Here is a 288,358-nt window from a genome sequence, read left to right on the forward strand (position 1 = left end):
TAAACAGGTATAATTTAAATGAAGAATGGTATCCGGGACGTTTCAGTCCCCTGCCGTATTAGGTTCTCTCCTCAGCATCAGATGACTGATTTTCAAAATACCTAATTTCGCATGAACTAATAGAACTAAAATTCAAGAATCAAAAAAGGTCTTATTAGTTTTACCCGTTTCCCACCTACTCCATGCATGCTTTCGTCCTGTGGTAATGTCTAAGTGCCTGATATTTTACAACACATAGTATTGGAAAGGCACCCCTGCTTTGTACTAAAATTCAGTAATATCTTATTTCAGAATGTTACCATGGCTACTGGATTTTATAACAATAATCACCAAATTACTTATAAATGACTTGAACATCCACACATCACAGATTTAAAAAAATATGCACTTTTTAATGACAAAACACTTGCAGTTTCTGTGTGGACTGCTTCAAAACAGCGTTATTTCAACAAAATGAGACCCAATTTTCAGAAATGACCTAACCTTATTGCACTACCTAAGCATGGCAAACTTTCCTCCCGTAGTTACCCTCCTAATTATTTCCCTTTATTTGGCTTCGTGGATCCTGTTTTCGTAGATATATTTCATTATTGTTGTATGCTATGGTCAATCTTGAAAAGATGACAATAAATTCGTTAATCGTAGTTTAGTTGTATGGGATATTGGAAGATGTGCTATCATCCATGTGTGTAGTCTGTATTGACATCTCTAATCGCTGTTGCTGAACACAAGATGGTATCAGCAGCATTATATAGACAATTGCAAGTTTTTTTCTTCTTCCACCTCCCATATTCCCCAGGAACGACTCAATAAGATGACATATCATCAGTATGTTGTTTTGTTTAATTATTTTGCTTTATAACTTGACTGGCTGTAAAATTCGCTGATTCTGACTGGCTATCAATCATGTCTATATTATCTACTTGGGTGCTGTATTTCTTTTTTTTTTTCATTTTGTCTTTGATCTTATACAACTGATCCATAAGCTTTTTTATGTTTTATTTTTTTATGGCAATCGGTGTAGGTATGGTATTGTAAATTACAGATGGTATATCAAATTTTATTGTGATTTGACTACAGCATTTGTAAATCAATACTTTATTTTCATATCTAATAGTAATACAAAACAACAAACAAACTTTGTAATGAAATATAATTTATAATTTTCTAATGGTAGTTTATATTATTGTATTGTAATTTTTTAATATGTTATCCGTCTGAGCTAGCAATCAGTAACTGCGATCATTCCTGTTTTGTCTATATGGCGTATGTTGAATTAATTGGATGTATTAATCAAAGACTCTACATATGAATCAGCAAGACCAAAACTATTCAGCTGATTATTGCAGTTGACTAGTGCATACATGTACATATACTTCTAGGTACATCATAAATACAATTGTGAATGTTCCATTATATTCCACTTTCTTGACATGAATAATTATTTTAATCAATATAATAAAGACTAACTATATACAGTGGATGTAATGGTCACAGTTCGTATTGTTTGTGCAGGCAGGGTGAGGTAAGGTGGAGGTAACGGACCCCCGTTCATACAGTGGCTTGCCCGTGTATTACTGGGTGTAAGTAAAAAGCCAAATCCTCTAGGCAAAACACACAATAGAGAGATGTAGTGGACCATCGACCCAAATACGTTTTAAATATTCCGCCCAAGAACTCTTTGGTATGCTATACACATATTAACAAAGAAGAACGCTTGAGCTTCGGACTGGGAACAATTCAGGAACCTGGTCCACCTGGTACATTTAGATGAGACCACAATACCCAGTAGGAAAAAAAACAGAAGTACCCTATCTTGAAATATTTGCTAACGTACGATGTAGTGGCATGATCCACCCCTTCATCTTGCCTCATTTCGTGCAGATGAGTGATAATAACTCACTCACTACCAAACAAAAACATGTATATTATCCCTGCCTCAAAGGATATATGTATCAATAGGATTACAAAGGTGGAAATACAAGAGGACCGTCTGGTCCAATAAATCTTTCAAGCGCACCTTGTAAGTTATTAAGATAAATTTCAATACCTAACTTTGGGAAGAAGGTTCCGGCAAAATGGTATAAAGATCTTTCTTTTACTCTAATATTACAACGCCTTATTACTCGACCTTTTATACTCATTACTAAGTTCTGCTTTTCCAGAGACAAACACCGAGTTGCTCATAAAAAAAGTCAAATCTTGGGTAGACGAATGAGGAAGGGAAATCTATGACACGTTGAACAAACCAGTTTTCATGGTGCATGAGTTCATGATGACGACCATAAAACTTCTGTAGTGATGACAATGATCAAAATAGAATTGATCTTCAAAACTGAAAATATAGGTCAGATGGGCAACTCTCAACACAGCGTTATCAATACTTGCATATTTCACTTTACATATCTGCTCATCAATAAACATCAAAGTCATTAATACAGTTGTTTTTGCGGATATGAGAGATTATGAATAAAGCGGAAATCTCCATTCATTTTTAGAAGAAACTCTGAAAGTTGGGAAAAGAAGTGAATAAAAAGGACCAGCTATACTGCCTGCTGTTATCTCTTTTATTTCTTTATTTATCTTATCTCTGACAAATTGCACATTTTCAATAACAATGCCACGCGAGGCCCAGAGTAATGCAGTTTAATACCAAACTTTAATCCCATTCAAATTTCAATATAGCTGAATTTTACAACCATATCAACATTTATTGTTGACACATCAAGAACATATAAATCAATTTCTCTTCTTACAATTTGACAATGGGTGGTCTCCAAAACACCTGGAACATGTGTGAGCAAACATACAAGATTGTCCGTATTGGAATTGATTGTTAGGAGCCAAATTAAAATTATTGCATGTTCGCTGAGGTCTGGCACCCTCACTCAGTGGTTGAGATACTTTGTTTTGACCTGTATACCTAGACCAGTCATTGTTCGCTGAATGAGACACATAAAGCAGCCAAAGCTCTATGTAGCGCAACAAAACTGCGGGCACCAGACTTTCTTGAGACGGAACTCTTCGTCATAAATTACATCGACTAGCAGCCATTCTAATGTTTAGAAAATATTGCAAGAACTCTTGTCCCTTATTTTCATACTTTTCTAGCATAATATCCATAAATACAATAAATGCAGAGGTCTATACATGTAAATTCGATATTCTGTTTTGCCTAGAGGGGGTGACTGCAATTTGACACCCTTAATAGACAGATCGCCTTCTCATTGTGAGTCAGCGGCTAAATGCAGGTCCATGCCAGCTTTCAACAGTAAGGTCATGTCTACATACTCTCCTGACCTGATATTTTCTGTAAGTCTTAATGGTATGTGTGCACTAACATTATCAAGTACACTTTTTGTGAATGAGGGGGGCATGAGAATGTATATCAATTAGGTGGTTGTCTGAAACGGTTGAATGAGAGTCTTGTCCTTGGATATTCGACTCTAAATTAATTGAAATGGACATTACATTGAAATGGGATGGTTATAACCTTATAAAACAAGTTAAACCACACCGCAGATTTCATGTGCCTGTCCATAATCTGTAGATGCTGGTCATTCATGTGTCTTTGTGTTGATATATTTCTCCTTTATTTTTGAAGAATAGTCATCGTTTTATAACAGTGGATTTTATTATTTCTGTTGTCGGAGCAAATTGAGAATTTACTCAAAGATGTATTTACAATTGAAGACCGTTTTGGTGATCTTCGAATATATTTTGGATTTTAGTTATACGCTGGTGTATTTGTTGTGTTTTACCAGATACGTTTTTCTTCAATTATAAATGAATCATTAGACTTATAAGTATTCTTATTTTTTCATGTATCTGTGTGTTGTAAATGTGAACTTTCAATCCATATAAAAATCAGAGTGACCATTGAACTTGGGTGCAAATGCAAGGTCACATGGACCAAAGATCATTGATGAAGGTAAACCATGTCTCTACAACATGTGGTTTTCGAAATATATTTTTTTTTTAAAAATTGGTATGATATTTCAAGGGATATAACTTCCATATGGTTTGATAACAAAATACAAATTTATGTTTCTTAATTTGGTCGTCTGCTTATGTACATGAAACCGTTTTCACATTTATTCTAACTATTATGGTTTTCAAAATATGAGGGATTAAAAGAAATTGTTTTAAAGGGACATAACTCTTAAAGATGATAATGAAATCCTTAGCAGGGTTATTTTCTAATAAATAATGATGACATCAACATGTCCACCAAAAATGGTCATGGTATCCTGAAAAATGAGTTTGGGGGACCATGTTGAAAAAAACGCCAATAAAAGGGCGTTAACTTCTACAATGGAAAATGAAATTCTTCACAGGGTCATCTTATAAAAGTCCCTAATGAGCTCTATCGATGGTCTAAATTTGGTCATGATGTCTTGAAAGATGAATAGGGGAAAGCATGTCAAAGAAAATTTTGCAAATGATGAAAGAATAAAAAAAAACATTAGAAAAACAATAAGGTCTTTCCCATGTAGGGAAAGCCCTTAATTAGGAAATGTCAAATTGTGAAAATGGTTGAATCATGAAGGCGATGGAACCTTTTGAATCAAAACATAGATCTTCAGTAGAATTTTTCAGATTTATTCCTTTTTGAATTCTTAAACGTACTTTGTACCTTTGTTACTCGAACATCAAACTAAATTTCAAAAGGGGTCAAGTTTAGACTGGTTTCACTTCATAAACTCCTTACACGTATAAAATACTTCCCTCGTATAATTGGAAAGTATTTTACAGTATAATGTACATGACAATCATTTCTCCCAGTGAAGATAAATCGCCGCTTTGGGGGTTTTTGACGGTATTGGTTATCATCTCGCACGACCGCGTATATAGATGTATATTAGTAGTAGTAGGTAGCAGAGTTCAGCCTTTGGGATACCAGACCAAAGTATGTAGTTAGAGTATTTTCTACTAGCGGCGGGGCTGCCGTGTTGACGCTCTGTTCTACTCCCAGATAATACGTAGATCCGAAAACGTTTCCCAATTTTAAGTTTTTGGGAGTAGGTCAACGTGTAGAGTGCAGATGAATCGCTGCTGTGTGGGTGTTTTTACAATCTTGAACATGCCCCTTACCGGAATTTTGTACGTAGATATCTGTAAGTAGTTTTAGGTAACGGAGCCCAGCTGATCGAAGAACTCAGAGTGTGTACTGTTAAAGACTGACCTGCTGTGTTGACACTCTGGCCTACACCCAAACCCCATGTAGGTCCAAGAGCGTTTCCCCACTCTAACTATATGGGAGTACGTGAACGTGTAGAGTGAAGATAAATCGACGCACATTCTAACATTTATACTGGAATAATTTAATTCCAAATGTAACACCCTCTCTGATAAAACATTTTGTCCACTGTCTCATAGACCAAACTTCGTAATGTGACTGTGACGTAATCAGCTTTTTTTTTACTTATTTACTCTTTAAATTTTGATACTTAAATTGAATTATGAGGAATGACTGTAATATTTTTGTCGGTCTATTTGAAATAACCTTAATGTCCGTGGTGCTCACGTGATTGGGGCTATTTCCTCATTCATGCTATATAACAGTTATTCGTTAAAAAAAATAATTGTAAGTAAAATAAATGAGAAGAATAAATGTTAGATGTGCGTCCTCAAAGCAAAAAGGTATTGCTGATAAATGCATGCACATGTCTAGAGATTTTTTTAATGGGAGTTTCCTGAAAGAGTTGGGAGGTTAGAGGTCAGTATTTATCAATATTTCTCCCAAAATTACAAAAAAGACCCATTGTCGTACTTCCTTTCTGATCCTCTTATCCTTCTAATAAATTGCACGCCTGATCCGAAATATCGATAAAATCAATGGCATCATGGACAATTTACTGTTTATTAAGAGCAAATATCGGCTTTCAATAATACAATCAATAATAACAACATAAAACAGAGATAAAACATCTTCAACAAGATATAATAAAAATCAAAATTTTTGAAGGACACGTCAAAAAACCATGAAAATCAAATTTTACTTTACATTGTCATATGTTAAACTCTTTAAAAATATATCCGATGCATTTTCTCGTTTAGTACATGTAAATACCAAATCCGATTTAGACTTAAAGTTTTGTCTATGACTCTTACTTTATTGAAAATATTCCTGACACAAATGCCACAGAATTTTACGGCTATTGTCACTTATGTCCAATGAAATGCACGTTTTTAAGCTCCTTTGGTCACTTTACGATAGTTAAGCATCATGGGTGTCACATGATGTCAGAGTTAACTCAATACCAACTCCATCAGCGCAATAGGATAATTAATTGGAAAGACTGAATAACCAAAAAAAACCACGAGTGCCGTAGAATGCCTTGATTTAATGAGCGGACAGAACTCGTTCCGTGCATGAGTTAAATATCAATGCGTTCTTGTCATAAATGATTATACTTTGGTTATTCACAATAACCAATCGATTATCCTATTTATTATATATGTTTCTTCATTATTTATCGATATTTTCAATTTTTAAATTTTAAATTCTGTGATTACCGGATTGATATCAAAGTTGTGATGACACCTCTAGTATTTTCCTCATCTTTGCATTAGCAACTTTAAACCTTTAGCCTATGAAAAACATAACAAGAAAAAGACAATATGAGGTCAATGGACAAAACCTTTAAGGGATTTTGTTGCATAAAATCCGACGAACCCCAAAATCTGACAGAAATTTCAAAATGAGACCAATGCACAACCTTAAATGACAACTTAAGACATATATTTATTACTAACTCGAAAAAAATATAGAATGTAAGTTTTTTATGGCATCGTCACCAAACGTTCAACGATAACGTGGACTGGTTATATTTTTTTATATATATTTTTTTTTTTATTTTTATTTATTTTTTTATTTATTTATTTGGCTCGAGCTGGAGAAATTTTGCATCGTTGCACATATGAACTTGTCAATAACTGTCAATTTATATCCAACACACTTATGAAATTGGTTTTAAGAATACAATTCATTTTTTACTATTTCCACTTCAAAATAAACTTTTACTAAAAAAAATCATCAGTTAATGTGATGAAAAATCCAATAAATGCCTCCCGAAATCGCGGTTTGTAACATATCTATTTTTAGATTTATAATCTTAGCCAATTCTTGCAAAACCAGCACAGGGAACACCAAAATTACTACATGAGAGAGAGAGAAAAAAAAACAGAACATACAGCAAAATAGAACTTACAAGTTCACGGAGAAAAGAGAACAACACAATGACTATAAACACTACATTCAAAGACGAGAGTGAAAAAATGATGAAATGATATAGTATTAGCTCTGTTTAGAATCACACATTTTAATATGTGAAAATTGTAAATAATTAACGAGGTCTCTGATGAAGATTGGGGGGAGGGGGCACCAGTAATATTTGATTTACATTGCCTTGCTATACGATAACTAAACATTGAGGTACTATGGTCATCTTTATATATAGTTCCTAGATATGACTGGATTTACTAATCAAAAAGAAAAAAAAAAGTGTTATGAAATCAGAGGCTCATTAGCCAAATAAACGTTTCAGCAAATTGTTCTGGGTATTAGAATTATGATATCTTAAAATGTCCCAACTTTTCAGTAGATGTTGAATTCGAATTCACCCATTTTTTAGTTGGTGGGACACTTTCTTAGTTGATATATAGGCAAGTGACACAAATAATCCCTGAAAACTACACATTGTGATAAAAATGAACTCAGTTACAACATTCCTGAACAAACTCCCTAATATACCGCAAATCCAAAATATACCAGTAACAACGCCGATCCGAGCATATATTGTAAATAACTGATAAGATGTGGATTTCCGAACGTGTCGATTCTTGATTGAATGCTGTGTAACTACACCTAAAACAATACCAAGACAACACATATTTGTCAGAACGGACAAGCCAACTGGTATAGAAACAAAAATCAAATTGCCTAGATAATCAGTGGGGAAACATACCTGGTTGTTGTATTCTACTCTTATATCATAGACATTATATTCATTGAAAACAATTCCTGGTACAACAAAGATCAGCGGGAGAGCCAAACAAAGGATTGTTAACTTTAGTTTCGTATGTGTCTTTTCGGTCAACATACCGCTGGTACTATTGAACGACATTGATTTGAATTTATGGGCCATATGTAACAAGCCTACAGATTTAAATACAAACACCAAGAGCAAAAGGTAATGAAGTGAAACACCTATTAAGTAACAAATAATTTGATATTCATTCGCCCCGATGCCAGCCATGAACACAATATTGGTCACAAATACAGATATGAATAAGTTGTGTACTATTGAACCAGGAATAGATCTGTGCAGGTTGGTGATTCTGTACACTACAATGGAAACTACAAGACTCACTGCTGAAATTGAAAGTCCAGTGTATGTTATAACAATCTTTACTGAACCAAGAATAGATTGATCTTTTTCGTCATCAAAATACTTTAAACATTTAACCCATTCTATGGTTAAGTTATTTTCAGTTGCTTTGTCGGAAAGAAAACACTGAACTTCTTGTTGTTGACATCTGAAGTTCTGTGTCACTGTGTTACCGGGTTTTGTTATGATCCGTTTTTCTTTCAATTGTTTTTGTAGATCAAATAATGAATTGCGATAAATCCATTCTAGATTTTCTTCATTTACTTCAAGAGGTTCAATCGTTTTAATTTCCTGAATGGTTTTGTTAGGTTTTGTAATATGAAGAGCCCATGCAATGGTCGGTAAACGTAAAGCCAACTTAACCATATCTGGTAAGTTTAAAACCATACTGATTTTTCCGAGCAGTTGAATTTTGAGAACAAACTGGATAGCGCTGTCATTCCGGTTCGCATAAAAACGTATATGATCAATCATGTCGATAATGATATAATCTGACAATGTAAAGGCCAGTAAAGAAGCGACTAATTCTCCAATATTTAAGGAAATATATTCATTTATAGAGAAGTAATACACTTCGTTGATTGGAAAATTCGTTGCTTGTGCCATCTCTTTCTCTTTGCACTTCTTTGTCATCTGTGAAAACGAAAATTATGAAAATTAAATTAGTCAAATCAAAAGGGTTTTCTACTGAAATATGAGAAAATTAGGTCTCTGATTTAAGTGGTGAAACTAGTTGTACAATGAAAAACCATGCTGACAACGAATGGACGAAATTAACGAAATATAACGAACAAATATGATTTTATTGAAATCTAGATGAAATAAACGTCATAACGGGTGTCTCATTTTAGTTCCCTCACAGGTTCATTTCAGAGCGCAGAAATTGACGAAGACACTTTCAAAAATATCTTATCGTGAAGATATGAGGCATACCATATCAACATAATTTTTTTCGGACGGCCATAGAATGATCTCTTTTAAAAACGATTTAACTTGGAAGTCAAATAATAGAGACGAATAAAAAACAAAAGCAAAGCAAAAAAAGAAAAAAATAAAAAAAAATAAAAAAATTAAAAGACAAATCACAGACCATAAAAAATGAGAATCCGGTCTCAAAAAAAATTATGAACATTTACGATGATTTTTGAAAATTACCGCTTATGTGCTCATTTCATAGTCGAGAATACATAAAGCATAATACAAAAACAATGATCAATCAATTTGTCTTCATAAATGAATCGAACAAACATATTGATCAATGTCGGCTATGAAACCTTTAAATCTTCTGATTGATAGTCCTTGTAACAAATGACAAACTAGAGGTGAAAGAGTAACGGAGGGAACCAAAATTCTATGGAAAATAAAAATGATGTAACCCAAGGACAAAGGCCAGACTTCGAAAACAGACACAAAGAACAAAGAACATAATCAAAATAACACATACAAAACAACAAAAGTAAATGAACAACTTGGAGCATGGACCAGATGCATCGTCAGGGTAAGTGTTCTCAGCTTTTCTAGAAGCACCAACCGAGTTTCTCATAAAAAGTCAAGTCCAGGGTAGAAAAGGGTGGAACGGAAAACTATGACACGTTCAACAAATCAGTTTTCATGGTGCAGATGGATACACCGTAATGATCCACGAGTTGATGATGACGACCATAATACTTCTGTAGTGATGACTTCAATCTTGTAGCAACATAATCCTGTTCCAGAAACCGAATTGTACAAAGTCTAGCGTGACACAAACAGTCTGCATAGCTAAGGCTAGCTCTGGCATAACGTATGAGTTGTGGTATGAAAACTCCATGCGCAGGTTCTGAAGGGATGTTGCCACAGATGAAATGAAAGTTGACAATTCAGAATGAAAAGTCATTGCGTTTGTCGTATAGTTTGGTCAATAGTTTTCTTATACCATCGATCTCTAAGTATAGGTCAAGATATGAGGTTGACTTTACAGTGACTGTAGTATCCTTTATCTAAAGTTTTTTGGAGTAGATGCGATGTATAAAATCCCCAAAACTAGGTCATTTATAATGCGGAAACTGAAATTAAAGTATCAAGCTAAACGATGTTCTTTCCTTTGATTTTGGATCAGATAAGCTATAAATTTAGCCTCATAAGAGTGACAGAATAGGTCAGTAAGTAGAGAAATACAAATTTATTTCCATTGGAATGCCGACTGTTTGTGGAAAAACGCGCCCACCACACTGAACAAATATATTGTCGATAAACAAAACTCCACCATTTTGAAAACATCTTGAAAATGATTTGGAATTTTTTTTTTCACAAAGTATGAGGAATTTTTACCAAGAACTACATATTTGTATTTATGTGTACCGTCTTTTTGGAGTAAAACGACGTATAATGTTTTTGGGTCGGGATGATAAATGAGTATGGGAAATAGAAATATAAAGAGTTGACAAATCATAGGTTTTAATGCCTTTGTATTCTGATAACAATCTTGAATAAGGGTAGCAACAAAATTAATGAACACTAATCCGATTTATAATCAAGTCAAGTCCAAAATAAATCTGGCAAAATATATATCACACCACCGGAGCAGCTGGCACCACAATGGTCCTGACTTGGTACAGGCATTTCAAACCAAATGGTGGGTTAAATCTAGGTTTCACAGCGCGCTAAACCTCACTCTTCCATTGTGGCATAATTCTACCATTGGTAATTGAAAACCATATGCATGCTATTGTCATAATCGGTAAATCAGCGATCAAATCAGCATAAAGAACAATTTACAAAAAACAACCATTACTCATTGTTTTAGAAGAAACTGAGTATTTTTCAACCAATGACTGATATATAAAAAAAAATTATAAGAGAACTTTTAAGGCGCATTTTTAGGATCCGCGTTAATACCACCACGGGAGTAGTAAGTGTCTTGGTAGGACTGGAGACCCTCTTTGACAGCTGTGAGTATAGAAGGTACAAAAGTTTTGAAAAGGGACTGGTGGTACATTTTTCAGATCCAGCTATGTAGCGTTTTTTGTATGGATTCTTTTGGAGTTTAGAAATCATAGAAATCCATTACATAGACGGTAGAGATCACAATCATCGTCTTTGGTAGGGAGACCAAAAGATGATATTACAGATTTTTTTAAGACCCTAGTCTTAGTTTTTCATTCGGTTGTTACACTTACATAGATTGTTTATGAAAGTAGAACTTTGCAATTTGTTTTTGTCCTTGATTTGGATGAGTTAAGAGGCAGATGAACGTAAAAGTTTCTGTATAAAAATACGGATTTTTATACTGAAAGGACTAAATCTAGTTTGTTTATTTGTTGTGGTTTAACGTCTGAGCAGAGTTACATAAGTATTAAAGGAAAAGACCACCTTTACATTGAGTTAGGCCCTTACGATTAATCATACTCATGTAAACAAAAATAAATAACCTTTAATGCAAAATGCGCTTTTTTTAAATGCACAAGGCTATGTAAAATTCAAAATCTTTGAAATAAATGTGGATAGCCATCTTGCAGAACTCTTCAATCTGAAGGAAAGACATAAGCAGACTCTACTGAATTTTACCGATAGCTTCTGATTAGATTGTGACTGTGACGTCACTAAGTCGGTTTGGTACTGCTACAAGTAATGCACATATGTGTAAACAAAGAATATGCTGTAAATACTTCTACGATCCTGTTTACCTGCTTATCTTATCACTACAAATACTGTCTTGTCAAGTTTACGACTACAAATATGGTAAAATAGATATATTCAAACTTTTTTTATGACCGGCAATTGAACACTCATCGGATTTTCCTTAGACATACTAGATTTCTAGCTGCAAATCGCGCAGTTCGTCCATGTTGTCTGAAATTTGCTTACTCGTTTTGTCTCAATCTCTTTTTCTGCATATTTTGAGTTTAAATTGTAGGGGAAAAGTCCCAAATTTGCGCTTATTTCGGACTTGATCAATTACCTATTTACTTTCATTTTACAAACTGATCATGGTGCCGCCCACAAGCACGGGAAATTCGAATTCTCTTTTTATAAAGATAAATCAGCTAAGAAAAGGAAATTAACTTTCTTAAATTTAATTTTTAACATTTTTTAACATTTAACAGATTATTTTCGATATTTATGACTTGTACAATGACATGCTTTTCTCTTTTAAGTGCATGAAGACTGACAAACGTTGTTGGTACGTTGGGTTTTCTGCATTAGAAATCACCTCTACCATTGGTAGTATCTACATTTAACATAAATATTATTGTCGATATTATTTTTTTACGATATGCAAATTATTTACACGTATTAAACAGGGAAATGTTAAATATTTTAATATGTACCCCACCTACGTTTTGCTAGAGTAATTATTTGTTTGTCGTGTAACCTTTAACTATCTGAGCGTAATTGAAATACCATTGTAGACTGTACTAAAACACGTCATACATTGCTGATCATAACACAATGTTTTCGTAAATTGTTCTTAAATAAGAATCAATCATGTATATTGTAAATTTAGGTATGCTTAACATGTGTTTCTTGGTATAACCTCTCACCAGCAACATTAGCATCAAATATGTAATAAGATCTAAATCCAAAAATAAATTGATGCAAGAAGTACTCAAAACCAAAATTATCGAAATAGGATGCCAAAATCCTTCCATGTGTAATACAAGGAATAAAGCCTCAGTAAATGATTTATTTTTAAAATTTGTATTACTGCAAATTTGAAAAATAAAATCTGTTCTTTAGGTAAATCAACATTTAAACTTGAAATTTCTTCGCCATTGTAGCGAAGCATTTTTTTTTATTTTCTGATAGTTTGTTTAGTGAAGCTGAAGCGCAAAGAATGTTTTGACCAGCTTTGATGAAGATATCGCAGTAATAAAGAGTGGCACTTTTTGCGCATCATTGGCACCTGTTCAAATGTGTCAAAAATGTACATAGATCGTTCGACCATTATAACAGACAATGGAAAACAGTTGGAAATTCATTGTACAAAAGGTCATCAAGTAATAGTGCAACATGAGAAAAATTTCAAGCTCCTATGCACCTATGGTGCAATGTCCTATATCTTAGCCTTTTCTTTAGGCACAACTGCAGATGGTACCGAATATGTGTGCAGCGTTTCATGAGAGTCGGCCTTACGGTTTCTGAGAATTTCATTGAATAAGGACGGAAGATGACGGCAAAATAATGATGGTAATAATATTAATAATAATAATGATGAAAGTTTACGTTTCTCGAAACATAGGACAATCCATCTTCCGTATACTTTTCGCCTAAAACATAAAATGTTAGATGCGGCACATTCATTTCACCCTTAAAACCAAATTATACCCACATCGGAGTATTTTGAAATATTAGCGGAAACATCAGTCGAAATGGTAACAGCCACTTTTACATGGCCTTTTTCGGAGTTTTGAAATCTTTAGGTACAACAGATGGTACCGAATATGTGTGCAAAGTTTCGTACGAGTCGGCCATTAGATTTTTGAGAATTTCTCTGGAAAATTTCATTGATAGGAAGGCGAAAAAATGACGGGAAAAAATAATTAATCAAAGTCAGAAGTCTTCAAAGTGGCCAATCGTCAAATATTCTATGGCACTGACTTGCTTTCAACATCCAGGCGAATTCAATGCTCTACTTAACTTTTCTCTTAATGAATCAGTGATTTTCTCAATGTATGGACTTGGTTCAGAATTAACAAAATTACAAGTTTTAGTGAGCCGAAACTTGAATATTTTAGGCCGATAGATAATATACATTCATGTTCTTTTCAATTTCACATCTTTTGATATATTGTACATATTGTACATTACTAGCAAAATAAGTGTATTCTTTTTCGAAAATAATTTATACTTGACATTTGGAACGTTTGAAAGCTTATGTCGGTTTAAAAGCTAATTAGAACTTGTGTTTTAAAGTTTTATATGTACCGACGTAACTTTTTAATTTTGAACTTTGTTGTGTAACGCAACAGATTGCTAATCGGATAAGATCGGCAAACTTCAAGCGCAATTGCGATATGCTCTATTTTAAATCGGGTGGCTTCGTAACCGTGATGACCCGAATGTTTCTAAATTAAAACAACTCGGAGACTAGGCGTTTCTCAGATATTTAACAGAAAGTTCAATGCTAACCGATCATTTCATCTTTTAATGTAAACTTCCCGTTCTCATGCAAGTAAAATACATACACATAGAACACATGTACACGTATAGTGTTTAAGAGCAACATTTGAATCTCGTATGAAGCTAGAAGTGACGGTTCTACGGTTTGATCAGCAGCATAAGGTGGTGTAAAAATATCTAATTATGCAAAACATATGAATGTACAGTACTGAAATTACAATTTATTAATTACCTGACTCCCACATCTTCCATTATTTTCATAAGAAAAAATAATAGACAATGGATGTTGAGCTGAAAATTTGTTCTCCACGATTGCATCTGTCAGAGGATCATAACAGCGTAAAAATCGATTATCAGGTTCACAAAATAAGTTTCTCACAAAGTATCTATTTCTCTTTGTATTCATTAACATTGTACTAATATGATACTTCATACAAGCGTCTGTACGTTCAGGGGGTGGAGGTTTATACATCAAGCATCTTCTGGTAGATACATTAGGTGGTTGAATCATTTCTGTGAGAAGTTTTAATTTACTATTCGTAATCAAAGAAGAAAGACCAGGTAATTGTTTGTTTGACATACTCAGTAATATAACATCTGGTACGTTCGATACATGTATTGCAAATGGTATAAAAATATTAACTCCATTACATTCAGCACAAAATTTGTTCTGATATACTACGTTATCTTTACTTATTACCCATGGTCCTGTTGACAGGATGTCTGTTGATCTACACATTTGGTCAGTTTGGGGCGCATTAAATTCAACAGGACACCGTCGTATGACGAAGTAACCAAATAGCGGAGCAGCATTTGTTTTAGACGATATACATTCATAAGGTTGTTGTTCTATGTCGTTTGTTGAGGTGACATTGGCGTCATAGCAACAGTCTTTGTATAAATAACACAAACGATCACAGTTGCAATATCTAGAATTTTGAATGACCATTGACTGATAATCACATGAACTGTAAGCATTGCACATGGCAAACTTTCCGTCCGTAGTTACCCTTGTCATTAGTTCCGTTACTTGGCTTCCTGGATCCTGTTTTCGTAGATATATTTCATTATTGTTGTGTACTGTTGTCAATCCTGAATAGATGACAGGAAACCCATCGTTAGTCGTAGTGTAGTTGTGTTGGATATTGAAAGATGTGCTATCATCCATGTATGTAGTCTGTGTTGACATCTCTAATCGATGTTGTTGAACACAAGATGCTATCAGCAGTAGTATGTAGACTATTGCAAGTCTTCCTCTTCTTCTACCTCCCATATTCCTTTGAACGACTCAATAACGTGACATATCCTCAGTATTTTTGCAGTTTTATTTAATTATTTTGTTTTGCAACTTGACTTGTTGTAAAATTCGCTGATTCAGACTTGCTATGAATCGTGCCTATATTATCTAAATGAATGCTGTATTTCTTTTTGTTTCATTTTGTTTTTTATCTCATATTACTGACCCATCGGCTTTTTGATATTTTATTTTCATGGCCATCAGTGTAAATTATGGTATCGTGAATTACAGATATTATTTCTAATTTTCTAATAACTTGCCTACAACATTTGTATATGAATACTAAAATAATATTTAATAGTAAAACAAAACATCAAAACAATAAACAAACTTTGAAATCAAACATACTTTTAAATTTCTAATGGTTGTTTAGACTGATTCGTAGTTCATTAAAATGTTTTCAATCTGAGCTGCGATCATTCTGTAACTGAATATCTCATTGTGTCTATATGGTGTATGCTGAGTTAATTGGGGGTATTATTGGGCGAGTTTTAAGGGTTTTTTTTGTTTTTTTTTGTTTTGTTTTTGTTTTATTTATATGGTTTTTTAAGCTCATTTGAAACTTACAATGAAAGGGGATGGTCATGGCCTTTTAAAACTAGTTATTATAACCCATCACAGATTTTATGCACATGTCCATTACCAGGAAATGTTGGTCATTAATGTGGTTTTGTGTTGTATGACTTTTCAATTTAATTTTGAATAATAAGAATATTCATCGTTCTACTATTAGTGATCTTTAAGTTCATCTAATGAGAATCCGTCAATCCCAATAAAATGAATAATAGGATTTTGAATTAAAGTTTGACCTCTACGTATTGATAAAATTGGAACGAACGAACGAACAGCAAATAATAAATAAAAGACAAATAAAATCTAACTTAATGGGTATCCCTAACGGCAATTTTGCGCACAGAGATTATGTTGTTTTAAAGCTTTTACAACTTCATGACAATCAGTACTAAGTAAAACGTTTTCACCATCGCGGATTTGTAATCAATAGTGATCATGCTTATTTAATAGTTACATTGTAGCGGGCAATTTTCATGGGTGCCAAATTTCGCCCATTGCTCTATAGATAAGAATATGAAATTCAGTGTACGAGAGATGACTGAGAGAGACATCGAAAATTAAATTTGACGAGCTGATATTTTTGCGATTTCTAGATCCTCGCGAATATAGCGAAACTTTGAACCTGTCAAAAATTACCCGCTATACGGTATAAAATAATAGCCCGAGTAAAACAGGCTTTATCTGGGTGTATGTGCTTAAGTATATATTCAAAAGTGAAATGAAAACTTAGATTTGCTAATGTTATAAATTATGTTACCAAAGGTGTATGCCTATTTTGGGTGCTAAAAAGTTTATGTTGAGCGCCAAAAACTGTATGTAAATTTAGAGTGTATTGACTAGCCTTGCGTAATTCATGGACTTTACCTAGAACACGTTACAAATGCCACATGAGACTATGCGTTCAAGTATGGATGATCTATTATAATAATATTGCGTAGTGATTCGTGGTGATCCAGTAAACTATTAATAGGTCAGCTGGTTAAATATGGATTTTAATCCTTCAAAGAACAGGACATTTTAACTCAATTTTCCCTGTCTTCAAAATTGAGGGTTGAACATATAGATAGCTGAACTCATAAAAATGACTATTTTTTTAAATCTACATACATCAATAACATTTATCCGGATCAGAGAAAAACATATTTGCGGGTGGCGGGTGTTTCTAGAAAAGCAGAGGACGCTTACCCTACCGGTGCACCTGGCCCATGCTCCCAGTTATTAGTTGAGTCCGAGTTGCTCAATTACTTTTATTACTTTGTATGTATGATTTTAGTTACTTTGTGTTCTTTGTTGTGTATGTCTGCTTTTCTTGTCTGGTCTTTGTACCTGGATTGCATTTTTTTTTATTACCGCTGTAACCTTAGTTCCCTTGACTGTGGTGAACCTGTAAAGACATTCATACATTAACAGGTAAAACACTTGAATATTTGTGCAAAGACAGTAAATTGTTCTACATTTTGAAAGTATACACATTTCTATGGGTACAAGTTTCTACTGTTTAGTAGTGAAAATATATAAAACAGGATTCTGATAATGAAAAAGTGCCCAAAGTGGTCAGCGGTTTTAGAGGAGTAACATTTTGAACCAGAACTGTGGATGGACAGCATGGTCACTATATATAGATTTATGTACAAGTAGATGATAAAAAGTTTCATCAAATTCCAGTCAGTGGGTTTATAGGAGTAACACTTTAGAACCAGAACTTTGGATGGACAACATGGTCACCATACATATATATATATATATAAAGTCTCAGAATGTGACGAATCTATTCGCTACACTGCTCCATCGGATCAAATTGATACAGGAAAGATAACGTAAACTTATAGAAGGGTCTGAAAAAATCCTAACGATGTTAGAACTGTTTAACTTACGAAGCAAATTTTGATCGTTCCCTCCGCGGGACTCGAACTCGTACCGCTGTGACATCTATGGCAACAGGGCCTGCACTAACACTAAGTCCAGCGCCCTAGACCACTCGGCCAGCTAGGCTATATAAAAATATAGCTTTCGCTGGCCGGGTCATTCCTCCTCGTAGGATTAATCTAGGGCTCTAACTTAGTACACGATATATGGTAGTACGGGACAGTTCATCTAAGTGTTATTATGTAGGATAGAGGATCAAATTAATGATGCAATCCAGGTTCCAAACAGTGGAAACGTGTTAAGAGAAAGAGAGCACCACTCTAGCATCACTAGGGAACAATTAAAACCACTAAAACATCGACAGCTTAAAAATGGGACTGATAAAAAGAGTAATCAAGGGAACCAAGGTTATAGCGGTAATAAAAAGAATGTATTCCAGGGACAAAGATCAGACATGGATAACAGACACACCTAAGTCTGTCTCTTATCTAGATTATTATCTCGAAACAGACAATAAAGGAACCTTGGTAATACCACTAATGTGACTATTTTGATTTTCCCACTGTCAACTATCCAAAATTTCTATCCGATAATATTATAGCTGACCCACCATATAAAATTTTGCATCTAAATGTAGTCCCTGAGCAGGCTTTTGTGTAGCAATTCGCAGAGAGACTATTGTAAGAAAGATTATGTTGTCCAAAGACTAAAGTCTTTTGTCAAAAATAAGGGCCATGGTGGTTTTGGTTTTTTTCCGAACTCCGCTCCAACAAGAAAATCAAATGTTCCGTATACAGAATAAGAATATGGCAGCGACATCGATTTTGTTACCTTACAAGCTTCATCAATGATAGAATGTGATAATTATTTCCAAGAAATTAAATTTATAGTTATGAGTCTGAAAAATCTTAAATCCAAAAATATAATCTACTCTTTCTATCGGTTAAAGGTTTCCTTGATTTTTCACTCGCAAGCTTTCATAACATGTTATACATGGTACAAAAATAATAAGAAAAATATATCAAATTAAATTTCTTTTTTTTTTCATTTCGCATTTTCCATTACTACAGGGGTTTCACGTTTGGAGATACTATAAATGGAATAAGTAACGTTATGAATTTAAAAATCTTAAGACCATAAAGTGGAATTAAACCTCAGGCTCAAAATGGTACTACAAATGTAAATTCAGAAACAGTGGATTATGGTTTAGCACGTAACTTAGTTCATCTACAGGAATATGGAATTTGTAGCGTAGTACATCGTTCACTTCAACAACATGTATGTCACCTATCATAGCAGCCATGGGTTGAGAAACTATGAAGAAATTTGTATTGGATGGATATTTGTCTTCCTTCGAACATTCACATAAAAAAAGAGACTGAAATTCACTTAGAACTAGTCTCATGTTGTCATGTCTCAAATTGAAATCTCCTCCAATAAGCAGATACACTGGTTTGCCAACCATGTACATATCGATAAGCGTCAACATGTCTTTGAGGACAACTTTTCTCTTTTCTAAGTCTGCATATGCAGGACCACTCCAAGAAATGAATAAAAATTTAAGGTCATTTTTAAGCATTTGAAGTTGTCCAAAGCATAGTCTTGGCATGATCTCATTTTCCGTAGTTAAAATGTTCGTTTTTTCAAGTTCATCATTCAGTTTTCTAATTTCTCTCCGTAAAGAGGCGCAGCCAGTCGTTGAAAATATTTTAGTTCGAAATAATATGGCGGCCTGCTTACTCCCGAAACATTCGAATTTCGGATATCTTCCAGTTCGGGGTAGAAAGCTATCTATGTTCAAGTCTGATTCTTGTAGAAGAACGACGCTTGCTTTCGTCTGAAGAATAATATCACGTCTGGCATTTTTTCTTGTTCCGACCACGTCAACATTCCGGTTCACTATCGGTGAATATTTGCCACTGGAGTTCATCAGAAGTATTGTGGCCATGTCAGTATTTATTGATGTTATTTTCGTTGACCACTAACGCCTAAAAAATATGACAATGTGAAGTTTATGATTTGCATAGATAATGTCAAGCTCGTTTACTTTTATCAGAAACTATCTCATGTTCAGCAGCAAAAATATAGAAGAAAAGTGATACAACTACACAAATGGAAATACAATAAAAGGAATCGTTCAGCTAGCTTTTAAGACGTGACAGAGGAAGACCCAGACAAGTACCACCAATTATAGACACATAGTTCGTGGTTCGTAGTTTTCTAAAAACTATTGGTTTATAATTTACTGATATGGTACATGTTTGAAAAAACTACATAGATAGCCCTAGAAACTTTTGAAATGAAATGGAACACTAATTGAATGTTCGTATGTTTCTTAATTTGGCATGGAACTTTGATCATGTATTCACAATGCCAGTTCTCTCAGACATCCTTATAAATTTATTAACTGCCTGGTTTCTACATGGACAGTCTCTGACTAGTATGAACATTAGGAATTATATTAAAAAGAAAGCTTTTATCGGTCCTCGCCAAAGTTTCAAAAAATCAACACAGTCCCCTAACAAGAACTCGATTCTGGACGGATGTACAATGTATCAAATAGTCTAGGATTAACAATGTCTTGCGATATATCTACCCTCTCTGTTTAATTAATAAGTATTAAAATTACACTTTTTAATTGACTGTCAAAGCCTGTAAAAACTTTAAGGCAATCTTTGCTCTCTTTACAATAACCCGGATAACACTTAGCTATATCCAAAAACAACTTTTTGGAAAAAGGTCATACTACCGACTGCAATGTATGACTGTGAAATCTGGGGCAAACTTACCAATACCGTATATAAAGTGCTAGAACAGAAACAAAGTTACTTTACCGGATTTTGCCTTCAGTTTGATAAACGTCAATGGACTCATGCACAAGTAATCTTTGACACATGACTTTTGTGGAATTATTTAACTCTACCTCTGACTTATTTGTAGGGTTTCTGTCAACACAACACGCTTGTAAGCAACTTTTCAATTTGCTTCGTGGTAAAATACATAATGAGGCTACACCGAAACATCTCTTACATACAAATTTATCGAAACTCTGCTAAAATATGAGTAACAAAGTATTACAATCTTTTCCTGAAAACTTCATTGAAGAAACCCTCATACAAAACAAAAGGATCGTCAAAGGACTCATGCACAAGTAATCTTTGACACATGCCTTTTTGTGGACTTATTTAACTCTTCCACTGACTAATTTGTAGGATGTCTTTGGTCGAACAGAGTGTGTGAGATAGTGACTATTTTCGCAGAGAACAACTGTAAAGAGTAATCAAGGGAACCAAAATTTTAGCGGAAACCAAAAGAATGTAATCCAGGGACAAAGACCAGACATGGTAAACAGACAAATACAACAAAGAACATAAATAACTAAAATAGTACATACAAAGTAACAAAAGTAAATGAGTAACTAGGACCCCAAAAAAAAAACTGGGAGCATGGACGTAGGTATGCGTCCTCTACTTATTATCCGCTCAAAGTCGCTTTGGACTCCAATACAATTTTATATAATATTTACTGTTATGAAAGGAACATATGGCCAGTATACCAGTCGATATACAGCAGAACTTGTCTGTCATTTGAATGTACATTGTGAAAGACTACTGAGTAAAAAAAATAATAAAATGTACTATGCAATCTTTGACCTCTTCAAGTTCACAAATTTGTTTCTCTCTTCGAGCAAAATGAAGATGCTATTCTTTTATGCATTTCGATGGCATTCATGCCTTATTTTTTGCATATTCGAAAATATATATAATTTTGGTCACAAATTACATGAATTATACCCATTTGACTTAACCTCCATAAAAATGTTTTCTTTATATTTGATCCTGTTAAATGGTTTAATATTATATGTTTGAGAATCCTCGTCAAATGAAGAAAATATATAGATCAATCAATCATTCAACAAAACAAGAACAAAATTATTGCAAAAAAGACAAGAAAAGTGACTAACAAACAGTTGCTAAATACTTACGCATTTTTAATTGAAATAAAACCAGTTGAAACGTTCCAAGGCATTGTAACAATGGTATTGAACTTAAAAAGAATTTAAAATGAAAATCGAAAGTGAACTCTTATAGAACTATTGTTCCACAACGAGAAGATATATCGTCGCACAATTGACACTCAAATAAAAGAATTGTCAACCGAAAAATGTGGTTGATTACCGTTACAAAACGTTGATACAAAAATATAATTGCACTTACAGGTTCTTACTCAAAATGGTATTCTTTAGAACAAAATTCGTTTGGCTTATCGACTGTCCTTATAAATTTGTTGGTAAAGAATACGATTTTCAAATTATTGGCTATTTTGTAAAATTGTTTTCAACTAGACAAAAGCTTAGTCATTTTAGTATTGCACTACATTTTGGGTCGAATTTGACCTATTTGGCATTTGACGTTACTACTACGATTCCAGTCCACTGCAACTGCAGTGATCGATTATTTCTAATGCTGGTAGTTTTGATGGTGTCGTTCTTTGATGTGTTCTGAGCTAGCTATCAGTAACTGCAAGCGTTCTTTTATGTGGATATCTCATTGTGTCTATACAATTCCAGGGAGAGAATTGAATGTTTTATTGAGTGAATTTTATGGTGTGTTTGTTTATTGTTTCAGTTAATTTCTGACCTTACATTAAAGTGGGTGTGGTTAAGCCTATCTAAAACTAGTTACCTCCACTACGGATTTCTATGCACCTGACCACGGTAAAGAGATGTTGGTCATTAATACGTCTTTGTGTCGTTTTATTACTTCTAGTTTGATTTTGAAGGCGTATCGTCGTTCTGAAACCGTTTATTTAATCATCTTTGTTTTTGGGCCATTCAAAGCTTACTTAAAGGTGTGTTTACACTTACTTCTAGTGATCTCTAATTAAATATGAACTATTTTGTATTTGGGGTATACCCTGGTTGCGTTTCATCTTACCTGTTTCTTTCCTTTTTTGTCACTAAAAGAACGCTCGCTGTTACTGTAAGCTAGCTTAGACAAAGCTTAGGCAAATACAACAAAGAACATAAAGCAACTAAAGCAATACATACAAAGCTACAAAAGTAAATGAGCAACTTGGACTAAAAAAAAACCCAAAAAAACTGGGAGCATGGACCAGGTGCACCGATAGGGTAAGCGTCATCTGCTTTTCTAGAAACACCCAACACTTAATATGCTTTATTCTGTATTTATCATAGAAAATCACCCGAGATGTTAAATGTAAATTCCTCATTAATAAGGATAAGCACGCACCACGTATGCTTCAAGAAACATTTTCCGCTAATTTGGAGAAGTATTCAAATGCATATGCAAATAAAGTGGAATGAACGAACAAAATATTAGAAAAGAAAAAAAGATGAAGCGGAATGAAAGTCGGAAAATACGTAAAAATGAAAGACATGGTGGTTTGATTTACCAGCTTAAAATCAAAACTCTAAAGAATAGAAAAAGCAAACCATATTTGAATGCACTTACTTGATTTGTACAAGTTAGTTTGATAGTCCCCCTTTTCTATGTCAATAGAGTTTGTAGGTGACTTATTGCTCGTGTTTGTTCTTTCGGAATCAGGTAACTTTGTTGCAGGTGAGTTCTTATTGTCTAATGTTGTCTCTATCAAGTGAATTTGATGTTCTTAATCGAATGTTCTGTGGTATACTAACACACAACTACAGTAAATACGTACTTAAAGTTAAAAAATGCATAGCATATAAAAAATTGTCTTTTTAATGTTTTATTCTTAAATAGTATCAAAGAAACTATAACCAAACTACACAAATGACAGTTATTAACAGAGACACAATGTTATAACTCAGAAATACCAAATCAGGACCATTGTGGTTGTTTCCAACTTTCCGGTTTTTGCCTTGATATCGCCATCTGTTATACGGAATTTCCTTTTGGCTATTTCCTAGAGTTTATCATTTCGGCAATTTTGTTATTACTAATTATTTTAACAAAATAAAATAACACATTGACAAACCTCTACAGTACAAATGCTGAGAAACCCAAATCAAATATGCTAGTTGCCCAGGAATAATTATGTCATCATAAATTTACTACTTACGGTACTGGCAAATAAATTTCTTTTTCTCTGTACATTGCTGTTCTGAAAGTCCTGGGTTTTTGACCTTATCCAACAGTGTTGCCTGTACATGTTTCTGCCACTGGTATTACATGTATGTACATTTACGTTCAAATACCCTGTCACCAACAAATTTGAAACAATGAAATTCAAATGAATTTGATAAAGTTATCTCAATATATGAAGGTCCTCTTGCTGAAAAAAAAGGTTCATAAATAAAAGATAAATGTCATAATACATATGAAAAAGAACTGTAATATATGAAAACCGAAAGGAAAATAAAACAAGCGCAAGGAAACTACAAAATATAGTACGTCCTTGAGTATGGCAAGCCAAAGTGGACAAATATCAATATTTTGTAATATTAGAAAATGAATTTTTAATATTACAAAATCATTTTTTTTATATTAGAAAAGATTCTTTCATATTAGGAATTCAATTTGTAATAATAAAATAAAATCATTTTCTAATAATACAAATTCCTGATTTAGTAATATTATAAAATATCACACATTTTGTAATATTACAAATTGAATTTGTAATATTAGAAAATGAAGTTGTTATATTAGAAAATGAATTTGTAATATTAGAAAATCAGTCACATTTTTGTAATATAACAAATGATTTTCTAATATTAAAAAATCGTAACTGAATTCGACAAATCCATTTTCTAATGTTAGAAAATCAATTTCTTATATTAAAAAATCGTTTTTAATGTTAGAAATTCAATTGAATTTTCAATATTGAAAAAGTGTTTTGTGATGTTAGAAATCTAATATTTCTAATATTAGAAAATGAATTTGTAATATTAAAAAATCATTTTTGAATATTTGAAAACACTTATTTTCTAATATTACAAATTCCTGATTTAGTAATATTATAAAATATCATACATTTTTTAATATTACAAATTGTACAAAAAGCAAAATATACAATAATTTCAGATTTGTAGCAATTGAAACATCTTGAACATTTCTTAGAAAAAACAAACAGATTAACTTAGTATTTCGATTAAAAGAGCTTTCTATTCTTCAAAAAATCGGGCTTTCATCGACATCCATTAGATAGCCGCTCATTGCTGATGATTTTCATTTCATTTACTCATTTGCGTTTTCCGAAATAAAAAATGTTTATGACTCCCCTTCCTACATTCATTTTATCTGTTAGCATTCTGCTTTCCTATATTTTTTTAAGTTCTGTCAACTTTATTTTGTGTTTCAGTCATTCCACTCCGATCGAATTCCTATAAACTATAAAAATTTATTCTATTTTTTTTTTTGGGGGGGGGGGATTATTCTTTCGTTTGTTAATAACAAAATAAAGATACTTTTAGTCTTTTTGAATCTCATTGATTTCGATTTTTGTCCCTTTCAGTAGCATGATCTATACTTGTAATTGCAGAGACGAGTATAAGTGTCTGGTTCTTCTTAACTAAAGCAGAACTTATTTCCGTTTTATTTCCCCATTTCCCGATCGCGCCAAACGTTCAAAAAGTGAAAGTTCGACAAATCGCTAGACGTATGTTTGGTTCGAATTTTCTCCGTTTTGAACGGTTTAAATCATAAAAAATGAAATATGTGTATTCCTAAGTATATGTACAATTAAAAAGTATCATTATTCCATAGAAGAATGTGACAATTGATTGTAAAATTGCTTTTGAACTTTTCTCAACGAACCCAGAAAATATTGACATCTGACATTTCGCTAGACATTTTCAAAAAGACGTAACTTCTTAGTTTGTACTGAAAATTTTATCAAATGCCGACGTAGAATTGCTGAAAGTATGTACATTTTTAGGAAATATTAATTGGAAAAGAGTAATGCGTAAATAAGTTCTTACATTAGTGATAAAATTTGATTACTGAACACTTTTAGAAATCTTACCATTTACCAACACTTTCAACATTGCATTGAATATATTTTTTGCCTAAAATTAACGCAATTTCCATAACTATCTCAAAAAGAACATATGAAATTATTATTTCTTCCATGCAAAATTTGGCGAATTTCGTACCCTCTGCAATAGAGCAATTGACTATTTTAGCATTTTGGACCTACAGTGTGTTACACCTGACATACGGAATTTTGACGTTTTACGGGTTTTTGGAAAGTTTAATTAATTATAAAGAATTAGAAGTACCATGTGCGACAAATATTCAGAAATTATAATTTGTCCTGATTCCAATATACCTATACAGCTTTCACACAATCACAGTTTTGATTGTTTTCAGTAGTCATTTATTGTTAGGATATGAGTGGTTTTTTTTTTCAACACAGCCGCAATAGCGTGCGTAACGTCTGAGCAAATTCACAGTTTGGTCCATTGTCCACAGGTAGGCATGTCACCTCACTCAAACACATGATTCTAAATCCGAGCCAACCAGTCGTCATTCAATCCCTTTAAATACTGCGTGCAGTGATTAAAATTTAAAACTCGATGATGTGACTCCGCCGGGGATCGAATTCACAACGTCCCGCATTCGTGGCACGTCCGTTGTCCTGAGAATGCTGAGACGACTGCGGCGGTTTTCTAATTACATGGTTAAACACTGATTCTACAGAAAGTAGGGGTATATATATTGTAATACCTCTGATAAAGAGCGTCACAATGGGAGAAGGGATTATTGTAATTGCATTTTTTTCAGAAAAAGTAGCTATGTGTTGGCTGTTTTTACTCAATGGTGAGAACTCAAAATCACTCACTCAAACCAGCGATGGACATACTATAAAAAGGGGTCCAGTTACACTGTTCGTGAACTGGCATGAAAAAAAAATCTGTTCACCCATTAACAATATATACTTTAGAGTAATCAAGGTAACCAAGGTTACGGCGATTATAGAAACGGATAAGGAAATACAAGTATATTTTTACATTTGTATACCATCACAATCTTAATATATTATCAGTTATTTTCATTATACAACCAGTTTAGATAGAACATAAAATTAACAAATGTAAGCTATAAGAAAAAAAAATACCTGTCAAAAAGTTGTAGATTTTTTTTTATTTCAAGATGTTTTGGAGAACACTTCACCACTTATAAATATGCATGTTTAATTATTTGTTAAAACAATGAAATTACAAATGTATTGAAGTCTCGTGTAAAAAATTCAATACTTGCCATGATGTATTTCCTCGTTTGTAACATGAATATTTAAGAACAAGATAAAACAAAAGTTAATTTAAGGAAATTATTAGCATCTCCAATTTTAAATTAAAAAGAAGCAGTTGTAGTTCGCTCAAAATGCTAAAATTTAATACAGATTCATGGTTGTATTTTCGGCTTTAGAACAGAAATCTGTGTCTGTTTTTGTTAAATACACAAGTCCATATTTTAAGTTTCTGACATTGAGACACTTCTTATCATGTATGAATGCTGAATGCTGTTTTTCAAATACAAATGTACATGTATGCACAAGTCAACCTTAATTATTTGTGGGTTTTTTCACATCTATGTGGTCTTTGTCAATCTGAGGTTACTGGTATTGATGCTCCGTGCCAACATATCAAAATAATTGTTGACGAGTAGCTATCCCTCTCACAAAGCGAATTCACTTTCCTACAAGAATAAACATACTCTGTCTAAATATTTCACCAATTTGACAATTATACATTACATTTTATATAGAACTAATATACTTTGATATCTTGTATTTATTAAAAATATGGACCTACATTGGAAGGAACAAATATCCAAGAAAGTCCTTTACAGAAAATTATTTCCCTTTCTTATGTGCAGAAACTTTATGTCTAACTGCGTAATACGTGTATTGTTAAATCCCATATATTAGCAGAAAAAGTATCTATTGACTGATAAAAGGTAATTATGCAGTAGTTTTATATGTATAATATTGAAAATTATAAAAGAATGACAAATTTCTACAATACAGTTGGATGTCAACAAGTACTCATATTCTTTGTGTGTGTGTGTGTGTGTGTGTGTTGGTTTTTGCAGAATCTTTAGTTCATGCTTTGAAAGCTCTGATTTGGTCATGCAGATGGGTGGACAGGAATTAAAAAGCATCATTCATTTAAACTGAGGATGGGCAAACTCTGACATCTCGATGTATAATGAAGAAATACTTTGAAGGAAGAAAAACGGTCCTCTTTAATTTTGTAAATCTCTGGATCTACAGCTCCAATACAACCTACTTCCCATATTTTCTTTTTAAAAGTGCATTTTTCATATATTATTTGTAATGCAGACCTAGCTACCCAAAATGTTAGACGGTTTTTTAATAATTTAACAGGACAAAACAACCAACGTTTTTAAGGGATTCACAGAGATCACCGCATAAGACCACCCCCAAAATTTATAAAAAGAAATAAATGTTCACGTCAATATGTCCTTCAAGAGTAAAGAAAAAATATTATTTAATCGTGAATGAATTACGAGAAAGGAAGCTGATTATGATAGCGAAAAAAAATCATGAAACACATGATGAGCTATTGGGTTTTGGGCTTGGTTAGTTGGTATCATTTGCACGTCACACTCACAGCATATATCCTTCTTCACAGCTTCAAATCGTTTGTAACATCGTCTAGAGGACCCAAAAATCAGCCTGCTTAATGTTCGTCAATTAAATTGAAGGCGTGGAATATACCATTACTCATCTTTGCTTTGCAATCGCTTCAAAGCAGCCGCAAAATGTTGATTTTTTTTCCCTCAACTTTCATATTTTCAACCAATTAGGCACTTTTTTCACTACGCTTCACATGGAATGATGGGTAGTATTTGGTATTTTTAGAAAGCTCTGCGCCATTCCTATCATAAAATCACATTATTGACCAATCAGAAGGCAGGGGATGCAATTGTGTCAGTTAAATATAGCCCAGGGGTATTCCTAACTTGAAAGAAAATAATCACGTCCCCCTTTTTGAAATGATCGTCCTGAGAAATCGTTGCACCTTTAGGTTCAGTTTTTGCTCTAAAACATATCTCAAGTCTTTGAAAAAGATTTATTTTTAAATATTTTAGCGATTAACTCTGTGAAAAGTGTGTATTTTATGCTTTTTAGCAAGCATGTTCACTTCCGGTTTCTTTACAACAAAACCTAAAACAAAAGTTACATTATCTCCCCTTTCCCGCGTGACCAATAAGTGGAACTTTCCTGTCAGCGCGGCATTCCCACTGATGTAATATTAAAATTGAAATATGAAATGACCTCTGTCATGAGACAGTACGGCTAACCAATAACATTGCCAGTTTTATAACTTCTTAACCTTTTACAGTTAAAAAAATATATCTTTCCTATAATTCCTTATAAGACTTTAAGCTTTCTGTTTTCATTTTGTTGCTTTGTTCAGCATATGGCTCTATCCAGCATTGTACTACGTTAAGCATATAAGTTTGTCCCTTCGTGCAGGAGTATAAATATTTTTGTGACATTAATTATCAATAGTAGTTGACTCAAGCTGTGCCTGGCAATGCCCTTTCATCAAATTTAAGTCATCGTAATTTAACACTTGGTAACTTTCTTGAATATTAACATGATTTTAAACATAATGATTAATTATCAAAAAAATATTACAATTTTAAAAAAATAGCAATAATTTAATCTTCATAGTTCAAAATCTGCACCGTGAATTTTCTTTAAAATTTGTCAAATGATGCCCAACAATTAGTGTAATATCATTTACAACTCTAAAGAAAATTGGATTATGGGAAAATTTTGGAGGTACCCCAGGTCTGCTACCTTAATTTCTTTACAAGTTAAACAGAAAGAATTTGTTTATATCTAAAATCGGCGGACTTTTATTATCTTGAGACCGAGTACACATAAGTAGTACTTGTTTTGTTTGTTTGTTTGGTCTTTTTTTTTTCATTTTCAAAGCTGAGATCATTCTTTGTTTTACGGCTTGTTTAAATTTAGTTACGACATGCCTTTATACACAGCTTGTTTTGAAACATCGACTTTTACATAGCAAGGTAACTCAAGCTCTAATGCATTGTAGATAAAAATTATTTTTTTTAAAAAGCACCATAGTCATATGAAAGGAAAACTCCAGACAATAGTCAAAAGAAGGGAAGTCCATACAGTTTTTCTTCGATGACATACCAGATATAAAGGTCCTCCTGTTTAAACTGACATTTTCTGTTTGTTGCCGGACGGAAAAAAATTGACTACGTCAAGGGCCAAGAGATGTCCTAGTTTTTTTTTCAGCTAAAGCGAAACGAAGAACTGCTTTTCAGATTTGTAATCTACAGTTTATTTTTGAAAAACACCCGGGACACCAAATTACAACACAAGAAAAACAGCACATACAACAAAGACGAACGTAAAAGTGCACATAAAAAAGAACAGCACAAAAGTCATCATAATACTGGTTGTGAACTAGTGTATCAAAATGACACAGGTAAACTATAATGAAAATGAAAAATTATTTTACATTTGTGGGAGAATTAGAAATATAATTCTGAAAATGCCCCATCTTTTCAGTAGATGTTGTACTCGATTTCGACCATGACATTTTCGAAGTTGGTGGGACACTTCCTTGTTTTGCATCTAAGCAAGAGACATGAATATATAATGACATCTTAGTTTTAAAAAAAAATTAAGACTTTCATTCAGGTACGTGTAAAATGCACTGCGGTATTTTAATGAAAACTCCGCATTGTGCATAGAAAGAACTCAGTTACAACATTTCTGAACAAACTCTCTTTAAGACCGGAAATCCAGGATAAACCAGTAATAGCACTGATCTGGGCGTGCACTTCAAAAAACTGATATGAGATAGATTCCCAGGGGATGTAGTAATTGGCAAATTTTGAGTAAAAAAGGAAAATTTGTATTAGATAGATTATGGACCAAAATGGAACAATGCATTTTATAATACAATAGTAATTCAAAATGGTTTGAAAAAATGATATGTCACCATGAATAAATAAAGTATTAAAACATTTCTGTAATCATTTTGACTAGAATATATGCCCTATAAAAAGTATTTAAGAAATTAAGCACAAAGTCAAAATACTATTTAGCCATACACATGAAATCTAATATGGAAATTTAGTAAAAATTACATGATGATATCAGAGTATCATGAGTTTTGTTAAATTGTAGAAGAAACAGGTATTTTCTCTTCATGACCACAATGAATCGGATGCATACGGTCTGTAGCCTTGGTAACTAGAATAAATTTTATTATGAATTACTAGCGATGAATAGACACACAGATAAAGCTATGTGTTTGAATTGGATAAAAAATTAGCAATATGAAAGAAAAAGCCATGTAGAAGGTCAGAATGAATTGGTTTTACATAAAACAAACTTTTGTAATATAAATGCATATGCAGTGGCTATTGGGTAGTTTTCCTTTAGAAATAATACATACATTTGTTGGTAGAATGTGTGTTGAGTGATTTAAGCAAAATTGAGTATACGTACGTTTCAACTTTTATTGTCATCTATCAAATCAGTTTGAATCGCATACAGTACGATACCACGATAGTAGTATACGATAGCTGAATCTGCAAAATGTACCACCAAACCTATTTCAAAACTTTTAACTTCTATACCTACAGCTGTCAAATAGGGTTTGCAGTCCTACCACGACACTTGTTACTCCCGTAGTGGTATTAATTCAATGTGAATCCTGAAAAAATCGAAAGATCTTTTGGAGACAATCAGTTCAAGACTATTATCAGAATATAATAGCATTAAAACCTATGATTTTTCAAAACTGTATACTTCTATTCCCAATACTCAGGTAAAATCCCGACTTAAAAATATTATACATCGTTGTTTTTCCAAAGCAATTAGTACACCTAGATACAAATATATAGTTCTTGGTAGAGATTTCTCATACTTTGTAAGAAATAATTCCAAATTATCTTCCAAATATACAGAAGAAGATGTTTACAAAATGCTGGAATTTTTAATCGACAACATATTTGTCCAGTGTGGTGGACACGTTTTTCAACAAACGGTCGGCATTCCAATGGGAACAAATTGTGCTTCTTTACTTGCTGACCTATTGCTTCACTCTTATGAGGCTGACTTTAAAGCCGATCTGATCCGAAGGAAAGAATATCGTTTAGCTAGATCCTTTAATCTCAGTTTCCACTCTATAGATGACGTATTATCTTTAAACAACCCTAATTTTGGGGATTTGATACGTCGCATCTACCCAAAAGAACTTGAGATAAAGGATACTACAGACACTGTGAAGTCAGCCTCATATCTTGACCTACACTTCGAAATCTATGGTAAAGGAAAATTATTGACTAAACTTTACGACAAACGTATGACTTTTCATTCAAAATTGTCAAATTTCTTTACATCTGCGACAACATCACTTCAGCACCTGCGTATGGAGTGTTCATATCACAACTCATACGTTATGTCAGATCTTACTGAGACCAAGCAGACTTTGTATCGGTTTGTAAGTTTTTTGGCCGTTACCATGAACTAGTGGATCGTTACGGTATATCCATCTAGGCCATGAAAACTGATTTGTTCAACGTGTCATAATTTTCCTTTCGTCTTTCGTCTACCCCGGACTTGACTTTTTATGAACAACTCGGCGTTTCTAGAAAAGCAGGGGACGCTTACCCTACCGGTGCACCTGGTCCACGCTCCCAGTTTTTTTGTGGAGTCCGAGTTGCTCATTTGCTTTTGTTATTTTGTATGTATGATTTTAGTTACCTTATGTTCTTTGTTGTTTATGTCTGTTTTCCATGTCCCTGGATTGCATTCTTTTGATTACCGCTATAACTTTGGTTCCCTTGATTACTCTTAGATAACGTATCCTATACAAATTATTCAACAATTATGCATTGTTTCTTAGCGTTTCTTACCAACTATATGGTCTTCGTTAAAGTCTAAAACCTTAAAAACGCTCATACAACTGCAACATTACAAGCACTTGGCGTTGTAATCAGCAAACACGGGAAAACGGTATAACATTTCCCCGTAAAACTAAAAAGGATTACTTAATAAAACTGAATGTATAATGTGTGCGGAGTGATTTCATATAAGGATTACTTAATAAGATTGCAAACGGAATATGTATAGAGTTATTTCATATAAGGATTATATACAAAATTACAAATGCATGTAGAAAATGTTTGGTACATGCACTTGTATCTACACAGTGTTCCATTGGGCCTGATATGTGAAACACATATGAAGTGTCTGGCATTCTTATTTGTTCGTATTGCAATATGTATCAAGTCGTCCGTGCAAGACTCGTAAAACCAGAACGTTAAAACCTCAGTAATATACATCTCAAAGATTATAATACATGTATAAGGCTTATGTTTATACATGCACATTGTATATGTATCTTCATTTCATGTCAACATTAAAAAGCTTTTAGAAATTAAAACTCAAGAAGTTGTAAAACAAAAGACGCAAAGTGATCCGAGCTTTTTCATTCAGGCACATGTAAAATGCACGGCGGTATTCATTTTCTTTTATTGTGTCTCTCTGCTTTAATTTCTATCCCGCATTGCTTACCATATACAGAGTAATGAAGTTGGTTGCCTATCACTTCTATGGGTAGAACGGCACATAACACAAAGAAAATCACCCAAGAACACATTAGCGTATAAGAGACAGGTGGAAGTTTTAAGACTGTCAAAACCCTTTGAAACTGTGTTAGTGGTCTTCAAGACTTTGGTGTGATCTGTGAATAAGTTGATATTCATTCGCCCCGATGTCAGCCGTGAACACGATACTGGTCACAAATACACATATGAATTAGCTGTGTGCCAAGAATAGATGTGTACATGTTGATGAGTCTGTACACTACAATGGAAACTCCAAGACTCGCTGCTGAAATTGAAAGTCCAGTACTTTTGAAGAATAGTCTGGCATGTCAGTTAACTGCTACTGTACTAGTCCTTAGTTTGGGCATTTGTGTAATTTATATTCAGTTTCTTTATTTCCGTTGAAACAAGGGAATCAAATTCTTTTGAACTGAATATTAGTTGTGTTTATTTGTGTAATATTTTTCAACCGTGACCAGATTTTGAAGGGAGAGGGTTGTGATCACGGCAAAGTACTTTAACCCCGCCGCATTTTTTTGCTCCTGTCCTGTCCCAACTCAGGAATTTCTGGCCTTTGTATGTCTTGTTTCGTTTTCACCTTTAGTTTATTTTCATGTTACTTGAGTATATAGGGGCAACTATTTCGCTGTACCTGTATATAATGATGTTTTGGGGTCAGATGAAGTTTCCCCTGCAGAGTGAAGGTTTCCTCGTAGTCCATTGAAGACCAATGGGTGGCCTTCTGCTGACATCTTCATCCAGGTGGGGTTGTTGTCTCTTTGACATATTCACTATACCTATTCTCGTTATATTCAAACCAATCAAATTAAGAAAAAAAACTCTTCCAACGTAAGAGTTTCATGCACATTTTTCTTTATAACATCTATCTAAATGATACAAGAAACAATGAGAAACGAATGACAAATTAAATATTCTGGTCTGTATCTATTTCTGAATGAGAGCTAAAAGTGGAATCGGTGGGTTTTGGACATGCATGACGTTTAACCTTAACAAGCTTGGTTTGAATTACATGCCAATATGCTGTAACGACACATTATTTTGGTTTGTACTTTACTTGACAGAGTGATACACAATTTGTTATGTATGCTTGAAACAGTTTCCGTCAAGATCCTATATGGTATGTAGGAGACTTATGTTTGTTTTCATCAACTCATGACTAAAGTTGACATGGTAAAATAATGTTTTACACCATTCAGTAATATGACGTGACATATAATTAGAACACGTTAGTGGCTTTTACATTCGGGCGTAATATCAATATTTCTTTTAGTATTAAAATTTAATCAGTACATTCGATTATGTCGGAAATATTTTTAGAAGAACAATATAATGTACTACACGGCAATTTAAAATGGCAAGGACTCATTCAAATGTAAACTGTGAAGAAGTTTTAAAGACGTTTTGAAACCCATATAAATACATTGGCCTTCAATAATTAGGAGTCCAAAGAAGGTCAACGAGTAACCGCATTTTTTGTCCTAATTGTTTTGTTCCTCATACTAAACGCAAGATGTGTCCGACATATGCCAACCTTTTATACACTTAAAAGTAAAATTACTGCATCATACTTAATATATACTTTAAAATTAAATTCAGAAATTATACTTATGATGACCTTGGATTTCATCGAATGAAAATGCACAAATCCCCATCAAAAGAATTATATGATTTAGAACTAAAGTTTTGTCCCTAGATATTGTTAAATAAGGGTAACAACATCATTACCAAAACACTCATCTGATCCAGAATCAAGTCAAGTTCAAAATCACCCACGCACACAAATAGTATTAGCTAGTGCCGCAATCGTCCTGACTTGGTCACTACTTATGCAAAAGGTGGAATCTAGATACCAAGACAGTTATGCACCAGTTATGGTACAAGTGAAAGGGATTTACTCTATGCGTTCTGACTTACTGAGGGTTATTTTCAACGTTCTTGATCATTCTGTCGGATATCGAACGGACGGCCCAACTTGGTAGCCTTTAAATTAATATTAAAGTTATTCTTATAATATTATTGACAAAAAATATATTAAAAAAAGAAAAATAAATACGAAATAGAAAATTGATATTAACATACATGAAAGATATGGAAATATAATTTGAATATTTGGGAAAAATAAGACTAGGTAAAAGAGGTAAATGCCCAAATTGATGGCCAAGAGGCTTGGACAACCAGTCTGGCCCAGAAATGTTAAATAGTGTATGTGTTTTAGAGTCAAATGGGTGTGTGTGGTTTATTGTATATCCAAAGGTAAAATGCAAATTCAGTTATTGATAATGTTAGAAATTTAGTTACCAAACGTGTTTGCTTATTTTGAGTGCCGAAAAGTTTATGCTTTGTCAAAAATGTATGTAAATTTATAGTGCCTTGTCTGGCCAGATGTAGCTTCCGGATTTTACCGTACTAGCACACGTTACTAATGTCACACATGCGTTCAAGTGTGATCTATTATAATAACATGGCGGAGTGATTCGTAGTGATCCTGAAGCTAGTAATAGGTCAGCTGGTTAAATATTACCTTAATACTTAAAAGGACGGGACCTTAAACTCAATTTTCCCTGTCATCAAAGTTAGGGAGATAAACTTGTAGGTTACTTACAGGACTCCTAAAAAGGTTACTTACAGAAATCTACACACATCAACAACATTTATCTGGATTAGAGAAAAACATATTTGTCAACAATGACAGAATGAAATACTGCGGTGAACCCATAAAGACATACATGCAGTAACAGGTAAAACACCAATGTACAAAACATGTGAATATTTGTGCTTGGAATGATCGCAAACTATATCAGATATGCAATGCAATACAAGCAACCAACAAAATGAAACACTATAATTATCTTTGTACTTGGAATGATGAATGACGATGGACGGGATCAAGACGAACAACTATATTCCGGCAGAAATGATCACAGAAATGGAGTTTTGGAAAATTTATTTAACGAAAAACAGCAACAGCTGTGATAAATTGGAATTCTGAACTTGAAAGAGTCATGACTGCATGTCTTAATACACAGAGCTGAACATCATTCAGTGTTGTTCCTAAATAAACAAGACAGAAAAAATGATGGATGTTACCAACAAACTACAAAGTGTAACATTAAAGGTTCGTCGACATGATGTGGCAATAGTAACAAATCACAACAGAGGATATAAAAGGTGCATGGGAAATCAAGAACGTGATCGAAAGAACGTAAATTGAGAACGTCTAAAGCGTGCTGATATATTTTAAAACATAAATAAGATTGTTATTGACAGTAGCACGCCTCCCCCTCATAAATACATACAGACAGTAATAGCTAAAACGCCAAAATGGTTCAATATGCATTAAAATGATGACATCTTAGTCAATAGGAGTTCGAAAAGATTATTTTAAAATGTGAAAGTATGTAGTGGTGAAGATACCAAATCCTCACGCTACGTATTAAGATTCCACTTTTATCTGTAACTAAGAGTCAACTTAAAAAAAGCTCACTTGTTTTATATCCTCGTCCCCTCCCTTGGAACCAGACTTCGAGTCATACAGATATAAACAAAATAGAAGGTAACCTTTGGCATAATGTGATAAAGAATTTGTAAAAGTTTCATTCCAGTCCATATAGCGGTTTTCAGAGGAGTTGTAGATTAGAAGATGGTCCAATCTTGGTCGACCAATGACTTAGAACCCGTTTTGCATTAGGAAACGCTAACGTCATTTTATAAAAAAAAAATAAGAGGTTCATAATGGTATCGTGTAATAGATAACAAATAAGAGTTTCATGACAGCATGATCACTATTTATAGACTTATGTACCTGTAGATGATAAGTTGCATTAAACTTCAGTCAGCGGTTTAAGAGGAATAACAGATTAGAACTATAACTCTGGACAGACGAACAGGTTATCACTATATATAAAAGTAGAAGAATAATTAGAACTTTGCAATACACACATAATCACTGTCATAATCAACAAACTATGTTTCAAACAGTGGAAACATATGAAGAGGAGGAGAGCATCACTAGAAAACTCTTAAAACCACTAAAAACATCGACAGCTGAAAAAATGGGACTGATAAAAGAGTTCTAAATATGAGTCGTTATATCCTCATACCTTTAGTTTCATAAAAGAACGACGGGAAATATTGTACTGTATTCTTAGCTGTTCATCTACAAAAATATAAGGGGCGAAACAAATAAATTTAAGGGTTTAGATAAAGCAGTAAACAAGAATTCATGACAAGACTAAAGTAGATGGGAAAAAACTAATGCAGAAGAAGCAACTTCAGGGAACTTTATAAAAGCACAAATGCACTGACTGGATACTAAACACGAACACCAGACTACTTAACAGTTATGTTTAATATATTTTCCGCCATGTCTGTTGATGTTGGCTACTCCGGATAGATCCAAAATAAAAACTAAGAGTCTTCATTAACATTAACCTTAGGGTCATAATAAATTTCCGTTTGCCGCAGAAATTGTCATCCCATTTCCAACAAGAAGACAATACCAGAAAAAAATGGATTGGACACGTGCTCGGTAATCACAGAGAAAAAGTTTTTTGGACACCTACTGAACATAGGGTCGGTCATAAATTGATTTTTAGAAAGAAATTTAAACACGAAACATAAGAGAGGGAATAGATAAGAAAGGGATGACTGGTGGAGGTGCGTCTTAATCATATGCACCAGAATCGCAAAAAAAAAAAAACCAGATTATTTTTTGCTTGTTTTAAAACAAAAAATCAGAATATCAACGAGCACAAATTTTACAACTCTTCTGGCCAATTTATTTCTACAATCCTACGAGGCCGACTTCTTTAAGTGTTTACTGCAACAAAAAGTTCCAGATTTCTCAATATGGATGACGTTATTTCGCTGAACAATTCTCGGTTTAATGATTATCATTGCATCTATACCAAAATATCTTGAAGTTAAGGGCACTACAGTCACACCCAAGACTGCCTCGTCTGGAAAAAGACAATAGAGGAACGTTTATAATTCTACGACTATCGTGACAACTTGAATTGTCCCATTTTCAACTATTCATTTCTATGCGGTAATATTCAAATTGACCTGCCGTATGGAATTTTGCATGAAATTGTTGTCACTCTACGGATTTTTTGTAGGGCCGAGCGACTCGAAAAGAGTCTATTGTAAAAAAAAGATTATTTTGATTAAATCAGATTAGATGGTCCGTATATAAATCAACGTTATGACAGCGACATCGATTTTGTCCTGTCGCTAGCTTCACCAATGAAAGAATGTGAACATTATTTCAAAGCAAAATAAATCTACACTCAATGTGTCGGTTAAGAGTTTCCTTGATAAATTTTCACTCGCAAGCTTTCATAACATGCTATAAAAGGTACAAAAAAATACAATTAATCAGAAAAAATATATCAATTAGATTTTTTTCAGTAACAACAGGGGTTTGAAGATAGTATAACTGAAATAAGTTACGAATCTGAGACCCTTTAAACCATAAAACGGAATTAAAGTTCAGGCTCAAAAATGGTACTACAAATGTAAATTCAGAAACAGTGGATTATAGTTTAGCACGTAACTTAGTTCATGTACAGGAATATGTAATTTGTAGCATGGTACATCGTTCACTTCAACAACATGTACGTCTCGTATCATAGCAGCTATGGGTTGGGAAACTATTTGCCAATGGAGTTCATCAGATGCATTGTGGCCATATCCGTACTGGTTTTACGTTCGTTGACCAGTAACACCTAAACAGAAATATTATTATAATGTAAAGTTCATGCCATGCGCTTCTCCTATTATCAGAAACTGACTCGTGTTCAGCAGATACAGGAGAAATGTGAGACAACGACCCGAATAGAAATACATCAAAAAGAAATTTGTCATCCATTACAGATCACCAACTCATATTTTCTAAAAGCTGGCTATTGGTTTGTAATTTACTGAAATGGTTCATGTATGAAATGAATTACATAAAAAGCATTAGAAATTTTAAAATAAAGGGAAACCACTCTTTGAAAGTTCATATTTTAGTTAATTCCCGGTTTTCTGTGACATCATAATAAGTTTAATGATTGCCTAACGGACAGTCTCTTAACATGGAGTGGAAATCATATTAAAAAGAAACCTTTTATCGACCCTTGCCAAATTTCAAAAGGCCAACATAGTCACCTAAGTACTGGACAGATGCATCAAATAATCTGAGTATTACAATGTCTAGTGAGATATCTACCCTCTAGGTAGAAATTCTAAGTTTTAAAATGACACCTTTTTAAATGACTAAGCCTGCAAAAACTCTTTACTATCTTTACAATATTGATGCTAACCCGAATTAAAGCTCAACGATATCCAAAAACAACCTTTTTGAAAAAAGGTCATACTATTACCGACTGCAATGAATGCCTGCGAAATATGGGGCAAACTTGGCAATACCGAATCTAAAGTGCTAAAACTGTAACAATTACTTTGCTCGATTTGCCTTCCGCTTTGATAAAGGATCTGCAAAGGACGTATGCACAAGTAATCTTGGACACTTCACTATTTGTGGAAGTATTTGACTCGTTTTCGGTTTTGTAGGGTGTCCGTCAACACAACACACTTGTAAGCAACTTTTCCATTTGCGTCATGGTAAAATACTTAATGACGCTACACCAAAACATCTCTTACATACAACTTTATCGAAACTCTGCCAAAATATGACAATCATAGTATTACTTTCTTTTTCTCAAACTTTATTGGAGAAATACAAAATATTCCATTTTCTATTTTCGAAGACAGCTATTGTAAAGTTATCCGTTCAAAGTCGCTTTAGACTTCAGTATGCAATTACAAATAACATTTACTCTTGTTTAACGGAACATATGGCCAATATACCAGTTGATATACATCAGATCTTGTCTCCAATATACCAGTTGATATACATCAGATCTTGTCTATCAAATTTATTGTACATAATGAAAGACTACTCAATAAAAAAATAAAATGTTTTATGCAATCATTGATCTCTTCCAGTACACAACCTTGTTTATCTCTTCGAGCAAAATGAAGGCGATATTCTTTCATGTGTTTCGGAGGCTTTACTGTTCGACTCAGATTCGTGGAAGCAATTGATGTTCTGTTGCGCAGGTCACATGTTCAAAATATACAAAGAATTGCAGTTAATTTTACTCGAAAATAGATTTTGGTCATAAATTATATGTATTATACCCAACTGACTGAACTTCAATAGAAATGTTTCAAATCTAAAATGTATTTATATTTGTTCCTGTTAAATGGTTAGATATATATATATATGTTTGAAAATCTTCATCAAATGGAGAGAATATTGATATTAATCCATCATTCAACAAAACAAGACCAAAATTATTGCAAAAAAATGACAAGAAGAGAGACAAATGAACATTTGCTAAATACTTACGGATATTTAATCTAAAGAAAACAAAGATAAATCGTCTCACCATTGACACTCAAATAGAAGAATTGTCAACTGAAAATGTGCATGGTTGATTAATTTAAGTGCACCAAAGGCAACAATTAAAATATATCACATTCAATCTCTCAGGTAGAGAAAAAAAACGACTTTGATCAAGTACAAAGTGTTAGTTAAACCTATATCAAGTAAGAATTACATTTTGCCCGTTAATTGTGATAAAGTGTCAGATTTTAATGACGCAATAAATTGCTCACAGAAAAACTTTCGCTCCAGGGGTATCGATACTACAAACTTCTTAAAACATTTACTAAGATTTTTTACCATTACAAGACTTGATATAAAAATATAATAGGTTTTCAAATTACTGTGTATTCTTTGAACTTTGTTTTCACAAATAGAGATATTCGGCTATTGTAGTGACCGATTATTTCTAATGCTGGTAGTTTTGATTGTATTGTAATCCTTTGATATGTTCTGAGATAGCTTTCAGTAACTGCGAGCGTTTTTTTTTTTTTTTTTTCATTGGATATCTCATTTTGTCTATGTATTGTATGTTAAGATATGCCATGGAGAGAATTGGTTGCTTTATTGAGTGAATTTTATGTATGTTTGTTTGTTGTTTAAGTTCATGTGTGACCTTAGATTAAAGTGGGTAGTTGATGACTTATAACTATTTTAACCACACCGTAGATTTCATGTGCCAGTCCACAGTAAGGAGATTTTGGTCATTAATGCGTCTTTGCGTTCAGTGATCATGTTTGACCAGTCCAAACCGATTTTTTTTTCTAATGCTGGTAGTTCTGATAGTATTTGTCAAGAACGGATGTGGTGAAAAGCAACAAATGCACTAGCGTATAATCCCAATACAAAATAGTAAACACTTTCAGAATTCGGCAGCAGGTTTTCAGTAAGTGTAAACACACCTTTAAGCAAGCTTCAAAGACCCAACAACAGAATTAATTAAATCCATGGTGATGAAACGTCGATTTCAAAATAAAACTTAAACTACGTTTATCTGTTTTAATGCAAATACCATATATGTATGAAAATAACAATTAAAATTCTCTTTAAAAAATTACGTCTAGTTCTTCGTAAAAAATGAGGTAATCAATCCTGGAATTAAACGATACAACGAACGTACATGGAATATTCAGTCAATATTAATGATGACAATCACCTAGAAAACACAGCTACTGAAATAAATCGTATCACACTATGCAAAAAGGAAAAAAAACCAGCGATCAAATAAATTCAGAATAAAAGTGTGAATTGCGTGATATTTTTATAAGCAGAATTCACTAGTCATGCCCTGCATTATAAGTTACCCAGCAAAGCTGGTATAATGACAAAGGAGTAAAAGCAATACCAAAGCTACAAACGTGGAAAAATTCTTTGACAAGACAAAACCGGGAACATCAAAATTAACGCATGAAGAATAAAAACATACTTATAACACAATAGAAAGAAAACGTATGCACAGAACACTATCAACACCGGGAGTGAACTCGGGAGCTTCGGAAGGGTAAGCAGTTCTTACTTTTTGCAAGACACCAGTCGTGATGTACGTTCAATTCAATTCTCTCTCGGGCTGGAAAAAGAATACCATAGAAACGAAGTTTGAATACCGTAGGTAGACCTTGATTTGAGCATACTAAGATTCATACAATACTAATATTGCGTTTATTTGCTATGGGTACTTATCAAATTAATATTCAAATGAGCTTTTTTACATTCATGTATATTCCCTACCAAGCTGTATCTGTATCAAAACAATAAGAAATGGAAATAAATACTAATTCTTCTTCATATGACGGGTGTCCTAAGACAAAGCAGTTTAATGCATAAATATATGTAAAGGATATAACACATATATTAAACAGATGTTCCGGCGCAGTCGGTATAGTTTCGCTTTTTCTGCTTTGACCTTAAAGACGCTCTTTCCATGGAAACGCAAGTCACCTGATCGCAATTTTGTTTCCCGATTGGCCAAATAATGATAACTTAGTTGCTTTAAAAACACTGTATCGAAAATCAAAATTGCTTGCCATGTGTTATTTCCTGAATGTAATGTAGAAAATTACAAGTAAAAAGAACAAATATTACTGTGTCGGCTATCTTTATTTTTAAAGATAGTACTTGTTATGTGTAATCATTACAATAAGTGACTCAAACATAGTTACACTTGTACTAACAAACGTATAGCATTTCTCAAATACGATGTACACATTCATTCACCCTGTACATTCACAGAAGTCACTTCATAGAAGTCAAATAATATAGAAGTAAGGCAATCGTTAACATAATGTAACCCTAATGTTTGGGTCACCATTATCGTAATAGTCTTCGTATTGTTGACTGTCCATTGCTTTTTGGACGCATGCATATAAGTCACTAGTATCTACATTTAGAATAGGCTCACTAAGTTTACGTTCAACCATACTGTATGTTTCAGACAGCCTCACGTCAGGATTTTGTTGCTGTTGAACTGGTGGTTTACGCAGACGCGTGTCTAAACTTCCGGTGTAAGTAATGTCCACCGGAGTTCCACGAGAGTTTGCGTTAGGATGACACTGAGCACGAACATTGTGAATGATATAACTTGTATCTCCGTATGACCTTTCAGAACAAGGATGCACGTGTCTTATTTCCGGTACACGGTTTTTGTTTATGTTCGTGTCTTTTTCAGCTTTCTTTCTTCTCCATGAATTTGTTGGAAACCCATCTCTACCGAGCACATAGTTATTCTGCAATATTCGTTGCGTGGCTCGAAATGGCGACTCTTGGGCATCACATGGGATTTCGTAATGAACCTCTGGTTCAGAAATAACATGATTAGATGGTTCATTGTTGTCGTCACTTGCGTATCTTAATACCGGGTTCTCTTTCCCCTTTGGATAGCGAACTGTCTTGAATTCCGTGTTCCTAGATCTGCATCTGCGGAGACATCATATTTATTGTTAATGTTTTACAATGGAATTGTCCGATTGATGTTAGACTAAAAGTTGCCAAAAGCCATTTTAATTTTTTTAAACTAGCTGGGCTAGCACATTTTTCGAGAATACTACTATCATTTAAAATGTCTAATTTGGTTATTCTAAATCAATTTCAAAATGTGTACACTTACCGCTGATCACTCTTTATTTTTGTCACTTGTTGTTCAGAGGATTTGAATATTAGAACACGGTTCATTACAATTAAAAAAATATATTTATCAAACGTTCTTTAAAGTGTGTTGACTAGACTTTCAATGCGTACAGTTAATGGTGTATTTAAGAAGCAGTCTTTATAAATAAATCAGACAGGAGGTCAAGGCCGGATTCATGCATGTCAAAAACCCACCAAATTAAATTTACTTTCTAATTCAGAAACTGTTACAGAGTTTGTAATTCGGTTGTTGCAATCATTAGATTGTGTATGAAATTGGCATTTTGCATGAATTACTGTTCTTGATTTGGTTTGATTTGGCAAATTTTTATGGGATTTCTCAAAAATACATATCTGAATACATGAAAAGACTATCGTTACGTTGACCGAAAAAGCATCGTTTCTTCTGTGTTTTTTCTACATCATGAATCTTCTCCATCAAAAGTAGAGTCTGAATTTTATATAGACTAAACCTCGGAAATTAAAGCTAGAAAGAAGCTAAGCATAGTTTACCTTTTTGCCACGTAAATAATAACACAGAGGGCGAAAACTAAAGCCATTCCAGAAGCGACTCCAATAGCCAGGTACATTACTACAAATGAGACAAATTGAAATAAAAACAAGTTAATAATAAATGTTTAATAGTATTTATTTTAAAAGTTGCATGGTCTGTTTTAAATCAAAAAGAGACCAGTTTTAAAATAAGAAAAATGAGATCTTTTACTGATGAATAAAAATATATAGATTCAACCGCAGAACGCGAAAATTTTTAAGGGAACTATATAATTTCGTGTCTTCAAAACTAATCCTGTAGTCAGGCTTGTCTGACTTAAATTACATGTATGTATCATATACCACTTACCAAAATTTGCCAAAGCATAAAAAGAATTACACAATTAGGCTTCATTCTTCATTCAACATGAAAAATCGCCCGAGATGTTAAATGTAAATTCCTCATTAATGAGTATAAGCTCCATGTACGCGTCCAGAAACATCTTCCACTAATTTGGGTGAGTAATCAAATACATATGCAATTTAGATGTTTCCTTAGGGCGAATAAACTGGAATGTACAAACCAAATATTGGAAAAGGAAAAAAACATTAAGCAATGCAAATACGTACATGTAAATATGAAAGACGTGGTGGCTTGATTTTCCAGCTTAAAAGGGAAACTATAGAATTGGAAAAACAAACTTTATTTGAATATACTCACTTGATTTGTACAAGTTAGTTTGATAGTCCCCCTTTTCTAAGTCAAAAGACTCACTTCCATTCACAGAAGGTGACTTATTGCTCGTGTTTGTTCTTTCGGAATCAGATGACTTTGTTGCAGGTGAGTTCCGAAGTGAAAGGAACGCTGTGGTCATATCAACTTGTCTAATGTTGTCTCCATCCAGTGAATCAATGCTGGCATTTGATGTTCCCGTATTCTTAATCGGGTGTTCTGAAAAAGAGATATTGTGGTATACTTACATACAACTACAGTATAAACGTACTTGGAGTTGAAAAATGCATAGAATATAAAAATATTGTCTTTTTAATGTTTTTTTATTCTTAAATAGTTTCAAAGAAACTATAACCAAGCTACACAAACGCCAGGTATTAGCCGAAACACAAAGTTTTAACTCAGAAATACCAAGTCTGGACCATTGTGGTTGTTTTCAACTTTCTAGTTCTTGGCTTGATATCGCCATCTGTTACACCGAATTTCCTTTTGACTATTAACTAGAGTTTGTCAGTTCGGCAATTTTGTCATTACCCTATATTTAAACAGACCTCTACTGTATAAATACTGAGGAACTCAAACCAATTATGCTAGTTGCCCATGAATTCATCATATTTATACTACTTACGGTACTGGCAAATAAATTTCTTTTTCTCTGTACATTGCTGTTTTGATAGTCCTAAATTTTTGCCCTTATCCGATAGTGCTGTACATGTGCCTGCCATTGGTATAACACTATGGTGGAACAGACTCTTGGTTATTGGTAGTCCTAAATTTATAAGAAAACATCTTAAAGATGTAATTTCATTTTTGAAATTTCAAGAAAATGTACCATATTTTGTTACCAATAGCAATGCAATAGGTCTTTTCAGTCAGGAGACATGTCAATTGAATTCTTTGTGCAATAAAAGTATATTTGTTTATGTTTTTAGTACTGTTTTATTAAAATTTGTTAAAATTTTAAATCTGAGAATTCCAACCTTATTCTTCAACCACTAATAGTTATAGGGAAGGTTTTGAATTAATATATTAAAAAAAATTAGTATAAAACCATCAGTAATACGATATATATCTCCTCTATATTCACCTAATACATACGGTAGAACTGAGACACAGCAACTGCACTTTACATGTACGTTCAAATACCATGTCACCAACAAATTTGAAACAATGAAATGGAAAGGAGTTGGACAAAAGTTATCTCAATATATTAAGGTACTGTCGGTGAATAAAAAGAAAATTTCATGAATGTACAAAAATGTATGGTATGACGACAAAATTTTAGTAAATTCAAGTAAAGAAATAAGCTGAAAAAGGAAAAATTAAACATGGTGGAAAATAAAACGAACACAAGGAAACTACAAAATGTATACGATATTATAAATAGATGTTAGTTTTCTCTTTAAAGTTTTAAGACATGAAATGTTTTGTTTTGTTTTGTTTTCGGTTGATAAAATCGTGAAAAATATTAATTATGATCATTCAAAGCGCTTCGTCGCCAGTCAATATAGAAGAATAGAGAATTGACGGTATTATTTATTTATTTTTTTTTTTTAAGTTTTAAGAAAAACACATACGCAATTTTTATTTCAAACTGGTGCTTCGTTCTTCTTATACATGCTTGACTGGGTATAATCTAAACTCTCTTTTTTAAAGTAGGCAAAAATAAAATAAAATAAAAACATACCATTAGTCCATTCCCATTTTCTATTGCGTTTCAGGCCGATCCAATAATCCCCCGGTGGAAGTTGTTTTATGTCAACGTCGTGCATATTTGTAATATCAACAATGGCGGTGGATCCATTCAGTAGAAGACAACCTTTCCCAGAGTTTTTCCATGTATCTGGCTTTATGGACGTCCGAACACAAGAATCTTTGACTCCACATGCATCATTGTTTTCTGCAATTATAATTTTTAGAATTGAAAAAGAGTTGCCTCTCTTAGTACTGCTTTTCTTTACAAGAACATGAATCTTTAATATGATGAATTATATTTACTTTTACCACAGACGTAGTAACACTTTGTTAATGTAAAAATATAATCAACAGAGACAAAATGGAACAAAATATTTGCGTGCTTTTAAAAAGTAAAAAAAGTGTTGCATGTTTGTTTTATTTGTTCGTTTGTTCGTTTGTTTGTTTGTTTTTTTGGGGGGGAGGGGAGTGAATATATTGTACCCTAAGGAATGTTTATAAGCAGGGTAGTTCGATTTTCCTCAGACCCTACAACCCTCCTTGAACGACATATCAATATCCAAATGAAAAAAGATGCGGGATGCAGGGTCAGAGTAATCGGACTGGGATGCAGATTTATTTCTTAAATCCTTATTGTAAGAACGAATTTAAGTTCTTGGATTTTAGTACTATTGTGTTACGGTATTTATAAGTACATTATTTCCAGAACTATTCAGTATATAGACATGTGTTTCTTTCCTGTAACCAATGCAGGGTGGGTATGCAAAAAATGAGTGTCAGTCTCTGTAAGAATCAAGCAGTAGGTTGATCATGGTATGAAAAATAAAACCATCATTTTGATAGTGTACTTTGACAATTTTGCACCATCAGAATCAAGGAAAAAAGATTTTTTCCCCGATCATTTTGGCTAATTGAGTCATAATTTCATTAAAATACACTGAAAATGAACATTTCAAGGGCAGATAACTCTGTCAAACCTTATTTTTCTAACATTCTATTGAAAAATTCTGATCAAAGAATGATCTTTTCAAATAGAGAAAGTATCCTTGAATAATATTACATTGTCAGATCGGTGGGATGTGACATGCATGTTTCTGATTTTTCCCATTTTGCCTGATTCTTACAAACACTTACACTTAAAAACTATTAAGCTACAATTTTATTCTTTAACTTACTGAGGTGACATAGATACGGTAGAGTCATACTGCAGGATGTCGAGTACCAAAGTATTCCTTCGGTCTGTTGTTGCTTCTTTATGTACGCACAATCGTGTCCGTGTTCATCGCTCGGCTCAGAGTCGGCCCATTTTACAGACTTTTTATCTGAAAGATTGATGAAGAAACTTAATATACATGCATCTAAACTCATGGATCTTCATGGAACCTGAAACCGATTTGTTCATTCCACGAGACGATATATATGTCGATAAAGATATCAGTCGTTGCCATGACATTTCTTTAGTATATATCTAAGTTCCGGTTACTGCATGAAAGCATATTGTTGTATCCCTAAGTATATGCAGAATGTACTGTACACTTATTTTTTGGCGAAGTTAATTCATTAACTAAAACGGTTTCTCAGCCAGTGTGTACCTGAGTATTCCAGAACCTTACGTTTCTTGGAAAAGTGGGGTTCGTTTTATTGTACATAGAAGTTGTTAAATTGAACATTTAATTGAAAGAACAAATATTGGATATTTTATATTGCCTTTTAGAAGGATAATCATTCGTGTTGGGTTGGGTCAATTGAAATTGAGCCCCCGTTTTAACTGACATGGTTTCAGGCGACGTTGTACATGCTGTTCAGTTAATCTGTGTGTAGACGTTTACTTCTTGGTTTTGTTCGTTTGTGCTGTGTGCGTTCAATTCTTCGTTTTTGTTTGTTTGTTTGTTTGTTTGTTTTTTTGTTTTTTTTGTTTTTCCTTATGGTGTTTGCGGTATTTTTTGGCCTAAAGATTATCCCCTAGTTTAGACCCTCGGTATTGCTTCTTCGTTTTACTTACTGATGTTGTACATTGATACACCCTTGAAACCGCCACACATTTCTGTCTCTTCCCCTGAACATCGGACTGTACATGCTGTATCGTCGGTACGTGACCCACCTCTAAGGTTGTGTTCACACAGACAGTAAGATTGCTAATAAGACGAGGTTTAAAAAGTGAATGATAATGCCACTGTCACCAAAATTCGAATATATTTAGTACGTAAATTTCGTCCAAAATTTTGGCAAAATGACAAAAATAGCACGGAACACCCTCTCAAAATACTTGTCCCTGCTGTATATTTTCAAATGCAATGTATCTATCACATATGCTTTATCTGAATTTATCTACAGTATAATCATCTAAAATGTGACAAAGTCTTCTGAGCAAAAACTCGAATGTCATTATTGCATAACGAACCAAACAAATAAAACAACAACAAAGCTAACAAACAAATATATATCTTTAAAAAAACCTAGCAAAGACAAGACTAAACAAAAAACAAAATTCAACCCTTGTAACAAACAAAGCCTGACATGCCATGATAGAAAAAAAATGTTTCTAGCTGTAAAACTAACTGGACGTGAGTTTCAATTAGCATTCACAAAAACAATCTGCTACACAAAAATGCGATCATTTCATTCATTTCATAACAAGCCAGATTCTATGATAACCTATAGTTCCAGCTAAACCACAATAAAGTATGATTTCATTTTTACCACGAGTCCGATTGATCCTGTCCATTTACACTGTTTAAAGCACTGTTCGGCCGTGATGTTGTTGATGGGTTGCCCACCAATGATAGCACTAGGCCTGTAACACCCTCGATGGAATATGAGGGGTTCCAGTAAAGTTACTTTGTCTGAAAACATTAAAATTAAATGTAAGTTTTCATGTCATAGTGTTCAGAATAAGTCGTGTACTTAGATTGTATCTTCATCTCTGATGATTGTTACCTGAAGAGCACTTTTCCTCTAAGATTACATGACATTGGTCAAACTCGGAGAAAAAACAAAATTTCTATAGTTGTGGTATAAAAATGTCGATAGACTACTACATAAATAGAAAGTAATAATTCTAAGCTACAAAATGAAATAAATACACAGGACAACAGAATTAACGTAAACAGCAAGTTCAAAACATAATAACAATAGTCCATAAGCTGGGAGGTCCACCGTGCACCCCTACTCATCAACTTCATGGTGATTTTTAGGTACCTTTATACCTCCCATTACCGAATTAATTTGTCGCCAAAAAATATTTTTGGATTCTTTTTCAGTATAAGCCTATATTTATACCTCACTGGGTCAAAAAGCCAAGATTTTTGTGATTCAATTGTTTGACAGTCTAAACCTTCCATGGAAAGCATGTATTGACAAACTAAACATATTAAGGTATTATCATATAGCCCAATGTCTCAGCTTTACAATAATACCAAAACAGTGGCAGCAACACTTACAGTTTTGGGGTAAAACGAATAAAATGTACCCCTATCCCGCCGAAAAATCGCTTAAATTGGCATATATTTCAATGTCAAAACCCCTAGAGTATTTATGCTTCAGTAAAAAAAATGACTTATTTGGTATTTTTTGTTTAGTATTATAACAATTTATACTTCTGGGGTTCTTTTGATGAATTTTGCCGATTTTTGTAGTCAGAATGTATCCAAAAATGCAAAAAATCGGATTTTTGAATTTTCGTAAAAGTCATAAATTTTACTCTACAAGTTATTCTTCAACTGAAACGTCTCAAATTTGGAATCATTCGATAGATAATTTTATTTTCTACATAAACAAACCACCAAAACTAATTTTCAAGAAAGAATTTTCAAAAAATGGTAAAAGTATTACTCCTACCCCTGTAAAACTGTTCACAGTATCAAACAGAATTCTCATTCACATCATACCGATAGTGTAGAACTCATATTTTAAGCATTCATGATTAAGATAAAGATAAACAAAACATATCTGATCAATTCAGGCGTTTACTTTTTTCTTTAGGTTGACAATTACTATAAAATCGGAAAAATGGGAAATTTCAGAATTTTCTTCTATATCACCCGTTATTGTCTTTTTAGAATACTATAGTTTAAGTTTTTAGTTTAAACATATTTTATTTGCGTAATTATGCAAAATGGATTAGACACAAGTAAGACAAACTTATTAAGTCTGCTCCCATATACAGTGTGTAACAATACATATTGAAAACATGCAAAAACAATACAATAAATATATAAACATAATATTGACATGATATAACTAGCAAATATTGTGATGATGTGATGATGTATGTGGTTGTTATAAATATACTTACAGTATCAATGATACCGATTATACAATATGGAACCTCTTAGATCCTTTTATATAATTATGTACATGACTAAAAATTATTGTATTTTACTCATCGGTAAGAGCCGGGTGACCACACGTTAAGGTACTTAAATTTACTCGACAATTTTCCGGTAACCAATTTAGATTAATAAGGAGTCTGTTTCTAATATCAGAATAGTGAAGACATTCAAAGAAAAAATGATTTGAATCTTCAATGCTAGCACCACATCGGCAGGATGGATCAGTTATAATGTTAACTCTCGAGAGATCATAATTTAAAAAGGAGGCCGAACATCGTATTTGTGTTAAAATAATGTTTAATTTACGATTTCCAAACTCGAAATATTTAGTAACTCTGTTTGCTGGATTTGATTTACTCCTCTTTAATTCATTTTTAAATTTACCTATAGATTCAATGTTACGAGTAGACAAATTGAGTTTATTCCATAACCGTAGAGTTGGTGGTAAAAACGAGTCTTGTGTCAAAGACAGTCGACAAAAAGGATATATCAAGTCATTTCCATTACGTAAGGGGTAAACTGTTGTACTCTGAATTGTTGGTGGGATCAAATTGTATAAATATTCTGGAGCATTATTATGTTGAATACTATAGAACAACTGTAGTTTTCTTCTTTCACGTCTTTCTGCTAGAGTTTCCCCATCCGATTTCACTATAAATGATTCGTGCACTAGTAAAGATTGGAAGTCCAGTTACTATTCGAGCAGTCTCTAGCTGCAATTGTTCAAGTTTATCGCAATAACCCACACCCATATTGTCCAAAACTTCACATGCATATTCAAATAACGGTCAAATAAAAGTAAGATATAGTGATTCAAGATTCTTTTTTCCTAAACTATACTTAAGTTTCCGTAATACATTTAAATGTTTCGATACATTTTTGATTATACATTCAACATGATTATTCCATTTTGCATCGTTACTAAATGTTACACCTAAATGTTTATGCATATCTGTAACTGGTATATTTTTATCATTAAATACAAAGTTTATTTCGGGAGTCTCAATATTACAAAACAACATAATTTCCGTTTTGTCAGGATTAAAAGACTTGAGCCATTTTTGGACCAATCACTTAGCTCTCTGAGGTCATGACTATACTATAGTTTAAACCAGCTTTTATGTGATACAGCACATTAATATTATCTAGGCTTCAAAATGAGCCTAAGCAATAGATATTTGAACTTTTTCACGTCATGTTAGGTAGGAAAATGCCACCCCTACCCATGAAAAAATGCCTCAACATGAATTTAAATGTTATTTTGGCAAATAAAGGGTGTGCAATAGGCATGATGCGTTCTTTTGTTTTAATTAGTGATGTATCTAACATATCTTCTCATTTCAGACTCGATGTTTTCAAATGCAATGTAACAATAATGAGTTTTTTTTCATAAAAAGGGGAATTTTCGGAATTTAATATTTTCTTCAATTCCACATATAATTGGAAATTTGTTCTCCAAATACCGTACTCCAAACAAGCTTTTGTGCATTCAAACACAATAATATAGTGTCTTAGCTTTCCAATGAGCCCAAGTAATAAATATTTGAACTTTTCCAAGACCAATTAGGTGAAAAATTGTCACCCCTACCCATGAGAAGAATACCTCAACATGGAACAAAATGTTTATTTTTAGCATATAATCGATGCAAAAAAGACATTTGGGTACTTGTGTTTTATATATTGATGTATTAAACACATGTTCTCATTTCAGGCTAGTATTTTTCAGCTTGAAGGTGATAATAATGAGGTTTTCATAAAATGGGGAATTTTCGGATGTATTGTGTATTCAAACTCATTTATGGAGCAACTTACCTCTCTAATAAATCAAGGCAATGCATACTTTAAAGTATTCCAGGCCATTTAAGCGAAAGAATGGTACCTCATACCCACTAAAATTTCCGTAAAAAAACACAATTCGTATATGTTAGATTAGCATTTTTTAAATGGCGTTGGATACATATATGCCGGTCATCAATTCGTACTGCTTATTTGAAACCTTATCCTTATCAAGTATAAAAATAATGATAACAAACAATATCAAATGTTGTTCAAACTGTGATATCTTAAACAAAAATATACAATTTACGTGATATATTAAACACAAGTACCCAACATGTCTTTTTTGCATCGATTATAGTTAGAAATTTACATTTTGGTCCATGTTGAAGTATTCTTCTCATGGTAGAGGTGGCAATTTTTCACCTAATTGGTCTTGGAAAAGTTCAAATATTCACTACTTGGGCTCATTAGAAAGCTAAGACACTATATTATTGTGTTTGAATATACAAAAGCTTGTTTGAAGTACGGTATTTGAAAAAATTGCCAATTATATGTGAAATTGAAGAAAATATTAAATTCCGAAAATTCCCCTTTTCATGAACAAAATCATTATTGTTATATTGAAACTGAAAAAATCGCGCCTGAAATGAGAAGATATATTAGATACATCACTAATTAAAACAAAAATAACCAAATATGTCTATTGTACACCCTTTATTTGACAAAAATAACATTTAAATTCATGTTTAGGCATTTTTTTCATGGGTAGGGGTGGCATTTTCCCACGTAACATGACATGAAAAAGTTCAAATATCTATTGCTTAGGTTCATTTTGAAGCCTAGACATAATATTAATGTGCTGTATTACATGAAAGCTTGTTTAAACTACGGTATTCCAAAAAAGACAATAACGGGTGACATTGAAGAAAATTTTGAAATCCTGAAATTTTCCATTTTTCCGATTTTATAGTAATTGTCACCCTAAAAGGAAAATATAAGCGCCTGAATTGAATAGATATGTTTTGTACATCTTTATCCTAATTATGAATGCTTAAAATATGAGTTCTACACTGTCGGTATGATGTGAATAAGAATTCTGTTTGATACTGTGACCAGTTTTCCGGGAGTAGGGGTAATATTTTACCATTTCTTGAAAATTCTTTCTTGAAAATTAGTTTTCGTGGTTTGTTTATGTAGAAAATAAAATTATCTATCGAATGATTCCAAATTTGAGACGTTTTAGTTGAAGAATAAATTGTAGAGTAAAATTTATCTGACTTTTACGAAAATTCGAAAATCCGATTTTTTTGCATTTTTGGATACATTCTGACTACAAAAATCGGCAAAATTCATCAAAAGAACCCCAGAAGTATAAATTGTTATAATACTAAAAAAAAATACCAAATAAGTCATTTTTTTACTGAAGCATAAATACTCTAGGGGTTTTGACATTGAAATATATGCCAATTTAAGCGATTTTTCGGCGGGGTAGGGGTACATTTAATTCATTTTACTCCAAAACCCTAATGTTACCGCAACGGTATTGGCACCATTGTAAAGCTGGGACATTGGGCTATATGATGATACATACATATGTAAGTTTACATCGTTTTGAAGAAAGAAAGAGTTCGTAGAATCAAAATACTCGAAAAATGGATTTTTGCCTCAACGAAGTATAAAAAGTAGCCGAAAAATACAAAAATGCTTCAGTGAATTTTTTGGCGACAGAAATATTCTTAAATGGGAGGTATAAGGGTACCTGAAAATCATAATTTGGTTGATGAGTGGGGGTGCACGAAGGGTTATCTCAGCCCACGTACTACAATGTCAATGGTTTCAATACATGATCAAAATGAATACCTCCATTGTCTTTATTGTTTGTCCATTGAAAACCTTGGTCATTTAGAAGTCCACCGACCCAGAATTCTTCCTGATTTTGTCTCCAGCTCGCGGGCACCGTGTCCAAACTATAAACGTGTGCTAAATGACCTTTTATATGTTGGCAGTATGCCTGTGCTTCTGGCCAGGATTTCAATTCTTGAAATACTTGATAGGCACAATATGTGACATCTATAAAAATGGAGAAAATTGTTTTTTATTTCATCCATGCAGTTATAATTTTCATACATATAAGCAAATGGACACATGAATCTAACATTTTTGTGCTATAGTGTAGACTTGTGTACTTGTGTATCTGTCTGTCCGTTCGACACGACTCGAGACCATATTCATAATCAGAAATTGATATTAGGAAAATTAGATCCATCGTGTTTCTTGTTATTAGGAATCGATTCGACATGGATATACTGTCTTGTTCATTTTTCAGTTGTGTTGAGTCATTCTTGTAGACTACCGGATACTTTGGTATAGTCATCCGACTAGTCAACGCGTTATCTCCTCCCTCAGAAGTCGGGTCGTTTTGTTTTTTAGGGGTATAAGTTCATACTGGTATCTTTGTATCTTTAATTTGTATTTAAGTATCGGTTTTTCTTGGCCTACATTTCTCAATTCAATTCTTAATAGCTTAAAACAAGTACTTGGTTCATCAATGATGAGTTGTATGTTAACCAAAAACACTTGCATTATATGTTTCCTTTGCGTCTGTACCGATATACAATATCAAAACTAATTTAGAAATCCTAAATCTTTGATGTGTTTTATCTCTGGTGTTGTGTTTTTTGTTTTTGTTTTGTTTTCGCGTACATCAGAATTGTTCAGTTGTTTTGACAATTCATATATAAGACCTTGTGCCTCTCTGTATGAATTCAAAGCTCATTTAAAAATAATTTAACGAGTATTTCAATGACAACCGGAACATAGCTGCAACGAAAAATATGTTCTTGTACTCACCAACTCGAAAAGCCAGGATTAAAATCCAATTTAGAACATTTCCATACACAACCTTCATTTTGAATGTTGAAAGATTTTTCCTTGTGTAAAACAAGACGAACAAAAAACTGAAGTTAATTTAAGCTAGGTCGGAAATGAAACGCCAAAACTTCTTACTCTAATTAGAGGATGTGGCACTTAAATGGAAGTAGTGTACATTATTTCAATATAATTCAAATATTTTGCTTTCTGGTACTGAGTGTTGCTAACCGGAAGCGTTTATATACTTGGATTAATTGTTAAGCATAAAGACACGAAAGATCCCCGTCACCCTTTCTCTGTATCACACTCCGCCCCCTTCTCTGTATCGCAAACCATCATCCTTTCTCTGTATCACACACAGACACGTATTAATTCTTCATCCATGAGCAAACCTCTCACGCATGGTACTGCATACTTCATTCCGGCCTTTGTCAGGGATAAAAAGTATTGAGGAGGAGACTGTCAATCCCTACCACAGAGACAAGGTGCCCTTCAAAATTGATCTTGATCATTTTGAAATATGTGTCAAGTTCAAAATGAAAAATTCTAAAACGAAAAGCAGTTGAAAACAGGGTTATGGTGACTAAACAATGCGGGTTTTGACATTCATTCCAAATGGATGGGCAGTCCCAGGAAAGTTGATTATATACTGTACTAGGAACTGTCGTTGTTTTTCGCCTGAACATTCGTTTTCAAATGGACAGTTACATGCACTTTCATTTCGACAACTCTGTGGTCTGCCTCCCGAAAATGTTCCCCGGCTGGACAATCCTTTCCATTGGTGACGTTTTGTTAGTGTTCTACCAAACGATCATCCAACCTCCGATAGGTCTCGCCCACGTAAACCATTTTACAGCGTTTGCAACCATCTTTTAATTTAAAGACGTTTGCTGGCCCGACGATATAAATTAAATATACATGTAATATGTATATATGTAATGAAAACGCATTTAGTATGATCAATTAGTAATAAATGAGGTATCGTTGAGAAAGTGGGTGAAGTGGAAACATTTTCTTCATTATTATTCAATTAAAATTATTTGAACCACTAACTTCACTACCCTTTCAACATAATAGATACAAATATAAGGTGAAAGTTTCCAGCATTGTATGGTTTTGAAAAATGTCAAAAATATTTAATTAACAGTCTATATGGTTCTCAGGTGAGACTGTAATTAAGAGGGTTCCATTGGACAACCCTGGCTTAAGGCTATAAACCACAGAGTATGGTTATGTTTGTTTACAGTCACACTTTTTCTTCATGTTAATTATATGGATTGTTTTTAATACGAAATTAGTGTGCCTAAAAACATTTAAATAAATAAAAGCAGCACGGTAAATTAAGCGCAGCAAGTTTATATGTGTACATACTGAATATTACATGTCAAAATCTGTATCGCATGCTGTATCAACCCGAGACTCCTATATCACCCAAAGGGCCGATACGGAAAATGCATGATGCAGTGTAATTATCTATATTCGGCGAAATAAATATGACATAATTAGTGATTAAACACATAACAATGACTTGTTCCTATAATTAGCTTAAACAAAATTAACACCATGGTAGAAAGCACAACAGCCCATGTATGTTGTGGTTGTTTCTAGAAGATCCTTATATTTAGTTTCACCCACTCTTCCTGTTAGCTTTTAAATGTTGCTTGAGGGCCACTAGATTCTAGATGTAAAATCCTGCGAAAATTACGAGTTTTTTTTAGCTAAGATAATCCCTTTAAAAAAACTATGAATGAAAATTGAATTAATGAAGATTCAATTATTTCAACTTCGAAAAAATGTTCAAGTTGAATTTCCTAGAAAAAATACAAAACCATTTAATTTGGTTATTGCATGTCGAAAAAAAGTCCCAAATATATCATTCGATCAGAGATTGTATATTAGAATATAAAGTCCCTTATTCGGTGGACAATCTATAAACCACGCCCAAAGCTAATTTTCATGTAAGAGTTTACGAATGTACTTATTTAAGACAAAAATGAAAACTAGAGATCGCTTCATACTAATAAGGATTCCAGAAATTCATTTTTCATATTCCGTAATACATCTCATTTTATAACGGCAGGCATTTTGTTTGTAGCCTTTAGCAGAAGTCGGGATGGGGTAATAATATTAATTTTTTTACCATTTTTTATTCTGTTATTTCATCCAATTTCATTTTATGTGGGCATTTTATTTGTAGTCTGAAGCAAATTTCAGGAAATGAGCAATGGTTGGTACTGGGACGACTTGGCTATTGATCGTTCTTTTTATACCGAGCATGTGCACCAACCTCTTTTTTACTTCCGGTTCTATCCTGCGATTGATTAGCAGACTGAATATTTCTATTCCATTGGAAAACGTGTTTAAATTGACCTAAGAACCACATTTATTTATCAGATTTATTGTTTTTAGGTAAGTTTGGTTTTCTCAAGTGTGTCTACGTCTGCCATTCCTCACATTATAATGTGAGGAAAGAAACAGTGGACCAGCTACTGTTTTTTTTTCAAACAGTTAACAGGTTAAAAATAAAATATCTGACTCAGATTATTGCTTTCTGTCCACTGACTCAACTATAGTGCAGTCAACATTTTTCAAAGAGGATGACACTATTTCATAGTGACCAGTCAGACTTTGATCCTGTAACTGCTGAAAATTTCTTTGATTTGCATTGCACACAGACATTACCTAGCTGATTTAGATGAAAATCCTGCAAATTGTACACTTTCTAATATTCTATTAGCTGATTTGCCAATTTGTGGTTATATTACATGACAAGTTGGTGTATGGGTTATTATTATTTTATTATTTTTTTTTTTTGGGGGGGGGGGTGATATAATATGACAAAGGCATTTGCCTTTAGTGCAAATGAAACATTTTGTTGGTTCCCTTTTGCTACATGTAAATTTGATTTATCCTGTTTCATCTGTGGGAGCTGAGAAAAGATATTCCAAACATTGTAATTTTTTTAGAAAAAGTTCCAGGGTTGGCTAACAATGCATTGTGTCACTACAACTGAAAATACGTGTATTTTTTTAAAATGTCCAAGAGTTCCAAGCAAATTACTTAGGTTTTTGAAACCTTTTGTCTAGCAGGTACTTTGATTGCATTTCAAAGCTGTAATAGATAGATCTTTACTTTGAAAAGTTTCTCAAGTGACCAGTATGATAATTTTTTAGATGAATTTTTATGCATTATACATGTACATTTATGGAGCTTTCTAGAATTCAATTTTTTCTCATGAAATATTGAAAAAGAAATCACAATATATTTTTTTCTTCATTTCATGAAGTTTCTATGACTTTTGGACCACTTTTAGAATCTAGTGTTGAACTTTGCATGGTCTACTTACCAATTTTTAAAGAAGTACAATGTACCTTTTATGTCTTCAATCTATTTGATATCAGAGTTTGAGTAAGAATGTTTTTGTAGGGTAGATGATGAACGGTGTCAAGAACTTCTTTCCTGTTTCATGCAACCATTTTTTCCGTATTCTAAAACTGCTAGTTACAAGTGTGAGGAGAGTGCCAGAGATGTTTATGTACATGTACACCATGTAGGCTGTTAGAAGTAAAACTCCTCAAAGATGGCTCATTAAAAAATATTTAAAAAAATAGCACATCATATTAATACCTTAAAATGCATGGAATACCAGTAATTGGGATTAAAATTTTGCCAATGGGACTATGGCCCCTTACCCTTCAGTTCAATGGGACATTTTCAATTTCAATGGGCCATTCTAAAAAAAAAACATGGGACAGATTTTGGAATAGTAGCTAAGGCCGGCGAGACATAGATCTACATGTACAATGTACATTTGTAGCATAAACAAACTTTAATTTACACTGCAGATCAAATGTTTATTAAGAGTTAACAATTAACGTGTCAGTTAATTGTCACATCAAATCACCTTTCTTTTCTGTTGTTTGAGTTTTTATACTAATGTTTTGTCTAGTCCTTTATCATAGTCCACAGATCGCATCCCCCATCAGTTAGACCCTAACTTGACTATTATTAGTTTATCACAAATGATAGGAAAGAGTACTTTTTGTTTGGCTGCAATCAGATTTGGGATTTTTTTTGGGGTGCTTCAGGACCAAATAATATATCTTTACCATTATCAATACTTTCAATAGGGGGTTCATAACCGTGTCCAGCTGCCAAGTTAGTTTCTACAACAATTGCAGTTTAATTCTGGTAATTACCATCATTAATATTTTTTTAGGCTTTGAAAAAGATTTTGGGTCTAGCTTAAAAATGTCTTTGGTGGCATTTTCAATTTCAAATGGGATTGCCAGTGCATGCTTTTCTGATATTATCAGAATATTTTTATTCTTTAAAACAATGTTTATTGTTCTTCCAAATGCGTAAGTGATCAAGAATATATAATTTAAAAAATTGACAAAGTACCGTTTCATTCCCCAGTCTTCAAATCTCCTCGAAAATATGGCGATCAAAACATCCACCTGCAGCTAATAAAAATATTGTTAAAAGACACGTTCATGCCTTTTTTACTGTCACAAGTAGTGGACAACACTCCACCATCAATGATGGAAACTTAAAACATGCACATGACGCAACACATTAGTCACTCAATGTGCCATTCTAAGAGGAAATGTGACTATGGCGCACGATAATCCCAATCACTGGAATATAATGGTCATAAATAATGCATATAGAGTGATAGAAAACTTTGGTAATTTAAGATACATAGACATACATGTATGTAAGAAATTGGATCACCAAAAATGAAAAGTGGAGCCCATGGGAATTACATTTATTTTATCTTGGGTATCCAAGTTTTCATTCACATGTACATGTAGCTAGACACTGATCTTAGATGCCCTTTCAATACAATGTACATGAACATTTAGTTAATTTTCTTGGTAAAATATTGGTACATGCACTGCTTGAGACGTTTAGGTTTCCCACATGCATGATACCCAAACGCAAGCTAAACGTTCACCAAACGTATAATAAATGAACGCTTCTATCATATGTTTTAATTTACAGTAGAAGAACACTCATAGTGTGCCTTTAAATGCATAATAGAGGAACAATAAAAAATAATAATATTAACAAATAATGAAGAAAGAAAAAATTGAAAATAGAATTAATGAAAATATATAATAATGAATTAATAATGGCAAAAAATTTAAAAATAGCAGTTGAATCAAGGAAATAATCAAAGTACAAAAATAAACAATCCCCTCTATCATGTGTTTAAATGGACACTAGTATTGTGCGTTATAATGAACGCTCCTGTCGTGCATTTAAACGAATGCTTGTATCGAGTGTTTAAAAAAAAACGCTTCTAATTTTGCATTTATCATGCATTTAAACAAATGCATAATGATGTGTAAATACATGATAATCGATGCACGAACGTTAAAATGGGAAACATGAAGGTTTCAAGGAGTGTATATATAGGCCCTAAAATTTTGGATATGTTTTCATCACAGAGAATAGCCTTAACATCATTTCATGAACATGTTTTATCACAAGTTCACCAGCTTAGGTCATTTGAAGAGTTGATGAATCGAAGGAACATGTACATTTGTTGTAAAAACAAATCAGTTTCATGCCATTAACCTTGCAATAAAATGACCACTTCTTCAAACTTGAACACAATCTGTCTTATAGGCTCCTCAAAATATAGTATCACAAATATTTTTAACAAACCTTGTTCATTTTATTTAAGACAAGTAAGACAACATTTTACTTCAAACATTTGGTTTCACAAGATGTGGCAATTTGTAGGCAAGAAAAAGTTTGGTTTCACAAGATATGGCAATTTGTTGTCAAAAATAAGTTTGGTTTCACAAGACGTGGCACTTTGTTGTCTAGAATAAGTTTGGTTTCACAAGATGTGGCACTTTGTTGTCAAGAATAAGTTTGGTTTCACAAGCTGTGGCACTTTGTAGGCAAGAATAAATTTGGTCGTATAAGATGTGGCAATATGTAGGCAAGAATAAGTTTGGTCTTATAGATAGAACGGTACTATTTGTTTCCCATAGGCAACAATAGTGAAATTCACCCCTTTAAAACAACGACATAGCTATAAACTGACTTTCTTCCAGTCATATTTTCATTTCACGAACTAAAATTGTGAGCAAAGTCGTAGCATATCTGTCTCGTTTCTATGGTATTTTAAGCAGATGATGTTTGGGGTCAAAGTTCCCTCCTTTTTTTGTGAATGGCAATATATATTGCAATTTTTTAAAAGTATAATAATGTTAGAGTCGAATTAATAAAACATTTTGGGTATCAGCACAATTTGTCCAATCACAGTGTCTGGAAGTATTTACCTGAGTAGGGCACAAGAAAGGCCAACCTAAAATGATAAGAAAAAGTACCATTCTACCTATAAGATGTGGCGATTTGTAGGCAAGAATAAGTCAGGTATCACATGATGTGGCAATTAGTGTAGGCAAGAATAAATTTGGTCTCATTATTACAGTATCACAGTTCTGATCCCATGTGAAGTGTTGATATATAAATAGATCTGTTAAATAGAAACCTTACAGTTAGAATTGAAAAGTTAGAAACATGTACAATGTCATGCTGTAATGATGCTTAGAATGACTATAAATCCAAGAATTTAGGCACGAAACATCATTCATTTGAAATCACACAAAGTTACGTCTTTAATCTATCTCTTTAAGTTTGTCAGCAAAAGCCCAAAAGCAAATATGTAATTTCTTGAATTGTGACAAAAAATATATTTAAAGTACAATGTACATCTAAATCTATTTCAATTTACAAAATTTATCAGACAATTGTTTCTAGCAACTTATCAGTATTAGCCATAGTCTAGACACAAACATCAAACGGAACACTTTAAACATGTACATGTATGCTTAGAACCAATGTACTTGTATGGCATTGGATCGGGAAGTAGATACCAATATTGGGTTAGTTTACAAACACTAAACAATGTTGATTTGTTCTAGTATTTAAGAATTAAAATGACATGTAGTCATACACGAATCAGTCAAACTTATAATACAGGTAATTCTGTGCTTTATAACAGCAAGTTTTATCAGAAGTCCTTTTTGGTTTAAGTGGTATATAAGTAAATTGAACCTGTGACATTCCTTACAGTATGTCTGTATCCCAGGATAGGAAGATTTATAGAGATTATTTCCAAACCTGATACACATAACTATTAAATGACTCCCAAGAGATGACTGTCATAGATAAGAAATTGACAGTTTCAATTTTCCTGCCACATTCAGCAAAACTCCCATTTAATATTAGATGGAACCAAATTGTGGCCAAATCAACAACTCGTTAAGCATCATCAGGTGAATTTGTTGTAATGATAAAATGTACAGGTAATTTTTCTGTTGCCAAGTAGCATCCAGGTGATGTGAAGAGAATATCTTTTATCTTGTCATTTTGTTTTTCTCATTGTTAGTTGACTGGGATCATTTTATGAAATTCTTTGGATAACTGTTTATCTGGTAAGTTAATCCAATTGAGGTTTTATTTTATCTCATTGTCCAATATTTTTTTTGAGTTAAAATAAAAAAAAAATCATTTTCTAAAACCTTTTTTTTTTTTTATTTATTTATAAACTTCTTGAAAGTGTGTGTCCCACAGCTGCATTAAATAAGTTTTCAATTAATTTTCTTAAGTCTTTTAATTGCAATAAAAACTACTGTTCACGTCAGCATTTATACATTTATTTACATGTTAATCTAGCACTGCCATGAGTACATTTGTAAGTTAGTTGAAAATTCAATTTAGAATTCAATTTCCTTGAATTAATCTCCAGTCTTGGTATAGGAATGGAACATATTTGTGTTATACATGTACATTTTTATATGAATTTAAATGTGAAGTCTAAAGGTATGTATTAGGTTGAAACAGCCTGGATAAAAACATCAGTTTGAACAAGATTGTATATTCTAAAATTCAAATTAAAATATTTTTGGTTCTCATGATTGTGATAGTAAAACTAAGGAAGTGTGAAGAAAGAAATATGATTAATGACATTATGGAATCTGTACATAAACATGTATGTTTCATAAGATTTTATTTAGGAGACTATACTTAAGTAGCACTCCAGCTAAGAATAATGCAAAACATGATACATGTACATGGTTGGGAAGCCTACATATTTTTATTTTTGATATTTTAAAATGCTTAAGTAAACAGATAATAACATGTTGATTTTCATAGTACCCTTGTTCATAAGAGATATAAAGTATTTAGAATGTAATGTAGAATTCAAAATACAGGGCAATAACTCTATAAATGATGCTAAAATACAGTAGAAACCATTGGATTTTCAATGTGAATTATCTCCTAAGAGCAAACAGATTGGAATGAATAATTATCCATTTCATCAAAGACCTATAAAGCAACATAATTTAAAAAAAAAATTTGTATACTTTTTTTTTGGGGGGTGTATCACATATTACAGAATTTGCATAATTCTTAGCTGAAGTACTACTTAACTGTTGCATATAACAGTTGCTTCGTTTTAGAATTTTTGATTTTATTAGAAGACATTTGGCTTTGTTCAGTTAAGATGCTTATATCAAATTTAGAAGAATATACATTTGTTTTTTTCAAATTTTGCACATTAGAGTTACACCCAAAGATATATTAAAATGTTTCCAGGGAAATAGAATGTGTTTTTATCTTATTACTGTACTATTCTATCAAAGACCTTGAAAATTCTCTGTGATTACAGGTAAAGTGAAAAATCTAGACAGATTTGTTGCATTGTACACATGTATCTATGAAATGTTAAAGTATTGATATTTTACCTTTCTAAAGCAACACTACTTGTGATTTGTAATTACATTTTTAAGTCTGAAAATTGATGAAACCCAATTCAAAGTAAGAAATATTTCTGCTGATTGCATACATGATGCTATTGAGTAAGTTAATCATATAAGTCTTTGGTTGTAGAACATTAGCAGTTTTCATATTATATAATCTGGGAGTTCCTTTTCTTGAATGAGATGTTTCAGTTTTATGCCTAAACAGTGAGGAACTTGAAAAGAGGGAAGTATATAGTGATCATGGTGTCCATCTGTTTGTTCATCCCCAGTTCTAGTCTGCAGTTCCTCTGAAACTGTCAAATGGAATCTGATGAAACTTTCATAGATTCTTTATTTCATCACTATATTATTCACCTCCTATTTTGTTTTCCCATCTGAACGATTTTAGGGGTTTCCTGATGCAAACCATGGACTTTCATTTGTTGTCCAAGGATGGCCATCTTTTGAAACTCTGAAACTTCTGAATGGAATTTGAGGAAACTTTCACAAGTTCTTTATCACACGATGCCATTGTGTTTTTTTATGTTTTGTTTTTCCATTTGAGTGCCATATATCATTTACATTTTCTTGGGGAGTGGAATGTTGGGTATAACCAAGTGAGTTCTAGTTACTTTTATGGTATGAACACCACATTCAAAATCATATAAGATGATTTTTAACGGATAGAGAGGGACGAGAATATAAAGAATAACTTCAGTTGGTCTTAAAACATTTTGCCATCACATTATAGAAGGTATTATTGGTTTCTAGAAAACACCATATTGTAACTTCAGTTCTCCTTAACAGTTATTAAGTAAATGTATTGAACTTTGTTTCCCTTGCTAGGGTACTGTTGCCACTGGGTATTTAGTTGATGGGAAATAATTGAGACTTTAACAATAATGAGTCAAAATGGTCATAAAATGTTTAGGGTAGGCACACATACTTTTTTGTAAGGGGTAAGAAGGAAACAGACACATTATTTTTTGGCCTCACATTATTTACATTTACATTTACATACATTTAACTGCAACTTATATATACTGATTTTAGGCTCAGGTTTATGTTGGACCTAGTGAATGGTTGATACTTTCCTACTTCAGCTGATATAAATATCACTGTTGATGTTATATAAAACTACAAGACCTTTTAGTGGTCTCTGAAAGTATTTACTTGTTTTGTATTTGGGTTATAAGCTGGTGCATTTGTTGCTTTTCGCCATATTTATTCTTTTTCCTTTACCATGGCTTAACTGCATGTACTTAAAAGGAAATAAATTGACCTCTGTTTAAAAATTCCAACTGTTACAGTCTTTAAACTTTAATATGTATATCATTCCCTCTGTTTTTCACTACATAAAATTTATGAATGATTTAAATGGCTGGATTTAATACTCCAATAGTTATTTGTTGAACCCTGTTGACTGATATATACATCTTATATAATGTGTTTCAACTGACAGATCTTTATCGATCAGTAGTTTCTTAATGTACATGTAGGATTTTAAACTTGTACACAGTGGAATCACAGGAATTTTTAACAACCAAGTAAGAGGCTCTCACTTGTAATGGATTTTATTGTGCCAATCTGCCAACTGGTCACATATTTAATGCTATGGTGGCTAATGGATTACTTTAATAGATTTTGGTGAATGCTGTCAATATAGTTAAAAATCTTTTTACTTCCCTGAAGTCTGTGAGGTAATGAAAATGGCTGTCCATGTATCCAGGTTGATATTATTGTGTTGCTTTCCATATAAGCATATATCTTGATTCAGCTTCTTCATACTGGTGTCTAGGTTGATGGTATATCAGAATTATCCATGTCAGTATGTTTATTATCCAGGATAATTTCCCTCATATTACTGTTTTATTCCCTTCAACAAATTTGTTTCAAAATCATAAAAAAAAATTCCCCAAAATACAGTTTAACTCCAGATTTGTTTGGTTCTTAAATGCCCCAAAAGAATGAACAATTTCTAGAAATGCTGAAGGATATCATTGCTTAAAGTAAATTCCTTAAATAATATAATCTGTACTGGTTCTTAATAGAATGTTCTCTTTATGTTTTAAGTGTCAGTCTCTGTAAGAATCAGGCAGTAAGTGAAACATGGTATGAAAAAACCCATCATTTTGAAAGTTAATTTGACTGTTCGCACCATCAGAATGAAGGGAGAAAGACAAGATTTTCCATACAACGGAAAATAGAGTTATAATTTATTTGAAATGCACTGAAAATAAACATTTCAAGGGCAGAAAATGCTGTCAAAAGCCTTATTTTTCTAACATTCTTTGAAAAATTTTCTGAACAAACTAAGTGATGCATAGATCAAACAGTGATCTCTTAAAATACAGAAATCATCCCAGAGTGAAAATTGTCAGATCGGTGGATTTTGACATGCATGTTTCTGATTTTTCCCATTTTGCCTGATTCCTACTAAGACTTATGCCTAATGCTTAAAGGTATAAGTGTTCTTGTGGCTTTCAGGATTTATTGTAGAATATCAATTGAATTGTCACTAACAGATTGATTTGCAAAATCTGTCTGACTTGATGGCCAAAAATGGGGCCAGTCTTGAGCACTAGTGCAGGATCCAAGATATCTGTTACATTACTGTAATGCACAGGGCTTTCAAATTATCTTTGGATCAGACAGAGCATTTCATTTTGTCAGACCTCAGACTGACAGTGAAGGAAAAGTTTATGCAAACTCTGATGTTGATTACTTTAGAAAAGATTGTACTGTAAATTCTACATTATACTTCAGTTTTAAATCTAGGAAGCAGTTTAGTGTTTTATTTGACAAGTTTGGGTTTAATGACTTGGAATTTTATTGTTGTATAGGTTCTTTTGTTGATACTAAGGGTAGAAATATCCTCTTTTTATTTGATCCTTCCTATGTAAACTTTTCAAAACATGTGCCTTCATAAATCACATTATCAAGTGAACTTGTGAATCTTGTACATTTTTACATGTAAAGGAATGTGATGTTGATTAAGATATGATGTATGTTTTATTTCCATTTTTCCCTATTGGTATGTTGTGTTGTAAGTGACAAAATAGCATTTTTTTTAAATTATGTAGTATTTAAAATGAAAGTGGAGTGGTATTTCTTCAGAGTTAAAAGTGATCACATGTACCTGTGGAACAAAATCTAGGTTTGTTTTGGGTTTAAACTTATCTTGGCATTGGCATTTTTCTTGTTTTGTTTTTTAATCATGTGATTTGACTGCACTGTATTCAACTTTTTAGTTGACCTGTCTAATACAAGTTTATTGAGCTTTAAACTACATGTACATGCCAAAGTATCTAAATTGGCTAAGAACAATAGCCAAATTTTCAGGAAGTAAAAGTGTAGTTTACAACTGTAGTCAGCAAATGTTAAATTAAAAAATTAAAGTTTTGAACTGATTATGTTAAGGTTCTACTGATATTTGCTGGATTGATTGTTTGCTATTATGGGAAATAGGAGGAAGGAAGACAGTATTAAAAAATAGTTATCCTTAATGCATTTACATGTATCTTGGAGATGTCTGAACTGGAAGTCACAATAACATGAACAAAATTAGTAACATTATTAAATTCCATTTCTCTACTTGTTCATTCCATAAATTGTTGTATGGACAGCATTTATTTTTATTCAAGTAAATGCATCCTGATAGGCGAGATGGTATATTTTTAAAAATACATTCAGGAAGTTTTGTCTACTAATTAGTAACTGTTCATAGTCTGTCAGGTTAAAAGGTGGTATGAGATATAATTCTCTGCTCCACTTTGGGATAGTGGACTTTTTTTTTGGTCGGAGGGATGGGGAATCCATTTACTGTTGATTCCGGAATGATTGCCAGCAGTAATTATTACAGTTATGTCACTGTAGTGATATGAAGTCTGTCTCATTTTCCCCATTAGTAATAATATCACAATTGGCCACACACCTTCAATGTTGATTCCATAGGTTTTTTCACTAACATTTTGGGCTGTAGCTTAGACCTTATTATTCATTGGGATGTAGGGGACCACTTAAATCTATTGGAATACACCTAGGACACTCCATATGAAATCTAGGGGGACGAAATGTGATTTTTTTTCCTGCTAATCTCCTAACCTTGAAGTAATGCCTAAATGGCCTCTATAATACAGGCATTGGTTTTGCATCTAAAATAATTCTTTTGAGTATATATTTTATTTTTCCATCTTTATTGTCAACCAATAAATTGAATTAAAGGCTGAGAAAAGCAAGGCAAGACAATTTGGGGTAGAATTTGTGAAAAGTCATTATTTCATGCAAAGGTTGGAGGATGACGTACGCCATTCCTTGGATCCACCACTGCTACTCACTTGAAAGTAGTCTATATAATGCCATATGACACACAGTAAACCAAAGGTCAAAATGAACATCATAATTAATTCATAATAACAAGCTATATTTCATATTAAAGTTTTAAAAGGTGAGATCCAATGCACTATCATCTAAATGGACTTAAATTTCATTTGAACACTTGAGTACCTTGTGGATGTTTTATATGCCCTTTGCTAAGGAGACATGGCTTATATTTACATACATAAAGTTTAAACCTAGTTGAAAAGTGATATGTTATAAGAAACTTGTCTGATTTTCTTACATGCAACAGACATATTGTAAATGTGATTATTTTTAGAAAACCTATTTTATGATCTTTATAATCAAAAGTGTTTTGCTCCGATTGCATGAAAGTTTAGAATGGAATCTTATGACAGGAAAGGTTATTGTAACTTCCTGATTGGTAGGACTTGCAAGTTTTTTTATGGACATAAGGGATTTATAAAACTATTTAAATAACTGCACATTTTATATGGGTTCATTGATTAAGCTATTTACACACTCTACCTGCAGTAGCATGTATTACCCTGTAATACAATGTACAAATGTACATGTACATGTATGTATTGTGTTTCATACAGGTAAATACTTATACTTGACTGATACAGTGCATGCTATAGGAATTAGCAAATGTCCACCATTTTTATATTGGAAACAAAGTGCTTGCTACAGATTTTGCTGTTTAAATTTTTTTCTCAAGATTTGCATTGATATGGAAACATTTAGTGCTGACAGTTCAGCTACTTGTAATATTTTGATGAAGAAAAACAATTTTTTTCAGTAAATTTATAGTTTTAAGTTGTTGAATAATAATGCAGCTTCAATCAGTATACTCATATCATAGAAAAAATGGAATTTGTCTTCCGTGGATTTAGGGCTTTAATTGACAAGGCTTAAATTCCTTAACAAATAAAGAGTATAAATGTGTGTGTATATGACAGAGAACATCCTTGACCCAGCTTTGAACTACTATGTTTACTTTGGATTCAGAAACAAGAATGTTGAACAAAACCAACCCTTTCTCAACTTTGAAGGTTACAATTTTGACCTTTGTAGGAAGCCACATGATGAGGAGTTATGCCAACATTTACATGTACAAGGAACTTTTAACATGCTCGAGAGTAAACATATATCGGTTGTCTTTGAACAGGCCTATCGTTGTGTCTCTCATTTCTTTACATTTGGTTTACATTCTCTTGATGTATTGGCCATAGAAGAATACGATAAAAAACTTCAACAGTTTGCATAATAAACCAGAAGTCAGAAAGCTAAGGCTGGTAGAAAGGCTGTAATAATTCCACATACAAGTTAGTAATATTTATATAAAAAAATCTCTTAAATATGGTTGGACCTGTGGATTGGAGAAGTTAACTGTGAAGACTGATTTATTCCTCCAGAATATCACTGATGTGAGCACTATCCCAGCTAGCCTTAAATAGAAGGTGCAGCCCTTCCTTTTAATCTGGCCCTCTCTCCTTTGGAAGAACATAAATTTTAGCCATAACCAGGTTTTTTATCTAAAAACCTGAGTTTTTATACCCTGCCGTACGAAATGGTGAGGTATTGTGTGATACCCTCTGAGAAGTTGCATGTCTGTCCGTCTGTCCTCTGATGGGTTTCTGATGATAATTTTAGAGGATACTTAAGGATCTTTTTCCAGATTTTTAGTTTTTGAATCATAAAATTTACATCAAGTGGAATTTCAGTTTGCCAGATTATTTACACATCTGTCAGGGCAATTTAAAGTTGTTTTTATCCTCCAAATTTTTGTTTGCAACATAGCAGGGTATCTTTTAATTTTCCATTAGATTCTTAATTTTCATTCTGTTTACACTGAGGTGCTTACTTGACTAAAGAAAATGTCTGATAATGATTGTATCTAATCATAATTTTGCCAATTTTTTTTTCTGGTTGGAGCACTGTACATTGGAAAAAATGATTTTTTTCAAGTTCTTTATGCCTTACAACATATGACCTATATTGGTTTGCCCTATATGTCTACAATGTACAAAATGTACTACCTAGATCTATGGTTATGGTAGAAACAAGTAGATAATGCAACTGTCTTCATCAATTACATTTGCACCCAGTCCATTCCTTCAAAATTCTCTATGATTAGCCAGAATAATAGAGGACTGTTTAGAATTCAACTTGCCCGAAACAAAAAAAGTACACACCATTTCACTAGCCTGAATCAATGTTCAGCGAGCACTGTGCACCACATTTGTAACAGCACATTTGCCCAACCAATTCTTACATAAATTATACTCATGTGTCAGTATGAAATGATATAAAGTAGGCTCTTGGCAAACAAATGTTACAAAGTTGCATACTGTATTGTATACAGTTTTATATGGAGTGATTATGTATAATAACTTTCATATTTGTCTGTATGTGTCAATTTACATACAGCTGGGTACAGTACATGTATATCAGGAATAAATAAAAGTCAATACCAAAATAATCTGGATAAAACTAGTAGGATTATTGAAATTGAAGTATGAAATACATGCATTCTGTATTCATGCTAAATATGGTGTAGATTAACTTTGTTTTTATACACCAATTTGTCTAGACGGGACATATTATGGTATACCAGTGTCTGTCCTGTCCATTGGTCAACTGGAAGAAATGAAAATTTCTCACAGTAACACATTTGTTTTAATCTGCCCAGTTGTGTTAATATTGATGTTTAGATTTTTGTAGACTATGTAATTTTCAACTGCAAAATGAACTTTATCTTTGGGATGTTTTTATGTACAAAATGTACATGTATAAAAAACAAAACAAAACAACAATTTAATTGATAATCAGTTCAAGTTAGTATTTACTCTATGATCCATTCTACTCTTGCTGGGTCCATAATTGCTAATTCTGAATGAATGAGAGGAAAAGTGAACTTTCTGTGGATCAGCAGTATTGGAATTATACAGCTTATAATGATACACAGAATGAACATATGACTATATATTTAGCCAATTAATTCAAACATTCATTTTATTAGCTCCTAGGTATTTGATAAAAAAATTATCAACACAGTAAGATATAATTAACTGAACACCAACCTCCCATCCTCATTGATTGGAAATAATAGTTAGCAAACATTAGTAGAATAAACTTAGGGCAAATATTTGTCTGATTTTTATCAGCATTTCCACTCACACTTCTATTTCTGAACAAGATTTCTCATCTGCCTTATAGTTTTCAGATTTATGCATTTTTTTTGCTGTTTTATCAAATAAATCCTGGTCTGTTCTGTTGGATTCTGATTCCATTACAGATGTGCTGCTTATCAGCTGTGTGAAGGAATTCTCATTGCTACATGAAAGGTACTTATTGTACAATGGAAAGAGTTTATCTTCGTGAAAAAATGCAGATTTTAATGATGATTTGTAACTCATGTTAAGTTTTTAGACAGGATTATATTTCTTCAGTTATAATTTTAGTTTTTTTATGATCCTTACATAACAGGTAGGAATTTGATACAAAATATTTAATGTATAATGGAAATATTTTCAAAATTGTTTAAATGTAAAAATGTGCAGTGTAATTAAGTATACATGGTTTTGCTTGTTAATGGTTTTTCTAACGTTAAGATATCTAGTAAAATCATAAAAAAAAACACATCTTGAACTATTTGAAAAAAAGGAAAAAAGCAGAGATTTGAATTGAATTACTACAAGTCTAAATATTAATGGATCCCAAAATTGTAAAATTTCAAAAAGGGGATGGAGTTGAGGTGGAAAGGAATGTGAGGCACCAACTTGCCTTTGGGCTCTCACCATTGATTCATTCAACATGATCAACTAATGTTTTCAAGCATAAGGGGAGAGGGGGATGTCTTCTTCCCCATTTGTAATTGTATCCACCTATGACAATAATGGGGAGAGGGAGATGTCAACTCCCCTATTTGTATCCACCTATGACAGTTAAGGGGAGAGGGGGGTGTCTTCTTCCCCATTTGTATCCACCTGTGACAATAAGGAGAGAGGGGGATGTCTTCTCCCCCATTTGTATCCACCTTTGACAGTGAGTGGAGATCACGGATGTCTTCTTCCCCATTCATATCTGCCTATGACAATAAGGGGAGAGGGGGATGTCTTCTTCCCCATTTGTATCTGCCTATGACAATAAGGGGAGAGGGGGATGTCTTCTTCCCCATTTGTATCCACCTGTGACAGTAAGGGAAGAGGGGGGATATCTTCTTCCCCATTTGTATCTGCCTATGACAATAAGGGGAGAGGGGAGATGTCTTCTTCCACAATTTTATCCAGCTATTACAATAAGTGGAGAGGGGGTGGGTGTTTTCTTTCCCATTTGTATCCACCTTATGACAGTGAGCAGTAAACCTGGACTGTTATACTTGGATAGTGAATACATATGTGATAACAATGATATGGAGTTTTAAAGAAAAAAAATTAAGAAACTTGTAGGTCTAAATTTGGAAAAGTGTCATGTGTACTTGATAAACTGGTGTGTTGCAACCCCTGTATCAAAAAGTCATCTAAATACTACTTGACACAATGCTTAATTGGTCTTGAGTTAATGTATGTTTCATGCGATAATTTGATTGGGATATAAACAATGGATAAACCTCTACAAACAGTTGATGCCATTTTAACCTTTTCAAAAGGGATTGAGGCTCAGCATGGAGGTAAAAGAATATTTCCTGATATTTGTACATGTACTGAAATAAAAGGTCTTTTTATAATTTCATAATGTAACTTCATTATATTTGATAATGACATCCTCCTCAAGCAAACAATTTTAAAAATGTCCATGTTATCGATGAAGCACTATTACTTTTTGGTACCAAGTTAAAGACCTAAGCAGGATATGTGTATGATGTAAGATTAGATGTACCCTTCACATTTTTCCTCTTTACCCTTTATTCTTAATTAGAAATTGATAAAGTTGCAAAAGATGGATACAGAAGAGGGCAAATTTTTATTTCTGAAGTTTAAGAACATCGTGAAGTGAAAAACCCTTTAGCGAGATATTTATCACTTGCTTGTTTACATTGCGGAAGCTGTACACTGACTATAAAGTTATTTTGATGAAGTACTTGGCCTGTTTTAATCAGTGATGTTAAACCTTTAATTGCAATGAAGAGCTTATGATTCACTTGGGATTTTAATTTACCAGTATCCTTCAGCACTTCAGCTGCAAAACACCCTTCATGTCATTTTGATGATTTGTTGTTTATATGTTAGATGGAATTTTACATTAGAATAAATAAATGTAAGTCATTTTTGTTGATTTTAGTAATGTTTCAAGGATAAAAAAAAGGGGGGGGGTTAATGGTAAGGGTTTGGCGTTGGTTCGAAAGATGCAATCATAACCAACTTTCTTATCAGATACATTGTAGACCCTCTGATCTATGTTCCATTCAGCTACTGTGTAACCAGTTAAAAGTGAGTTACATTGTTGACCCTCTGGTCTGTGTTCCATTCAGCTACTGTGTAACCAGTTAAAAGTGAGTTACATTGTAGACCCTCTGGTCTGTGTTCCATTCAGCTACTGTGTAACCAGTTAAAAGTCAGATACATTGCAGACCCTCTGGTCTATGTTCCATTGGGCTACTGTGTAACCAGGTAAAAATCCGATACATTGTAGACCCTCTGATCTATGTACCATTCAGCTGTGGAACCAGTTAAAAGTCAGATACACTGTAGACCCTCTTATCTATGTTCCATTCAGCTATTGTGTAACCAGGTAAAAGTACAATGATGGAAGAATACTGTTATGGAGAAATTATTGGTTGGGTTCTAATATTTTTGGTTATGTATAAACTACAATTTTTTAATGAAATTTTAGGTGCTGCAATAAAGTATATAAATTCAAATATGGAGTTCACAGTTCCCTTTAAAGGTGTTGGATCTCAGTTTCTATGGAAAATTTCTATAGCTGATCGATTAATGTTTTAGTGGCCTTGGTGGCCCTGTGATGGTGTAGTCCAACTTCTCTAACAAGTAGGAAGCGTTAATGAAATTTAGAGTAATGTTTGGTTGATCTGAGTCTGAGTAAGTTTTTTATTGAGCAAAATTTAAATCTAGCTCAGTGACAGTGATTTGATTGGTGTAATTTTCCCTTACTGAACTGTAATCAACCAATCTACAAATCAGTGAATTATTCAGTGTCATGGTTTTAAGTTTGAAGATTTATACTGGTGATTCCATTTTGAAGGTTGTGTTTCTTATATTACTAAAACAATTGGTTGTAGTGAAAATTGAATCCTTATTATGACAAATCTTGGAATAAAGTTCTTCACTGTTCAGCAGCGCTCAATAGTCGTATGGATATGTCAACAGTAGAAATGGTATTTTTGAAGGAAAATATAAACAACTAAAGCCTACAGGAGAACCTATTTAAGCTGAATCCAGTCTAAACAATAGACACCTTATTTAAAAGTCCTTGCATCAATTTCACAAAAAGTTAGTGTGAAATTGATTGTAAGATATGATGTCACAATGCTATTTTAGGTTGTGATGTGATTAACTTTACATTTACGACTTTTTGTGAAATCAATGCCCAATCACCTGTTTCCTCCCTCCTAAAGGCTGTGGTAGATGCAGAAATTCTGAAAAGGTTGGGGCTACTCCAGTAATTTATACAAATATCTGTCATGTTAACATGTCACACTGTAACTTGGGATTCCCTTGTTGTATAATGATTGATTGTTCTGAGGATCTGATGGTCTGTTTACTATTTGGAGAACATTTCAGATTTAGTTTATGAGCTATCAACTAAATTTTTTAAGGAGAAAAAAGGGGGCTTGGATTCATTATTAAGGGAGTTTTGTTTCCCAGTATTGATATATGTTAAGGTACCTATTTTTTATCATTTAATAGAAGATTGTTATATAAACCAATCAAACAGTCCTTAGAATACCCAAAGGGACTTTTTATTATGTAATATTTACAGTTAGTGTTCCATTGATGTGTATATTCCTCTATAATGCTAGAAATGTTTAATATCAGAATCATGATAGAAATTCATAAAACATCTAGAAATAGATTTTATTTGAAAATTCAAAAGGTCACACTTGTAATATCTTATTTATGCAATAATTTCTTTCATGGTTATTCCATTTGATCTTTTCATTTAAACTCAACAAATCCTGTTTAATAAATTTTCATCCTGTCTTTTTCATCCTTTGTGGACCATGGAAGGCTTTTCAGTATTTAGCCATAAAATCAGTGTGTGAAGTTTATTAGGTTGAATTAAGGTATAATTAATCATTTTTCATCATGTTCCAAGTGCAGAAAAGATTTAGTTAAGTGTGGAAAAGAAGTTGTAAATTTTGTTTTGAGTAATCAATTTTAAGTTTATTCAGTTTTTATCAATATTTAAGTCCTCATGTAACTACAACTTGAATTGTGTCATTCTTGAACATATACAATCCTGATAAGCTGCTCGTCGGTATTAAAGTTTTTTGTACTGTTAATGATCAGGCAAAGAGGAATTTGTTGTAATAATCTGATAGAATATGTACTGAATTTTGTGTCAGTCTCAGAAGAAATCATGATGAATACTCAATGGAACTGATTATTGTTCTTTATTTTTTTCCACTTTTTTTTTTTTAGCTTGTCAGTGATATTATTTGCCTTAAGGAGGTAGACCTAGGGTAAGGGACATAACTCTTGAAATCAGTGATATATTTGTATCATATTCAATTTCACTAAAGCCAATCAAGCTTCCATGTGAAACGTAATGAAATCAGCCCAAGTTACTTTAATGCTTACATCAATCTGATTAAAATCAGCTGTTATGAAACGCTACATATCCTTGTAAAGCAATGTATCATATCCTTACAGCTGATTTTAATCAGATTGATGCTTACATGAGATTGATGTAAAATGTCACTACATATGTTCAATGATTTGTGTCCCTTACCCTAATTGTCAACCTCCTTAAAGTACTTCTGAAATACATGTAAGGCTTTTTCCGTATTTATAAAAAAAAAAAAAAATGGCTAAAAAATAATCCCGAAAACGATAATCTATTTCCCTATTGGAAGTTGAAGTTTCTGATCAAAATTACATTGATTAAGTATTTATGACTTGTCTTTTTCTTGACATACTCTATAAAATTTTATCTAAAAATTCAAGGTTTTGTATGGATATTCCAAATTTACCCATTAAAAAAAATATCACATACTTTCCCATTGAAAAGAGGCTGAGATAGTTTTGAAGAAGGTAATTAATATCAATTCTTACAAATTGGACTGAAATTTTACCCTTGGAGAGATGGAAGAGCATGTCTGTCATCCCCTAGGGTCTATTGTATACATTTTTTTTCAAATTGTTTCCTGTCTATACTCTTTAAGAAAAACCAGTACTTTTATAAACAGAGATAAGACATGAATAATACAAGGTTTTAATCTCATTTATAATAAAAGCTGTGACAAATGGAAAATATTTGGCCTTTTGAGTATTAAATGTCTGTATTTATGTTGTTATTTACACTGAATGTTTAATTTTTAATATTAGGGTACACTTTGAACATCAAATAAAAGTGTAATCAGTTTGTAACCTTAATCTTTAGAACTACAGAATGTAGGTTATTATATGGCCACTTTCATAATAACTCTTACTATACAAACATGGATCTAATGTATTGTAGATTTTACCTTTAAACAGTTTGCCATTCTTTGTAATGAAATGGCAGAATATGATTCACTGGAATTTTATTTTTTGGCTTTTTATTCCAAATGAAAGTAAATTGTTTTGTTTCATTTCTTATCTTTCCTCAATAGGAGAAAAATACCTGTAGTTGAACTATAATACATGTAGGTGTGATTGTGTAATTTGTATGTTGAAGATTTTTATTCTTGTTTAATGTCTCCATGAGACTTGTTTCTTCATTGGTTAAAACTTTTCTGCACATTCTTAGTTTGCATTTTGCATTTGTATTGAAAAGATATATTGGAAACTTTAAACAAATTTCGATCATTCATGATAAATCTCTGTCATTTCAAATGATAAAATTTTGTTCTAAAACTTGATAGTCCATACAAACTTTTTGTCTGCAAATCCTCAAGACAACTGATTCTAATTGAGAATTTATAAACATCTTTGACTACCCTTTTGGGTCTTGCACTTATAGGTCAACTGATACTGAATATCTGGAAATATATGTACTTTTTAGGGGGTGTTGTTCCACTTAGAGATAAGGTATCTACTTTCAATGGATGATAGGAAGTCATTATTGACACAAAAGTTTTAATTTCAGAAGTTTTAATTGGGTGGTATGTTAACCTTAGGAAGTAATTAATGAATAATTTAGGATATGTAAGCTTTTTGTGTATGAGAAAACAATGCCAGATGGGTAAACACACTTGGAGCCACCGAAGGTTCCCACTTGTGTATCAAGTGTCAGTTCTAGACTAAAATAGAATTAAATATAATTTGAGGTTAAAGACATTTAAAATATTATTTCACCTTTCCAAGTAGAAGACTTCTAAGTACCAAAATGTGATTTTTATATCAAATCTAACTATTACAAAAAGCTTATGACCATAAGTTATAGGTATATCTGTTCAAAAGTTATGGCCCATTTTCATGTCAAATATTGGGTACGTGCATGTTTAATCATCAGATCAACTTACTTTAACTTCATTATCTTGTACATGTAATCCCAATCATTTCCCGAACAACAATACCTGTATAAACCAAACAAAAACCTGTCGAAAAAATTTATTTTATGATTTCAATTGTATTTTGAACTTGGCATACTTAACACCTATCTTAACAAAATCAATTTTAATGTCTCAAAGGGGTTTGATTTTGACACGGTTTACCATGCTACAAAAGGAAGTTGATTCCAATATATTACAGTTAGATGTACTTGTATATTTATTGTGTCATCAAAGACATTTGATTTCTGTATTAAAGTGTAACATATTCTTTTCTCAATGATATAAAGTATATATCTTGTTTTTACAGAGATGGAGATGATATGATCACAGAATGGCGTTACATCAAGTTACTCTTGCCATATTTGAGAACAATGTAGGGGTTAGTGATGCTGTACTTCTAGACCCATTAACAGAGGACAACTTCATATCAAATCTACATGACAGATTTAACCATGATCAGATTTACGTAAGTACTAAAGGAAGCATGTAATGTGGTTGGTGCAATGAAATACTATATGGATTTGGTTGTACAGAACACCTATACACATGTAAAAAAAATGCTAACACAGTTCATATCCACACGTTACAAGCCTCATGCTAAAAGGAGCAAGCCTATCCTCCAATAGTAATTTTACCTGAACTAATGATAAAGTTACTAATTTCACCATTCCAAACTGCTTTGATATGTTTTCAGTTCTTATGGAAACCAGATTTTATGAAATTATATGTAACTGGTTTAATTATAATGAGGAAAAGTAGTATACAGAAATAATTACAGTTTCCAGGTCAGCTAATTTATATCAGCCTGTGATGTACCTATAATTACCCTTACCATAGTTATAAACGAACTTTCTATTTCCAGACATACATTGGGAACGTGGTAGTGTCAGTCAACCCATACAAACATGTTGCACTGTATACCCATGATATCATTGATGAGTATCGGAACAGAAACTTGTACGAACTACCCCCTCACATGTATGTATATAGGCCCAAAATAATGATAAAAATAGTATATGTTGTGAAGTGGCTTATATTAAACGTGAATAAGAACAATAAATTTGTGAACAATAACCACGTATAAAAGGTAAAAAGGAATTAAATACAAATAAAATGTGAATAAAACCTAAAAATATTAAAGATTATGAGCCCAAATTTTGGGCTTTATGGCCCTCGTCAGGGCAAAAAGTATTGAGGAGAAAACTCCTTAAAATTATAACAGCCTTGTTTCCTGCTACCTGCAAGAAAAAAAAATTGATAGGTAAGTAGGTAGGGATATTGCTTTTACTTCCAAAAGTATTTTTTGTATGAGTTAATTTTGGAGACAATCTAGACTTAAAATGTTGGCCTTTAAATGTTATAGAAAAAATGGTAGGTAGGGTAGCAGGAAACAGACATATAAATTTTTCCATACAATGTGTAAGGCCATTTAAATTTTTTGTTAAAATTATTATCCTCCAATGCTTTAGAAAAACGTTAACCAAATGTAATTTTTAAGCAACATACAAATGTCTCAAGTTACAGAGTCATCAAAATGAATAAGAAGCAGATTTTTATTACATATTTAGTTGCATTATAACTTGAAATTAAAAAAAAAAAACACTGTTGAACTGGAACTACACAACAAAATTTACAAAGGAACTATAAAACAGTGGAGTTACAATTCTCCTATTTCTTGTCCCATTTTGTTCTCATATATAGAAAGCCACAGAGTTGATTGATACTATTTTTAGAAAAAAGGAAATAAGAAGTTTTTGAATTTACAAATTTACTTTGTGTGGCCTGCATATGTAATATAGCAACACAGCAGTACTGCCTTTTTATGGTTGTTTTGTTTGTATCGAATTTTATTTGACTCCATTGTACTGTACTGAATACAAAACAATTAACAATACACATTTGTTTCTGGTTGGGTATTATGTAATAGTTTCTTGTCATTTGAAGGGTAATATTAGACCATTATATGGGTACCAAATTCTTAAAGTATTAGTCTTTATGAAAATCAGACAGGACCCACCAAAACCCACTCTCACTTTTATTTCTACTTCAAGATAAGAGATTCAGTTTACATAACTGCTCTTTAAAAGCTTTTCATTTTGTTGTTGCACTTTCAAGATGAAAATTATCTTGATTGTGTATGAAATTGATACTATACAAGAGTTATCGTTCTTGATTTAATTTGGAATGGTTGATTTAGTGGTGGGCAAATGTAGGGCTTTCTAAGAAATACAGATCTGAATATTGAAAAGACAATTGTTGCATAAATATATAGCATATGTAGACTGAAAACATTGCTTGGTTTGGTGATTTTTCTACACCATGAATTTACCTCCACCATAGGCTGTGTTCGAATTTTTTATGGATTGGTTGTTCCTTCACTGCTGTGTATATATATCTTAACAGCAGGATGTTTGCTGCTTCTAAGCTCACCTGTAGATAAGAAGTAACAAATTCTCTAAAAGGTATATATTATTCATGATTTTACCATCTAGCTGAAGAGATTCCTAAACTCTAAATGTCATTTTGACTAGTCTGGTGCATGTAGTGACTAGTCTGGTACATGTAGAAGAGTGGATTTTGTCTATGGTTGCTGCTGAGTTCTCTTGACCTCTATGTCTGTCATTTTCAAAACCTAGGAGACTGTGGGTCAAATTTATCAGACCGCTGCCTATCCTGTCTTGAAACACAAACCAAGGTGTCTAACATATGGGCAAGTTGGTTGACATAACCAGTATTTATGATGAAAACAGTTCTAGCATTGTTATAAGTAACTCCAATATTTATCCATTGTTTTAAATGCCTTATATTGTTTGTCTCAGATAAAAAGTAAGGTTGATTATAAATTTAAAAAAAAAATGAAAATCAGTGAAGTAGCTCCGTTCCCCCTTTTCTAAATTTTTGGATCCTCTACTGTAATATTAGTTATGATCTTCTTGACAGAAGGTATTATGTATTATTAGCCTCTCATCATTTATCTTTTTTGAGCTTGCATTGATACTACCGATAAATTTGGTCTCCTCCATAAGATTATGATATGATGATGTAGGATCCGTTGATGTATTCTATAGTTAATTAGTACTGAGATTTTGTTTGAAGATATGCCATAACAGATGAAGCCTACAGGTCTATGAGAGACAGAAACTTGGACCAATGTATCATTATAAGTGGAGAGAGTGGGGCTGGAAAAACAGGTATGTAAAATATCAATGGGGAAAGTTAACTAGCAAAACAGGCTGATGAACGTTAGTGGGGAAAATAGGTACTGTTAGGTATAATACCAAATCAGTGAAAGAAGAGAGCCAGCAAAACTGGAAGGGAAAGTGGACTGGCAAAACTTGTAGGCAAATCTGAAAGGAAAGTTGGGGTGGTTAAAACAGTATGGGTGAAGTAAGGCTGGTGAAATGAGTAGGTAAAACATCAGTGAGGAAAATGTGACTGGTAAAGTAGGAGGAAAAAATGTAAGTGGGAGAGGTTAGCAAAACTGGTATGTAAAAAAGTCAGTGGAGAAAATGGACTGGTAAAACTGGTGGTTAAAATGTCAGTTTAAAAATGGGACTGGCAGAATAAGCAGGTAAAATATCAGTGGGAGAAGGGCTGGCAAAGCCTGTGGGTTAAAGATCCATAGGGAAAATGTGATTGGCAACTAGGCATGTAAAATATAAGTGGGAGAAGAGCTGGCAAAGCCAGTAGGTTAAAGATCCGTGGGGAAAATGTGATTGGCAAACTAGGCAGGTAAAATATCAGTTGGGGAAAATACATGGAACATCGGTGCAGAAAGTTGGCTGTCAGAATTTAAGTAGAAAGTGGGGCTTGCAGAACAGGTAGATGAATTATCATTGGGAAAATTGGGCCGGCAAAATATGTAGGCAAATATTTGTAGAGAGAGTGGCACAAAGCTGTAACAAAATGATCATCAGTGGATGTCAGTTTATGCAGATAACTTAGGGAACTTCAGTGCCCCTGGTTAGATATCAGTATAATTCAGTAGGATTTAAGCCTACATACTTGGTCATATTGATTTGTTTCTTTTGTCTCTTGACTATTATGTGAGATTTTACTTCTGAAAAACATATGAGGACGTGAAGGTGAGGGCACTTGAATAATAGCAATTAATTCTAGATTTCATCGTTTTTTTGTGCAGAATTTTATACTCAATTGATATGTGACATTCATGTTTTCGTGATTTGTGTTTTGCCTAAAGCTGTGAAACACCATTGTCTGTAAGAAGTTATATACATACATAGAATGAATACAGTATTGTTAATTGCATGAAGTACGAACAGAAAGATGGAATTATTAGAGAGAAATAACACGACAGTTTTACATTTCACTTCATCATTATAAACATGTGATAGATACTGCTTCACTGTATAGAAAGATAAATTATACATTGTATTTATATGAGTAATATTTGTCATGTTGGCTTAATCAATAGGTATGATACATGTAATTACCTTAAAATCTAGTTAACCAGACTGTAGTATCATTGTTGCTTTCTAATTATCACTATTAATTAAAAGCTTGCCTATTGGTACAGTATCAGTTAAAATAAGGTTGAACTTGTTTACAGTAAAACCTATCTGAACCAAGCCCCTTTACGACTTGAGTTAATTTGAGTTTAGGAAGGTATTAGGTTTACATAAGTTTAAATGGCATTGCAACTAAAGAGATTGCAGATTTTGTGTGGTTTAGATAGATTTTTTAATCATTCACATTTCGCTTATGGTTTTGTTGAGTCCGATTTTACTGTTGATTCTAATCATTTCTTATATTTACAGTATATATTGGTATGATTGTGTGAATTACAAATGTTTCACATAGAAAAAAATATAAAATTATGATTTATGCTGCCTAAACCATTGTATGATAGGCAAAAAATTAAAAACTATATCGAAGTGAGAGTTGACAATGAGGTTTTCACTGTTTATGATTACCATTTAGGATGTAGACCTTCTGAAACTTCTTTTGATCTTAATTGGACAATATTTTACTTAAGTTGGGATACTTAATGCAACAAAAAAATGTGATCGGTCATCGATCACCGATCAGTTTCCGTTCAGTCATCGATCCGTCAAACCAATCCATTATACCGGTGATCGCATCACGTGACCACAGAGTGGTCACTGTATTTTATGGTTTTTGTTGTTTTCTTTGTCAATTTTACACTTATTTACATAGTGTAATAGATTTAAACATCAATTTATACTTTTATTTTACATTTCTTTTATTTCAAACACATCTTACGTCATTTTACATAACAAGACTGCGATCAGATCAGTCACTAGTTTTCAGTCTTCGATTCGTCATCAATCAATCAGTCAACGTTCATTGATCCGTCAAATCGTTGCGCGGATCGGTTCAAGGACTGTAGCTCATGAGTACCCTAAGGAATTTCTGTATTTTTTCAATAATAAAATGTTTGTTTTACTAGAATGAGTTGGGGTGGGAGTATGTATCATGTATTTAGTGTTTATCTACATTCATAAATGCCCTTCATTTCCCTTCCTTAGTATTTTTATCGTCCCCACTTGGCGTTAGTAGCAGAATTAAGTTGTCTTTTCGTGTGGTATTTAATTTTACGAAGTCTTCTCTGAAAGCACTGAGTGGAAACATATTGGTACTAAGTTTTTTTCAAAAGTATACTTTTAAAAACTGTTTTAATTATGCTGATTGAGTATAAGAACATGCCACTATCTTTTTTTTTCATTCAGAGACAACTCCTGCAGATCTTGGCTTTGAAACTCATAACAGAAAAAAATCTGTCAACAGAATGCTTAATTGTGTGACAATCTTTGATGGAAGTTTTGCTTCACCCTATTACTGAGGCTATCACCTGTTTTTCTGATTCTCATAAAGAATCTCAAATTTAGATTTTTCCTCAAATCCTTGAGTTTTTTTTTTATCAAATCTTTATTTTCAAGCAATTTGATTGGTAAAAGTTAGAAAAAAAGTCTCAGTTTGAGATTTTGTATGATACCCGGTCCAGCCCTTTGTCAAACCACCTAAACTGGAAACTGCCTTAAATTAATGAATCCTCTACAAAAAGGGTTAGGTTGTAACTAAGGTTCATAACAGTTTTACTAAGGTTATATATTTACAGAGGCCAGTAAAGTTATAATGCAGTATGTAGCTGAGGTATCAGGGAAAGGACAAGATATTGATAGAGTGAAGGAACAGTTATTACAGTCTAACCCAGTCTTAGAGGGTAAGGTCATATCTTCACAAAAGAGTCAGGCAGGTAGTGATACATATAAGAACTTTTATTGCTAGAATGCATTCAATACTCCTAGAAAACAGTCTTCGTATAATAATAATCCTGAGATGAGATGGTGAAATGGAAAAAATTTCAATTGATTGATTGAATAATTTTTCACCTTTCTGAATCTGCACAGTAGTTAAATACTGCTCAGTTCATATGATATTGAACATATGATAATCATAAGATTTTCATTTGTAAATATTAGTTTGCTAACATATGATTATCATTTATAAATTGAAACACAAGTTACTGTAAAAGTATAATTGTTTGTGGGGTACCAATTTCTTTGTGGTTTTCGTGGGTTTGATGAACCACGAAATTTGGTTTCCAATGAACATGAAGATTTCCATTCGTTAGTATGATAGAATTGTCATATCTATGAATTCTAGAATCAACAGATTGATCATTTTTCACTAAAACTATGAAAGTTGGTACCACAAATAATATTACTTTCACAGTAACATATAAGGTTATGATTCAGGGGGTGCCTAAGTTGGTATTCTGCTTATGAAACATCAAAGTCTTAAATTCTTTGTATAGTAAGATACTGTATCAATTCAAAGTCCACCTCGGCCGTCTTTTTCTTGGTCTGTTCATTGTAGAATATTCAAACTATACTTTAAGATTTCAAGATTTTATTTGAAACTCAGGCACATTACAGTGCAACATAAGCATGTTATACAATACTAATCAAATATATAAAGACAATACAATATACATAGAATTACAATTAATGAATTCAAAAACATGGGGATAGTGAGTTGACAGGTTTAAAATAATGTACATATTTGTTCAACAAAAGATGCTAAATTAATAAGAAGTTTGTTATGACAATATTTTAATAAACCAATAATTTTGGTTTCACTGGGATTGTTGATATAATATCGAGGAATGTGCTTCAACCGTTTTTCAAGTATATCAGGGTACTGATGTAAGAGATATTTATGATTTCTACTGTGCCCCTTTTGAACAAACATCTGCTATAGAATAAAAAAAAAGATAATTAATTGATAATTAGGTGTTACCAAATTATGGTCACTATTGTATTGAACCCAACCAAATTTAACTAGGGCCACTCGTCTCCTTTGATCATATGGTTATTCTGTCTTCACAATAATTATAAGATTATGTTGGTAAATGTTTTAGTGCTATGGAATAAGCAAGCAGTTAGAGACATATAGTTATAGTCAAGTGTAGCAATTCTGATTTAGTTTTTTCTGTGTAAGAAAGAATAAAAAAAATTTCTACAAATTAGTCTTTCTTTATGGAAAACATGTGAAATATAGTGTTCATGGTTATAATGAATAGATACTAAATCAAGTTGATATTCTGAAATCTGACAAAAAAGTATCTGCTAAAAATTAAGTGCTAAGATGAATTTACATTTACTAGTATATAGATAGATTTTCATCAACACTATTATTCTTTTGTTGGCAATAAAATTAATTCCAATGGATGCTTATGTGTCATATGTGTCAAACTGTATGTGATACATACATTGAATTTTATAACCACCTGATTTGAAAAGTTTATCTAATTTCAGCCTTTGGTAATGCCAAAACAAACAGAAATGACAACTCATCAAGATTTGTAAGTATTAATTGATACACCTGTATGTAAATTTCACTATTTTATTAACATCTGATGAAATAACAAAATATAATTTTCTATGAAAGAAACAATTTTTGTATTATTCATGTGGGCAAGTTTAGAATGATGCATTGCAAATTTCTTGAGAAAAAAAAAGTTAATATCTGCCAGCTAGTGAATTACAATATATGATGAGGTGATGAAAATGTGAATCAGTTATTCTCAGACAAATCCTGTATTTGCATGGGAATCACTGAGACACTTACCTTATATTCAATTTTTAGGTGACCCTTGACAATAATAGGACTTGATAACACAGAACTACCACCCAACTTATTTAATTTTCTTTAAATGTCTCTCTCTTTTTTTAAGTTAAGACATGTACTTTGTACCTGCAGTTATCTCTCTTTCCATGTATTCTGGAAGTTTAAATTACACGATTTATTTTAAAGAGCTCAAATATTCCTATCCTGTTGAAAAGTATTTACTCAGTATGAAGTAGATATAAAAGCTAGATGCTCAGGATTTATTCTTTTCAAGTATTTAATAAGCTTACAATATTGAATCTTTAAGTACCAAACCATATAAAATTCAGTCACAACCAATGGTGTAGGTGATTAATGGTGCTGAAAAATCCACCCAACTCCGATGCTCTCTGGGTCTATATATATGTCATATTTTTCTATAGTTCTGATCTGTAATTTGGAGTAAATCATCTCTCACTTCAATAATCCAAATCAGATAAAATCTGAGAAGTGCAACAACACAATAAAAAACTTTAACTTGTGTTTTTCTTTTGGTCTGTAACTATTTCTAAATAAGAAATAAAAGTGATTTTTATAGCATTTTGACATGTAAAATCATCTATCTGATCTTTATAAAGACCACTACTTCAAACCTTACTATTATATTGCATATTATTCTATGAGTAATCTCATATATGTGACGTAAAATTTCTCACTAAGAGACTAAGAATTTTTTTTTTTTTTTTTTTATCTGTGTGAGATTTTATTATCTGAATCACAGGAATGTTGAGACGGAACATATAGTCTTTCCGAAAAAATTGGCAATCAAATAAAGAGTTAGTAAATAATAATAATTTCTTACCAAAGTGTGTTTGAAAATTCTGTTATAACTATTTTTTCAAGGAGCATTATTGGTTATTGTTTACCCATCCTGTGACTTATATTTTACATCTGGTCATCATATAAATGTGTTCTGTCAAATGCTTGTCATTTCAATTCAAAACATTGAATCAGAAAACAAACTGAGTAAGAAAATAATTCAACAACACAGTTTTTCTCATGTAAAGTTGGGAAATCTCAGACTTCCTTGGGTATGATATATAGATTCTCCTTCAATCTCGAGCGATTACAGGAATTTTCCAACACCCTGAATTCTCCCAACATCAACTACGTCATCAAGGACCTACCCTCCAGTCATCAAGTCATTACGTCATCGATATCACTTCCAATATGATTAGTTGATATACTACCAACTAATTTTTTTAAAATATGAATAACATTCGTAAATCAACAAGTATTTAATTGATCAACAATATGAATAACAACTCTAAACATGGGAAGCGTGATAAGCATTGGAGTCTATAAGCGATATTTTAATTTCTTGGGATGTGCCGGGAAATTACAAATTTTTAATCACTGTGAATGAAGCCAATGAATGGGAGAAATAATAGTTCTCTAACTAGTCAGAGACTTGTTTGAGAACAATCTTACCCTCAGGTGTCTGAGATATCTTGCACTCACACATGTGTTAGATTCTTAATGTATCTACAACTCCTGTTCAGATAAAATTATTTAGCAATATAATGTATAAATGCTGACAAACTTATTAGACTAGAAATAGAAGATAATTGATACATTAAAAATTGTATAGCTATAGGCAAAAATAAAAGCATAGTTGACATCAGATTCATATACCTGCAATATCTGAATGCCATAAACACAGAATCGATGGACTCAACTCATAAACATATTGTATAAGTTACAAAAAAACACATAAATCTGCATGCTGGATTATAAAAACATTTAGTTGCCTCATGTTCTAGAACTAGAAAAAAAACCTAAAAAAAAACGTTCTCCTTACTAATTGATGGCATGCCAAGTGTTTATATTTTGTTATTTAGTGAGTAATGATTTTTTTGTAATTTTTGATTTATTTTGTTGCTATTTTTCAGGGGAAATATATGGATATTGAGTTTGATTACAAGGGGGACCCTTTAGGAGGTGTCATAACAAATTGTAAGTAACATATTTAACACATGATGTAGTGCTTTCATAAATTGACTACTGGTATGTTCATAATGTTGTGGAAACATGCAGTGTTCTAGGATTTTTCAGAAATTGAGGTTTCCTCGGGAAAAATCCATATAAAATCAACTTTCCCACAGTCAGTGACTGCTCTCCTAACAAAAGAAATCCTTACAGCATATAAAGTTTTCAACTTGCCACGGGAAAGTGTAACTAAGTACCTAACTTTCCCTGACCAAAATTTCACTTGCCCCGGGTAACGGGAAATAGGAATTCTAGAACACTGAACATGGTAAAGTACATTATAAAACACATGGTAAAATACTTCAGCTTTTTATTCATTTTATTAATTTAAATTCAGTAGTTGTGTCAAGTATGCCACTATAAGACTAGTCTTATTTCATTGGAACCTCTTTAGAGGTTGACTTTACTTGTAAAGACAGCTCGATGTGGTATAAATTATGGAGAGTAAACCAAAACAGCACTTCTTCAGCTATCATTTTCAGTAAATTTTTTTAATGTCTTTAATAGAGGTACTGAAGTGGTTCTTTTTCAACTTGGTGGTGTTGATTGTTTATAATTTAAATTTTAAACAGTAACCATTAGTAGCATTACTCATCATTCTTTAACATAGTATTTGGGTTTATAATCATTGATAAAGCATTTGCTGTAATTTTTTTTTCCTGATGAGTCAGAAAGGTCTTTTAAATATGATGTATGAGTTTTATTTAATATTGAACCTAATGGAAGTGTCTGACAAGTCATCACAGCCTCCAAATAAAAAAAAATCTTTCTGTGATGTTTGCATTTTATGAACTCAAGGTCAGTTAAGTATTTTTTTTTACCTTATAAATATTATTGGTATTTAGAATCAGGGATAATACCACCAATTTATTATATAGATCTATAGCAGTGATTTACTGAATGTTCCCAGTGTAATTTTTTTCAATAATTCACTATGAAATAAATTAGGTAATTTCACTCTCACGCTTTCTCCTGCCAAATTGTCACAACACAAATATTGATGTGCCTTCACAAAATTTTAAATTAATGTTGAAAATGACAATGAATAATGGAGGAAATCTATATAATAAATAGGATAATCAATTGGTTATCGTGAGTAACCCAAATATGATCACTCGTGTCAAGAACACATTAAGATTTAACTCTAGTGTGGGACAAGTTCTGTACACTTGATAAATCTAGGTGTTCTGCGGCACTTGTGATCATATTTTGGTTATTCACTCTTTCAAATTAATTATCCAATTATTATTGTCATTCACCATACTGCTGGAAATTGTTTAGCAAAGATCTTTTGTGTGCATTTTAGAATTTTAAAGACGAAACTTGATTCTTTTATTACATTTTCTCTAATATAAATTCAGTATACACTTGTACACTGGCTAAAGATCAGCCTCGTCTGGTTCTAACATTAACACATACAAGACATTTCCACTGTTTGTTTGTGCAATATAAAGGCTTTATTTATATGATCAACTTGGTTTATATAAATGAAAGTTGAAGACAAGGCATAAGACTCCACTGACAAAAAAAAAGTTCTGACTTTATTTTTGTGGAATATTTTCATGATTTTTTTTATCTTTTCAGATCTTTTGGAAAAGGTTAGTAAACAATGAAAAAGATTAGCATGGGGAAAAGATATCTACAGATTAACCTGCCTTAATGACCACATGTATTCAGCAATATACTTAGCATATTATTTGCATTTAAGGAAATCAATCTTTTGGAAAATTATTTGAATTATAAGTATATTACATGAAAGGGAAATACAGATTAAATGGATATCAACTGGCTGATGTAATGGTATTGGATACTTTCTATGAATTAGATGAATATTGGAGCTGATTTCATGTTCCAACTTTCAGGCCAAAAAAAAAAAAAAAAAGAAAGAAAAGAAAGAAGAATTTGATTTTGAATGTAGGTTATGACCTATTTCTTTAATGCATTTTATGGTGATACACGTCTAATTGATAGTTTGATATTTGTCGCTATATAGTCCAGGGTAGCATTCCAGATGAAAGGAGAGAGAAATTTCCATGTTTTTTACCAACTGTTGAGAGGAGCTGATAAAGATTTACTAGGTAACTTGTTTTAGAGGTGACATGATATATGTACTGTAAAATAGAATTACAGACAGGATAATTTGCTGCTTCAAGAAAAATCTGACTTTTTGTTATGGTTTATTATGATTTTGTAAGATAAAGGTTAATTTTATATAGAATACACTATGCAACAGTCTTAAAGCACTTGCTTTTAAACATTCAGTATGGATAAATTGATCTATAATTTTCTTCTATGTTATTTAGAATAAAGCACTGGTAATGAACAAGTACTAGAACTCAAATTTGTGATTCTAACACTGTTAGAATACTTTTGTTTCCAGGGACATCAGTTAATAGATCCTGGAATATGTTGATTTGACAACTCCATCACACAAATGAAGGAGAAATTTTCATTTTATTGGGAACCAAATTTTATACTTTTGCAAATCCACAAAAGCCATGAAAATTTTATACCCAAGAAACAATAATACTTGTATAGTATTAGAAATCATCCCATGTTATTAGTGAATAAAGAATGTCATAAAGTCACTTTTGACTTATTGATATCATAATATTGTAGATGCCTTAAAGTTGTCAGAGGACCCTGAATCCTACACCTTTCTGAAACAGAGTGGATGTATAGATGTTGATACCGTAGATGACCAGAATAACTTTAGCCTGATCAAGGTTAGTTTTAAATTAGTTATGATGTGAAAGAGTTTAATTTGTCTGTGACATATTTAAGTTAGATCTGTTGACAACTATTATCTCAATAAGTGGAGATTGGTTAATAGAGAAAGGGCATTAACCTCCCCAAAGCTATACTCGGCGTCACATAAATAACATACTGTTAAAATTTGAATAAAAATATTTTCTACGACTTTATTGACACCTACCGTCGTTTAAATTGTCTTAAATGACTTGCTCATTCGTTTAGCCAAACGGCTTCTCCCTAAACATTGAATCGTTAAATTCCGGTCAGATTTTAATTCTAGGTGCCAATATTTACATTGTAAAAAGTCGGCCATGTTTACAGTGATCAGGTTGCTAGGAGATGTTTACGTTTAAATGGTTTGTCCAAAAACCGAAGAACCCAGAATGCACTTCGGCGTTATTTCGGATATCTCGGATTTATTTTACGCAAACAACGTACAATACCGAGAAGTTGATCAAGCAGACGATTGTCACCGGAGTTCGACGGGAATTTACGAACTTTGTTTGTAAACAAATCGTCCCGTAAAAACCAACATGGCGGATATTAGTATGGGATTTTCCCGTAAGGATTTGTTACGCATGATTTAAGCTAATAAGCGACTTGTTTTTGAGAAGCTGTTTGGCTAAACGAATGAGCAAGTCATTTAAGACAATTTAAACGACGGTTGGTGTCAATAAAGTCGTAGAAAATATTTTTATTCAAATTTTAACAGTATGTTATTTATGTGACGCCGAGTATAGTGACATCTTGGAATTATGGTATAACTGATAATGGTCATCAGCCTGTTTTGTCCACTTTTGATGGTTATGGGTAGGGTGTTAGTAAGAGTTGTGATTAACAGTGTGATGCCTGTGACATCTACAAAGATGAGAAATAGTAAGCATGTGTTTCACTTAATGAGATAGGGAAATCCCCTGTTTGAATAAAATAAATTCATTAATATAAAGATTAAGTCAAGAAAAAAAAAGAGACTATTTTATTACGTGTGGAAACAATCATTTACTTAACTAAATAAATCAGTTACACAAGATGTTACTTAATTTTAGAATTTTTTGGTTATGAAAATTAGTTTGAAAAACTAATTATTGAAAGAACTTCCATCATAATGAAAGTGGTCACTGTTACTCTGTTACTGTTACTCATTTAATCTAGCCCATAGCAATGATAGCATATGTAAGGGGTACTTTTTATCAAAGTGTCCGTTATACCTGCTCCAAAGGAGAGGGGTACAATGTTTGACCCTTGCCTATGTTTCTACCTGTAACATTTTTTTCAGCAACTACCCATCACAAAGGCTTGAAATTTTAACACGTTGTTCTTGTAGGTGTGCCATATTGTAGGACACATTTTCGGGAAAATTTGACTACAACTGAGTACTTGGTTCATTTTCCTTATTTTGTGCTCGAAAAAAATGTAAAATTTCAATTATATAGTATTTTCCCACAAAAAATAGTAATTTTAACTGAAAGCCTCCCAAAAATCAAACTATTAGTGAAAGATTTTTAATTTTGTCATAAATTTGGTGGGTCTCCCCACTATTGTCGGAGGGTTAATAGGTATGTTTAAATAATTCACACAAGACAGTGAAATTAGTGGAGAATCTCCAACATGAATTGTTCCAAAGGTTACAGTGATGATCTGTACAAATCAATTTACTAACATCGATGATGTCACTGTGGCCTGTTCAAATGAGTTCAGTGAAATGATAGGCCTTTTTTTTTTATCCAGAGGAAGTCATACATGTACTTCTGAAATTGAATTTATGGTGAAAGAAAATCTGATAGGATATCAAGACTTTATTCTAACTATAATGAAAATTTAACAAATAGCAACTTTTGCATGACATAAAATATCACTTTTAATGTTATCAAATTTGATCATTTACATGTTTTTATCAGTGTATGTATATATCTTTGGAACAAACACATAATACAAATATTCAATACTACGTGCAGCAACTAGCACATCTAAATCAATACTGTTTGGAAGCTTATCAATCAGGTAAGTGACCAAGAATGTAGGCATATAGAAGAGGAAAAATGAGATGGCAAGAATCAAACAACACATGATGCCCTTTGTAACTCTTTCCTGGTCATGGGATACATTCTGTCGTCCACATATTGTTCTTTGATTGATAGGGCTGTTGATAGATTTTTCTACCAAGGATTGTCTATTTGACTGAGTTTTTTTTGGGCTACTATCATTGAGACTTGACTTTGAATGATACTTGGAGTTTGGATTTCTGATTTCATTTGGTAGATTTCCTGAGTCTGGTTCACTTGGCCGTATTATTTTTATGATTGGATAGTTAGTATTCATATTCCTATTTTTAGCACTGTCAGATTTTGTTAAGAATAAGTCCTCTGTTTGAGTTGTAGAGTCTACATATATTATACTTTCCTTTATTTTGGATGTTCTTACAAATTGTGGCAGTTGCACTGGACACTTTTCACAGTCAGTTGATTCCATTTCAATACTTTCTATTGAGCTATTAAGCATGTTATGTGTAATCAATTTAATCCTTGTTTTTGGACAGGGATCATGATCTTGGTTTGCATCTGAGAAACTACTGTCAGTTGATAAACTAAAAGCACTTTTCTGTAACTGTGACTCTGACATGTTAGTAAGTTTTCTGTTTCGGAGACTTTGAAATTTTTTAGTTTCAAGTAATTTTTTTTGCTTATCTTCTGTAAGATCACTCTGAGCTCGAAGCCTGAATTCATCCTCATTGACTTGGAGATGTCTTGTTTGAATATCTCCAGTATTGCTCCTTATTCGCATTTCAGGAAGTGCTAGTTGGTTACTGTGATCAGACTTTGACATGGACGAAACAACCCTCATGTTACCATCTTCTTGCTCTGGCTGTTCCAGAATATTTGCAAGACCTTCATCTAGAAAACTATCAATACTACGAGCATTGTACTTATAAGAGGATGCTGTGCTGACTGTGTCTATTTTGCATATGTCTAGTGTACTAGGTTCTGAAAGGACAGAGTTCATAGAAAATCTTCCTATACTGTCAATAGAAAGTTGCTTTTTTAACATTTTCTTGCTACCTTTCTTTTTCTTTCTTGAGGATTTCCCTTGAGATGTTGGTTTGCGTATTGGTGGAATTTCAGAGTTGGATTTTGCAAGTTCTGGATGCCATACGTTGCTTGGACTTACACGAGTGTGACGTAATGGATTCAGTTTAGTTGACCCATCTTCATTTTCAGATTGTACTGAGAGTTGACTTTTTAGAGAACTTCTTTCTTCTGAAAAACTTGTGCATGAGGACTTACTTTTTGGTATACCTCTCAATTTTTGAGGTGTATCCAGACCTTCTTTTTTTTCTTTCTCTGTAATAATGGAGTCATGTAATATGCTGATCGTCCTATTTAGACCTAAGCTACAGCTAGAAGTAGTTCCAGTAATACCAGATGTCAAAGATTCATGGTATGTAATTTCAGAAGCATCAGACAATGACTTCTTAGTCAGTATATCAGGTGGCCCTAACATATAATCTCTACCACTGCCTTCTGTTATGTTTGATTGTTCAGACTCTTTGTGACTTGTGAATGTGTTACCTGATTCCTTGGTAGAAGTTGTCCCAGTAATCCCAGATGTGACAGAATCTTTGTTTGAACTACTGCCACATCCCAGAACTTCCTGTACCTGTATTGGAACATGGTCACAGAGATGATTGAGTTTAAGATAGCCTTCTTGAGCAGGTTGTTCTGTAGGTAAAGAATCACCTGCAAATGGAAATTCCATTAGTTTTGTTGTTCTTACAGTTGGAGATGTTTGATCTTTTTCTGTAAAGTTGAACGGTTTCATCATTTCAAAGTCTGATGGATTCATGCGAGTCAGTGTTGGACTTCTTGGTGTTCTCTTTAATGGAGACCTCAGACTTGTAGTTGGACTTTTTACTGTGTATCTGTCAGATTTTGGTATCGGACATGATTTCCCCCTTTTTATTAGAGATGGAGTAGGGGAAGGACTTCTTGTAATTGGTTGGTGTGTAATTGGCTCTAGTTTTGGACTTGGACTGTGTTGTCTCTCATTAATTGTGAATACATTAGCCTGCAATGGACTGCGAGGTCTTATAACAATAGTCCTTGGGCCTTGATTGTGTAGATACATATTTCTATTATACATTTCTACAGAGTTTCTGTTCATATTAGGTCGCTGTGTAATTCTTCGATTTTGTGTAGCTTTCTTTTTCCATAATCTGTATGAATATGCAATATACAGCAGAGAAGTCAATATGAATGCTCCTACAAAAATGTAATTACCAATGGACTCAACCAAGTATCCATTATTACCATGTATATATCCACAGTCAGCTGAAAACACAGATATAGCTGTTGGTTCAAATTCTGCTTCACGAATCACTGATGTTACAAGAGGAAGAATCAGAATCCAAGAAAATGTTGCTAGAACTTTAGCAACTGTGAGCTTTGTTGTGGAGTTTATGTATCGATCTGGTGATGTCCTTCGCATTCTTTCATAGGCTATTATGACTGTACTTAGATAAGTACATCCTTTAACATGAAGATGTATGAACTGATGGAAATGGCATAGTTCATAAAATTCATAATGTTTCAGCATGAGTCCTATTCTGATTATTTGCATGGGTGTTATGATTCCACAAGCTACAAATCCTGTTACTAGAAACTGTACTAGCACAAAGTTAGATTTCCAGTTATGTTTAAGAGATTTATGTAGAGTCATTAGGTTTGTTATTGTCCCTGCAATCATTGTTATGGCTAAGATCAAAACTGAAAGCATTGTAGAAACTATGTTATGGTCTAATGGGATATCTTTACAAGTGATGTTAGTGTCGTTACATAATAATGAGTTGTTGGTCATGGCAGCGATCTTTTCTTCAACACTTGTGAGTACGCTGATATTCATTGTCTGTTGTGCTGAAAATGAAATAAAGTGTGTTTCAAATAATGATATTTTAACTTTAAAAACCTATTTAGTTGTTCTGTTAGTGGTTGGTTTGAGTCTAAATACTTGCGTTGTTGTTTTCTGCAAGTTATCTATTTTTATAAAGTGACTTTCACTTTAGTGAGATGATATTTTGCTGTTTCCAAGAGATAATTTCAGCTATTTATTATTTGTTAGTGGTTGATTTATCATGGAATTACAGTAATAATAATAAGAAAAATCACAGTTATTTAAAAAAAAAAACCAGTTACTTAAATATACATTATTACCTGCAAAATTGATCCAAATGACAAATGTAGTTTTGCAGAATAACATAAATATTATAGATACATCATACAATCAAAATGTTTATCCTTTAGTTAAATTAGAATTAATGTTTACTCTATAATAAGACAGTAATATTTACCTTTGATGTTGTTGTAAGACAGCTGCTAAAATGAGGAGTGAATGTTATTGTTAGATCTATGTATGACTTATCATGAAGTGTTAATTATTTTTAAAGGTCTTTGCCATCTTCGTGCCTTTCCTCATGGCAAGTTCTGTTTATGAACATTAAGCTGGGTTTTGTGGCATTTGGAGCATTTTGTTTATAATTGATGTTTTGTTTTGATTTGAGTCAGTTTTTTTTTTTTATGTTTATCTGCAATTGAAGGTTATAAATTTATTCAAACATATCATATAGTGTATTCAATTATGATCTTTTAAGTTACAGTCTTTGTAAGAATCATGCAAAATCTGAAAAAATGTGATACATCCCAAAAAAGGCTACATATTTTTGTTTTTGTAATTAAGTTGTTTTATGGGTCTATATTATGTGCAATTATTCATTCTGATCTGTCTGCTCTTAGGAGATAATCAACTTTGAAAATCCAGTAGATTCTATTGTATTTGAGTGTCATTTACAGAGTTATCTCCCTTAATTTTGAAATCCACAGTGCATTCTACATAATTTTTATCTCCTATGAGCACGGGTTATATGAAAAAACAAATGTTGATTTCTGTTTACTAAAGTATTTTAAACAAAATGTCAAAAATAAAAATATGTAGGCTTTCCAACCATATATTACATTTTGCATGGTCCTTAGCTGGAGTGCTAGATTTGCTCTTTTCTGTTCGCCACAGAAATAGCAAAAATTGGTGCATTGACATAAATTCAAACAATGTTTGTTGAATAAAATAATGGATTTATCTAAACACCCCCCCCCCACCCCACCCCCCCAACCCCAATTTAATTCAGAAATTATTGCATTAGTTATTTTTTAAAGATTTTAGTTGAAAATGTCATTTAAAAATTAGTAGTTTTTGAAAAATATCCTGCTCTATTGATGGTCTGAACTCCATAACATGAATTTTAATTATTGCAAATTTAAGTTGGTCCCATTTTTTATAAAAAAAAAAAAAAATTATGTTTTAGTTCTGTTTGAATTTAAAGTACATACTTTTGGAGATTTTAGAGAATAAATCTATCATGAATAAGTGCAGTTACAGAAATACTGTATTGTATTGTGCTAATTTTAGCACATTTTATTGCTCTGTCTACCGAGTAAAACCTCCAGATTAAATTTGGCCAATTATTAAGTCTGAGTTTAAGTATTGAGTGCACCCTTAGGGTTCGCCAAATAAGGGAAACAATAAAATTACTGAACACTGATCCAATCCATAATAAAGTCAAGTCCAATATATATCTGGTAAATAGATATTACACAAGTTTATAAAATTACAATTGCCAAAATTTTTCGTATACTTTACTTGGCTTAAAAACGCCAAACTGTACAAATAAGACATTCTGTATATAAATGTGTCAGAATACACCAGGTATTCTGTTTTTATTACAGAATGGTATGGAGGTGATAGGATTTTCTCCAGTTGAGGTAACAATGACATTCCAGTTAGTGGCCAGTATTCTAAAACTAGGAAATGTTGTTTTTGTTCCAAAAAGTAACAAAGATGGCACAGATGGGTGTGATTTGGCTGATACATCAGGTAAATACATTTTTATTGCAGAAATGCTGCAAAGAAAATGCCACCACTGTTTGAGTATTTCTTTTGAAGGATGACTTGTATTGTGTTGTCCCTTTTTATACAACCGCAAAATCTTTAAATATTCAGCTTTTTCAGTTAAAAGGGTCACCGAAGTGGGATCACACCCTGAACTTTTTTTATTTCTGGACCATATTTTGAAATTTTTTTTCCTTGGATTCCTTACCTGCATTTTTATACGATCGGAAATAAATTTTGGTCATATAATGTTATGATGTTGTCATTGTTGTTGACACAGTGTCAGCATTGTTAATTTTTTTGTTTCTGTTCGTTAACTTTAGTTGTAGTGAACCAAATATCATGAACTTTGATGTATTATTACTTGCTGCTCCAGGAATCTTGATTTTAGTAAAATGGGGTCAATGATCCCAACTGTTCTGCCAAAACGGGGCCGAAAAAGGTAAAATAGGTGTTTATATTAAATTGATGTAGAGAGCTTACTTCTCATTCCATTTTGACAATTCTTTTTAAATTTGTATCTAGCGGTAATTAAATTCTGTTATTAGAATAATTAACAAATCTTAAACAGCATTTAACATTGTTGGTCTATGGAGCCAAAGACAAAGTGGGGCCACACTTTAAAAAATAATCTTTTTTTTCTGGTTTGATTTTGAAAATTTAATTTTATTTGATTCCTCATGAAAACCCCTGCCTGCGTTAACAATCAGATTTCAGATATCTCTTTAAGTTTTCTTAGTTTTAAGTGTTCAAAAGAGCCATGTATTGGTTTCCGTATGAAAATCCCTGCCTAAATATAAGAGCTTTAGGAATTATGCCTAGCTTATTTACTCTATAATTTACTGTTTTTGAGATAATGTAGTACATAGTGATTCATGAAAGCAATTTTTACTTAAATTGAATTTCAAAATACCATGTGCAATAATGTATCCAGATCGGTTGTTTTGTTCATAATGAACTCTAAATCCCTGTGTTTAAATGTGTTAAAAACTAATATTGAGTTTACACTAGAGTTCAACTGGCTGTGGTTGTATCAAGCTGCACTCGATAATGCTTTTTATTTATTTTGACATTCATTTTGAGAGTCCTTTAGGTAGATCTTGTTAATATCTTGAGTGATACTGACCTTGAGATAAATAATCTACCTTCCTCAATTTCTTTTTAAGTATAAGTTGTTGAAACAAGGGACTGTTAATAACATCTGGTCTTGAACCAACAGACCTTCCTCATGCTTTGGTATTGTCTTTGTTGTTATAAATGTCCTGAACAATGCAGTACGTCGAGCCCTGTGCAAGTCCAGGTGTCAAATGAATAGGCCTGCAGCAGCGCTAAGCTTGTCGTAAAAGGCGACTTAAATAGTGCTCAGAACCCTAGCCTGGAGCTAGGATGCTCTGCCCACAGAGCAACTGGGTTGTGTGCCCCAGATGGTGGAATGGGGTACCTCAGGCATGTTACATGCTGGGGTTGTCAGCCTGTAATACGGAAAACCTGACCGCAAATTATAGTGGTGCACTGTGTTGGGAAAGATGCCACGTTCCTTGCACGTTAAAGAACCCTGCTGTGGTATTCGATAGGAGTAGGAACCTTTGCGCTCCGCCACAGGAGGCTAAATTGCCAGACCCTACCCATCCATCCCTTTTTCTAATGGCAATAATAAAAAATTGTCGACCCTATTATCCTTGTGCCCCATCCCCTTTTTCTCATTTCATGTTCATTTAATCGTCCATTTCATGTTCATCACCTGAATATAGCTGAAATATTGCTGCTCGGGCATTAAACCCCAACAATCAATCATTTACTAGAAGGTAAAGTTTTTGTTTGGAAAATTGCCCTTATATCTTATCAGGTTCATACATAGAGTTTACTTTGAAACTTTTTATGTGCAAATATAGTTCTGGACAAAAAAAATTAACAAAAAACGATACACTGCTTCAGATTATTATAATAAATCAAAGTGAGGTCCATCAAGGAAATGTGTCTACAAAATCATTATTTTTGTTATTTTCCAATCCATTATTTTTTTAATTGATATAACTAAGTTGTAAATTTTGGAATGTTGAATAATGAATTTCCTTTACTTTTTATTTCATCACATATTCTATTATAAATGAATAAAATGTTTCCAAATCTCATTTGATTATCTGAAATTTAATCAGATAAAGGCATTACAAATTAGTGTGTTTGTCTTGAAATTTTATTTTACTTTACAAATCACAAAATTTGTTAATAAAAAAATCTTATCACTATCATTGCCTAGTTGTTTTGTAAAAAAAAAATGTGATGATTAATCTTGAGAATAGAGCAATTTGAAATTTAGAAAATTAATTTTTCATGTTTTAATTTCTTCATTTGTCCTTGAGTATTTGTAGTTAGGGGCCACCAGTTTGGCCTTAAGGTTAAACTTCATCATAATTTGATCCTTGGATGAAAAATGTCTGTTGGTCTACACACAGTGATTCAACTATTAAATGCTTTTCTATTTAAGTTAAACTGAAAAAATATAGGAAATACAGTTACAAGGATTGTTTATAATTTATTCGCATAATTAACTTTGGAATAATTCATGTTTGTTTGTTTACTGTTTTATAGTTCATGGAGCCCAAACTGTCCAACTTTAAATTTAAAATAATCCTGTTGTAAATACACAGGTTACTGGGCATATGTGCACATGAAATTTGTAGATGTCTCCAGTTTAAAGGTCCAAGGATCTTCTAAGTTAAGCTATTGAAAAGAATAATAAAAAAAAGCATTCTGTCTCCCTTAATGCTACAACTGTAAACTTAAACATTTTTTCCAGAAATAAAAGATGTCTGTGAAATGCTAGGGTGTTCAACAGAAGTCCTGTTTGAATCTTTGACCCAAAGAACAGTAGAAGCCAAAGGTGACAAGGTCAAGAGGGACTTAGAAGTCGCTGAGGTATACATCTTTGTAAACTGCATGAATTATGTATCATCAATTGGTGATAGATGCAAAGTAGCAGGGAAATTTCAGTGTTAAGGTGGCAAGGGATTTGGCTTAGGTTTCATTGGTACGCCCTTCTGCGATAGACTGTTATATCAAGATTAGAAAACTGATGATGAATGATAATCTGTTGATCACTATTTTATTTTAGAACCATTTTGATGTTTAACTTGTTAACAACCCATGATACCACCTTGGTATCTAATGATAATTTCCATTTTCACTCATTGTCTGTTAGAAAAGAAAATAGCAAGTAAGCACTTAAAATTGGTTGTGTAATCCTTGTTTTTTATTCCTTTTTTTACAGGCTGTCTATGCAAGAGATGCTTTATGTAAAGCTCTGTACAGTAGAATGTTCTCTTGGTTGGTTTCTAGAATAAATGATAGCATTAGGGTATGTACCCATTAACTATTTGGTTTCTAGAATAAACGATTGCATTAGGGTATATATCCATTATTTATTATACACCTGCTCCATAGGATTTTAGTGTAATGTGTTGTGTAATTTTTAATCAGCTGAAATTTGTAAACTATTCGAAAAGTAGGGCGATGTTGGCATCAGAGTCTTATTGATATATTTCTTCTTCATAATTATCATAATTTACACAAGAATTAAAACAGTATGATATTAAAGAACAATGGTAATTGTGTTAATAAACCTAACACCGATTTTTCCAATAGAGAGTTGTTAAATATAAATGGAATATATGCCCATTGTCTGGTAACTGAGAAGTGTTACATGGCCACTTTAGAAATTAATTTGTTTTGTTGCTCCATTGATCACGGCTTTGAAGGAGAAGGGTGGTATATTATTTTACCTTTGTTTTCTTCTGTACATTTTTTACCGTGTTTCTGTCTGTAACAGTTTTTTTCTGTCACATTTTTCTCAGCAACTACTCATCACAGTGGCTTAAAATTTGAACACATTCTCCTGTAGCGATGTCATATACTGGATTCATTTTTGGAAAAATTTAACAATTTCCTGTTTACCAAGGATTTTGTTTAAGGAGATCAATGACATTTAAGGATAGTTAACTTTTATAACTCTGTATAACTGCAGAAATATAATGGCAGAAAAGAGAGTTGACCTTATAAGATGTATTTTTGTTAAAAAGGTGTCAACTTCATACAGGTTTTGATGTATTGAAATAATGTTTATTTCGTTCATATTTTATTGCTTCTCATGGATTTTTCTGGCATTTAAAAAGGATCCTTTCCCTAAGACAATGATATCAAAATAATGCAATATTCCCAAAAATTTGACAGTTCTAACATCGTTGGGAATTTTTCAGACCATTATATATATATATCTTTGTATATTACAGGTGAAGTCCAAAGGCAAAACCAAGGCTATGGGTGTTCTGGATATTTATGGTTTTGAAGTGTTTGAGGTGAGTACTGTGAAAATATTATTGTTCCTGGAGTATCCATTTCCGTGGTTTTCATGGGTTTGGTAAACCACAAAATTTGGTTCCCAGTGATAATTTTAAGTTGATAAGTTATCAAATCCATGAATTCAAGAATTAACAGACTGCTAATTTTTTTCCTAAAACCACGAAAATTGGTACCATGAATAAAAGTAGTTTCACAGTAACATATAAGGATATGATTCAGGGGCTGCCTAAGTTAGTATGCTGCTTATGAAACATCAAAGTCTTAAATTCTTTGTACAGTAAGATACTGTATCAATTCAAAGTTCACCTCAGCCATCTTTTTCTGGGTCTGTTCATTGTAGAATATTCAAACATTACTTTAAGAGATATTTATAATTTCTACTGTGCCCTTTTTGTATGAATTTTTTTGTGTCAGACATATAATGACATTTGTTCATCCATCATTTAATCCATGTGTGTTGTAAGGTAATTCAAAACTCGGATTTTAATAGTTTTTTTTGTACAGTCTTTGCTCTTATTGAAGTAATTTGGCCAACTTTTTTTTATAATCTGTTTTACGGAATTTTTTTTTTTTAAATTGGGTCAAGGGGAGCAAATAAAAATAAAAATAAAAGTCAAAATCTTTGTGAGTCGATGAAAAAAATAAAAGCAAAAGTAATTGTTTTTCATTTTTATTTATTTTTTTTTGCTATATTCTAAATGTGTGAAAAGTAAAGGCTTTTGATACCCAATTTTGATGTACATTTCACTTCTTTAATAGTTAAGAGTGATTGATACTGTTCTTACAATGAAACAGAATACACACAAATTTTTACTTTTGAAAAGATGATGTATGAAATATTTTCGATGGGTAGATACATTTGTACCCCTTTCCAAGTTTTTGGCTACATTTCCGAAATGTTTTGAATGTGTATTTCAAGTCATTTGTAAACATTTCGACCCTTCTGACAATATATTTTTGTCTAGGTAAATACATCAGAACTCATGCCACATTTTATCTTATTGTGACTAATCAGTTACGGTTATTAGTTGGTGAATCACATTTGTATTATATCCTAGGTATCACTGGATGTCGGCAACTTATTGATATACCGTGTTTTGGTAATGGTTTTATTGGTAGGTGAAATGATCTTGATAAAAAGCTGCAGCTGAGATGCGCAATGTTGTCCATCAATCTTTAGTTTATGTGATTTGATAGTTAAATTTAAAAAGGTCTGTGTTGTTTACAATAATGACATGTACATTTATTATAATGACCAGTAATCATCAGCTGTCCAAGCCAGATAAAATGGTAATTATAGGCAAGATGTTTACCCAGTACAGTATATAAATGTGATTCCTTTAATTTATCCATCGAGGATAATCTTATCTCTTGGTAGTTAGACAGGAGCTTTTCTAGATGAGATGATTATTTTGAATTTGCAATTGGTATTGAAATACTTGGTTACATCAGTATCAATTGCAGAGGTGGGATGTTGGATGAGTCTTGCTGTGTAAAATGTAAATAATTTGTGCAGAACTTAGACATAACTTTTAAGCTAATATTGCCCGCTGGTGTGTTGGGCAGTGTACGAGAATGTTGTTTGGTTAATAAGCATTTATTTCATAATCATGGAGTTATATATATTAATCCTTGTGTAGCTGTTTGCATAATAAAAATGTTCATGGGACCATGACACCTTTGTTATGACAACCGCAGCTTTCTCATCAATTGTTTTGTTGACGGATATAGAAAAATTCACCTTTCTGTATTCCCCAATAATAACGAGTTTGAAATAGTTGTAGGCCGATCTTCGAACGCATTGTTGTTGTGGTCGGCCATTGTCCTTCAGTGTTTTCATTAACTATTGATAAATTCTGAGAGCTTCCGATAGCATACTAAATTAAAACGATCGCTGATTGGTCACTTCTTTATTCGTCCAATGAAAACTTGCGGTCTATTTTCTTTTATTTTTAGCATGGGATTTTCTAGCAAATATTCCAGGAGTCGGCAGATTTTACAAAAATAAAACTACATTCACGTACTTCTATTTTTATTTTATTTTTGGCTAAAATAGGGTCGGTGGTCCCGTAAAAAAAATTATAAACAAATGTTGGCCTTTCTATATGTTCTTTCATTATTTTCCAATTTTACCTGTTTCACTTACCAATGGTAAAATCAAGTTTAGTTGCCACTCGACTCTGTCCATCACTTTTAGGGGATACCTATTTGACACAATAAGAAGGTTTTGATGGATAAAGAGGGTAATAACACTTACATTTAAGGAATTAAGGGCAAAAGGATAAGAAATAAGCATTTTCCTAAATTTTTATTTTGTATTTCATATTTCCAATGTCAAATTACAAAATTTAAAGCTTATCAGCAACTTCCATTCTGGTCAGAACCTTGTCCAGCATTAAATCACAATCCAAATTAAGAGCTGTCATAAGTTTTTTTTTGTGTCCATACTTGGTCCTTACCATTCAGGATTTGACCTATGTGGTTGTATCAAGCTGTACCCTGCAAAGCATTTGATTGGACATTTGACACAATAATATAGAAGCCTTATGTGATTTACATAGTTCTTTACTAATAAATTTGGAATCTCTGCAAGCAGATGTGGGCCTCTCATAGACTTGTATAAGAATCTGTCATATTTCATTGTGGAAATTACTCATTTTAAACTGTGAAATACTGTTTTGGTATTGAACTGTATTCTTTGTGGGCTTTGTCAGACTGTTAATTAGAATCTAATCAATTACTTTAAGGTGTCATCTTCAGCTTATTTTGGGAAACTATACACCATTATATGTAGGTGTACTGAGGTTTATTAACATATTTTATTGTTAATAACACATAATTCCAGATACATTTCTTAAAAAAGGAAATGTGGGAAGTACTCAAATTGTTCTATGTTGACATTGAATAAGTACACAACTATATTCTTTAATATTTCTTCATTTTATCAGATATTTTGAATTATTACACCTGCCATGTAACAAAACATGGATGTAGTCATTCCCTGCCTAGCGGAAGTGAGGGTATCAATTAAGTGAGCATTGCTCACACTTATATTCTAGTTTTTGTAATCAGATTGGCTTTTTCAGACAGTTAATGTTAAAAATAGTACAGTCCCAGAACTGATCCACTCAACTATTTGATGGATCAATGACCGCTGACTGATTAATCGATGAAGAATTGATAACCAATGACTGATGACCAATGACTGGTGACCAATGACTGATGGCCAATGACTGGTGACCAATCTTACTGCAGATAAATGATGGATGATCAGATCATGTAAATTTCCACTGGAACAAATTTAATATAATACCATATTAAATTCACCTTGAATTTAAGATATCAAATGCACAAATTGTATTTTGTTAAAATAAAACAAATGTGAAATAAAAGTAATTAATTGATATTTAAATCTATTGCATTTTGTAAATTTGTGTAAAAATTGACAAACGAAACAATGTAATCCGTGTAATACATTGACCACTCAGTGGTTACGTGATGCAATCACCAGTTCAATGGATTAGTTTGATGGATCAATGACTGATCGGAAACTGATCCATGATTGATGACTGATTGCAATCATAGCTTCATGGATCACTTCAGGTACTGTAAGGTATTTCATTCACTACTCATTTTAATATATTTTTGTTACTTATCCTTTAAATAATAAAATCATTTAATACAAAAACACTGACACAATCCATTTGGTACTTTATAAGTGATCATTTGTAACTGTATAAAAATTTCAGTTAAATGGTTATGAACAGTTTATCATCAACTACTGCAATGAGAAGTTACAGCAGATATTTATAGAGAGGACATTGAAAGAGGAACAGGAGGAGTATGTGAAGGAGGTAAGCTTATGTGATATGTTTTACTCTTTGGGAGGTATTTTTTTTTTAGTACTGTAAACATAAATATTTTTGTAGGTGCTAATTTTTGTAGATTTTGTTGAATGGAGTTATTAGCTCACCTGTGTCAGAGGTCCTAGTTAGCTTATGCCATCACTTTATTGTCAATTATTAGCTCACCTGGGTCAGAGGTCCTAGTTAGCTTATGCCATCACTTTCCATCCAATTATTAGCTCACCTGGATCTGTGGTCCTAGTGAGCTTATGCCTTCACTTTCCATCCAATAATTAGCTCACCTGGATCAATTGTCCTAGTGAGCTTATGCCATGACTTTCCATCCAATTATTAGCTCACCTGTGTCAGAGGTCCTAGTGAGCCTATACCATTACTTTCCATCCCCTGTCCATAGAATTATCACATTTCGCTGAACTGGATGGAAACTCCATGACAGATATAATGTATGGATGAGTTCTTACTTTCAGTTTTCTTTGATCAAACAAGATAGGTACCACATCAGAGACATATAATCTTCTGATTGACCATTTCAAGGCCAACTCTACCACAGATGCCAATATTTTGAAACATGATAGGCTTGATTTCATCAATGCCTTCTTCAAACCATTTGTTTTTCTTTGGCTCAAGTGATTTTAGTATATTGATCTCTTTAAATGATAAACATTTTGTTCCATTTGACCAAAAATTTGAACATTTTGTTCTTATGACCACATAATTTCCAATTTCTCTTCAAGGTTTATATTTATGATGGTATGTTTCAATGTAGAAAGTACTTTTTTTACTTTTACAAAAAAATGTGCTTTTTTTTTATTCCCACAGAAATTAGTACACCGATACTGTTGTTTACAGTACAATTTTACTATGAAAGTATTTTTTTATATAAAAAATCAGAAATCATGTGATGATAATAGATATTAGTTGTAAATGTATAATTTGAATATTAATGTTATTGAGAAAAGTATTCCATAACGCCAGTATAATAAAATAATCATGCACTATCTAGATCAAATCAAATAGTTTCGCAGATGATAAAATTTGAAGGATAGGAAAGTCTTATAAATCAAAATTGTTAATATATGTTACATGGTGTGGAAACAGTTGGCTACTGAAAAAGGTAAAATAGACACAACACATCTATTTTAATTAAGGTTTAAAATCAGGACCAAGACAAAGCTTTAGAGTACCTAGTCCTTGCATCATCATTAGTTATAGTATAACTTTATTTGGCATCCACATAATTCATGCCATTGATGAAATTTAGTTGAGATTCTGTGTTAGTTTGAGTGTATGTGACCAAACTCATGTTATAAACAAGAGGCTAGATTTTCGGAAAGATTGTATTAGTTCTATGTTCATGAAGTCCTTCAAAGTGTTTTACGTCTTATTTATTGTAGGGAATAGAATGGATACATGTTGATTATTTCAACAATGCAGTTATATGTGATTTGATAGAAAAGGTAAGCTAATTAATGGAAGATTTAATTATCTAGAACATTGTGTGTGATTTCAGATTAACTTTAATTTTCTATACTCCAATTTTTTCTGATTATGGTAATATTCTTGTGCTTATAGACAGAATGTGAAGCTGAGCATGTAAAATGATACCTTGTTTTTACCTTTCCTTTAAATTTCCTTTCCAAATCTTTGCTATGGACCATAGAACAACCTTTATTTGCTAGTTTGCATATTGTGCATGTCATGTTTTTTAAGCTTCAAAAGATTGTCATTGAAAATCACTGTTCTAGAATATCTACCCCATCATCAGTCTAGGGAAAAGTTCAAAATTGATGGAAACTCTAATTACTGGTACAGTCAGACCTGTCTTTGTCTTACGTGACCATCTAAGAAAGAGTAAAATCTTGGGTTACATGAGACAGGGTGGTACTTTATATACAGGTTAAAATTACCTTAAATAATCATATTCTTTCAAATCAGTTATTGCTAAATCAGTGGTTGGTAAAACTGTCTAAATTTAAAGCAAATTTAAATCCTAGAATTTGCTGTGGGAAAGATAAATTACATTTGACTTTCATGTGGTATTAAGCTTGACTTATTCAGAAATTCTAGAGCACTGAAAGACTGTGACACCATTAATATTTTCTTGTGTTTTTATTGCATTTTTGATGGTATGTTTACAGAATCCTAGTAAAATGAATGTAAGTCTATTCACCTTAGTTATAATATAGACAACTAACATAGCCTTTCAGTGGTAGTTCAGTATCATCAGCAGGCAAAGTTTTATTATAATCTTACAGCTGTGTAACAATTACAAAGTATTATTATAGCCAGAAAATACATTCAGCACTGAGTAAATATTTTAATTTTAAACATTTTTTTAGTACTACCCTATTTTGTTTTACATGCATTCCAAATCTCTTAGTTGGATGTGTATACTAGTTTTAAAAAGAGGCTGGAATGAGAGAGGGGGGTTCTTCTTACTGTTCCCCTTCTTAACTGTTAGTTTTACCCTAGTTTTTCGTGAGAAATATTTAAAAAAAAATTAGTAGTCCTTTCAGACTCATTACAGTACCTTTTTTACATTAAAAATATGAAAAAATATAACCTGTATGCTTTTTAATGACTATTCAGTGTCTAATTTTCTGACCTTATTGTTTTTGTATATCATTTTTAATATTGAAATAAAAAGATACTGCAAAAAAAGTCTGTTGGTAATGATTTACTGATGGTAAATTTGGGGTTTCTTATCATATTATTAAATGTAACCTTTTAATTGACCTCTTCAAACAAATTTAACAAAACCTTTGATTACAGTTGATAAGAATTATATATATTTTGATACGATAACCACATCATATCATTTAGTACTGAACTACTACTTTGTACATGGAACTGAAACATATTTCATTTTATGTGATGGCTGAAAATGTTTTAAAACATTTTGATGTGGTGTGGTGCTGGTATTTGTGAAGATTTTGCAAGGTGAATTAAAATAATTTGTTGCATATTCATTGAAGTTGCTTATCTCCCCTTCGTTTATTTGAATTCCTTGTCCTTATTTCCTCGACATTTAGTTAATAATGTATTGTTGAATGGTACTGGTGAAATATTGTAATAATTAAAGTATGTGTAGTTATGATGCATGATCCACTTTTAAACAAATATTTTGAGGTACAGGTTTACTTAAGATTCATGCTGGTAGACTTTCAATATTTGGTCATCTTGTTAATTTTATATCCCATTCTACAACTGGGTGGTATATTTGAATCACCTTGTCTGTCCATCCATCTTAATTTCATTACAATTATCTCCCAATAAATAGATTAATTTCAAATATGTCTGTGGCTTTATATATAAAGTGCATAGGTTGTAAGGGATTTTAGCTATTGTCCGACAAAAACCTCCTGTACAAGTGGGGGTATACCTAGCACAACAACACCCAACTTCATGTTACTGTTGATTGGACTTTGACCTTTATAGCCTTTTCATAAATATATATAGTTTCATGATTTTGGGAATGGTGAAACAGTTTTTGTTTTTGTTTTTTTTCAATCTGAGGTCAATTTTGATAAAAAGAGATCAGATTTTATGAAGTAAAATTGGAGTAATACTTGTTTTGAAGATAGGAAGAACATTGCTGGTTTGAAGTTTTTTCTATTTAGTGAGACAAACTTTTTTGTCCAAAATATTTCCTATTCAATGAATGAAACTTTTTTGGTCAATATATGTATATAAATATTTTGGACTTTCAGATAACAATTTTATCAGTTAGGTGTCCTAAGTGATGTTCTCATTTAGCAATTAAATATGAAATTTTAAACTGCAACAACAACAAAAAAAATCAAAAAAAAAAAAAACAGACGACAGAAAAAAATCAATTAGTTAATCAACAACAATACAATGAACCAAAGAAACACCGCCAAAAAAATAAATAGATAGAAACTCCACAAAAAGCTCTATCCAAGGAAAAAAAACAAAAATAAGAAAACATCCAAAACAAACCAAAAAGTCTTTAACCAACAGGTCTGTTATATATTGTACTCCTTGCTGTTGCTTTGTACTTACACTTGAAAAAAAAGGTATATTATATTTGTAACTGAATAACAAAGTAGATAATGTATTTTTGTACATTTTAGGAGGATATGAAGTAAGGTACAAACAAATTAGACCCCACAAAGTGTTAGCATGATCACCCCACTCCAGTTCAATAACACATTATTGTAATGGGGGATGGCCTATATCTTTGGTTTATTATATAGTTGTAAGATCTTACATATATTTTCAAATCACACTTTCTTTCCATGGTACAAAATGTTATTTAATGTACAGGAATATATAAAAAAAAAAATGATGTAAAGATATTTGTTGTATTTATATTTTATTTTGTATGTTCAGATATTCTTCAACTGTTAAAGCATATTTGTATGGTTTTGCTAATTAATTTTAAAAAAATAGTTACTTTGTATCTGTGAAATCTGCCCAAAACAAACCCTTAGTTATCAATAACACCGTCTACATGGCCACATGGGGGTCAAGAAATAGATAACCACCGGGACAAAAAATTGTCCTGAAATTTTAAGGTAGGTACCCAATAACTCTCTTGAATTGGTTAATTCTATGACATAACTGTTAGATAAAGACTATATAACTGTACATTAGGATCATTTTGGGATTCATTATGTCTATTTTTAACTATTGGGCTGATTAGGAAATAGATAAACACTTCAACACTATGCTGGTAGGGTAACAAGCTAGTCCTTGACCTCTTGTGTAGCAGTGTAGACTGTATGTTCTTACACCTGATCATTATGACTTGGATACTTGATTAAACCTTGTAGAATTTTCAAAATATGTTTTTTTTTAATTTTTAAATTAAGGTTTCAAGCAATTTATCATCTTAAAAAAAATTGTAATCTTCCAAAATGATGAAAGTTTTGCCAAATCATGATGATTCTTTCCAAAGTTTTTATACGCAGTCACATGAAGTGGACAGGTATTATGTGATACTTTTTGAAAATACTTGTCTGTCCGCCTGTCTGTTCCCTGACAGTTTCTTGATGATACTTTGAACAGTCTGATCAATGAATTTTTAAAAACTTTTTACAGTTGTTAAGTACAATAAAATACAGGTTAAGTTTAATTACAGCAAAATCTAAAATGTATTTTTCGAGTCAGCCCATTTTTGACATTTTGCCATCCCCTTTTTTCACCATTATGTGGTGGGATATCACTTAATGTTTAATTTACACTTTTTTTTTACAGAATTATGATCTTAGACTGAATTATTATAAACATTAAAGACATGTAATATTTATTATAATCAGTTATACAACATAGGTAATATGCATGCTACCACCTCCACATATTGGTACATATTATCACTAAGATTAACAGCATGCTTGGCTTACTTTGTGTAATGCTCACCAGGTCTGTCTGTCTGTTTGTATTGATAGACAACTTATGGTTATTGGTCTTTAAAGTAATGGTTTTTTGTTGGAAAGAATGAAAGTCAGAAAAAAATGGTTTTAGAGTGGAATAGTCTTATATGACTGATATAATCTTCAAGCCTGGCTAATCGCTATCATGCTATGCCGAAATATTCTTAACATCATATACCAAATGAACTTGTGTAGACATGTTTCAGTTAATTTACTATTTATCATGAAAATGTACTGTCTTTTTTTTTTTAAATATGGTTTCAGATTTTATGTGATCATTATGAACTGAATAATTCTTTTTAAGCCAGTCAGCTAAATGTCACACTTAATGTAATTATTTGAAATTGGTGAAATTCTCAATTTGTCATTGTTTTTCATAAACTGTAAAAATTACTTTTATTGTTGAGTACCAGTTTTTATGGTTTGAAAAAAAAAATTTGGTTTGTAGATTTTTAGATTCATTGGGAACCGAATTTCATGGTTTGTCAAAGCCATGAAAACTATGAAAACCATGAACCCCACAAATAATGATACTTATCTATGAATACAGTAAGATTGTTCCAATCTCTTGTTTACTTGAGGAGGTAGACTTGGGTAAATGAAATAACTCTTGAAATCAGTGGTATGTTTATTTCATATTAAATTTCACCAAAGCCTATCATGCTTCCTTTTGAAACAGAATGAAATCAGTCAAAGTTACTTTGATGCTTACATGAGATTGATGTAAAATGCGGAATACAAACCTTCCAATGATTTGAAAGAGTTGTGCCCCTTAGCCTAGGTCCTCTGCCTTAAAATCTTTCATACAGGAGATTTTTATTGTTGCATCATTCTCTTAACAACATGCAGGGGTTAATTAAAACAACCGTCACATGGTGGTGTTAAATTTTAGATACATAGAATGCAATGTAATTTATAAGCTGCACTCTGGAGAACTACGGTCAATTTAGTTAATATTACAATAGTTAACACTTTGAAATGAGTATTGCAGGAAAAGTCTGAATGTTAAAAAAAAATTTAAATAGCTTTACCGAATATACTCTGTATGTATGTGTATGAAAAGGAGGAGTTCATCACCTAAGAACCTAAGAAGAGGTAATCACCCTCTTCAGCATTTGCATTTTTTCTGTTGAAGTTTTGATGGGAAAGGTTTTCATAGAGCCAGCTCATGCTATTTGTCAGTAATGTGATTGTAAAGGAAAATGATGAAGACTTATGGCCTTAACATTTTTCAAAGGTTGAAAAAGACATTTCAGTGTTACAAATTATAAAATATGCCTTTTTGTATTCTAATTTTAAATATGTGTGTATTGGTTTACATACAGGAGGAAGGCATAAATTCTTACCTCAATAAAAAGGTTGGTATGGATTTCAGGGATAAATAGACTACACTGGTATAGAGATTGGATCATATTAACATGCACTTATATTTGGTGGCTTCTGCTGAAGGGGAGTGAAAGTTCCAACTTCATAGGCTTTGTTGTAATAACATCAGGAAAATTAAAGAAAACTGAATGTCAACTGATAGGGACAAATTTAAAGTAGAGAAAGCGTTCCATAAGAACCAAAATTTATATAGTCAAATCTTGATGTTTCGAACTCGGATTAGTCGAAATATCGGATAACTCGAACTAATTACAAAGTCCCAGCAAAACTCCCCTTACTCCAATGCAATTTTACCTCGAATGACTCGAACTCGGATGAGTCGAAACCTCGGATAACTCGTGGTAGTCAATCAGTCCCCATGATAGGACTTTGAGGTTAATTAACCCTGATGTCTCAAAGTCAACTAATTAGTCGGAAAACTGATTCTTTTATTACAAAGCATGATCGAAGTGTGTTTTAACAACAATTAGCGTGGCTTTTAAAATTAATTTGTTGATACTCTTTATGGTTTGATTTGTTTATTTAATTAAATTAAAATTGTGTGTGTTGTTAAAAGAAACAAATTTCATTAATAACACGAATTCACCCTAATAGTGATTACAGATTTTGATATTTTGATTTTTTTTTTTAAATGGACACTTAGTTTTCTGGCAAAACCTTGAGTATTGATTGAATTTCTGACATATCAAAAAAAGAAATGTTTTGATTTTAAGGTTTATGGCTCGAATTGTATAGGTCCAAAGGCCGAAAAAGGGTCTAAAACAGGCATTTACTAGTTATTAACATGGATTTATGTGAAATTTTTTATCCCATCAGAAACCGTTTCACTTCTGAAATTAAATTATTCCCATTTGAAGTAGAAATGAGGGGAATTTTAATGTTTAAGAGAAAAAAAACTGTGCCCAAAATTTTTAATAAATAGTGACCAATTGCTTCAACAGATAAGTGGTTACTGAGAATCTCAATCGATTAATCACATATAGAAGGTAAACTGACTGATGTGAGTCTTTTCAATCTCCAGAACTCCATTAACAAAAACATGAAAGACTATATTACCTGTGTTATGTTGTTAATTTCAAAAATCAAACCAAATGATGTTTTGGTATTTTGTTGTTTTGATAGGTTCTATGAAAATCTTAAAATCATTAAAATGTTGTGATGGATTTATGACGTTAAAGCTCCATATTTAGTAAATTAAGACAAATCTTTGAAGCTGATATGAGATGGTAATTACCACACTTAAAAATCTAAAGAGCAAATATTCATGGTTAGCACATATATGATGAAACTGCTTGATAAACATGATACTCATGAACTTTTCATTGGTTGTAATAAAGACCAAAATATAGTTCATGATACACTCCACTTGACATTCAGTTGGTTAGACAGGTATTGCAGACAAGATGTTGGCTTTTTAAAAGTCAGAAAATTATTACATATGTTGTTTCATATAATGAATTATAATAGCAGTAGCTTTCAAACCAATGACAAAAAAGATAGTCATAAACAGCTACATGTACTAGTTAAGTTTCTGAATGAATAGTCACTTTTAAAGATATGGCATGTATTCTGAAAAAAATTGCTAAGATTCTCTGTTTAAAAAAAAGTAGTGTGACAAAATGCAGAAACTATATTATATAATTCTTTCCTTGTTATATTGAGTTGTAAATAGGAATTTAAGAACTGTACAAGGACTATCATTATAATGCTGCTGTCAGTATGTAGGGGTTTGTACACTTCTAAATAATGCAAACATAGCAGTAAAATATTAAAAATTCGGATGGTATTGCACCAGTGTATCATTTTATTTTATCATTTCAGTAAAAAATTAATTCTTTTTACAATTTTAAGAAAAAATGTTAAAAATTCAATAATGCTTACTGGTATATCATTGCATTTTTTTTGCAGTACTTAAAAATATTAAAAGCTGACTGTATATAATTGCTTCATATTTTAATAAAAGCTGATTAATTTTGAGAGGTATGAATTTTGTTGTGTTCTTCTTGACCAATCAAGTGAGCAAAGTAATTCTTGTGAAATGCAAAAGATTCTGAGTGTGTTGGGTGTTTACATGATAGTCATTTTTCATATTTACGGAATGCAAGCCAATTTAGTTTTTCAAAAGGACATAACCCACCAACACCTGACAACCTGTTTGGCGGTCTCATTGGGGAAAGGGAAAATGATAAAAAAAAATTTTGGAAACGTAAACATTTTCACTTCGGTAAGTACCTGAATGGTTTGAAATAAATTGTTTAGAAGTATCCAAGTACTTACCACAGCTCTAATAAATTGAATATTTGAATTTGAAGTCTACTGCCATCCATTGTTCCAATTTGTAGAAACCAAAGTCAGAAATATGAAAAAGGACTATTGTACTGGTATTGGGGAAAGTTGTGTTTACCTTTGATGCATGTAGGGTATGTGATATAAATGAGAATCACATATTAATAAGCAAGACTTATCTAATTAAATTCATCTTGTGGCCTTGCTGTGACTTTGTATCGCATATATTTACATATTAAAATTTATACAGGTATGTATAGGGTGCATTCTAATCACAAATTTTGATTTATTGTAGTAGATCATTGAAATACATGTACTAGTAATGTTGGAATTTATTTTGGTTTTTGTTAAGACTTTCTGATATACTTGTATATCTTTACAGAATATCTTTGGTATTTAGTATTGAAGAATTCCATTTCTTTTTAGCAAACCTTTGGTATGATAGCAGTGTTTCTTTTTCTTCTTTTTTTTAATTTTCATACTCTGGTGTTTATATTAAAAAGTTGATTTGACATATTTTCAGCCAAACTCTGGTATACTTGCTATGTTGGATGAAGAGTGTATGAGACCTGGCAATGTCACTGACATGACGTTCCTGGAGAAAATGAATGTTGCTTGTGCCACACATCCACATTACGAAAGCAGAGGTTGTCGGAAAAATCAATCGGACAAGACATTGGATATTGATGTGTTCCGGTTACGACATTTTGCAGGAAGTGTAAGTTAACTGTATAATGTAAAGGTCTACTAAAGATGTTTTGATTGGGAAGTAACAAGAAGATTTTTAATTTTATCAAATATGATTTTGAAACATAAATTTTCTCTAGTATTTGTAAGTATTCTTTTTACTTTGAATTAAGGTGTACTTTGTCCCATTAATGCCTTATAAATATTATTTTCTGGACTGAAGTTTCACTTGGAAGTTCCAAAAGTTTAAAATTCTTGTCATAAATTATGTTAGTAGCATTCTTAATTTTAATTTTATTTTTATAATAATTTTTTATTTTATAAAATAAAGCTGTAACAATCTGAAACTTTACCTAATTTGTTCCAGTATGTGTAAGAAAAATATTTGTTCATTATTTATTTTTAACAAAAGTGGCTTTTTTAGCTCACCTGGCCAAAGGCCATGTGAGCAATTGCCATCACTTCACGTCCGTTGTCGTAGTTGTCCTTGATCATCATTAACAATTTTTTAAAACTCTTCTCCTCTGACACTATATATATCTCCAAAACCAATAGGGTAGACAAATTCTGACAGGCAAAAAGTGTTCAGCATGATGAGATCTATCTGTGGTCAAATTTTCATGGTAATCTGTTTATCTATGTTGGAGATGTTGTCCTTTTTCGACGTTTTTTTTCGCTGTTTCTTTCAAAAATCTTCTCCTCTGATACTACTAGACCAACTGGAACGAAACTTGGTATGAATGTTCCTTGGGGTATACAGCATAGAACTGATGTTGGGATTTATGATTTGCCGTAAACATGGCCACCATTACTAAAAATAGAACAAAAGAATTGTTGCTCTTGAAAAGTGAAAAATTTATGTTTTTTTTTAGGTTTTCAGTCAATATCTTGAAAACTATGATAGATAGAATGAAACTTTCAATTGCTGCAATGATCGTTATGATACGACCTACGTTAGTTTGCGGGATGAAACTTGTTGGACAACTCCTTGTAAGAGTTATTGCCCTTGAAAGGCAAAAAATTATGTTTTTAGACATTTTCAGCCAATATATTGAAAACTATAATGGAATATTCAATTGATGAAATGATCCTAATGATAAGTCCTACCAAAGTCTTCTGGAGTCAGAATTGTTGGCAGATCTTTTTTAAAGTTGTCGCCCATGAAAGACAAAAAAATTACCTGGTGAGTGATTCAGGCTCCTCGGAGCCTCTTGTTTTATCTGAGGTGATATATGGCAATCACTCCACATGTTGTACATAAATTCAAAAATGCATCAAATTTTCAGTCTTTTTCAGATGATGCTATCTTTTGTTTTTCATTCATGTGCCACTTTATATTAATTATATTTTACTTACAAATATAATAAATGCATGGACTATTGCACTATTGCAGGTTATTTATAAAGTGAATGGTTTTATTGATAAAAACAATGACCTACTGTTTAGAGATTTGTCTCAAGCCATGTTCAAATGTAAACATAGGCTGTTACCTTCGATGTTCCCTGAAGGTGACCCTAAATTAAAGTCAAGGAAACGACCTCCAACTGCAGGATCACAGTTCAAGGTAAAAGTAGTACTTTTGAAATGAAATCATATTCTGTTAGTCAAAATTAATTTCCTTTGTTTTTTTTTTTGTTGTTTTTTTTAAATTAATTATTTGAGTTTGTTTGACAGATTTCAATCCCATTAATTGAAGTAGTTTAATCTTTTCTTAGGTACATTTCTAGAAAAACTATTAATTTATATTTTTTGTTCCATCATTATTTTTGGGCAAATTTTTTTGTATACTGTTAATATTCTAATTTTTGTGGTGGACAGAAAGCGAGGGAAAATAGTATCCAGGAAATGGATTTTTTAACACTATAAATGGCTAATCATTTTTAAACTGTGAAAATATGTTCATTTGACAGAATCTATGAAAATTAGCAACCATTTAAACAAATACATTTACAGTACTTAAATATAGTTATAAACTTCATTGAAGTATTACTTTATTATAAACCTCATAATTGGGCTGTCCAGGCAAGACTTGTAAGAGTTATGTCATGAACATTTAATACTCCCATCATTTTATGGCTAGAAAAAGAAATACAGAATTGGAAAATGTTAGGAAACCAAAATAATCATGTTTATGGTAGCTACGATTGGTGATATTAAACATGCTATTTTTTTGTCTCATTTGACAGATGTCAGTTACAGAGTTGATGACAAATCTGTTATCAAAGAGTCCAAATTATATCAGGTGTATTAAGGTAATCCATTTTACAATATTTGTGAAGAGACTGTTTTCTAAATATTACAATAGAAAAAAAGAACGAATATGGTGAAACATAACAAGTGCACTTGGATATAACCTAAATACAAAATAATACAGAGATAACAAAGAGGTCCTCAACAAGTTTAAATTCACCTTCTAGTAAGCTTTGAAAGGCTTCGACAATAAAAGTAATATAAACCAAACAGTTACAGAATGATGACACTTCTTTAAAATTGAACTAAAAAGTATTGCAGGTTTACCAACACAAAAAAAGTTTCTTAGTCATTTATAGTACTATTTTTTGTTTTGAGACAAGAAAGTATCAAGAACCTGTTATTAAACAAGGATATTTCTTATGCTAGATTAGGTAATAAAAAAACCTTGATGTTGATTCTCATCCAACCTTCATATTGAGCTGGAGGACAGATTTTAAATTTAACCACAATATCTGTTCTAGTACCTTTCATTCAATTTTACCAATAAAAATATTCATAGCATATGTTTTGAGTAGTTATTTAATTTGTGACATACCTCTGTTTTCCTTTTTTCCAACTTTTCCAACTCAAAAATATCTGTCATCTGAAATGAAATCAATGCTGTACTTTTACAGAAGTACTATATACACTGTAAACTAAAAAGCAAATTGGACAAAGTATGAAAAAACATCTAGAAAACTTTTTAAAAATTTGAATTGTGACAATTTTTGATTGGGAGACAGGGATGACAATCTGCTAATTAATTTTATAGCTATTACACTGAGCATCTTTTAGCTAAATTTAGTTATGATTTACATTTTAAATGAGGACAAATTGTATAGAATTATCTAACAACTTATTTTAAAATTCATTTGAAAGAAATTGAGGCATCAAATTGAAGAAAAAAAAATGTCTCTTTGCAAGGGGAGATAATTAACCAAAAAATCTCAAAAATGTAAAGGGGTTAAGATATTAAGACAGATTGATGACCCTTCATTTCTGAGAAAATTAGGAAAGTCTATAGGCAAATACTTTAAGCTTTGATTTACTGATAGTGATTGTATTAATGTCCTGTCTGGTTTAATCTTGATTTCTGCGATGTAATTCAGTAATATATATTGATGTTTCTTTTTTCAGCCAAACGACTTTAAAAGGAGTGGACAGTTTGATCTTAACAATGTTCAGCACCAAGTCCGTTATCTTGGGTAAGATTTAAATAAATATTAAAGAAAGAGTTCTGGTCCTTCAGGAAATTTGGTACTACAAGTTAAAAAGTGAATGGATGAAATATTCAAAAAAAAGCTTTAGAAAAGATGATTCCAAAAACAAAACAAAATGGAACATTCAAATTACAATGACTCTTTCTTTACATGTTAAACATCTACATTTAGGGAAAAAATTGGTGTGATAGAATAAATTATCCATGATGATGTACTTTTGTTTTGTTTTTTTTTTTGTCTCACCTGGCTAAATTAATTGTTGTTCAGCATAGACGTTTGCATCCATTGTGAAGCTTTTAATCTTAAGTTCTCTGATAATATCAATTTTATGTTAACCACTTGTGCTGGGTCAACCAATTTTGGTATGAAGTTGATTTATCATAACTTGACTTTGAAATGCTATATTAATGCAAAATTGATGACCTGCTCATGGTAAAACAAAAAAAAATGTTTCCACAGTTTATTTCAATTCTAATAGGACTAGTTTCTTCATGTTATTTAAAAGACGCAGCCTGTGTGTTTGAGAAATGAAAACCATTATGGAGCCAAATAATGCTTTGACGTTGGTAAAATTGGGTTAAACTTGTCTATGATGTCAGAAATAAGACTGTAATATGTCTGTGAAATTTGTCATATGTTTATCAAAGTTTTATCACAGCAGTGGTCTTAATTAAGACTTTGAAGCACGTCATATTAAAATGATATTTTACTTAAACATTAAATGTCACTATCAGATTTTGAATAACAGCCGTCTTGTGTAACAAGCGAGACATCTCTCTGTCATAAGTTTGTTTAAATATTGTATGTGATCTGTATTATATAGCCTGAGGGTGTTTTGGTTGCTCATTTACCAATCTAGTTTAAATAAGATGTATCAATGGATCCATCTGGTCACTGCATGTAGGATCTAACAACACTTCATTCTACTCTCTGTTTTGATAACATTTCTTGTGTAACAAGCGAGACATCTCTCTGTCATAAGTTTGTTTAAATATTGTATGTGATCTGTATTATATAGCCTGAGGGTGTTTTGGTTGCTCATTTACCAATCTAGTTTAAATAAGATGTATCAATGGATCCATCTGGTCACTGCATGTAGGATCTAACAACACTTCATTCTACTCTCTGTTTTGATAACATTTCTGATTAGCCAATCTGATTTCATCTTTCAAGATTTTGAAAGCATTATTCAGAGGTAAAAACCCGAGGATTCTGAAAAGGTCATCTGAACAGAAAGTAGAATGAATTGTTGTTAGATCCCAGATGCAGTAACTAAATCTTCACAACTAACTTTCCAGTTCACAGGCCCAAAATAACATTTTTCAGACATTTGTATATAGTGACTGTTGGCCTGTAGTAGTTAATTTTACAGGCCCACCTCCATTTTGACAAGCCTTAGACTACTGCTTAACCATGAAGACTGAAATGGAACAAAATAATAGGTCTAATTTATATTAAATTGCTCATTTACAAATAGTTTTTGGTGTTCCTCTTTTCATATACATGTATCTACATGATGCTTAACCATGTTTTGTTGTTTTGGCTTTGTTTCTATATTTTGATTCTCCAGTTTTGGGTATTATTATATAAACCATGAATAGCCCTTAAAATATACCAGTACACAAGTAATTAATGTTCTTTCAGTTTGATGGAAAATGTACGGGTTAGAAGAGCAGGATATGCATTCCGACAAATATATGAACAATTTTTATACCGTTATAAAATGTTAGCTCCAGAGACATGGCCTTCATGGCAGGGTCCAGCTAAGGATGGTGTCAGATACATTTTAGTAGCTCAAGGAATTCCTGAAGAAGAATATGCCTTTGGAAAAACAAAGATCTTTGTCAAGAATCCAAAACTGGTAGGTTGAACTAAGTTAATAAGTCCTTTTATAGGCATTTTATAAGTTTGTTTGTTAGTACTACAGTACCTGAATTGATCCGTGCAACAAAGATTGCAATTGGTCATCAATCACCAATCAGTTACCGGTCAGTCATCAATCCATCAAACCAATCCATTTAATTGGTGATTGCATCACTTGACCACAGAGCGGTCAATGTAATTTACAGTTTTTTTTGTTTTCTTTGTCAATTTTACACAAATATTTACATAATGTAATAGATTTAAACATCAATTTATACTTTAATTTTACATTTCTTTTATCTAAAACAGATCTTACGTCATTTTACATAACAAAACTGCGATCAGATCGGTCACTGGTCATTGGTCATTGATCTGTCAGCGATCAAGCAGTCAACTGTCATCGATCCGTCAAATTGTTGTGCAGATTGATTCAAGGACTGTAATTGAAAATCAGTAGTGTTCTGAAGTTGGCATGATGAAAGCATCAAAGAAAATGAAATGGAAACAAATCAATGACCCATTAAGTTGAACTATGGAAGTTTTCAAAAGCAAACAATGCATTTTTATCTCACCACAGGTGTTCTTTAAAAGTACTTTGAGTCAAAATTGTTGAACAACTCCTTGTTAGAGTTAATACATTTTAAAATTCAGCCAGGTGAGTGATTCAGGCTCCTGGGAGCCCCTTGTTAATGTCTACAAATCACTAAAACCTTCAGAAAGCAAATAAAAAAAAAGTCCATAGACTACCAAAACATAGTAGGAAGTAAATAATCTAATGGTAAACTGGAACTCAGACCATCAATGAAAAAAAAAAATCTGGAAAGTTTCAAACTTTAATTTCCTCAAAATGTCTACTCAATGACATTTGAATTATCCCTTGAAGTATGACCTACAGACGCTTGACAGTAGTTTTTCCTGGCCATAAGCTCAATAATTGATTCTCAAAAAGAAATTCATCCTCAAGTTATTCTATTTACAATTAAGTTTTCTGACCTGAGGATTCAGTGCTCTATCAACACATTTTTATGTTTTATGCTGTTGTATGACATTCATAAAAAATGTTTCTCTGTGAATCGTTGACAATCTTGAACTTTGTAATGGTTCAATTTTACAGTTTTTTATTATATTAAGTTATGATAGCATAGTTAGACTAGATAAATGTTTTAATATTAATCTTTCATTGATGCTTTGAGTACTGTTCTTATAGGTATAAATTGCATTTTGTTCTTGATAGTGACTTTATCACAGTTCATATCAGATGAGCCTGCTATGTGTACATGTTAACAAGAACAGAGCAAATTGTAATGGCTTTAGAAAATAACAGTATTGATTTATTTTTATCTCGTCAGGATAAGTGTAAAAGAGATTTGTGATATTGCTGGTCATGTACATCATTTCATTTGTATTCATCTACAAAATATTGTTTACAGTATCAATTACTATTACGAAGTTGACGGACATTGCAACGTCACAGTATAACTTAATTTTATTGGCCTCATAAAAAAGGGATCCTTACATAGGTAATTGACATAATTTAATCATGCCTATTGCAAACAGTCCAGATAACGTCTTATATCAAGTCAGTTGGCCGATCCAAGCATTATCAGCAAGTACACATCACAGAAATTTAGTTAAAATTCCTAAATAATTATAATATCAGACAGGAGATGATTCATGCATGTAAAAAAAAACACCAAATTACTTTTGTTTTTTATTCAGAAACTGTAACAGACCATATGACTAGTCTGAGTTGTTTTTTTGATAATCATAATAGATTAATGCATGGTTTTCTCCAAAATACAGAATTATAAAAGGAAAGGACTATAGCTTTATATTTAATGGATTTTTTTTTTTAAGTGACAAAGGTAGCCATAATACTCTTATGTGAGACAAAATATATCTGGTTGATTTGAATGACCAATTTTGTTTCAGTATGAAATACTTTCATAAGTTTTGTTTTTCTTTCTTTGAATTAACTTGTAGTTTTCATAAGTGGAGTGGTTTGAATTAGTGTTATTTTATACATTTGATAACTGTTCCCAAAATGGACGCTTTGTTAGATTGATAGTTTTTGCTTAAATGATATTCCTTAAAACTTTGAGACTGCTTTTATGTTTGTTTTGATGATTTTGCGACATAAAGTATTAAATTCTTTCAACATCCTCTTCTAAGTAGACAAATTAGGCACTGCTACCAAAAGCCAATAATGTAGTCATTCACTAGACCCGACATTTAAGGTGAAATAGAGGAGGATTGGGAACAATGAACATGCATGGCCATCAAAACCAAAAAAAACCAAAAAAACACGTAAGCTGACTAAATAGAACACACTTCGTACATAAGTTGAAATGTTAAATATGCTTTACCATTACTTACTAATGAAAAAAGTACAAAGTAGAATAAATTTTCTTTCTAGTTCAGTGTTCTTAAATTTGTTCAAAGATATTTAACCTCATGTGAAACTAAGCATTTTATTGTTATGATTATTGTCTGAATTTTATACATAGTTTAATGACCTTTACAAGGCCCTTAAAGATTGATGTTACTTTCGTAGGGCTGTGACGAATATGGGAGTTACTAGTGTGAAAACATTTATCTGTTTTTGCTGACATTAAACATTAAAATCATAGTTTGATGAATTCAAGAAATTTTGATTATCACAAAGTTTCCCTGCTAATTGACATTTAATATACAGCCTGTTATCGAATTGGACTGTGCTCATTAACCATGTTAACATTTACTGGATAAAGAAATTAAGAAACGTGCTGGTAAACTCATGTCTCCTACTGTGATGACTTTTGCATATAGCTGCAAAAATGTTATAGTTGTATCATTGTAGAATGTTGTTGTTGTTGGCATCCCTTAGCTTTCATTTATTTACAATATATAGAGCATAACTTATCTGATTTTTTTTAATTCAATACCCAGCATCTTTCTTGACTATGTATACTCTATCTACATTAGAATTCTCCTCTATACTTTGATGTTTCCCGCTTTTAGTCTTTCAGTTTTTTTAACTATATCTTCCACCTGCACATCAGTAATGCTAAATAATGTATTAAATTGATTATCTTTGTTATATTTTCAGTTGTTTGATCTTGAAGAAAGACGACGACAAAAGATGCATGACCTTGCCACAATGGTTCAGAAAATCTACCGTGGATGGAAACAGAGGACTTTGTATAAACTTATGAAGAAAAGTCAGATTATTATATCCTGTCGGTTTAGAGGTTACTGGGTTAGTAGGTCATGTAAAGTTATGTGACATTTACATAGTACATAATTTGGTCAATTCTCATAGAGCATAAATGTTAAATCTCTTGCTTTTGACAGAAGCCTCCCAATATTTCATGAAAAATTCAACAGTCTATCTCTTTTATGCCTGTGCCAAAGCAGGAGATTTAGTTGGATTCCCAGAAATTTCTCCTGTCTGATTTGAATTTCAACCTAAAATTGTAATAAATTACTTCAAATCTTATCAAAACATGTCATAAAAATAAAAACTCGACAAATCTTCCACTTTTAGAAAATTTATAGAGGGTAATTTCATGCTGTAGAATTTTTCAGTGGTAAAAACCTGTTTCAGAGGAAGCTTGATTAGTAGTAGATCTATTATTGTCATGTGACTTAATAGAAAACCAGGTCATTTTTCTGTTGTATATCTATCAGAGACTAACAACAAACTTGTTAAACACTCCTATAATTTATTACCTAACAGTTTCTGGGTAAGGCAACAATTATATAGGTCAACCCACTCAAAATAATAGAAAAGGTTAGTGTAGTAATTTTGTTCATGATAAAGGCAATCAGTTACTGAATAAAGAATGTCAAAAATATAACTCCTACAAAAGTATATCTTTTAGAGCCTGTGTTATTTAGTAATTAATTTCTTCACTATTTTTTATGTTGATTGAAATGCTGATTAATAATTTGACCTAATTTAAAGCTTCTATAGTTATATACATGCAAGTGATTTTGTTTTAGAAGTCCTTGTAAGAATTTTAAAGATTCTTGCTTGTACGAAATTGGTTGAACTTTGAACTTTGTTCATATGATTTTGCTAGAATAGTGATTGCATTGATAGAGTGTTCTCCCATGTTTTAGCATCATACATAAATACAAAAATGTAGCTCATATGTTCCAACAACACAAATATTTTATACATGTATATTTTTCACATGATAGGCCAAAAAACAGTATCACAGGAAGAAGGCAGCCAGTTTGGTGCTACAGTGCTATATAAGAGGCTGGAAGGTCTGTATAGTCACAATAAGTACAGTGGAATCTGTCTAAGCTAGATTCCTTTTGCACTTATGGTTTTGCCGGGTGGTTTTGCCAGGTGATTTTGCACTTATGGTTTTGCTAGTTGTTTTTGCCAGGTGGTTTTGTTAACAACTGTTTAGTTTACACACAGGTCCAAAATGAATTGAAACAAGTACATATTTCATGAGAAGTCTGGTTAAAAACTAGTATGGACTTCAGACCAGATCTGGTTAACACAGGTTTCTGTTTTTTCCAGGATTTGCTTTAGATATATTCTACTGTATTTAGAAATTCATATACAGCCGAAATATTGATTGATAAGCATGCTTGTGGTTCATGGTTCAATTTTCTTTAAACTAGAAAGTTTTTTTTTTTTTAAATACAGGTACTGTTCAAAAGATTGTATGGTGTTTCTAAATTTGACACAAAACATTTTCTCTATATAAAAGTAGGTCATTTTACAAGACTTTGATTGGTTAAAACGTATATAAAGTGATAGGAAATTAGGATTGAATTTATTACCTAGGGTACAGGTGACCCATACATTCTAATATGAATGTCCCTAGACTATCAAAAATACAACAAAATTCATATAATATACACAAGAAACATGTAAATCAAAAGTCTGAAAACAGTTCTACATGTAAATCAGATAAACAGACTACTTCTTAAAGTATACCCCTCTTTTCAACTGTTTATCCATCAAATAAATTGAATTTAACACTTCAATTATGTACCTGGTAGTTGAACAAATCAGTATTGTTGAAACTGTATGTGTTTTCTGCTATAATTTTGTTGATAAGTTCAGTATAGTATTTTTCATGGTGTACTAATATACTTCATTTAGTTGAAAACCTATAAGCGTATAAATAAGAAGTACTCTTGAAAAGAAATTTTTCAATCTATAAAAATTAATACAATACAGTCTATTACAAATAATACATGTACTCTGTTTTTTTTTCTTTGTTTTTAAAACTAACATTACTTGAATGTGACATTGATAAAACTAACAGTTGGCTTCATTAACCTTTTTAATTTTAAGAATTATCAGTATACCCATAATAAAATAGACACTGTCAATGATTGATACAAACTTTAAAAATAACAAACAAATGCTGATTAGTTTTTTTCTTTTTTGGTCTTCATATGTTATATTTCTGTATTACTAATTGTTACTGTAGCCAGATATGTGAACCATACATTTATCTTCTTTTAAGTCAACCAAATCAAGAAGTCTTTAAGTTTTATCTCAAAAGTACAACAACCAAACGACAAACTAAGACTTGTTCTGTGGTCTGTAACTGAACGACAAGCTAAGACTGGTTCTGTGGTCTGTAACAGAGTGACAAACTAAGACTGGTTCTGTGGTCTGTAACAGAACGTAAAACTAAGACTGGTTCTGTGGTCTGTAACAGAACCACAAACTAAGACTGGTTCTGTGGTCTGTAACAGAGTGACAAACTAAGACTGGTTCTGTGGTCTGTAACAGAACGTAAAACTAAGACTGGTTCTGTGGTCTGTAACAGAACCATAAACTAAGACTGGTTCTGTGGTCTGTAACAGAGTGACAAGCTAAGACTGGCTCTGTGGTCTGTAACAGAGCGACAAGCTAAGACTGGTTCTGTGGTCTGTAACAGAACCACAAACTAAGACTTGTTCTGTGGTCTGTAACTGAACGACAAGCTAAGACTGGTTCTGTGGTCTGTAACAGAGTGACAAGCTAAGACTGGTTCTGTGGTCTGTAACAGAACCACAAACTAAGACTGGTTCTGTGGTCTGTAACAGAGTGACAAGCTAAGACTGGCTCTTTGGTCTGTAACAGAGCAACAAACTAAGACTGGTTCTGTGGTCTGTAACAGAGCGACAAGCTAAGACTGGTTCTGTGGTCTGTAACAGAGCGACAAGCTAAGACTGAACAACAAACTAAGACTGGTAATGTGGTCTGTAACTGTTTCTAAATAAGGAATAAAAGTGAATTTTGACATGCATGAATCATCATCTGTCACATTTTTATAAAGACTGCTATTTTAATGATTTAGGCCAGGGTATTATTACGGAAGTTGAAGAGAGAGAAGTTAGAGTTATGGGCAGTAGGTGTAATACACAAGTATCACCAAGGTTGGAAAGTAAGAAAGGAGTACAGAAGAAAGTTCAAGTCTATAGCAGGTCCAAAGATTGTCAAATTCTTCAGAATAGCTCTGGTAAGTTTTATCTTTCAATTATGATGGCTTTCATACTTTGTTGCAAATTCAAGGATTTCAGTTGGAATTAATAAATATGTAGAAAATTGGTTTTGAATTGTACAAGTTGTTTTTTTTCTTATACAGTTCTTATAAAATGAACATGAATATCATCAGAATTACAAGTAAACTCCAGAAAATTCAGAAATTTTGACAGAGACAGTGAAAACCTTTTGTTACTACCACTGTCTTGTCATTTGATATACAATTTCTGCAGTTTTAAACAGAATTTGAATATGACAGGCACAAATAACTTCAAACTGTGAATATTTGTCAATTTTGTAGAGAAAGCAGTACCTTTTGAAGTTAAAGTCTAGTCTACCAACCATGTCTCCATTAGATAAAACATGGCCAAAATCTCCATCACGATTCTCTACGGCATCTGATCAGCTCAAAGACATCCATCATAAATGGAGGGTATGTTAGATAAGGCCTTCTTGGCTTAAATTCTCTTCTTAATCCTAAACATGTTAACAAATAAAACAATTGAAGTTGCTGAAGTATATATATTGTATAGCAGGTAATTTTGCATTGTGCTAATTTTGTTGTTTTCTAGCGGTTGGTCTAAAAAGGCCAAAAAAAATTCTTCAAAATATTTACTTTGGGCTTAAATGCTTAGTGCTCAGCTTAATATCCCCCAAAATTAGAAATGACAAAATTTTTCCTATACCTTTTTGCCTAAAATTTACTGGCTGTAAAACTTTTCTGAAAAAAAAAAAAAAAATTTCAGTTCATGGTGTTATTTCTAATTTAGTGTATGAAATACAGGCAGAGATTTGATGAAACATCTCGATACAAAATGAGGGAGAAACTCACAGCTAGCAAACTATTTAAAGACAAGAAACCTACTTACAGTCAAACGTAAGTTTTGGTCTATTCAAGGCAAACCATGAAATTTGATTCCCAATGAAAAATGATTATTTACTTTAAATTGTATGACAGGATCGTCAAAACCACAAATTCAAGAATCCACAAATTTGTGCTTTTCCACTAAACCATGAAAATTTATACCCACAAATATAAGTATTTTTGCAGTATTAGTTTTTAGAATAGAGTAAACATGTATTTTTCAGAATAAATGTCATATTTTTAAACAGGATTTTTTTTTATAATCTAGCAAGCAATGTTTTAGGTTTAAATAGGAATCACCATGTCTGTCTGTCTGTCTGCTAACATGGATGTGTCTAAATAAGGTCATTTATTATTCCATAGTTTAAAACATGAGCTAACTTTGATTGGGATTGCAGTGTATTTCACCCATAATTATAATTTTAAAGGAAAAAAAGTATATCCAATGTAGAAACAAACAAATATTAAAGGATTTCTTTTGATACTTTAATATTCTGTCTTTATAGAGTTCCTGTGTCATATGTAGGTGATTATCAGAACATTAAGCAGAATCCTCAGTGGCAGAAAATGGCTGATAAAATCCAAGATCATCTTATTGTATTCTCTCACCTTGTGAAAAAGATAAATAGAGCCAATGGAAAGGTACCATAAAGTAGATTACCAAGTCCCTGTTTTTAAAAGATCATTTGTATCTTGTACTGTAGCCTTCTTTGTTTAACGTGTATTTATCATTGGTGTTAAGTAACCTGTTTTTGATGGGACCCTGCTAATATTTCATGAAAAATTCAATTCAACATTCTCTTGCTTATGTGCCCATGTCAAAACAGTTGACTCAGCTGATCTTGTAGAAATTTCTCCCACCTTATTTGAATTTTCAGCCTAAAATTGTAATATTTTATTTCAACTCCTGTCAAAACTAAGCAAATCTACCACTTTGAGATGGAGATTTCCCACATTTTTACGTTGGAAGATTAATATCTGTGATTCTATGAATAACATATTGTCCTCTCTTAGGTTAGAGAAATTGGCAATAAAGCTTGAACTTGAAAAGAATTTGAAAATGTGTCTGTTATACACAGAATATGGTAGATTTATGCATCCTTTTTGTAGTTTTTCTTTCAAAAAAGCCCTTTCTAATTGAGATGGGGTCACACCATTATGGAAACATGAAGTTGCATTTTTAAATATAAACATTGTGTTGTGAGTTTAAACATATCCTAAGCAGAAGAATCTGAGCTATAGTTTTAGCCAATATTAAGTAGTGATAAGCCGAGTATGCCACATTTAAAGCTAATAGTATAATTTCTTAGATGGCTTATTGAAAGTTTCATTGCAAACATATTTTGATAGATGTATTATATATAATTGCTACTACAACAAAATCAAATAAATTCTAAATTTTACAGCTAGTTGATCAGTTGTTAGTTATGACAACAAGGTTCATGCATTTCCTTGATCACAGAACCATGATGATTAAGTACATGATACCATTGTCTGAAGTCCAAAGAATCTCAGTCAGTCCATTTAAAGATTGTGTCATAGCTGTACATATACAGAAGGTATGTTGATGAAATACAGATATTTTCATAGTGACCAGTGGATTATGTATTTTCTATCCCGGACTTGACTTCTTATTGGCAACTCCACAGGTATTTCTAGAAAATCAGTGGACCCTAACCCTACTGGTGCACCTGGTCCATGCTCCAAATTTTTAGTGGAGTCTGAGTTGCCCATTTACTTTTGTTACTTTGTATGTATTTTTTTTTGGTGGTCATTTTATGTTCTTTGTTGTTTGTGTCTGTTTTCCATGTCTGGTCTTTGTCCCTGGATTACATTCTATTGATTCCTGATTGAATCTTGGTTCCCTTGATTACTCTTTCTCTCATTCAACTGGTCAAAGTTTCATAACTGCCAAGATGTGTAGAAACCCAATGATTTTTTTGTTACAAAATGTTTTAAGGGCTTTAAAATTTCATTTACTGTGGATTCATATCATTTTTTTGCTATATGGAAAAAAACACATTTCTTTTGGTACTTGAATTCATTGTTCAATGGTCAATAAACAAAAAAAGTATGAATTTGTCTGCATATTGGGTAAAGCTATTTTTTTTCCTTTAATATTTTAAACATCCCAAGATATGGAAATAGAGGTAGTTTTAATGAAGAATTGAAATTACATGTATTTGTGATACTGGTATAATAGTCTCGGATGTAAGACTCCCCTTTTAGGCTCAGGTAAGTTTAAATTCTTCTGAATCAAGAGATCAGGCTCCTTCTGCCTACTCATCAATTGAAAAATATTGAGATATAAAGATCTAGACACCACTGAGATTGCAATACAGGGAAATCTCAAACACCCAAGTGTAAATTTCAAGTTCTTTAATGAGGGTATTTTGGTAAAAGGACATTGAAATCTTATCCAAGTCTGTCGGGCGTCAGTTTCACAAAAAGTCATAAGTGTAAAATTGATCAGAAGTAATGACGTCATAAACTAAAATAGCATTGTGACATCATGATTTACAATCAATTTCACACTTACGACTTTTTGTGAAACCGACGCCTGAATTTTTTTATTTTGAAATTTCTGGTTGTGCTTGATTCTTTTTCATAGTTTTCGTATTAATTTTGTGATTATTATGCCAAATTAGAACGCCCTAGTTGTGCCTATTCCTTTGTATTTACATGACCTCATAAAACGTTAAATTGAGTTATCAGCAACTCGTTGAGTATTTTATCTCACATGTGGGTAGAAAATCTCGCAAGGCTAAAAATAGAAATATCCTTGTCTTAAAAGTATTGTTTGTTTATGTTTGTTTATATCTTGATTTTGTGGTTCCATACTACTCACCCAAACCATGGAAAAATTTATGTCTCAGGAATAATAACAAAAACACAGTAAATGTTTTTATATGTAATATGAATAATCTATTTTTAAAATATATATAGTATATAGATTATCCTTCAACAATGAGAAATATGTTTGATACTGAGACCATTTTTCTATGGGTAGGGATAATATTTTTATTGATAATATCTCTACTCAAGATGGTAAAATTGAAATTTTCTACATGCAAGCTTTAGTAAGCATGTAAAAATCTAAATTTTACCATAGAGAGTGGAGAAATAATTAAAATCAAGAATGATTTAAGGAGAATCATTTTCTCTCATGCAATCTCTAGAAACCTTGGAAAATGTTCAATGGAAAACTTTCACAGAAATTAAAATTACCACCCTGTGGTTAAAAAGTCACATGCATTGTTGATCACCGGCTAAGAATGGGAGAAAATAAAATCTCAGTCAGAGTGGATTTATAGAGAAAATTGAAGTCTCAGTTATAAGGACAGTTGCTGTACAAATGATTTCTCTACTTCAGTACAAAATTTGTGAATGTACCTTATATATGTATTTATGGTCTGTGAGTCACCACTCCTTTTACACAGTATTGTTTTGTTTTATTTTATTCTGAGGAAAATGTAATATATATAGTTTGCATTATACTTTGTGGAATAATGGCATATGTTCTATATACCTCATAACTTTTAATTTATAATATGCATCGTTGTTATTTTTATAGCAACAGAATGGTGATCTATGGAGTAAGAAAGGAGACTATGTCTTTATGTGCGATCATCTGATAGAGCTTGTTGCCAAAGCTTATCTAGCCATAGAAAATGCTTCTAAACCCCCAGAAGTTCAAATTAAAAATTCGTATGTAGCATTCATGATTTGTTACCATCAGCCATTATCAGAAATAAGATATTTGATTGAAATTTTATCTGCAACTGAAGTTAATCTAATTGTGCAACATAATGTTACTTTACTAGATTTACATGAAAGAGCCAAAAATATAATTGATAATTCAGAGTCAAAGAAAACTACATAATTCAACTGAAACATGGAAAATGTTAAATTGAATTATGGTCATATTAGTTACCCACCCTTTCAAATAATTCATTCTGTAATGATAATCAGGAATGATAGTTCAGGCAGCATCCTTGTTGTAGTAAAAAGGGGAATAACTAAATTTCTTGATTCATGCAGATTTCTTATCAGTTCATTGCTAAATTTTTTTTCCTTAGAATACCGGCATTATTTGGTTCATCAGAAGTGGAAATCACCTTCACTGAGGGAGCAAAAGATCTGCCTTCAGGTTTAGTGAAAGCAGCAAGAAAGAAACACAATCTTTCTATAATGGTGCAGTAATGACAGGCTAATAAGTGGATAAAATTATTTAAAGATCCCTCATTCCTGTTAATACAGTCTGATATCTAAAAAGCATAGGATAGGGAGAGATTGTCATCCAAAAGTGTTCTTGAGTATGTGTTTTACAGTACATGCAGTGTTGGAGAAACGTTTGAGAGACAGATGTAGCATAACATTGTACATGTGTCATTAATTCATTCAGTCACTTAATCCAAAGAGCATCCTTATAGATGCATATTATTCATAGGCATGTTTTATACAAAATGTTATCTACATCTTGTTTGAGTATAATGGTTCATGTTCTTTCATCAATACAATTATTGTATCTTTGTTGTCATAAACTGTTCATTTTTTCTAACCATTCATCTTTTCATTCAGAAGTTTTAAAAAAGATGTAAAATAACCATACAGTATCATTAATTAAAGTATGATCTAGAATTAAAACTGGTCAGACTTTTTTAGTGTAAATGTATGATGCCAATTACATTGGTTGTTTGATTGGACCATAAAATTCACCACATTAATAATGTACAATTTTTTTTACATCTGGAATTGTCAAGGGTTGAATGAATTATAGAAACAGTCAAATAGAAAAATACAGTCAAATCTGTTCAAAGGAGATCATAGTCACATAAGACAGGTGGTCCATAAATACACGTTAATTTTACATGGACTACATAGCAGTATTATAGTGTAACTAAAGACTTTTAAGACAGGTTATGGCAGAATATAGGTTGTCAATTAGACAGATTTGACTGTATGACCTTAAAGGTTAATTTCAAGGATATGTATATTGTTTAGTTGCTGCATTTATGGTTTATACATGTAACACTAGTTGTGAAAAGTTTTAGAAGATATTACTTTGCAAACTTATAGCCTACTCTTGAAACATGAAAGATACAAATGAAGTACTGAAACATGTTGGTTGTATGCTACCTTATATCAGATAACTTTTTGTCTTATATTTGATAAATTTAAGTCAATGATGAATCAATATTTTATGCTTTAATAATTTATAATTCTTTAAAAATCTTGCTATGTTAGTCATTTATTGTGCAAAGCTATTTTTGCTTCAAACTTGATCTTAATGTGACCACCTGTAAACAGCAGAGTTAAGCAGTCTTGTTTATTGTGTTTCTATGTTTTGAAGGTGTCATCAAACAAGGCTCCTTGTGTTAATACTGCTTCTATAAAGGACCTAATCTTTTCTCAATCAACTTTTAAAACAAGTATTTAAAAAAAAAATGCTTTTTCATTTTATTGTCTATTAACTCTGAACTTTACACTATCACAAGCTTGACTTGACCGTTACTTAATTTGCTTAGGCCATCAAACTTGTGGGTTGTATAATTATCTTATCTTTTAGTTTTCATTTCTTTTATCTCTCTGCATTTCTGCCATTTCATAGACTCATTTGCAATTATTCCATTAAGGTGCAATCTTAATCTTACAATCTGTATAACTTGTGTTTCTATTTCTACAATTGCTTACATGAAACCTTTTTTTTTTATTTTGTTAATTCATTGTATTCTGGTTCTGTTCTATTTGAGCAGTCAGAATGCATTGACCCTATATTTTCAAGTTATTTATTGAAAGCATGATTTAACATTTTGTAGTGAAGTTACCAACATTACATTGTTTTGAATTTGCCAGCTTTGAATCAAAACCTTGGCTGAAATTTATAAATGTAATTGTTTAGTACAAGGATGACAATAGTACAAGGACTTGATTAAAACTTTGATGTACAAAAAAAATTAATGTGCAAATTCAGCTCTGTTTGCTCAAAATGTTAAACCTTGCAATTTTTAGTTGGTCTAAACCTCAACTATATATTGGTGCAGTAAGTGCACTGTTATTGCCTGTAATTTTCTTTTAAATACATATGTTGAAGACAATCTGAATGTAAAATTTTGGCAGCTTGTCAGTTAGAAATTTCAAAATTAACTTCATTTCTTTTGGCTTTAGATTTGCAATGATACTTAAAGTATTTTGAATTCCTCCATTTGTAAAAATCTAATGCTATGTGCAATCAAAGGGTTCTGAATTTTTTTTTCTTTTTAAATCATTAAAACCTATGAGGCTGCTCAATAACACAATATGCTTGCTTTTCCATTGCATTTTCTATGCCATCAAATCTTTAATAAATGTTTTTAATGTCAAGTCTTGTTGACTTACTATACTTGTGTTAACATAAACTTATTTCAGTCTTTTCTATAAAATTCCAAGTGCCTAATTTGGTATTACCTCATCTTTTATATATTTTTACATATACAAAGGTAAAGTCAGGATGTAAGATTTTGTTTCAAAAAGATATTTAGCAAGCAAAGAAATCTAGTGTATGATTCTATCCATAATACTTCTTGTGTGATATCATCTGGTAGTTTTATCGACAACATTTTGTAAAAATATTTTTTTAAGTGTTAACACTGTACTTAAAACTTATGAATAAATTTTCATTTTAATTTTAGACAAAAGTAAATTGTATAAGTAACGTATTTCCTTCCATTTTATACCCAAATGTTTCAGAATATGTACAATGTTTTAGAATATGTACATTTTGAACTTCAGTGGCTGATTTAAAAAAAGTATAAAAGTGTAAAAATGTGACATAAGTTAAGACATCACAATACTATTTTCTATAATGATGTCTTAAATTAAACTTGTTTTACGCTCTCATTTTTTTTTTTTTTGGTTAAATGGACCTCCAAATGTTATTATTACACTGTGTATATATATTTTTACTGTGGGTGCCTGTATGTCAATGTTGTAAGTTCAGTGTTGACCAAAGATTAATCTTGTATCATGTCTTTTTCTATGATTTTTATAAAATCTTTTTTATCTTCTGAGCTTCTATATATACATACACTATATTTCTGCAATATTTGTTACAAATGTTTGTTCAGTGTTGTTGCATGTTAGAATTTGAATGTCTTTCAATTTTCATATATTGTAGGTGTAGATACTTAATATTTTATGTTACTTCACATGGTATTTTTAGGAAAAATATCCTAGGAATTTTTATGTTAAGTCTATAACAAAATTATTTAAGAGGAGAAAAATTTTGTTGATGGTTAAAATAGACAAACCACTGTCTATACTAGCAATTGACATACCTTTGGAACAGTTCATGTGGAATATTCTCCCCCATTGACACTGTTTCATGTTGTAGATTTTTACATAAAAGCAAATTTTTTTATGTAAAAACTCAATAATTGTAACCAGAAACCTCTCACCAGTCTTAGCATTTTTATTGGGGAGATTCTTAATTTTTCAATGATTTTGTGTATGTCTTATCCTAATGTGGGAGTGTTAACAGAGGTATGCAATGAATTTTTTTAGCATTTTCAATTACCAATCTTTTTTTTCCCATGATCGTTTTGGTACATTGTATTTATTTTTTTAAGTTAATCAAAATATTAGTACTTGTATTGATATTACAGACCAACCATCTTTCATTTTGTTGTAATTCAAAACACTACTTTCATTTTGTTGTAATTCAAAACACTACTTTCATTTTCATTTTCATCTGGGATTATAGTGATGAAGGGGACTCAATTCAGTGTTAATTGTTGACTGTATCATTGTTAATCAGAATGAAACAATGCATTGACTATCAATTAGGTTTTCATCTAGGTATCAATTATTTTTATATTTGAATTTTATACCCCCTCTGTAGTGATCTTCATTTCTGTTTGTCTGTACATCTAGAACTGCTCAACCAAATCTTGTCAAAACTTACTCAATGGTTTAAATATTTAATACAGGTCAAGTTTGTATTTGGTCTATATTTTACTTACAGTTCAGTTTCACTTTTAAACGTTGGAATCTTAGGCTATCTTGGATTACCAGATCAACTTTCAACTTGTGTTTTTGTCTTATTTAAAACAAAGAATTTGCATTTATCTTTACTAACTTTAAATAGATGTTACGAAAAATCTTTATGATTTCCTTTACTTTTAAACAGTTGCTAAAAATGAACATCTATGATTAGCCTTCCATTTATTTTTTTATAAGAGATGATTTTTGTGATTTTAGTTCATAGTGTAAAGCTAGTCATTTGTCTATTGTTTTGTATACATAATCCTGAAGAAAGAAAATCTGTGATTGTAATATTCAGTTTCTGTGAAATTTTGTTGAAACATCAGTTTGATATTAAATTTACAATTTGTACTGGTAGGCAAGTCACAAATACTAGTTATGTTGTGGATATATAACAAGGAAAGAAAATATAAAACCGTAGTAATCCAAGCACAGAGTTATGAGACCACTAAAACCATTTTTCAGTTAAAATCAAGTTCAAGGTTTTGTATACCAAAACATAGCTGTGATAATCAGAAGGGATGGACAAGTTTGTATGATTTTTATAAAATATTTAGTTATTTTTATGAACCTTTTTTATCTTGTTTGAAATCCAGAAGATATTTGTTGAACCAGAATTTTAGAGAGTAGGGTTGTTTTATATCTTGCTAGATATTGTTTGATGTACATATACATGTAGTAATTTTTAGCCAGAAGTGATTAATGTTTCATTCTTTTACTTCTTTTTACTGGAAGAAAAATTCATGCAATTAATATATCCTCTAAATTATTAAAACATTATTTACTGTATTCAATTTTTTTTCATGCAAGACTGACATATTTGTTATTTCAATTTTTAAAGCTAAGGACTATTTAAGGGTGGGGGGAAAACCACCATGCCTGTATTTTTTAAATGTGAACCTTTATGCTCATACTAAACAAGAATTATGTGCTTTTCTAACATCAGTATTATATGCTAACCATTGTCAATTCTTTTTCTAAGCTTTCTGAAAGTTATTGTTGTTTTTCATGTTGTACTGAAAATATTTTTTTTTACATTTTTTGAGTAACTATAAGCTTGACAGTTTTGTATTGCAAAGAAGAGCAACTGGTACTCATGAAGTTTGGCTATTATTTGCAATGTGAACATTTTGAAGTCATTGTTTTTACATTAAATACCCGTAACAAATATAGTGTTAAAGATATGAAAGTGGTTGTTTCTTTCTCAATTGAGGGGTTTTGAGCTTCATAGAATTAAAAAATAAATCCTTTAAAATAATTAAACAAGTGTATTTTTGGGATACATTTATATAGATAAGTATTTTTTTCAAAGGAAATCTAAGACTTGAGACACATGTACTTGAAAATGAGTGGTTATGAAGAAGTATATTTTGATTTTTATCAGAAAATTTCAATATATTTTTTACTTCAGTTGTTTTTAGGTCAAAAACATTTTACTTTGTATGTACTTAATCTATGTTACTCTCTGATTTAGTCTCTAATTAAGAAAATATATTCAGTAAAGGAATTACTAACTGAATGAGTATGTACTTGTGCATGCAAGTATGGAGATCAGGATTTAAATATCATAATCTACTTAGGTGTTTAAGTAGACACATTACCAGTGAAATAATTGATGTCAAATATACATGTAAATTCATAACCAGTTCTACTGGTCCCATGTGCTTGATGAAGCAGTTAGGGAACCAATTATTTGTTGTCAATGTTGTGATATATTGATTGCTTTTTACTAGGTTATTATATATGGATATTAAAGTTTGATATGAAACTAAATACTATGCTATCTTTAGTCTGCCATGTTCTAACTCACAGAGCTAAGTGAAACCTGTGTTAATTTTATATCACCATAATTTATCACTATCATGACTGATCTTCATGTTATACAACTTTCTTGGTGAATATTTTTTTAATTTTATCCTTGTAATAGTCAAGCAATTTTATTCATACCAGAGTGGGGCAATTTCCCATTTTCAGACTGCAACTGAAAAGAATTCTATGACATTGCAAATATTTTTATTTCCTTGGATTCAGGCTTTTTGTATTTAACATGATAATCCTTAAGATACAAAATTTTCGGATATATAGAAATTATCATTGTCCTCTGTTGTCCATGGAATTTCAATTCTGATTGAAATCTTATCCTGTGTCAAACATTTAACCACAATCCACATGTAGATACATAGCTGTATTGAGCTTGAATTTACACAATCTGTTCAGGGATGGATCTCTGTGGGCATATCAAGCTGTTCCCTGGATAGCTTTTAATTATCACTCACCAACTTCCTGATCCTAAGGAGACTAGTTTTATGCAATTAGTCTAAAAATACTTTACCAGTAATTATGTCATGAGATGCATGGTTAAGTAGGTCACATTTCCTTACAATTGAAAACTAGATAAATGTATCATAAAACACAAATAGGCCAAAGAAAACTAAAAAATGTCTAGAAAAAAAACAGAATGGCAGCACAGGACAACCAATCATGTTGAAACTGATAAACCTTTTCTATTTAAAGGTTTTTGAATTTGTTACCAAAAATATTTTGAGACTAGTGTATGTTGTATGTCAACAGTTGAACTTGACACCCATTAAATCTAGGAACGTGGTGTAAAAATCAGTAAATTAGCATATAATGAGATCAGGTAGCAGTAATATACATGTACTTTACAGGTGTGGGTATACATGTATCATACAGATGAGGAATATGAAATATCTTAATTTACTTTAATGCAATTTTTATAGAAGCATCTGCAACTCTTTAGCAAATACATATTTTTATTATTAACTTCAACACAAAATATATAGATTTATATATCAAATGTAAACTACCATATAATTTAAATACAATCTACAAAAACACAATGATTTTAACAGAAAATTGATGCAACAAAAAAAAAGCTAACTTTATGCCAGTCATAAATTCCATCCACAAAAAACATCACAATATAAGTCCCTATGAATACTGAAGTGCCGTCTATACAATGTTCTTGTTAATGATTGCCACCAGTGGAACAATTTTTGTGTAATAAAAACAGTATAATCATCTATTATTCCATACACAAAAGTCCCTAAAAGATAAGTCCTAATAATAGTAAAGTGCAGTCCTTACCAATTTATTATTCATGAATGCCAGCAGTGGAACAACATCCATTAAGCAAAATCAAAATTCAAAATTATATATTAAAAAGATATATAACGGAGATAATCAAATGAAAATCTGATAGTGAGTGATGCAAGTGTGTGGTACATATGTCAAGGCACCTTCATCTACTACTGCCCATGTGCAGTGATGCAGGTGTGTGATACATATGTCAAGGCATCTTCATCTACTACTGCCCATGTGCAGTGATGCAGGTGTGTGGTACATATGTTAAGGCATCTTCATCTACTACCACCCATGTGCAGTGACGCAGGTGTGTGGTACATATGTCATAGAATCTACATCTACTACCACCCATGTGCAGTGATGCAGATATGTGGTACATGTCAAGGCATCATCTACTACCACCCATGTGCAGTGACGCAGGTGTGTGGTACATATGTCAAAGAATCTACATATACTACCTCCCATGTGCAGTGATGCAGGTGTGTGGTACATATGTCAAGGCATCTTCATCTACTACTGCCCATGTATCTTATGTTAAATTTTTTGTCTGTAAATAATATTTGAGGAACAATCAAATGAAATACTAACAAGCATGGAATGTTCCGTTCCCATTTTAAGATTATCAATTATCATATTGTAGAACTTAAGCAATGTAATCTATTTTTAGATTGCAAGTCAATGGACAAAAACCAAATCTCTAACCACAGAACAGGACAGAACAGAACAGAACAGATAGACATAACAAGGCAAAATATAAATACCCATGGTGTTGTAAAGTTAAGCACAAAAATACCCATCATGATAATATGACTAAAGATACACTTTTGGAGAACTGATTAGTTCTACACGAAGATTCAAACATTTATGAAACCATCTATATTATACAAAAATCTCAGTGGAATCTTCAAGGAACATGCAGATAAAAAATCTGGTTTCCTGAAATACATGTCTAAAGGCTAACCATTACATGTATAAGGTGCCCAAAATAAGTGGGCACAGAAAGTTAATATTCGATTACATCCACAGATCAACATGTCTACAGTTGATATATATTTAACTACAATGCAACTCATATAATAAATGTGATATAATTATAACTGAAATTTCCATTTGACTAACAGGTCATACGGTTAGACATCTAAAAAAATGTGTGTACCTGGAACTACAACTGTCAGACCTTTCTTATTCGTGCAAAGAATAATGGTCCCAAATCTACTAGACATTCAGTCAGACATCTTTGATATCTTGTCTGACTGAACTGCTTTTTGTCTGACAAGACAAATTGTGTCCATCACAATTCGATTGGTCTGTTATAATACACAAAGTAAATGAAATTGGAGATCATAGATTTAAAGTTATGACTTGATCAATTAACATAATATGTGCATTAATTTGACATACCTCAGTACTTTGTTCAACTGCATAAACAACAAGAAAAACTTATGTTTTCGGGTCACATTGGCCTTGAACTTGATATTAACAACGAAAAATTCTTGCCTTTACAAAATTAAAACAATCAATGATATTTCCATAACTCACATCAAAAGATTATAAATAATCAGAATGATCATTACAAGAAGCATGTGCATCATTTAATATCAATACCGTAATTGATGTCAAAGGATAAATTACGTCAGTGACATATCACAGGTTATGACCCCCAAAGTTTGTTTTGTTTCAAAGCCTTGTCTTTTAAAGCTGTAGCTTCAATATTAAACTGTATTTACATGAAAAGATTTCTAGTATCTTTTTGCAAGCATTTTTCATTTGATTTTTTACAAAGGTCATTTAGATCCTATGGGATCCTTTATTTTATTCACACAAACAAAGGATCCCAATGTAAACAGTATCAGTAGAAGTTAAGTTTTATTGTACTGACCATTAAAAGCTTATTCTTGTTTAATCACACCTTCTCAAAAAAATACTCTCATTAACAACCCTGCTACTATGAAAAAAAATTATTTCTACCTAAGTTAAAATGATAAAAACAATGCAACCTAAATTTATAGTATCAAAAATACATCTTAAAAAAAACACATATATCACAGATACTGTAATGTATTTGATAACATGTTTCTCCCACTGTTTGCTCCAGGAATGTTCTTATTCTGAAAAACAAAATATAAAATTGGATTCAAGAACCAAAGAACTGATTACAAAGCCTGTACTATTATTTTACAGGATGACGTTGATGTACCTGCACATACATAAAATGACTGAATTTATCATAGCAACAACTTATGTGAAGTCATCAATTTAAAGTCATTAATCTGTCAATGGGATCTGTAAAACTATTAAAATTGCTTGGGTTTTTACATGTCACCTGAAGAGTTAATTCATGTCACAGCAGTTTTTGTTTTGTGCTTTATTGCTACACAAATGTGCATTGAAACTATTTTTGTTTTGTGCTTTATTGCTACACGAATGTGCATTGAAACTATTTTATAATATATTTATTTGGTTGAATCATTATCAATAGCATGATTAAACATATATTAACTGAAGAGGTTCAGCCTAAATTTAAACAATAATGACTATAGCATAATAAAGATTTACAAAATAATTTATTTTGTAACTTACCAAATTACAAACGTTGTTCTAAATCAAAACTAAAACTCCTATTGTTTATACCACTCCTACCAATTCCACCACTTCTACCCATTCCACCATTTGGTCTGGAACGTAATTCTATTTCATCATTTCCCCTAAATCTCACATTCTGCTTTGAAACTTTCTGTAATTTTTTGTAAAATTTGCGGCCAAGGGTTCCAACAGCAGCTGGTATTTCATCATATAATGGATCGTCGTCACTATGATAATCATCACTTGCATTAGGCCGATATGTTCTTGCTAAATTACCTCCTGTTCTCTCCATGCCACTTACATGACTTTCTAGGTTTCGCTCTTGAATCTTTTCCATAAAATCTGAGAATATAGGAGTAGTGTGACCAAATCTCCGGACAGGCTCAGACTTCCTGTCTTGTTCTGACTGAGTTTTACCGCCACGATGACGTAGAACATTTGGTTTGAATCCTTTGTCACCATCAAATCTATTTTCATCTTTCTTAATTTGTGTGCGAGAAAGTATGTTTGCTACGTTTCTTTGAAAATTTGGATCATTAACAGTTCTACTGAGTGGACTAGTGGAAGAGCCAAACATCCTTGTATCTCTTAATGATCTTCCAACATTTCTTCTACTATCCCTTAGATTATCCTCCACACCTTGATTTGCAACATTTTCAATTCTTTCCATTAAATTTAATTTCCTTCTTTCGTCTTCTTCTTCCTCATCCATCTCATCATCGCTAGGATAATCTGCTTCAGGTTCTCCAGCTAAATCTTCACAAAATTTCAAGATATCTCTTGGGCGATGTTTTGCACTACTATTCTGATGTGTTTTCTCATCTTTTGACTTAAATGGGTTTGGTATTTCTGTAATAGCTATGAGATGCATAAATGTTCCCCATCGGTGAATTATCATTCCAATGAACTGAATAAGCAATATGACAACAAAGAAGATTACAAACAGCAGTCCTAAGGCATCTATTTTAATGTTGTTCTCGTTAACATTGTCCTCACTGACACCAGACTGTAAAAGAAAATTGTTAGTAACAGATTAAAGTTCAAATAATTTCTGTTTTATGCTTACTGTTACCCAGGTAGTTTAATATAGTTTTTTATATTGTAAGCTAAGCAACAGCGAGGCTTAATTAAAACATAAAGTTGCCCATATTGTCATACAAGGTATACCCAACTCAAGCAGGACATTGACCAACAACCAGAGTGCCTTGAATTACACTCTTTCTATAGATAGCCACATCCAACATTTGAAATTACATGTATTTGGTTAAAGAAAGAAATTGATATTTTGGGGATAGAAAAATTATTTTTAAGTATATGTTGAAAAATGGCAAAGTCCTACATAAACAAATATTGATACTGGAGTATGCCCTATCTATATAAAGCCACAAACTATATTTGAAATAAATTCGTCCAATTTTAGTTGAGATAATCGCGGCAAATTTGATCAACAGAATGATCGACTGCAAAATATAACCTAAATGATAAAAAGCATAGAACCTTGCATCTATGTGTGTCAGACTGATAATGACATCATTTTCATTTCCAATGGCAAAATAGTATATTATTGTAGACTTTTACATTGAATATAAAAGCCTACAATAATATATATGATTCATATTTACAAACGAAAGTTTCTTTCTGGCTTTCTATGGTTTTCAGTGTATATCATTTAAAAGCTTCTAGCTGTTCATGGTTTTCAAGATATATTAATTACAAACAGGAAAACACTTCATTTTTTTGGCCTTTTAAGCACAACCACTCTAACAAGGAGTTGACATACAACGTCAACAAGAAATTAGCCATACCTGTTAACCTTTGAAATATTGCATGTGGGAAATTCTCTACAACTGACACTACTTTATGAGGGAGATTTTAATGTAAAAACAATTATTTTTTAAGCAAAAGTGGATTTTGTAGATTTTTATTGTAATTTTAACCAACAACCAAAAATCTTACATATTTATGTGGGAGAATCTTACCAAAATATTCTCCCTTTCACTTCTAATTATTTACAGGTGTTTATCAATATATTTAATGAGTAACATAAAAAGCCTTTTAGTACATAAAATACTAACTTTGATTGGAAATGTAATAGTTGCAGGTTTTTTATATTGGAACATGAAGTTAATTGCAATCCATATCAGATTTATAAATGAAAACCCAGCTACAACATTGTTCCTTAGTTCAGCCAACTCTTTGGAAGTTTTCTTTTTCTCCACGTCAGTATAATCCAGTGGCTCAAGATACCTTAAAAAATAAATAATTTAGCTATTAAAAAAAATTATAAAATTGATTATACATGTAGTACAAAACATATGATCTTGGATCTTATTAGATTATTTGATATTTTTTCAACAAGAAGGAGTTTCTCATGTTGACCTCGTCGAGTGGCTTTGCCATGAGAAGAGATGAGCATCAGAAACTCCTGCCAATTGAAAAAAAATACTAAATAATCTCTTAATCGCTGATTTGCTAACGTGTAAGGTATTAGTTTTCTTTTAATTTCATATTCTTGACCTAAATATTTAATTTTTATTTATAAGTGCTAAGTTTCCTCTCGAGACTATTTTTCGGCGACGTGCTATGAGACGTCACGTATGTTGTGCAGCTTTGAAAAAAAATTGTTTAGCTATGATGGTCGCATTTAAAATTTGTGGAATAATTTAGGGATTTATTCATTCTTATCAAGTAAGCAACTGTATTTCATCATTTCCCATTACAGACTAGAAAAAATGCCACAAATTAGCCATAATTTCATATACAATTAACGAACAGATGGTTATTTGGGTCGTCAAATATTAAAAAATTATCGTATAACAAGACAAGAGGCTCCCAAGAGCCTGAATTGCTCACCTGGTTGAATTTTGCCTTTCAAGGGCAATAAGTTAAACAAGAAGTTGTCCAACAATTTTGACTCAAGAAAACTTTGATTGGACTTATCATAAGGATCATTTCAGTAAATGAAAGTCTACATTTATCATAGTTTTCAAGACATTGGCTGAAAACTGTAAAAAAAAAAAAACTGTCATTTTTCCCTGTCAAGGGCAATAACTCTTATAAGAAAGCCTCTGACAAATTTTATGCCTTAAGACTTTAGTAGTCCTAAAAATAAGGATCATTTCAGCTATTGAAAGAATGTGGCTAAACCTAACAGTTTTGGAGATGTATGCGAAAAACTACTGTCTGACCCCTATGTTCTATTTTTAGTAATGGTGTCGACGCTTTTCGACGGATCAAAAATCCCCAAATCAGTTCTATGCAGAATACCACAAAGAAACATTCATACCTACTTTGGTTCCAATTGGTCAATTAGTGTCAGAGGAGAAGATTTTTGAAAGAAATAACATCAAAAATAGCAAAAGACGTTGAAAAAGGGCAATAACTCCAACATGACTTAATAGATTAAAACGAAAATTTGACCACAGATAGATCTCATCATGCTGAGCACTTTTACCCAGTTAGAATTTGGCTAAACCTAACCGTTTTGGAGATATATGCGAAAAACTACTGTCTGACCCCTATGTTCTATTTTCAGTTTTTCGACAGATCAAAGTTTTAACATAATAGCGATAAAATACTGTACCTGACTTCTTCATCTATTTTTATTACCTATATATAAATACTAAAAGATACATAGTGCTGTGAGCAAGCTAAGAAAGAGAAAACCTACACTTCAAATTGACCTAAATGATAAACACATCAGTTGAATTATCTGCCTTTCTAGACATCAGACAATTATTACGTTCTTTCATTCACATATAGGTACAGTGCTTATCCTTTCTTTGAAAATCTCATAAAAATCTGTTTAAGAGAATTTGTGAAGATACGTGGACAGATGAGCAGACAACACACACAGGGTGAATCCTATATACACCCAATTAAGTTGGTTTGCTGGAGATTTAAAAAACTATGCCCAATGAACATTTAAATTGATACCCCCTATTTGATTAAATGAACCTTTCGACTTCCAAATTGATTCTGATCAAAATCTAAAATAGGAGATGCACAATGGTATTTGTAATAAAGATTTGGAGAAAGTTTTATCAAATTCCATTTTGTGGTGTAGGAGGAGTTTTGATAAAAGATGGATCTATGTGTAAAGATAGGAGACACCCCTGTCACTATAATGAAAGTATATAAATATACCATATAAGAACAAACAGTGCCTAACACTATTTCTTTTAACCAAAAACAAATAAGAACCCACCTTGCTATATTCGTTGTTAAAGAGTAAAAGGTGAGACATTGATCAATATACACCCCAACTAATTGAGCATGGGTATGAAAAGGACTTCTTCAACAATCAAATTGGTTGTTGCACACCTAATATGTATATGTTTTCAGTAAATCATTTGTACCTGGTACCAACATTTCTTTACACACTTACTTCTTGATAAAATTTTTCCAGAACTTGTTTTCATGTTCATTCATAGTCAAGACAGTGCCACTTTCAAATTCCTTTTGTTTCACCCAATAATAATCTTTCTTCTTTTTTTCATAATAGTAATCTTCATCATCTTCTTTAACCTCTTCATCTTCCTCTTCATCAGAGCTTTCTTCCTTTGGCTCAGCAAATGAAACACTTTTTTTTTTTTTTGAATCTACTATAACTTCAAGCAGATCATCACTTTCTCCTTTCATACCCATAAATTTCTCCATATTTTTGTTCATTTGTTCCAGTAAACTTATACTTTTATCTTCTTTTTCAGTTTTTGTGAACTCCATTAGTCCTTTCAGGTCTTGTAATTGAAATTTTGGCATAAGTCGACTAAACCAACCTTGCTTTTTCTTCTCTTCTTTTTCTTTTTTCTTCCTTTCTTCCTCCGCAAGTTCTGCTTTCGTCTTTTTCTTCGGTACTTCCCTTGTTCCCCAAGAAACAACATTAAGATTAACCAATGAATAAATTACAAGAAGTAAAAATCCACTAGGCACACAGAGGAAGTAGAGTGCTCCATATATAATGCATGAAAATTCCCAAGGATGTATAACAGCTGCAAATAGGAAAATGAACACCATAGAAGCCAAGAATATGACACTAGGGTGAAACGGACTTTCTTGTGCCGCTGTTATTATACTTCCAACTAACACCACCATCATTATAAAGGCATAAATCGCACTGAAAACTTCTGCAACCATTATCTGATACTTTGACTTTATTGTAAAGCACAAAATAGTATACAGAATGGCAGGACCCAAAGCAAGAACATAGGAATAAATTAGATCTAAGCCAAACACTGTCAAATATGCTCCTGAAATCATCATAACAACTGTGCCTGGACCAATCAATGTTGATACCATCAGGGATCCTGAAAAAATATATATAATGCATACAAATCATCATTGTACAAAGCAGAAATGTTTTCAAGGTTAATATATCAAGACTTTTTGATAACAGAACATTTAAGAGTAATTCATGTCTGCCATAAATGTGTATCCATCCATTTATTTTTCATACAATCCCCTATGATAGTGGTACATGTATAAGAGTGCAGCCCACCCATACTTAGATGGGTATGCATGTAAGACTGCCATTAATTTAATGACAAAATTACAAATATGTCACTTTGAAGACCCCTATACACACAATGTCTTGGTTTTTTAAGTCATTGAAAAACTTGACAACATAAGTTTTTCGAACCAATATTTGAATCATGAATGACCAAAATAAAATAAGTTATTTCGAACACAATTTTAAATGTCTTAGATAATACTTCATGTATATCACCAAAAGTCAGAAAAGTACAATTATAAATTGGCATATTTGTTAGGTGTCACATTGTGGTATCAATTGATAGAATTCATTTATTTTAATATTTTTGAAAGTAGTGTTATAATGTGTTAGACCTAATTGAAAAAAAAATATGTCCTAATTAGATAAAGATATTTTCCCCCACAATCTGCAGCTAAGATATTAAAACTGAGCAAATCTCACAATATGAAACCTCTACTCCCCACTCCAGTCACCTCAAAATTTTAACAAATTCGTTGAACAGGAAGTTGATTTTACTGCAGTCTGAAATCAAATCCTTCTTTTAAAATATCAAGTGATTGATAAGTAGTTACAGAATACTCTGTAATGAAATAGTGTGGATAAACAAATGAACAGACTAACAACATGATCACTATATACCTCAAGATAAGTCTGGGGTATTAAAAAAATAAACAAAAAACAAAAACTAACACTAATGGCCTGAAATTAAATTCCATGATATGAGATCCTAACCTGATACCAAGAGGCAGCGATTAGCACTTTTTTGAGAAAAATGTTACCAAAAACATTTCCGAGCCTGCCGCTAGCCCAACCAACATTAACCATACTATAACCCAATTTTCACTAAAATTGCAAGAATTATGCTTCAAAAATAGTAGCAAACTCATTGTTTAACAAAGACGGAACAACTTGAAACCAAATCTGTCACATACCTTGATAGAAAATGTACAACCAGCTGATGTTGTTATTTATAGAAACTGTATTACTGGCATCAGTTAACAAATCCATGATGTTTGCTATGGTGGAAGGCATCCACCTACGACGCTGGTTAAAAAACTCGCCAAAACCTTCTGGAGCATAAGTAAAGGCATCTGATGCTGCAGCATAGTCTACTCTATAACCCTGCTGAAGCAACAATGTACACAGCCATCTATCTTCACCTGGAAATGTATCAAGTTAAAAGTAAAAAAAAACAAAACAAAACAAAACAAAACAAATGATGACATTGTTAAATCTTGTGCAAATGCATATATATAAAGTCTAAAGGAATCTGCCAACCAGCAAACTTAATGGGTATCGGATCGTCCAGTCATGACGATGCAGCACAAACAAAAATAATTATATAAGTCTAAAGGATTGTACAACGATACCGATAAAGATGTTAACACACTATAATAAAGTATATAATGGGCAAAATTTTCAGTCAACAAATGACCTTCTTCAGTGCCTTAAATAAACTGAGTGTATTTAAGGCACTGAAGAAGGTCATTTGTTGACTGAAAATTTTGCCCATTATATACTTTATTATAGTGTGTTAACATCTTTATATATATAGTCATAGATCTCTCCCTTTCCTATGTATGTTTAATTGTCGTAAATTTGATGAATGTATGGATAGAAAGCTAAGCTAAATTACACAACCACACTTTTTGTTGCTGATTGGGACAATTCAGTAAACAAAAAATATGCAGGTGTCAGGCTTGAACTTAAAGCCTACTTTCTATAATAAAGTCTTTGTATAGCTGTCTAGTTAATTGTTCTAAATAAGGTATACTGTAAACGCAAATATTTTAAACGAAAAAAAAAAACAGTACAAAAACAGCAACATTTCAACCTTTTGGATTAAATATTAAAAATGTGTTAATTCACAAACATATAAACTATTAGTTGTAATCAAGGGTCTGGAAATTTTGATAGCCCATGCCGGACATTTTGTCAAACTTCAGCAGACGTTTTTGTCAGTCTTTTACATGCTCAGATCGAAAATAAACTAAAAAAAAATGTTTGTATGTAGTTATTTAAAATAAATATTGGAAAGTTTGTTATTTCATCATATACTCTGTCTTTTACAAAGTATCAGAGCGATTGAATGTGTTCGGTTTCGACCACACGTGGATGTTCTAAAATGTAAACAAAACATCGTATCTCTCGAACTTTTTCATCACATAGGCACACGGCCGAAAACTTCCCAGTGATGAAAAAAATGTAGTATTTATAAAAAAAAAAATCACGTATATTGACTTAAATGGTCTGTTGACTTCTGTGTTAAAACGATTCAATCAACGAATTAATAATTACAAACTACATGTACAACAGTTTCAGTTCCATGTGCTCTCGTTACCTCTGAAAGATCGGCGGGAAAATGGTGGATTTGTCAATCTTTTTTCTAAATTAATAAATGTATGAAGATTCTCTGAGTCACTTCAATTAATTCATATAGGCAATGGGGCTGCATGTGTACCGTTAATTCAATTATGCAATCAACTAATCAGTTACAGGTAAATCACAGTCACAGGTGGCTGCACATTGCCTAAATTGACACACACCTGTCAATTAATTTCTGATAAACAATTAGGAGACTGGTAGACAGGATGTTTATACACTAATAAAACCACGCAGACTGTAATTTATAAGGGTTGACAATTTTTTATGTCCGACATTGGAAAATTTTGTCGTCGGTCATTTGTAAAATTTGTCGGTCAATGACCGGCATTTTTTACCATTACCGGATCCATGGTTGTAATGGTTGAAAAGATTGAAAAAATTGGTAATTTAAACAGGCCATATTTGTGGTAAAATTCCTAATTATAGCCCTGTCACTCTGTAGAAAATTTGCCTGGTATTTCGTATTTCCTTTGTTGTTCTTTTCAAGGGTAATATTTCAGGATTAAAAAAGGGAAAAATGTTTATGACCTAATCCAGCCCAACATGAGACAAACCTTGATCATACATAAGATGGTGGGAAGCCTCAGTAGGTTTAATGGTGTACTTTCTCATCACATTATCATCCATGAGAGCTGAGCCTCGGAACAAGCTGAAACAACCAGGACTACATAGTACACAGCCCAAAACGTGTTCTGTAGCTTTCTGTAACCAATGGGCCACTGCATATTCAAACTTCTGATACCATACCATTGGGCCTGAATAATTGAATAATGTATGTCTGTAATAATAACACCATCATAAGAGAGTCATAGATAATGATAGTGTTTTACCCATTAGATTCTGGTATCCTAATATTTATACACAGATTTATAACATTAATTATGTTTTAAGTTTTACACTGCATGTGCATTTCTACCCTTCATATGGTAAATTCAAAATTAAGTGCCTTAATCAAATCAATCATCTGCCTTTGCAGTATTTTCCTTTATGCATATCTATATATGACACCTAACCTTCCAATTAATTGAGTAGATTAACAGGAATTGCATTTAAACAAGAGGCTACCAGGGGCCTGAATCACTCACCAGGTTAATGTTTGTCTTTCAAGGGCAATAAATTTAACAAGCAGTTGTCCAACAATTTTTACTCAAGAAGACTTTGGTAGGACTTATCATAAGGATCATTTTAATAATTGGAAGTTTCATTCTATCTATTATTGTTTTCAAAATATTGGATGAAAACTGTGGAAAAAAAACCACGCTATTTTTCACCTTTCAAGGACAATAACTCTTACTAGGAGATTTCTGACAACTTTAATCCCTGAAGACTTTTGTAGGCCTTATTATGAAGATTATTTCAGCAATGGAATTTGTCTAAATGTTTTGGAGATATAATAAGCACAAAACTACTGTCTAACCCTTATGTTCTATTTTTAGTTACGGCAGCCATGTTTTTATGAGGGATAAAAAATCCCCGGAGTAGTTTTATACAGGATTCCCAAGGAACATTCATACCAAGTTTGGTTCCAATTGCTCAAGTTTTTTGTAAAATATAACATTAAAAATAGTAAAAAAAATGTCAAAAAAGGGTGATAATTTCAACATAGCTTAACAAATGAAAATGAAAATTTGATCACAGATAGATCTCATTATGCTGAACATTTTTACCCATAACAGAGTTTGGCAAAACTAAATAGTTTTGGAGATATATACCGAAAACTACTGTCTGACCCTATGTTCTATTTTTAGTAATGGCGGCCATGTTTTTCCACGGATCAAAAATACCCACATCCAAAAATGTAAAACTCTGAAATTTTTCTTTTGGATCTCTTTTGGCATTCATCATATTCCTTCATACCTTCTACAGGTGATGCCCAACCTTTCCATATAATTTCATCAAAATCTGTTGAGTGTATTAGAAGGTGTACATACAATGATTGTTGACAGACAAATTGACAGACAGATAAACAGACAAACAGAAATTAGCTACAATAATGGCCCATAAAGATATTAAAGTGAGCTAAAACTTAAAGCTGTTAACATTAACCTTTTCCAATAGGATGGATACGTCCACAAGAAGCACCAAGCACTTCATTTTTCTTCATTCTATCTATCAAAAGTCTGACAGCCTTTGGCGTGAAATCAACATCCCCATCTAAAGCCAGGATAAAGGTATTCTCAGCCTGTAATAAATATTCAAACTATACACACTTTGTGACTGTGACATTATTTACAGCTGTAAGTTTCAATTTCCACATATTTGATTTACTTTACACCAGCCATTATTGGTCAAAATCAAACATCATATTTCATGTATTCAAGCAATTTTTTAATAAATGGCATTGACACAATTCAAAACAATAAAAAAAATCAAAGAACTTTAGTAAGCATGCTCACAATACCAAACATGCCCACATCTGCTATCTTTCAAATAATCCAGTCACTATTCTCCCCAAAAAATGTGGTTTCCCTTTACAAAGTTCTATGATTATCAACACTAGCCAAGCTTTTATTGCTACTTGAAATAACAAATGCATGGACTGACAGACAAGCATACAGATAAGTCAAAAACATTTTACCCTCTATAACTCATGTTAAAATGTCTTACATTATTCTGAATTATGGTGCAAAGAATAATGAACAATAGAAAAGGGGGAGCAAATTGAGTAAATAACAGACAAATTAATATCAAACTTTGAATAGCAACAAACCTTATAGAGGACTTCGTCATCCAATATATTGAAGATCTGGCTTTTGCCAACTCTGCCACTTTGTTGCTGATAGTCAGCCCATGTTGCCAAATCACTGATTTTGTCTTGCTCAAGAGCTTGTAACACACGTTCCTGACATTCCCTCACAATACGGTAACCCAAAAGGTAATACATGTACATCACCTGAAAACATATGAACTTTTGATAAACTGCTGAATCTATTTTAGATAAATTCTCTTGTGCTACCATGTGACCAAAGATACAAGTAATGACCTGCATTCATTAGTGTGTCTGCCTGAGACAGGTATATTGTTCCCAAGCTTTTCAGAAGTGGGTATTTGATTTTATTGAAATTTTGTAAGGTGGTTAATACATATTATCTACTTGATCAAATATGGATGCATTATACTGAATCTGTGTACATTACGTTCCCAATTTTAGCTGATGAAAATGTAGAAAATGTATGAGACAACTTTGTATGCAAGGACATTTCACTGCGAAAAAGAAACAGACAGATGTGCAGGCAATTAACTGCATAACTAATAAAATGAGCAAGGAATGATACTATCCACATAGGTCAAACCCTGAAAATTTGGGGTGTTTTAATTTGACAAATCTTTGCAATTGGACATTGATTGAATATTTAATACAACATACGTTATATTTGCAGTGATACAAGATGTTAAAAAGTCAAAATAATCACTAACCTGTGACCATCGTTTCCTGTGCCGAATTTTGTTCTTGTCTTTCAAGTGAACATACATCAAATTATGTCCAGGCATTTCATACACCATCTGTGCACCATATGGAGAAGGAATTATCACTGGAGCATTCAGCTTTATCTGTTTATGGTGTACAGCACTGTCAATACAAAATCAACTGTTTTTTAAAGCTCTGCTTGCAAGCTTTGGTTTAGTTATTTATAACTGCAACAATTCTATAATGTAACAATTTGTAACAGATACTTTAGATACATTACTGTAACAAAAGTTTCTCACAACCTATAATGCAGCTGAATACCAAGTTTTAAATAATTCTGTTGAAGGGTTCCCAAGCTTGAGCTGATGTACGGTAATATAATGCACTACTCTAATTCTAACAGAAACTAAATAATAAAATCAGTACATAAATTGGTAGCCAGTTATACTGGTATTTAGCAGTTTAATTCTATTATGAAGTCCTTAAAAGGCTTTACAATCACAACTGTGGTTGATTTTTGATTGCTATATAAGCAGCTCATTATGGGGAGTGGCTTTTGCGAGTGTAAATTACTGACTTAAATCATGTAAACAACAACATGAAACATTCCGATGTGAATCAGCTGTTTTCACTCATTTCAGTAGAGTGAATGAACATCAAATTAATATTTAATAAAAATATTTGAAGCAATGTTTTATAAAAAAGGCTCCCAAGAGCTTGAATTGCTCACCTGGTTAAATTTTTGCCATTCAAGGGATATAAATTTAACAAGGAGTTGTCAAACAATTTGACTCAAGAAGACTTTGGAAGGACTTTTCATGAGGATCATTTCAGCAACTGAGTTTTTTTTTCTATCATAGTTTTAAAAAAAACTGTCATTTTTCACCTTTCAAGGGCAATACCTCTCACAAATTGATCCCTGAAGACTTTTGTAGGCCTTATAAGGATTATATCAGCAATGGGAAAAAAATTGGCTAAACCTAACAGATTTTGAGATATATGAGAGAAACTACTGACTGACGCCTACGTTCTATCTTTAGTAACAGTGGCCATGTTTTTCAACGGATCAAAAAAACCCACTTCAATTCTATGCAGGATACCCAAAGGAACATTCATACCAAGTTTGGTTCCAATTGGTCATGTAGTGTCAGAAATAATTCTTGAAAGAAATAACATAAAAAATAGCAAAAAACGTTGAAAAAGGGCAATAACTCCAACATGGCTACATAGATTAAGATGAAAATTTGACCGCAGATAGATCTTATCATGCTGAACACTTTTACCTAAGTCAGAATTTAGATAAACCAGAACTTTGCTTTGATTTACACAGAATAAACCGTGAAGTGGTTTATGTTACGCATAAATCGAGCCAAAGTTCTTTATATAAGTTAATATATTTAGATCTTAATTACTGTATATATTCGCGTTAGGGGGGTCCGCATATAAGTCGGAACCCCCTTATCGGCCCAAAAATTCTGGAATCTAGCCTTGACCCACTTATATGTCGGACTGAATATTTACAGGTACAACAATCAGTGAAATTGTAAGGGAGGGCACAATTTTTGGTGAAAAATGTGAAGAATGATCATGTGTTTGTCGTTTTCTTTTTTTGTGCTGCGGAAGTTTTTATATATCCAAGGCGTACATTGTGTCCAATCAACATAAACACGTGGAAGGTTTTTTTTAAAATCAAATTGCTCTGTACATATTTGAAATTACATAATAAATATAACAATGTTTACCGGTGACCCAAGCAAGCGTGACCGCCATTTTACGATGATTTGTTTATACAACTCATGATCAGATTAGAATAAGTAAAAATAAGAACTGCAAAGAAATTTTTTAGAAACTTGGACACCTATTGAGATCAAAGGATTTGAATAAATTAATTACCCATTAATGTGGCTAAAGAATTGATTGCTCATTAATGTTATAACACCTTTTCACCCGGTAATCATTTTTCATTGTTTTCTTTTCAATCAAGTCCATTAAGACGATTCATTTTGACATATACATCATACCTATTATCCTTTGTTATGAAATTACAAATAATGATAACGGCTTTCTATTACATTTAATATTAACCTTAATTGTTTCTTATTTGTTTGTTTGTTGGGGTTTAACATCCGAGCAGCAATATTTCAGCTATATTCAGACAATTAATTATTTCTTATTTGTTTGTTTGTTGGGGTTTAACATCCGAGCAGCAATATTTCAGCTATATTCAGACAATTAATTATTTCTTTGCATTGTCTTTATTACTTGTAAACTACTGTACATCGCTTATTCATGTTTCATGCCATCTTTTTGATATTCAGATATATTCAACAACCATGCGACTTATATGCGAGTATATACGGTACATTCCTTAAGTATTTTTAAAATTATAAATAAATTGACTTACTTTGCTGCTTCTTGCATGACTTCTGTCATTAACCTGACAAAACTATTTGGAACCCTGCCAATATCATCCTTGTCAAACTCAAAGGCATCATCAAAAAGAATGTGAGCTGAAATTTTTCATAAAATGTGATGATTTTGTTTTACTTAAACTTGGTAACAAATTTCCACAGATGATCCAGAGAAAGACAATATTTTATCAATATACAAATCTAGTATTTTTAAAATTTCACCTTAGATTCTAAAGAAGAATCCCAAATTCTTGTTCTTTTTTTCTAATTTGGAGGGTTGCTTAAGACAGACTTGACTTCAAAGATAACTTAAAAAAGAGTATTCCTCAACGTTCTTATTTCAATCATTAGCAAAGTCTATGTTGCAATTAGAATCCCCAATTTCAAATGGACCAAAAATCAGAACAGCAGGTGTGACAAATAAATGAAAGGACAAAAGGCATAGGCATTAACTCTCCTGCTTTCTGTGGGAGCCTCCTGATATTTCATCATAAATCCATAACCTCCTGCTCCTTCATCTGTCTCCCATCTAGAGCTGAAAACCTCCCACTTTCAGAATTTTCTAGCATTTTTGTACTTTGAATTGTTCACAATGATGGGGGAAAAAAAAGGAAGATCATGAAGCTCAGAAGTGACATTTTGGACAAAAATAACAGATTTTTTTATATTCCAATCTGATGTTGTAATGTATGAAAATAAACTGTCACAAATTCTAGTACAGTTTTATTACAAATAGAGTATACAGTTAAAATATCTCATAAAATGATACTAAGAAAAATCTTCTGATTTCCTGCATAAAAACAACATTATTCTTAGCGTACAAAATCCAAATTTAAATTTGATACTCTAATTTAATAATTTGACTCTAATTTAAACTGGAAAAGTCCTAATTCTACAGAAAACATCAAATCTATTATATAAAGGCTAACAATTAGGGATATCATGATTAAATTCCGTAAAATATGAGGAAATTAGGAGATTTTAGTGATCAGTAAAAGAAGAATACCTATTAGGAAAGGATAGACTGAAAGAAAGAAGAAAGGGTAGACAAAACAACGGACTTAATAAACATTGTAGACCATCACTATATAACAACTGACTCAATATGCTATCTTTGAGTTTGTACAATTACAGCAAGTAACAAAGTAAACTTGAAAAACCGATACTAAATCATGTAAATTACCTGATGAACTTCCCTGCACAGTTAACTGGACAGTTCACAAGGGGATTCAAACTTTATATCTGACACAGATTAAAAACCCTTAGATATAACAGAAAGTTTAAACCTCCATTTTTATTATCTTTAGCCCAGCTCTTTTCCCTGAAGTTTACTACACAACTTACTGTAAGGATATAAAGTACTTCTCCATCTAAGAATCAGGCAAAATGCGTATAAAATGTGGCACATGAAGTAAAAATACATTGAGATTTTACTGCATTATCCAAGTATTTATACCTCATTACCACAAGAAATTACTGTCAAAGTGTTTTTGAAATTTGCCTTTTTAAGATATTGACAGGTCACCTAGTTAAAATGCACAATGGAAAAATGGTGGGAAAATTTTCCCACACTTTTTCCTTTATAAGCAGTCAAAAAATATCTATGTCACAGATGCTTCAGGATAAATTTAAATAACAGTTCAGTTGTTTCCTAGATGTATTGAACATATTGTAGGCAAAAAACGACCAAATTGAGAAATATGATGTGCTATCCATTGCCTGATTCTTACAAAGAATGGTAATTAAAACACCTACCTTGAAACTCATAGTACTCAAATTCCTCAGGATCAACAATCTGTCCCCTTTCTGCTGCTACCAGATCAAGGGCTTGTCTTCTAACAAACTGGTCAAAGTCAACTCTGTTATAGCAATTACAAAATCATAATTTCATGACAAGTCATGTTCATTGTATGTTGTTTTTATTTGTGTCTGTTTTGTTTCAATTTGTGTATTGTACCACAGGAGATATTATTTAAAATCAGTGTAAGAACTTTTTTACCCATGTATGTATTGTACACAGTGAAAATTGCAAAATTTTCTTGATCTCAGAATTTTCCCAGTCGAATTAACTTACAAATAAAGAAAAAGATTTTCTTTTTTTTTTTTTTTGTGTTTGTTAGAGTCAAACAGTATTTTTTTTCTCTTGTATCTTTTGTATACTGATTAATGCTTCATGTAAGAAGCAAACAAGTAAACAACAACTAATCTTCACAGCTATGGTAAATGTTCTAAATTACTGTAAATTGAATAAGAGTAATAAATTTCTGATGATCACTAAAAAAGACGAACTCTTTTCATCACAATCTATTATAGTTTGAACAGACAAAGCAGACTAGCATGTACTAACAATGTTTACAGGTCATATTCAGTCATTTCTGTCAGATTTTCAAACTCTTCTTGTTTTATACATTTCATAGCATTAATAATTTTAAAAAGTAATAAAGTGACCCTCACTTTTCTTTTCATAATTTCATTAAACACAACTTAAAAAGTTATTTTTGAAGTTTGTATGAAATCCTTGTTATTTCTTTAGTGGATTTAACAGATAAAAACTACTAAGACAAAACCTACAGAAAATCTAGAGAAATCCTTTTCCTGGCAAAATTTTAAATGCTTATATCTCAAAACCAAGCTGAGACACTGACCCATCTATTTTTTCCCTTTAAATTTTTTAAGCATGAAAGATCTTTATAGATTTCATAATCCTTTCAAATCCCTGTTTTTCTTTAACAGACCAGCAAACATCCTTAAAAGTGACATGTGTGTTGACAGTTCCGTGGCAAGCATGATAACAACATGCAAAATTTTACCAACATATTGATATTAAGGGTTGTATAAGTATATAGGGTATGTTGTGCTACAAAATTGAACTGTTGACAAGGAATACCGATTACTGCCCACCTATAAAGAGACTTCAACAGCTGGACCATTTCAAGTCGATTTTCATGCCACATGGTCGCACAAGCATAAATCATAGGAGGTATCTGCTTCATTTTTGATCTGTCAGTTCCTGCCTGGCTTCTACTTTCATCTTGGCATAGCCTGGAATAATTGTCAAATAATTTTTATGAAAATTTAACCCTTTCATGCCCACTGGCAATAATTATATTCCTTTATGCACATCAATCAACACATAATGCCCAATTTTCCCATAATATTTAATTAAAATATCTCCCTTTAAGAGCAAGTGTGTTAATGAAGTTTAAACATGTAAGGTCTCACTAACCACTTCTAAGGTTTCCATTACTTTACAAGTTAAAAAAGTAATTTTCAAAGTTTCACTGTGTATTCCCAGGTCAAATGACATCTTAAAGCTGCATACCATTGCGAAGCTTGGAAAGTAAGGCTTCCAAAATTATTATGCTAATGGTACGATGATTGTAGAAATTCTTCACAAAATTTACTTGAATAAATAATACCGAAAATCCAAATTTTTACCTTTTCTGCTGACAGCATAGAGGCAATTTACTAACACATGTAAACAAGATTCATACACTTTGTAGATAATGACATATATGATTTTAAAGTATACATTCTAAGTTTTATTTCGACTACTTTTAACCATAATACACACAAATAATGCACTTACAATGCATATGTCTAGGTTCAGTGGGTTTTTGTTACTACATAGGGGGGTGGCCATTTGAAGTGGTTAGTGAGACCTAAACCCTTAATTTGGATTATCTCCCATTGGAGAAATTTGGAATCCTTATATTTCTTCATGCACATCTGCAAATAATGCCAAACCTTCGACAAAATTTAATCAATATCCCTTGAGTATTTTAGGATGACAAGGAATTTGGAACGAGATATGGACAGAGAGAAAATCAGGATAATTCATATATACCCCAAACTTTGTCTGCAAAGAGTTTGAAAATAATTCTTTGAAAATTCACTTTATGTTAGTAGAATATTTCAAGGTACTGTAGTTATTTACTCCTCACTACACACCTGTATACTATTATGTCCCTCTCATCTTCCTTCACAATTTCTTTATTGATACGCCAATTATGACGTTTTCTGTTCATTATTAAATGTTGTTCTAATAATATACTGCAGTAGAATGGATTGACAAACAATCTGAAAAATAACAAAGAAGCATTTGACAAAAAAGTAATATACAAATAAATCTGATAAAATAATAACTACATTATAACTTCTAAGATATTCACACATTCAAATGCAGAAGAACCCTCAAAATTATCAGCCTCTAAAATCTGAACCTACGTTTTTGGTTGTAAGCAGATCCCACAGTGCATACATATCAAATCTCATTAATATATCTATAAGATTTATGAATAAAAGTTCTACTTCAAAAGAGGTAGCGTGCAAAAATCAGGAATTTTACATCTAAATTCTTTTTCTTGCTATACAATACATAAACCAGAGCATACCTTTCGATCTTGGCTAATCTTTCTTGATTAGGGTACCAGATATATCTGGCTATCCAGTATGTCGACATCAGCCAAACTACACCCAATAAGGCGTGGTACCAGTGATCCTGATTATAGGAGCCAATTTGAAAACACTTTAGCTCTTCTTTTGTAAATGGTTCAAAAATATCATAATAGCAGTTAACCATAACCAACAATGTGGCTACAGGTGTTGAAAGAAGTGCAGCAAGTGAGAAAGAGATAACCTGCATTCTGAGTTTACAAATGGTATATGCCAGGTAGTAGGCAACAAAGGAGCCAACTGTTAAACATATGACTGAAGTAAAATCTTTGACACTGTCATAATGAACAGAGGTAACAGACAAAAAGGTGTTTTCATATCGCTTGTCTGATATGGAACCAAAAACTTTTGAGATACTAAGATCTAGATCACCACGGTAAATGTATGCCATGGTTGTAGTCATGGCAATTTTAAAAATCGATGTAAGCATGGTGACAATTGGACGACAATTCTGCAGATCAAATTTTATTTGAAGTAGGAACTGTTGTAGTCGACCTTTACTTGTCCCAAATGCTCGATCATCCATAAAATTCTCCCACCAAGAAAACGAGCATAGCAATAAACAGAATACTACTTCAAGTGTCGTCTCCCATTCCATTTCAGAATCTTCTTCGAACATTTCTATCAGAAACCCTGCTTTCAGAACCAAAGGAATAACAGAGATCTGAGCAACAATTGCTATCAAATCAGCCATGAAACAGCTAATCTTTTTACAAAATTTCAGTCTAGGATTGTTCTGGTTACCTTTGGAACTGTCATTAGCAAAAAATGGTTTGAGAATACTTGGCAAAATACATGTCGCACTCATAACAATTATACCACGAGCTGCATCCATTTCTCCTAGATACTTGAAGATGAGTAAACTCAGCCCAACTGAATGGCACAGTTCCATAAAACATGCCTGTAAAAAAACACCATTACAAATTAAACAGTACAAGTATTGCATTTATAATCTAAGAGCCTTTTTAAACTATTGAACAAGCGATTTCTAAACCTAGATGTCAGATGCTGCTCTATAGATTCCACCATTCATGATGGATATAATGCGATTATTAATTCAACATCATCTTTTTTTAGTTTTTTTTTAAATTTTAAAGAACACATGGCAGCTTCTTCTATTAACAAACATCATAACCTATTGTCTTTACTCGTATAATCCAATAAAAAAAAACAAGCCCATCAGCAAATTCTTAGGTGTTTTGAGATTTTGCAACATAATGTCACAGTGATATTTATTGGAAATGAAAAGGGCATTCTTCCTGACTATAGGTAGATTTTCTATAAATAGTGTCCTACAGATGTAATAGGTAGTTACACTTCCCAAATGAAATTCTGAGATTCCTTACACTCATGGCAGAAATTTTATCTTTTTATCTTTTTACTCGTTCAGCTGCACTGTTGCATTGTGCTAAAGATAGTATTTCTCAAGACTTGAGTAAGAAATCCATGATCTTCAATAGGACTTGTAAGTCTTGTCATCCATAAATTCACGAGAGATCAAAAGTTACTTACTACAATTATGGTTCCTTTGCTTGGGAATGGAGTGTTACCAAATAAAGTCTTCAGGAAGCTTTTGAGAAGGGTCAAACCATAAGGTATACAGGTAGCAACCAATAATAGCAGGTATCTGGCACTGTTGTACATAGGTTCACCCTGAAATGCATGAAACACTAGATATACAACTATATATTCATTTACTGTTAATGTATTTTTAAAATTCTGCAGGTTTTAGTTTTCACAATTCATAAAATACTACAGGCTACTTGTTGTGTATATGTTCATTGCCAAAATAGCAAAAATAAAAGTATACTACAATAATTAATAGGTTTATAGTACATTCTTCCTACTCTTAACTTGATGAAAAAAACTCTGAAGGTTCTTTTTGCATTTTTTCCAGGATCTGAAACCTTTTTTAGTATTTTTCTTTAAATTTCTAAATAATCTTACTGTTCGACTGTAGAACGAGACTTGAATACCCTATTGTTGAAGATCTTGTATTGAAGTTTAGTATACACTGTCAAAATTTTGAAAGCATTATTTTTTAATTAGGCATTTTTGAAGTCATTTTCTAGAAACAAAAAAGTTAGTTGTTAAGTCCTAATTTTTTCCTGTTTTCTTGGGTGATTGGGAACCTTTTAATTTTCCATTTATTACTTGAAAAAGGATAGGTGTGAACTACCACATACATGGTGACTGGGTTTAAAGGAATAACATATGAATAAATAATAAACTACTGAAGTACCAATCCATATAAAGTTTAGACATTGCTTATGGTAGAGGTGATTCATGGTGTAGAAAAAATCCACTGAATATATGATACTTTTCAGTCTACAAATACCATATTTTCAGATTACTTTAGTCCTTTCTGTATACAAATCCATGTCCAGAAGAAAATCATACATTCATCTTTTAAGTGGAAGTACTTGTAAGAATCAGGCAAAATGGGAAAAATTAGATACATGCATGTCAAAATCCCACCAATCGGACAATATAATTTCACTCAAGGATACTTTCTCTATTTGAAAAGACCATTACTTGATCTCTGCATCATTCGATTTGCTCGTAAAATCTTGTTTTTTTTTCCCTTGATTCTGAATGTGCAAATAGTCAAATTACACTATTACAATGATGGGTTTTTTCCTACCATGTTTCACCCACCGCCTGACTCTTACAAAGACTAATACATATTTATATCAGCCTAATCAAGAACGATAACTCTTAACAAATTGCCAATTTCATACAATCTATATTTGTCTCAAAAGTACTACAACTTAATGACACACAAAGACCGGTTATGTGGTCTGTAAATATTTCTTAATTAGAAGTAACAATAAATTGTGTGGGATTTTGACATGCAAGTATCATCTCCTGCCTGATATTAATAACAAACAGTAGTTAATTGTTGTTATCTTTTTTACCACTTTGAAATTCTTCTTCATTTCAGGTGAAATTGTAAAGCCATCCACTTTAGCCTGTGTAAAATTTTTGTCTTGCTTGTGTACCAGCAGCATGAGACTAACTTTCTGGAACACCAAAGCAACAAACAGAATGAGGAACAGCAAAATATATGTGATCACTTTAATAACCCTCAAACTTCCACGCTCATGGACGTCTTTAGCCTTCTTCTCTCTTGGTATATCAGCAAATATGTCCCAAAATCTAAAATGTAATGATTTTTAACTTTTTAAAAGTATATAAATACATTTTTTTCTATTAATAGTACAGAGAATGATTATTGTTTAATTGATTTCAAAGTCTACCATAAAAAATCAAATGCAAGTAAATAAATTGAATTTGGATTCCTTCATTTATTTTTGAAGTGGGTATTATTTATTTAATTTGCTACCAATAAAAAAAAAGTTAGGTTCTAAGAGCCTGGATGGCTCATCTTGAGAATTGAAATCATTTTGTCATATATTTGGAACAAGAAGTTGCCCCTTTATCTATATTATTCCTGCTTCCTACTGAACCATTTGGGCAACACAAAAATTGTACCATTTGTAAAGAGCATTGAGGTCAACATTATTATATAATGCTGAATACTTTAAACAAAGTCCAAATTTGTCTAAACCTAACAATTTTTGAAAAAAAACTGAAAAAAAAACTATTGTTTGACCCCTACTGTCTATTTTTAGCAATAACAACAGAAAAATCCCACAACTAATTTTGTGCCTAATACCCTAAGAACATTCACTCCAGCCTTTATTGAATTCTACCCGGTATTTCAGAAGAAAAGTTTATTTGAATATTGTTTACAGACGACATACGCCAAGTAATGGCAATAGCTCACAGGGCTTTAAATGTATAATATAAAAGTATAACTAGTAGATGCATGCAATATAAATTTTCCTCTGTTTATCCCTGAAATCATAAACATCTTACTCTTTCCGTTCCTTTTTTCCTGTTCCTTCCTCCTCTTTAGGCTGATTCTTTTCTGAAGGTATTCTGTTTAAAGGAGGAGGTTTTGGAGGCTTACTTTTGCCTGACTCATAGGGACGTTTTGGTTTTGTTTCTTCATTACTTAAGCCAACATTTATCCACCCATCTGGACCCTTAGTCCTAGAAAGGTTATATTTAGGCCCTCTTCCAGATGATGATGTGTCTGTATTTGAGGAACCATCTTCAGAACTTGTTGAACCACTGATCAGTGTACTGGCAGTTGATCTCATAGAGGAACCAATATTATCCTGTAACTTAGAATATAGTTAATCTTTACTATCCTGTAACGTAGAATATAGTTAATATTATTTTTGTGTTAGTTGTGAAAATGAATAGCAGCAAAATTGAATAAAGAATTTCCGAAATGTGAAAATCTGTATTCACAAAAATATGCTCTTACAGATATATAATTGGTGTTTTTTTTTCTTCCTTGATTTCTGATTTTTTGTGAACACTTTATATCATGATCTTGTTGTTTAAGATATTCATGAGTTTCAAAGAGTAATCAAGGTAACCATGGTTACAGCGGTAATCAAAGCGTAATCAAGGTAACCATGGTTACAGCGGTAATCAAAGAGTAATCAAGGGAACCAAGGTTACAGCGGTAATCAAAAGAATGTAATCCAGAGACAAAGACCAGACATGGAAAACAGACATAAACAACAAAGAACATAAAGTAACTAAAGTTATACATACAAAGTAACAAAAGTATATGAGCAACTCGGACTCCACTTAAAACTGGGAGCATGGACCAGGTGCACCGGTAGGGTAAGCGTAAATAAGGAAAATAAGAAAATATGAATATCACAAAATATCAACTTTTAATTAATTTTTAATTTTTAATTAATTATTAATTTTTTTTAATTTCAACATTATAACAAAAGAGCCTTGGTGACTTTATTATGATGTTGAAATTAAATAAAGCGAATTGATATTTTGCAATATTCAACTTTCACAAGATATAAAATCTTTTTCTCTTGATTTACTAGAAGTATTTTGGCCGCTTAACATTTGGCATCTGTCATGGTGGAAATTCTAGTGACATCACCAATAGTGTCAGGAGAACAAGGTTAGAAACGTTGTAATGCGAAGTTAGAAACGTTATAATGTTGCTTTCCACCAATCAGGTTTTATAGTAAATAAAACACAAGCACACAACAACCAATCAGAAGGATGAATTTTTAATAGGCTTTAGTAGACGCAACAGCCCTATACATTTCTAAATCGTACACTATGTAAAACAATGTTAATGTAACATTGATACCTAATTTTCTGTTCATTAAAATATTTTTTGTTTTCTTTTTTATTTTATCGTATGTAAAAACATAAGTGAAGCAATTAACACTGTCATAACTGTGTGTTTTACAAGGCTTCCTAAGTGTAATGCAAATTATATACCAATACAATAGCCTCTGTTTTTTTAAACTCTCTTGAAAATGAATCACAAATGTACAATTGAGAGGGGTCCTCCAGTGAATTTGCATGGTGTATGGTAATCAACAAGACAAAATACAGATTATTCAAATAACAATCGACAACACTAACTAAAGTTAACTAGCCTTAATTTTCACTATAATCATGATCTTAATTCAGAGTTTGTGCTACTATAAAGAACAAGGAAGACTAGTTTTAATGCTTATATAATGAACAGAGTTCAAATACTCAAAACTTTTTTGCTAATCAAAACTTGCTTCAAGTCACTTGAAGTATTGGGATAAAATCAAATCCTACAACATTAAAAAAAAATCAAACATCAACTGTTCTCATGCAATATTGGGAAATGTCAGACACCCTGAGGTACTATGTAATAGTTCTCTGACTCTGCAGATTCCTATAAGATAATGACTCAATCTTAGATATTTCCCTTTCTTGCACTTGTACAGATGATAGATAATTAATTTCTAACATTTCATTTAAACAGTCAACATGTACTCACTTTAAAATGCATTGTGTCCTTTAAATTACGGGCTGTAAATTTACTTCGTACTTCTGGAGCAGGGTCAGGTTCAGCTCTTTCAGACTTCCTTAAACCATTTTCTCTTTTCGTTTTTATTTCATCCTGAAGTTTTCTTTCAGCCTCCATTTTCTTTTTCTGAGCAAGCTCGCGAGCTTGCTTCTTTTTGACTGCTTTGTCCAGTATCCAACCTTTTAAATATCGCCGAGCAGCTTTTTCACGAAGATAGATAGACTTTTCCAGAAACATATGAACATCCTCTTTCATAAAAATCTATAAAAAATAAATTCTTCAATTATACAAAGTTTTATGGTCTTTTTATTGAAATCTTCCAACCTTAAATAGAATATGCTAAATTATATAAAATTTGCAGAGATGATTTCATTGACAAATAGACAAGTAAACTAATCTCCTTAGGGAGACTAAACCAAGTACCCAAAAAATGGGTATTCAGTTAACAGTTGAATCTCAGCATATCAAACTTAAATTAGTCAAAATTTAGCTTGTATGTTTTTTTAACTGTTTCTTGGGAAACTTCTAAAAGTCAAGTGCAGTTTGTACTCCTGATTAGTTGAAATTAGTTGTAAGATACTTCAATTTAAAAATACTGTAATTTCTACAAAACCAATACCCCAAAACAAACTTGACATATTATATAATCTCTCTAAGCAATGACCTTATATATACAGTCAAACCTCCCTAGCTCGAACTCCAAGGGACCATTGAAATGTGTTCGAGTTATCAGGAGTTCGAGAAATTGAAGTTCGTATATTTCCAGATTTTTTTTGGTGCCGGTCCGAGTTCAACTTTATCGTTAGAAATTACCTACTTCCTACGAAGTTGTGTTAGTTTGTGGATCTTTTTCTTTCGCTTTTGGAGGATTATGTTGATTTGTGGACATTAAAAATAATGTATTCGCTTTTAAAAACGTTCGGAGTTCGAGTTCCTTGGTCAATAATTTGTTTTCATCCCATTTTCTTTCATGCTTTTATCATTACCGACTTCGAAACATTCTTGAACTTCAATTAGTGTTATGTTAAAGATCAAAACTACCTGATTAGTGATGACTTAAATTTTACTTGCAATTAACTAAAATGACACTGATTAATGATAGGGTTTCAGTTTTTCACACCTTTTATTACCCAAGCTGACAAAATTGCTGACGAGTTCGTGTTAGTGAGGGTTATTGTCTAAGATTTGTTACCGCACGGACCGACTAGTCGTTTCGAGTGTTCGAGAAATCCAAGGTTATTTATATTGATTATATAGGAGAAAATTTTGGTACTTTGAATTGTGTTCGAGAAATCCCGGGTGTTCGAGCCATCAAAGTTCGAGGGAGTGAAGTTCAACTGTACCTCCCAAATCTTTGTTGTGGCATGATGAACCCTGAAGTATCTTAGGTTAATAGTGAAGACTTTTGAAGTTATTTAGAACAGTCACAAAAAATTTTATCTCTAACATCATCACTGGAACAAACCAAACATTTTTCATACTATCCCTTTAACTTAAACCTGTCATGTTAAGACAGCAATTCATTGTGAATTTATGCTACCTGATATTTTCCAGCTCTGCACAGCTTTTTATAACTTTCTGGTAAAATTTTGTCAATTAGAGATTTGGCACCAACACCATAATTGTCAGCTGTCTTGGAAAATGATGGATGCAACACACAGTATCTATTAGAATATAATAAATTAGTATGACATGTGACCATGATTAAAACAGATATACAGTAAAATCTATATTAACCAAACCCAGAATACAAAACAAGTCTGTTTCTGTTACAACGTTTGCCTAAGATTACCTCTGAAAACTAGCTTTCACATGACCACCCCCACCCCCATATATTTATTTCTGGAAAAGGCCTAAATAACTAGAAGTTAAAATAAATTAAGTTTTAATCAAAATTCAACTGATGAGTCATTCATGTTTAGCTTTTATGAGATACCCTTCTATACTTTTAACAATGATTTTTCTTTTGTACTCAAACTCATTATTCTAAGTGTCTAACTATAAGAAAAACAATGCATAAAAGCACTTTTAATCTTCTGATTTGTATTAATCAAACACACCTTTTGTAAAACTCCTGATGCTTTGATCTGATGGGGTAGCCTTGACATCTTATCTTGGCTATCTCAGTGATCCCATTGTACAGTAACTGATTCTTGATCATGACAGCATTGAAATTCTCTTTTTGTTTTTGTGTATTGGGCTTCAGACACCTTAAAAAAAGAAAATCAATAAATTATAATCATTATGTCCATTTGACAATGTTTGTAATGTTCATACAATATCAGCTTTTAAAAAGTTTTTATAACTATTAACTTGCATATAAATCTTGCATATACAAATCCAATCATATTTTTTAGATATAAAATAAATTTTGCAAATTTGCAGAAGTTGAAAAAATCATATAAGAAAGAAAAGTCAATACAGTGGATTCCGCTTAATTGCATAGCCTATTTGCCAGTAAAAATTATGCAAATAACCGGGCTATTCTTATAACCGAAATTACGATTTTACCGGAAGTGTGAGTTCAGGTAAGACGACGATACTGTGGATCAACCAGGGATATCACTGTTCAACATTACTGATCTGGTATTTAATTGTTATAGACTTTCTCATTGTATTGTTCTTTTATCAATAAATAATAATATATATTGTGTTTGTCTTGTTTATTGACCTTCTTTACGTTGTGTGTATTTATAAGTAAAACCACGTGTTTCTCATCTATAAATAGTCAAGTAATTTCCTGACCTTTCTATGAAGGAAAATCCCATATTTCATATTTCAGCCAGGATTCAGTGTAATATTCATCAATGTTTGCAGTTTGTGGGCTTTTGAAATGGTCTGTGTGTTTTTATTCCTCTGTTCATTGTACACTGATAGTTGAGTATTATACGCGTCATTGACCTCGATATATTCCTATGAAGTGTTGGATAGTATGGGGCACCTTAGGGTAGTTGAATTTCATTAGACATTGTACTGAATGAATGAATTAATTTTCGTATGATTTTTACGCCTAGTAACCCAAGCTCACTCAAAACTGTTCAGCTCATTAAATAAAATTAAATTTACATTGATAATCATTTGTAGTCGGAAGAATTTAAATAGGGACAAAAAATACCCCAAGCCGAACCTCAAGCCGCATCATAAGGTGATGTTCGGCATGTCGTCAGAAGTCATTGTTCACCTAGGTGCTTGTTTATTTTAATGTAATTAGAAATCATTTATATTATCTTTTATGTCCATTATTTTTTTAATCCATTATTAACACCTCCTGATTGATGATAATCTAGTTTTTACAACAATAAATATGATTGACATGTTTATGACCTGAAGGCTTAAAATAGAATTTGGGAAAACCTGTCTTTACCTGGACGAGGCAAAATTCTCTATGCAATAAACCGAAATGCACCTCCAAGGCCTATGCAAATAAGCGATTTTTTCCCTAATAGAATAATAGTAAATGGTTTTGTGCAGGAGAAAATTTTGCTAATAACCGAAATATGCAATAAAGCGATATGCGATTAAGTGGAGTTGACTGTACTTACACAAGATAGAGCCAAAGGAAAAATCCAGGTTTTAAAAAAACATATTTTTCCACCAAAATTTCAACCAATAAAAAGATAGATTTGTGTTAACTTACCTGACAAAATGGGCTTCTGCTTGTCTCATCTTATCTAGCAACTTGTCCATGGAAGCCTACAGAAGAAAGAAACCAGTCTTAGGAAAGGTAAATCATTACATGACAATCATTTTAACTGCAAATTATAGCCATCTAAGTTTCACTTTAAATTTATATAAAATTCTAATTTTTCTATTTTTCACATACAGAGAAAGCTAAACTGGGTCCCTCTTGATCTTAAAAAAGGCTTAGTTCAGACAGGTGTCCAGTTCACCAATGTTCAAAATACATTCAAATTGACGCTAAGAAGTTTTAATAAGTGTCTGGTTTAGACAAGTTTTCAAAGTTATTTATGGTTCAGTGTAGACAAGTTTTATTGTAATTATTTATAGGACACTTTGTGATATAAATAAGGAAAGCTGATAGGGCTACCCCACTTATTTTGTATTTAAAGTCAAATTACCAATAAATGCAAAAATAGAAACCAATCAAATATGACAGGGAACTATTTTCGCCTTGATCTCATTAGTTTTTAAATCTTTGTCAGCTAAAAAACGTTTATACTGTTGTTTTGTAGACTATACTAAGGCGTTTGACACGGTCCAACGCTATATGCTGTGGTACAAGTTATCTAACACTGGTATTCAAGGTAAACTTCTTTCTGTGATTAAATCAATGTATTCAAATGTTAGTACTTGTGTCAGTGTTGATGGTTTTAATTCTGAGTATTTCAAAAATGAAATTGGATTAATGCAAGGGGAAGTATTATCACCTATACTTTTTTCTTTATATGTGAACGATTGTGAGATGGCTTTTATAAACAGTGACTCTATTCCAATTGAGGTTAAAGAACTTAGTTTATTTTTGCTCATGTATGCAGATGATATGGTAATTTTTTTCAGACACCATATCGGGTCTTCAAAAGCTACTTGATACATTATATTTGGACACCTCCAAATGGTCATTAAGTGTAAATATAGCAAAAACCAAGATTGTAGTGTTTAGAACTGGTGGCGTTATTTATGAAAATGAGAAATGGTATTTTGATAACCAGGAATTAGAAATTGTAGACAGGTTTAGTTATTTAGGAGTACTGCTATATTACACTGGTAAATACAATTTGTTACAGCAGAAACTTTCAGAGCAGGGCAGAAAGTCTGTTTTCGCCTTACGACGAAACACTAAGGATATATTTCTGAACTATGTAACTCGGTTATCACTTTTTGACACCTATGTTAACAGTGTACTATCCTATGGTTGTGAAATATGGGGTGCACATAAGGCACCTGCTATAGAGCGAATTTATTTAAACTATTGTAAAAATGTTTTGAAAGTGAAAGGTTCTACGGATAATGTAATGGTATACTATGAGTTGGGGAAATTGCCTTTATTATACACTAGAAAATGTAGAATTTTCAAGTACTGGTTTATGGTACTGTGTACCACAAACTGCATTTTGAAGAGTTGTTACACATTTCTTTATGATGAGCTATTGTCCAAGCAATAAGTTAAACTGGTATAAATGAAATCTACAGTATTGGTCTTGGTGATATCTGGTGTAACCAAAATTTTTCACAGATAACAAAATCTGTAATGACTTTCTATTTTTGATCAAACAAAGACTATATGATTGTCAAAAGCAGTATTTTGACAGTTTGTTAAGTACTTCAAGTAAATGTTCTAATTATCAATATATTGTTCACAATTTTTGTCTGCAATTTTATGTTTCTAAACCATGACCAGACGTATATAAGAAATGTATTACACAATTAAGGCTTAGTAGCCATAATCTGGCTGTTGAGAGTGGTCGGTTTTCTGCAGTGCCTAGACAAAACAGATTATGTAAATTTTGTAAGGATGACATCGAGGATGAGATGCACTTTGTATTGAAATGTCCAGTATATCAGGGTTTCAGATCGTATTTTATTAAACCATATTATTGGAAAAAACCATCAATCTTTAAGTTTATGCAGTTAATGAGTTCTTGTAATATCAAAGAGTTATTGCATTTGGGTAAATTTATATTTCATGCTATGAAGTTATGTTCTGACATGTTATAATTTTAAACAGTACCTTCTGCTTACTATACTCGGCGTCACATAAATAACATACTGTTAAAATTTGAATAAAAATATTTTCTACGACTTTATTGAGACCTACCGTCGTTTAAATTGTCTTAAATGACTTGCTCATTCATTTAGCCAAACGGCTTCTCCCTAAACATTTGAATTGTTAAATTCCGGTCAGATTTTAATTCTAGGTGCCAATATTTACATTGTAAAAAGTCGGCCATGTTTACAGTGATCGGGTTGCTAGGAGATGTTGTTTACGTTTAAATGGTTTGTCCAAAAACCGAAGAACCCAGAATGCATTTCGGCGTTATTTCGGATATCTCGGATTTATTTTACGCGAACAACGTACAATACCGAGAAGTTAATCAAGCAGACGATTGTCACCGGAGTTCGATGGGAACTTACGAACTTTGTTTGTAAACAAATCGTCCCGTAGAAACCGACATGGCAGATATTAGTATGGGATTTTCCCGTAAGGATTTGTTACGCATGATTTATGCTAAAAGCGACTTGTTCAGGGAGAAGCCGTTTGGCTAAACGAATGAGCAAGTCATTTAAGACAATTTAAACGACGGTAGGTGTCAATAAAGTCGTAGAAAATATTTTTATTCAAATTTTAACAGTATGTTATTTATGTGACGCCGAGTATAGTATCAGCTAAAAATTATTAGCACTTATGTATTATAGTGTAACCTATAGTTGTATATGACTTTGGTTAATAAAGATTATTAATGAACTTCAAAACCAATTGAATAATTATGAAGGGATCCATACTAAACATTGTTTGCAAGGGTATAATATAGTATTCATCATACTTAAGTTAAAAATCACATCTCACTATCATCCTTCACCTGTTTGATAACTCACCCTGAAATATGAAGTCACTGTGTTATGTTTCTTGACGCTGTAACTTGAAGACATGCTCTTGGTATCATATTTGTACCTGTAAATTACAAAAAAAAAAGATAGTTGTATATACAGTCAACCTTTCTATCTCCAGAACTATTAGACTAGGGAACAAATTAAAGAAGCTTATGATCTAACTCAAAAAGTCAACCTTTCTATCTCCAGAATGACTAGACTGGGGAACAAATTAAAGAAGCTTATGATCTAACTCAAAAAGTCAACCTTTCTATCTCCAGAATGACTAGACTGGGGAACAAATTAAAGAAGCTCATGATCTAACTCAAAAAGTCAACCTTTCTATCTCCAGAATGACTAGACTAGGGAACAAATCAGAGAAGCTCATGATCTAACTCAAAAAGTCAACCTTTCTATCTCCAGAATGACTAGACTAGGGAACAAATTAAAGAAGCTTATGATCTAACTCAAAAAGTCAACCTTTCTATCTCCAGAATGACTAGACTTGGGAACAAATTAAAGAAGCTTATGATCTAACTCATAAAGTCAACCTTTCTATCTCCAGAATGACTAGACTAGGGAACAAATTAAAGAAGCTTATGATCTAACTCAAATGAAAACCAGAAGTTTCCAATTTATGACAGAATATGGGGACAAGTGTGTCATACTTAATAATGATCAGCCACTCTCCATTTACAAAGCAGAAACTTCAAGGTATATAAAGTATCTAACTAGAAATGCTCAGTTAAATTTCCATATTTAAGTAAGTACATTGTTCAATTTTCAGTTTTTGTAATTCATTGCATAAAATTTTAACACTACACTGTTTCTCTATTATTTCATACATGTACCCTGGTACTTTGTACGTACCAAGCAGATAAGACTTTACAAGGTCAACAAAGAAAACTGGGCAAAATCTGATGTAATTATACAGTAAAAAAAAAAGATCGTAACAGTAAAATCTTGATTTGAAAAAAACAAACAAACAAACAAACAGAATTCCACTTTAAAAAGAATGTTGATTCTAAAGCATCAACCAAAAATGTTACTGATGGGTTCACAACATCTTTTGGCTAGAGGATAACTAGAGGCTATACAGAGCCTGAATTGCTCACCTGCCTTGTTAAGCTACATTCTATTTTGTGTTAAAGTGGACATATTTTTTTCATGGATAAAAATGCCAATGGTCATTCTGTGTAGGATACCCTAGGGAACAATCATTCATTGAATGCTGTCCAGTAGATCCCAAGAGGATTTAAAAAAACAGCAAAAAAAAAAAAAAAAAAAAAAAAGGGCACCTCCTATCTGGCTAAACAGATTTTCATAACAAATCAATTTGTTTTACTGACAACTTTCAGACAGTAAAAAATTCACGAATTTATGTGATCAGGATATATAGCTGGATCTATTCAGATTTACCTTTTCATGGACCTTCCAAGTTCTCTATTTAGATTTCCTCTGGTTTGTCTGTGTATTGCTACTGTAGACTTTCTCAAATTAAACTGTGTTCTACAAACATAAGAAGGTGTAAGAATTTAAGTACCAAGAATCATTTATTTTAATGAAACTAAGCACATAAGCTAATATACTGGAACAGCATATCAAATGTTGCCTTTTTTTAAAGCATTTTCAGACAATTAACTGAAATCATTCATTTTTAAGAACTTAAGTAGACCAGTATATTAAAACTGTATGCATAAGCAGTTCAGTAACTAATTTCACAAAATGCTGTTAGAGTGACATTGGTCTAAAGGAATTACAGAAAATAGCATTATGGCAAGATGTCTTAAAATCAATTTTACACATATTACTTTTTGTATAAATTAATAACTGAATAATAATTTTTGTTGTTGTTATAATTCCACAAGATAAAGGAGTATAATCCTGCATACCAATTTTAGCTTATCCACTTAGAAGACTTATTGGCATAATATTTCTGCATTTTAAAAATGACTTAACCAAGACAAAAAAGATTTACAAGCTGTTACAACATTTCAAGGTAATTTCCAACAAATGGTCAGCATTCCCATGGGAACAAATTGTGCTCCCCTACTCACTGACCTATTCCTTCACTCTTATGAGGCTGACTTTATAGCTGATCCAATGGAGGAACATCGTTTAGCTATATCCTTTAACCTCAGTTTCCACTATATAGATGACTTATTATAGTTAAACAATCCTAAATTTGGGGATTTTAAACATCACATCTTCCCCACAGAACTTGGGATAAAAAATACTACAGACATTGTGAAGTCAGCCTCATATCCTGACCTACATTTAGAGATTGATGGTAAAGCAAAACTACTGACCAAACTATACTACAAATGTGATGACTTTTCATTCTATATTGTCAACTTTCCTTTCAACTGTTTTCAAAAATTTAAGTCATCACTTCAGAAGTTTTATAATCGTCACCAAGGACTCATGTATCGTGACGGTATATCCATCTGCACCATGGGAATGGACTTGTTCAATGTGCCATAGTTTTCCTTTCTTCTTTCTTCTATCCCAGACTTGACTTTTTATCGATTACTCAATAAATTCTTATAAAGTTGGAAGGTTTGTGTGTGTTTTTCAATCAAGGCCAAATTTGACATAAAAAAAATATTCCTTTTTGTCTTAAGTATTTTTGTATTTTTGACATCAATTGATTCAACATTTCTGTCAATTTAGGATGGGTAACATATTTCTCTCCCTTTGAAGGATTATCTTCCTTTGTGTACATCAAAATATGACCCATAACCTTCCTATAAAACCATCAAAATCTATTACATGTTTTTTGAGAAGTTGTGCTTAGAAGATATATGGACAAACACACAGACAGATAAACATATTAACAAACAGAATTTTGCTTGCTGGGGATATAACTAGAATTGAATGATATCCCTAACAAGCAATCAAATTGCTGAAGTTGAATTGTTTTTTTGGAAGCCTAGACAATAACTTTCTTGCTTAACCAATATTAACAAATAATACCCAAAATGAAATTGACAATCATAATTAATTGATAGGTTGAGGAGGTGTTGCAGTTAGAACATTCAATCTAAATATAAAAATCCTGGGTTTGATTATCTCCCTTTGCTAGCATCAAATGAAAATAGCCTCACTGAATGTGATCTAGAAGCTTTATTTAAGTACTGGAATCTGTAAGAATCAGGCAAAATTGAAAAATATAATGAATCATGTTCTGAAATTAAACACAAATTTGAAAACGTTGGAACATTTTTTTGGTCTATTGAAGACAAATGGACAATTCATTTGTTTAAGATGTGCCAAAGAGGTGAGTTCAAAGTTATAATAGAAATTCATTTCATATAAATTATACTTAGAATTACTAACATTTAGAATGTCATTTCTGCTTTTCAGAAATTTTGAAGAAGCTTTCATGGAAAGACTTGTGTTTTTCCTTCCATGATGATTTACCCACTGCCTGATTCTTGCAGAAAATAGCACTTAATACTGCATCAGTATTCATAATCAGTATAGAATAAAGAAGTGCTTATAATATAAAAAATGGAATTACAGACAGACAGACAGGTATGGGATTACTATAACCTTTGTGTCATAAAAGATGAATCTTTAAAAAAAATAACAAAACAGCATTAACATAAAATTATCTACACAGTAGCCATAAAATTTTAGACAGTTTTTGGAAGGGGGTTCAGTAGTTTCATTATTATTTAGCAAAGCAGGTACCTTTGGTTTTGTAGAAGGTACTTTTCATCATTTTGTTGAATAAATATGTATGAAATTTTAAAATTCTGGAGGTATCTTTCAGTAGTTTAGAAGGGTAAAAGTACCTGGTACAACCTCTTAATGAAAGGCCTGGGGGTTATTTGGGGAAAACTGTTCCAACTTTAATCATGCTAAACAGATTTCAAGCTCATTTTCCAAAGTTTTTATACTTCTTCGCTTTCAAGCCTTAAACCCCCAAGCTACAGAACTGATCTAAGAATAAAAATCCTTCATACTCAGATATGGTGCCAGTTGGACCTTTCTTGACTGTAAAAAGATCCTGTATAAATACATTTTCACTGTCTTTCATACATTCTAGTAGGTCATCATTTACTGTATCCTTGTTCTTCTCCAGAAATCCTTTACAGCTGTACCATACCTAGTCAAATTTTAAATTAAAGTCATTACTTAAAATATTTTCTGGACTATAAGTCAATGTAGAGTATAAGTGGAATTGCCTAATTTTGACCAAAATCGACAAAAAAAAAACATAGATAAGTCGGGCTCAGATGTATGCATTTATATATATATCGTAGCTGTCAGCAGAGATCAGAGTTGAGCGGTTTGTTTTCAACAACATATTATTCCAGCGATGCTATTTTGTATAGTTTTTCTGAATTAAATTCATGTGTGTTTTTGTTAAAGTGTACTTTGTCCACGAGTTAACTTATTTGTATTGAATGGCATATCAACGGCTCTAAAGCCTTAGATCAACTGGTGTACAAAATCGTAAACACGTCAAGCATGGGCACCCATGTGTGAAATAAGCGGGTAATTTCATTTGATGAATTGGTCATAATTACGAGTGTTAATTAATAAATAATATTACCTGGTATTACAAAATACAATAAAAAATAACTGTAACCTGTAAATTTGATTGCAATTAGCCATTTCGATAATACCTTCACTGGTTATGAATTAAGTCACATGCAAATGTGTTATGACATACCGTAAATGGGTATAAATTTGCATATTAAAAAACCGATAACTTCGGAACACTCGATAATGACTTTCCAGTTAAAAAAGAGTTTTATTAACGCATCTTCTAGAGTTTGTTTATATATTTTATATATTTTAACGGTTTTGAAGTTTCAAAGTTTTTATTAACATCGTCGTATTCATTCATATAGGATACTGGCACTGATCAATAATCTTTGAATTTGATCGCCAGTTTGACTGTTAAGTGACGGCTTTCATTGATTGCAGTTTACCCAAAACTTTGAATTAAAGCAATCAAAAGTGAACTAAACAAATCTAATGAAATGCTTTGTAGATGAACATTTTTTCTTGAAAAATCCTTAGATAAGTCGAAGTGGACGAAAAGCCGAGGCTGACACTTTGGTGAAAAAAAAATATCTACTTATAGTCCAGAAAATATTCTATGTCACAAAATTTTTTATTAGTTTACTAAGTATTAATTTATTTTAATCGGTTATAATACAAAGGTACTGTTGTTTTCAATTTCTCCTGTACATGGGGGAAAAGCCATACATTTTTGTATTAGATAATGGAGGAAATTCACATGAAGTGCCTTTGATTAAAATAACATTTTTATCATGTTTCTAAAACTCCCCCAGAAAATACTACTACATCAAAGTTTGATGTTTTCTGTAAAATCTAATCTAAATATAAAATTTGCAGAGAATAAGAAATAACTAATTCTAACCGTCCCAGCAAAATGGTTAATGCCAAAAACAGGATCATCTGTGGTACTTCTGGACACAATGCCTAATTCAGTATGGTTGTTGGTAACTTTACTGACAAACTTTTCATCTGATCCTAACTGGAACTTAGTCTCTTCATCTAGCAGATTGAAAATTCCAACATTCTTCTGTAATTAGATTGAATCATGTATTAAGCAAGAACTTATAACGGTAAGGGACACAGAAAAATTTTAATTTATAGTTATGCTAATAAACAGCTTGATAGAAGCATAAATTTTGTCTGCCCCTTTTTCCATGCTTTAAGTCTCATCATACAAAACAATGAAAAAGGAAAAGGCTTTTTCTTTCCATATAAATTGTATAAAAAAGCTATATAAATCTCTTAAAGCATTGAATGTTATCATATATGTGTATGGATGAATTAATGGATAGAAAGACAAACACCAGTTTACCACAATATATCTGTCTAAAATGGGTATACAACTATATATATATATCCTTCATATCAATAACTCAATTTCTTCTTAAAAATATTATGACTAAAATGAAAAACTAACAATGAAAAACCCTTTCAACATTTTAACACAGATCAAAACTGTTTTTCCAATCCCAAAAGCAATAAAATAATTTACAGGGCAAGAAATGTTAATTACCTTTATAAACACATCAATTATGTCTATATTACTTTTAAAGTCAACATCTGAGCATGGAATGCCTTCTTCCTTATAGATTTTTTTCTCTGTTCTAAACACACTATCATTCATGAAGTTCTGTAGTCTCTCATTTACAAAGTTGATGCACAACTGTTCAAAGCTGTTAACATGAAGATTTTCAAATCCAGCTATGTCCAGTATTCCTACTGTGGCTGCTACTCTATGTCTGAAATTCAAAATACCTTTTATGTAAATTTCTTGTAAATGTGGCAACTAGTCCTAAGTTCAAATCCTTTGCAGCATTTTCTTTGTGTTTTGTTTTGTGCAACAGGGAGTAAAATAGTTTACTTCAGATTGGTAATTAACTGGATAATTGACAAGGCAAGATAAAATTTCTATTAGACATATATTCAGATAGATATGGAATAACAGAAATTCAAATCGTCATAACAATTGTCTAGTAAATCACATATACTCAAGATGATACTCCAGGTAATCAATCCAGGTGAGAACAACTTTATTTCCTGAAGAAAACTATTTTACTGTGAAATAACTATTGTTAGTAAGGTACAAATTTTCATGGTTTTCATGGGTGAGTCACACCATGAAATTTGGTTCCCAACAAAAAGGAGATTTCCATTGATGTGTTTACTGAAAACCTCATAACCACAAATTCAAAAATCCACGAACTTGTATATCTTCCCTGATCCATGGTATCCATGAATAAAGTATTTTCCCAGTATTTACTGTATAATATTTGTTTATGTTATGTATTTTTGTTTTCTACAATTTACATTTTATCTGAATTTTTATGGTCCCTGCTCCCAGCTTTTAGTGGAGTCTGAGTTGCTCATTTACTTTCGTTACTTAGTACGTATTATTTTGGTTATTTTATGTTCTTTGTTGTGTTTTTCTGTTTTCCATGCCTGACCTTTGTCGTTGGATGACATTCTTTTGATTTCTGCTAGAATCTTGGTTCCCTTGATTACTCTTACTACTATTCTGGCAGTGATTTACACAGATTTTTACCTCTGCTTTGTAGGGTTGAGGTCCTCATTAATACTTCTGATAATCCATCCAAACAGCCTCTCATAGAGAGCCTTAGCAAGGGCATCTCTGCCATCCCTAGCCTGATCTAAATTCTTCAATACATGAATTTCTTCCCCTGATAAATACAACAATTTAAATCAGTACTATAAAAATACAGTAAAGGTCAATCACTATTTTGTGTTCATTTTTCGGCAATATAATTAAAATTAGACCTACCAATTGTTCCATTTAGTCACTGCATTTAAAACAACACTCCATTCTTCTTTCTGTTCAGATGACCTTTACAGAATCCCTGGGTTTTTCCCTTTGAATAATGAAATCTGATTGGCAGATCATAAAGGTCATCCTAACAGAAAGTAGAATGGAGTGTTGTTAGATTCTATATGCAGTGATTGGATTGGAGACTAAGCAAGTACTTGATATTGTCCATATAAACATCAATAACATGAGCACTGATCCCTTCACTCATTTATTATATGTACTGGCTCATTAAGATTACCAATTACAATGTTGATGTATTAAATGTTTATCACCATTCATAACCCCTTTCATTTCTTTCATAAAATTTATTGCCATCATTCATTTTTTGGTTTTCCAGTCATACAATTCTGTCTAACACTGTGATCTGAAGATATTAAGATTCCAGCACCAAAACAAAACTTGAAAAACACTTTTAAGTCAGAGAATATCCTTAATTTGTTAACTATAACCAAAGTCATTGAATCTTATGAAATCACAAAGAGTTAAGAATATTCCAAGGATTCAATAATTTCTCAAGTTTTATGGCACCAGGGCTGGACGGAACACATTTTTTAAAGAATATTGCTGTAATGTCTTTGCTTCTATAAAGCAAGAACAGTTTTATCAATTTATTTTTATCAACATTATATTAAGTGCAATATTTTAACATCCTTGCTTACAACAGAATATGAGTAGTTCTGCCACTCATTGTTAGTTAACCTGTATTATTCCATGAATACTAGTGGTTTGATAAGTGCTTTTGTATTAATTTTTTCATTTCTATTTTGAAAAAGGTAACCAGATCAACATGCCTTGTCATGCTAGGTATATCCCAACACATACAAAAAGTTGATATTAGACAGCAAGTAAAATTTCTGATAATGTATGTGCAATCTTAATGAAGCTACATACCCAATCTGAATTTAAAGCCAAATTAATTGTAACAAAATTGGACAGACAGAATGACAGAAGGACTAGGTTATTCCAATAAATCTTCCACTTACTGAGTGGGAGTATATCACATGTATAAAAGTGGATTCTATAAATGTAAATTAATGATAAATGGATTCATTCTGTTTCTCTTATATCTTATATCAGAGGATGCTTACCCTACCAGTGCACCTGGTCCATGCTTCCAGTATTTAGTGGAGTCTGGGTTGCTCAAATACTGTTGTTTCTTTGTACTTGTTATTTTGTTTTTTTCATATTTTTTGTTGTGTGTGTCTATTTTTTTCCTGTCTTGTCTTTATCCTTTAGATAAATTCTTTTGAATTATGCTCAAATCTTGGCTCCCTTAATTACTCTTCCAATAAAGAACTACATGTACCCTTCTGTTAATTATCTTAATTTATACCTTTCTACTTGCTATTGTCTAGTCATAAGAATTGTTTTAAAAACATATTTTATACAATTTAGACATAAATTATTGAAGTAAACAATCCATACAATACATAACAAATGTGAACTTATGGTGAACTAGAGATTAGAAATAAGTTAGTGATAGCTGAATAAGTTATCAATCAACTTGGGCTTTACTTTGGATATAAGGAAATGAGAAAAAAACATCTAATTACTAATCTACTAGTGTAAAGAAGGGTTACAGCCATTAATATAATTAACTTCAGGAAATAAGAGTTTGTCTTTCTTTTATTAAATGACCATTACCTGATGAACTGTCTTAAACAATTAACTGGACAATTAACAAGGAGATTTATACTTTCTTTCATTTCACAGATATTTTAGTCTAAGTTTGATAGAAAGTTTAAATCACTTTGTCAATTGTACAGTTTAATACATAAGAAAGTCATTTAGATAATTGTCTTCTAATCAAAGAAAGACTAATATAGTTGATTGAAGATTAAAGTTAGAGAAATTTAAGTCTTTTTCAAGAGTGGAGTGTAGTGGAAATAGTGAAGAGACCCTGAACTTCTCAGAAAAGTGAAAGATAAATCTATCTTTCATCTGCATCATGAATAAGTACCAGTTTCTTCCCTGAAAACATATATTTTGTTTGCTTCTTCTAAAGAGTGCCCCCATTTTTGGAAACATAGTATATAGCAATTTAAAATTTTCTTTTGTCTGTTTTGAATAGGTCTACCACGCTGCCACTTTTAAGAAATTCCATGGTTTAGAGAATGATTTAAGACGAGAATGCATGACCTTGTCTTACATAGGTCATCTCAACTCCCAAACAATCATTTTGAAAAGAACAACTTTATTCTACAATAAGTATATTATTCCCTGTATTTAAGTTTGCAGATGTTTAAATCTACAAATAAAGATGATAAACCCCTTTGGTTGTACTTTAAAATTACTGAACAGTTATAATTCAAAATTCAAATAATATGTTAATTATTAATACCAGAAATTACTTTCTTTTAGATTAAATACCTTCTCCATGATTACAAAAGGTAATTACTTATTTCAGTACTTATATTGGAAGTATTCAATATTTCAGCATTGCATATATCATCAGAAATAGGTTGTTATAGATTTGTGAACATTAATTAGCGTCACACAAATTCTTTAAAAACATTTTAAAGGTGATCACAATAATATACATGTACCAGCATTATACAAAGATAATTACCATGGATAGACTATTGTTCACTGGGTACCAGTTTTTGTGGGATTTTTTTGGTGTTTCAGTCAAAACATGAACCAATCAAAATCAAAAGTTTAAATCAATTTCTTAAAGTTTTTATTTAAAACCTATGGATTCAAAAATTCATGAACAAATGAAATTTTAAAAAATCAAGAGGGTAAAGTATTTGACTACTCGAAGTATAGATTCTCCTTTAATCTGGAGGGTTACAAGATTTCTCAACTCAAGATAGTTAATTTTTTATTTCAACCCATAAGCTTTAAATGAGGGTTTAAACCATGAGGATTAAATCTAAAATTTAACTATTGAGAGTGGAGAAATCTTATAATCCCTGAAAGCTTTGGAGAACAATCTGTTTCTCCCATGAAATCTGTAGAAATCATCTCCCGGTGGTTAAAAAGTCACATGCATATTTAACCACTGGCTTAGAATGGGTGAAAAAACAAATCTCACACCAGAAAACAGAGATATTATGTCTGTCCTGAGGCTCTGCCCATGATTTGGACATAATATCTTTGCCCCATGATTGGACCTTAACTAATCTCATCTTCCTAACAATGCTTGATGCCTTTTTCTCATCTGTTTAATCTTAAAATATAGCATTAATGTACAATGATGAGAAATTCTGTAAATTAATGTCTTTCTAAATGTTTTGATAATACCCTAGCTAAATGTTTATGAAATAGTCTGTAAGCAGGCAATCTCTAGCTGAATATCTAATCCTATATCATTCTCAAAATAGATTAAATGCAGATGGGGAATTTAAAAAAATGGTGATGCAAGCTTCAAATATACAATGTGAACCTTTAAATATTTGAAGTCTACCCAAATGTGCTATATCATAAAAGCAAAGCTTGATTCACAAGGAAAAATAAATAAAAGGAAAGCAATTGATACAATAATGAACCAAATATATACTTGAGGCAGCTTATTGTTTTTCTTACTATCATGTGCATGTATCTCTCTATCAAAATAGTCAGAGATAAAAGCAGAAAAGCTACATATAGGATTGTTTCAAATGCAACATATACACATTTAAGGTTAATACGTTCACTCAGAACTATAATTCTAGTCAGCTAGTATCTAGCTAGTGTGACATAAGTCTGTTTGTTTGGTACCAATTTTCAAAGTTTTCCACAGTTCGTTCAAACCACAAAAATTCCAATGAAATGTAAAATTTCTACTGAAGACTTTTGTAAATTTGAAAATTGTAGAATTTTGAAAAAAAAAGTATGAATATTGATACCCATAACTAAAAGTGTCAACAATGATTTCATAAATTTTATATCATGAATGATTGCATAGGAACATTCTGAATATACAGAATGTTATGTTCACAAGCAAGATGGGAGATTTAAATACTCAACTATTCTGAAATCCTAAACATGTAAAAATGATAAAACAAACAGTTAAATTCTAGCAATAACAATTCACAGTTTACATGCAAATGATTGTTAAGGATATCGCAAAATTTGGTAACAGTTACCTAAAGAACGTTATTACTCTGAGTGCATTGAAAAGCAAAGGAAAAGTACCGTTGTGCCAATGAAAAATTAGGATATCAAACAGATGGAATCCATGGGCTAAACACATTGAGAACACATAACCGACAATTTAAGACAAACTAAAAAAAATGGGTCAAAGACAGAAGGGCAGAATTTCATTAAATAGGAAGTGGATGTCTAATAGGCCTGAAATTGGATCCCATGATACGGGACCCATACCTGATGCTGGATACCAAAATATGAAGAAGCTGTAATTAATAGTTGCTGAGAAAAGTGTTACAAAAATAATTTCCCCACCTGCCCGTCGGGTAGACATTCACCATACTTTGACCCATTTTCATGTAAAAATTGGCTAAAAATACATGAACAGTGTGAATCTTGTCAACAAATCTAGAGTGCACTAAGGTGCTCCTGATGGGTGATAAATTCTTGAAACACAGCCACCATTAAATGTAAAACTCATCATATAAAAGATATATACTAAATATGATATTATTCTGACAAGTTGGAGCTGGGAAAAACAACCTAGGTTTCAGGAGGGCACAATAATGCATAATAGCCAAATAAATGGCTGAAAGGTAAGTATATAAAAAGCCTTCTACCTCTTGGTGAAGGGTATAAATTAGTGGTGGTCAGAGGTCTGGGAACCTCAATTTCTGACAAAGGTACTACATAGGTACTTCGAAATTTCACGTACATGTACATTGATCCAGGACTTATTCATGTATTCATTGACACTTCATTAAGAGTCCAAGACCTTCCACTCTTGAAAGTAAGATTGGACCCATGAAGGTATAGCTGAACACTGACTAGTACCACAGCAACACAAGATTAATGTTAAACTTCCCAATATCATTTTACATCATTAGTCTAGTGGTAGTTGTGTAAGAGATAGTAACACCTCATGTGAAGTCACACACCAAACTAGTGAGGAAAGTTAAAACAAGTGAAATAAAAAATATAAAAACCAAATTTAAAATAGAGCAAATTCAATTCTTACCACCAAGACCTAAGATTCAAGTTTAAAATTACATTCAGCAAATAATTATTCAAATTTACTTCGGCATACATTAAAAAATCTGCATTCAGACATGCAGTGTGATGAAAGGCAAGATTTCATATCCAATAATTTTCCATAATTGAAAAACAAACATGTTTGTGATTACAATAGATCTACAACAGAAATATTTTGACTTAATTGTAAATGAACACATTAATTTAATTTTGACTTTTAAGAAAAATCCTTTGTAAAGGAAATAGAAGTATTGTAATCACTCAAATTCCAGATAGATCATGTTATCCAATACTTAGAACATAGAAATAAATGGATATCTTATTTTTTTCACCTGCCTATCCTATCCATCTCCCTAAGAAAGGAGTTCCATATTCTAACATGGTAACTCCTCTTTAACACATTTTTCAATACAAATTCAATACCCTAAAAAATTAAAATAAAAAACTTCAAGGAAAATCTACATCTTCATCATACCTGCCAACTTTTGATAGTTACTATGGGGGTATTTAGGCGGGACAATAATGGATAATTTCGAAATATTATGGGTTTAACTGTATTAATGTTTAAAAAAAACATTAAATAGTCTTTTTCCATTTACCAAGTGTTTTGACTATATATGTACAATGTAATATAATACAAAGAATTAAGTAAGTAGTGTTTTGTGGTAGTTATCTCCAAACCTAATTGAAGTTCTGAAGTTTAAATACTCTCAAAAAAACAACTGAAAAATATAAACATATTCCTATATTACTAGTGTTCTCAATTTTTCATATTTAAGTAATTTTAAAGAGTTAAGAGGTTGGTAACAGCTAAAGATGATGTTCTAAGATTAATCATCTCACAAAACCAATTGTGTTGGTTATTGATAACAAAAATGTACAATGAAATGACTAATATAACGAGAAGGGATATTGTGAATATATCAAAGAGACAAAAACCCCACTGGGATGAAAAATGTCAACACAAGACGGGGAAACCCTCACGCCGCAGGGCAGGTTGCAGCTGGCCCCAAAACAGCATTATACACAGATACAGTGAAAGAGTTGCCCCTATATACTCAAGTAATGTAATAAACTAAAGATCTAGTAAGGAATAAGCAATAAAAAATAGAATCCTCCCACCCATCCCATATTTTTTGTGTAGGGTGGATGAAAATCAACCATTTAAGTATACGTAGCCTTTTATAATGACTTCTTTCCTTAAAATCTGAATATTGTTACAAATATGAGCAATATGCACCAATTGTGATGTGTAACATACATCACCTAATAATCAAACAGCTAACAGTCTTCCATTAATATTTAGTTAACATGTCATTTACAACATGTCTTAACACAAATAGTCTCTTTTATCATAAATTTTAGTACTTGAGAATGGGTTTTTGTTTACATTTCTGTATAATCATTTATATTTATGCGTATCATGAAGTGAAAAGTTTCAGGAAATGTAACAAATATTCAAGATTGCTGCTACTGGATTTCCAAAATCATCACTAATTTATAGGAATAGTATTTCCTATAGCTAACTCAAACACCACTTTTATCAAATATTATGTACTGTTGAAAATATGGAAATAAATAAGGAGATTGAAAATTTAAAGGGAGATAACTGACTTTTTTAATAATCAAACATGCACAATTTTATAATTGTTCTGCACAATTTAATCTGAGCATCTTAGTGATGAAAAGTTTTCTTGATGAAGCTACTTCATGTTCATTGAAATTATTCCCATGAAACTTGTGGTTAAAATTTCTTGAAATTTATATATATTTATCAAAGTAAAATGCTGAATAAAATTTCAAGAAATTCAAATGCCCCAAATTAATTTAAGGAAAGGTGATAGGTACCCATTTATACATGCAGTAAAAATAATACATTAACAAATGATTGACTGTCCATAAAATGGTGATAGATCCAACTGGGATCCATTTTTTTTTCTCTTGTTAATCATGATCAGCTGATAGCTTATCAATTAAAATTACTTGTCATCAAACTTTCCCATACTTGTTAAGACAGCAATTAACACTTTTTGTTCCATTTGAAGCTCCTTTAAGAAATGATACTGAAACTGATTTTTTTTAGGTTTAAATTCTGGGTTTTCTAAATAATTTTACAAAACTGGATTTGAGGCAATTTTGACCCTTAATTTCATGTTAGCGAGACAAGAAGTCAAAATTTTGTAATACACACTTAAATCATGTAAGTTGGCAGGTATGATCTTCATAACAATGTCCTTAATCTAACATACAAAATATTGTTCGTACCTCCATAGTCTGTTTTTGTTTTGAGGAGCGCCACACCTAGATCTGAAGCTTTTACATTCAACAACTTTGCAACTGAAATAAAAACAAAAGTGCTTCTGCAAATGAATACTTTTTATTTATAAGCTTCAAGCTGATAAAAAATCTCAAATGATAATATCCTCAAATCTTTAAATTTTAACTTGGATTTAAAGCAAGCTAGAGTTATGGAGAGACTTTAATTAGGAAAATCAAGATTTTTTTGTGAAACAAAGCCCTAAATTTGTATAGCCTCAAAGAATGATCTATGGTTATATTCAATTAAAATCCATTGAACAATTAAGGATATGCCCTCATATACAAAAAAACAGACAGACAGACAGGAAAATGATTATGTACACTTTAACATTTTTTGTGCAGTTAGTAATTTCTTAAACTGTTTTCAAAGGTCTAGTGTTCCCTGCAGATTGTGAAAAGGACAGAGTAATCAAGATCAAAAAGGGGCACCCTAGTATTGAAAGTACATCCTACAAGAATTAACATCTACTTTAATCTAAGGAAAATTGACAAAAAAGGGCAGGAAAGCTCTAGCAGTAATCAAAAGAATGTAATCCAGGGACAAAGACCAGACATGGAAATCCCCAAAATTAGGATTGTTTCAAGATAATACATCATCTATATAGCCGAAACTGAGATTAAAGGATCAAGCTAAACGATATTCTTTCTTTCAGATCAGTCAGCCTCATAAGAGTGAAGGAATAGGTCAGCAAGTAGAGGAGCACAATTTGTTTGCATTGGAATGCTGACCATTTGTTGAAAAACATGTCCACCACACTGGACAAATATGTTGTCGATTAAAAATTCCAGCATTTTGTAATCATCTCCCTCTGTATATTTGGAAGATGATTTGGAATTATTTCTTACAAAGTATGAGGAATCTCTACGAAGAACTATACATTTGTATCTAGGTGTACCATCTTTTTTAAAAAAAAGGGTCAAGGCTCCCCCACCCTCTGTAGGAAACATTATCTACCTGTCTCTACTTTCTCTGGATTGATTATCACTAGTGGATCATTGTGCTTCTCTGCTTCCTTAAACTTTATCTCTGTTAAATGTAATATGGCTCCCAACATCCAATGTAGAATTGTCATATCCTGAAATAAATATCAGTGTTAATAATTAAGAAGAAAGTAATGCAATAAAAACTCCTTCAACACAAATTCAACTAGATTGTGAAATGAATACTGCATTATACACCCTACAAAATATAAATAAAAACACTAAGAAAAAAATACATTGGAAATCTTCTTGCGAAAATAATATTCCTTCATTCACATCAACATAATTATGATGCACAACCTTCCTTTGAAATTTCATCAAAATCTCTTGAGGGTTTGGTTGAGGTGGAGTTGCGCTTACAAGATATATGAACAGACAAATGAAAGGACAGACAGACGAACACAGACTAGGTCATCCTATATCCCTGCAAACATTGTTTGAGATAGTTTAAAAAAAATATCTGCCAAACAGTTTCTAAAACAAAATTTGCTAACAAGGCATTGAGAGAAAGAATAGACAAACAATTTGAAAGCCAGACAGAAACTAACAGGTATTAATTCTTACTTTGCCCCTAAATAATTATGGGAATACTGGCAAATCATAAGTTTTTTTGCAGACAAAGAAAGCACCTGCTGTGTCCCATGTCCTTCATAATGAACTTTTTGAACTTACCAACCAAAAATACCTGCTTTGTATGATAGGCATGTATTCAACACATGACAGTTAGCATTTAATGTAATAAACAGATAACTTGTTTGATATTCCCAACATACATAATGTAACCCTATATATATGCTAATAAAGGTATCAGTGTACCAGGAAGTCATTCCCTCCAAAATTTCATGAAAATTAGATCAGCTGATTCAATTCAAATTGCATACATAAATACATAAAGATTTTTTTTAATAGACCATACAATACTGAACATGATCTCCAAGAATGAATTTTCTTGTAATTAAGACATTAATCCATACCATGGTAGATGTTTCTTTTCTACAACCCAGAATATGTTATCTATAATCAATGTATAAGACAAAAAGTTGAAAAGGTTGAACTGGGATCAACAGATGTACTGACCTGTCAATGTAAAATACACCATAATTCAATTTTACATGCATTTTTTAGATCTTCTTTTTGAAAATTAGAATTTGACAATTTTATACAAGGAGGAGGGGGGGGGGGGAAGGGGGGTTGAGTATATTTTCCCTTGATTAAATGACAATCACCTGGAGAATTTCCTAGGTAGTAAAACAGACATTTGAAGAGGAGATTGAATCTTTATATCAACCATATATACAGGTCAAAGTTCTACTATATAAGGATGCATGTACATGTAGGTATGACCCAGAATGACCTACCAATCAAATTAAATGAGACAACTGAATCCATCATTATTGCATATTTACTATAAGTTGTTCACACATGTTTAAATATGATTTTTAGGTACATTTTCAATTGGAATCTCCGCCTAACAACATTCAATAATGTTCTCATTTTCATCTTGAATAATAAATATATATCATAAAGTATTCTGATGAACTAATCGACCATTAGTAGAATATTTATGTAAGTCTTGTAAGTAAGCATGCGCCTTGGTAGAAATGCTTTATCAGATCCAGTTGAACTTCACTCACTTGAACTCGAATGGCTCGAACGCCCGGGATTTCTCAAACACAATTCAAAATATCAAAATTTTCTCCTATATAATCAACAGTCGGTCCGTTTGGTAATACATCTTAGAGAATAAGCCTCACTAACTCGAACTCGTCAGCAATTTTGTCAGCTTGGGTAATAAAAGGTGTGAAAAACTGAAACCCTATCATTAATCAGTGTCATTTTAGTTAATTACAGGTAAAATTTAAGTCATCACTAATTAGGTAGTTTTGATCTTTAACATAACACTGATTGAAGTCGAGAATATTCCGAAGTCGGTATGATAAAAGCATGAAAGTAAATCGGAAGAAAACAAATTATTGACCAAGGAACTCGAACTCTGAACGTTTTTAAAAGCAAACACATTATTTTTAATGTCCACAAATCAACATAATCTTCCAAAAGTGAACGAAAAAGATCCACAAACTAACACAACTTTGTAGGAAGTAGGCAATTTCTAACGATTAAGTCGAACTAGGAGCGGCACCGAAAAAAATCCGGAAATAAACAAACTGCAATTTCTCAAACTCCCGATAACTTGAACATATTTCAAAGTCCCTTGGAGTTCAAGCTACCAAGGTTTGACTGTAATTACTTAAATTAAAATCCTTATGGCCAGATCAAATTTCCATTTTTTTTTTTGGTAAGCACGGAATAGATAGAATATATCATATAAACCCATTATATATTTGAAATTAAGTGGAATCAGAACTAAAACAACTGGAAAATGAACAGAGAATTATTATAATTTACACATGAGCAACAATCAATCCAGTTGTAGTAGTGGACAATAGTAATAGAAGTAATTGGTCACTTCACAACAAGTGAGTCTTTTGATAAAAGCTCCTTACTTGCCCTATGACACAACATCCTTGAGTACATGTACATTATGGTTTGGACTTGATAAAATGATAGAAAGTTTAAATCCCCTCCATAATTGTTCAGTTAACTTACTTAGACATTTGATCAGATAATGGTCACTTAACAGATGGAAGACCATCTCTATTCCATAAAGTTAACTAGTAGTTTTAATACTTGTAGCAGGTTTATAATTACCAACCTCCTTTTCAAATCCAATCTGTTTCAATACAGACATTTGTTCTAGGTACATCTGTTTGTATTCCTCTGTTCTCTGTAATAAATCTTTGCTTCCTTGTTTTATTATTCTGAAACATATTTTTAATTATTGCAAAACCATTTTTTTTTAAATCGCAAAACACACTGTTAGAATCAAATCACAGAAATAAAAAATCTTTTTCTCTTCCATACTGTTAGCGAGGTTTTTTTTCATATGAAAGGGGCATGATTGTATGGTGTTTCAATAATATTATTGTTTGCCACATGATTTCATGTGTTCACGTTTAGCCCATGATTCAGGATTTTGACTTATTTGAATCATCCCACTGCTGATGCTTCAGTACTTTTTTTTTATGATATTTGATAATACAGTGTTTTAACTTGTTATGGTTTAGACATGTGTTTGGTTCACTTTTAATTCTATACCAAATACTTCAAGTAAACAAACCATAATAACATTGGTTACGATATAACTATAGTGTGTTCAAAGATTTTTTTCTATACTCCGCGTCACATAAATAAGATAACGGTTAAAATTTGAATAAAAATATTTTCTACGACTTTATTGACACCTACCGTCGTTCAAATTGTCTTAAATGATTTGCTCATTCGTTAAGCCAAACGGCTTCTCCCTAAACATTGAATCGTTAAATTCCGGTGAGATTTTAATTCTTGTTCCCAATATTTACATTGTCAAAAGTCAGCCATGTTTACAGTGATCGGGTTGCTAGGAGATGTTGTTTACGTTTAAATGGTTTGTCCAAAAACCGAAGAACCCAGAATGCATTTCGGCATAAGTTCGGATATCTCAGATTTATTTTACGCGAACAACGTACAATACCGAAAAGTTGATCAAGCAGACGATTGTCACCAGAGTTCGATGGGAACTTACGAAGTTTGTTTGTAAACAAATCGTCCCGTAGAAACCAACACGGCAAATATTAGTATGGGATTTTCCCGTAAGGATTTGTTACGCATGATTTAAGCCAATAAGCGACTTGTTGGTACTAACACGTCATGCATATATGCGAACTATCTCCAGATTAAATAAAAGAGAGACAACTCTAGCGGTAAGTCCTGATGGTTTAAAAAGTAGAGCTTCAATTCAAAAATGTGCTATATGTGATGTCAAGTATAGGTTTTCACAGAAAACTCCAAAAGGATTTAAAAATCTAAATTTTCACAGAAAAACTCTTAGTAAAGATTATTTCCAAAAATTAAAATCTGCATTCTGAACTTAACAAGTCTTTTATAGAAATTCAAGTTATGTACTTCCAAAAGAAAAAGGGGGATATGACGTTTTTTGACATTGTCTAATAAATATAAATGCAATACAAACTTGTAATTCTGTGCCTCTGTAAGTCCAAGTTCTGCTAACTGTTCTTTACTGGCACCAGCAAACAAGGAGTAGAAGATATGGAAGTTGCCTTCATCATCACTATACTTCACTACTCTAGATTTCTCTAACATGTAATCTCTTACAACAGCTAAACAAAGGATGACGAAAAACAGATTAGTCAATTTTTTTCAAAAATAACAGAACCAATGTCAAAAATAAGTTGGGAATATAAAGGTCTTTATTAGCTTACAATTTAGTAAATAGCAAAAGCATAGAATAAAATTATGTGTATCTAAGTTGTTGCAAATATATTTAAGATTTAATTGTAGCTTTTAAGCGTTTTTAGGCAAATAACTAAGGTAACGATGACATCACATTGACCCTTCACTTAGAGGTTGGGCAAAAAAATCAAGTCATAAATGGTTTTCCTAATTTGTAATAATACAGGATGGATTGATTGTTGGGGTTTAACGCCCAAGCAGCAATATTTCAGCTATATTCTAATAATACAGGATTGATCAAACAGTTTGGGGTTGTTCATTCAACTGCCAAGTTATATCCCTTAATAGCAAGTACTGGTACAGTCAAACTTCACTCGCTCGAACTTGGATGGCTCGGACACACAGGATTTCTCGAACACAATTTAAAGTCTGAAACTTTTCTGCTACAACAAATGGAAATAACCCTGGATTTCTCAAACTTCGGTTTCTCAAACACTCGAACTGACTAGTCGGTCCAGTCAGTTATAAAACTTAAGAGAATAACCCTCACTTACTCATCAGCCATTTTGTCAGCTTGGGTAATAAAAGTTGTGAAAAACTGAAACCCTATCATTACTCAAAGTGTCATTTAAGTTAATTACAGGTAATATTCAAGTCATCACTAATTAGATAGTTTTAATCTAGCATAGTACTGATGGAAGTTTGAGAATAATCCGAAGTGGGCATGACGAAAGCATAAAAGAAAATCTAATGTCAACAAATTATTGACCAAGGAACTTGAACTCTGAAAGTTTTTTTAAGCCAACACAGCATTTCTAATGTCAAAAAATCAACATAATCTTCTGAAAGAGAATGAAAAAATATCATAGCTGGCACAAGACCACAATTAATTTTCAAGTGCATTTCAATATACACATTTGAGCAGATTTAAAAAATTCCACCGGCACAACTGAATAAAACTTCTCTGGCCTAAAGATATGTACAAACAGGATTTTATATATAAATTGTAGAAAATTCTGAAATTAATACATATGACCTGGAGGTGGGGTAAACATGACAAATGAACTGAGTTAAAGGTCCTAAATTTTAACCTCCTTCCACTGAACCAAATCACAACTTTTAGTCCGAATTGATTAATGAAAAAAAAATCCCATGTAATTTTAACCTATTTTCTACCAATTAGAGGCAAAACTTTGGCAAATAAGTTCCCAGTAAAAATATGAAAAAATGTGGAAGGTACCTACTACTGAAGTTGGAACTACATGTATATTTGTATACAATGAAAAAAATTAACTGTGTTCTCGTACCAGCTAACAGAAGGTCTCAGTATCGTATTAATTTTTGCATAGACTTCTATAGTGAAGTGCATATTTTTAGGATTTTTAAAAAATATGTAAATTAATTCAATAAAACTTTCACTTATGTAGCATTTATAAGGACATGTCAAAAATTATTTCCCGCAAAGAAATGAGTCCACGAAGATCGGACAGAAAAGTAATCTTGAACTATAAATAGCCATTTTCCCTACTTTCACTTTCGTTTTACACTCATCAAACCAACCTTTTCAGTGGAACATTTTTATGTTATTATGTTAGATTTTCTTTTCAAAAAGTTCTTCATCTTACAGTGTGATGTTTGCTCTATTTCATAAGTCATTGTTCATATCTTTTGACAAAACATTAGTTTGTAGAGAGGCAAAAAGAAAATGCACTATATTTTAATAGCTTCCATGTTTTGACGTACACCCGCTCAGGGATATGCAATACGATACTGGTACCAGAACTTCGTAGGAAGTAAGCAATTTCTAACGATAAAGTCGAACTCAGACCGGCAACGAAAAATATCCGGAAATCCATGAACTTCAATTTCTCGAACTCCCGATAACTTGAACACATTTCAATGGTCCTTTGGAGTTCGAGCTACCACAGTTTGACTGTATATCGTTACTTGAGGGATGTAGACATATTTTAGCATCACATGGCACAATGTAAACCTAATTATTCTTTTAAATGTTAATTGCAATGTATCAGAAGTTGAACTGGAGTCATCAAACAACATTCTTTAAAGAAAAAAATTTCTGGTAGTCATTGCCCTTCATTATCAATGCATACACGATACAATTTTGCTCAAAGGAAAGACAACTGTTGCAACTAGCAGGTAACTCAGCAAATTCAAATCAGTTTTATCAACAAGAATATAAAAAGATTAAAGATGTCTCTGATAATGGAGGAATAATTGACCTTTCATAACATTTTGTATAATTATAACCCTAAACTTCTAGCCATCTTCACATTTTAATCAATTAAAAATACTAGATATATAACAAAATAATTTTCAACAAACTACACAGTTCGTAGGTAAAGTAAATAGACAGGCATATTAATCACCAAATAAAAAGTAAGTTTTATGTGGTAGAAAAACATTTATTTGTAATTGTAAACTAAAGTATTGATCGAGTCAATTTGCACGTAGGCTTAAAATTAAAGCTTTTGTATAAAGTTCTTTAAAAATTAAATTGAATTCAAAACACGGACTGTGCATGATTGGTCTCATAACTTCAAACCCAAAATTACATAATGTATGTGAAAAGCATTTAAAGGAAGAATTGTATATCTATAATCAACTTGTTCATGAACACTTCTATTTAAATCTTTAGAACAAAGAATATTTCTGTTCATTGAATATAACAACACCTAAGGGACTAAATTAACATTTACATATATAAAAATGTACATAATATTACCCTGGTCTCTGATGACATTCATTATAACAAATTTTTATACTGAAATGAAACTGTAATAAAGTAGAAATTTTTTTTCTAAAGATAAACATTTTTGGGGTGTAAGGCGTTGGGGGAATTCAAGGAAACCATATTTTTGTCAATACTTCTACAATTTTCCTTTCAATTTAACCACCACAACACCTGGCCTTAACAGTCATCCTCTAACAAGAGCAGTCATGTGACCTAAATTCATACAACTATTAATTTGATTAATACAGTGAATCCTGTCTTAACCAAACCCCTTATGTACTGTAGATTTTGTTTGGTTAAGACAGGTTTTTATCCATGTTCAAGGCACACTAGAAATGACATAAGGCAGAGTAGAAATAGTAGCCTGCCCTCCAGCCCGAGACTGGCTATTTTTTGACAGGACTGGCGAATTTGAGCAAGTATCTATACAGCCATATAGTAAAAGTATTGAAAAGTTGTATTCAGGACTGGCTAGAATTTGTGTGAGTTTCCTACTCTGTTTGAGAGGAATTTAAAAAGTGCCTGGTACAGACAGGGTTTTCAGTTAACACAGGGTTTGGTATAGATAGATTTTTGGTTTATTTGGGGTTTAGTTTAGACAGTTTTCACTGTAAGATTAAATAATATACCATATTCTAGTACTAGTCAAATAAATTTCTTTAACTATTTACCACACTATGAATAGAACTTTAATCAATTTTGAAAGAGAAGAAAATGTCGATTAATCTAAAACCAAAATTAACAATTCTCTATAAAATCCTTTTTGAAAAAATAAACACACTGATCTATGATTTACACCATAGTTTAAATGCTTCAATTCATAGTTTTATTTCTCTTCGACCGAGTGTATGAATTTACAAAGCTTTATTGACCCAATGGATTGTGATTTTACGTAGATCCCTTCTGTACATAGCACATTGCATGTAGTTTTTAGTGATTTTAAATAGATAATTAGGACAGTAAAACCTTACCTCATAACTTCAACAAAATACATGAATTTGTACATGCTTGGTGAAAAAAAAACAAAAAAACCTAGAAAAACTGAGAGCAATGCCTGATACCACACTCCCTCATTTGATGACAATGAACCTTCTGACCTCCAAATCAGTGGTGTAGGAAGAGTAATTGAAATGAGATGGGTACCCACAATGTCCTCATATCCATAAACATATGATAAATGACAAGGTCAATAATTTATTACATGAAAGTAGAAGTATTAGATAAGAGATTGGTACCCCATATTCATGAATGACAAAGTCCATGTATTGCTTTGTAAAACCTCAAAATTGGTTTGGATCATTATTTGAATTAAAGAAGCTGACCAAGAAGCCATATAAATCAGTACCAAACTAAAACATATATATTGTAATCTGAACACTGTATTAATTGTTTTTTGCACTGGCAAACTTTGCTTAAAAACTCTTCAGTTTAATAGGTTTACCTGTAGGATTTTTTTATACATACCTCCAAGAACCTGTCCATTCTCTTCAAAACTCAACTCTAGGTACTTGGCAAATCGACTAGAATTTTCATTCATTATAGTCTGAGCATTTCCAAAAGCCTCTAACAATGGATTCACCTTAAAATAGCAAACACTTTCAGGTAACAATATATATTGAATAAATATAATTAACTTTTGCTGCATTGAATAGTGGAAACAAAATCTAATGAACTCCTTGATGCTGTTCTAAAATCACCTTCTTTTCTTACACTGAACAAAAACCAATTGTTGGAAAACATTGCAGTATACACTGTGTTTCTGCATTTCCAATTCTACTGTTTATGTTACATTCTTAACAGAATGTTCACCAATAAAGCAATATAGCATTGGTCAAACATCTTTTGTGTGTTTAAGCTGCATACCCCTCCCTTTTCTGAAATGTTGGATATTTGAAAATTCTAGATTTTTAGAGTCTGAGTTCATAGAAATTTTTTTCTTTGCATGTTGAAAAAAATTATTTTTAATTTACATGTAAAACAATATATATGTATGAATGTCGAATGACTTTTATCAAGAGCATGCATACATTGTACATGTACATCCTTATCCATGGCCACCTTTCAATTTTCAAGCCAGTAAACTTGTATGTTAATCGTTTCTTTCAAGATAAGTTATCATATTGGTAGAAAATACACATCTTTTTTCATCTAAATAATCACAAGATGAAATCCTACTATTCAAGACATCTTAAAATTGATTGTAATCTGATAGAAATTTATGACAAAAGGGTTTTTAAAGAATCCTATCAACTATGATGCCCAGTTTCATTTTACACAGGTTCTCAATCTCCTTCTAATACAAATCATGCTACCAGGATGTAGATGGTAACTAGAGGGATCTATTACTTCCCTGTTAGTTGACCCATTCCATCTTGTGTTACATTTTCTACATAAACTTAAATAGCATGTACAATTATAACTTTACACTGCAGATGAAAGTAAGACTGTTTATCATAAAGATATTTTACTTTGTTCTTCTCTGTCCCTCCTCAGGTTAAGATACTTATGGAAGATAACATACCAATGGGACAACATTGCAGTGTTTATAAAATATTAAATTTTAGTACATTTTGATTGACAAGCTTAAATTACAATACATGTGAATATTATATAAAATAGAAGACCAGCTTTTCATTTCTTAAAATTTAGCACAGTAACTCTCTTTGTTAGAATTTTTAAGATGTGAAACAAAGTCCCTAGTTGCAACTGTAATCATATCCTAAGAACATTGAACATCTATATTTACATTTTTGAAACTAGTCTCTTTCCATGTAAATGTGTACAGATCTGTAAAAATTGGGTGAGAGAGTCAATTTTGTGAAATGTGCGTGACCAACCATTTTGCAATTGTGTAAGTATAACCATTTAAATTTTCAACACATAGAAAACTCAATGCAATGAATGCAACACATGAGCATTAATATTAGGTAACTTTATAGATCTGATTTCTATCTGAGGTGCATCTTTTTTGCAGTTACAATATGATCAACAGACCTTGGCTGCTCTCCATACATGTATGAACTATGAAATGCATTCAGCCGACAATAGAAACTATAATTTATTATATATAAATTATAATATATTGATTATATACACATACAGTGACAAAAACTAAGTCAAAAAGACTTTGTCTGAATAAGTGACAATAACATTTCATATTTTTTTTAAAGTAATAGTCCTTGTAAAAATCATGCAAGTCTTGTAGTATGTGATACACCAAAGAGAAAATGCTACATATTTTCATTTTTTTCATAAAATTGCTACATGGGTCAATATGATGAAATGTACAATTATTCCTTCCAATCTGTCTGATCTTTGTAAATAATCCAATAGTGTCTATTATATTCCAGTGTACTTTTCAGATTTATCTCCATTACTTTGGAATTCTTCAATACATTCTTTATGGTTTTTATTTCTTAAAACCAAGGGTTACATGTTTATAAAAAAGCCATATAATTTCTGCTTACTATAACATTTTAAACAAATAATCAGTAAGAAAAATATGTAGGCTTTCAAACCATGTATCACATTTTGCATTATTCTTAGCAGGAGTGTTCCTTTACAAATGTAAAAAGCCCATTGAATATACAAGTACTGTGTATTACACATGTCTTGGAACTTAAGTCTTATTCAATATTAAGTATATGCCTACAAAACCAATTTCTTTTTTCAACTAATATAAAAAAATCACCTTTCAAAAGATGAAATTACAAAGTGTACCTAAACTTCTACCATATATGCAGATAATTTTAGATTTCACTAAATTACATGTACATGCAGGTGAACATGCTAGTCATGCACCAATGACTAAATGCATTAAACTACATGTATCAATATCATGATCAACATGCAAGTCATTCAAATACTAAACTTCAAGTTACCTTGGGATATTTCATCATATACATATACATGTATAGAGCACTGCATTAAAAAAGAAGAATTAGAAAAATATGTTCAAGACAAACTATACATGTAATTTAAAGTTTTTCATATTCATGTTGAGGGAACAGTCAAAACTACTGACTCAAATTGAAGATTTCATTTTGTAACTTCAAATAACAGTTCTTGAAGCATTGAAGGCAAACAGTTTCAAAATTTCTGTCTACAGAAATAATTACTTTTATAACAATTCCACAAGGGTAGAAATGAGAAAATTTTGTTCAACTGGTCAAGCAGGCAGGTTTTGCTGAAACTGAACAGGTCCAAAAGGAGTTTGCTTGGTAGTATACAAAATGTACATGTATTTTGAACAGAAAAAAAACAAAAACAATTAGGTGGCCCAGCAGGGAGTTATGTTTGACTTGGACTTGCCCTTCGTGACATACATGTATGCTTGCCATGTGCCAGCGGGAGAATGCTCACATGTATTTCAACCCCTGAGCAATGTTCACAAGTTCGCTTCTCACTTTGACACTTCTGAGCATTATTTCTAGGACATGAAAGAGAAGGGTTTCGAGGGCTTACTGCTTTATATAATCAAACTGTAATATCATTTATAGTAAGAAATCTTGTAATAAAATTTCATTAAGTTACATTAACTATCACTCAGGTTATTGTATTAAAATCATGTGCCCACAGACACAAGACAACAGCACCAAAATATAACAACAAAATAAAATTCCATATACAGCTTGTATAGATCTAATATGCAGGTTCAAAGTTCATGCACCAGTGAAAAAACAACTTCCCTTCTGTTACTTTGGAAACTCCACATCCAAATGACTATCAGCAGGTGCTCAGGCAATAAAACTGTTTGTCAGCCTTAGATTTAGGACCCAAAATAAAACTAGCATTGCATAATGAGCTTTAAAATGCCCAGCATTCATAAGTGTTTGCTGAAAGTTGATCTGTAAATTTATCAGTACATTTGTATATGCTAAAAGTTGTACTGTACATTTTATCAGTATATGCATGAAGTCGTACTGTACATTTATTAGTGTATGCTGGAAGTTGTACTGTACATTATCAGTATATGCTGGAAGTTGTACTGTACATTTATTAGTGTATGCTGGAAGGTGTACTGTACATTTATCAGTATATGCTTGAAGTTATACATACATGTCCATGTAATAATAACTCACCTTTACAACTTTATCATGTAAATCATCACTGCCATGTGGGCACATGTGTACGAAATGTTTCACCATTAACTTGGTGCTTTCTGTTTTCCCAGCACCAGATTCTCCACTAACGAGGATGACCTGGTTAACAGAAGTCTCTCGCATCCTTTGATATGCCCGTGAGGCCACATTGAAGACATGTGGGGGAGCTGAAGCTTCAAATTTCCTCCAATCATATTTGTCATGATCCTAAGAAAAAAAAAGAATGTCAATGTTAATTTAGAACTAATAATAACCCCACTCAACCGTTTCTATCGAATTAAGTTATAAGACAAACAGCATGTAGGCAAGCAAGGACATGGTACAAGTCACCATGTAAAAGCAATATTCCAAATATCTAAGCATTCCCTTCAAAAGAAATTGAGAATTCTATTACAGAAAAGTGTAACTGACACATAGTCACATGGGCTAAGGGATTGCAATTAAGCTCTGACTCGAATGAGTCAATGCAATCACATCTATGCTTTTAAATGGAAAAATGCAAATGTGATTCAATTGATCAAGACAAGGGATTTGTCAATTTCAACATCTTTTAATAAATACTCATGTAAAAAAAATGAGAAATTTAGAAATTGTAAACTTGATTGTTTATAAGCCTTTAGTGAAAACATGAACTTTTAAGGCATCCTGCACAAGACAAGGGCATGCCTCAAAGTAGTTGGCCATTTCTTTTTTTTATTTATTTCAAATATTTCATTTCTTTATACATGTATTTATATCAAAATATGAGGATCGAAGCAATGAAGTTTGCATTATCCTTTCAACAGAAGTAACACCCGTGTTTAATACCAATCACAATTACTCAAGTTAGACATTTTTTTTAATAAGTTGTTTTAGCCAACCTGATGTGTTTCCTCTGGCCAGGCTTACGTGCACAGGCACTTCTTTTGGGGGATGACCAGTCAACCATCGATTTTTTTTTCAAATTTATATGTTTGTCTTAACTAAATTTTATTGCTCTTAACAAGGTGATTAAATGATTGTTGTGTGACCTCCTACAATTAAGTTATACATTGTACATACCGGGGTATACACTGTACATCCGTTAAATCTGGACGGTAGCTAATTGGCGTGGTGTACACATGTGTTTATTTAACATGGATAAATTATCATTAATCAATGGATTATGTTACTCTACCATACAAGGTGGTATAAAAAAACAAGCAAAAAAAGGAACCATTTTAACAAGAGTTTTTTTGGCATCTTGTTGATTTTTTTCACTTTTCACACAATCCTATGTCCTTTTTTTCTCTTATATACATGTAACTTTCAATTCATAAAATAATATTTATATAAAATGTACTTCTATTTTTACAACCTTTCCATAAAACATGTTTTTTCCTCAATTCTTCCTTCAATATTTTACTTATTGTTATTGTCTTTTAATTCATCTATTCAAAGTTGTATTCTTTCACTTCTTGTCCTTAATTATTGAGACCAGTAAAATCCATCACCAAACAAAACACAAAACATACATGTACATATACAGAGCACAGGGACTTAACTGATTATACGCAAGATATAGTCCATGGTACAGCATCCATATCAGTACTAGTCTAGGGTACAGGGATAAAAATTAGCAGTCGCCCAGTAGCCCATGGCTACTAGATTTTGAGTTGGGCTATCAAACTTTTGGGTAAAATTTAACTGAATATATAGAAAATATTAAACAAAAATATGGTCTTGACTACCAGCTTGTATTTCCTAATTTTTACCCATAGTGTAGTAAAAATTTTCGGTGTTTTTCGGTCATTCCTTGTGTATTTGGTCAATGATACAAAAAAAATGTATGCATTTCGGTCTTTCAAGCTACTGGTTCTCACATTGCAACAAATACTTCTCACCAACCATTTTTTTTTGTCCTAAGCCTGTGAACATGGTTAAACAAATTCATGCCAAAAATTTAAGAAGAAAAGTCTTACTGATAATTGAGATTACTGACATGTCATTATTCCACAGACCAATGCGTGTGATTATTCAAAAGTATTGCTCAGTTTTGAAGTTCCTTCCCGCAATTTATATGAAAGGGCGATAACCATACATTTACTTGCACGTAATCTAACAACGAATTATCGATGGGGACTGCAGAGCGCTATGAAGTACTAGATGTTATCAGTGTACTCACCTTCAAATCAAAAATAGGAAGCTTTTTGTATGGATTTACAGCAATCAATATCTCTCCACAGTTTGTCTGCAAAGGAAAATATAAACATTTAATTATATATATATCTATACTTTATATTACACTCCCTGCTAAAATACATAAATGATATATTGCAGGTAATACAATAGTTGCAGAGGTCATGCAGATGCGTAGCACCCAAATCTCGATTGGTACGGCAGAGGTAACGAACACATATGCATAATTTAATTTTTTACAAGAATTGTAGGTACTGCATGACGTACCAATAAAATATATTGAAACTGCTTCATTTGTACATTTTTACCTGCCGTACTAGGGCCGGATCCAGACACTTTAAACTTGCCATTTTTTGTCAATTTTACAAGTGGAAATAATAAGTTTTCCAATAAAAATGGGAGTGTCAACCACCTGCAACTTTCTGCATCCGCCACTGCGTACCAGTTCGATTTTAGATATTTTATTTTTAAAGTGATCTTTATTTAATTCGGCTAAACAAAAGTACAGCAGATTTTATGTGTTTTTGGACAACGCCAAAAAAAAAAAATTCATAACTTTTTTTTTAGTCCGATCTCGAAATTTTTATTTCATTGGATTCTTCATTGGATTCCTCATTAATAATCCTGCCTGCTTTGTTCAATCAGATTTCGGACATCTCTTACGGTTTTCGAGTTACAAGGGATCAAAAAGGCCACACCAGAATAAATCATTTTTTTGCTTTGTCTTTGGTCCGATTTGAAAAAAAAAATCAAAAAAATATTTTTGCAATGTTTGTACAGCTTATTATATCTTATAGCTAAAACATTTGTCAGGAGGTAATTAGACGATCACGAAATACGTTGACTTTCCAATATTTCACTAGCAAATGTGCAAGTGCGTATCTACACATTTCAAAATACCTTGATGCAGACACGCTGATCCCGATTTCACTAGGACATCATTGCATATGAGCAGACAGGAGTGTTTTCTTTTCAACGTTTCTTTCATTATTTTATCAGATCCGCTAAAATCGTCCACAGTTGTAATAATTTAATCTAGTATCGTAACTTAAGAATACTTTTTATTGTTTTTAAAATTGACGTTAAACGGGTTTTTTACGTCGCAAAGCAGAACGTTACTTTGGAAACGTCAAAAATGCGCTTTGTGACATTTTTGTTAGACACGGTTTTTTTATATATATATAACCCATTTGGTAAGCCAAAGAAAAAATGAAATGATAAAACCATAGAGGAGGATGAGTACATTTTAAGTATATGAAGAAATCGACTCAACACTATTTGCCCCATTGAACAATACGTTCGAATTTCGCATGGTGTACGCGTGAATAAATGTACAAATTTTAGATGTTGTGACATTTTGGTTAGACACAGACAAAATGCTGCGCTTAGCTACATGTTCAACCACGTAGCATTATTTTTAGAATATACTATCTGCAGCATATATACATGTAAAATTCAAAATTTCATAGTTATTAGTTCACTCAAAGCTAACGAAAAAAGCTTTTGATAAAGACTGGGTAGCACGCAACGTGTAGAAAACGTCGGGAAAAAGACAACGTGACAGCACAACATACGTGCGTATTTATCTACTATTAGACAATAAAACTCATTGTTTTTTAGAATAAACATGATATTTTGAATATTTATACAGTATTTTAAACGTGAATATACTTTGGTAAAAATACAATTCGTTGTTATATTTTACAACCGTAAGCAAGAAAGTAGCCAATGGCCAACGTCGAAAAAAATAAGATTTGCGACATAATTGAAATACAGACAAAAAGGCTTTTAACAAAAAGACTGATTGAACATTTTATATATATTTTCATTGGGGTTATGTAATAAATTGTCAATATAGTAAATAAAAGTCCCGATTAAAAAAAATCTGTTCGCATAACATTTTGTCTTCAAATCGCTTCCTTTCCATTTTTACTGCGTCCACATCGACGGGGAAACATTTGTGATATTGCAATACTACGCTTTGATCTTATCATTACGTCATGAAAAATATGACACCGTCTGCAGCACAAACTGCCCCTTCCAAAAAAGCTTGTTTTATCAAAATACGCCAAGAAACAATTTAGATATATTGGTGAAATGGGAAGCAAGCATTTTTTAATGTTACCCGTCCACATATGAAAATGGACGTTCTTGTGATCGAATAATGTGCATCCCCCCCCCAATAAAGGCATCTTTCAAAGATTTATGATTGTAATCCTAAAAAAAACAACCATGTTCGAACATTTTAATATCTATAAAGCCTTTTATAACCCCACATTCTAATAGCAATATTTCGGTTTTCGTAACCACCCCCGGTTCAATCGAATGTGACACCAACAACGTACGCAACGTCAATACATAATCATGTTTAACCCATACGGATGGTTAATTACTAACTTTGATATGAATTTCAGAAATAATATTATGTTAGTACCTAAGCTTCCGAAAGTTACTGTTTTAAGTCTGATTGTGTAAAATAAATTATTTTATTTTATTTGCAGGGGCCATTCAAATTTTAAATGTATCTGATTTCATGTATTTTTATACCTTCTTTCAAGGATTTAAATATAGATATACATAAATCCTTGCTTCGAACTATTTTTACGTACTATTAAATATTTCAGGATTATGATATTAACTTATTTTCACGAGACTTTCAATTATTTTCTTAGAAAAGACTATTGGAAAATTGGAGGTTTCTCGGAAGTGATTTGCAAAATCATTATAAAATATATCATGACACTTGTTAATCCCTTGTTAATTAGTTAAGCCTGTTTATGTAGTCCTTTAAATTACAAAATGTAAACCATAATTATATCAACTGATGTGGTATTTTTAATCATTTAACTCATTTACCTTATCGATGTGTGTGTCTGCGCGGATTATTAAAAATTTTCTACGTATAAGCGACATTTTATTGAGTCATACTATGAGTATCCCACTGCTTAAAAGGGTTTGACAGGTTGAATTGTACCAATTTTGATAATAATCTCACTTAAAGCTGCATTAGCTGCCAAATTTGTTCAGTTTTGATTCTACTGAATTTTGCCGATTCAATGAAATAAGTTTGTAGTAATGTAATTGAAGCAATTTATGTTGATAATACCTACAGAATATTGTGAAAACAAAGTTTTTTTAATCAGAGAAGACCGATAGGTCTGATCTAATTATTTTTCGCCATTACTTCCGAAGATTGCCGACAGGACATTCACCAGTTTTAAAATACTTTAACCTTTGTAAAAAAAAAAATAACAATAACGGATACATAGGTAAGCACGTGTCTTGTTTTCATTTCATTTCATCTATTTCTTGATTAGTTTTCAAATAAATAATGATCATATTTGAGCCGCATTATATCACAATACGTAAATTTCAAAAGGATCCTTGCGTTATATTCGAACTTTTTTTTCTTTTACTGCTTGAGTCAGTCGGTCTTCCTTGCCGTTAAGGTACCAGTATCGTATTGCATATCCCTGAGCGGGTGTACGTCAAAACATGGATGCTATAAAAATATAGTGCATTTTCTTTTTGCCTCTCTACAAACTAATATTTTGTCAAAAGATATGAACAATGACTTATGAAATAGAGCAAACAACACACTGTAAGATGATGAACTTTTTTAAAAGAAAATCTAACATAATATCATAAAAATGTTTCACTGAAAAGGTTGGTTTGGTGAGTGCAAAACGAAAGTGAAAGTAGGGAAAATGGCTATTTATAGTTCGAGACTACTTTTCTGTCCGATCTTCGTGGACTCACCCTATTTTCTTTGCGGGAAATTATTTTTTCACATGTTCTTAGAAATGCTACATAAGTGAAAGTTTTATTGAATCAATTTACATATTTTTTTAAAAATCCTAAAAATATGCACTTCACTATAGAAGTCTATGGGAAAATTAATACGATACTGAGACCTTAAATAACCACTTTCGCTTTGCTATCAGGAGCGACCCTTACCGCACATGCGCGGATTAAATGCAACAGTTTGTGATTTATGCGCTCACATGTACAATGAAGAATGTCATAAGACCACTGATTGGAACATTTTTTTTTCGAGAGCACAATTTACTGCATAACTTTTTTTTCTAAAAAAGTTCAAAAGATAATTATCTTTTATTAGTTAAGGTGTCATGGTCTGAAGTAAGAAAGACATTTAAAACGACACACATATGATTATATCGTAATTTTGAATAAAAGATAGGCGTATTGATTTAAATACAAAGTGACTGAAATTTTATTTTAAACTGATATTTGAAGCTGGCATTCTTTTTGCGGGTTTGTATAAAATGGTTTCCGAGGCACACTTCTTCTCGTACGTAGAATCTTTTTTTAAAAGCATGCAGACCAAAAGGAAACAATTAATGATCGGTTAGAACACATTAATTTTAAATATTCTCATTCGATTGGAAATTTTGTTTTTATTTTTGAATTGAATTGACTTGGTTCGTCATACCTGAAGTCTTAGCTTCCATGTCTAAATTATTGGTGAAAAAAAGGGGAGGGGTACGTATGTCCATGTATAAAAGCGATTCAGTATTTTTTGTTATTTGATATGTTTATACAGTTTATAAAGTGTAAAGACTTTAAAACTTGGTTCATGTTTATTTTCAAGATTTCTATATTTTTCTATATATAGATCGAAAATAAATGAAGTATACAAATTGAATAGTTATACTTACGTAAATCTGATCTCCGGCATAACGATCTCTTAGAGTGGCTAGAATAGAATCTTCGTCTAGCTTAGGAAGCTGGGACAAGTCGTCGTTTCCTTTGGATGACATATTTGACTGTCTACCTTGTGGTCCTACATACGGGAAAACCGTTCACAATTTTACTACAAAACCGAAGCAGTGTATATATGTAGTTATTTTACACCATTAAATTAAGTACCAGGCTTGCATATACCATCGAAATTACAACTCGGTTCGAACTATCCGAAATCCATGAATGTTTCATACTTGGCACTTAGAACTTCCGTGTTTCATGCTTCACTGGAATTTAAAAATTTTGGAATTGAATAGACGACTGTTAATTGCAGGTTTAAACTTCCTTCTTCACGATGCTGAAATTCCTGGTATACTTGTATATGTTTTTAAATTAGAACTTCTGTAATAGAAAAGATAAAACAATGTCAATTGCATAACGAAGCAACGAAATTCGGAAAACATTCACAATTCGAAAATTTCGTAAAATGTGACATGTAATACCCAGTAACATGATCTTCTCATTGTTAATGGGTTCGAGTTTTAAATTTGCATAATAATAAGAGGTATTTAAACTGTTTGCATTTCTGGCACAGACGTGTATTGTATATAAACTACTTAGGAAAAAGCTCTGTTTACTTTACTTATTGGTGAACAAATTGACTCAATCAAGACCACGTCCGAAACCTTTGTTTAGTAAAGTCATTCTGCAAGTAATTTCAGAACGATGATATGTTGTCAACACGATTGAAAGGAAAGTTTGAACATTTTAATGTGAAATAAATATTTTGATGGGTTTAAACGACCTTGCCCACCAATTAAGGGGCACACAGGCCACCCTTATGGATATTCTGTTTGTGATGATGATGATTGAACAGTTTGTGACGGAGTCCAGCCTGCGGGATATCAGACAGAAGAATTCTGTCACAGTATGTCCCACTGGCCACTGGGTTGTTATGTTTACGCACTGGCCCACTCCAGACCCAACGTGGGTTCTATAGCATTTCACAAATATAACCATCTGAACACACCAACCGAAGAGTTTGTCAGTTACCCAGTCCAAACTAATGGCTATATACTAGTAACCAGAAGCTCGTCAAATTATAATGTCACTTATTAGAAAAGAAAGTCAAGTCAACTGAATTTAATCTTTAAAAAATCTTACATGTAAACTTTCTTATTTTGATGTAAACCATGCTAGATCATCAACTATCTTAACTGATCGCGGAGGGTTTTTTGAATAGTAGGTTTAAATATATTGCAAATCCTCAAGCTCCGAAGAGCGTCTGACGTTCGAAATTCACTGACTTCTGTCTTTTGATTGACTGAGTGATTATGACGTTATTTTATTTATTTTATATGTTCTAATATTCAAATTTATAAAAGCAACGTTTAAGTATTTCTTTCAAATTACTTAGATTTCCTTTTGATACAAATGCACAATAAAAGAATTAATTTAGATAATTTCATCTTGGTTTTTACTTTATTTCATAAGCGGCGATTTACTCATATATTGTGCATATCCGTCGGTGACCTGAGTCTATATTTTTACCGATTCTAGGACAGCTTATGATAGGAACCAGATTAACCCATCCCTCTCAAATACAAGAATCTTGCAAAGTAGGGAAAAAGTAAATGATTTTACGCGACGTTTTCCGATTGTCAAACGACGTATGATTTGAATAACGCCCGAGAATATCGAAAGGCTTGTCTGCAGCGGTTAGTAAAAGAGGAAACGAACGTCTGCCGCTGCGTGGAGCATGGCAAATCATTAAACAACATAGCGACGGACAGAGGATCAGAGTTCTTTGCGACTTTTTTGCCCCAGCAACGACCGACAGATTATTAAAATTTGATTTCATGCGAGTTGTATCAAAGTCAGTTGAATGTATTAAAAACCTATGATATCGTAGAGCACATTAGTAAAACGGACGTAGTTAGATGACTTAATAGAAATGTAACGTTTTTTTTAGAATTGTTAGCCACATTTATACATTTTTCGCGTCTGACTCAATGAAAAAATATCAAATTGACCATATATTTTTTAACCATTAGGTTGGCCTGCCATGGACAATATCTCTTATTTATTATTTATGACTGAAAAAAAAACATTTAAAAGAGGGGTAAAAACAACAACTATTTGAAAGGTTTCCCCAAGATTGAATAGAGGATATTTTGGGTGTATACAGCGAATTCTCCCAGTATCTTCATTGAAACCTTTGGCGAAACACTGAATTTCTAATACGCAATTATAATCGGCTGAGTAAAACATCCATTGTAAGACTATTGACAGTTATTAAGTACGACATATGTCATTGCCCTAACCTTCCTTGAGGTAAAAAGTGATTTGCAATTACATTGTACACATTGGTGCAAGATTGAGATTGTACGCTGATCATTTCATTGTGCATACGTATACTATCAACAAATTATTCGTCGTTACGCATTTTGGTAGGTAATTTACTGTTTGACAAATCGAATTAATTGTGTCGGTGCACAAAACATTTTGGGAATGGTGTATATTTTGTGTAACCAAACCAATTTGAAAGCTTAAACATCTTCAGAAAACTCGCTTATGTGGAAGTATATACTACGTGATATTTTTTCAAGAATAATGTTCAGAAAAGTACAGTACTAAAGTATACATGTACATAATACATATAATAATCCCCTCTCATCCTTTTCGGCTTTTGATTGAATAAATTGATAAACAAAAATAAAGGGCTCGATTTCTTGAAAAAGACAAAGTGAACTAACAAATCCCCAAAGTATTTTTGAGTTATCGCACATGTAGACTGACGTGAAGGTCGCGCCTTTGTGAACGATCAAGATTTGCATCACATGACATCATGTCAAATTGGTAAATCATTGAAACGTTCGTCTTATTTCGTCTAATTTCATGAAAAAGAAACGTGACTGTTAATTCATTCACACCCAATTAAGTTGAATTTCAAAAATCCGGATGGAAATTCCCTCATTCTGTGATATGTAATTGTGACAAGTTGTATATATAAATCTTTATTTCACAGTGTGTTCGTTGATCCTTATTAGAAGGAAGTACCATGTAGATCTGTAGAACATAATTGCATATAGAAGTATGTTTAAATAGCAATTCAAAACCATAAATGCACCAATTCTAATTATCAAAAACATTTCGAACTTAACTGCGGAGCTGTTAAAAGTGATATTGACGATTGTTATCGCTAATGCTTTATGAGTCGAAGAAACTCAACCAACTTAACAAATTAAAAGATTGCAAATGTTTTCAGTTGAGTAAATGGATGGTGACAATAGGGTTCGTAATCGTTTCAATCACAATGAACACGTGACAAATGGAATCAGTAGTATGAACATTTACATAAATGTATACACCGGACATATGTGGGAAAATGTGCCAGTATGTTTAAAATAACTGGTTAAAACGTTTTTATGAACCAGTATAAAAAATATCACGAATCAATCATTACACTTAATCTAAGAATGCTCGAGTATATTTGACCCGCATGCTCAGGACTTACAGTGCAGAAACATCAAAATTATAGGTTATAAATAATGTCAGTAGATATGTAATGTAAGTTCGTATTGGCCCTGTTATGGCTTTCCTTCAGCCAATCCTCGGTTATGTATCTACCAATATGTCAGATCTCAAACTTGTATAACAGGACTGATATGGCTGTGTAGAATAGAGCAATGGATTTAACAAGAACTATGAAAGAATTGATCACATTCATTACGACGGAGTTTCCGCATAAAATAGAATATCACTTACATAGGTAATTAAAGAAACATTTGGAAACTCAAAAGTGGGGGATCTCTCTCATAAAAAAATTTCAGAGAGGGAGATTTGACATAGCGTTATTTTCATAACATATTCTAGCTGTCATCTCGTTTTTTTTAATAAAACTTATTCTAGAATTTGTGAGAATTACTTTATATAACTTACAACATTATAAAAAAATATAACAAAAACAAAAAAACTTATTTTGGACCAAAATTGAAATGTCATTTCTGAGCTTCTTGATTCTTTTTTTCTCCCGATCATTGTGACTGATAAAAAACCGTAAGTCTTCAATGAACGAAGAAGAAACCCTTACACCTCAGGGCAGGCTACAGCTGGCCCAAAACAACATTATACACAGGTACAGCAAAATAGTTGCCCTTATAGACTCCAGCAACATTGAATTAAAAATAAAAACTGACCGTGAAAACGAAACAAGAAATACAGATGCGGGAATTCCTGACTTGGGACAGGCACAAAACATGTGGCGAAGTTAAAGTACTTTGGCGTAATCACAATCCTACCCTTTACAATCTTACCACTGCCGAAAAATATTACACAGTTAAATACACCTTAAAATCAGTTCAAAAATTTCTGAGTTCCTTGTTAAAACAGAAGTAAACAAACTGATATTGCACAATGGCTATAAGTTACACAAATGTACAAACATAGGACTACTAGCAGAATGATAAATATATTGTACTGTATACTGCTGTAAGAGATGAAGATATGATTATTATGGACAGTGGGGAAACATTCATGGGTGGATCTCAGGTTAAAAGGAGAAAAGTGGTCCGCTACTATGCATCCGTACCAAACATTTCCCTGGCCTGAAGTTGAACTTGAAGATTGCTTAATTGTGTTTATTGTGGTTGTCATGGAATTGTCAGCCTGTTTATTTTTTTTACCACATTTGTTTATTTCAGATGATACGATAATTATTTTCGTTAACGTTCTTCATTTTGTAATTACAGAGAACAAAATCTAGAGTAATAGAAAAGCATCAGAATGACTTTGACAAGATCATTTTGGTGTAATAAGCAGTTTTATGTAAATATGACATACCAATCGTTTGTTTATAGCACTTTATACTAACATGGTAACAATGACATACAAGAATAAAGCAAGAATTCATGCAATTATGTCTTATGATTTGAAAAGTTTGAGAAACATTAAAGATAAAAAGGAATTTTAAATTCTTTAATCCATATCCATTTGTTCGATTTTCAGTTTAAAAAAAAAACTAGTTCGTTACTTAAGAAAATTTGTCGTTAGCGAAATGTTTATAGACAGCCTTGTGCAATGTCACTATGTAGGCCGCGTTTTATCTTTTAATTGAATTTCAGTACTGTTTTGTCGACGGTCCTGGAAATATATTAATATTAATGACTGTTCAATATATATACAGGAGCGGTGCATTTTCCCCTCATCAAAATATGTACCTTAATCAGCAAGAAAAACTATAGGCACAGAGAAAAAGCATAAAAAGTAATTGCCCAGGAAGATGTTTCACTTCTTTATTTCTTTGTTGCTGTTAAATATATTGCGAGAATATATATGGTGAATATGTCAGACAATAAGCCCATCGAGGTAAAAAAAAATGTCGACAAATGGTTCATCAATGAATAACGAGGAATTAGACCCCCAAACCACAGTGCAAACTACAGCTGGTCTCAAACCATTACACACAAGTACATCGAAATGGTGAAATAGTTGCCCTATTATACTCCAGCAACATAAAAGTAAACTGAAAGTGAAAACATACCAATACCATTAAAGAGATTTTTAACCGACTGAAATCTCATATTAACACGCGGCGGAGAACTAGATCTTAGTTTCCCATTTTACGATATCTTAGCTTCGTGTACATACCACATTTGGAAACAAGTTACCACCCTCCCCGATTTTAACAAAAATAAAAATTCAAAATTGATTTCATTATTTTCACAATAACCTATCACAACTTTTTGTTTTTAAAGATAATGAAAAAAGTTTTTTTTTAATTTTTTTTTTAATTACCCAAATAATGTGAAACGTTATCCTTTTTAAGAATACGTATTTGATTCTTGCAGGCCAATAAAAAAAATAGTGAAATCGCCAATTAACAGGCATTTTGATTCCAAAGCTTCAAAAAATCATTGAAAAAAAGTTATATTTTTTGAAACTACAAATCAAACACACCTAATATGCAATTCGTAAAAATATTAATATAGCAATATACAATAGAATAGTTCGTTCCGACCAAAAGGTCGTTTACAGAGCATGTATAACATTTACATACAATGACAATTATCAGACAATTACAACGAAAACAGAGGGAAAAGGGGCATAGCCTATGATACTGGTACACAGTTAACTTTCATTACAAGTTTATCATGAAAAGATGAAAAAAAAATCATGATACTGATCTCCTATAGATAATTGTCTTTGACGGTCTCCTCGTCTCAAAAACATTTGATAAAAACTTTCCGAAACTTTGGGAATTTCAATATTTTCTTGTACAAAAGCCACTGAAATCTTTATTCATATTTAATATTTAAAATTTCTTTGTAAAAGTGGTTTCTGAATACATATCATTTCTTATATTTCAATAAGGAGGACATTCCGTAACAAAATGAACCTCATCCCCCATTTTATCTTTTGTACAGTATACACTTATCTATACATGTTTTAGATTATCTTTCAGTCTCCACCCTTTAATTGTGAGAACTTATTCTACTTTACAGATAGATTAGTCTCAACATAAATTCTCTCAAACTTAATTTTTTTTTCAAAATAATTTTTTTATCTAAAGAACAAGGAGTTAAAATTCACCATCAGAATGTATTTGACAATTTTTGAAGTGATTCTAGAATTTCATTAAAACTGTAAAGTTTATCCTTTACTACTTTAACAAATTAAACAAAACTATATTTCAGGCTACATGTATTTCAAAATATCTCGTCTTTCTATAATAGTGTACATGTACCTTGAATTCATATTTCTCTTATGAAGTTCTTTGCAACATAAAAGTATATCATACAAATACCCATTAGTGCTAGGTGTTGTTTTATTTCTAAGTCGTTATAACGAGTTAGTATCTCGTAACAACCACCCGATTTCTCGTTATTATGACTTATTTTTTCATTATAACTACTAATGATCTCGTTATAACTAATAAGTATCTCGTTATAACTAATAAGTATCTCGTTATAACTATTAAGTATCTCGTTATAACGACTTAGTATCTCGATATACCAATTCACTTTCTCGTTATAACGACACGGGTTCTCGTTATTATGACTCATTATCCCATTATAACGACTTAACTTACTCATTATAACGACTTGGGTAACTTAGGTAATAATATGACACCAAAATGGCCAAAACTAGTATAAGAAAATGATTTTTTAATTTTTTTAAAATACCAAATACACATTTCTAATATTAGAAAGTTAGATATTTATCTAAAATATGGTATGCATAGTAAATTTACGAACATTAATAGTATATGCATTTTTAATGGGGGATAATTGGCAAGAAAATGTTCTACAGAAATGTAATGGGAATTTTAGCTTTGCAAATGTTACAAGGAAAAGAGTTCGGTGACCTATATGTCTTTTTTTAAACATGATAGATTGATTGATTGATTGATTGATTGTTGGGGTTTTACGCCCGAGCAGCAATATTTCAGCTATATTCAGGCAATGAACATGAAATGGATGATTAAATGAACATGAAATGATGATGATGAAATGAAAAAAAGGATGGGACATAAGGAAAATAGGGTCGACAAATTTCGATTGCCACATGATAAAAGGGAGGGATGGGTAGGGTCGGGCAATTTAGCCTTCTGTGGCGGAGCGCAAAGGTTCCTACTCCTATCGAATACCACAGCAGGGTTCTTTAACGTGCGAGGAACGTGGCATCTTTTCCAACACGGTGCACCACTATGGTTTGCGGTCAGATTTTCCGTATTATAACCTGACAACCCCACCATGTAACACGTCAGGGGTACCCCATTCCACCACTTGGGGCAACACATCCCAGTTGCTCTGTGGGCAGAGGGCCTAGCCCCCGGCTAGGTTTCTGAGCACTATTTAGTCGCCTTTTACGACAAGCCTCGCACTACTGCAGGCCTATTCTTTCGACACCCGGACCTGCACGGGGCTTTAAATATGATAGAAAGGCACTTAAGTGTTCTTTATGAAAATTAAGAAAAAATGTTATCTACCACTTTTTTATAGTTCGCGAAGTAATGAAATTCCCCACAGAATCTACATGTATATAAAAATTATTAAGACTCAATTATCTCGAAATCAGGTACGATGACCTATGTTTTTTACATTAATATCCTGAAGTTTGTTCATTTATTAATAAGATCATCTTCCAGAAAGCCTAGCAAAATTCTACAAGAAATATTAAGTATGATCTACCTTAAATTGGGCTTGGTATCATATACATATGTATATGTAGGCGTTCACTTTCAAAATTACTTTATAGGAATGTTTTAACTACATTATTGAAAAAACATTAAAACACATATTCTGCAGGTCTTACCTACATTGTACTACCATTTATTACAAAATAATATGCTTCATGAGATAAAAAGGAAACAAAAATTAAACATAAGATGACAATACAATATAGATTTATTCCAACAATTCGCAGTAGCTAATGTATGAATTTTAATGTAATTTGTATACAGCAGCAAATATGCCACTTTAAAAAATAATTATTATCAATGAGGATATTTACTGTTTTATTCAGCCAATGGTTTTATATATATACCGGAGGTATATACTAGTAATTATATATTAATTAGTAGTTATAAGATAGTAACACTGTAAAAACAATAAGAAAACAATAACGTTGAAAAGCACTAAATAACAGAATAAAAATGAAATTTTCGTACAAGTTTTTCACCGATGAATCACAATTTGCATGTTTTTAAGGAACGCAAATGTCTTCATTAAAAGGAAGCCATAGAACGTTGGTATTGATTTACGAATCAGAAGTCTAGAAATAATTCCAAGTGACGTGATTAGTGTCAGATTATAGTGGTTTGCCCATTGTCCTTATAACATTGCATTAATCTTCCCTTTCAAACCCCTGCAGAAACCAAGGTTTTTGATAAATAGTGGTTTCGTAGTATACTGACAAAACTTACTCGTTCTTTATAGAAATAATTCGCTGCAACTGAATTATATCACCGTTTTAATCAAATTGCAGTTGAAAAAAACAACATTTTTTTTGCGGTTCAGGAATTCATAAGACATTCGTAGGACCGATCAATTTGACATGAACAATTAACAGTGTGGTGATGTCCCATGATGAGAAAAGAAAAGGTTTCTGGAATAGTATTACGTGGTGTATTTAGAGTTTAATCCCATACAGGCCGTGTACAATTTAATTCTTAACCAGAACTCCTCAGACTCGGAGGCACTAGGCAGAAGATTCTGTCCAGAATTTTTACCGATCAGATTCTAAAGTTATAGTTTTTCTTGATGAATTTTTTACCATAATTACTTTTATTTTTTTTCCTGGCTCCTCGCTTCGCGCCAAAAGAGCTTTTGTTCCATATTTCTAGTGATATCTTACCATTTCTTTAGCGCATCCTGTTGGATAGAACTCTTTGAGTCGGTATGACCATTATTCTTGCAAATTTTGCAAGAATAAATGGCGTCTGGCTTTGTCAGTCTCTCGGTTTTCGGTTTTTGTTTTCCATTTCATAAAAATTCTTTAATTTCGATATGTTGTTAAATTCTCAGTCCTTCGCCCTTTGAAATCCGCCCATTGATTTTAACATTGAATACGTCAAGAAGCGGTTGAATAACTAAAATAACTAGAATAACACAGGAATTAGAAGAATAAGACATATGCCATACATGTTGCGAGTTACACTTCATAAAAAAGCAAAAAGATTTTTTATCTTAGGTTGATTCAAACGTAAAACATTTTCAGTAATACCCGAAATTAAATCGCAAAAATATATCAAGGTGAACACACAAAAGATTATATGTGACGCTACAGTCGTAGTTTCCCGACATTTGACGTTGAACACGAAATAATGGCGTGATACTCATTTAAATTACAAATGTTTAACTGAAAGAAAGGATTTTGGGCATGCATACTTTCCATTTAATTACACCTTCCTTTTACATAGTCTGAATACGTTCGAATTTCATCCAGGAACTCATTTACATTAGAATGCAGAAATGAACAAGGAAGAATCATACTTACAATCAAACTGCAGGTACACCGAGATTTTGGACGCAATGCATTTATAGGGAAAAGAGCACTGCGCAACTAATCCGGACATTAATTTCCATTAATTCACCTAACTAGTTTTTATTTCTTACAATATTCTTATGCAAATCAGCTTGAGGTAGAACGGTACCAGTTCTCATTATTTTAGGTTGACTTTTTTTTCTTCTTTTTTTTCTCCAAGTGAATACTAAATACTTTCCGACGCTGTGATAGGACAAATTGGGCTTATACCCGAAATGTTTTATTAATTCCAGGCTCTATCATTATTATACTTAATATTAAAATTGCATTATGCTTTTTGAAATTCATTTTACATAAATATTATGATTTTTTTAGGTAGGTGCCATTCGCAGAAATGGGAGGACTTTGACCCCAAACATCATCTGCTTAAAATAAAATAAAAGAAACGAGACGGTTATGCTATGACTGCTCACAATTTTAGTTATGGAAATGAAGATATTACTTGAAAAAGTGAGTTTATAGCTCCGACATTGCTTTAAAGGGGTGATTTTTACAAAAAAAATTTACAATCGTCACCTATGGGAAATAAATAGTACCGTTCTAGATATAACAGCATCCTACCTTTTTTCAATGAAAATACGTACGTTTCGTCTTTTTTTCTTTTTGAAATACTAACCCTGCCCTAAGTAAAGAAATATTGTGTAGATGAATATACAAAACTATTATAATATGTACATGTATTGTGAAAATAATTAACATAGGCTGAGCGCAAACAAAACCTTCCGAGCTTACAGTACTATTGTTTCCTGCAACCCTTTTAAGACCCTATTAGTAAATTATTCTGGTATTTTTATACCATGGGTTGATACATGTAGCCATCTTTCTATGTCTTGACACTTTCGTTTCTTGCAATGACATGGCATATAACCGGTAGCTTATTGGAACTGCCATAATTCTTCTTAATGAATAATTACAACAGGACAATATATTAAGAGACGGTTCAATGCATGGACATGTAGCAAAACAGAGATAATATTTTAGAGAGAGAGAGAGAGAGAGAGAGAGAGAGAGAGAGAGAGAGAGAGAGAGAGAGAGGAGTCAGAAAAATTCTTATTTCTCCTCATAGGATTAATCTAGAGTTGTTACTTAGTACACGATATCTGGTAGTACGGGACAGTTCACAGTTCATCTAGGTGTTATTATGTAGGATAGAAGATCAAATGATGCATATCATTTTTGTCATATTTGATCCTCTATCCTACATAATAACACCTAGATGAACTATCCCGTACTACCATACTACGTGTACAAAGTTACAACCCTAGATTAATTCTACGAGGAGGAATGACCCGGCCAGCGAAAGCTACATTTTTGTAAAGCCTACATTGTAGCCGGCCGAGTGGTCTAGGGCGCTGGACTTTTTGCAGGTGGTGTTGCCATAGATGTCACAGCGGTACGAGTTCGAGTCCGGCGGAGGGAACGACCAACAGTTTGCATCGCGAATTTGACAGTTCTAACCTGGTCGTTTACCTTAACCTCGTAACATACGCGTTTGTAAGAACGGTTATAGTACGAAGTCAAAGGAGAGAGAGAGAGAGAGAGAGAGAGAGAGAGAGAAGCTGAAGCCGTAGCGTTACAACCATTAATACGATTTTTGCGACCTTGATTTTCTCCAGTGATGCAAACAACTAAGCCTTTGATAGGGATTATTTCATCAAATCGGTTTGAATTCTAATTAAATTGGGATTGGTTATAGACAGAAACCAGTTGTAAATATGTGAAATTATAATAGAAGAAAAAGAGAAATCTCCCGAGTTGCGTTAGTTAATAAGTTTTATTTGTTTAATTATCAAACTTTACGGAGTACTCATTAGTTACGTAATATCGTATTTATTTATTTAATGGATCAAATCATGAGATTATTTTTCATTAAATCATTTCAGAAGACACGACGTAAGTCAAACAAAATAAGTAGCAATGTGATGACAACAGTTTTGATAGGAAAAAAAAAACAAACAATATATGAAATGACGTTACTGAATTTTTTTGTTCATTTTTGCAGAAAAAGTAAAAACAACACGATGAAAAGACGAACATACAGACAATAGTTTTAATAAGTTTATAATACACTATCTTCTATACAAAACGTGTGATTTGGCCCAATTGATCAAAAGATTTGTCTACTGGACAAAGTTATCTACTGGATTAAATCTACTACATTCTTAGTAAGTTATCCAGTGGATAAGTCTAATACAATCACAATTTATACAGCGGACAAATATTTTTTCCAGGATTAAAGTTTTAAACAACCGGGTCCTGATGATTAAGTTCAAGTATTTTCGTGGATATTTAGTATGAAACGGATATTTTGTGATTTGTTTAATCTTGATTTTGTTGTTAAAATGTGTTCATGTCATTTTAACAATATGCCATCAGCAATAAGACTTTTTGGTTCGACATAATAAACATTACAAGTACGAATATTAGCACATATTGATTCGACATAATACAGTTAGTATGTCGTCAGTATTAACACTTCAAATAATCATCAAATGTTATAGGCAAAACATATTGTAGTTCGACATTACTTTTCTAGATGTTAAAGTTTCACCCTGCGAAAAAAGTACACAGACCGAAGTATTTTTTATGCGTCTACTATTAGGATTAATTAAGGCATTTTCAAACTCGGATTCAAGGCAGTTTATCTTGGTTGGACCTTAACTTGTTAAGATTGTGCTTGATTTATACAGTGGATAAAATCGTAAAAATGATTATTTTGTATGATACTTTTGTTTGAGTTAACGAAGAGTGTTCATCAGTTGATTTCGGATTTTGAGGTAGCTTACAGAAAAAGCGAGTACTCTTTCATGGTAGACAAAGTTTGTTGTCTTTTGTCCCATTTGTTAATGTATTTTCTGTATCGATGCCAAAAATTAAATCAGAATTCAACAATTTTTTATAGTTCGTTTTATTTTGTATTTTCCCACCACTGTCCCTGGTTAGAGGCTGGGTTGAGCGCTCACAAACATGTTTAACACGACCTCATACTTACGCTACCCTCCATAATAGGCACATGTCAGATCGTGAATTTTAATTAGATTGGCCCCAGCATTGAAGACCATGTGGTGACCTGTAGAAGTAAAATTGTTCGTTGCTTGACTTTTGGTAGATGACTGTCGCATTAGCAATCATAACACATCTCCTATTTCTATACTATATCTGAGTACTTCAGTTTATCTGGCCTTGTTTCTTTTATTTCCTGTGAGGAATACGAGTTAAGTATATATGTAGTGTTTATTTAAGCGGTGTTTTACCTTCGTTACGAAATTGGCAGATTTAGCAATATTGTTTTGAGAGGTACTTCTGCCTTTCAGGGCATATCCGCAACTTACATAATATGTAATAACAACGCAATTTTATGCAAAAATGCAAAAAGTTTTAGAAGGAGTTTCGCAGATTCCTAATGAGCAGTGCCCATTTCCTCAGAACAGAAACCTTTCGCAAGCATGTTCATATTGCAAATTTCGGTACACCGTGCAAGTGTTTCAAGGTGTTACCGGTCTCTCATCGGCAGTATTAGAATCAGATGCATAGGAAGATCAAAATGAAAAAAAAAGTTGTTTATACCAGAAGTATATCAAAATAGAAAGACAAATTCAGCACCTAATAGTTCTACCAAATGCAATACCATGGATTATTAACACAAGTAGTTATCTTTCTTTGTTTTTAACGTTTGGTATGCGAAAAGATATTGTAAATTTGTTACATAAATATACAGCCATGTAATTCTAAGGTTTCATGACTAGCTTTATTAACTAAGGCATTATTATCAGCTTATCAGTTACTCCATAAGAATGGTAAAACAACATTTCCTTGTCAACTAATTAACGCAATGATACCTTTTTTTATCATGCATGCGTAAGCCATTAGAAGTTCCCGTATACTGTATAACAGCAATCGGTATGGGAAAAAGCTGTGTGTGACAAATTTAAAAACTATAAGTAGGATGTAATGATGAGCATTGAACTCATTATAAAGTATTTTACGTTAAGTAATAAAAAAAATACATATACATACCTAAAGGAATACAGAGATTAATGTCTGGAGAAACTAAATTTTAAGTAACGGTTTAAAAGTTTTCTCTAAAGTCACTTTCATCAAGAAATCCATTGATTTCAAATGTATTATCTATTTCAAGGTTACGTAATTTGCTCTCTCCTTTACAGCTAATTCTGTAAATATTGTATTATTTTGTAAAATCGGCTCCTGGTTAAATCAGCACATGAAATCGACACCCAGTGAATCGGCAATACTAAGTAATTGTGCTAGCAATTTTGGAATATCATGAACTCACTTGTCTATAATTTTGGAATATCGTGAACTCACTTGTCTATAATTTTGGAATATCATGAACTCACTGGTCTATAATTTTGGAATATCATGAACTCACTGGTCTATAATTTCTCCCTTTATATGACTAGCAAAACATGGTTTTATTATAAATATATAAATTCAAAGACTTTGATTTGTAAAAGAGTCTTTAGGGAAACCTTTTTACGAGGTTTCCGCCTTCTGAATAATCCTACTAACTTCAAAGATTTCAAATCTTAGGGATCTATTTCATATTTTCTATCAAATGTGTGATCCTGCACATTTCAATAACTAACATTATGCACAATTTTATTCTGAATCAGTTTATCGAATTTAACTCCAAAGTGACAAGTTATACTTTCTCGTCCTATCCCTGTTAAGGATCAACTCTTCTTTTAAAAATCTCATATAAAGCTACTATCGACTATTTTTTTCCCAGATAGCCCCATGTAACACTCCATTTCAATCAATATTGTAGCGTGGATGTGATAAATAAAAAAAAAGATGATTTTTTTTGTAAATGTATCACAAGTCGAAGTATACTTATTCATTTTGTTTTGATAGTACAAATAATTGGTACGTCACACAACAATAAACTATTCTGCCCTTCTCTCTGTCTTAAACAATAACATTTTGTAAATATGTAACTATTAATTACGAATTAAATCCGATGTGGATAATTTTCTTATGTTATGCTTGATTAACATGCATTTATAGATCTCTGATGACCTTCAAAGAACTTATTCTCCGAAAATTCAACAGAGGTTGTTTTGTCCATAATTAAAAACATAATAATTGGTTAATTTGATTTTTTTTTGGTGACAGATTCAAATCAAGTATAAGATGAGTTTGAATTATCTTATACCTTTCACCGGTACACAAAATCTTTTAACATATTGATGAACTTTCTCGCACGTGTTTTTTACGTGTTTCTTTAAATATTCATAATTGAACACAAGTTTATTATGATAACTTCAATTTATTTCACTCTAGTTAAAAAAAATATCGGTTACAAATGTTGCGTAAAATGAAATTAAGCAAACTTTTTTAACCGGTCTTAGCTATGCAATATTTATTTTTACTCGTTTTTATTTTGATTTTATCGATCATTTTTGCGCACAGAAATGTCAATATCAAAAGTAAACTGATACAATTACTTTATGATAACAGCAAAACCCACAACACTCTAGCACTGATAGTAGAAACCAATATTACTCTTTTTAATCATATCACTCATGGCAATAGTATCTTGGGATACTTCAAGTCCTTCTAAGAGTCGGGCTAAATTCACGATGATTGTACAATACAGTTCAAAAACCTTATAACAACCCGATGGTTTATTCACATTCACAGTAGTCTCTTGCAGTGAAAATGACCATAATTCGATTTCTCTACCGCAATAAGAAAAAAGAAAAAAAAATGCGTAAAATGTTTAACAGTTACTCATTTCTTCAAACATTTACTGTAATTCTGAGTTGCTTTTATATTCTAATGATTTTTATAATATGAGAGAAAATATTTACAGAAAGTTATCTCGCGTCATTATTTCAATAATTTATGTTTGTTTTCATTGTTGCTTTATGTCTTCGACTTCAAAAAGGTTTCACTGAAGAGTAATTGAATTCATCTCTATTCTTCCTATCTTTCAGTGACATGTTGCAAGTGTCCTTTTACCACAATATTTCACATTTCTCAACGCGTCTGCAGGTTGCACGGGACCAGAATTTTTTCAATGTGCTGATGGTTGGCATATCTTTATGCTGTTAATGATATTCATTTCTATCTTCCGGTCTATTTTAATGTACCTCTATTTCCTTTGTATTTACAAATATATCGGTTGTGTCATTGCTTATTAATCTGGTAAAATATGTTATTTACATTGCTTGGTCTTCCACATAGCTTATAGAAGGGGTCAGGGAGGGGTAATCGTAATATGTAATAGTAATCGATTGTAATTGATTACATTTTTCAGAGTAATCGAAAGTAATCTGTAATCGACCAACTTTTCGATTACATGTAATCGTAATTTAACCGATTACAGCAAAGAAAAATATGATGTAATCATCGATTACTTTCGATTACATTTCGATTACTTTAGAAAAATCTTTTGACAAAATAGCACTTTATTTCAGTGCATGGATGCATTCTTCAGGTAATGCTCCTTTTTACAGGTACAGATAAAATATCGGGTATAAAATGACTTGAGAGTTCTGAAGAGTTGCATTTTATCAGATTTGTTGTTCTCTTAAAGTCCCTTTACACCAAGAGGGTAGTTGATACTACTCCTTGTTTAGAGATTAAGAAAAAAACTAAGCTCGTATAATTGATTGTAGACAATTCATCGACAAGTTTATATGCCATGTAAGTTTGCTTTATTGCTTCACCATACATTAGACTTTCTTCATGGCAACAGATCTTCCATGCCTTTTTGTATACAGTTCACATTTTTGTCTGTAAGTCAGGAGTCTGTGTGCTGTCTTTTAGCTACTTTTGATCGACCACTTTATAATTTTCCCATGTGCCTACTACCGTGGTACTAAAATATCGACAATTTCCAATGACAACGTTACGTAACATCAAACTTCAAAACTGCTGTTATTCTGTATTCACCCACATCCACACAACCTTTCATAATTATCGACTGTGACTTTTACAATAAGGAATCCCTCCCATGGATCAATGTGGTAGTTGAAGTTTAGTACAACCAAGTCTAATATTAAAACATCAAGGAACTCCCATTGATTTCCAAAGATATTTTGTTATAGCCTCAGTCTCTACAAATGCCGACATGTATCTGGTAAAAAATAGTTAGCATAAATAGTAGTAGACTGGAAATACATCATACGGATAAGTCAAGGTTATTCCGAAAAATATATAGAAAAGTTCACTTACAAGTGCTGTCTATGACCCTGGTTTTTTAATTTTATATTTGTATTGACATTTATTCTTTTAGCTATAGTTTTATCGATTTTTAATTGTGTTTCAATATTTTTGTTTTGTTGAACCGTTGTTCCGCTTGTACCATTTTATGGTATGTGTACAACTTTAAATAACAAAATTAAATTCAAACTACACTTGTAGCTTTGACACTCGTAGAACAAAAGTCTTCGACTGTTCAGTTTCTTTAAATCGTATTTAATTTTTTCCGCCATTTTGCATCAATTAGAGGAAATATATAAAAAAATATTCGACCCTGATACACTTTGATAGAGATTAGGAATCATAATATAAAAAACGGGATTCAAGCTTACTCATCAGCATGATCAAGGCGACAAATTAGTTTATTTCACATGTAAATTCCAGGATTCATGTTGGGTATTTACATAATAAATAATGAATCAAAAACTTTGTTAAGTATTCCAAATTTTTTTCACAAACATAGTTATATGGCTTTAATGAAAATTACCGGACACTAATCCGATCCTTAATCATGCCATAAATAAAAACAAAACAAAACAAAACAAAACAAACAAACAAACAAACAAAAACAAAAACAAAAACAAAAACAAAACAAAACAAAAAAACAAAACAAAACAAAATAAAACAAAACAAAACAAAACAAAACAAAATGACCGTCTAGTTGTTGGAATTCCCAATTTTGTTCCACTTATTGCTGACCTCTTTCTGAACTGTTGCGAATAGCAATTTATGGCTAGGATAAATAAAGACCCTTCCAACATTTAGTAGAATCATGTAATAACACCTTTAGATATTTGGACGATATTTTGGCTCTAAACAACGATGACTTCAATATCGTCATTTTTCACGAAGTTTTACAATAGCTCTTCGCGTTATAAAGCTTATTTTATGAGTGTATCTGGTCAATTGTCCAAATCAGTCATATGTCCAGTTTTCAGTTGTTAATTATGCTTTAGTTCTTGTATATTGCTTATTTTTTTTTTATGTCACTTGATGTTTTGTTAATATGCTGCAGAATTTTCCAACAAATTTTTCAATAATATATAGCCTTGTATTGTTTTTTTTTTACTTGCCCCCAAACATATCTATATATCACTGTACACATTCTTCTCAAATGCTTTTTAATTTTATGACAATCCCAAAATTATAGCAAGTCCGACCTTTATAGAGTTCCTTTGACAAGTTTATATTTGCTCATATTTAATTTGATATGCTTAAACTAAATATTTTGTTTGAGGTTTTGAATAATTAATTTAGCAGTATAAAATATTTTGAAAATGATTCCAGAACGAATATACAACATTCCCAAAAGACTGCCAGGAAACAGACAGAATTAAAAAGGGTTAATTTACATAGCATTTGAGTCCTTTGAAACAAACTGTGTGATTTTAATGTAAATGACTTTCAAATTAAATTGAATAAATTAAAAAGAGGCTGAAATTTAAGTGCTGATTAAGACGCATTATAGTAATTTAGCCTTTTTTGTCATGTTAAAGTCCTTTAGCTAGCTGTCGTTCCATCTAGATGACAGGAATATATAATTTCAAGGTAGCCTAGCAAATAAGTGTCAAGAATTAGGCAGTGGGTGAAACATGGTATGAAAAAAATACCAATTTTGAAAGTTTAATTTGACAATTTGCACCATCTGAATCAAGTAGAAAAGACAGATAGCTCCGTCGAAACCTCATTTATTAACATTCTGTTGAAAAAAAATCAGAGCAAATCAGTGTTGCAGAGACCAAATAATGCTTTCAACTGGAGATTAAATCATATCGTCAGATCGATGGGTTCTTGACGTGCATGCTTCTGATTTTCCCATTTTGCCTGATTCTTACACTTAATGAATGTTTCTGATTTTTTGAACAGATTACACGAAATAACCTGGCTTGTGGCAGTTAACGCTCATGACTTATTAATCACAAAGCGGTTTTTAACCAGATTATTTTGTATTACAAATAAGCATTTAAAAAAAATTCAATCATATTTATTGCAAATTTCAATATGCTGTGAAAAATTGATCATCGCAAATATTTAATTCTAATATCATAAACTTCAGTTATTATTTTACTATATTTAACTTTCATTCATGAAACCTATCAATATTCTTTTCTGTGTAAATGCTTTCCTATTTACTCAAATGACAGAAAAAAGTAACACAACAAGGCTTTTGAAATCGTTTAAAAAATGGATTTGATTTTTTGTTTTAATTTTCTATGTGATACTTTGCTTTTTTTGTTTATTGGTTAGTATGTTTATCATTTTCATTTTTCTTTCACTATAAATCTCACTATATTATATTGAAGAGCTGACGAATGTAGAAACAACATTCGATTTAGGAATTTTTTAGCTTAAGAATGTAAATTCTATCTTATCTTTGTTTGAAAGAGTTTAATTTGTTATCATACGAAAGATAATTACAAAAAATCAAGAAAAGAAGGCCATGAAGCTTAAATATTGCTACCCTTGAAACATGATTGAAACTATATTGTACAAAAAAAAATAACCGATTGAGGATATAGATTAACCTTTTTCTGTTTGATATGATTTGTCTACCTATTATAAAACAGAAATATAGGATGAGGGCAAAGAAACGGAGACATTAAGGAGGTAGAATGTTAATTGTCATGATGGTATTTTTTAAACATTTTACTGTTCATAACATTATCTCACTAGCAATTCGTTGTACAGGGTCTACAAACTCATAAGAAATATTTTCGAGAATCCTTGTGGCAAAATGATATCTTGTCATATTTCTAACTAGTAGTACATTCAATTTGAACAAACAGACCTATTTTAGAGGGATGCATCGCAACCGGTTCATTCTCCAAAAAGCGATAGTCGGTGTTCCTTCCGTTGTTTTCTATAGGATACATACCACTTAAATTGTTTTTTCAATCAAAATAGCTAGAAATACTACGACATTCATGACTGAGGACAAACCACATAAATAACGACAGCAGTGAAATGATGCAAATACGTCAAAATGAAAAAAAAATAATGGCTCGAAAGTGAACTCATGAAAGGGAGACGATCTACATACACAATGTTGCGAACCGAATAGAAAAGATTACACATAAAAACTGAAGATAAGGGAAACAAGACGTTAAATAAATCCAAACTATATCTATCGAGGTCAAATTCTAAAAATCGCACTGTCTGCTCTTCTCATGGATATTATTGAAGAAGTACGCAAGAATTCCCATTTTAATTTACCCTTATTAAATTGTGGTCATAAGATTAAACGACTTTGATTGTTCACAGTCAAATGTATATATTGAACGTGTTATAATGTTCTCTGGTCTAGCAACATCGTGTCGATAATTGTGCTACCATGTTTTGAAAATTACTTAAGTCATAATTGCCCATGTTTAGAGATTCGTCGGTCATTTTTTGGAAATTTATCCTTTTGTTGAACTTTGTCTCCTTGTCCCCACAAACCGCTCCAATTTCTTCGGTTTCACTATATCAAGCTTGGAGGAATCAGCCATATGAAAATCATCATGGATATATTTTTTAAGCGTAAACCCATGATTCCTATCCAACAAGATAAAATGTTATAAGGTCATTTTTCTGATAAACAAATGGCCTAAATAACAGGCATTTGGAAAGTACGTAGCGTCAGCGACATCCTACTTATGTAGGGGTTCAGAAACAAGAATGGATTGGAATTGTTCTGCCTGAAGTGACGCATATAATTCTGAGGTGGTTGTTTGAACATGCATAGAGCAAGTTTTCGAAAAGTCTTGCATTTACTTCTGTTGGTCGAGACAAAATTTGATTAACATATTAAATTACAAACAATTTTCAGTACTTTCTGAAGAAGCTATTTTCGAATTTTCTAAATTTCTTTTCTTTCAACATTTTGGAGCATATTACCATTCCCTGTAGGATACATTTCTACTGACAAAAATTAGTAACCACTGCAATTCAAAATGTTAAAAACAGCTGTCTTTTATTTATTTCTATTTCCGGTGCTAGATACCGTACTTTGGTAACTTTACGTTTGTGTAGTACTACTGTAAAGTTTGATTTATTATAAAAGATACATGTATTGAAATCTACTTTAAGTCTGCTAGCATGCCAACCTTTTCAAGTTTATGAATGAACGAAATTTAGTATTAATGATCACTTCCGAGGTTTGAAATGACATTGTACAAGACTTTAATCAAGAGTTAAGGCACGTTTAAAATAATCTAAATATTTTTTAAAATGTATAGACTGTCAGCTAGAATAACGACATTTTCGAGATTGAAGATAAATACGTGTTTGCGATGAACTTTCTCTTGTGACGTATTTCATCACTTTACATGGCAACGGGGTCGATGGATTGGCTGACCCACTAGTTTGAAATGAAATTAATAAACAAACAAACAAACAAAAGTTCAGATAGTTTAAATATCTGAAAGACTATACTGTAGTGAAATGAACATATCATGAACAGGGTTTTCTTTTTTCAACTGCATTGAACCGATACTGTGAGTAAATTTTGATATTGTTGTTGACAATGAAAAAAAGAATACGGAGCATGATCGTAGTCTAAAGTTGAAACTTAGGTGATATAGAAAATGCCATGTAATAACCTTTTTATTACAAATTGATTGCTTTTAATAGAAATGCATAATAATCAATAATTTAACAAGTGAAAAGTGTTAATATAATCAAAACATGAAAGAGCAATAGCTTTGCTCATGTTAATATTTCATAACAGAACTTTTATTGTCACTATCATTTGCTGAAACTAGCAACTGTCTTTTTCAATTAGAAGAATCTTGAATTATTGATCATTTCGATCCAAGACACTTTCAAACATTAATGTTAATATTGTGTTGATCACTGTTTCCTGTTCGATACTTGTTTTGTATAATCATCGGAAAACTTATTTTCATGGGAACCACTTTGTGACTCGTGTCGGATAGCCTTACATCGGACATTTAATAACCAAAATACTACATCCAAAGTAACAAAAGTTAATGAGCAACTCGGACTCCACTCAAAGTTGGGAGCATGGACCAGGTGTACCGGTAGAGTAAACGTCCACTGCTTTTCAAGAAACATCCGCTGAGTTGGTCATGAAGTCAAGTCCAGGGTAGACGAAAGAGGAAGAAAAAACTATGACACGTTGACCAAATAGGTTTTCTTGGTGCAGATGGATACACTGTAATGATCCACGACTTCATGATGCGACCATAAAGCTTCTGTTGTGATGACTTCAATCTTGTAGCAAAATAATCTGCCCCAGAAACCTAATTGTGAAAATTCTAGTGCGATACATAAAGCCTGCGTAGTTACGGCAACCTCTGATATTACGTATTAGTTGTGATATGAAAAGTCCATGCGCAGCTGCTGAAGGATGTTTCCACAGATAAAGGAATGTTGATAATACTGAATGAAAAGTCATCGCGTTTGTCGTTTAATTTGGTCAATAGTTTTCCTTTACAATTAATCTCTAAGTGCAGATTAAGATATGAAGCATCTTTTATCTCAAGTTCTTTTGGCGGAGATGCAATATATAAATTCCTCGAAAATGAATAGGATTGTTTAACGATAATACTTCATCTATATAGCGGAAACTGAAATTAAAGAATCAATCTAAACGATGATTTTTTTCTTTTTGAACTACTTGGCTATTTCTGCCCCGTATGAAAAAAAAACATGGCTAAGAAGTTCCAGTTCCTAAATAAGCTAGATAATAGAAATGGAGACTATAATGTTTATTTTTTGTTAAATTCGTTCTCCGGATGTTTGACGTCATAAATCTGAAGACGGTAGATTCACTTTGCCTATCGAGAGTCCCGAGGAGAGACCGAGAGGTTTAATTCCTTTCATCGTTTGTCTACCCCGTACTTGACTTTTTATGAGCACATATCTTGACCTACACATAGAAATCGATGGTAAAGGAAAACTATTGACCAAATTTTACGACAAACGTGATGACTTTTCATTCAGAATTTGTCAACTTTCCTTTCATCTGTGGCATCATACCTTCGGCTCCTGCGTATGGAGTGTTCATATCACAACTCATACGTTATGCCAGAGCTTGCCGAAACTACGCAGACTTTTTTTTTGTATCGCGCTAGAACTCTAACAAATAGGCTTCTGGAACAAGGTTATGTTTCTACAAGATTGAAATCATCACTGCAGAAGTTTTATGGTCGTCATCATGAAATCGTGGATCGTTATGGTGTATCCATCTGCACCATGCAAACTGATTTATTCAACGGGTCATGGTTTTCCTTTCCTCGTTGTCTACCACGAACTTGATTTTTTTATGAGCATTTCGGCCGGTGTTTCTAGAAAAGCAGAGGACGCTTACCCTATCGGTGCACCTGGTCCATGCTCCCAGTTTTTAGTGGAGTCCGAGTTGCTCATTTGCTTTTGTTACTTTGTATGTATGATTTTACTTACTTTATGTTCTTTGTTATGTATGTCTGTTTTCCATGTCTGGTCTTTGTCCCTGGATTACATTCTTTTGATTCAAACTGCTTGATAGTAAATGACATACCACGTTATGTTAACACCAATTACATGTTATTAGATACTGGCATAGGCGAGTCATTATTTGTATCATTTGTGTCATAACCCGATGAATTGGATTTGCTAATTATATATGGTGTCATTTTGTCTTTCGGTTTTCTTAGACAGGTAAAGTACCTACAACAAAAACGGATCAAAAATATTTTATAACCTTTACGAAACTTATTGTTCGTCGCTCCATAAAGAATGCTGTTGATTGAGCTATTCGTATGACCAATGGCAAGAGAAAGGCAGTAGATTCCGGTTGACATTTTCTCCTCTCGGTCAAACAACACCAATATAAAATAAGGAACCCAGCACAGAACAAAGATGATAACAACTAGAACAAAGGTCCGAATCATCCGGATATCTTGTTCCCGTCTAGCCTGCATAATTGCAGTATTTGCTGAATTCAATGTTCCATGTTTCATCATCATCCTCTTTAAGTAGTTGTTGTGTTTTCTTACAAATATAAATATCGAAATGTAACAGAAGATGACAATTGAGAGAGGAATCCAGTAGATAAGTGTGCTTAGAAACATGGTGTAGTTGAAGTATCCTCTGTCAAAGACACACCCCATTGTTTTGAAATCAAATGTATGGGCTCCCCATCCAATGTAATTAGGAATGTCAACCAGACCGACAATGATCCAAATAAAACAGATATAAAGCAAGGTCTTCTTCCTGGTATAAATTCTTTCATAATTAATGTTTTTGCACACGAAAATAAATCTAAAATATAAAATTACATTTTTTTTAACAATATAGACGCCTAGGCAATAATAATATATATATTTTTATAGTTCAACAACAAAAAAAAAACAAAAAAAAATAAAAAAATAAACAATACATTGCAAGTTCTTAAATATCATATTAAAGTTGAATTTATAAAATGAACCAACAATATCCGCCAAAATTAAAAAAAGAAAAACAGAATACCAAAAACACAAGGAGGCAAAAAAGTCAACAAAAAGTACAAACAAAACAGACTTAAAAAGAGGAAAAAAAGAACCCAACAAAAATACACGAATAAGCATCTAAAAATAATGTTGTGTTGCTTCCAAAAAAAAAAAAATAATAAATAAATTAAAAAAATTAAAAAATGAAAATTTAACATTTTTAAATAGTATGAATATTCAAACGTCTTATTATTACTTTTCAAAATTAATGATGATTTTTTTAATGGCAACTAAACTACGTTATTTTTCACAATTCGCTGGGTTGTTTTGTTTTACTCTGTGATACTTTGGGAATAAAAAAAATGATTAAGACTTCTTATTTTACCTGTTCAAAGACACGGATGATAAGGTCATCATAGATCCAGCACAACTCATGACACACACTGTAGCCACCATGTGACAAAGTCCTTCCAGTTTACCGAGAAAAAATCGCGGTCCCATGATTACTCCTATTAAAACATAATATTATGACTATGAAAATCCTTATGATTTCAATTACATAAATTGAAATTATTACTCAAGCGAATAATTTTGAAATTAATTTTGATAATACAAATCTATTTTCATTGTAAAGGAGAAAAACTCATTCGTAATCTCCATAACAATATAGGCAAAAAGTATCGAATAGTCAGCAGTGGAATGATTTAAATGTGTCAAAATCCCAAAACATGGCTTAAACATGATCACATGAAACATAAACAATCGACATGTACAATGTAGCTAACTGAATAAAATAGACTACACAAAAGAACTGAGGATATGGGAAATTAGCCATACGAACTCCCATAAAAAGGCAGGAGTGACACCAGGTGATCTGAAAGAGTAGGCACATTGAGACGTGATGATTTTTTTACATTTGTGTAAGGCAGACGGGATAAAACTAATTGTTGCATAATCAACCCACTTTTCAGTTCTCTCTTGGTTCAGGTCATTTATTTTGCACAATAAAACAAACACCAATATATCCTTTCAAGACATTTGTCATTACCTATAATATTGAATGGTAGAACAGTAGTAACTACTATTAAATCTGCTATGGCCAAGTTCACTATAAACATGTTTCCGGTTGTTCGTAAACGCCTGTAAGATGTAACGCCACCAATAATCTGAAATATAATAAAACATGCGAGGATATTTTGAATCGCAACGGACATAATGCATTATATTGTCCGCATGTTATCTTAACTATTTTTAATATGTAGAATCAAATGTATAGTATGTTAACCAAATATATACGTTCACCACAATATATCTTTTACAGCTGCTGATTAAAGATAACGATATTTAGCGCTGGATAGTTTGTCTCATATGGTTAGTTTATTTTTTTTATTCATATCTTTTGTACAAGCATTAAAGAGAGTAATATTGTTAACTAGTAATCAAGGAAACCGTGGTTATAGCGGTAATCAAAAGAATGTAATCCAGGGACAAAGACCAGACATGGAAAACTGACATACACAAAGAACATAAAGTAACTAAAATCATACATACAAAGTAACAAAAGCAAAACTCGGACTCCACTAAAAACTGGGAGCATGGACCAGGTGCACCGATAGGGTAAGTGTCCTCTGCTTGTCTAGAAACACCCGCCGAGTTGCTCATAAAACATAGGATTAAACATATGATTAAACATATTCCAAAATGACTTTCTAACATTAGAAAATCCGTTGAGATAAACTGAAAACCCATATTCTTATATTAAAAACCCATTTACTAATATTCTTATTCAAAAAGAAAATTTAGAAATTACTAAATGAATAGACCTTGGTAATATAAATAATTCAGCAATTAGTAATGTTACAAATGAATATCATGAAATATTTCCTAATAATACAAAATGAAAAAGAAATATTATTACAAAATATATTGGTAAAATTATTACAAAATGAATTTGTAATTTCACAAAATGATTTCGTAATATGACAAATGCTCAATTTTGACCACTTTTGCTTTCCATGCAATTCCATGATGTTAACTGTGTAACTCTCTGTAACTTTTTTATCATCGATTTTTTTGGGGTTGTCTGTATTTTTAGCATTTGGGTTTTTAGTTGTGGTGATGTTTTGGTGTCAATACATTTTTTTTTTTGGAAAAGTACAAGTTCCTTTTTTTAAAAGAGTAATCAAGGGAACCAAGGTTATAGCGGTAATAAGAATGTAATCCAGGAACAAAGACCAGACATGGAAAACAGACATACACAACAAAGAACATAAAGTAACTAATAATAATAAAGATATTATTACATTGGCACAGTAAACGTAAAAATGGTCGCACATTTCATATAACCATGAAATTGATTATTATCTCTCTTCACGAAAAAATCACTGCTTCCTATATTTAATGACTTTTTTCAATAGTTTGGTAGACTATTTATTAAAGAGTAATCAAGGGAACCAAGGTTTTAGCGGTAATCAAAAGAATCTAATCCAGGGACAAAGACCAGACATGGAAAACCGACATACACAACAAAGAACACAAAGTAACTAAAATCATACATACAAAGTAACAAAAGCAAATGAGCAGCACGGACTCCACTAAAAACAAACAACCACTTTGGGTCGGTTTTACGCTGTATAACCAGCAAAAAATTCTTACAATGTTATGTAAAACAAAAGAAAACAAAATTATACAAATTACAACGAAATTATTTGTTTTCACAATGATACTATGAAACAATTTTTTACACATTTTTTTATTGCTAATATCATCAACCCATTATTAGAGCACCATTTGTAATTCAGGTGCTTAAGTGTCTAAGTGTTAAACCATTTACGTAGTTCCGATATTAGGGTACATGTCTAAAATTACAATTTAGATTATATCATATATTAAATGCTGACCTATTTAGCATTTCATAGAAATAAAAATATTGAAAAATAAATATAAGATGTTATGGATGATGTCGGAGAGAGCAATCAAGGGAACCAAGATTCTAGCAGATATCAAAAGAATGTAATTCAGGGACAAAGATCAAACATGGAAAACAGACAAACACAACAAAATCCATCTCACAAAAAAATTAGCGAAGTCCGAGTTGCTCTTTTGCTTTTGTTATTATGTATATATTATTTTAGTTACTTTATGTTTTTGTTGTGTATGTCTGTTTTTCATGTCTGCTCTTTGTCCCTGCATTACATTTTTTTGATTACAGCTAGAACCTTGGTTCCCTTGATTACTCTTTCTAATAAACTCAGTAGAAGACGCATTGCTCAATGCTGTGAAAGAAGTCGACAATATTCAGTGATTATTCTTTCTAAATAAAGCGTTACGTTTATTTTCGTGAGATAGATATTTTATATGCTGAATAAAATAAGTTGCTTCCAGAATCATCAAAGGCAATTAAATGAAAAATCAATTAACAAAAGTGCATATTTATTCATTCAAGCTAATAAAATTGTAAACTAGCAGTAGAAAAATCATTGCCTGTGAAATGATTCCTGTGGTGTTTATGCATGATGAATACATGTACTCTTTACAATTTACAAATTTGCAGATGAAAGAGTAAACTAGCGGAACAAGATTCGAGCGGAAATTAAAAAAAATCTGTCTAGACTTTTTCCCGTATAAAGTGTAGACAAAGAAAACCGACAAAGACAATAAAGAACATGAAATAACCAAAATAAAATGCACAAAGAAACAAAAGTAAATGATCCACTTGGACACCACTAAAACTGCGAGTTTGGGTCAGGTGCATCGGTCGGGCAGACGTCTTCCTCCGCTTTTTACGAAATGCCCGATAAAGTTAGATAATGGCTATTATGTTTGATGCTCCTGTTCAAGTATCTATTTACTTTTGTCACAGAATTAAAGACAGAAATATTGCATTTATATTGATTGTCTTATATGTTTTCGCCTATTCCATCTACGATTAATGACTAACAACTGGACTATTACTGCTAGAAAGCATGCGAAATATTATTATTACGATACGAATTTGTTACATATCCATTTAAGTTACCTTTAATTGCTACCAATAATAAAAAACAGTAACAACAAAATAAAACCTTTCAATAGTACATTATCATTTAGGATTTGTTAAAGTTTTGCAGAATAAATAATGAAGATGACTTCAATTACTGCATTCAGAACAAAAAAAATTCGAATACATGTGGGACAGAATGATTATTATATATCATATGAAAACAACATGCACGGATTACCTTTGGTTTTGAATTATACCACCTTAAGCCAAGAATTTTTTTAAAGTTTTTTTTTTTATGAACACGAGGACGCCTATCCCTGTCATCATTTTGCACTGCAGATATATGTCAAAGTAAACAAATTCGTCGAGTCGACTTAATGTCTCAAAAAATCAATTTAATGACTATATTATTGTATTTATTTCGACTTTTTTTTTTTTTTTTACAAAAAAACAAAGCTATTAAAAGTTTTAACAAAATTACCAAACACTAATCCGATCCATACTTAAGTCAAATCTGGCAAAATAGATATTACACCACCGGAGCAGCTGGTAACGTAATGGTCCTGACATTGTACAGGCATTTCAAACAAATAGTGGGTTGAATCTAGATTTTACAGCTCTCTAAACCTGCTTTTTTCCATTGTGGCGTGAATATATCGGTGGTGATTAAATAGAACTTGCATGTTACATGCTATGGTGTCATAACCGGAAAACATTAGCACAAAGACAAATTTAGAAAACCAATCATAACTCATTATTTTAAAAGAAACTTGGTATTTTTCGACCAAGAACTGATATCTTAAAAGAATTTGGCAAGAGACTTTTTGAGACGGATTCCCTCATAACCAAGGTTGAGGAGTGCTACGCATTCAAGAAAATCAGAGTAGTAAGTACTTGCTCTAGCAAAGCGAATCAATTGTGAAATATAAACGCCATAGATTAGCTGGAGATACATTGCTGCATAGGAAAATTTATTGTTATCGTAAATCTTTGTGCAGTAATGATCACTATTGCAAAATTCAAGATGTATACGATCTCAAAATGGCGTCTTTATTCCTAGTGATATGAACAACATTTGCATACTTTAAATCATGTTAATGTTTATTCAAGGAATAGTACATGCACCCCACTACTCACCAACTCCAATATGATTTTCTGGTACCCTAATACCGCCCATTTAAGGAACAAATTGTCGCTTGTCGCAAAAAAAAAATAACTGAATCACTTTTGACAATTCATTCTTTAATAACTCGTTAAAGTAAAAATAAAAGTTTTTTTTTCAACCTTCTTCTCTCTGTAAAAAAAAGAAGTAAATTTTATTTGAGTGCATCATCAGAAAGCCAAATGCCTCAGCATGTCAACAGTACCAAAAAGTTGCAGTACACTTACGGTTATTCAGTTATATGTTATATGCAATATGTGTACCCCTACCCACCGTTTGCTGAAAGTGTTTCTTTTTTCAACGCCCCTAGTTGTGTTCCATCCCAATTGATTCTTCTGGGGTTCTTGTACTAGTGGCAAACTTCAGTCAGAATTTATGGAATGGCTAACAATTGAGTTGTCGAATTTTCCATGAAAAAGCTTATATAAGTTCGACTCTTCGATTTATTGAACGACAAAATCATCTCAAATGTAAAATCATTTGATAGATAATTCAATTTTCGACATCAGGAAAGAAACAAAGACTTATTTTCATGTAAGAATTTTCCTAGAACATTGAATATATTACCCCTAACCATAGAGAACAGGTTTCAGCATTGAATGAAATACTCATTCACAACAAACCAACATCGTAAAACCTAAGTTTGATATTTGTATTTGAAATATAGGTGTATCCATAATATCTGCTCTGTTAAAGGCTCCATTTTTTCGTTCCGGGGTTACAATGAGTATACAATGGTAAAATGAGGTATTTTCTAGCAAGCCCAAGGTATAAATATCTGAACTGATTTACCTCCATGTTGAACAATTGGCACCCTACACCTGAAATAATAACCTCATCATGAACCAAAATGCTGGATTTTATCAATTTGCATATAACCACTGTAAAAAGACATTTTGGACCCTACTGTTCTATATATCAATGTATCCAACATGCTCATTCCAGGCGCTCATCTCTGTTTTAAGGTCACAATAATGTCTAAAATCTAAAAAGAGGAATTTTTGGAATTTCAGTTTTTCTACCATTTCACAAGGTTATTTTTCAATTTTTAAAATACCTTAGCGTCTTTTATATTATCAAATGTATATATTTTTGATAAAGTTTTTACTTCTCCTGTATGTGTGGATCTTCGTTGGTCTTCCTTGTTTAACTATGTGTTCTCAACTGTATGTGTTGACCACGGGATTCCCCTCTTTGATAATTTATTTTCCATTGACAGTTTGGTATTTCTATTTACATATATACACATAAATATAAAATCTTAAGGCGGAAAAATACTTTAGATCAGACAGTTAAAAGCCAGATGATAAAATAATCATCTACTGAATTATCAACACAATTTATTTAGAACTTCCATCCGAAGATATGTTTTCAATGTTGTTTTTATTTTAATTGTACCAACAGAATAATAATTCAAATCAACAATAAATTATTTTAAAATATTTCAACTCCATTTAAAACACCTCAAAGTTTGAAATACGCCTTGTCTGGTGGAATGGAAGACACTTCATTTCTTTGTACTGATGAATTTCATAAGTATGAGCAGTTTCTAATATTGTTATCAAAATCTGCATTTTTATCAATTTTTAACATAAATCAATCGCTGCATGTAAATTGCGTAACTCTTTGTTAAGCCATAGTTACATAGTTACACATTCTGGAAAGATATGAATTAGTTATGATAGTGTAAATTATGCACATTCAAATAAAATTTTAAGGAATAACTCTTCACAAGAATCCTTGAAAATGAAAAACCATAGGCGACCGAAACCAGAACACCTCAGTATGAATAAATTTAGTTACTCTAAGATTTAATTGTAAGATTTTAACTTTTAAGATTTTATTCACGCTTACCAATATATTACCACATATCCCAAAGGCAATTCCTACCAAAATGAGACATAAGAATATTGTTGTAACCGTCGGATATTCTTCCATGAAGTTTGTGTAAAGAATCTCACGACCTTCAGTTTCATTGAGACCATTCTCTTCATGATATTTTCTCAATATAACTTCGAATATACTTTCAAGCTCCATTATTGAATAGTAAAACCTGACAATATTTGTATTATCCTTTATGAGTTGTGCTGATCATATGATTTCATAACTACGTCTATCCTATCAAATTAGTTGTCCACTTCCAATCAATAAACGTTACTATCTCTATTGTTTTTGTATCAGTTCGCGTATAAGTTGTTTCAGTTTAGAGTAAACAGTCATTATTACTGCTGTTATTTTAACCGGTAATGCTAAATAGAAAAAAAATATATTTACTGGGATCGTCCCGCTATCATTTAGCTAGATGTATCTTGATGTTCATCGTTATTATTAAAAATCGAATTTATCAATACTATTTTTAAATTTATTTGATTGCTAATTGTTCGTTGGTGGTGAATTATTAATAGGTAGCAGGAATCAGGGTGGGAGCGTTTTTGTTTCATTTAATTGATTGTTGACAGCAACTGGATTAGGAGTTCTCGCAAAATCAAATATATAGTTCCTAGACTCCATGCTTTCTTAGGTATGCAGTTATCGTCTAAAAGGTTTTAACAATTACAATTATATAACAAATACTTCCCATTTCAATGACATTTGTCTTTTTTGTGTACTGTATTATGATTGGTTCTACAGTGTCCGTAATGAATCTTTCCATATCTCTGTAAATTCCATGTTCATGTTCCAGCTAGTGTAAATAGACAATACTGCCGTCGCTCATAACATAAAATAAAACCTTTTATAGGCAGGAAACAAAACGATTTATTTTGTATATTTTTGACATCGTGTATTCAGGCCTAGCAATTCTTTATTAGAAAAAAATTAAACAAAATGCTTATTAAATAAGAATATTGAAATTAAAAGCAATGTCACGTTGTTGGTTAGATGCCATAATTGCCAATTTTACTGAATATGGATCGTCGCGATATAAAATAACTAAAACAATACGTACATAGCAAAACAATGTAAATGGACCAATAAGCATCCGCCGAGCTGCTTTTGAAAAGTCAAGTTTGGGGTGGACGAAAGAGAAAAGGAAAACTATGATACGTTCAACAAATCGGTTCCCATGGTGCTGATGGATACACCGTAACAATCCACGAGTTCATAATAACGACCATAAAACTTCTGAAGTGATGACTTCAATCTTGTAGTAAGATAACCCTGTATCAGAAGTTTAATTGTTGGAATTCCAGTGCGGTACAAAAGTTTACCATCACAGGAGATACTTTGTCACAGGCAGTTTTGATAGAAACAGAGGGCTAATCCCGGAGCGTACACAACCTCCCACTTCCTTTATGGTTACCTATTTACGGTTATACATTACCGCTATGTGTTCATTTCAAAACAAATTAAATCAAGATTTATCTTACAATTCCCTGCTGCTTTCATGACATATCACTATAATCCATAATATACATTCATGTATTCAATAAATCCAAATATAACATAAATAGACGAATATAAATATTAATTGAACCTTTTATACTGTAAATTGCTGAAAATTGTCACATAATTTGTTATGACATAGACACATAGAAAGAACAAGGACAATCGATGAAAACAAGCTTTTTGAATAAAAAGATATATTTATACTGACACATAATTGGTTGGTTCTTTTTATATTGAAGGTAACAATATATTTCAACATCTATCTTTGTTGATGCTCCCAATATTCTTGTACCATTGTCTCAAATCATTGTATTCTTAAATTTATTAATAAATAATATATTTTGTATTAGCTAGTTATATGAAAACGTTTTTGGAAAGCAATGAAGAATAGTCTCCGAATTGGCTTTTAGTCTTAAAAATTTCAATCAAGTAAGTGTAGAATGGATTATACTCTGTAAAAATGTACTAAATGATAGGATATGTGATTAGATATCATTCAGTTGATTATTCAAGGATAGGTTTTAATTTTTGCTTAGGTTATGCAAAATAATCATTCAGTTTACACTTCATGAACCGCGAAGCGTTTTTTTTTTTTTTTTTTAAAAAGCATTAACTGCCTTAAGTTGGTTAAGCGCGCATAACTTGGTGAAAAATTCAAAATAATCCTTATAAACAAATTTCCAAGTCAAAATTAAGATTTGTCTAATCATCAAAGCCATATTTGAATAAGGGGATTGCTGACCGATCGACGTTAATGATGTCAAAGTTAATTTATGGAAAATAACCTTTATTGTTCAGAAGAGAAACAAAATTTAATAATTCATTTGTAATAGTGAGAAAGAGAAATATCATGACTGCTGGAGGAGACATAAATAAACGAGTGTTTAATACTCTTTCCGTGCGGAAGTTAAATCTCCATGAGTTCTCCATACGACTTATTATATTTAATGTTTCACGATCATCCATTGATTATATTTATGAATATGTAATAAATACATTTTTGTCCCAACAATGACGTCAAATAGAACGAACGTGTCGCGAGAAAAATGTTGTGACATATTTGGTTGGAGAAAGTGGAAGTTAAAATACAGAATTATTACACATGTGAATTACCTAATAAAATTTATTCCACAGGAAATATTCGATAATTCATTGCGGTCTAAATAATTATTATTGTTAATAAATTTAAGTGGATAGAAATGTGGTCTCATATAGAAAAACTAATAACATTGTTAGACAAATCCAAGTACCGGTAAAAATACCAAAGCGGAAACGATTGACAATTCTATTTAGTCAATACACTAATACATGGCTTGGACTTGAAAACAGGAAACAGACAGTCTACATACACAATGTAGTGAACCGAATAAAATAGATAACATATAAAAACTAAAAATATGAAAAACTAAACGTAGCACAAGAAATTAGGGCACTAGCAATATGAACTAAAAACCGGGAGCAGTGACATCCGGTGCTCCGGAAGGTTAAACAAGAGCCATTTTGGTGATGGCTGAGCTCACCCTTGATTAAGAAGTTTATTTGACAATGTCTGTGCTCTACACAGAAAGTTAAGGTATAGATCACAGGCTCGACAATAGCTGATCAACTGTGAAATTATACTCCATAGACTGGAGATTTTTGTATACTGCAACAACGAAAGGGAGAGTTAACAATTTGGAAGTCAAAATCACCACGTTCGTCATTAAGTTTCGATTTTAAACATCCTGCATTACCTATTAACAAGTTTAGGTCTGGGTATACGGCAGATGAAGGTGTATCAGTTGTCACTTTAATTTCAAGGTCATTTGGGTAGAAAAGATGTCAAAAATCTTTGAAACTAGGACATACTATAATAAGGTGATTTTGTAAGTTCGTTGCAACAAGAGAATTAAAAGGATGTCTACGATTGGTACACAATTTGAGCTTATAAATCAATGAGGGCAGTGCAGCTAATATCTGGTTGTATGTCAATAATCTTTAAGCTCATCTTACAGAAAGGGCATCTTAGCCCTCACACGGCCTCATTATCATCCGTCCCCATTCAACAACGCTAGAGATCTTCTCTGAAATTGTTCAGCAGAATTCAGTTATAGTTATCATAATAATTTCTAGGGGTATCCTGCCTAAAATATATAATATAAATTTCAATCCGTCATAAACACGACCGTCATGTGTGACCAAAAAAGAAAAATAATGAACATCACATTCTTTCTTTTTTTTGAAGAGGTGCGTCCATTATGTTGAAGTTGTAGGACGACTCCTTCCACGGGTAATTACCCTTATTGACCTTAAAAAACAGTTTTAGCCAGTAATCTGAAATCTGAAACAACAAAAAATAGATAGAAACCATTAATTGATTGGCTAATCATTTGATAAGGCTAAAAAATGTCTCAGTGTGTCAAAGTTGTAAGAGGACTACTTATTACAGTCATTAAAAGGCCAATAATGACGCTTTTGTTGTTTCCGGCCAATATTTTTAAAAATCATTATAAATATAAACTTTCAATTGATGAAATGATATTGGTTATCAGCCCTATAAAAGATTCAGTCTTGGTTAGAAAGGACTCCTGTTAGGAGATGTCGAAGGTTAAACAAGAGCCATTTTCTTTAATTCCTTATATGACTTTAAGCTTTCTATTTTCATTTTGTTGCTTTGTTGAGCAAATGACTCTATCCAGCATTAAATTACGTTTAGCATATAAGTTTGTCCATTGGTGCAGAGGTATAAATATTTGTGTGACATTAATTTGTAACAGTAGTTGACTCAAGTTGTGCCTAGCAATACTCTTCCATCAATATGTCATCATAATTTGATACTTGGTACCTTATTGAATATGATTTTAGCCATAATGATTAATTATCAAAAAAATATTTCAATTTAGCCTACTATCATTAAAATATTTAAAAAAAAACACTACACGGTGAACTTTTTTGAAAATTTGTTTATTAATTTGTATATGAATAGTCCATATAATATCACTTTTGCACGAAAAATAAATTCTGATTCTTTTTTGGGCAAAATAGAGGTTTTTACATAAGCTAATAGCTGTAAATGATCCCCTTTTTGTTATGTTGGTAAATTAAAAGCCTAGTATCTTTTCTACGAAATGGAAAGAATGCAAATCGATATTAAATTTGATATATTAATCCATTTTAAGTGTATTTGACTTAATATTCAATTATTTATTTTAAATATATTGTTAAAATGACCCTAAAATACCAGATTTGGCCAGTGTTTCAGATTTAAAAAAAATAGCAATATTTTAGTCCCTATTGATCAAAATCTGCACAGTGAATTTTCTTTAAATTTAACAAATGATGCGCCACAGTTAATGTAATATCATGTACAAATTTAAAGAAAATTGAATTATGGAAACATTTTGCGGGTACCCCAGGTCTATTACCTTAAATAAAAATAGCCATTGCAGATAGCGAAAATGTTTTAATCGAAAAAATCTTCTTTTATTCATAACATCCAATATTCCTAAAGAGAAGAAAGGAGTTTGAGGGCTGTTAGTTACCCCCTTTTTACAGAAGAAGCAATATAAAATTTAAATAGAGGACATTCTCTTTTCATGAATCATACTCAATTTTTAACAAAATGTCCACCAGCATATTTTTTTACTTACTTTATTGATATAAATTCAAGAATGCAATTAAAAATCAAGTTGTAACTTCCAGATTTTTAAATGCTTTTGTTGGCTTTCCCCTCTAATAGGTATATTGACAGATAAAACTCATGCTTATATAGATTAAAATGCAACCAAGAAGTTATTTATCTTCATGAAATGCTATTTTGGAATTCAAGTCATAAATTTTAGAAAACTCAAATTATAATCTTCAAGTTTTGATTGTTCCAACGTATTTTTAATTTGGTGATGAAAATATGATGAAAAAAAGGCTTGGTACATGAAGAAAAAAACGCAGACATTTTATTGCATGATCCAAGTATTTATACCTCATAATAACCATGAAAGTTTTTGTTAAAATGCACTATGAAAAAATGGCGGAACATTTTCCCGCACTTTTCCCAATACAAGCAGTCAAAATATATCGACGTTAGAGCTGCTTCATGGTAAATGGAAATACCTTTAAACACATAAACACATTCAACGTCAATAATATCAGGTCAATTATTTTTAGGGGTCTTAATTTTATACATGACTGTTTAAGATGGAAGCAGGAGCTTTAGCGCGCTATAAAACCTGGTTTAGTTCATGTTGCCATTTGAATTTATACAGTTACATCTAGGCGCACTAAGTTGTCCCGGTGTAATTTTGCAAAACGTCAGATTAAAAGTGAACTTGGTGGATGTATTGATTAAATATTGTTAAGCATTTATACATAGACAGGTGTAATATATGTGATGGAATACAAGTGTAATTTAAACAAAGAAAGGTATCCGGAATGTTTCAGTCCCCGCCGCCTAATTTTCAAAATACCTTAGGTTATTTCAAATTAACTTTTGGAACTAAAATTGCGAGAAAATGAATCTTGCTTTCATCCTGTGCCAGTTTCTAAATTCCTTATATTTTATGAAACATAGTAATGGGCTGTAGGTTTTGGAATGGCTTCCCTGATTTGTACTAAAACTCAGTAATATATATTTTTTTTTCATTATGTTACCATGGTTTCTATGAAAATAATCATAAATGAACATATGCATTACTTGAACCTCCATACACCAAGGATTAGAAAACAATATATATTTTCCAATGTGAAAAAAAAATACTGTTTTGATTGTCTCAAAACAGCTTGATTTCAACAAAATGAGACCAAAAGTTGACATAACCATTGAGTAATACCTAATCTCCCACTTTTCATTTTGAAATTCCTGCACCAAATCAGGACCATAACGGTGGTTTCCAAACTTTCCGTTTTTTTTCCTGACATTGTCACTTGTTATACGGACTCTTTAGACAATTCCTTTGACTATTGCTTAGAATTTATCAGTTCGGTAATTCTGCTATTCCCTTCATAGATGAAATTCAGCTTATAGTTTTTATGCAGGAAAACCGATATCAATCTCCGAAACAGAGGTCTTTGTATCTCCTACGTCAAACAAACACAGGAACGAACGAGCTACAAACCTCTGTTTCGGAGATTAAACCGATATGTTATGAAACATTTGATATTATTATTTTCTCTAATTTTCAATAATCGATTTAACAACTGATAACGTCATAATGAGACGATAGCTACATGTAGAATTTCCACCATGGCATAGATGCCAAATGATGACTAAGATAGATGTTGGAAGAATTTGAGAAATTAAGAGAAAAATAATCTACAAATTTAGCTCTTTGATTATGAAATTTCTCACATCTCGAGAAATAAATCTTCATATTTTCTCGATGAGAGATATTTCATAATCATATCTTTGTAGATGTTGCTTTAGATTGAATGAAGTAACGGTTGAAACTGACTGTTAACTCTAAATATCATTTAGAAACTTCCCATTCATACCATATACCATTCCCTTTGTCCCTATCCTCGTTCCCTATAGAAAAATGCCTATCCCGGATAAAATCCCCTTTTCTTTTTTAAACACACTCGTTATGCCGCCTTTGGCATATAAGAAGGTATACACGTGTTGAAAAGGAATAGCCTATAATGAGAGGTCATACACTGTTTAACTCTCCTGAATATGTGCGTGTATGAACTTTTGATCAGTAAAATTCAACACAACTAATACTATGGAATGGCACCATTTAAATGGAAGTTGTTTATGCTCTATTCAATTGGAGGAAAAAAATGATATTATTAAGTTAAATTTAGTTTTGTTCTTTGTATGATAATTTATCACAATTATGGCTTATGGAATATACAGTTGCAATCACTTCTAACCTTTTTTAAAGTCTGTAAGAATCTGTCAGGATTCTGTTCTACGATAGCTTACAGAACAGAAATCCTGACAGATCCTGACAGGGTCTGACAGAGGCTATCCTGGGTCAGGGCACATTTTGCCATAATCCCTGACAGACCCTGACAGAAACTTTTCTGGGTCGTGACAAAGAAAATACGAAAAGCTGTTCCAAACTGTCATACCCCTGGACAGTTCCTGACACTAAATGTTTCTATTCTGTGTGGCGTAATTTAGAACAGGAAGTCCGCGATTAATAAATGAAATTGTGTGACTAATGTAAACTAACAAATCTGATTAGAAAATAAATCTTGATTTCAAAATTTACATTGAAATTCCAATTATATATATAGAGCTCGTCGTGATCATCATCCCACAATCACTCGATCGTTGTCCATGTTCCAATTTTCGTCGATCACGGTCCAGTCACTCATCGTTCAAAAATGATCAATGACATGTATATATTTTTACATTCTGCCATACACCTGTGATATTAATTAAATCAAATTATTTAATTTAATAAAATTAAAGGTCTATGTTTCTATTCTAAGTGTAATAGTGGTAACCGATAACTTTCAGATGTTTGATAATTCCCACGAAGTTCAAGATTGACAAAGTACTTTTTGAGTGAAAGCTACTTTTATTAACATAAGGATTACAAATCATTCTAAAACATGTTAAAATTGACAATATTAACATTAAATGGGTACCTAAATATTTCGGTCAAAATTCTTAAAAAAAAAAAAAAAATTGTTGGTATTGCATGCCATATATGATAGTCGGGTAAAAAATTGAAAAAAATCAAGTTTAAACATAGCAAGGCTTCCTTCTCGTCGTACGAATCGGGATTCGGGTGCTACGCCTGTTTTCGGATTCACGTACATGTGTTGAATGTAATTCAGTCAGAGAAGTATTTTCGAGCTAATGACTGTCAGAATCTGTCAGGAACTCTTTTAATTCACGTATCTGTTCTACCTAGAACAGTTCCTGACAGATTTATCAAGAGTTCGGATTTTAAATATCGTCCCACATTCATCTTAGAAGGTTACGTATCAGTCTCTGTAAGAATCAGGAAGTCGGTTAAACCTGGTAGAGAAAAACCCATCATTCTGATAATGAAATTTGGCTATTTGCACCATCAGCAACAAGAAAAAAAAGACAACATTTTCCATATCATGTTCATGCATTGAGCTTCATTCAAATGCGCTGAAGGTGAACATTTCAAGGGCAGATTACTCTGTCAAAAGCCTTATTTTTCTAAAATTCGATTGAAAAGTGATGGAGACATCAACTAATGGTCTTTTAAAATAAAGAAAGTATCCTTGAGTGATATTACATTGTCAGATCGGTGAAGTTTTGACATTTTTCCCATTTTGCCTGATTCTTGCAAACACGTACGCTTAACTATTTAAAAACTTTCTGGAACATTTATTTCGTATACACAATATACAAAGTTAGTTATAGAGGTACAATTGGCATTGTGCCATTGTCGTATGAAAGTTGTGTTCCGAGTGATAATTTTTGAATAATTGGACAAAAGGACTATTACAGATAATTCATTTCTCCCTCTTTATAATTAGTTCTGTATCAGTTTGGAAATAAATAGGGTTATATATTTATTTACATGTTTTGATAGAATAAAATCTATTGATTAAACTACAGGTTTTCCTTGACGCTTCGACTAAAGATAGATAATTCGTTATATGGAAATTAAATTGCCGAGATAACTTCAAGGAATATTAGAATTTCTATCTCTGTCAAAGCATGTGTGAATTCTACAAAGTTAATAACTAAAATTTAATATGGAACTAAGGATAATGATTCTGTTTCATATGTTAGACCTCATTAAAACTCTTGTGAGTCTCGCAAAGTTAAAACGTTCGTGTATTTATCCTTTGGTAATAACTTAAAACACCAATATATTTTATTACAAGGGATGTAATCATTTAATATAGATCACAATTGAGTGACTTCAGCATAAAACAAGCTTGAAATCAAGATTATTGGGTTTCACATTCTGATATAACATTACGTACCTTTCTGTTTAAGAATCAGAAAATGGGTGGCACATCATTTTTCTCAATTTGGTATTTTATGCCTCAATGATATTGAATACATCTAGAAAAGAACCGAAAAGCTATTTAAATTTTCCTGAAGCATTTATGGCAGATATATTTTGACTGCTTACATTGGTAAAAAGTTACAGAAAACTTTCCCGTTATTTCGTCATGGTCCTTTCAACTAAGTTTGACTTATCAACATCTTAAAAATTCAGACTTCATAAACACTTTCTCCACAAAGTTCCCTCTAACTACAGACAAAACTGCATTTTTTCAAGAAATTTTTAAGACATAGAAAATTACGTTAATTATATGTACCTGATCAAACTTTTGCAGTGCTGTATTTTGTCAATCTGCAGAAGACAAGTTGATACTTTAATTTTGTTGAATTTAGCGATATCGCTAAATTGTGAATCGATCCGTTGTTTTTGATGTGACCTTTTTGTCTTTATTAGTCTGTTTGTGTGTATAATGAGCGGCATAATTGAAGCTAGACTCTAAGCGAGTTTTACTCATTTACAATGTCACAGGTGCCATGGGCGAACTAGGATATGTTTATTCCTCTGGAGCACCTGATGTCACTTCATGTTTTGGAGGATTTCATGTGGTTATTCTCTTGCTCTTTTTTTCTAATGTATTTTCATGTCTTGTTATTATATGCGTACTGTTTTCACGTTCAAGCCATGTATGTTGATTTTGTTGTATCTGAATTGTCACTATTATTGACACTCCAGTCTTTTATTTTAATACCATATATATTGAAGCCAATTTTTTATTTGAGGTTCCTAAAATTGATTTAATTGCACATGTTGTCATAAAAAAGCTTTGTTTTCCTTAAAAACATGAACTCACATATTTTGGAATTATTGATTATTCTAACACATTTAGTGGAATATTCTCAATGTCACAACGTCAAAATGAAGCGCACATTGGTTCCAAACCGTATCGTTGCAATTGTCAAACAGTAAACTGCAGTAATACATCAATATCAATGATATCTTGTATCGATATGTTATTACATTTTTTTCAAAAGATCAAATAGTACTCAAGTATCGCCATTGATATTTATTGCAAACAAAGTAAAATGTGATTATGCTTTAAACTATTTATATATTTAACAACCTAGTAGGATTTATTAATTGTACCATGTAAAAAGCTGGAAACAAAAACAACTGCTTCAGTTTAGCTATATACAATGATCTGATTCAACACAAAAAAAAAACGCGCGTTCATTTAATAAATAAGACAGAACACAAAGACAAGAAGACAAAACACATATTACGCATGTTGCGATACGCTAGCATTAAAAATTTAACATGTCTATCACTTGACTTTAGGAATGATTAAAGAGTAATCAAGGGAACCAAGGTTATAGCGGTAATCAAAAGAATGTAATCCAGGGACAAAGACCAGACATGGAAAACAGACATTCACAACAAAGAACATAAAGTAACTAAAATCATACATACAAAGTAACAAAAGTAAATGAGCAACTCGGACTCCACTAAAAACTGGGAGCATGGACCAGGCGCACCGGTAGGGTAACCGTCCTCTGCTTTTCTAGAAACACCCGCCGAGCTGCTCATAAAAAGTCAAGTCCGGGGTAGACAAACGAGGAAAGGAAAACTATGACCCGTTGAGTACATCAGTTTTCATGGTGCTGATGGATACATCATAACGATCCACGAGTTCATGATGACGACCATAAAACTTCTGTAGTGATGACTTCAATCTTGTAGCAACATAACCCTTTTCCAGAAGCCTATTTGTTAGAGTTCTAGCACGATACAAAAAGTCTGCGTAGTTTCGGCAAGCTCTGGCATAACGTATGAGTTGTGATATGAACACTCCTTACGCAGGAGCCGAAGGGATGTTGCCACAGATGAAAGGAAAGTTAACAATTCTGAATGAAAAGTCATCACGTTTGTCGTAAAGCTTGGTCAATATTTTTCCTTTACCATCGATTTATAAGTGTAGGTCAAGATATGAGGCTGACTTCACAATCTGAAATTTAAAATATTGAATGAACCCATAGATATAAGGCGAGTCCCTCTGACATTTCAATGATTTTTAATCATGTAGTTTTGAAAAGATTTGAAATACTTTGATTTAGTGGAAGGATAATAAACTATTGAAAAAATAATTTTGAACTGAACTTTCATTTAATCTTCTTCAGACTTAGGTTTCTGAACTTATCTCTATTACTGATGAAACTATCACTTGCAATTAAAATGAATGAATTCGTAAAACTCCTTTCGACATTATTACAAAAAAAAAATATATATATAAAAAAAATAAAATAAAATAAAATAAAATAAAATAAAATATTTAAAATTGTAAATGTAAAAGATCAAATTATAAGTATATAACATATTTACCCAAGAAATGATAATAATCAAGTACAAAAAGAAAAATCATTAAAACAAAATTTACTACTTTACAAAATAGGCACATAAAAATATTTCATTTTCATTTTCGATTGCATAAGGAAATAACTAAAATGCGATAACTGTCCGCTTGAATGGAGCTTCCGTTGCAACTTTTTACTTTAATGGATGAAATGTGTTTTCTCATCTCTGCAAAACAGTAGTATTGTCGCGAGCAAATATTGAAGTAATCTATACTGAATTTATGAACTCGTAAATCGTTATGGTGTATCCAACTGCACCATGAGAACCGACGAGACTTAACCTGCCGGTACACTTATATCATGCACCCAGCTTTTAGTGGAATCATTTACCTTTTTCGTTTACTGTTTTTATTCGCGTGTTATTTTTGTTATTTCGTATCCTTTGTTGTATGTGTATTGATTGTGTTCTCTGTTTATCCTGGATCCCTTGATTGTACTCTGATAGTGGTACGTAATGGTATCGTGTCCTTTCGCCCTGAAAACCTGTGCATACCTGAAACTCAATCCAGTTCAAAGCAAGAGAAAAAAAAACAAACAAACAAACAAAACAAAACAAAACAGTTTAACACTGACGTGTTCAACTATTTCTCGCCTTCAATTAAAAGTACAAGTAGTCCATTTTGAAACAAAATGAAGAACGCGAACAATAAGTCGTAAATGTCGATAAAGTTGCGGCTTTTTTGTTCAAGCATAAGTTATGATATTTGTGAAATCCATCACAAGTGCATATCTTATCATAGATACATGGAAATATAAATTGAGTAGTAGTGAATAACGAAGCCATTAGAAATATCGTATATATGATTTATCATTTTACGAATTAAGATTATTGTCCACAAAAGAATGAATTTCAACTTTTTAAAATAATTGAACAAACAAATTTTAAACAAAAATGTTGCATTAAATGTGTTAAAGAAATAATAATCGTTGAACTACCATAATAATTTGTTTTTGATCGGGTTGGTGTCCGGTAATGTTGTATTTACCCTCAGTTAAAGCGTCAAGTTAACAGATATTATAATTATTATTGAACGTATTTTTCGCAAGATTGACTATTTCCTTTGAATAATCATTTTGAAATTACGTAACCTTTAAAAACATATTTCAGTTCCTATTTGAGCCAAGGCATTGTTTTCCGCATGACCAATAATATCAATGAAATGTAAAAAAAAGTTAGATTCACGTCACAAAAATGATTTTTTAGGAAATTTGACCTACTAACAGCTTATTCCAATACAAAAGTGACAGATTGTAATTGAACAAGCCTTGTAAAAATTCTTGTATATTTAATTCAGTTTTACCATCCTTACGTGACAAGTATGTATGTGTAAGATTGTGACAAGTAGTTTAAAATCACACCAACAGCATTAGAACCAAATTCGTAGACAGATAGAAATGATAAAAGTACAAGAAATTATAAAACATTTTAAATCTTAACATTCATAAGCTTTGGAAAAAAATTTTCAACCCCGATTTTGTCAATTTACGACGGTGTAACAAGAATCTGTATAGGTAAGGTTCGAAAGTTTAAAAATAAAATAATTCTTTCTGTATATAGTAGCTTGGATTTTGATTGTTAAATGAAAATTATTAAATCTTGGATTTAAAGATTTGTTATATATAAATGTTGCATGCTCCCAGTTTTTAGTGGAGTCCGGATTGCTCATTTGCTTTTGTTAATTATATTACTTATATTGTATATATTATTTTAGTTACTTTGTGTTTTTTGTTGTATATGTCTGTCCCTGGATTACATTCTTTTGATTACCGCTAGAACATTGGTTCCCTTGATTACTCTTGCACATCTTCAATCACTGAAAAGGATTTTTGATCAACTTTTCTATGTATATACTGAATATTACATGTCAAAATCTCTATCACATGCGATATAAAACCAGACTCCTATATCACCCTGGGGCCACCGGCCTGCGGGGGGATATAGGTTGAGGGTTGATACGGAATGTGATACATATTTTTACTTGGCACGTTCATTATATCATATATTTTAACTGTTCTTTAAGTATGGTTTGTGAAGGGGTGTGATATAGGGTATGTGATGTAGGTCTAGAGGTGTGATATAGGGTATGTGATATAGATCTAGAGATGTGATATAGGTTATGCGATATAGGTCCAGAGTTTTGATATAGGGTATGCGATATAAGTCCAGAGTTTTGATATAGGGTATGCGATATAGTTCCAGAGTTTTGATATAGGGTATGCAATATAGAGTAAACGATGTAGGGTTTAAACAAATACTTATAATGCATATACAAAAAAAGAATATTTTTATTTAAATATATGATATATATGTTTTACCTGTATGCAAAGGTATGGATACAAGTGAAATTATAATATGTTTGAACGTAATGATGGCTATCATTATTAAAATATAAATTCGCGTCCTTTTTTATATCAAAGCCATTAGATAATTTGACCTTGTAACTTTAAATACGAGTTATTTGATTAGCTGTTTTAAGATTTAGTCAATATTTACATTTAAAAGAGTATGCATGTACGGTAATCGAGATTTAAGTGCGTTTTATTTACCATCACATACAACCCATTTCTTTTATTTGGGATGCATTTATAGTAGACAATGGATTGAATAATTTGTTATCTATATAAATCGTATATTTACTTGATTTAAGTTGATTATAAATACAAATCATGTAAATCTATTTGTTAGTCATGTTTTTTTCATATACTTCATTCGTTTTTTTCCAAATTACATCATAAATATTTATTATCCAATAGACATTGCCAAGTGACGTTTTCTGTTTAAATGGGGCAACCACTAATCGCAAGGCTGCATTTTAAAGTTTATCTGTAACTTACTAAGTAACCCAATGAAAATCACACGAACCTATTGTAATTTTCCTTGTAGATTCTATAGCTGAATAGTCATTTATCGATCCATTCTATAAAATAATTTACATTTGTATATTGGATGCATGAACTTCTTCAAAATAATAATGATAAATAATGATTGCCCAAGATAAAGTTAATTTGTACGAAGGAATATTCATTTCTCAGAACCAGAAAAATTTCGACGACATACTTTCTTTTAACAAACTGTACAATTAGGGAACATTATCTCCATTTGTTATACGTGAGTTATCGGGCAGATAATTATCATTTTCGCTGCGACATAACTTTGTACATCAGTTGAACTATCAAAGACACTACTTTCCACTTTTCAGTTCGAATTACTTGCCGACGAGATACATTATAACACATATCTAAAACATAAGATCGTTATTGTGTTTTGTTTGTATAAGTAACAGAATATCAACAAGCAAAATTAAGAAGGAAAAGAACAAACACGAAGAAGACTAAAAAGCTGACATTTTCGCTGATCTAAAACTGTTTTGTATATAAATACGATTGGCTGCAAAACTCACAAAATAAAAAAGGGAGATTAACTTATTTTTCTTAGACTTTACATGAACAAGTAAACTAAACAAAATGAATAAAAATATAAAATTTACATAGCTTAAGAGCTTATGTTTGTTACTGCTAAAATGAAATAAATTAAGAATAAAAAAAATAATACGTACTCATTAGCAACTACCGTACCGAGGACGTTTAATAAGGACTTAATAGGAAGTCTTTCACTGAGTATTTTTCATACATATTTAATATGAACTCTTCTTACCGACTATTTTTGCATATAGATATAGCCCATTGAAATTGAAAAAATAAGCAAGGAAGAGCTTAAGTAGCTTAAAGTACATGCTTCTTATAAGAAAAAGAATCTATTGGAAGTCCACACTTTTGTTGAATGATGATGAATTTACTATTCGGAGGGATAATTATGATAGATAAAGGTTGACTTTTCATACCTATTAATGATATTTCTGAACATAACGAACATACTCATAAATGTCACTATCAGATTTGATAATAAGAAAATCCTGGCATTATATTCTGTAATGTTACTAAATGAAGATGAAGAGAGGAAAGATGACTGACATTGCTTATCAGGGATAGGGAATAGGTTTTAAAGTCTCGATTTATTTTTAGCAAATAACTAATAAAACACCTAATTATGGAAGGTTTTTGACCCAGTTATTTGATAAAACACAAAACGGTTTATGAAACAACCTAAATTGTCCAAAAGCTGGTTATGCAAGCATAACTTGGAAACAAATTGAAACATCCTTGTAATGTAATTACAATTGAAATAAGTCCAAGTTTAGATTTGATCCTTGATGAAATCATTGACTGCGGATCAAAACGACATTCAGGACGTTATAATACCATATTAGTTTTTCATGTTAACATTTAAGTGAACTGTGCATGTGTATTTAAATTATAACGTTCGTCATACTATATTTAGCCTTTTTATTTAAAGAAATTGTCATGTGTGATATGGCAGAAAGAAAAAAGATACAAATAACAAATTAAACAATAACTTTACTATATGCTTAAATCACCCATGTAACATGGTTGAGTGTAATACAACTATTACTAGACAGACATATCTTCATTTTACTCTATTTTTTTCCTCAAATTTCTACAAATTATTGGAAAGCTGAAGATGGTAATGACTTAATTTGGAACTTTTAAACAGCGGGTTTGAAGAAATTAGACATAGTAAATGAATCATGAAAGTCTGTTACATTTTTCGTTCATTTTCAATCTGTTTCGAACTTTCGATTATTGCATAACATCATAGCTAATTATAAAAAAAGATTCAAATGATCAAACTGTGGTTTTCATTAGACCTTTGCGGAATACCAGTTTGTGTTTAAATCAGACAAGATACTCAGTGAGAACTGCTACAATTATAACAATTTCTAACACAAAATTAAAAAAACAAATAATGAATCACAAGTTGTTTTTGAGATCATCTATGCAAATAAAAAATGAAAACGAAATGCATAAAAAAACCAAACAAACACACGCAAGCAAAACGAGAAAGTGCTTAAAGTTTAATAAATTAATGAAATCAAGACATATAGACATGAAATGCATTCGTTTTTCATTTGAATTTGGACGATTTTTTTTTATGTTTTTCTATGTCATTGTTATTTCCATCTAAAATATAGAAATATAGAGTCTACAAGATTTAGGAAACTTCAATATCTTAATGTACGGATTATCCTGAATGAAAGTTTTGTCAATGTATTCCTATCCACTGAGTACCTCTGATCATCACATTTTAACTCAAGTATGATTGTGAATGAAAAATTATAAAAAAAAAAATCACAGCCGAAAATTTAAAGCTTTATAAGTCTTTTAAAAGTTATGATCTGATGACACATTCATACAATATATTATTATTTTTTTCAATAAAGTACAATGATTTTAACAATGATATTTTAAATATATGTATATAAGTATAATCGGAAGTAACATTTATAGTTAGAAAACGAAATCTGAACCGCATTTACGATAAAACAAACCAACTGAATCGTGTCATGACGTCACATCATGTGCCATAGATATAGGTCATCCATATCTCTGAATGGTCTTCATTTTGAGCCTTGGGTACGTTTGTCGATATTTTAAAAAGATACATTGAAATTCTATTGCAAACACAGGGTTTCAATCTTGAAAACTTTCCAATCTATAACGGGACATCATTCAATTAAAGTTATTCATCCGAACCATAAAACAACTCAATAATGAAACCTTTCTCTAATACTATTCCCGATACAAGTATTTTCAAACTTAAATAATCAAGCAAGGAATAAGAACGATGTATGTTTATTTCCATTAACTGTGTATCATCTTTTGTAATGATACTTATTTGGAAAGTCAATTAAGTTACTTTGGCTAATCAGTCAATAAAGTTAGTTTGCTTGCATAGTTTCTTTGTAATGTATTTCAATTAGTTTTTTATCTAAAATTGAAGTTGATTAAATCTATTAGCTTTGTAAACCAAAGCCCCAATACTGTTCTATGTTATATCTAATACAGTTAAATCTTATTAATAACATTACTTTTCGACTTAAGGATGCTCCCTGCTCTTTTTAGAAATAACAAGAATTTCAAAATCTTTCATGCTAAGACAAAAGAAGAGGAAGGACCAGTGTGCTCGTTTTTGACATAAAAAACCTGAAAGAAATAACAAGATTTCATAAAAGAAAACTTTCCAAATAACATTTCATGGCGTGTTTAATGGAATTATGAAAGAGGGAAAAGTGTGTGTGTGTGTGTGGGGGGGGGGGGGTCACTGAGCAAAAATAATAGACGGAATAAACAAGAGGACTGCAAAACTCTGACAAGATTGTCTAAACATGACCAGCGAACATCAATAAAGTTGGTACGGTAAAGACAAGTCCGGTTTATAAATATTTAATATATGTTTACGTTAACATATAAGCACTTACAAAGTGTCTGGTTTAAACAGGTTATCGGTTATTCAGGGTTAGGCTTAGATAGATTTCACTGTTGTAATAATGATCTTATTTAAGTAATAATTCCTGGATCCTGGGACTTATTTTAACATGGCTAGTTACTATATTTGTCCTTATTTTTCATCGAGCGTCAGTAAAATCTTGGCAAACATATTGCTCATCCATGTTAAAATTATAATTACTTATTTTCTAACAAGATAAAAAAAAGTCTTTCGTCAGTGAGGCGATCCTTAGGAAAACGGAATGTAATAGTCTGCAGTATGGCGCCCAGATGTTTACGAAAATTACGTAATCAACATTACCCATAATTCTCGGGTTATAAAAAATACGAAACGAATACGAAACGAAAATAATTGATAAAAGAAAGAATTCGATAAAATGAATCAAATCGTAATAAAAACATAATTATACGGTACAAAACGAAACAGAGTGAAGCAAAATTAAATTGTACAAACGAAATCTTTTCAGACGTTTTGCAAATTATAAGAACCACAATGTTTACCAGAGCAGGACAATTTGAACAAAAGACATTTCAGACCTTGACAACCAATAATTCCTTATGAATGCCGAACATTTCGGCCAATAGACATACCAGACCTTGACAATTATTATAATGCTTTAAGACACACTTTATTACAAAATTTACCATATTTGAAGGTTACAGATACATGTATAATATATCAAATCAGAGCTGGCCAAAATTATCAAAATTGTTTTTAATTAATGTTTCTTCGGGAGCGATAAAAGGTTTCAGATTCAACATATTATAATAAGAAGTATATTTATAATTTACGAAAATTGAATCGTATTTACAAGTAAACAAACCAACAGAATCCTGTCATGACGTCACATCATGTGACATACATATAGGTCATTCGATCTTGGTGGAAATACCTGGCCAAAAATATTAAAAAATCACAGTGCTCTGAAACTTATTTCATTCTTTTTGACTGATATTTTAATGTTGATTTGTTAGCGTGGTTGTTTTCTTCAATTATTTGCCGAACTCGTCATACAGCCAACTTGTATTTTGAACACGTTCACGTTTGACCAAAATAAAAGAAATTTCTATGTGTTCTTATGTAGTACGCTGAGATCGTAATATCATTCAGGTGTTTCTCAAGAAGCATTGCTGACTTTATTGCTACATAATTAGTAAACGATTATAATTGATAAATACAATGAAAAGTGACAGGCTCATTACAATCATTATACAAGTGCGATCAGGGTTAAATATATTAAGAGACACCTTTTTGGTTTACAAAGCGAACGTTTCATACCATGTTTGAACAATTCAAGTCATAGTCAAAATAGTGGGAGGTTTTGTTACAAATAATCTCGATATATCAGTGATTTTTTCTAATTTAAGCTAAATTTTTAACAGTTTTGTACGCTATTTTTTGCTTCTAATGGATGAGGTGTCGGCAATAGCCTGGTTTATCAGAACTGTTTTCCAAAGTTTACTGCTGCTAAATGTTCGTTCATCTGATTTAGATATTCCGTATTATAACTAACAAATACGGTAATGTTTGTTTGATCGTAGAAAAAACATTCCAGTTCAATGTTAAAGTTTCTTTTACCTGATGCTACTTAACGATTGCACTGTTATGAATTCACTGATACATTCTTATATTCAAATATTAAGGGCTGGGAACAATATCAGTATGAACTATCAAGGCGGAAATGACTATATACTTCCGAGGTCTAATTGTGTCATTTGTTTCGAAATCATACCATACTTTTTGTATGTTTATTAATTTTCATGCCTGTAGTAAGGCCAAAGATTTTTTTATATTAGTTTTAATTTTTAATACAGAGTAATTCTGCTGATTTTATCTTTATAGGATGGAACAAAACCATCGAAAAAATAATTGAATGTGTCATGACCACCTTTTCATCAAACTAAAAACTTTTTTGTATTTGTGTAAACTTATCAACGTCCATCTATTTATAGAAACATAATCTAGATGTAATGAGATATAAAAATATATTTTCTGCTTCTCTTGACGACATTCCAGTTACACAATCTGAAAAGTTTTTTGTACTCCAATGATTTCAAAAGATTCCCTCTTACATATTGGATTTGAACAAATTGTACCAAAACTGATAAAACATTTTGCCATATAGGTAACCACACTTCATTGAATTTCATTAATATAATGCATTTGGTAGTTGACTGTTGAAAAAAATGTATGTTCCTTTCATAACGTTTTATTTGCTATTCAAAAGAAGCATATGCTTGTTGCAAGTAATAATCAAACATTAAGAAAAGATAACTAAACTTGAATTCGCACGTTTTGCTTCTATTGGTTCCATATTTGTCTCCCAATGATATTTTGACGCCAAAGAAACAAACCAATCTTACATTGTGATGTCATTAAACTTTCTGTCAAAGAAGAGATCAGAAGGAAAGGGTATATGTGAAAAGTTCTGTTGTCTTCCCATTGCTTACACTAGGTGTTCTATTTTACAAAATGGTCAACGCCGAAGTGTCCACACAAATATAATTATAAAAATAAAAAGAATAAATGCTCAGTATCGGCTGATAACATCCGACTAATCGAAAGGAGTTATTTATTTATTTATTTCCTCTTAAATGACTTTAAAATTTTACCAAAGAGATTCACGTATTTTGGGTGGTGCATTGGTTCTTGAATTACTTAGATAAACAGAAACCTTACCGGTACTCCACTTTAAGAACGGCTTATTATTTACTGTTATATCTTTGCGTGTAAGCACTCTACTTTTGTTCATTTTTACATGACTCTTCTCTTTCTTTTCTTGATCTCTAAATTTTAATAAATTGATTCTTAATTCAAGATGTAATTTTGATTTGTATTAAAAATACAAATTTTCGCCCTATATTTCTGATGAAACAAATGGTATAATCACCACAGAGAGAATTTAATAACAAGCAAACTTCTACTTGTTACACAGTTGCTAGTCTGTAGGAGACTGCCATTTTAAGTTTCTCTCCTCTCACAATGAATCACAATACAGTGATGAATTATAAAATAATCTAGTTTTACAAGCGAGTGTTTTTCCGAGAAAAGCGTTAATTAAGAGAAACTAGTATGTATTAACACGTATTTCAATATAAAGAAATATTAAAAACTGATTGTAAAATATCATATGGTGAAAGCATGTTTCCCAATATTATTTTGCATCCGATGATTATATATTTCCATTTAATTCTTGATCAAAAATACTTGTCGTAGGTGCGAACAAAGGGAAATCTTTGCTGGGACACGACGATCCAAACAACACCAAAAACAAAACACATGACAGAAAGAGAAAAAAAATAAAAACAACTTTCAATGTGATGAACCTCATTGGAACCGGGGATATACTCATGTTCTCTGGAAAAGTTATCAGATCCTGTATCTAAAAAGTATTGAGACATATCTGGCATTTTTCCTGTGATAAAGTTGTATGATGCCTTAACTTCTTTTTTTATGATAGATAAATAGTTTCTTTGTTTGTTTGTTGGGATTTAATGTCCGAGCAGCAATATTTCAGCTATATTCAGACGATGAACATGAAATTGATGATAAAATGAACATGAAATGATGAATGGAAAAAGGGGCGGACACAAGGAGAATGGGGTCGACAAATTTTGATTGCCACTTGAAATAGGGAGAGGTGGGTAGGGTCGGGCAATTTAGCCTCCTGTGGCGGAGCCCTATGGTTCTTACTCCGGGAGAATACCACAGTAGGGTTTTTTAACGTGCGAGCAACGTGGCATCTTTCCCAACACGGTCCACCACTATGGTTTGCGGTCAGGTTTTCCGTATTATAGCCTGACAACCCCAGCATGTAACACGCCAGGGGTACCCCATTCCGCCACCTGGGGCACACATCCCAGTTGCTCTGTGGGCAGAGCGCCCTAGCCCCCGGCTAGGGTTCTGAGCACAATTTAGTCGCCTTTTACGACAAGCTTAGCGCTGCTGCAGGCCAATTCTTTTAACACCCGGACCTGCACGGGGCGATAGATAAATAGTATCGTGTACATAGTTTCATACAATTATAATGTCATCTGTTAGGGGTCAGTTACTGTCATTTTACACATGGATTTAACTACTGGATTATTTTTCTTTGGATATTCTAGATATTTGTGTTTAACCAACTTTGGCTGCATTTGAAAAACCTCTTCCCCCCAAAAAAAGAAAACAAACAAACAAGCAAAAAACAAACAATCAAACAAAACAAAAACAAAACAAAAGAGTTCAGCAAAAACAGAAAAACAAAACTAAACAAAATGAGATGTGTTTGTTAGCCAACAAGGCAAAGTTAATTGCGTTAGCTTTTGACGTTCAATTACCACCTTTATAGAAAGATAATAAAATTAGAAGAAAGAACAATAAATGTCAAATGCTGTTATTGAATCAATACAAGAACAACAAACAGTATATATGCTCTATATCATTAATCTTTTCATAAATAAGTATGATGGCAACCCCAATAACTCAGTTTCTACAACTATTAATCATTTAACCCTGTTCACTGTTTTTTTTTCAACAGTGTGCATTATAACATAATAAAAAGACCTATTTCATTTCCATAAGACAAAGAAATCGACAAAATAAATCTTTTTATAATTTGTATTTATTGTTTATGTATCATACACCGTAAACCGTTTTCAATTCTTTGAAGAACTACAGACCGAACTAATTTTCTCTCAAAGCATCACATTTGAAAATGGCTAAATATTACTGAACAAATGAGCCTCATTCATCGAATGAGAACTAAAAAAGGGTATAATGAATTATATTCGGTGGTTGACAAATCAATAACGTATGTAAACATTATTTTTAACATTTGATGTTATTTGACTTCTTGTCAATTTGGTAAAATTGGATTGCTTCAATACGATGGTCATATTCTGTGCAATCACATGTTTCACAGGGTGATATTATTTGCTTTTTACGCTCTCGTGAAGAGCTGAACTGGATCCGATAAATATTGGGTACCAATTCAGTCTTAGCCAGTAACCAACGTGCGCAACGTCCATATCGATAACTTATATAACATCGAAATTCAGCAGACCTCTATTTTTTGTACTATAAATCTGTACACATTTTAATTCACTGCCGAATTCACTGATTCGTCACTTGTTTTGTTTTTGTCTTATTTTGTTAACAGTCTGATTAATGGATGATCGTCCACGGTGGGCATTTACAGATTCAAATAAGTCCAAAGGTAAAAAAAAAACAAAACAATTGTAATGAAAAAATAGAAAAGGAAGATGAACTTGCAAACCTGATAGTGAGGATTTAATTTGAAAGGAGATGACAATGGAACATTTAGTATAACAAAATAAATAACACACAACTTAGAGGGTGATAGACAGTTTTTTACCCTTTGAAAAAAACATGTCACCCTCGATGATGATAGCAGTTTTCTTGGGGTAACAAACTGCTCTATCACCCTCTTAACTACGTGTTATTTTAATATTCATCACATTTAATTCATAATTAATATGTAACACTTTTGCCATATTAAAGATGTGATTTAGTATATCGAGAATTACAGTTCATTTGTTGAGAAAAAAGTTGTGAAAGAATATCGAGAATCATTACATATTTTCATTTGTACGTGATGTAGAATTAAATATATATTGGAAACCTACAGACTTCCATCAAAGGAATATCTATTTCAAGTTTAGCTTCTTACGTTTTAGAAGGTACATTTAGAATGTACATAATTTGTACGGCATCTGTTTATCGTCAACTGTCACCACAAAGATAGACTACTGTTGATATTTTTTTTTTTATATTTTAACCTCTTGCTGGCAATCTATGTGCAAACATTTCATATCAACAGATTTAAAATTTATTGCGCGATAAATCATGGTAGAAATGTTTAACCGAAAGGGATGTTGTTTAGTTGAAATCAATAACGATTTTTTTCATATGTCCCCAACCGAATGTAGTAACACGCATTTTAAGTAATAAAATGTTCGTAAGGGTAGCTGTTACTGTTCATAACATTTGACAGTTTACCAACAAAACAATCAATACCTGACCTGTCATATTAAATTATAAGCAAAATATGACAAGATTTACGTTTTTAAAAATTGAAACCCATGTACTTTATGTTCCAAAAAGAACTTGAATTTAAAGAGACAACCACTTCATGTAGATCTTAACCTATAAATGATAATACAGCGCATTTAAAATTGAAACTCTACCCCACGGATAATTTTGCTTTTCCAATTGTAAACTTTCCCTTTCATAGTGGCAATATAAATACATATCCCCCCTATAAATTATTATTTCACTGTTCATTCATTACTGTCGTTCCTTTGATTTGTAAATTGGCTATCTCTGAAGAGCAAGAATATTGTCAAATAAGCCATAATTCAGAGTATGATCTTCCGGAGTGTTTTTTGTTATATTGAAAGTTTTTTTTGTGCTTTCTTGTTTTTCGTATATTCAGTTTGAATATGTAACTATATGTTTCTCTGTTAGTTAAAATGTATCTCTATTTCCTGTTTCCCTTTTTGGTTATCTACATGTAGTTGTAACTGAATTGTTGTTCTATTTAATGCTTTCGTAATTAATTTGCCAATATCAAGAGTTACCGTATGTTAATTGTGGATAATGGAAATAAGAAATACGACAGGGTTTTTTTTTCGTAAAAACGGTCAATAGTATTTACATGTTTGTGTCTTCATAGATAAATGCCGAACTTCAATCCAATTAATTGTTCAAACGTGTATTATTGTCATTTTTTTAAATGACAACAGGTAGGTAAAACATAAGTACCAGTGTAAAATTTATTCAAAGAAACTTGTACGTAATATGTAAAACATAAACACAGTGTATCATAACAACAATTAAAAAAAAACAATCACAATTTTAACAATGATGGGAACATTTCAAGAAAGTACTGGACGGAGAGTGAAAGCGTGCTGACCTGAAACAATCATATAAAAGTGATACAGCTAGTACAAAAAGTTTGTTCACAGCAAATAGTTAAAACCGATAAAACTGTTATTTACAATACGTTGTCTACTACATCAATAAAATCCATTTAGATATACTTAAAAATAAGATTGTCATATTACGGATCCTTTAATCAATTGGGCAATTTTCCTTTTAACTCCAGATACGAAATATTTTTTTCAAAGATTATTTAAATCAAAACAGAAGTAAAAATACTGGTATCCTTCTAGCTTATAACTGACCAGTAGATGAATTTGAGTGAAAATCTCGCAATAAAGAAAAGTGAAAAATGACTCCAACGATTTTTTCGATTTTGGTAATATTTACTATATAACGCTAATGAAATGGTCTCAAACGGCATATCTGGCTAATAAAAATAAACACCATATTGTTCATGTAAACACGCTGCCTTTGTTGCATATATAGATCGCAACTTTAAGTGATGGAGATTTGACTCAAAATTCTCTGAGTTAATCTATTTTGATTTATTCTTTGAAAAACTTTCAACTATTGTTTTATGTTAGAGCAACATCCGAGACGCATGATTGTTTAAAAAAATAATGCACTTTTTTTCTTTGACAATTTACTTGAATCAACTGGGTTTTTTTTTGTTTTTTGTTTTGTTTTTGTTTGTTTTTTTTTGTTTTTTGTTTTTTTTTTTTTGTTAATAATTATTTTGTTTGCATGGTTTACGAATTAATTTAAAAAAAGAGTCGAATAATATCGCAAAAAGTACTTGCACTTGGTAGAAAAGAATGAAAATGTTTTTAAAAATCGTAACAAAGAACATGATAAATTAAATCTTAACATTGTCATCGAATGTTTCAATGTCATTTTACACGATCCACAAAGACAAAATCACAATAACGTTAACATCGAAGATTGTACAGTAAAGACCGTATGCTGTTTAATTAGTTTGAGATAAACATGTGTGAGATAATGCACTGATTCTGCAATCAAGCAATCTGTACCCAATAAGTCCAGCTAAATAGATTAAATACAGTGGAACGTATTATGATTCCATGTTTTCGCCTTGACTATCACTAATTATTTTTAATTATATGAAAACAAATAGTGTCAACATACAATCGATATAGTACAGAGTTTAAGCTGATACATTGATATTTACAAGACAAGAATTCGGGATGCATATACTTGAGACAGGAATTTCCAATTTATGACACTAAACATATGTTGCGTTCTTGTACATGTATTTTTCACTTGCAATTCAAATGATTCGAATTTCATGTGAAATTTACGTAAAAGTCGTAACACGATGTTTGCGTGAACCTAACATAAAAACGATTTTCACGTGAATCTAATATTAACAAGATATTCTCGTGAAATTCACATTATATAAAATGCAGGTGACAACATCATGTGAAGTATCGATTTACTATATTTCACATTAACTCTGTCAAAAATTCATTTGCTTTACTCAGATGAAAATTCGTGTGTAAATCATGAAAATAATTTGACAAATATAGGTTTTGTAAAATAGTATGTCAACATACAATTGATGTAGTGCAGAAACAGAAACTGAAGTTTTATTTTCATTATTTTTAGACATGGGTATCTTTCGTAAACTCCTTTGCTCATATATTGTCTGAAGTTGGTAATGTTGGACTACTACTTTTTGTATCATTTGTGTCATACCCAGATGAATTGGATTTACTTATGATGTATGGTGCACTCTTGTCTTTTGGTTTTCTTAGACATGTGAAACACCTACAACAATAACGGACCAGAAATATTTTGTATCCTCTACGGAACTTCTGATTCGTAGCACCATAAAGGATGCTATTGATTGAACTATTTGTATGACCAATAGCGAGAGAAAGGCAATAAATTCCGGTTGACATTTTCTCCTCTCGATCAAACAACACTAGGATAAAATAAGGAACCCAGCACAAAACAAAGATGATAACAACAAGAACAAAGGTCCGAATCATCCGGATATCTTGTTCCCGTCTAGCCTGCATAATTGCGGCGTTTGCTGAATTCGATGGTCCATGTTTCGTCATCTGCTTTCTGAAGTCATTGTTGTGTTTTCGTACAAATGAAAAGATTGAGATGTAACAGAAGATGACGAAGGAAAGAGGAATCCAGTAGATAAGCGTGCTAAGAAACATAGTGTAGTTGAAGTACCCTCTGTCAAAGACGCATCCCATTGTTTTGAAGTCAAAAGTATGGGCTCCCCATCCAAGATAATTAGGAAGGTCAACCAGAGCAACAATGATCCAAATAAGAAAGATGTAAAGCAAGGTTTTCTTCCTCGTATAGATTCTTTCGTATTTCATGTTTTTGCACACGAAAATGAATCTGAAATAAAAAAAAGAAGGAAAGAGGTTATAACTGAAAAAAAAAAACATACCACAAAATGAACCATGAATTTCCTCCGTTATCATTTGTAATCAAGTATTCTTAAGAAATAGGGAATGTTCAATTTTAGTTAAACAATTGAATCGGTAAGTTAAATTCAGTTTTATTATTTGCCCCGTTTTCTTGTATAGACAAAACAGTAGTATGGACACCACCGTAAAGCCAGGATTGTCTGATTTAAAGTCATATTTCTAAAATCATACGTTCGGAATGCACCCGTTTCTAGGGTCACCAGAATTTTCATAGTTTACAATGAATGAAAGAATGTGTGATACCAGTTTCTTCATCTCAGGTAGCCAAAACATTGCATGTTATTAAGTTTGGTTTTGGGTTGTTTGTAAATATACAAACTTTCTGTATATAAAGAAATAAAAAAACTGATACATGATTAGTGTTGTCTATGACAGAAACAATATCCGGACGCCTTTATTTTCCTCCCTATCAAAAAATCTAAATTGATTCATCATAAGCGAGGATGATGAATGCGACTATGCACGGAACCTTTCGAACAAAAAGGCATCAGAGAAGAAAGAAAGAAAAGCGACACACAAATTGAGGCTTCCTCATTTAAATTTATTAACAACACATTTCTAAGTAAGACGAAAATGAGTTTATTTTACCTGTTCACTGATACGGACGCCAAAGTCATCATGGATCCAGCACAGCTCATGACACACACTGTAGCAACCATGTGACAAAGACCTTCCAGTTTACCGACAAAAAATCGCGGTCCTATGATCACACCTGTAAAGATCACATACAATTTATTGGAAAAAAAACACACACACACACAAAAAAAAAAAAAAGCAAAACAAAATAAACAAACAAAACAAATAACGCCCCCCTCCAAGTCGGTGTTGGAAAAGTCAAATTTGTAGTTTGTGTCAATCCTCAGCTTTGACACGTCTATTTTATACATCGAAAACATGACTTACCCTATGATACATAAGATTTATAAACTTTCCTTTTTTATTATTGCTTATATAATTTGTCAATTAGTTCAGTAATATTTTCGTTATTTATTTCAACGATACTGATTTACATTTATTCCCACACCTCAAGTATTGGCTCGGCCTTCCTCCTGTGGCATTATGTTGTATTTTTTTTTAACTCTAAGGTAAAAAATGAAATGATTAAAACAAAGCAATTCTAATTAATTAATCTATACCATGAAAATTATGATATATTTTGATGGCGGGAATACGAAAACATTCTGACCGCTCGTAATGATTATGCTGCGATTAGCTCCTTTATTCATTATTAAGCAGTATACATTGTATTGCAATTCAATTATTCGGCTCTCGTATTTATTACCTATGACATTGAATGGTAGAACAGTAGTCACAACAATCAGATCTGCTATGGCCAAGTTTACTATAAACATGTTTCCGGTTGTTCGTAAACGTCTATAAGATGTAACGCCACCAATAATCTGAAATGTAAAAAGTCTGGAAATAGGATGGGATTTTAATTTCTGAGTTGGTCTTGCACTTACGTTTTTCAAATTCGATAAATCAATTAAAAAGCCGAAATGCGTTTTAAAAACATTTAGAATACATGATGGTACTCAATGTTTCGCAATAGAAGGAAATATATTATGCTGTTTATTTTCATGAAGCAGCCCTAGCAACATCTGACGGAAGCCTAAATAAAGATAGAATGAATATAATTAAGGACTTAAATGGTCAATACATTCATAACAGTATAATTAAGCTTATAAGTATAAATTTTAAATGATGCAAACTTTCCGAGCACCAATGCACCAATAGTAAGTAAGAAACCGGTAAACTGAACCAATATCAGATTAACCTGTGATTTTATTTGGATTAGTGTTGCATGTTTGTGAATGTCTATTAGTTTAATTTATTATTCATCCTTTTGATACTCCCGACTACATTTTGTTTACAGAATTTCCGTTCTTTGAAATTTCGGAATGCTTAATTATCCTGCTTACATCAGTGTGTTATTTGAAAACTTCTCTTGAAAATAGGATGTATATTCCATTGTTTGAAAAGTAAGGCACATGAATATGTTGAAGATCAAAGGCTCGTAGTTACTCTCATTAAAGAAGCAATTTCTGTGAATTAAACAATTGTTTCGACTTCTTAACTTTGTCGATTACAAACAGTGTATATGAAGGTGTCAACAAACAGACCTATTTTAAAATCACTATGCATGATTCATGTAATTTTCAAACCTTAACATTAAGTTTTCGACTTAGTTCAGCACTTTTTATACACAATTTAGATTTTTATTCCATCAAACGTATGCTAAAGTGTTCATTAAAATACATCTGTTGCCACAGAACACAAATGAAGATTAGTTAAGTTGATACAATCATATACATTTACGCTTAATTGTCCGCAAATAGGTTCATGAACAAGCGAGCGGGTATTTTTTGTTCAATTTCAGGAACAAGTAACAATTACACTGGTAACATTAAAATTACACAATAATAAATTTCATTTCCTTTAAAATCTTCCATTAAATTCTTGAAAAGATTTTTTTTCGCAGTTATGAATTATACAACAGCGTGGATGAAAAGAGATCACGAACAGGAACAAGAGCTTAACTACTGTCAGATTGGGTGAAAGCAGTTAGGTCTTTGGTACAACGACGCATTGGCCTGGTCAACTTCAAATACTACATTAATTATCAATTTTAATCAATGATCAAAGTCGACGAAGCTGCAAAATATCTCTCTTTTCATCTACTTGTTCAACAAAACAGATGTCTGTAAGACTGACCAAGTTTTCATCTCCAGTTACGGAAAGATAAGAAACATACTGTGAAATTGTTTACTCGTGTTGTGGATATTCTAAAACTTTAATGATTTTCTTGATAGCTTATATTCCGCTGCTTCGCTGAATTCAATTTAGTCTTCAACATTATATACTACATAAACCAACGACATATTAAAATCCGTCTTAAAAAGAAATTATCCAAAAGTTAGAAATTGCCAGATGAAAATTCTTAGAAGTTTCGATTCCACATTTTAACCACTACAGTACTAACAGACAACAGCTGATATACCGAGTAACAGGAGATCAGTATGCTATAGTTTCTCCTATAGTTATAACATTGTTGTCACTTTTAGAGGGACACTTTTAAGACAGTTATCTGGGTCAAGGTAATAAATAATATGTTTCATACCCTGACTGTGAATGTTTTTTTGCCGATATCTTGATGTAATTGAAAAGCAATCTGTTTCTGACAAAAATATTACTGACAATGGATTATCATTAAAATCATCAATTTATCTTCTAAATTCAGCCTCATATTTTGACCTGCAGTTAGAGATCGATAGCAAAGGAAAACTATTGACCAAAATATACGACAAACGCGTTGACTTTTATTGTCAACTTTCCTTTTGAGGTAAATCCCTTCAGCACCTGCGTATGGAGTTTTCATATCACCACTCATACATTATGCCAGAGTTTGCCGCAGAGTTTTTGTATCGCGCAAGTCTTCTTACAATAAGACTTTTAGGACAGGGTTATGTTAGTATAAGATTGAAGTCATCACTACAGACGTTTTATGATTGTCATCATGAACTGGTGGATCGTTACGACGTATCCATCGTAACCACGATAACTGATTTGTTTACCGTGTCATGGTTAAACATTCCTTATCCTGGACTAGACATTTTATGAGCAACTTGGCAGGTATTTCTAGAAAAAGCAGAGGACGCTTACCCAAACCAGTAACCTTTTCCATACTTTCAGGTTTTAGTGGAGTCCAAGTTGGTCATTTAAATTAGTTACTTGTATGTATTATTTTGGTTATTTTATGCTTATTGTTGTGTATGCCAGTTTTCCGTGTAAGTTGATCAGATCCGTAATTTTGTTATAATATTCCTCAATCGGTTTATTAGTATGACTGACTACAGGACCTTCAAGTACAGGATGTTAATTCAAATGTAGTGGCATTTCACGTCATCATAGTTCTGTAGTGAAACGTAGTAGCTATATATCCCACCTCTCGTGACACAAATGGACAATGGTTAGATGCAGTCTGTATAGTCTTACAGTAGAAGAGGCAATACTAAAAATACAGAGCAGGATGAATCTATTGACAAAAACAGTACCGAAACCCAAGCGAATATCATACGAAAAACAAATAGCACAACAAAAATTATCTTTAAAAGACATGCACAAAAATATACAGTACAATTCCAGTAAAACCGGTGCCCGAGAGGAGTATGCAATTCCTGTTTCTGTGTCAGAAGAAGATTGTCTTTGACAGGTGGATATTGTTTGAAACACACATGCCATATCGTTCATGAAGGCTATGATGACGAATGTGAATGTTTAGAAAAGAACCCTTAAACCAAATTAATATATTCGTTTCCCACATAACGAAACTAGGTATGAACAACAAGGAAACCTTCATACCACGAGGCAGGCACCAGTATTTTTTTGCTTAACCAGCTGAGAATCAGTGTAATGTAAAAACTTCTAGCAAAATGTATGAATTAAGAGAGACAAAAAAAAATAAAAAACACAACAACAAAAACAACAAAAATAAAAAACAAATAAAAAACAAAAAACTAAAAAAAATTAAAAAAAAAAAAAAACAAAAAAAAAAAAAAAAAAAAAAAAAAAAAAAAAAAAACACACAAACGTTCATTGCAGACGCAGGAGTATTTCCATAAAGGAAAGGTTATCTCGAAATGAAAAAAAAATCACGTCGTTGCATTTATTACAGGGAGCTTGCACCTCTTGTCAGTTTTCAGACAGAAGGAACGTAAAAGGCAAACTTCAGTGCAAAAGAAGAAAACAGTTTGTAAACTTCAGGTTTCATTAGTTATGTAACCATGCATATCTGTTTCGTAGCAGTCTATTATCGGAAAAGTTTGGAATGAGATCATCACATAAAGCCGATTGAACGATAGAAGTTGTGTAGCCAAATCATTATTTTTCTATTTTATTGCATATGCTTTTTGCTGTTTCCATCAGATGACGAAATGTGGTATAGATACAAATACAATAGGGTAAAATTTATGTTAAAAAATATTTATTCCTACAGGTGTTACATTAATATTTAACTCGATTATTTTGATTTCTCTCCATGAAATAGTATTTATAACCTTTCATCCAGTGCTAAGAGCATACATTTAACTACGTTTGTCATGTTTTAACCTTTTGATATGTCATGTACAGATGAATTTAGATGAAACATCGATATTGCTAAGCTAGAGTGTTGAAAAAGTATTAGAATTACCAATGTTGATGCATATATTTTATATATTAAATGTTATCTCAGTGGTTTATGATAATAACTGATGTCTGGCGTTGATATATAAATTTAAGATCAAATGAAAAAAAAAACATATACTGTAAATATAATGTTATGTAAGTCTCCGAGTTGCATGCTTTAAATTAAGAATTAAATGAAATTAAAACATAAATTTGGAATTTAAATCAACCTAAAAATACTTCCACCTTTCATCAAATAAATATGTTCCTTGCATGATAACATATGCCGCTTCCGTAGTCGTCAAAGTCAAATAAATACACAGAGAAGTGCATATCCGTTTAAATCATGCTAATGAAACATAAAATTAAAAATAGAACGAAATAATCAATTTCTTTGAATGATGTCTGAAATGATTCCATGTATACTTGTATTCAGTACATTTTAATCACTTTCAGACGCAACAGACCTCGGCTTTATTTACGATGACTATTGTTAGTTTTTATTGAATTGCTTCATGTTCATGGATAGGTTCAAGTCTATATAGTCTTCAATATATTAAAGAAAGTATTATGAAAGATGCATATTCACTTTACAAGGAAGTTTCCTCTGGGTTCTAGATTAAAGACGAATAATTATTAAACGAATGGAGTTTCTTTTCACTCAACAAACACCTAGTATAACTTTAAGATACAAACTATATTGTACTATAAGAATTGTGAAAAAAATATCGCTTTTGATATCCTGTCCAGTTTTTCTATTTTTTACAATAAAAAAGACAATTTCTTCAAACGAGCTTAATTGGATGTTCTTTTTGCACATCGTTATGTTTGAATGACATTAGTCTGCCTAATCAGCCATATTCTATTCACTAAATGATATAAGAAAAAAGCACTATCACTGGTCTGCACTTATTAAAAAATACAGGGCTTATTCAAAAACTATCCTGCAATAATTTATTTACGTGAGTTTGAGAAAATGTAGAATTTAAAATGTGTGATGTATAATAAAAACACAAATCAACAATCGTATTTCTTGATAAAGGACTTGAAAAAACATGGTTACCAAGACAGGAAACTTAGTACTATTGTAAAGAAGTAATTAATTTTAAAGATTTTTAATCTCGATGGCAAGGAAAAAAGAGAATTTAGGTAATTATAACACTTTAATCATATCATACTGAGATACCGTATTTTTGCGTGTGTTTTCTCTTCAACCAATTCAGTTTATTCAAATGAAAACACATACATCGTATATTTTACATCTCCGTCATTCCGTATCCTAGTTTTTCTAGACAAGCGCATATAATGTGACAGCATTGTTGGTCTTAGCGATTAACCAGAGAACCAAAACCTTTTTTTGACTTAGCAAAGAGTCGTTTTACACCCGTTGATTTTTTATTGATACCTTTATTTTATTTCTTTTAAGTTTTTGTCTTTGTCTGTATGTCTGTATGTCTCAGTATTTCTTAGTCGAGGTGTTTTTCGAAGGTCAGTTAAATGATAATCTCTTTCGGTTTAATTGTCTTTTTAATCCTTTTGCTTTTGGCTTTTGATAACGAAATTGATATGTCAATTTTGAACTAGACAGCTTAAAAAAAGAATGTAAATGAAAGTTTGAATGGTAATGATTTGTTCCATGTTATTCAGGATGGTAATGTGGATCTTGATTTAATTAGGAATCACATGAGGGTATTTATGAGAATGCAAAACTTTTGTGCATCTGATTTTCTTTGGAAACTATACATACACCTAACACTTTCACGTACAGGTTTATGTACCATATGTTATGAAGATATTGTAGAACATAGTATTGTGAACTGATTTATTTTCGCGAGCACAAACATCATCTAACACCCTCTCAAAGATATATTCTTTTAGAAAGAAACTTCTTCACAGATTTAATAGTTTAGAGGAGTCTTTTGCTTGCGAATTAGCGAAAATAAGTCGTTCGCGAAAAAAGGTCAGTTTACATAATTATTGAATGTTGTTGTCGGAGACATGCTATACTATACAATTATTCAACGATTAACACAATAAGCTTTGTCCAGTTTTCATGCTATTATTTGACGTTTCCATGTAAACCATGAAAACTTATTTATTCCACGGGTCATAATTTTTCTTTCCTCGTTTGTCTACCCCGGACTTGACTTTTTATGAGCAACTCGGCGGGTGTTTCTAGAAATGCAGAGAACGCTTACCCTACCGGTGCATCTGGTCCATGCTCCCACTTTTTAGTGGAGTCCGAGTTGTTCATTTGCTTTTTTACTTTGTATGTATGATTTCAGTTACTTTATGTTCTTTGTTGTGTATGTCTGTTTTCCATGTCTGGTCTTTGTTCCCTTGATTACTCTTTCGCTTCGTATTATTGTTATTATACCTATTACAAAAAACGTTAAATTAGATTTTGTAACTATTTCGCTCAAATTTAAACATTCTGAAATTCTGGAAAATACCAATCGAGTCTAAAATTTTATTGCAATGATGTATTATTTAATCTTATGTATTAATCTTTGATACAATAATGAAGGCCTTAAAAGAAGGTATATGCACATTTTATATTAACTTATTATTAATTTTTCGGATCTTATAAACTACTCAGAACCCAAGTTTACGCTTTCTATTATATAATAATAGTTGTTGAGACACTTCTCAAATCAATTTAAAAAATAGTTCATATCAAATTTAAAGAAAACAATCACTGAAGAACTTTCTAAATATAAACTTTCATGGACGACAATACAGTCATATAAATGCATGATAAATGTTGAAGAATTACTTCGACATTCCAAACTAAATTTTTATACACTCTTACATACTTACCAATATATTACCACATATCCCAGAGGCAATTCCTACCAAAATGAGACATAAGAACATTGTTGTAACTGTTGGATATTCTTCCATGAAGTTTGTGTAAAGAATCTCACGACCTTCAGTTTCATTGAGACCATTCTGTTCCTGGTGTTTTCTCAATATAACTTCGAATATACTTTCCAATTCCATTATTGTGTATTGGTACTCGTGTTGTCCTTTAAGCGGAGTACAAATAATAAGTTGTTTAAATATTATATCTATTCTATACAAAGTCAAAATATAATGAATAAATCTGACAACTTTTAAGTATCGGTATCTATTCACGTATTTGTTAATTAGTCAATAGTAAAGAGTCGGCGCTGCTGCTGATTTTCATGTCGGTAAAGCTAAATGTGAAAATATACAGTCATATCATACAGCTATCAATTAAATAGACGTGTTCTGTGGCTCATGTAATTTTAATCTGTTCATTAATCCTGTTTCGCAATTTAAATTTAAAATTTGCAAGTTTTCTTTCCGTCCATTGGTGGTACATTATTAATTAATTGAAGGAAGTAGGATTAGAGTAGTTTTATGCTCGATTTCATTGGTCGTTTCTTTTATAGCACAAAGAAATGTTGGACCAAGATATTTGGCATGTAATACAAAGTTGGGATAGTACAACAAAGATCGAATTTTGCAATTTTAAAATATCCTGCAGTTTCAATGAACCACCAAAAGGAAGAAAATATTTTTTTTTAATGATTCACGCATTGAATTAAAAAAATCAACAGAAGAAAATATTAAATTTTTATTAAGAGGACTATAAGAAAACCAGTGTAAAGTTGGTTTAAACATATTTTATTGTTCAAACAGGAACATAAAGATTATGACACAAGTTTCCCAACTTAGACGAGTTTTCTCCCTTACATATATCACACACACACACACACACACACACACACACACACACACATACAGTAATATGAAGAAAGACAATGATAATTGTTTACATTATTTAAAACTAGTAACAAGTTGTTTACCTTATTACATTTAATATCAAATTTGTAATTTCAATTCATAATGTGTGTGCATGATCAAAGTCAAATTACATTCAAATTTTCAAAAGGTATGTTATTATTTATGTTGTAATTGAAAAAGATACTGACCGAATGGAAAAATCCTTTTAAAACATTGTGTCAAAAGATACTAGATGTCACGAAACGAATCGGACGTCGACATTTTTTTTTCTGTCAGTTTATAACGGATTTGTTCCAGTTCATCTATAGGGACTTTGGAATAAGGTGAACACTGCTTCTCCTCTAAGTATGCGGTATTTGAGGGGTTCGAGGTTGACTCGAGGTGGTTAGGGTCTGATTTAAGTGAAATTTCCTCCTGTGGGCTGTTGTTTTTGTAAGCTAGGATATTAAAGATCTGACCCGGTGTTTAGGACTAAAACAGACAGGGTCAGTTCGATTAGTCAATTGTTCTTGTCCTGAAATGCATGAAATATCTGCCACAGAACGTTAAACTTCAATTAATCAATAAATCAGTCAGTTACTCAGTAAATCTTAAGACAAAGTTTACAAACAAATATAAAATCAACTGGAACATTAAAAAACAATAAAACAAGATCATTTCATTAACTGCCGTGTTTAGTCTGAATACAATAATGGCAAATGAATGTTAATAGAATCATGATATATCTTACCAAACCGTGTTGTCTTCATGACATAACTCTACTTTCATTCCCAACACATCCATAAAGTTTATTAACTAAGTAAATCCATTGTAATATAGTTGGCTTTAAACATTCAATATACACACGATTATGCCTAAATGATATAAAAAATAACTGTGTTATCCACGTTAATTCAAATGAGTAGAATTCTACCGAAGACAATTTTTGAATAGAACTTAAATAAATTTTTATTCGACAGTAAAATAGATTTATTCAGTAAATTGTGTTCTTTTATTGTCTGATTCAAAATACCGAAATAGTCAATATTAAATGTCAAGCTCCAATTTAGTAGCCGATTTGTAATGTAAGATAAGGTAAAAAAAAATATTGCCTTAACCGTTTGTTTACTTTCTGATGATGACAGAAAAAGACAATGTCCGCTCTGGGAACCTCCTACAATAACGTAATGATATTATAATGGCACAATTATTCCCAAAACAGTATTTTAAACATTAAAAAAAAACATCCAAAAGATGATATTAAAAAAAAATTTCTTAAAATTTCATAAACACAGCCGTACGAGAATAATGGTGATGTAAAAAAATAATTTGACATGGTTATATACTTCATAGACCACTTAAAGATGTAATCAATGTAGAAAGACACTGAAGACAGATGAAAGGAATGCATAAAAAACATGGCAACGAGCTGTTGAGAGAGAGGGATAATGGAGAGAGAATACATAAAAGGCACAATTAAAAGAAAAGCAAACAGCAGAGAAGTGTGGAAAGAGCTTGACCGGGCCAAATGTACTTATAACCATAAAAAGCACAGTTAGTAAAACAGAAATCCTATTGTTGTAAACTAATGCTTCAAGAAGTTTGGTTTCTGTTCGGTTTGAGAGAGAATATATACATTTCTCATTTCTTCATCAGAAGTCAGGAAAGCGGGGAATGTTTATTTATGAAACTATTCCATCCTGTTTCAGTATTACCTTAATTTCATTCCCCCTTTTACAGAAATCACAGTGCAGGAGAATTTAGGATGATGTTTGTCAAATTGTGCAATGTCTGTCAAATTAAGTTAAACAAATATTTAAAAAAAAACGTGACGTACGAATTATCGTAAGAACAATGTATGTTATAATACAAGGATGAGGGTTTTTTTCATTATAATATTGTATTCATACTTTATACTCTACTGGTTGACATTGTTACACCAATTTATCATAGTGAAATTTCTGTATTATGCCGTATCCACGGTTGAAAAGACAAATATAAGAATGAGTTGCAGATAGTAATTAAATCTTTTTGTTAAGATCCATTCATTTTAGCTTGATGATCAATTCTAAATTCGTTAGGCATGATTAACAAAGTACGACTAAAACCAATATTTTATTTTAAATATATGACGATGGCGTGGTACCAGAAAACATTTAACAATGAGATACTCAAAAGCTCCTAATGGCAAATACACGAATGCAAACAATTGCGATAGCATCAATCAATTTTATCTGATATATAAGCCGTTTTGTGTAAAGAACATACAAGACCTTCATGTTATTCTATCATTCTTTTCTTCTGAAACATTGCAAAATAATCGTATCTTGATTTATAAATTTTCAATTATTGTCAGTATCGCTCTTTTTATTGTAATACTTAGTTCATTATTATCAAGTTGAAAATTCGTGAACTTTTATAAAGAGACATGAAGTGAAATAAAATTAACGAGAGCCAAACGACGGCACTAGGTCTAGAATTAGCAAAATTAATCTATTTGAAAAAAAGAAAAAGGAGAAAGCATGGCGTAATTTAAATTCATGAACAACAAAGAAGTTCTTAATTTTGTCTAAATAATTTATGTTGATACTTATTAAATATAATCCAATTTTGCAGCTTTTCAATTTCAAAATGTATTTTTTTTTATACAAGACTAGTTCGCGGCGTTTTTTCCGCTGAATTACAGAAAATGAATCGCTTTTTAAAGTAAATTAGTTTACAGTAGTATTCGACTTCATAGTTTCAGAATATTCTAGGTAAAACTCAAATGCGTGTTTATTTTAGAATTTTTTTTTAATTTCCACCTCTTTATCTTGTTAATTTTAATGATATTATAGTTTTGACTTATACATATTAATATAACAATATTTACATGCTTCTTTCTTCTTTAATAGCACGTAAAGTCTTAAACATTGTTAGAACTATTGTTCTATTTAGTTTTTATAGCGTTATTCAAACTTTTGTAGTCATTTTTTCTATTATTATCTGATATTTGTTCTTGTTTAGTTTCTTCAAAATAAATCTTTTTACTTAAGAAATTCTGTATATGTTTGTTGATATATGAGGGTATTTTTTTATTATTATCGATCGGTCCTTTATTTTTAGCACTTTAAAGATATTTTCTTTTTACGTTTTTTATAACTGATCAAAACACATTTTTCAAAAGTGATTAATCATGACAATGAGTGTTAGGAATGGTAACTACAAACTGTACAAAGGTGGAGAACTCGAACTTCAAGTCTAAGTGTAAAAAAATAAACAATCAATAATAGCACGAATGTAATATCGTATATTCGTATGTGTTGGATGGTACAGATCGTTGAAAAAAAAAAGTCTCGTCTAAGTGAAAAGAGCGTTTTCGACTACGCATTTACGTGATATTACAGAAAAAGCGAAAAGAAGCATCAAAGTAAGCAACATATTATGGTTTTTCCATTTTCTGCCATTCTTTCTCTTTATTTTTTTTTGCAATATCAGCTGAGTAAAACATTTTCTTTGATGATGAAATATTTTATAATTTGGATTTTCAACTTTGGGAATTCGGATTATAATTCAATCACCATACATCTCTAATTAAGCATAAGCATGTTTTTTGCAATAAATTAAGATATTCTTTATATTAATAATTCTTATAGAATTTAATTATTCGTTTCCATTTCATTAACCATGAGAAAAACACGTGGGATACAATCAATCTCAAGTTTATTTAGAAGCTATACTATTTAATTATCTTTTCAAGTAATAATTAAAAATATAAAAAAAAAACTTAACCGTCATAAAGATGATAAAAGCATTTTAAAAGTTTATTTTTGGTATTGTGCTAGTGTATCAAGAGAATATTTATATAATTAGACAAAACCTCTCACAATACCATCATATATCCAGGAAGAAAGGATAACAGCCACAGAGAATGTGTTACCATCATCATGACACCAACAACAAAGAAAAACCTATCACAATGGAAACCAATAAATGAAAGACTAATGGCAGCAAGATTTAATGAAAGATATGTAAAACATCAATAATAATCTGCTATGCACCAACAAATGATGCAAAGGAATAACAAAAAGAAACCTTCTACCAACAACTGCAGAAGGCAATATATAAGGTATCAACACATGAAGTACTCCTGATAATCGGGGACCTGAATGCCGAAGTTGAAAGCTTAAATGAAGGACGAGGGAAAACAAAGGGAAAACATGGATGTTAAACTATATACGACAGCGGAGAAAGGCTTGTTGACATCTGTGAAATGAACAAATGTGTGATAGGTGGCACCATATGTCCACACAAAGAAATACAAAAAAAACATGGATATCACCCAATGGTAGAGACATCAATCAAACAGAACACATCATCATTAACGGAAAATTGGGGCACTCGTTATATTTAGAAAATGTCATCGTTCGATGAGGTGCAGACGTAGGTAGTGACCATCACCTACTACAACCAAAAACAAGAATCAACCCTAGAAAAGCTATAAAATGATCAGAGCCAAGAAGAATAAAGTGCCGTATAGCAAGACTGAAAGATCCAGGTATTAAGAAAAACTTCTCCTTGACACTGAGATATAGGTTACAGACACTTGGGGATGTAGGAGTAGGGTTGGAAAATAACTGGAGTGCTTTTAGACGGCATCATACGAACATAATTTGTACAAAGACAAGGTCGGATAAAGACAGGACTCAACTGAATACAGGGAAGCTAATTGACAAGAGTTGTAAAACATAAAAAAAAACGCCAGATCAGAGAGAGAAATAACTAATACAGTAAAGAATACTCCAAATGCCATAAAAAGACCAAACAAAAATGGGGAGGGTTGTAGGTAGTACTTAGAAACTATGGCAATCGAAGTAGAGGAGGCCGCAAAAAAAAAGACCAACAAGGAGAAATCTTCAAAATTACAATAAAATGGTCAGGGAAATACAACAGCGGAAGCTTCATGGTAAAAGATAAAAATGGGAATAAAATTAAACTAGAAGAAAAATAGGTACAGAAATGGGCATAACAATTTAGAGAGGTTCTCAATAGACCAATATCCTCAGCTTTTCCAAATATAGACGAAGCTATCGGTGAAACACTCAAAACTTTTGATACAAATTTAGAACCACTAACCAAAGATGAAATCTTCAAACCAGTAAAAAGTCAAACGAATAAAAAGACTCCAGGTATTAACAATATCAGTGCAGAAGTGCTAAAAGCTGAGTAATCAATAGAACCAAGATTATATCGGTAATCAAAAGAATGTAATCCAGAGACAAAGACCAGACATGGAAGAGTAATCAAGGGAACCAATGTTATAACGGTAATCAAAAAAATGAAATCCAGGAACAAAGACCAGACATGGAAAACAGACATACACAACAAAGGAACATAAGGTAACTAAAATCATACATACAAAGTAACAAAAGCAAATGAGCAACTCGGACTCCACAAAAAAAATAGGAGAAAGAATCAGGTGCACCGGTAGGGTAAGCGTCCTCTGCTTTTCTAGAAACACCTGTTGAGTTCCTCATAAAAAGTCAAGTCCGGGGTAGAAAAAAAAGGAAAGGAAAACTATGACCCGTTGAACAAATCAGTTTTCTTTGCACAGATGGATACACCGTAACGATCCATGAGTTCATGATGACGACCATAAAACTTTTGTAGTGATGACTTCAATCATGTAGCAACATAAACCTGCTCTAGAAGCCTATTAGTGAGAATTCTAGCGCGGTACAAAAAGTCTGCGTAGTATCGGCAAGCTCTGGCATAACATATGATTTGTGATATGAACACTGCATACGCAGGTGCTGAAGGGATGTTGCCACATATGAAAAGAAAGTTGATAATTTGAATGAAACGTCATCACGTTTGTCGTAAAGTTTGGTCAATAGTTTTCCTTTACCATCGATGTCTAAGTGTAGGTCAAGATATGAGGCTGACTTCATAGTGTCTGTAGTATACTTTATCTCAAGTTCATTGGGGTAGATGCGATATATCAAATCCCCAAAATTAGAATTGTTTAAAGATAATACGTCATCTATATAGCGGAAACTGAGATTAAAGGATCTAGCTAAACGATATCATTTCTTTCGGATCAGATCAGCTATAAAGTCAGCCTCATTACAGTGAAGGAATAGGTCAGCAAGTAGAGGAGCATAATTTGTTCCCATTGGAATGCCGACCGTTTGTTGAAAAACGCATTCACCATACCGGACAAATATGCTGTCGATTAAAAATTCCAGCATTTTGTAAACATCTTCCTCTGCATATTTGGGAGATGATTTGGAATTAATTTTTATAAAGTATGAGGAATCTCTACCAAGAACTATATATTTTTATCTAGGTGTACCATCTTTTTTTTTAAAAACAACGATGTATAAAGTCGGGATTTAAACTGAGTATGTGGAATAGAAGTATACAGTGTTGAAAAATCATAGGTTTTGATGTTATTATATTCTGATAATAGTCTTGAACTGATTGTCCCCAAAAGATCTTTCGAATTTTTCAAGATCCACATAGAATTAATACCACTACGGGAGTAACAAGTGTTGTGGTAGGACTGCAAACCCTCTTTGACAGCTGTGAGTATAAAAGTTAATTGTTTTGAAAGAGGTATGGTGGTACATATTGCAGATCCAGCTATGTAACGTTGTTTGTATGGATTCTTGTGGAGTTTAGCAATCCAGTACATAGACGGTAAATCACAGTCATCGTCCGTGGTAGAGAGACCGAAAGAGGATAGCACAGATTTATGGTTTTCCACAATTTCTTCTTTGGAGAGTGTGGTAGCAGTATAGGTCATATTTGTCATGTATAATAGATGTTTTTGCTACATCAGGGTCTTTGAAAACTGATGTAGCATTGGCACTCATTGACCAATTTAAAACTTTCATTCGTTTCAAAATTACGGCCTTTAACCACTCTGATAGAGAATCAAAGTCTTCTTGTTCCCGTTTTAGAGTTTAGTTATAATGTGATGAAGTCCAAGAGGTTTTTGTATGAAAGGAAGGAGCCTATCTATTGAGACATCATGTAACTTAGGTGACGTATAGTGACGATGTCCATGACTCCATCCCCGTCTTGGAGTTTTGTCAAATAAATTCATCACATTTATGCTATTGCTATATTGGCTTGAAAGGTTTCCTATACTTTTGATGTTGCATTACATCCGTAAGGTATTGCAGTACCTAGTCTGCGTATTCAGAACTCTCTCTTTCCCTACGATATTTTTTACTTAGAACGGGAATGTTCGTAGGATGGTATTTTTTTTCTGAAATAATTAATTGGCGATTAACTGTACGAACTTTCAATAAGATGTGGGCCAATGAAGTACTACCTGCTGACTTGCTGAAAGGTCTTATTATCAAACCTCCAAAGAAAGGAGATAAAACTGAATGTATACACTGGTGTGGTATTACCCTTTATTAGTAAAAGAGACCAAAACCACGCAGCTTGTTCCTGAACCACCATAAATAAAGCTAGAGCATTAGAATTAACGATTTTACTTACCTGGGAATCACTATCAGTAATAACAATTCAACAGAAAAAGATATCAGTGACAGATAACAAAAGATAAGTAATTTCTTTCACCAACTAAACAAAATATCGAGATCCAGTAATATCAGAGAAAAAAGATCAGACTATGCCAAAGCAATGTCTTGCTTTACGGTGCGGAATGTTAGTTAATAACACAAAAGAATAATCAAAGACTGTTTGGATTTATACAAAATGTATCAGAAAGATATGTAAAATCAATTGGGCCAGGAATATAACAAACAAAGACCTATGTAAAACAACAGAACATAAAGACCTTGCTACAATGAAAAAAACAAAGACAATTTAGATGGCTCGGTCACGTCATCAGGAAAGAAATGAGTCAACACAAAAAGTGCCCTGAAATGGACACCAGCAGAAGGAAAAACAGAAGCAACGGACGACCAAGAGAGACTTGAAAAGGACTATAGATGGATACATTATGAAGATGGGAAAGTCCTGGAAAGAAATGGAAAAGACAGTCATGAACGGACACAATTGGAGGGATCTGGTATCCGCCTTATGTCACAAAGAGGATAGGTAGGTAGCTTTACTAGACAAAAGTTTTAAATCTGTATTTAGTTAATACCTTTCGTATTTGGAAGACATTATCTCAAAATTGCTCCCCCATTTTTCAAGGGAATATACTGTCCCATCACCTTTTGTTGTTTATACATATTTCTTATTAATGAATCCTAATTCATATCACTGACTTTTAAACTGTACATAGACAATACTCCAAGAAAGAGAACTAGTAAATGTCCTATACATCAAAGCCGAAGTGTGTAACCGAAAATACAACTAGAATAGGTATTGTGAATATGACAAATGGACAACCAGTCTAATAAGTGGATATTTTTCCCTTTTCGTGATGTTGGAGAAATGTACAGGAAAATGTGTATCAAACCTTTATGCCTTGAACACTTTTGTGAGCTTTGAAACTCAGTTTAAAAGTATTTTTTGCTATCATATTTTGACTGTACTAAGGAAAGTATAATTAAATAAGCAATGTAAATGAATGTTCTTGGGAACCATTTAGGGAGCTAATGTAGTCCATCTTAAGTTAAAAAATGCTTGTCGCTGTCAAGTAAAATGTTCTAAAGAGGAACATGTCTGGAAAACTATATCATGTATTTTACTGTGAAACATATGAACTATGATATGTAACAATCTCTCACACTATAATAAAACATTTACACTAGGCAAGAGTCAATCTAAAAAGGTATGAGAGATATGAAACAACGATAAACTATATCTAAGTCTCTGAGATTAGATTACTAATGGTTAATTGTCTCTTGTGTAAATTCTGCTTTATTGATAAAGCATATTAGTAGATTTAAAATAAAGATATTCAGGCCAATCACACTCTAATATCCCAATTTAAATGATGACCATCTAAAATAATAAGCCAGTGGTTATACAGGATATTGAATTTCAATTAAATTTAAATATTATAGGTTAATGAAAGTTCATAGCTTTTAGCTTTTAGCAAGAAATAAGTAAACAGTTTAAGTTAATTTCTCTTTGTTTTGTATTTGAACTTCATGGTTTTGTGGAACGTGATGCTGGTATTTTTATTAATTGTTTTCGTCATTCTAGTGGTTTGTCCGTCAGTCTGTATGATCTCGAACATGTTTTGGTTCTGTATGTACTCCCATTTTTGTTTTTCTTATTTCCAAGACAAACTGTATCACAAGTTTAGACTAGAAGAGAAGTGCTGTTAGGGAATTCGACATAGTTTGTTTACTTTATAAATTTTGTTGCTCTTGTGGTACATTTACTGAGTTTAGAACAGTCAGTGATGATTTAAATCAAAAGAAGTTGAGGAAAGAGAACATTATACGTGTATAACAAAAATATATGTCAGTAAGTGGATAAGCTTATATTGTTCAGAAAATGAAAAGTCTGGAAAATGGTACAAGTGAATATACCCTTTTGAAAATCTTCAATCCAAAAGGTTACACGTAACCAGTGACATATATCTATAAACTTAAATTATTCCTTGCCAATTTAATTCCTTTGATACCTGCGAGAGCGAGTAAAAACATTGAAATATTCAAAATTTATTTTTAGTTTCGAAACTTTGAACTAATACCTGGAATAAAACTACACCAACCTACAAACCTACCAAGTTACGTTAATAGCGCTTATTTTTCCTGTCAATGACTTATATCACATTGCTTGCTGAAATAACTATTCCCCTTATCATATCGTTTTGCACATTCCAAAATTTGTATATTCCAAATCGGATATTTTGATTCCCAAAACTTTTACATTGTTATCTTAATGCACTATTTGGAAGTACTCTAGAACTAATTTGGAATTAAACATTGTAAATTTTATTTATGAAGGACTGTTTTAAAGTTTTAAGACGTATTTTAACTGAGAATGCAAAATTATACGTTATTTATCAATTAGTAATTGTTCATTTAATCGACTGAAACGATAATTATTTTTAAACTGTAAAATGACAATTCAAGAATGAACCAATAATCAGTAGGCAGAATAGTATTTGCAAATCTAACTAATGTGGTCAAGATTTATTATATCTTCCGATTTTTAAGAGGTATATAGAAGTCATCATGGTGTCCGTCCGTTCGTATGTTCACAAAACATCACAGCCACCTTATATTTTGACAGATGATTTATAGGTATTCGAATAGTCGTTTTTCATATTTACGGAATGCAAGCCATTTTACCAAGTTTTTTTCAAAGGACGTACCCCACCGACACCCGACAACTAGGTTGGTAGTCTCATTGGAGAAAGGGAAAACAGTCAACATTTTTCATGGAAACTTAAACTATTTTCATTTCGCTAAATACCTAAATGGTTTGAAATAAGATATTAAAAGTACTTACCGCGGCTCTAATAAATTTGATATTTGAATTTGAAGTATACTGCTGTCCATTGCTCCAAGACCAGTGTGTCGGATGACAAATTTGAACAAATTTGTAGAACGTTACTCCCCTTTGCTAAAAATCTTAAAAACGAAGCCGCAGTCGAGAATATGAAAAAGGACTATTCAGACAGAAGTGGCATCAACTTTTTGATTGACAAATAACTTATATTTTGATTATATGGTTCCTTGGGTGGAGAGCAGGGGTATTTCTTAGAAATGATTGCTCACAAGTTTTGTTTCTAGCATTCTAGAACTGTTTAGTATTATAATTCTATGTCTTACTTCAGAACATCACAAATATAACCTCATCATTGATATTTAATATGAATAAGAAAAAGATTTGAAGAATTAAATGTTGGATTGATTGAAATTTATGCTAATTAAATGATTCTAAAAAAATCACCATGTACGTAAAGGTAAATGTACATATGTAACTAAAATCACCGAACGCATAATAATAAAAAAGTTAAATAATTAGCAAAAAGTTCATGATGCCGATGTTTATATGGTAATATATGGTCCGGTTGGTTGTCTTCTAAAATTATATGTACTAAAGCATAGCTGAGAGGTCCATTGAATATTTGAGGCGACCTGCTGATCCATATAATGATAGTAGCATGAACTTTTAGCTATTTTATACTTTTTTAAAAAGTATGCTCTAGATCATTCGTGTTGATAAATGAAAAAAAACATATACAACTGCTTAAACTATGACGTCACATTCTTAATTTGGACCGACAGATATATCTAAGAAAGTAAATAAATACAAATTAAGGCGGTAGACCTATGGTACGAGAAATAACTCTCCTGAAAGCACTGATGTGTTTATATCATATTCAATTTCACCAAAGCCTTTCAAGCTTTCCTTTGAAACAGAATAAAATCAGTCCGATTTACTTTGATACACGAGATTGATGTCAAATTCTAAATACAAATGTTCCAATGATTTGTAAGAGGTGTGTCCCTTACCCTATGTCTACCTCCTTAAAAATTATAATATTGAACACCGTATTAGTATAATTAAACCATACGAGAATCAACTTCTAAAAGTGTTATAATGTTGCATGTATCAGATTTTCTTCAATTAAATTTTAGACTTTCAAGTATATCAATTGGTGATCGTCGGTAA

The 288,358-nt window shown here is 32.0% G+C and overlaps 5 protein-coding genes across 10 annotated transcripts; 1 reads left to right on the plus strand and 4 right to left on the minus strand.

Moving 5' to 3' along the window:
* Positions 1-43,337: 43,337 nt before the first annotated feature.
* LOC148611550 (uncharacterized) lies at positions 43,338-56,412 on the minus strand. 2 transcript variants are annotated; one of them, XM_088592208.1, is made up of 10 exons: positions 56,263-56,412; positions 55,273-55,482; positions 50,003-50,145; positions 49,305-49,437; positions 48,478-48,624; positions 47,295-47,507; positions 46,236-46,376; positions 45,650-45,826; positions 44,896-44,974; positions 43,338-44,172 (listed from the first exon to the last, which is right to left on the minus strand). In XM_088592208.1, the coding sequence occupies exons 1-10, from the start codon at positions 56,318-56,320 to the stop codon at positions 43,533-43,535; spliced, it is 1,941 nt and encodes a 646-aa protein (XP_088448334.1). In that variant the 5' UTR covers positions 56,321-56,412; the 3' UTR covers positions 43,338-43,532. The 2 variants fall into 2 exon arrangements, with proteins under 2 accessions (XP_088448334.1, XP_088448333.1); XM_088592207.1 differs by having other exon boundaries at positions 45,596-45,826.
* A 2,157-nt stretch (positions 56,413-58,569) lies between these two features.
* LOC148611551 (unconventional myosin-Ia-like) lies at positions 58,570-139,322 on the plus strand. 3 transcript variants are annotated; one of them, XM_088592214.1, is made up of 31 exons: positions 58,570-58,692; positions 79,361-79,519; positions 79,916-80,031; positions 82,150-82,244; positions 85,154-85,258; positions 86,856-86,902; positions 89,100-89,163; positions 90,781-90,794; positions 91,190-91,274; positions 91,816-91,922; positions 98,721-98,868; positions 101,681-101,799; positions 102,152-102,238; positions 103,170-103,235; positions 106,989-107,093; positions 108,500-108,562; positions 109,244-109,261; positions 116,697-116,891; positions 118,254-118,424; positions 119,047-119,112; positions 120,230-120,297; positions 121,957-122,173; positions 125,264-125,413; positions 126,361-126,429; positions 128,478-128,639; positions 128,964-129,095; positions 129,433-129,539; positions 130,034-130,169; positions 130,934-131,086; positions 133,102-133,235; positions 133,607-139,322. In XM_088592214.1, exons 2-31 carry the CDS (start codon positions 79,385-79,387, stop codon positions 133,728-133,730), a joined length of 3,258 nt encoding a protein of 1,085 aa, XP_088448340.1. In that variant the 5' UTR covers positions 58,570-58,692; positions 79,361-79,384; the 3' UTR covers positions 133,731-139,322. The 3 variants fall into 3 exon arrangements, with proteins under 3 accessions (XP_088448340.1, XP_088448338.1, XP_088448339.1); XM_088592212.1 differs by lacking the exons at positions 58,570-58,692; positions 79,361-79,519; positions 79,916-80,031; ... (3 more) ...; positions 89,100-89,163; positions 90,781-90,794 and adding an exon at positions 113,827-113,859 and having other exon boundaries at positions 90,843-91,274; XM_088592213.1 differs by lacking the exons at positions 58,570-58,692; positions 79,361-79,519; positions 79,916-80,031; ... (4 more) ...; positions 90,781-90,794; positions 109,244-109,261 and having other exon boundaries at positions 90,843-91,274.
* A 983-nt stretch (positions 139,323-140,305) lies between these two features.
* Positions 140,306-209,098, minus strand: LOC148611552 (uncharacterized). Of its 3 annotated transcripts, none has more exons than XM_088592210.1 (36): positions 208,589-209,098; positions 203,896-203,961; positions 201,732-201,959; positions 198,115-198,229; positions 193,678-193,825; positions 192,322-192,427; positions 189,583-189,703; positions 188,574-188,645; positions 185,157-185,168; positions 180,924-181,059; positions 179,895-180,120; positions 179,244-179,408; positions 177,814-177,956; positions 175,262-175,351; positions 173,849-173,924; positions 170,931-170,986; positions 169,354-169,503; positions 168,834-168,957; positions 167,264-167,554; positions 165,271-165,575; positions 164,307-164,547; positions 162,901-163,041; positions 161,328-162,289; positions 160,885-161,013; positions 159,835-159,975; positions 158,689-158,792; positions 156,927-157,032; positions 154,531-154,684; positions 153,824-154,006; positions 153,160-153,295; positions 151,668-151,868; positions 149,661-149,888; positions 147,625-148,543; positions 145,313-145,484; positions 143,235-144,243; positions 140,306-142,762 (listed from the first exon to the last, which is right to left on the minus strand). In XM_088592210.1, the coding sequence occupies exons 1-35, from the start codon at positions 208,688-208,690 to the stop codon at positions 143,239-143,241; spliced, it is 7,554 nt and encodes a 2,517-aa protein (XP_088448336.1). In that variant the 5' UTR covers positions 208,691-209,098; the 3' UTR covers positions 140,306-142,762; positions 143,235-143,238. The 3 variants fall into 3 exon arrangements, with proteins under 3 accessions (XP_088448336.1, XP_088448335.1, XP_088448337.1); XM_088592209.1 differs by having other exon boundaries at positions 165,271-165,581; XM_088592211.1 differs by lacking the exon at positions 185,157-185,168 and having other exon boundaries at positions 165,271-165,581.
* Positions 209,099-231,953: 22,855 nt separating this feature from the next.
* On the minus strand, positions 231,954-240,700 carry LOC148611553 (melatonin receptor type 1C-like). The gene is made up of 4 exons (XM_088595297.1): positions 240,301-240,700; positions 234,351-234,468; positions 233,688-233,811; positions 231,954-233,135 (listed from the first exon to the last, which is right to left on the minus strand). The coding sequence occupies exons 1-4, from the start codon at positions 240,481-240,483 to the stop codon at positions 232,412-232,414; spliced, it is 1,149 nt and encodes a 382-aa protein (XP_088451423.1). The 5' UTR covers positions 240,484-240,700; the 3' UTR covers positions 231,954-232,411.
* Positions 240,701-266,112: 25,412 nt separating this feature from the next.
* Positions 266,113-276,143, minus strand: LOC148611554 (melatonin receptor type 1A-like). Its single transcript, XM_088595298.1, has 4 exons — positions 275,879-276,143; positions 269,175-269,292; positions 268,481-268,604; positions 266,113-267,800 (listed from the first exon to the last, which is right to left on the minus strand). The coding sequence occupies exons 1-4, from the start codon at positions 276,059-276,061 to the stop codon at positions 267,074-267,076; spliced, it is 1,152 nt and encodes a 383-aa protein (XP_088451424.1). The 5' UTR covers positions 276,062-276,143; the 3' UTR covers positions 266,113-267,073.
* Positions 276,144-288,358: the final 12,215 nt, after the last annotated feature.

Source organism: Perna viridis, chromosome 7 (assembly GCF_037379345.1).
Source record: "Perna viridis isolate PV_CMFRI_1.1 ecotype Kerala chromosome 7, ASM3737934v1, whole genome shotgun sequence".
NCBI lineage: Eukaryota > Metazoa > Mollusca > Bivalvia > Mytilida > Mytilidae > Perna > Perna viridis.

Excerpts from the sequence above, each read along its gene's own strand:
- LOC148611550 (XM_088592207.1), bottom strand. The coding sequence starts at position 56,320 with ATGAAGGTTGTGTATGGAAATGTTCTAAATTGGATTTTAATCCTGGCT. Across the intron at positions 48,625-49,304 it reads TGTATCAATGTACAACATCA|ATAAAAAGTCTGTAAAATGG; the intron begins GTAAGTAAAACG and ends TCAATCTTTCAG. Across the intron at positions 44,975-45,595 it reads AACTAACTTGTACAAATCAA|TAATGTACCTGGCTATTGGA; the intron begins GTGAGTATATTC and ends TCTCATTTGTAG.
- LOC148611551 (XM_088592214.1), top strand. The coding sequence starts at position 79,385 with ATGGCGTTACATCAAGTTACTCTTGCCATATTTGAGAACAATGTAGGG. Across the intron at positions 103,236-106,988 it reads ATGGTTTTGAAGTGTTTGAG|TTAAATGGTTATGAACAGTT; the intron begins GTGAGTACTGTG and ends TAAAAATTTCAG. Across the intron at positions 118,425-119,046 it reads CTGCAGGATCACAGTTCAAG|ATGTCAGTTACAGAGTTGAT; the intron begins GTAAAAGTAGTA and ends CTCATTTGACAG.
- LOC148611552 (XM_088592209.1), bottom strand. The coding sequence starts at position 208,690 with ATGTCATCCAAAGGAAACGACGACTTGTCCCAGCTTCCTAAGCTAGAC. Across the intron at positions 153,296-153,823 it reads ATGACGAAGTCCTCTATAAG|GCTGAGAATACCTTTATCCT; the intron begins GTTTGTTGCTAT and ends TATTTATTACAG. Across the intron at positions 151,869-153,159 it reads TATCCATCCTATTGGAAAAG|GCCCAATGGTATGGTATCAG; the intron begins GTTAATGTTAAC and ends TCAATTATTCAG.
- LOC148611553 (XM_088595297.1), bottom strand. The coding sequence starts at position 240,483 with ATGGAGCTTGAAAGTATATTCGAAGTTATATTGAGAAAATATCATGAA. Across the intron at positions 233,812-234,350 it reads TCTACCATTCAATATTATAG|GAGTAATCATGGGACCGCGA; the intron begins GTAATGACAAAT and ends ATGTTTTAATAG. Across the intron at positions 233,136-233,687 it reads TCATCCGTGTCTTTGAACAG|ATTTATTTTCGTGTGCAAAA; the intron begins GTAAAATAAGAA and ends TTTATATTTTAG.
- LOC148611554 (XM_088595298.1), bottom strand. The coding sequence starts at position 276,061 with ATGGAATTGGAAAGTATATTCGAAGTTATATTGAGAAAACACCAGGAA. Across the intron at positions 269,293-275,878 it reads GGATATGTGGTAATATATTG|ATTATTGGTGGCGTTACATC; the intron begins GTAAGTATGTAA and ends TTTACATTTCAG. Across the intron at positions 267,801-268,480 it reads GCGTCCGTATCAGTGAACAG|ATTCATTTTCGTGTGCAAAA; the intron begins GTAAAATAAACT and ends TTTTTATTTCAG.